Source organism: Megalobrama amblycephala, linkage group LG15 (genome assembly GCF_018812025.1).
Source record: "Megalobrama amblycephala isolate DHTTF-2021 linkage group LG15, ASM1881202v1, whole genome shotgun sequence".
Classification (NCBI taxonomy): domain Eukaryota; kingdom Metazoa; phylum Chordata; class Actinopteri; order Cypriniformes; family Xenocyprididae; genus Megalobrama; species Megalobrama amblycephala.
The window spans coordinates 5498931-5756304 of NC_063058.1; the positions used below are offsets into that span (position 1 = coordinate 5498931).

The 257374-nt window shown below is 37.6% G+C and overlaps 28 protein-coding genes, 1 long non-coding RNA gene, 1 other non-coding gene and 1 pseudogene across 43 annotated transcripts in view; 15 read left to right on the top strand and 16 right to left on the bottom strand.

Moving 5' to 3' along the window:
* LOC125246561 (piggyBac transposable element-derived protein 4-like) overlaps nt 1-4368 on the top strand; it is an 18321-nt gene extending 13953 nt beyond the window's left edge. The window contains exon 2 of the mRNA XM_048157517.1: nt 1876-4368. Coding sequence (XP_048013474.1) covers nt 1876-3454 — 1579 coding nt within the window. The 3' untranslated portion in view covers nt 3455-4368. The remainder of the gene's footprint in view (nt 1-1875) is intronic.
* A 2578-nt stretch (nt 4369-6946) lies between these two features.
* LOC125246672 lies at nt 6947-20674 on the bottom strand. Of its 7 annotated transcripts, none has more exons than XR_007179923.1 (7): nt 20530-20674; nt 15117-19361; nt 11925-12082; nt 8449-10147; nt 8172-8238; nt 7865-7991; nt 6947-7753 (listed from the first exon to the last, which is right to left on the bottom strand). It is a non-coding gene; the product is annotated as an uncharacterized LOC125246672 (long non-coding RNA). The 7 variants fall into 7 exon arrangements; XR_007179919.1 differs by having other exon boundaries at nt 7865-8040; XR_007179921.1 differs by having other exon boundaries at nt 7865-8238; nt 15117-15240; nt 19268-19361; nt 20530-20672.
* Nucleotides 20675-23230: 2556 nt separating this feature from the next.
* LOC125246574 lies at nt 23231-24374 on the top strand (annotated as a pseudogene).
* Nucleotides 24375-28306: 3932 nt separating this feature from the next.
* On the bottom strand, nt 28307-159114 carry bmb (brambleberry). Of its 5 annotated transcripts, none has more exons than XM_048157513.1 (13): nt 158965-159114; nt 155061-155314; nt 149885-150013; nt 149559-149744; nt 147153-147375; nt 146912-147028; nt 145523-145702; nt 145231-145437; nt 142078-142240; nt 141858-141901; nt 138781-138902; nt 138515-138618; nt 136611-136965 (listed from the first exon to the last, which is right to left on the bottom strand). In XM_048157513.1, exons 2-13 carry the CDS (start codon nt 155298-155300, stop codon nt 136836-136838), a joined length of 1845 nt encoding a protein of 614 aa, XP_048013470.1. In that variant the 5' UTR covers nt 155301-155314; nt 158965-159114; the 3' UTR covers nt 136611-136835. The 5 variants fall into 5 exon arrangements, with proteins under 5 accessions (XP_048013473.1, XP_048013470.1, XP_048013469.1 ...); XM_048157512.1 differs by having other exon boundaries at nt 138515-138615; nt 138781-138956; XM_048157511.1 differs by having other exon boundaries at nt 138781-138956.
* Nucleotides 32182-33658, bottom strand: LOC125246634 (histone H2B). The gene has a single exon (XM_048157613.1). The coding sequence runs from the start codon at nt 33097-33099 to the stop codon at nt 32725-32727; it is 375 nt and encodes a 124-aa protein (XP_048013570.1). The 5' UTR covers nt 33100-33658; the 3' UTR covers nt 32182-32724.
* Nucleotides 33802-37221, bottom strand: LOC125246661 (histone H3-like). The gene is made up of 3 exons (XM_048157637.1): nt 36867-37221; nt 35565-35569; nt 33802-34266 (listed from the first exon to the last, which is right to left on the bottom strand). Exons 1-3 carry the CDS (start codon nt 37193-37195, stop codon nt 33944-33946), a joined length of 657 nt encoding a protein of 218 aa, XP_048013594.1. The 5' UTR covers nt 37196-37221; the 3' UTR covers nt 33802-33943.
* LOC125246610 (histone H2A-like) lies at nt 37735-38221 on the bottom strand. Its single transcript, XM_048157587.1, has one exon. It carries the CDS (start codon nt 38168-38170, stop codon nt 37784-37786), a length of 387 nt encoding a protein of 128 aa, XP_048013544.1. The 5' UTR covers nt 38171-38221; the 3' UTR covers nt 37735-37783.
* LOC125246593 (histone H1-like) lies at nt 46807-47547 on the top strand. The gene has a single exon (XM_048157569.1). The coding sequence runs from the start codon at nt 46849-46851 to the stop codon at nt 47467-47469; it is 621 nt and encodes a 206-aa protein (XP_048013526.1). The 5' UTR covers nt 46807-46848; the 3' UTR covers nt 47470-47547.
* Nucleotides 49684-50150, top strand: LOC125246607 (histone H2A-like). The gene has a single exon (XM_048157583.1). It carries the CDS (start codon nt 49727-49729, stop codon nt 50111-50113), a length of 387 nt encoding a protein of 128 aa, XP_048013540.1. The 5' UTR covers nt 49684-49726; the 3' UTR covers nt 50114-50150.
* On the top strand, nt 50742-51263 carry LOC125246604 (histone H3). Its single transcript, XM_048157582.1, has one exon. The coding sequence runs from the start codon at nt 50801-50803 to the stop codon at nt 51209-51211; it is 411 nt and encodes a 136-aa protein (XP_048013539.1). The 5' UTR covers nt 50742-50800; the 3' UTR covers nt 51212-51263.
* On the top strand, nt 52744-53134 carry LOC125246643 (histone H4). The gene has a single exon (XM_048157621.1). The coding sequence runs from the start codon at nt 52770-52772 to the stop codon at nt 53079-53081; it is 312 nt and encodes a 103-aa protein (XP_048013578.1). The 5' UTR covers nt 52744-52769; the 3' UTR covers nt 53082-53134.
* Nucleotides 56790-57804, top strand: LOC125246630 (histone H2B). Its single transcript, XM_048157609.1, has one exon. It carries the CDS (start codon nt 56827-56829, stop codon nt 57199-57201), a length of 375 nt encoding a protein of 124 aa, XP_048013566.1. The 5' UTR covers nt 56790-56826; the 3' UTR covers nt 57202-57804.
* On the bottom strand, nt 73807-74270 carry LOC125246636 (histone H2B-like). Its single transcript, XM_048157615.1, has one exon. The coding sequence runs from the start codon at nt 74227-74229 to the stop codon at nt 73855-73857; it is 375 nt and encodes a 124-aa protein (XP_048013572.1). The 5' UTR covers nt 74230-74270; the 3' UTR covers nt 73807-73854.
* LOC125246659 lies at nt 75188-99710 on the bottom strand. Its single transcript, XM_048157635.1, has 4 exons — nt 99382-99710; nt 87083-87100; nt 79112-79459; nt 75188-75556 (listed from the first exon to the last, which is right to left on the bottom strand). Exons 1-4 carry the CDS (start codon nt 99672-99674, stop codon nt 75232-75234), a joined length of 984 nt encoding a protein of 327 aa, XP_048013592.1. The 5' UTR covers nt 99675-99710; the 3' UTR covers nt 75188-75231.
* Nucleotides 80379-80914, bottom strand: LOC125246616 (histone H2A-like). The gene has a single exon (XM_048157593.1). It carries the CDS (start codon nt 80865-80867, stop codon nt 80481-80483), a length of 387 nt encoding a protein of 128 aa, XP_048013550.1. The 5' UTR covers nt 80868-80914; the 3' UTR covers nt 80379-80480.
* LOC125246588 (histone H1-like) lies at nt 81753-82638 on the bottom strand. Its single transcript, XM_048157563.1, has one exon. It carries the CDS (start codon nt 82450-82452, stop codon nt 81832-81834), a length of 621 nt encoding a protein of 206 aa, XP_048013520.1. The 5' UTR covers nt 82453-82638; the 3' UTR covers nt 81753-81831.
* Nucleotides 98103-98624, bottom strand: LOC125246635 (histone H2B). Its single transcript, XM_048157614.1, has one exon. It carries the CDS (start codon nt 98554-98556, stop codon nt 98182-98184), a length of 375 nt encoding a protein of 124 aa, XP_048013571.1. The 5' UTR covers nt 98557-98624; the 3' UTR covers nt 98103-98181.
* LOC125246591 (histone H1-like) lies at nt 109304-110066 on the top strand. Its single transcript, XM_048157567.1, has one exon. The coding sequence runs from the start codon at nt 109365-109367 to the stop codon at nt 109983-109985; it is 621 nt and encodes a 206-aa protein (XP_048013524.1). The 5' UTR covers nt 109304-109364; the 3' UTR covers nt 109986-110066.
* Nucleotides 111628-112110, top strand: LOC125246612 (histone H2A-like). Its single transcript, XM_048157589.1, has one exon. The coding sequence runs from the start codon at nt 111675-111677 to the stop codon at nt 112059-112061; it is 387 nt and encodes a 128-aa protein (XP_048013546.1). The 5' UTR covers nt 111628-111674; the 3' UTR covers nt 112062-112110.
* Nucleotides 113192-113708, top strand: LOC125246603 (histone H3). The gene has a single exon (XM_048157581.1). The coding sequence runs from the start codon at nt 113252-113254 to the stop codon at nt 113660-113662; it is 411 nt and encodes a 136-aa protein (XP_048013538.1). The 5' UTR covers nt 113192-113251; the 3' UTR covers nt 113663-113708.
* LOC125246633 (histone H2B) lies at nt 124970-125430 on the bottom strand. The gene has a single exon (XM_048157612.1). The coding sequence runs from the start codon at nt 125390-125392 to the stop codon at nt 125018-125020; it is 375 nt and encodes a 124-aa protein (XP_048013569.1). The 5' UTR covers nt 125393-125430; the 3' UTR covers nt 124970-125017.
* On the bottom strand, nt 126213-126577 carry LOC125246645 (histone H4). The gene has a single exon (XM_048157622.1). It carries the CDS (start codon nt 126557-126559, stop codon nt 126248-126250), a length of 312 nt encoding a protein of 103 aa, XP_048013579.1. The 5' UTR covers nt 126560-126577; the 3' UTR covers nt 126213-126247.
* On the bottom strand, nt 129986-131053 carry LOC125246602 (histone H3). The gene has a single exon (XM_048157579.1). It carries the CDS (start codon nt 130972-130974, stop codon nt 130564-130566), a length of 411 nt encoding a protein of 136 aa, XP_048013536.1. The 5' UTR covers nt 130975-131053; the 3' UTR covers nt 129986-130563.
* Nucleotides 131553-132035, bottom strand: LOC125246609 (histone H2A-like). The gene has a single exon (XM_048157585.1). It carries the CDS (start codon nt 131986-131988, stop codon nt 131602-131604), a length of 387 nt encoding a protein of 128 aa, XP_048013542.1. The 5' UTR covers nt 131989-132035; the 3' UTR covers nt 131553-131601.
* On the bottom strand, nt 132259-133589 carry LOC125246652 (histone H1-like). The gene has a single exon (XM_048157630.1). The coding sequence runs from the start codon at nt 133571-133573 to the stop codon at nt 132953-132955; it is 621 nt and encodes a 206-aa protein (XP_048013587.1). The 5' UTR covers nt 133574-133589; the 3' UTR covers nt 132259-132952.
* Nucleotides 159115-159117: 3 nt separating the features above from the next.
* faap24 (FA core complex associated protein 24) lies at nt 159118-162744 on the top strand. 2 transcript variants are annotated; one of them, XM_048157561.1, is made up of 5 exons: nt 159118-159254; nt 159386-159483; nt 159612-159751; nt 161922-162077; nt 162348-162744. In XM_048157561.1, the coding sequence occupies exons 3-5, from the start codon at nt 159623-159625 to the stop codon at nt 162588-162590; spliced, it is 528 nt and encodes a 175-aa protein (XP_048013518.1). In that variant the 5' UTR covers nt 159118-159254; nt 159386-159483; nt 159612-159622; the 3' UTR covers nt 162591-162744. The 2 variants fall into 2 exon arrangements, with proteins under 2 accessions (XP_048013518.1, XP_048013517.1); XM_048157560.1 differs by having other exon boundaries at nt 159162-159483.
* Nucleotides 162745-169789: 7045 nt separating this feature from the next.
* Nucleotides 169790-186988, top strand: slc7a10b (solute carrier family 7 member 10b). Its single transcript, XM_048158703.1, has 11 exons — nt 169790-170626; nt 175824-176028; nt 176117-176268; nt 177341-177466; nt 179100-179253; nt 182302-182425; nt 183424-183527; nt 184082-184178; nt 184337-184486; nt 184661-184838; nt 185983-186988. Exons 1-11 carry the CDS (start codon nt 170485-170487, stop codon nt 186102-186104), a joined length of 1554 nt encoding a protein of 517 aa, XP_048014660.1. The 5' UTR covers nt 169790-170484; the 3' UTR covers nt 186105-186988.
* Nucleotides 186989-187207: 219 nt separating this feature from the next.
* Nucleotides 187208-187281, bottom strand: trnat-agu. The gene has a single exon. It is a non-coding gene; the product is annotated as a tRNA-Thr (tRNA).
* A 264-nt stretch (nt 187282-187545) lies between these two features.
* On the top strand, nt 187546-200927 carry dus2 (dihydrouridine synthase 2). 2 transcript variants are annotated; one of them, XM_048158704.1, is made up of 16 exons: nt 187546-187705; nt 187888-188036; nt 188134-188179; nt 188294-188385; nt 188464-188507; nt 188621-188681; nt 192365-192412; nt 192491-192556; nt 192693-192763; nt 192843-192929; nt 193046-193214; nt 193552-193673; nt 193794-193937; nt 194037-194124; nt 200173-200246; nt 200318-200927. In XM_048158704.1, the coding sequence occupies exons 1-16, from the start codon at nt 187678-187680 to the stop codon at nt 200577-200579; spliced, it is 1551 nt and encodes a 516-aa protein (XP_048014661.1). In that variant the 5' UTR covers nt 187546-187677; the 3' UTR covers nt 200580-200927. The 2 variants fall into 2 exon arrangements, with proteins under 2 accessions (XP_048014661.1, XP_048014662.1); XM_048158705.1 differs by having other exon boundaries at nt 187576-187705; nt 187871-188036.
* A 163-nt stretch (nt 200928-201090) lies between these two features.
* Nucleotides 201091-219451, top strand: nfatc3b (nuclear factor of activated T cells 3b). 2 transcript variants are annotated; one of them, XM_048158701.1, is made up of 10 exons: nt 201091-202301; nt 204795-205950; nt 206147-206309; nt 208014-208213; nt 208930-209102; nt 209589-209729; nt 209887-209942; nt 210098-210224; nt 211798-212611; nt 218806-219451. In XM_048158701.1, exons 1-10 carry the CDS (start codon nt 202214-202216, stop codon nt 218810-218812), a joined length of 2925 nt encoding a protein of 974 aa, XP_048014658.1. In that variant the 5' UTR covers nt 201091-202213; the 3' UTR covers nt 218813-219451. The 2 variants fall into 2 exon arrangements, with proteins under 2 accessions (XP_048014658.1, XP_048014656.1); XM_048158699.1 differs by having other exon boundaries at nt 211798-212598.
* A 313-nt stretch (nt 219452-219764) lies between these two features.
* amfra (autocrine motility factor receptor a) lies at nt 219765-237863 on the top strand. Its single transcript, XM_048158702.1, has 14 exons — nt 219765-219891; nt 220389-220760; nt 220843-220935; nt 223087-223251; nt 224754-224906; nt 225342-225382; nt 225471-225603; nt 225985-226118; nt 226822-226932; nt 227018-227208; nt 229745-229848; nt 229947-230081; nt 232896-233080; nt 235767-237863. The coding sequence occupies exons 2-14, from the start codon at nt 220509-220511 to the stop codon at nt 235942-235944; spliced, it is 1875 nt and encodes a 624-aa protein (XP_048014659.1). The 5' UTR covers nt 219765-219891; nt 220389-220508; the 3' UTR covers nt 235945-237863.
* Nucleotides 237864-257374: the final 19511 nt, after the last annotated feature.

Here is a 257374-nt window from a genome sequence, read left to right on the forward strand (position 1 = left end):
GAAGAATGGGCCCCTGATGTGTGAGTTGATGAATGTTTACATGTGAATAAAATCCTGAATTCAATCTGCTCATATAAAGTGATCGAGTCTCTTCAGAAAATCTAGACTAAACCACTCAATTCATATGGATTATTTTTACAAGCTCTTTATGAAAGTTATGAAGCGTCAAAGTGGTAGTTGCGTGGACTGTCAGTGGAGAGACAGATCTTTCAGATTTAATTTTAAAATGTCTTCATTTGTGTTTTGAAGATGAACAAAAGTCTTACAGGTTTGGAATGACATGAGGGTGAGTAAATATTGACAATTTTCATTTTTGGCTGAACTATCCCTTCAGGACTTATGGGAGGGGGAGGAATAAAAAAAAAAAAAAAAAAAAAAAATATATATATATATATATTATACTAATATATATATATATATTATACTAATATATATATTAGTGTATGTGTGTGTGTATATGTGAATTTGTAATTTATTAAATCAAACTGATATTCATCATTATTTCACAAAAACAGAGAACAAGCATACTCATTCAGTCATGCCATGCTTCCATTTATTTATGCTCACACGAATCAGGAGGTATGAGTGATCCCTCCCATCTCACTATCATTTTGATTTATTGTCTGCCTCAATCCTCACTGGCTTGTAAATTTGGTCTACAAGGTCTGTCCAAGCTTATTGGGACCTGATCAAACTGGTGATGCTGGTATGACCAACTATGCCAGGGGTGTCCCATCCCGCTCCTGGAGGGCCATTATCCAGCAGTTTAGCTCTAGCCCCAATTAAACACCTGAAATGGCTAATTGTGTCTTTAGGATCATTAAAAACTTCCAGGCAGGGGTGTTGGAGGCTTGGAGCTAAACTGCAGCAGTAAAGTGGCCCTCCAGAGACACTACTCATGTGCGGGTTGCGGGAGAATCAAATGATTTGCGGGACTCCCGCAAAATAGATAGCTAAACATAAACTAATCTAAACTAATAAATTGTTATTCATATATTGCAAAAAGCAACAAGAACAAAACGATTTACAGTTGCAAGCATATGTGTGAGATTCTATTTATAACTTGTTTACAGTGTTGAGCAATGTAGCCAATCACAGACATATCTGTTGATTTCTGAGACGCAACACAATCAGGTGTTAATGTTAGAATCATCTCACCACTCAAAATGCCAGCTTTTTATGCAGTGCCGAAATTTGCGTGTTCATGAATCCTATTATAATAATACACAAAGTGTAGACATTATAAAAGATTCATTGTTCATATATTCATTGTTTTATAACAGAGCTTTGCAAGATCACAATGAACTGAGATGTCAGCTGTTTAGTCATTATAAAGGGAGCGCTATATTTGCGTGCATTCTGCCATACCAAACCATGCACACTGCAGCTTGCTTTTCGATTGAAACTAACTGTGGTTTGTAAATGTTGATGCTTTAAATAAAAATATATTATCTGCGTTTATGCTGGGATGTTGTGGCGACACATAACTTAATATTTCATGGATGTACGGACAAAAATCTATATAAGCTACTTTTATGCAGGAGCGGGACAAAACATGAATGTTGCGGGAGGGAGCGGGACAATATAGCATATTTTTGCGGGAGCGGATGGGCGCGGGACTGAAAAACCCGTCCCACGCAGGTTTCTAGATTGGACACATCTGAGCTAGGCCAGCTAATAGCGACCTGACCAAGCTATGCACCAGATTGGCTGAGTGAATAATAATCTGTCCACTAGCTGGTCTAAGCAGGAGATACTGATGAATGGTCAGGACCAGCTACTAGCAGAGCCTGGTATTAGCTGAATTTTCCAGTACATCCTTGTACACATTCATGTCAGCATACTTATATTTTTTTATATATTTTTTTAATGCAGATTTGAGGATGACAGTGACAAGAAACCTGTTGCAAAAAGAGCCAAGATGACTCTGTCATGGAAAGCAGAGACTGTTGCCGACATGACTCCAAAGCCTTGGAGATTCCTGCCTGCGCGAGAACCTGGGCCACAGTTGAGTCTCGCTGACTCGCACTCCCCTTTGAGTCTTTTCAGAATGTTTTTCTCAGAGACCACGGTCTCAAATCTGTGCCACAACACAAACGCTCAGGCTGCCAGGGCACTTGCAAACGGTCGCAAATACAGTTGGACAGATGTCAGTGTTGGCGAGATGTACCGCTACATTGGACTCGTTTTCTACATGGCCACGGTGAAGATGAGCTCCATCGCCGACTACTGGCGGCAACACAGCATTTTTTCTATGCCTTTTCCTGCGACAGTTATGTCAAGGGACAGATACCGCACCATTTCATGGAATTTGCACATGAGTCACCCAGATGCAGACAAGGAAAATGACAAAAAGAGGGGCACAGCTGAACATGACCGACTTTTCAGGATCAAACCTCTCATGGACACCATCCGTCTTGCTTGCAAAGCTTTCTATCATCCTAGAAAAAATTTAGCTGTGAATGAAAGATTTGTGGCATGCAAATCAAATGCAGAAATGGCACGGTACATGAAAGCCAAGCCAACAAAGGTGGGCTTCAAGTTTTTTGTCCTTACAGACTCGTCAAATGGATATACTTTGGACTTCTCTGTGTATGCGGGCAAGAACAGCTTCCCTACAGGCCGTGGGATTTCATATGATGCTGTGATGTCTCTTATGGACAAGAAAGTTTTGGGCTCTGGGTACCATGTTTACATGGACGATTTCTACACAAGTCCAAAGCTCTTAACAGACCTTTTTGCGATGAAGTTTGGTGCTTGTGGGACTTACAGAGACTGCAGGAAGGGGTTCCCTCAGAGTGCATCTAATTCACTGACCAAAAAGTCCACCAGGGGATCCATCAGGTGGATTCGGGATGGGCCTCTTGTGTGTGTGAAGTGGATGGATAAAAAAGAGGTGTCTGTTTGTTCCACCATCCATGCTGCCTATGAAGGACACCGTGTGAAAAGAAAAGTAAAAGTACAAGATACATGGAAGACAAAGATATTTCCGTGTCCTGCACCTTTGACTGCATACAACCACCACATGGCGGGTGCTGACCTGTCCGATCAGCTGTTGCAGTACTACACTGTCAAGCACAAAACCATGAAATGGTACAGAAAAGTCTTTCTACACTTCTTGGACATTGCTGCCACCAACGCTTTCATATTACACACAGAGCTACACGGCAACATGACGCACAAGGAGTTTATGGAGCAGCTTACTGCAGAGCTCTGTGGTGTGTCTCAGAAAGCATCACCAAAACAGACCAGTAGTGACCACGTGCCGGTTCCAGGAGCTGAGTTGACCTCAGATGTCAGAAATATTGCCACTGTTGGTCGCCGCATATGTGCGCATTGCAAAACAGTGCGTGGCAAGAAGCAACAGACACCTTGGAAATGCCAGGCATGTGACGTTCAATTGTGTCTTCAGTTGAACAGGAACTGTTTCCAGGAATGGCACAAAGGTTTGTGAGTAGATTTTGAACAGTAGATATTTGAAAGCTCAGCCCCAAAAAGAGCCCATGATATCAAGTCTTTAGTTTATTGTAACACACAATATGTGGTGTATCACTTAATATGTAGTTGTGTTGGTTTTTACATTTGAGAATGAAGCAGTGTATTAAAAAATACAAAAAAACAACAACAACAAAAAAAGGCATATATGATGTACATGTGTATATATTTCAGTGTGGTAAACACAGTTTTCTAGTGGTGTCCTTGGAATCCGTCATATGCATTTTTAAAAGTTTTATGAATGTTAATTTTAAAAATTTGAATCTGGAGTGTGCCATGCTCTGCTTTTGTGTGTGTTCAAATCTGGGTATATTACTTCAAAATTACATGACAAAAATTGTAGTTAGTAATGTAATAAAAGCCAACAATCAGAGCAGAAATGAAAGCTGCTGCTCTTTGTTTTTCTGTTGTCTCCAGGCACATTCATATGTATGTTGCATGATCTTTTTTTGTAAAAAAAAAAAATAATAATAATACACACTCATGAACTTTTTGCTCTCCTCTCCGACAGCAAGTTGACACGCACCTGCCGCCTCTCATTCACTTCCGGTTAAATAATGTTAGTGTGATCTGAATTTCGGCGCAAGATTGTGCATAAGTCTACTCATCCCCACAGATTTCGCGCTCATGTCCGAAGCGCACACATAATAAAGACACCTCTGACATACAAGTGCCAAAATTAGATCTTTTTTGTGGCTTATCTTTTTCAGCGCTTACTGCTCATGACTGATTAACATGTGTAACTTTAATTGATTAATCTGCATGAAATTTTTACAATGAAGATTATTCATTGTTATTGTAAATTTGATTATTCAATTTCTTACCTGAATACTACTGTTAGACCTACCTGAAATAAATAAATAATGCAGTCTAGCTTTGTTCTGTTGTATTAGTGTTATTGTTAGTATTTTTTTTTTTTTTTTATTACTGTTCACTTGTTTTTTAAATTAAATTTACCATTTGTAATCAAGCTTCCTTGTGTTGTGTGTAAGCTATTACAACAATAACAGCAACAAATACCCTATTCTACAAACAAATACATTGAGTTAGCAAATATTTGTGAGATCATTGTAATGCTAATTGACCAATGTTTATATATGAAAAATCTTAAAGTGGACCTATAATGCCCCTTTTACAAGATGTAATATAAGTCTCTGGTGTCCCCAGAATGTGTCTGTGAAGTTTCAGCTCAAAATACACCGATCACAGATCATTTATTATAGCTTGTCAAATTTGCCCCTATTTGGGTGTGATCAAAAACATGCCGTTTTTTTGTGTGTGCCTTTAAATGCAAATGAGCTGCTGCTCCCGGCCCCCTTTCCAGAAGAGGGCGGAGCTTTAATAGCTTCACCTTCGGTTGCTCAACAACAAAACTCTTCCTCTTTTCTAAAGCAGCCCTTTGTTCCATGTTCTCGGGGGCTTTGCAAATGTTGTTTGTGCTCCAACAGAAACAAGTTTTAAAAAATTAAATCATAATCAACCACCCCTTTAATAGCTTTATTATATAAAGTGATCTCTTCATAATACAATTTTTGATTGCCTAGAGACTTTCAAAAATTACAAATATCTATATGATAGTATGCAGCAATATATATAGGACGATATCAGCATAAATCCTTCTCATTTTTTTTTTTTTTTTTTTGGTGCAAATAAATTACAGTAACTTGACATTATCATTGAAGACCAGCAATAATAATTTTCATTTTCATTACATAATAATGGCAATATATAAATGTCAAAGTCAGACATGCCCCTTTGCCAGCTGTGATGTCTGGTTGCTGGTTTAAACTTGGCCCAGGTTTGTAAAAGATTTTTGGGTCAGCACAAATTAATAGCTTCAACAATTGAGTTTAGAATACAATAAACCAATGAGAACCCAGTTTAGGTCAGATAGCTGTTAATGTTGGATATTTTGATGAATCGAAAATTTAAGTTTGTTTCTAAGTATAAACTGTTTATATAATAAAATATGAAAAAAAAAAAGACCTGATCTCTGATCAGTTTTATACATTTGCAGATGTTTTAATTAGACATTAGAATAATTAAAATGAATAATGGTAGTTATTAATCTCTTATTGGCCTGTGGAACATTATTATTGAGCCATGGAACAGAGAAACCAGCCTTGATAATTGATAAAAGAATATATTTAATCGTATTAGATGATTAGTTAATTGCATTTGATTGATTTTACTTTCAATAAAACGTTTGCAATTTATTTGTAAAAGGGTATTTTTTATGTATGTTTGGCCTGAGTTTTGTTGCATTTACACTGTTCTGACCACTAGGGGTCACCGTGGAGACGGGTGTCAGATTGTTTCGAAGCCTCGACACATTACGGCACATTTGCTTCAACTGCTTCAGTGTTTCACGAAGCCTCGATCTGCCCATCACTAGTATTGACTGCATGTTTTAAACAGTTTATTGAACAGGTTAGTTAATCGCCTGATGTGATGTTACACATTCAGAGCTCGCAAGCCGCGCCTCTTAAAGCAACCGTGACTCTTAAAGCGGCCGTGACACTCTTTAAACAGTTTATTGAACAGGTTGATAGCCTGATACGATGTTACACACACACACGCACACGGGCTGCCCATCAAGGCTTTGCCAAGCCAACATCAACGTTTGATTTCAAACTTTTATTTTCTAGTTATTATTACTATCACTATTATATTGGTATTATTGTGTAATCACAACACATTTGCTCAAAACTTGTCAAATTCATTAGTGTATCCAATTCTGTTAAAACCAACTTTTATTCACCAAATATTTCCACTGTAATTTGCAGAATTGCATGATTCTACGCTTGAATGCCCCCTTTTATTGAGCCACCAGACTTGAGTTGCAAAGTTACAAAGTTGATGAATCATGATAGGTATTGGTGTTTTAGTATTAAGCCCACTAGGTGGCAGTAAAAGCTTTTTTTTTTTTTTTTTTCTCCTTGAAAGGCTGTACTCATGTACAAGGTTACCGTGGAAACATGCTATATTCCTGCATAATATTTTCTCTAATGTCTGGAGACTAATCTTTATGTTATTTGTCTCCTCCAGTAAAATCAAAATTTCTTTAGAGGTAAATCTGCACTAAAAATAATCCTTTATGATGTCTTCAATTTTATGTATAATAATAACAAAGCAGGAATCCTGATGGTCAGTCGCAATGAAAGAAAACGCAAGCAAAGTAAGAAATGTGAGAAATAAAGTTTCACACAATTGTGAGAAAAAAGTCAGAATTGCGAGGAAAAAAAAGTCAGAATTCTGACTTTATATCATGCAATTGTGACTTTTTATCTCGCAATTCTGACTTTATATCATGCAATTGCGAGTTTATATCTCAGAATTGACTTTATAATACGCAATTGTGAGAAAAAAGGTCAGAATTGTGAGATATAAACTCGCAATTGCAAGATAAAAAGTCAGAATTCTGAGAAGAAAAAAAAAATAATCGCAAAAGTACTGTTTTTATTTTTATTTTTTATTTAGTGGCAGAAATAGGCTTCCATAGGTTTGAAATGTGATTCCAGTCAGATTTATACAGACGTGTCTTAGTATGGACTCTCTGGCTACTGAAAACTTTTCAGATTTCAAAAGATTTCTAATTGTCTTTTGCGTCACTCCTATGTCAAAACTGGTGACGGAAATGCTGTAAATATTCATAAATGTATGTACCATTCTCCTCCGTGTCTTGTTTTTTTTTTTTTTTTTCATGTGCTACGGGGAGTTCTGCACCTTTTGCACCTCTGCACCTGACTTGACAGGGCACTTTTTGGAGAGCGAGATGATGCACCTCCGTTTTGAAAGCCGTAACTTTCTGTAATACGCCTATGTCATTACCAATGTAACCCATCCAGATAGGTTGTGTCAGTACACAAATCTTTTTTGGTCACTTCCAGTTATTGTATATTGTAACACAACAAATGTTTTTTGCAAATATGTAAAAACACACAAAAAAAACAAAAAATAGTATAGTAATCACAACTTAAGGTGAATAAATTGTATACTGAATGCACTGCAAGTATATTGTACTGAATATTGTGAATGTCTATATATTCAGCACTTGCATTCTGTATAGTCCAGCTGCAAAATCAAATTCAGTGAGAGATTCATTCTGCCTCAACATCATGTCTTTGTGTTGGGTCCAGCTTGAGGAGTTTGTCCACATCACACAAAAAATGTACCTGTAAATTTACAGTAAAATACTGGCAGCTGTGGTTCCAGCCATTTACTTCCAGCCATTGTGGTTCCATCGTTTTTAGCAGTGCTGTAATTTCACAGTAAAATACTGCATTAGAGTTCCATATCACTTCGCCAAACGATTTCAGTTATCTCAAACATCCTTAGAACCTACAACAGCAAAAGAGCCAACACTCACAAAGAAATTGTTTAGCATGTGCAATCTCCCAGATCTGTGTCAGACTCCGGTTTCCTTCAGTGCGGAGTGGATGGTTCCAGCCTTCAGTGAATATCTCCAAGTCTCTTTTGAGTCATAGAAGAATTGCCTAATGCACAGAATATGTCATCTGTATGAAATGTCCAGAAGCTTGTTCTCTTCAAGAGAGTGTAGAAGGTTGATGTTATAATGGAAGTTCGAACGGAATATCAATGTAAAACATTGTTTCTGGATCACAGTGCATTGTGGGTTTAAAGAATTATTATAAATACCAAGTACATATACATACCAAGAACAATGTTTTTTTTTTTTTTGTTGTTGTTTGTTTTTTTTAATGGACAATATTTCCTCTTGTTCTAAGCAAAAAAAATAACAAAATTCTGATAGATTTTCTCAGAAAATAAAACTTAATATGTTAAGTCATTTTACTTGTCGAGTAAATGCATCTTGATTAAAAAATGTTTAGATCTTTATACTAGAAGACAAGACAAAAATACTAAGTAAGTGCAGTTTGCAGTGTATTTTTTGTTGTTGTTACTCAAACAACAAAGACATATGAATTGTACCTTTGGTTGTGCACGCTTTTTCCAGAGATGAAAAGTAAACATAAATGGTCAGCTCTTTCCCTGAAATCATAATAGTTATAGTTAAATTAACAGAAATAGATTTTTGATTTTAATAATGGCCTTTAACTTTTAAAGATCACTTCAACAAGCAAGGATGATTAAAAATATTTTGAGCAGAATAATTATTTCTTGATAAAATTTTGATTTGCTCAAGTAAAAGCTCAGATTTATCTATTTTTTAAATGTAAGATGATAAAGAACATTTGGATTTGTCCCAGTCTATTTACCTACAAGTAGGGCACTGTAGCTTTGTAACAATCTCAAATACCAAATACACCTTGAGAGTAAACCATGCTGCTGAATTGCCTCCAGGAAAAAGTGAAACGCCGAACTTGAAGCACGGTTATTTGTGGCTGTATTCAAGTACACTATTTACAACATTAAGTAAAATTTAAACCAATTAAAAGGAATTAAAGTTAAGTCGGTAACACTTTACTTGAAGGGGTGTGCATAAGACTGACATGACACGTGTCATGAATATGAAGGAGGTTTTATGCATGTTTATGACAACTGTCATTAAGTGCCATTCGCTCAATTATGTCATTTTTAATGCAAAGATGACATTGTTTGAGATGTCCGAGTTATGACAACTTGACATAAACCAATACATCATAACCTGTCATAAACATGACATAGCAGAGTAATTATCAAATTAAATCAATGTGCATATGCATTTAAGGACATTACAAAGGGAGACTTTTTTTTATATTTTTCCTTTTTTTCTTATGCTTTTTATATATTAAATTTTTATCTTTAATATTTATAATAATAATAATAATAATAATAAATAATAATATGGACATATGCAATTATTGTTTATTTCAACTATTACTGATATGACACGTCCTGAATATCTGTTAAAACAAGAGACAATGCAAACACAGTCAGGGGGGCTTCTATAGTATTGCTGTTGGTATTTCTGAAAATGGCTCAATTGGCTACTTTTCAAATGCACTCCCTGACAAAGCAAAAGGAAGCCACTAAATTAAAAACCTGATTAACTTGTGGTGTGTGTCTACATGTACCAAAGACAAGGGCCCTGGTACAGAGTACACTCTGCGTACAACACAGACAAAACCTGACAGCCTTGAGATGACACCCAAGAAATCAACCCATGGATGGAGGCTGCAACTCTTCTCCACTGAACCCTGTGGCCCATTGACTCCAGCCTCCCTCTGACCATCCTGTAGCCTGCATTTGGTAAATCATTCTTGATGGAAGCAAACTGTCAAGTTCATCATCACTGATGGTACTGTACATGCTCCTAACAGAGAGATCATACTCTTTCATTCGTCTGAAGACTGTGCTTCTCGAAACACCCATCAGTGTAAGGCACATGAAGTTAAGTATGGAGCATTTCTTTCAAGCGCTGTTCTTCAATTAACATTTTGGGTCGTCCTGTGGTGCCAGCAGCTTCTACTGTGACAGAAGGAGCTGGAAGTTCAATTTGTCCCTTCACGAGGTCAAAAAGCTCTTGCAAAGCCTGGGTGATAGCAGGGGGTACTTCTACATGATTGGATAGTGCCTGCAGAAGATACAGCTCCTGACGAGAACAAAACTCCAGGTAATCCATATTTAGTGTTGTGCTTAATCCCAGTTGTAATTTATGCAAAAATCTTTCTAGAAGGTAATGTCTCAGCTGTTAACAAAACAAATTAAATGATTATTACATAGAGTAAAAACATTAATATTGTTAAATTGTATTACAATTGAAAATAACTTTTCTATTGTAATACATTGTAAAATCTAATTTATTCCTGTGATTTAAGCTGAATATTCAGCATCATTACTCCAGTCTTCAGTCACATGATCAGAAATCATTCTAATACGCCAATTTGCTGCTCAATTATTGGTGATCAGTTATTAATAATGATTCTCATTATTATCAATGTTAAAACAGTTTTCCAGTTTTTGCAGCTCAATATTTTGTGGAAACATTTTTGAGAAAAAATAGAAAGAACAATTTTGGCATAATATAAGAGTCACAGGATACTAAATATTATACTAATATTATATTATACTAAATATTAAATATTACTATTCACAAATACTAGTCCATATCGCAATTTGATTAGGTGTGCAGTCCTGCTTTTGTTTTGCTTGCAGAAAATGTCATGACCTGCCACATTAAACAGTAAATAACGTTTTAATGACAAGATTCTAAAATTACATCTGCATTTTCAGCATCACAGATATCATAGGACTTTAAAAATATTATGCGGACCCCCTGGCTATTATTTACTCCACTTTGAGAACCCGTGTTTTAAAGGATTAGTTCACTTTTAAATACACTTTTGCTGATAATTTACTCACTCGTGTCATCCAAGATGTCCATGTCTTTCTTTCTTCAGTCGAAAAGAAATTAAGGTTTTTGATGCAAACATTTCAGTATTATTCTCCTTATAGTGGATTTCAATGGGCACCAAACGGTTCAAGGTCCAAATGACAGTTTCAGTGCAGCTTCAAAGGGCTTTAAACGATACCAGACGATGAATAAGGGTCTTATCTAGCGAAACGATCGGCCATTTTAAAAAATTAAATAAAAAAGTTTACGTTTTATAAGCACAAATACTAGCCTTGCTCTGTTCTGCGATGCGCGTTCGTGATGCCACGTAATACGCAATTACATTGAAAAGGTCACGCTTGACGTAGGCGGAAGTACGAGTCGTGTTTACAAGTCAAACGCCGTTTACAAAAAAAAAGGTAAAACAACTAATGGTTCTTCCATCCTGTGTTGTCAGTGCCATCAGACTGTCATACCCTTCTCCATCAGAACAAAAAAACCTCTAAAAGGGGTCGTACACCGGACACGAAGCTCGGTGCCGCACAGCATTGCGTCTCTGGCAACTCACAGATATCGCACACCGGCCGCGCACATTATATACGCGCAAGCTCAATTTTGACTCGACTCCTGAAGAGCTGCACATTGGGAGTGTTGTACATCAACAGGGAAACATTGCATATGCTTTAATATTTCACACTGAGGTTAGTGTACATGGAAAAATGGCACAACAGAGCAAAATGAAAGAAAAGGCTACGTTTATTACACATTTTTAGACTTTATTCAAGCTGTTAAACTAAAAATGTAAAACTAATGTATCTTGCAGCACAGGCTGAAGTCAGTATGTACATTAATGGCGATTTGAGAGAAATATAATATACATTTAATTTAAAACAATGTACATGGCGCTCTGTGGCGCAGCAGGATTTTGAGTTGTAGCTGGGCGCCACGAACAGGCGCCGAATGTCGCCGCCGGTGTGTGTACACTTATAGAAAACAATGGGTTCGAATTTTAAAGACGCGGCGCGGCGCTGAGCTTCGCGTCTGGTGTGCGATCCCTTTAAAACGCTGTTGCTCAGTAACGGTGAAAATCCATTTTGTCCGGTAATGCAGCGAGATGGAAACAGGGACTCACCGACTGATTTTAATGGCGGGATTTAAATGGAGACCACCACATCTCGTTAGATCTTCATCTGCCCGATGCTTGAGAGGTGTGTGTTGCCGCAGCAGTCTCTTCCTCTGTGTATTCCGGTTCAAAAAGGTTGGGCAGGGCGAAAAACTCATCTTCTCCTCCTGAAATTCATGGCAGCAGAGTGCCAAACATTTACCATTAATGAAAGTGTTGATGTTTTGTTGAAAATAATAAAGTTAATAAGTTAATAAAAGTCACCATTATGGATAAGCATTTAATATAAGCATTTGCTTAATTTAGTGGGGCTCTTGACCCTTGACATCTTAACTTTAATGTTTCTCTGGCTGCTGAAACGGTGTGTTTCTGAAGCAAATATAATAGCAAAAGTTGCATTAAGAAAAACTGATCAGATGGTTACATAGGAGACTGATTGACTGATCTCACCCAAAGTCTGATCTCTGAGGACATTATTTAGATTTAATAACTTCACATTATAGTAGCCTTAGAATACCACTGCATGAAATGTTGTTCTGCTTTAATTCTTTGAACGTTTTTAAGTCATTATGCAGAAACTATTTGGACGGGATCAATATAGACACACACAGATATCATGATTCAGCGTATGAACCTCAACAATGGTGACAAAATTTTCAGATAAACAGATCAATTCTGAGCATCACAAAACAAGCTGCTAAAGTCACAAAAAAATATTTTTGTTGATTGTCACCATTGTTGAGGTTCATATGCTGATACTTGATGTAAAGACAAAGCTGAAAACACTTTCTATATATATATATATATATATATATATATATATATATATATATATATATATATATATATATATATATATATATATATATATATATATATATATATATATATATATATATATATATATATATATATATATATATATATATGTGTGTGTGTGTGTGTGTGTGTATATATATATATATATATATATATATATATATATATATATATATATATATATATATATATATATTTTTTTTTTTTTTTTTTTTTTTTTCAATATATCTGATAATTTCATATCACAAGCCTTCTGTAAAGCCGCAAAACTAACAGCTGATATACTCAGAGATGTATACACTCTCTGGATGAGATCAGTGAATCAGGCCACTGCATGACATATATATAATCTGTAAAATAACAGTGTTTCTCTGCAGAACTTTTAGTACTGTCACTTTATTGAAGGTGTTTTATCATAATAATATAGGAAAAATCCATAAAATAACAGTAAATGACTGGCAGCTACGGCTGCCAAACAAAAACCATAAAATTAGAATAAAGTAAAATAAAAATAAATTAAGTAAAATATCTTAATTTAAACAAGGACAATCCATAAAATAACATTGCTTTGACTAAAACTTTTAATGAAAATTTCTGTTAAATTATTTTTTTTGCACTTTATTTGAATTAAGATATTTTACTTTAATTTTATGTTTTTGTTTGGCAGCCATAGCTGCCAGTCATTTGCCACTTTTTTATGAGTTTTTTTTTTTTTTTTTTTTTCAGTTTCTGCCAATCTCATGTTAATCTTGAGTACCTATAGAGTAGTATTGCGGGAGTATCATGCAGGAGTTTACACTGGGTGATTATTTTGACTTCATTTTGTATATGAGTTGTGCGTTTTGCGAGGTGCCTATCTTTAGCAAAGTGCCGTTATGTGTTCCCTTTTGTCACTACCAAAACAATGATGTCACTACCGAAACAGTCACTACCGAAACATGTGGCAAAGTTTTAGTTGTGAAAATTTTAAATACTTTTCAGCCTAGCTCAAAGATGATAATCTGCACATGGTTAGCTAGCAGAGTTCTGAACAGTTGTACACACAAAACAAAATAAGTTTTATCAGATAACTCCCCCCAAAACAATGATGAAACTTCATTGGAATGATGTCAAGACATGGTGAATGTAGACCTTTAAAAAATGTTATATTTTTCAAGCACTGTTGCCATAGCAACAGATCAAACATCAATATTTGTTTTGGATGCTTTTGAGACTCTTAGCATGCTTCAAAATGCATGAACCTCAATACACATTTCAGGATTGTCATCCAGTATGGGAAGAGCCTTAGAAATGGGCGGCAGGAAGGGCTTCTATAGTGGGGGGTTAATTTAACCTACAGTGACCAAACTTGGTACACATATTGTTCTCATTAATCCGGACAACTTTCTAATTTACTGTCATTAGCTTTGACCAACAGGAAGTCAGATATTTTGGTTTGAATTTTACCACTCCTATCTGTTTGCGAACATCATGTATGACGCATATGTCTTTAAATTAATTATTTATTGATATAATTCAAATTTATTAAAACCCCCATTTAAGTAAATTTCATGTGATTTTATAAAAGTGGTTGTTTAAAATAAACTTGCATAAATGAGCAGACAAATCTAGGCATGTACCTTACTATTACCTGAGACTGATATTAAAATTGGTCTCTATTTATTAATTTTATAATTGTATGTTTTTATCATATACCACATATATTTAAATTAAATGAAAACATGATTTTGGTGCATAAGATTGGTGCACAAACGATAGCTCAGGGAGGTCAAAAAACACATGAAGAGAAGTGTTAGGATTATACAACATCAGCAATCACAGACATCCACATTAAGGCTGGATTAGATTTCTCAGAGCACTGTGGAGTTTGCACAAATAACAGTATGTAATTTGCTCTGGAATTTTTATAGAGGTTGTTTGAGAAAAACATAGACATGTCAGATTAGGATGATATTCTGCACTCATTTCAAATTGACCTATGACATTCTATGACATGAAATTCATCTAAATTTAAACAATCTCATGTATGTGGCTGTTGTGGTTTGTGATCATATGGGCACCAACTGCTGCAGTAAATGTGGTGTATTCAAATAAATTTGACATAGTCCTTTTATGTTTAACTGTTTTAAATGCCTATTTCCCGCCATGCACAGTTACACTGAAGCCACTGGGGTGGCGGTGCCAACAGGCTTGGGCCCGTCATTGCTGCTTGAAGCTATATTTTAAATATTATTGTGGGATTTCAACCCATCACATTACAGCAATTTTTTTTTGCTGCATTTTCAAAATAAACAAAAATGGTCTCAGTCAACTGTAAGTTAATTATTCTAAGTATGTAAATAAATCTATTATTAAAAGTTATTATTACCAAAACAAACTCACCCCTGCGATGCTGTGGCAAATCTTGAGTCTTGGATTGAATGGTTGGGTGTTCCTGAAGTTAGATGACTGAACTTTGGCAGGCCTTGAGTCTGAGCTGGAGACATGGCCAGGACGCATGGATCCCCTACAGCAAGACGATACACTGTTAACACTTTCTGATGAAAAATGCAAGAAATGCTTTTCTGTGCAAAATCTTACTACCCCACTAAGATTGTGTGTGGTTGTCAGCCCGTTGCCAGAAGATGCATTTACACTTCAAGGTTTAATGCACAGATACAAACTTTTGCCACACTTTTTTTTTCGATTTTGATTTTTAGAACCAACAAACAAAAAACATGAAATGATTCTCAGAACAAACATAAAGCAAATACAACAGAAGGATTTACAAGATATGCACATGAGCAAGTTTAAACTAAAAGATTTATACTTTCTCCTGGTACTCTACTTCACACATCGGTTCACAATCTGACTAACTTAGCTGCTGAACTGATTTCTGCCTCTGCAGCTTCTCTCATAGTCAAGATCAGGGGTCTCCAACCTTTTTTCATTTGAGAGCTACTTTTTAAAAATGAAAGTGGCCGAGAGCTACTCATGTTATACAATAATTAAATCTCTTAAATAAAGTATCATAACTCTCATATTATCAACTATCCAAATTGTGTTACACCTGAAAGAGATTTTTATATCACTTTAATGTCAAAGAAATTTTAAATTTTATGAAAACTCATCAACTAAGGTGTCAGTAAATCGTAATATTTAATACACATTTGAGTGATTTACAACAAAGTTGAGTTGCACAGTTCAAATACTAACTACCATGTCCCAAAAAACATATAAAGCTGATATGACAGGTTCTTAGCAGCAACATTGACCTAATTCTAGACAATCCTAACTGTTGTAAGATTTTAATTGAAAGTTGCTCTAAAGTCAATTTTGAGTATCATTTAAACATTAAACCATAGTAATAAAAATTGAAAACATGATGCATTATCATTTATGTTAGGTATTTTTTTTTTTTATTTAGAATGTTATAAAGCACATGTATTTACCCATTTTAATTTGAGCAAACATGAACAGGAATAAACCTGAGAAAAACAAAAAAATGCATTCCTGTTTGAACCTGCATTTAGATGTTCTTGTAAAAGAATGAATTACAAAAATGAGCTTTGTGTCAAGCCACAACCCTCTTAAATGAAATACATTGCTATAATGTATATGATTTATACATTAGATTAAAAATATAGTGATTTAAACTTGTTTTTGCACTTATTGTCACATGCTCTGGTTGCAACAGAGTTTAGGCAAGATTTATTCACAGCAGTCTAGTTTATTAACAATTAAGATCAAAACAAAACACTCAGGAGCAGAAAAAGTGCAGGAGAATAACAACCAACTTAATATAGACAAGAAAGGAGAAATGACAACTCAAACTGAGGGCTATAAATACAGAGAAACCAAACAGCTAAACCAGGGCTGCCAACTCAGGCATTCAGCATGAGACTCGTGCAGTTGCCTGTTCTCACACTCTCACGCCACACATTCTGTACATTTTCTCAATCTTGAAGCAAGAGGACACTGACACCGACAGACAAGACAGAGCATGTTACTTTTGATGTAAAAACAAAGTCTCCGCTTTCAAACTCGGTCAATTGTATTGCACGTGCAACAGAATTGTAACAGAAGACCGGACCATAACCGAATCACGCCAGAGTAACAACACAGATTTATTCAGAGTCTGAACTTGAGCCAGTGCCCGCCGCGGACCACGAGTTTGAGCCCCCTCCATGCCCAGAGTTAATGCCAGCCACAGAGTCCACCCTGAAGCCAGAGCAGGTCACCACACCCGTCCCAAGGCTGGGACCATTCACCAGATCCAGCGAGGAGTCAGGTCCAGTGAAGCAGTTTTCAGATGAGCCAGGTGAGGAATACTGACTAATAAATTTCTCCAAAGAGCTCATTCCTCTACACCCTACAACACTCTCTGTCTTGGATGAAGCGATCCCACCCAATTTCCCGCCCACCCCATTGTCTCCATCATCTTTGCTGACTCCAACATATTCTCTGGATTTACCTGCCCCACTGGTGTATCATAGCTTCTTGACTCTGCCTTCGCCGCTGATCCCGGCCAGCTCGTCGGCTCCATCTGGAGCTTTTTCTACACCAGTGTGGCTCTGTGATGCTGATCCCCTGGCTACACCTCAGGCCTCCGGGCCCAGTTCTCCACCTCAACCTGTTGATCCTGCTAATCCGTCTTGGCTCTGCACTCCCTCAGTGTCACCGTTGTCCGCCATCACTAAAGCTCCACCGGGCTCCCTCATTCCTCCAGTTTCACCTTGGTCTCTCGTCTCTCTGGTTTCGCTACAGACATCCGGGTCTCCGGCTGCGCCTCAACCCTCCTCCCCTTCAGCTTCACCGGGATCCTCCTTCCCTCTGGTTCCACCGAGGCCCTCGCTCCCTCCGGTGTCGCCCCGTTCTGTCAGACTTCCGCCTCCACATCGGTCTCTCAAGCAGACGACGTCACCTCAGTCCTCCAGGCCTGCGATGTCGTCCTGTGCTGTTGTCCTTGCGGCTTCACCTGGGTCTGTACATCATTTCGCTCCACTGTCATCAGTCATCACCCAGGCTCTGCCCAGTAGAGTGTTTAGGACTCCGCCTTGGCTCCTCCCTCCATCAGTTCCACCTTGGTGTTCCTCTCTGCCTTACCTTCCAGTTTCCTGTTTATCTTCAGCCTCTCCTCTCCCACCCCCCTCCCCGGTTGTTCCATCTACGGCACGAGGTCGCGCCTACCGGGAGGGGGAGGTAATGTCACAGTTCCCTTCCATGTTTGGACTTCATCTTCCATCATCCACCTTGTCTCAATGTGCACCCTGTCACCTGATTTCAATCACGCACACCTGCATTTGATCAGCACTCGTCACCAGCAGTATAAAGGACTCTCACTCAGTCATAATCATTGTCCGGTCTCGTTAATGGCTCCCTGTTGACACGTTAGCATCTTACCATGCTCTTCTCAAGGACCTTGTTGGGAAACCTTCCTGTTACTCTGTTTGTCTCCAGTCTTCTATGTGAATACCTTGTTGGATGTTCGTGAAGTCCCTCAGCTCTAAGCTGTGTTGGAATCTTACCTCCAGTTTCCATTCCTCCATCTGCAACTACATAGTATTAGCATTCCATTTATCTCTATTCAACTGAAGACTTTCCATCTACTCACCTGCTTGCTGTTGTTGCATTTGGTTGTGAAAATAAACACCTTACTTTTATACATCCAGTGTCTCTGCCCTTCTGTGATTGTAACATATATTTTTACTCATATAATTAAACAAAGTTATAGCCTATATATATATATATATATATATATATATATATATATATATATATATATATCTCATCACTGTTGAAACATTGTATCTCCATAGTGATGATTGTATTCATATAGGCTACATGCATGATGATTGTATACTGTATATAGTAATGATTGTATTCACCATTTAAACTGCAGTAAAAATACATGGTACCATATGTTCTTTCTTGTTTTAAATGAACAAGTGAAATGATCACTTAGAAATTACAAAACCAGCTCTCTTACAGATTGTCCATTTCATTTCTATTTGGATATGACCGAAAGTAATGATGTCTAAGTGAGTTGTTTACTATGCTATTAGTCTGTCCATTTCCACCAGTTTCTACTGATTTTATTCAATTGGTTGCAAACATGATTTTTAACTGACAGGGTTTTCAGCTAATCACAGTGAAGTAGAGGAGTTGCCTCTTCATTGGCTCAAACCTCTGTTTCAAACTAACAAACTACAAAAAGTCCCAATTCCGTACATGCATGTTAAGCTTAAACATTTGGACAGACACACCCTTTTTACCAGTTTATACATCAAAACACATGGCATGTTCTAACATGGATGCATAGTCTGTCATACTAAAGTTAAATTGGGTAAATACATTTTTGTTTTTGATCCAAAATCTAGTGATGTATGATTGATTTTGCATCAAGTCTGGACTGGAATTTGGAAGTTCTTACTGTATGAACTTTTTTTAACCAAAATGATGTTGGTTCTTGTGGCAGAGTTGGTGCTCAGCTCCTGCTAGAACCAATGACAAGTGAAGATGCAAGAATGAAAATTCGCAAAAGGTGTTCTGACTTTCCTGCCAGCTGCAAACATTAGGATCAGGTCCACTTGATGTTGGGCTGGATACATCAATGTCCGCTGATGACGTGTCTTCTATTCGGTCCTTCTGTGATAAATGGGAAAGAGGAACTGAATATAGAGCAACATCATTTGCTGAACATCTGAACTCTTTAATCAGTGGTGATGAAGAAGTGTTTCATTCCCTTTCACTGACAGACTTACAAGAACATCAGCACAAAGACCCTGTCATTGCTAGAATGTCTTGTGTTAGCAGGAAGCGTAGACCATCAAGACGTGAATGTGCCAGTGAAAACCAATACGTGCTGCAGTATCTGAAGCAGTGGGACAAACTTTTGGTGCCTAATGGAATCTTGTACAGAGTTATTAAAGACCTGCTGACCAAGCACAAGAAGTTCCAACTCATTTTACCTGTGATAGCCAATAAGAGTGAGCAAGCTTCACCTACCGGATGTTGCGTGCTTCTATAACTGAAACTTGGCAGCCCCAAACATGATGGGCAAACTGTGAAAGTCAAACAAAACATTGACATTTCGAAACACGACGTAATGAAGCCTCGTTTACTGAAATCACATGACTTTGGCGCTCCAAGCCACTGATTCAAAACAAAAGATTCGTAAAGCTTCAAAGCTTCATGAAGCAGTGTTTTGAAATCACCCATCTCTAGATATTGTTGAATAAAGTTGTTATTTTCTTTTTTTATGCACAAAAAGTATTCTTGTCGCTTCATAACATAAAGGTTGAACCACTGTAGTCACATGAACTGTTTTAAATATGTTTTTAGTAGCTTCCTGGGCATTTAAAAAAACTAAAATTAACTTGCTGGCAATAGAGGCTTCACTGAATATCTTAATTTGTGTTCGGAAGATGAATGAAGGTCTTGCGAGTGTGGAACGACATGAGGGTGAGTAATAAATGACATAATTTTCATTTTTGGGTGAATCAACCCTTTAAATCTGTAAACTGAGAACACAATGAGTGCTGTACTGGCCTTGTTAGAATTCTCTAGCATCTAACTATCCAGTAAGTTAAACAGTGACTCAAAAAACCTCGCTGGAGACATCAAGTCGTTTATGAAGTTTATGATTCAACTGTGAAACTGTAAAAATATACAAAAGACACTATTACCAAGTATGAAACTGAAAGATTACAGATTGATGATAAAGTAAGGTTAAATAAACTAAAAAAATGTACATCAAAATACCAAAATAACCATCTCAAACATATCACACAAGAAATGAACACTGTGTACTTACAGACATTGCATTTAACAGATGCAAAGAAAGATGATGTTTGGGGATGTCACAGCTACCACAATTTTTCTAAACTTTTGTAGTACAACTAGTACTTCCTGCTTCCTGAACTAAGAGGCTAATTGTGACATCTTTTCAAAATTAAAGTCCTGAGAGATATACATAAAATAAGTCCCATCAAAATCTAAATCAACACAGTCCTGCACAAGTGCACATCATTTTTATTTTATAGAGAAAGTTAAGGGCAATCTGAAAAAGATCCAGTGAAATTAATGCCTGTTGTCCCGTGTTTAACTCCACAAAGCTACACAATGCAAAATCAAAGTGTTTCATAATGTTGCTGGCTGCGTATCACACTTGGTGTCACGAGTCACCAGTTATATGTACACTACCATTAAAAAGTTTGGGGTCAGTAAGATTTTTTAATGTTTTAAAAGAAGTATCTTCTGCTCACCAAGCCTCCATTTATTTGATTAAAAATACAAACAAAAACAGTAATATTGTGAAATATTATTCCAATTTAAAACAGCTGTTTACTATATCAATATACAGTAAAGTGTAATTTATTCCTGTGATCAAAGCTGAATTTTCAGTATCATTACTCCAGTCTTCAGTGTCACATGATCCTTCAGAAATCAATCTAATATGATGATTTGATGCTCAAGAAACATTTATGATTATTATCAATGTTGAAAACAGCTATTTACATTTTTATTTCATGATGCTATGATGAATAGAAAGTTCAAAAGAACAGCATTTGTCTGAAATCTAAATCTTTTGTAACATTAAACACTACCGTTCAAAAGTTTGGGGTCAGTAAGAATTTTAATTTTATTTTTGGGGGATAGAAATAAAATTAATCAGTACTTTTATTCATCAAGGATGAGTTAAACTGATCAAAAGTTACAGTAAAGACAATTATAATGTTAGAAAATATTCTATTTTAAATAAATGTTGTTCTTTTGAACTTTCTATTCATCAAAGAATTTTGAAAAAAAAATTTACACAACTGTTTTCAACATTGATAATAATAATGAATGATTCTTGAGCATCAAATTTGATTGATTTCTGAAGGATCAAGTGACACTGAAGACTGGAGTAATGATGCTGACAATTCAGCTTTGATCACAGGAATAAATTACACTTTACTGTATATTGACATAGAACAGCTGTTTTAAATTGTAATAATATTTCACAATATTACTGTTTTTGTTTGTATTTTTAATCAAATAAATGCAGGCTTGGTGAGCAGAAGATACTTCTTTTAAAACATTAAAAAATTTTACTGACCCCAAACTTTTGAGTGTACATCCATGTAAGTTCAGCTTTATTGTTTAGACATACACACCCTTTTTACCTCTTTATATATCAAAACACATTACATGTTCTAACAGGAATACATACTCATGTTAAATTGGGTAAATACATTCTTGAATTTGATCCAAAATCTAGTGATGCATGACTGATTTTGCATCAAGTCTGGACTGTAATCTGGAAGTTTATATGTGCACACAAAATAAAATCATATTCTTCAAAATCATATGAACTTTTTTAACCGAGATGATGCTGGTTCTTGTGGCAGAGGTGGTCAGCTGCTGCTCCATCAGGAGAACCAATGACCAGTGAAGATTCTGTAACTGATTAGGTTAAACAACCTTCCCACATAGTAACCAGACTTTTAATGTTTAAAAACAGATTTTAACTGCTAATTTCATTTCATTTTTTTTTTTTTTTTTTTGTTTATGAGTGAACATACCGTTTTTGAGGCAAAAGTTGTAACATAATTTGTGTGTGATTTATAAATAACATAATTTTTAGATGATAAAGTTCAATAAGACAAAACAAATTCAAATTTATTTGCATGCATATTCAATCATTTGTATTGGTTCTGAAAAATGTAGAATGTTACCAAGTATGGGGGCTCAAATGGCAAAGTTTGTATTTAGCCTTTTTAACTTAAGCAGTGACAAGGAAATAACCATAGAAAAATCAAGTATGCACTCCTATTTGAACCTGCATATAAATTATCTGGTAAAAGGGTTGAACTATATGCAAATATATTCTTAAATACGCATTTTAGTTGACCGAGCACGAGCACAGGAACAAGCTCAGGGTCAGTGAGCCAAAATTTTCCTCTGTATGGCCTATTTGGTCACAGAAACCACAAAACTTGTTAATTTGCCACTACAGTACAATACAGTAGTTGGCTGTACTGAACTGCAAGATATTGCAAATTAAACATTACCTAACCAAATGAAGAGTTGCATAATCACTTTTAACCACACACCAGGTACAGCCTGCCCCCTTTATAGCTCTATTTAAGCAACAGCCCAATCAAACACATCTCAGTTTTCTGACTTGTACCAGATGAGCTGATCTTGAGAAGTTCATCACTAAAGTCATTTATGTGAGTATATTTCAGTGAGCAGTGAGGATGTAATAATTACATTAGTTTCAAAAGAGTTTCAAGCTGTTACATTGTAATTCATGTAGCTAATGGCTTGAAACGTTGCAGGAGGTTGATAAGGGACTAATAATAAATGGTAAAACATTTGTGTGCAGATGAAAAAAAAAAAAAAAAAAAAAAAAAACTTTAATTCATGGAATAAGAATTAAAAAAAAAAGTATTTGAGTAAAAAATACTTATTGACCATTCAGAATTCATGAACAAGAGACATTACCTGATTTACATCTCTGGTATAAATTCTAATTTTCAGATCTAATTTCTTCAAAGATGTCCTACCCAACGACTATGTCTAGTATTGGTGGTGGAGGAGGTGCTCCATTTTCATTTACTGGTGAAAACAGTGGTGCCAGTTTAGAGAAGATCTGGGTGTGGGTGGGAGAATGGCAGGTGAGGGCTGTCAGGGTCTGGCTTACAGATGGGAGAAATTAAACCTTTGGAAAGCCATCTGGATCGAATCAAGTGTATGTGTTCAAACCTGGTGAGTGTTTCACCAAACTGACTCTGTGGGGAAACGGAGCATACACGCCTTGGAGCCATTAGATTCAAGACCAGTGAAGGTGGAGAGTTTTTTGCAAAGATGACAAGCTGGAGTTTAAAAACAGAATATCCCATGGATGTTGGCTCTGGATATTGTTTGGGAGTTGTAGGAAGAGGTGGTTCAGACATTGACAGCATGGGATTCAAGTTTCTCAATGCAGTTCAATCAACAGTTCTCACTGACATCAACTATCCCACTATCAACCAATTGATACCAAAGGTGACCGTGGAAGAGCTGAAATCCATCACTTACCAGAACGACTCCTCTGCCAAACAACAGCAAACAATCGAAACCTCAAAGAAGGTGATCAAAAAATCCTCATGGTCTACGAGCAAGAGTTTTACTGCAACGTTTAGTATGGAAGTGAAGGCTGGGATTCCAGTGGTTGCAGAAGTTTCTATTCAGTTTCAGCATTGGAACAGAAAGTACCTATAGTCAGGAGCACACAGATGAGAGAACCGAAACTCTGTCTACCAATGTAGAAATCCCACCAATAAAGAAGGTGGATGTTGCAATCACCATTGGCAGAGCCACTTTTGACCTGCCTTACACTGGCACGGTGAAGATCACTTGCAAGAATGGCAGTGTGTTACAGTATGAAACCAAGGGCACATACAAAGGCGTCACTTACACTGATATCAAAGTGAAGACTAAAGAATCTGCTCTGTAATGTCAAGACAGATAGTTCTTGGCTGGTCTTTATCTGATTTTGTCTGATATCTGATTTGAGCTTTTTACTTTTAGTAATCTAGTAATAGAGATTATCGTGATGTATTATCATGTGATTACACCATGCGTTTCATCATATTAGAACTTCAAATGTTTAATCTAACATTTAATAAAAGCATTTCATGAGCCACGTGTCTACACTGTTTATCTGTAAGTGTATCTGTATTATATGTTGTCATTTTATTGACACTTTATTTTTTTCATTTTAGAAGGTCTTCTGAGACGATCTTTTAACTAAGCAGTTTGTTGAAAATAGCTCTCTAAAAATATGCAGATATGCAAAATGCAACAATGGTGATTGAAAGATGAAAACAGTAAAATCTTAAACAAAAAAAAAACAAAAAAAACAAACACACATCTTAATTGTTACGTACAGAGACACGGAGACAGATGTAAAAGCAAACCAGGTGAGTTTATTGTACAATAAGCAGAGCACTGAGTGATAGTAAGCAGATATGTGGTTCTTGAGAGATGAATGGAATGTAATACTGTCCTTTTCAAACTTGCAGAAGCTGAAGCAGAGATGCACTGGAGGAAGACGGTGGAGACACTCACACACACACAGGCAGGCAGGTAGGTAGGTAGGCACACGAGGAGAACAGGAGACGAAGGAGACGAAGGGGATCGCTGGAGCAGGTAAGTATGTCGTAGGGAGTCCTTAAGGTAAGCATACATGTGCTGTAGTGCAAACGAGACCAGACAGTGAGTGTGTGTGAGTGTGGTGGCTTTATAGTGGTGGTGATGATGGTGCTGATGATCTTCAGGTGGCGGTGATTAGTATGCTGGTGATTGAGTGCGAGGGTAAGGAAGTGAGGTGGAACCTGACGTGTCTGTGACATTAATATTATCCACCTCACTTTTAACTCAAGCACAGGTGCAGCCAATTGTAAATTAAATGTGCGAGGCTTCCGGTGCAGTTTGACTTTATTTCTGTCATACACAGTTGACGTAGTGAACTCAGTGCAGGCTTCCTTGTTTACGTCTGAATGCCGACTTAGTATTGGCTGAAGCTGAAAATGTGAGCAGCATGATGCATGAGTGTAAGCCAGCCAATAATGAGTAAGCGTTCGGGTGTACACACGGAAGCCTGAACTGCGTTCACTACGTCAACTGCATATGACAACAGTTCAACAAATTGTTGAATAAAGTCTTTTGTTTTATGCGCACAAAAAAAAATATGTATTCAACTACCTTTCCAGACCTCAAAATGTGCAACAGCGTTGTTGCCTATGTGTGGTTCAGATACCCTCGGATTTCATCAAAAATATCTTAATTTGTGTTCTGAAGATGAATGAAGATCTTACGGGTGTGGAACGACATGGGAGTGAGTAATCAATGACAGAAATTTCATTTTTAGGTGAAAAAAAAGCAATAATCAGCAATATGCATTCACACAAATAACTTTTTATTTGAATGTTTCAATATGCGTTGACACAAATTACTTTATTTGAGTGTTTCATTGATATAACATGACAGTGAGTTGTTAGAAAAGAAATGCACAGTGACATCATTTATGACATATGGATCAGCTTTTTGAGCCGAACTGTCCGGAATGAACAGGTTCACGGAAATGAATTGTACATTGCATTACTAAGTAATATATTTCATAATGTATATGTGATCAGATATGGTGCTGCCATTATATTGCAGATATATTCACTCATGCAGTATAAAAACTATATAATGTAATATATTTCATATATATTTTTAATTATTTACATTATAAATAGGTCATATTTTCAAACTAGTTAACAATAGCACTAGCACACCTGCAAATATTTAGCAAAGAGATGGTACTGAAGAGTGCACAGCCATTATTTATTTATTTTTTTTTATAAAATAATGACAGCTTCAATGGTGTTTGTCCAATCATCATCCTAACCACAGGCTCTATTCTTCAGCACAATGGAAACCCCAAAAACTCAGACATACCAGAAAACCTTTTAAATTCCAAAATAACACAACATTAAACGCTATGAAGTGGTTTCCCGGAGAGAGATTAAGCCTAGTATATTTTATTAATAAAAATGTGGTTCAGTGTTATATAGAAAATATTGAGAACTTTTCACTAATAAAACCAAGAGATACATTTTCCTACTTTTTTAAAGGAAATTTGCACGGTTTTTGAGACTTGAACCGATTAAGCTAATAAAATTAAGGAAAGAAGGTCACCGATTTATTTTAAGAGAATTAGCTCAATTATGCAGTTTTATTTAGAGACCCCATTGTTAGTTCCCAGCATGCTTTGCATATGGCTGGAAATGGAGAGTAAATATTGAAATTAAGTGTTATTTTATGTGTTTTTGAGTGAAAGGAAATATCTGTTAATGTTTTATGTTCAGTTATGTTTGACATTTGAAAGAGTTTCTGTTGTGAAGTTTTGATGATTACCATTGTGCAGAAGAGTAGAGCTCATGGTTAGGTTGTGAATAACGGCATGTTGTTTACTTCAATAAGCAGTAACCTTACTATTGCCAGTACAGTAACAGGTTTGTTCTTACTTGTGCTATATTAGAAAAATACAGTCTTTTATATGTACCATATATTTAAACGTTAAATTAAAACACATTCACTCTAAATCACACACTTTTGAGAATCAACTTAGAATAAAAAAAGCATAATTCACTTAAAATATTAAATTAATCGTGTCATAGACTAAAAAACATAGGAGATTTTACAAGATTTATTCAAGTAGATTCCGTTAAAGAAAATTACACAGCACATTATATTTTCTAACAATGTATCAATATATAGCCATACATTGTCAATACATATATTGCAGTATATTGAAAAATATTAGCACTAATTTCCCATATATGAAAATGTATTATGTAATACATAGCATTAGGTATAATTTGCAGTATATATTTTTGTTCTGTAAGGGTGCACACACAAGGTTTTTTTTCTTGGTGCTGAAGCTTCCAGTGTGCATAAACAAATACAACAACAAGAATCATAAAATTTAAGAAAAAAAAAAATAAAAGTATACAGACATGGTTAGGTTTAGTCATAATAAACATTTACAGATTTTGATAACATTTACAGCATGTAAAAAGGCATGAGTAGAAAGACTTCAGTCTGATTGATGTAGTTTTGATTTGATGAAGACATCCTAATAAGACTGAACAAGAATTTTAACAAGAACATGATTTTACAGTTATGAATAAAAGTGAAAAATATAAACCACAATATGAACTCAAAGAATGTCACAAAGAATCCTTGAGCAAGAAATCTTTTTTAATGATATCCTGAATCCTATTTAATTCTAGCTTCTGACAATGGTAACATTAATTATTGTAGGACAGTGGACTGCTCATATTCAGCATAATGAGATGTTGGTAGTTGGGCTGTTGTTCTCCGTCAGGTGAGTAGAGTAGTCAGTATTGTCTCAGCTGTTTTGCAGATTGCATTTGATAGTCTTATTTTCATTTGGTCAATTTAATTCATGAAATTCTCTATCTGATTAATTCCTTTCTTCATTTAATCAGTACATTTCTCTGCTTTTTCCTTAAACTCCTTCTCCATTTCTTTTTCTGTGGTTGAGTCTGCAGGCCTGTCAATGTCATTTTGCCCCTCATCATCATCTTCAAGAATCTCATCAAGAAAGTCAAGCATACTGCTAATCTCAGCAAACGTTTTTGAAAGGTCTCCAATCAAACGCAAGCTTTCTTACATCTGGAAGGTGTATTTTTTCAAAGCAATAGGAAAAACATTCACGTAATTTATTGGCTTAGTGCTCTGATATCGTGGAGTTTCTCAGTATGCCCTGAACACAAAGTCTTATGCTGGGTAAACACAAGATAATTGGGCTGAATTTGGGCCGAATTCTCCCCTTCTGACAATCCTAGGTATTGTCCAGATTATCTTGATGGTTCTACAGATTATTTTATTAGATTTTCCTGTGTGAGATGTGTTAAGAGTGACTGAATCTGCTTGGAAGAACGTCGGAGGCACCCTGATCGCGAATCGTAAATATTCAACATGTTGAATATTTATGATCAGAAATCCTGATCCATGGCGCAGCACAAAGTGAAATGTATTTAGACAGCAAAGATGGAGGATCATCTTGACGATTTGTGGCAACAGCACAAGAGTTTATACAAAGTGTCCTGTAAAACATGCCAATGTTTGGCAAAGTTTTAGTTGTGACAATTTTAAATACTTTTCAGCCTAGCTCAAAGATGATAATCAGCACATGGTTAGCTAGCAGAGTTCTGAACAGTTGTACACACACGAAAAATAGGTTTTATCAAATAACTCCCCCCAAAACAATGATGAAACTTCTTTGGAATATGTCAAGACATGGCGAATGTAGACCTTTGAACATTTTTTATTTTTCAAGCACTGTTGCCATAGCAACAGATCAAACATCAATATTTGTTTTGGATGCTTTTGAGACTCTTAGCATGCCTCAAAATGCAGGAACCTCGATACACATGCCAGGATTGTCATCCAGTATGGGAAGAGCCTTAGAAATGGGCAGCGAGAAGGGCCTCTATAGTGGGGGGTTAGTTTAACCTACAGTGACCAAACTTGGTACACATATTGTTCTCATTAATCCGGACAACTTTCTAATTTACAGTCATTAGCTTTGACCTTCAGGAAATCAGATATTTTGGTTTGATTTTTCACACTCTCTCTCTGTCCTCTCTGCGATCATCATGTATGATGCATATGTCTTTAAATTAATTATTTATTGATATAATTCAAATTAATTAAAACCCCAATTTAAGTAAATGTCATGTGATTTTATAAAAGTGGCTGTTTAAAATAAACTTGCATAAGTGAGCAGAAAAATATAGACATGTATCTTACGATTACCTGAGGCTGATATTAAAATTTGGTTCTATTTATTAATTTTATAATTGTATTTTTTTCATCGTATACCACATATATTGAAATTAAATGAAAGCATGATTTTGGTGCATAAGATTGGTGCACAAACAACAGCTCAGGGAGGTCAAAAAACACATGAAGAGAAGTGTTAGGATTATACAACATCAGCAATCACAGACATCCACATTAAGGCTGGATTAGATTTCTCAGAGCACTGTGGAGTTTGCACAAATAACAGTATGTGATTTGCTCTGGAATTTTTATAGAGGTTGTTTGAGAAAAACATAGACATGTCAGATTAGGATGATATTCTGCACTCATTTCAAATTGACCTATGACATTTTATGACATGAAATTCATCTAAATTTAAACAATCTCATGTATGTGGCTGTTGTGGTTTGTGATCATATGGGCACCAACTGCTGCAGTAAATGTGGTGTATTCAAATGACTTTGACATAGGCATTTAAAACAGTTAAACATAAAAGGACTATTTCCCGCCGTGCACAGTTACACTGAAGCCACTGGGGTGGCGGTGCCAACAGGCTTGGGCCAGTCATTGCTGCTTGAAGCTATAATTTAAATATTATTGTGGGATTTCAACCCATCAAATTACAGCAAAAACACCAACACTGCGCTAGGAAGTGACATTTTTTATTTATTGATTTATTCATACTTTTTTTTTTTTTTCTGCATTTTCAAAATAAAGTCTCAGTCAACTGTAAGTTAATTATTCTAAGTATTTAAATAAATAAAATCTATTATTAAAAGTTATTATTACCAAAACAAACTCACCCCTGCGATGCTGTGGTGAATCTTGAGTCTGGGGGTTGAATGGTTGGGTGTTCCTGAAGTTAGATGACTGAACTTTTGCAGGCCTTGAGACTGAGCTGGAGACATGGCCAGGATGCATGGATCCCCTACAGCAAGAAGATACACTGTTAACACTTTCTGATAAAAAATTCAAGAAATGCTTTTCTGTGCAAAATCCCACTACCCCACTAGGATTGTGTGTGGTTGTCAGCCTGTTGTGTTCTGAGCATTACGATGTGGATTTTCGTTGGTTGCTTACTACGCTAGATCAACAGAGCTCAGCCTCAAGTCTTTATGGCCATATAACTTTTGCCTTATAACACAGTGCATCATATAAAAAGCTTTACGCCAGTGGTTCCCAAACACATTCCTGGAGGCCCCCAACACTACACATTTTCCATGTCTCCTTTGTCTAACACAACCATTTCTGCTTTACTTAGGGAAGTTTTGTTAAAACCTATAGTAAGACTTTGTTTTGTTTGTTATTTTGGCATTTGCTCTCTCCTGACACCTTGGTTATTTGTGTTGATTATCTACCCTGATATTTGTATATTTTCTATATTCTTTTGGCCTTTATTAAGCCCAGAATAAGCAAACAAACAAACAAACAAAAACAAAACAAACAAACAAAAAAACAAAAAAACAAGTATATTCTGGTTCAGTATTCTTTTGTTTTAAGTTGTTAAATAGAGAGTTTTGTGTGAACCTTTATAGGAAATATCAATTGTGAAAGTGACAAGAGCTCTCCGAAACCCCTAGACTAAAAAGAGATCATAACACCGCGGAATGAAGTGACCCCGAATAACATGTTATTTAGCCCCTGGAATGAAAATTTTACTAGGGGAACCCCGCCAAGAATGCGGATTTTACCTCCCGGAACAATTTTTATAGTGGGAGATGCATAGCCCATATATATGATTTATATTGTTATATATTATATATTGTTATTTGTTAATTTAATTTATTTTTTTAATTAATTTATTTTTTGTTTGTTATATGTGACCCTGGACTACAAAACCAGTCATAAAGGGTCAATTTTTTTTAAATTGAGATTTATACATCATCTCACACCATAAAGGTGAATATATATGTAAGCTTTCCATTAAAGGTGCCCTTGATTCAAAAATTGAATTTACCTTGGCATAGTTAAATAACAAGAGTTCAGTACATGGAAAAGACATACAGTGAGTCTCAAACCCAATTGTTTCCTCCTCCTTATATAAATCTCATTTGTTTAAACAACCTCCGAAGAACAGGCGAATCTCAACATAACACCGACTGTTACGTAACAGTTGGGGTGTACGCCCCAATATTTGCATAATGCCAGCCCATGATGTTCCCAACATTATAAAAGGCATTAGACAAGGGCAGCCAGTTAACATCTGGAGCTGCACACAGCCGAAATATCAGACTAGGTAAGCAAAAACAACAGCGAAAAATGGCAGATTGAGCAATAATAACTGACATGATCCATGATAGCATGATATTTTTGCTGATATTTGTAAATTGTCTTTCTAAAAGTTTTGTTAGCATGTTGCTAATATACTGTTAAATGAGGTTAAAGTTACCATCGTTTCTTACTGTATTCACGGAGACAAGAGCCGTCGCTATTTTCATATTTTAAACACTTGCAGTCTGTATAATGCATAAACACAACTTCATTCTTTATAAATCTCTCCAACAGTGTAGCAATAGCCGTTAGCCACGGAGGACAGTCTCAAATTCACGCAGAATAAAACTTTAACATCCAAATAAATACTTTACTCACATAATTCGAAGCATGCATGCAGTATGCATGACGAACATCTTGTAAAGATCCATTTGAGGGTTATATTAGCTGTGTGAACTTTGTAAATGCGCTGTAATATAGTGGACAGCTGGTGTGGCAGGGAGCACGCGATTTAAGGGGGCGGCGCAGAGTGTAAATCAGTGCATTGTTAATGATGCCCCAAAATAGGCAGTTAAAAAAATGTATTTAAAAAAATCTATGGGGTATTTTGAGCTGAAACTTCACAGACACATTCAGGAGACACCTTAGACTTATATTACATCTTGTGAAAGAACGTTCTTGGGCACCTTTAATGCATGGTTTGTTTAGATAGGACATTGGCAACTATTTGAAAATCTGGAATCTGAAGTTGCAAAAAAAAAAAAAAAAAAAAAATCTAAATATTGAGAAAATTGCCTTAAAGTTGACCAAATGAAGTCCTTAATGTATATCCACTTACAAAAATAATTTATATATTTACAGTAGAATATTTACTAAATATCTTAATGGAACACCTTTACTTAATATCCTAATGATTTTTGTCATTAAAGAAAAACAATCAACAATTTTACACATACAATGTATTGTTGGCTATTGCTACAAATATACCCGTGCGACTTATAACTGGGTTTGTGGTCCGGGGTCACATATAGACGTAATTGTTTCTAATGAACAATGTAATTTAACTTTTTGATTTACAGTGCCCTGTTGGAGCATTTTAATGTCTGCACTTTGTTCTGCATATGCCCCACCACTTCAACGGATGTTGTTTGTTGTGTTTTCATTATTCGAAAAATAAGCTAGATGCAACTTTTGTGTGTTCACATCAAACGTTCTTCAACTTTCATCTGTTGAAAGCAGTTATTTTCAGTTAAACACATAGAACACTATTAACAGGACTATATGCATGAAACAAATTCAACATTCAGAAACATTTAGGCACAATGGGTTAACAATTACTTTGCAATACTCTACAATTTAAGCTCTTTAACGAGAAAATAGGTGGCTCTTAAAAGAACCTTTGGGTCGCTGAGTCTCGGTTGAATCTCTACTTGGAGCTGGTGTACTTGGTGACGGCCTTGGTGCCCTCGGACACGGCGTGTTTGGCCAGCTCTCCGGGCAGCAGCAGACGCACAGCGGTCTGGATCTCTCTAGAAGTGATGGTGGAGCGCTTGTTGTAGTGAGCGAGACGAGACGACTCACCGGCGATGCGCTCGAAGATGTCGTTGACGAAAGAGTTCATGATGCCCATCGCCTTGGAAGAGATGCCGGTGTCAGGATGAACCTGCTTCAGGACTTTGTAGACATAGATAGCGTAGCTCTCCTTCCTGGACCTCTTGCGCTTCTTTCCTCCCTTACCGGCGGTCTTCGTGACGGCCTTCTTGGAGCCCTTCTTAGGCGCGGACTTTGCTGGTTCAGGCATAACGCTTTTTGAACACAAACTTCACAAAGCAATGTGTAGTCAGAACCGATACAGAGGCATTTATTCACTGTCCTATGCTAATTTTCAAAGACATACGGAACCTATCTAATTGCTTCTTTTAATAGGCCAAACCCATAAACTCGTATTTCATTGGACAACTCAAAGCATCACGAGCGGAATAAGAGCCAATCACATGCGCCGCCGCCAACCGCTCAAAGTTTGAACTACACCCTGACTGTTTCCTTTGTTTCGTTTCCGCTCTTTTTATTATTATTAGTTAGAGAAAATAATTGGTTCTAGACAAATATTGTAAATCATCCCATAAGTTTATAACCCATTGAGGGAGTTTTGGAGAATAAGAGACCATTAAAGGTCAAACACTCTTTAAAAGCAGTTTTTGTTTGGGATTACTGATTCATGAAAGTATTGCTAGTAAATAAAAGCCCATTTGTGCAAACTAAATTTCCATTAATGTTTTCTGCATTTTCATTTGCCTTTAATTACGTAAAACTATTTAAATTTAATTACACCACTAAGACAAAAGGTCTTAGTGCACCATGTATAGCGCACTCAAATATTAACATATACTACCATTATATATATATATATATATATATATATATATATTTTTTTTTTTTTTTTTATATATTATCATCTATCGATTAAAGAGAACGAAATGAAAAGGTACCGACGCAACCCATGTTATTTATAAACTCATGAGTGATGTTTAATCAAGATATTAAAAACAAAGCATGCATTAATTTTCATCGACTCTTTATGTGAAAGAGTGTGTGGCTCTTAAAAGAGCCGTTGGGTTGGTGTAGTTGTTCCTGGTTTCAGAAGTTTAACCTCCGAAGCCGTACAGAGTGCGTCCCTGTCGCTTCAGCGCGTACACAACATCCATGGCGGTCACGGTCTTTCTCTTGGCGTGCTCGGTGTAGGTGACGGCATCGCGGATGACGTTCTCCAGAAACACCTTCAACACTCCGCGGGTCTCCTCGTAGATCAGACCGGAGATGCGCTTGACACCGCCACGGCGAGCGAGACGACGGATGGCTGGTTTGGTGATTCCCTGGATGTTATCGCGCAGAACTTTACGGTGACGCTTGGCGCCTCCTTTTCCGAGTCCTTTACCGCCTTTGCCTCTTCCAGACATGTTCAATACAACTCTATCAAGTCACGATGAAGAATGTCTAACTAGTGTTATTAGGAGGCCTTATACATTTGCTTACAGGACCTGAGAGAAACCAGGACCGCGTCACGAGGCGCAACACGCCCCTCCCCTCACTACAGCTCGAGCACAAAACACTGTGATTTGACCTGATCTAAGGAGGCCTGTCCTTTGTTTAATATTAAAATCAAGATTAATTTGACAAAGAGGATGTTAAAAAAATCATGTTATCAGATACTGAATGACAATAAAATGTCTAGATTGACAGTATATACATGGGTTTCATGTGACGTCACTGTATTCTATCGCCGCCATATTTGGGACCGGTCACAGCTGCGCGCCCTGTTTAAGTCTATGGTGACAGCAGCTACAACTACCAGAGGAAGGCCAACGAAACGCTTTCAGAAGGTTCACAACAAGTTTATAATATATCTTGGATATGTGGTGCTGTTAGCCGTTTCAACAGTCGTCAGAACTACAAATTTATTTGATCCCAAAGTAGTTAGATCGGCAGAATTATTGGCTTCATTCAGAAGGGACCACACCACTGGCAGCCAAACAGCAATGCACAACATTAATAACTGCTGGGACTGTCATTTACGTAACATTATAACGAGGACACTATTGTAATAAAATGTTGTGAATTCTCTGTGTTGTTGTTTCAGCGTGTTGTTGTGGTAAGAGCGCGTCGACTGAGTTAAACATTGATTACATAACTTGTTCAAACTTCACTTGTGCATTCGCGTCATTTTGTACAGATAAAACTTATTAATTTTATTAAGTATAAATATCTGATTATTCTCATAAAGGATGTGTTTCGTTGAGGTAAATAACCCACAGAGCTGATGATCATCTATAGCTTCAGTGCGAGCGCTCAAAAAGTAAGACAAAACATTAATATGATTGGGACTGTCTTCTTCTTATACATGATATTATAATCGTATATACTTGTAAAATAACGTTGTGAATTATTTGGGCTTATTTGCTGTGTTTCGGAGTTTCAATGAGGTTACTTCAAGTTCATCTGTGCGTGATTTTGTGCAAATACTAGTTGTAATATTATTTTTATTTTGTATTAATATCTGGATTATTTTATATAGGATGTGTTCCGTTGATTAATTAAAAAGTTGAAAGTTAATTAACTTTCAGTTTATGGGTTTTTTTATTCTCTTCAGCTTCAGCGTGCGCAGCTCAAACAGCAATGATTAAGTCATTAAAATGTTTAACGTTACTACACAGTATTATTAAAACTTTAATATTTCTTTTAGAAAACGAATGCATTATTTTTAATAACTAGCTCTTATATTCTAGTATTATTTTCATCAACACATAGTTTGATTAATAATAAGGATCATGAACAATAACAGATTTTTTTTTGTATACAATAACATCAATAACAGATTCATTTTGATAACAGTATTATTTGAGCTGCGCGCGCTGAATGAACACCCGTAAACTGAAGCGCTTTGCTAGAAGGTTAATTAACTCAACAGGACACATCCTATGGTAATTCATATATATTTATACAAGCTATACATAAAATTACAACTTATATTTGCACAAAATCATGCACGCATGTACTTGAACTAAGTAATGTAGTCAGCTGGTGTCGTGAATTTGTTCATCCTGTAACACGCCGAAACACAGCAACTAGAATTCATAATATTTTCAAATAAATCAAATAAATTTGAAGTTCTGACGACTGTTGAAACGGCTAACAGCACCACATATCCAAGATATATTATAAACTTGTTGTGAACCTTCTGAGAGCGTTTTGTTGGCCTTCCTCTGGTAGTTGTAGCTGCTGTCACCATAGACTTAAACAGGGCGCGCAGCTGTGACCGGTCCCAAATATGGCGGCGGGCATAGCGGAAGTGACGTCTTTGAAACCCACGTATACATGTTTTAGATTATTCATATATATTTGTAGAATATTTCAAGCCTCTGTGATTTACATTGTAGGCCTCACTTTTGCACCTGCATAATAGTAAGCCGTTCTCTGCCCTTCAACTTGCTATGAAAGTTTCAAAACAGACCATGCCATTATTAAGCAGTAGCTAGAAGATTTGATAAAAAACTGTGGATGAGCAAATTAAAAAGAGTTGGAAAGTAGTTAACTTTTTTTTTTTTTTGCCAGATGATAAAAAGAAGTGGCAAACATCTGGGTTCAAGGTCACTGGTTAAAAACTATACAAATGAGAGTTTGTCCATTCTCTGAACCAAATGTTCAATGGCTGGACCCAATTATTGGAGAAAAAAAAAAAAAAAATCGGTCTTTCTGTAAGGTGCACTGAATGTTGATATGAATGTTGAGATTAAAACAAAGAATGTTTTTTTTTTTCGTTATTATGCAATAGTAAAGTTAGTTTTTGATGTTGAGAAAGACAGCTAGTGTTAATGCAACAAAGGAACGCAACTTTCGAATATTAAACTTAAAACTGGAAATGACCTCGTTCAGTGTAATTTTGGTGGCTCTTAAAAGAGCCTTTGGGGTTTGATGTGGCTGATGCGGGTTTAGGCGCGCTCTCCGCGGATACGGCGGGCCAGCTGAATGTCCTTGGGCATGATGGTGACCCTCTTGGCGTGGATGGCGCACAGGTTGGTGTCCTCAAACAGACCGACCAAATAAGCCTCGCTGGCCTCCTGCAGGGCCATGACAGCGGAGCTCTGGAAGCGCAGATCCGTCTTGAAGTCCTGAGCGATTTCTCGGACCAGCCGCTGGAAGGGCAGTTTGCGGATCAGCAGCTCGGTGGACTTCTGATAACGGCGGATCTCTCGGAGAGCCACGGTCCCGGGCCTGTAACGATGGGGCTTCTTGACGCCGCCGGTGGCCGGAGCGCTCTTACGGGCGGCTTTGGTAGCGAGCTGCTTCCTCGGGGCTTTGCCACCGGTGGATTTACGAGCGGTTTGCTTAGTTCTTGCCATTGATGCAGTTAACTCCTGTTTCTGTCCTGCTTACGCTGGAAATGCTGCTCTTTTTACACGCCTGCTTTTAAAGCATTGCGCGGCCATGAGCTCACAGTGTCGGGAGGGTGCCGAGGCTTGTGATTGGCTGATCTGTGACGTATGCTTATGACTGCTAGCCAATGACTGAGTGCTCCATCTTTTCAAACAAGTAGAGAGTTTCCCGCTCAATGTGTTTTGATCTGTTTTGCTCATCAAACAGTGTAACACACCCAGAGGTTTTATACTCACATTGCTTTATTTGTTCTGAAATATTCACCTTATTCCTAATGGTTGTACATATCTCAGATTTGGAAAAAAAAAAAAAAAAAAAAAAAATGTATATATATATATATATATATATATATATATATATATATATATATATATATATATATATATATATATATATATATATATATATATAGCATAGTTTGTATAAAAGCACTACAACAAAAACAAAACACATGAGTGGTGTTATTGAATGATTTAAGAAGACCGCTCTCTATCAGATAAAATGGGTGGCTCTTAAAAGAGCCTTTGGTTTTCAATGAAACAGACTGAATCCGTTTATTTGGATTTGGCGGGTTTCTCGGTCTTCTTGGGCAGCAGCACAGCCTGGATGTTGGGCAGCACACCGCCCTGAGCGATGGTCACTCCGCCCAAAAGTTTGTTCAACTCTTCGTCGTTGCGCACCGCCAGCTGCAGATGACGGGGGATGATGCGGGTCTTCTTGTTGTCCCGAGCGGCATTTCCAGCCAACTCCAGGATCTCAGCGGTAAGATACTCGAGCACAGCCGCCAGATAAACAGGAGCACCAGCACCGACGCGCTCGGCGTAGTTGCCTTTGCGGAGAAGCCTGTGAACACGGCCGACGGGGAACTGCAGTCCTGCCCTGGATGAGCGAGTCTTAGCCTTGGCTCTGGCTTTGCCTCCGGTTTTACCTCTGCCGCTCATTTTTATTTGTAGGTATGATTGTTTCTCAAAACGACCCTGAAAGAATGAAGAACTCAGTCTCGCGGTACAGCCTTTAAGCGAACGTTCTATTCTCTCATTGGTTGACAGTCTGTGAAGATTTCAAGCCAATCACTGAACGTCCCTCCAACACACGTTTCTCCAAACCCCTCCCCCTTTTGGTGATCGGGTTATGCAGTATAGACTTTAGACATTTTGGAAATTTGCCTTTGGCTTCACTCAGAGCCATAGAGAGAGAGAGAGTTGCGACAAAGAAAGTTCAAAACGCTTGATCGTCACGTGATTCGCGTAGACTTCAGATAGTTCCAGGAAGTGCTTCGGTGGCAATTAGAGAGAGAGACTGCCTGCATCTCAATGTGCATACTATCCATCCTAAATAGTATGTTACACTAGTAATTTTCAATACTATTTAGGGCGGATATTTGTCGTCAATAAATGCATCGGTTACAATATTTATGTAATACACCGACATGTGAATGTAGTATGTGTATGTAGTTACAGCAATGTAGTTTATAAACGATATTTAAAAGTCTTACTAATAATTGAGGATTAGTGTTTTCAACCAACATTGCCTGCCTTGTTAACATATTTCTGGCTAACATTACCTTGGTTAAAGATCGTGTTGCAGTTGTTTTGAAGTATTTTTGTTTTTAAACTTGTTAGTTAAGGGCAATCACGTCATGTTCACTATGGTTTCACAAGGACACGAGACTCGCAGGTGACAGGTGATTGTCTTAAAAAACCCATTACAAACAAGTGAAATGTAAAATTTAATTAAGTGAAATTTAATTAATCTTAATGTTAACAATTCTTATGCACCCCATTCACGTATTACTATATATATTCATACAAAAAATATACAATTCTAAAACAAAGCATGATTATACACGCACATTGACTTTTGCACTGATTTATTGCAATGGATTTATAAATTTCTAATAAAATGCATGTCAAGCATTTTGCCTGTCCTTTCCTACATGTTCTTGTAGTCTCCGCTATGGTTTGCAGTGCTGCATGAGGATGATCCAGTTGTTCAGAGAAAGCAGTATGAATGGTTTCCCCACTGACACGGAAAGGAGAAAGTTATGTTCAAGTCAGCAGGAGGATCTAAATAGAACTAAAGATTGTGTGGTAAATTGTGTGTTTATCATATATATAGGTGTGTCTGCCCTTTTTCCACAAAAAACAACACTGGGAACTTTTATGTTTATTAAATGATTATTAAAAATAAGGAGCAAGGAAAAGCTTGCAAAATCCAAGGAGCAGAGACTGGCGGTGAGGGTACAGCATCATTGCATGGAGACTTGAGGATCTGAATCCCCTTTGTGCTTGTATTGAAATCAAGATAAAAGGAGACAAAAACGGGAGAACGTGACTACAGTGGTTCAACCTTAATATTATGAAGCAACGAGAACACTTCTTGTGTGACACAAAAACAAACAAAAATAAAGACCATATTCAACCATTTCTTCTCCTCCACATCATTCTACTACGCTATTCACGTAGTAAACACACGCAGCATTTCTGAGTTTTACATCAGAACGCTGGCTCAGTATTGGCCGACTCTGTTCACGTGAGCTTCACGACACATGCGTGTGATACTGGAGCCGGCCAATAGTGAGCACGCATGGAAGAGAAGATAATGTTGAATAAAGTCATTATTTTTGTTAATTTTCTGCACACAAAATTATTCTCATCACTTCATAACATTAAGGTTAAACCACTGTAGTCTGTATGTATGCTGACTATTTTAACAATATCTTTAGTTCTTTTCTGGACTTTGAAAGTTGCAATTCTGTTGCTGCCTATGGATGATTAAGAAAGCTCTCGGATTTCATCAAAAAGATCTTCATTTGTGTTCCAAAGATGAATGAAGGTCTTATGGGTGTGGAACAACATGAGGGTGAGAAATTAATGACAGAATTTTCATTTTTTGGGTGAACTAACCCTTTAAACTCAAGGTGGTAAGTTTGAACCAGAGTGGTGCCTTGGTGCAGAGTTTGCCTACATTCAACCGCATTTCCTCACACTGTCACACATAAGGGCACAGTATCATTTACAGTATTAATGTTAATATGTTATGAATACTCACTTCCTCTGAAGATCATGTGGCAGATGATTTTCATTGCCAAAACTTCGGGATCATGAGGACACGCACACACACAAATGAAATTTAATTTGTTTAATATGTTTAATTTGTTTAATTTGTGGTATGGGACCATGTAAACTGAAAATGTTGAATAATTGAGAACTTCGATAATGAACGCATTGTCATTCATTTCAACAGTGTATGGTTAATTATGGTTAATATTGTCACCTCACAGCAAGTGTGTCCTTAATCCAGACATGCACATCTGACAATTTGAGGATTATAAATTTTACACTGAATGTGTGTTTTCAACACATTGCATGCTGGGATGCATTACAGTTGTTTCTGATAATTTTCTCCATGTTCTGCTTTTTCTAGTTTCAAATGAGTGAATTTGAAACTAGAACAGATGCATATTCTGACCAGATAACATATTAACCAATACTTTAAAATGGCAGTATGCCATGATTGTGTTCGTGAAAGTCGATGGGTGTTTTTTTATCTATATAATAAATATATCTATATCTATATATATTTGACATCACTAGTATTTAACCTTTATCTAAATAATAACATGAAATTTATGTCAAAATAAACACATTTAGTAAATATATTTAGAAGATGAACAATATTTCCAGTTCGTTCTGACGCATTACACTGAATATGAAATTCACTCGTCACATATATTGTCAAATGTAACGCAAAACACAGAAATAACCACGAATTAAACAACCATGTATGCAAAATGAAGATATCTCATAACGCTTAAACAATATATATATATATATATATATATATATATATATATATATATATATATATATATATATCCACCCAGGAGTAACTTCCTTTTGACGTTCGAAGTGTTGTCAAACAGTTGTCCCCTCCATGCTTCCTGAAACAGTCATGAACTCACATTTAAAATCATTCTTGTCGGTTATTGGCTGGAGCATGTTTATTATGTTAAGTGGTCCAGGCTGCACCAATTTGTTTTTATTGCCGTTTTCGGAGCTTGTGGCGACTACAGAGACCGCGTTTTTTTACAGTGTGTTCAGGGGATAGGCAGCTAGCGGAGAGTGAGGAGATGTTTGCTGTATGTGACAAAAAATAGGCTTGTTTGAGATGCGCCTAGCCTCGCCTGAAGTTCAGCCGAGAGTAGGCGGCTGCAGTTAGGGGAGGAGTGAAAAAAGTGCAGGCAAGACGAACGAGTAGGGGCAGCCTCCCCATATAGAGACGAACAGTTCTCTGTTCTCGTAGTGGATCAGAACCTACGAGATCAAAGGCGGATATCGCGGGATTCACACTCGTGCGCTGTGTTGCTGATAAACTGGATGTAATTTAAGTTATGTTGCTTTTATATGAAAATAAACATAATGAACAATACACCCAAAGTACTTGTTATTTATTTCCATTCGAAAGATGTGTGTATCAATCATTTTTACTTTAATTATAGACATGTTTATATATATATATATATATATATATATATATATATATATATATATATATATATATATATATATATTTTTTTTTTTTTTTATAAATGACAACGTTCGCATAACCCATAGAGAGATCACTGTGTCAGAGAGTTTGGGAATATTCACACATTATTTTTACACATAAAAACATGATATTAGAGTTTTAAAATCAAACATTTTAAATCAGATCAATACATCACGGTTGTTTAAACAAATAAGCTCTAAGCTGTGTCGTCAGCAAGTCGTTTCCCATCGTGCTTTTGGTCAGCGCAGTCGGTGGAGAGCAACTGCGCTCGACTGCAGAATCCGACACGTCCGCCTCCCAGATAGCACACGTACGTCTGCAAGACGTCTGTTAAAGATCACTTCATCTGGAAAGCATCTGCTGTTTACAAACATCTAATAGACGTCTTTAAGATGTCAGTTTTACATACATTCTAAATCATAAACATCTTAAAGACGTCTTCTAAACGTCTATTTGACATCTGACAGGATACGTCCTATAGACGTATTCCAGATGAGCAAACACCCTAAATAATACGTCTTCCAGACGTAAACACGCACATCAAATAGACGTCTCCGAGATGTACGTGTGCTATCAGGGCTCGCACTCGCGAGAGGTTTTTGACACACGTCGGCATGACATCAGAGCAAGGCGGCCCACCCACATTTCTAACCGGCATGCATCTCGCGGTGATCACCGGTGATCGGTTCTGCGCAGAATTTGCTCATCTCAAACAAGCCTAATGTTTTGGCCTAAAAACGCGTGACATCACTTAGAGCACCTTTAAACATTCATCATATGGCGGGCTTTCGCGCTAATCGCGGAGCACATGCTAATCATGTGCTCAACCACACTGAACTCACGACAAGTTTTTGTAAAGTATAAAATAACAGCTTAAAACACACACAACTTGCATTTTTGAAAATATTTTAATTAATTTTCATATGGCTGGACTTGGACATCACATTTGGCCACTACTTGATTGATTTTCCAACTGACCATCAAACCATGTGGCAAAAGCAAGCCACTTTTATGTTGACTGTGGGTTTCCCTGGAGTTGTTGGAGCCGTTGATGAACTCATGACACATCATTGCACTAACTGTAAATGAGGAGACAAATATCAATAGAAAAATATTCCACACCATCAATACTAATTTGTGATAATTTTGCACAATGCAAAGCTATAAAAAAAAAGAAAAAAAAAACATTAAAACGTTTCAGTGTCTTTTTAAATTATTATTTATTATTATTATTATTATTATTATTATTATTATTTTATATATGTGTAATAACATTAAATTATTGGTGCCATGCTGCTGTGACTTCACCCTTGGAGGCTCGCTATCTGGGCCGTATGTATAAAGCAGCTCAGAGTAAAATTTTAGTCTTAAGTGTGTCAAAATTCTAAGAATGGCATAATTTTACTCTTATTCTTAGACTTAAGAGGCGAATGCAATAACATTAAACATCTCATTCTCTAGCGGGCATCAGTGTGCAGTAGTTTACCTGCAAAACTCTCACTTATCTAGCCACTGTTACATATGTAATGAGAGTGGATGTCACAGCTGACGTGAAACAAAATGCTTAACGAAAAATAAAGCGCAGATGATGAACGAACGACAGGGAAGCAAAAAAAAAAATGAACAAAGTACACAAGAGTAAATGCAAACAAGAGTCTCATGTTAATCGCAAACAATTTTGCTTAAACCATCAAAATATGAGGAGAATGTTTTTTTATTTTTATATTATTTAAATGTTTTAAAATATGACATTGACTACAACATTATCAGTTTTTAATATTTAATTGGTTCTCTCTTGTTTTTGCATGTGTTCATAATTTCTTTGTATGACAGCCTGGCCAAAAATGATAGAAATATTTTGAAATTTCATTTCATTATCACATATGAAACAACTGACTCCAAGCACAACATGGTATGCTTACATCTTTTAACACATTTTTTTTTAAATATTTGAATTAAGGTTGAAGATTTCAGTTTTCGTATGGCTAGACATCACATTTGGCCACTATGGCACTTCATTGACTTTCCAACTGACCATCAAACCATGCAGCAAAAGAAAGCCACTTGTTGACTTGTTGTTCCCTGCAGTTGTTGGAGCTGGTGATGAACTCATGACACATCATTGCTCTAACTGTAAATGAGGACACATACAGGTGCTGGTCATATAATTAGAATATCATCAAAAAGTTGATTTATTTCATTAATTCCATTCAAAAAGTGAAACTTGTATATTATATTCATTCATTACACACAGACTGATATATTTCAAATGTTTATTTCTTTTAATTTTGATGATTATAACTGACAACTAATGAAAATCCCAAAATCAGTATCTCAGAAAATTAGAAAATCAGAAAATTCAGTATCTCAGAAAATTATTGTGAAAAGGTTCAATATTGAAGACATCTGGTGCCACACTCTAATCAGCTAATTAACTTAAAACACCTGCAAAGGCCTTTACATGGTCTATCAGTCTAGTTCTGTAGGCTATCATGAGGAAGAATACTGAATTGACAGTTGTCCAAAAGACAACCATTGACACCTTGCACAAGGAGGGCAAGACACAAAAGATCATTGCAAAAGAGTCTGGCTGTTCACAGAGCTCTGTGTCCAAGCACATTAATAGAGAGGCAAAGGGAAGGAAAAGATGTGGTAGAAAAAAAGTGTACAAGCAATAGGGATAACCGCACCCTGGAGAGGATTGTGAAACAAAACCCATTCAAAAATGTGGGGGAGATTCACAAAGAGTGGACTGCAGCTGGAGTCAGTGCTTCAAGAACCACTACGCACAGACATATGCAAGATATGGGTTTCAGCTGTCGCATTCCTTGTGTCAAGCCACTCTCGAACAACAGACAGCGTCAGAAGCGTCTCACCTGGGCTAAAGACAAAAAGGACTGGACTGCTGCTGAGTGATCCAAAGTTATGTTCTCTAATGAAAGTAAATTTTGCATTTCCTTTGGAAATCAGGGTCCCAAGGTCTGGAGGAAGAGAGGAGAGGCACACAATCCACGTTGCTTAAGGTCCAGTGTAATGTTTCCACAGTCAGTGATGGTTTGGGGTGCCATGTCATCTGCTGGTGTTGGTCCACTGTGTTTTCTGAGGTCCAAGGTCAACGCAGCCGTATACCAGGAAGTTTTAGAGCACTTCATGCTTCCTGCTGCTGACCAACTTTATGGAGATTCAGATTTCATTTTCCAAAAGGACTTGGCACCTGCACATAGTGCCAAAGCTACCAGTACCTGGTTTAAGAACCATGGTATCCCTGTTCTTAATTGGCCAGCAAACTTGCCTGACCTTAACCCCATAGAAAATCTATGGGGTATTGTGAAGAGGAAGATGCGATATGCCAGACCCAACAATGCAGAAGAGCTGAAGGCCATTATCAGAGCAACAGCAGTGCAACAGACTGTTCAACTCCATGCCACGCCGCATTGCTGCAGTAATTCAGGCAAAAGGAGCCCCAACTAAGTATTGAGTGCTGTACATGCTCATACTTTTCATGTTCATACTTTTCAGTTGGCCAAGATTTCTAAAAATCCTTTCTTTGTATTGGTCTTGAGTAATATTCTCATTTTCTGAGATACTACATTTGGGATTTTCATTAGTTGTCAGTTATAATCATCAAAATTAAAAGAAATAAACATTTGATATCATAATATATCAGTTTGTGTGTAATGAATGCATATAATATACAAGTTTCAGTTTTTGAATGGAATTAGTGAAATAAATCAACTTTTTGATGATATTCTAATTATATGACCAGCACCTGTATATCAATAGAAAAAAAGATTCCACACCATCAATACTAATTTCTGATAATTTTGCACAATGCAAAGCTATTTTTAAAAATAAATTAAAATATTAAAACATTTCAGTGTCTTTTTAATTGATTTTTCATAATAACATTACATGATTGGTGTTGTGCTGCTGTGACTTCACCCTTCCAGGTTCGCTATTGACTGATTCAGAGATTGAGGGCAGCCATTTTGAGTTGACGTAATTGTAGTCCTTAGTTCACAACACTTAAATCAGCACTTAAGAATCAGTCTTAGACTTTACTAAAAGTTGATTTTAGCTTCTTTATAAAAGAATTTTTTGACACTTAAGTCTAAGCTTAAGACTTTTCTTAAGAGCATTTCTGAGAAGTTTTATACATACGGGCCCAGGGGCTGTGTTCACAAAACATCTTAAGGCTAAAAGTAGCTCCCAACATGTCGATTTAGGAGAAATGCTTAAAATAATGGGCATGTCAGTCCTAAATTTAGGACTCCTAATTTTTTGCTCTTAGTATTTCATAAAGCATTTTCGCACTAAAACTAGCTCCTACATCAGTGAAAAGTAAGGAGTAGCAAAGATGACTCCTAATGAGGATTTACATTTTCATGATGGTGGACATCAGCTTATGAAAATGCATTTAACAAGTTAAAACAGTAATACTTGTTTGATCAAACTTATATATATATATATATATATATATATATATATTGTTATTATTATTATTATTATATGGACAGATCATCTGCTGGTCGAAGGGCCAGACAGGAGAGTGACGTTCGTGTGCTTCAAGCTGCCCAAAACAACAGCTCTATGAAAGCCTCTTCAAGCCCCTCACTAATGCTGATTTCATTAAAGTCGCTTTCAGACTGTTTTCTGAACACACAGCGGACTCGTTCAGGCTTTTATCAACTTTGCCATTAAAATGAGGCATCAAATTTACACGCGGCTTTTCCCCGTGGCCGATGCTCGACTTGGATTTAGTCTGACAGAGGCAAAAGAAACATTTCCTCTCCGCGTATTTTAGTCTCCAGTGAAAGCTCAGAACCTCTGCTCGGTGCTCACTTTGTTTTGACTGTGACAAACTATTTTACCGCTCCAGTTTTGTACCAAATGTAAGAGAAGAAAACACAGTCGCGAGGGGCTCGTGGAGGCGCAGAGACACCGAGCAGGGCGGGTTGAGTCTATAAGGTTCTCATGTTTTATTTAAGAGCGCAGCGGCGCTCGAACGATGTTCATTATTGAAACTTGATAGCATTTGAAAGACTATAGATCCGATCCAAGAGAGAGAATGGCAGAAACCGCTCCAGCCCCGGCTGCTGCCGCCCCGGCCAAAGCGCCCAAGAAGAAGTCAGCTGTGAAAGCCAAGAAAGCAGGTCCAGGCGTCGGTGAGCTTATTGTCAAAGCAGTGTCCGCTTCCAAGGAGAGGAGCGGCGTGTCCCTCGCCGCCCTGAAGAAAGCTATCGCCGCCAGCGGCTACGATGTGGAGAAGAACAACTCCCGCGTCAAGATCGCCATCAAGAGCCTGGTGACTAAAGGCACCCTGGTGCAGGTCAAAGGGACCGGCGCTTCGGGCTCATTCAAGCTCAACAAGCAGAAAGCCGAGACCAAGAAGAAGCCGGCCAAGAAAGCGGCTCCTAAAGCGAAGAAGCCCGCGGCCAAGAAACCCGCTGCTGCCAAGAAGCCCAAGAAAACAGCGGCAAAGAAGCCCACCGCCAAGAAATCGCCCAAGAAGGCCAAGAAACCCGCCGCCACAGCCGCTAAGAAGGCGACGAAGAGCCCCAAGAAGGCAAAGAAACCAGCAGCCGCTAAGAAAGCATCCAAGAGCCCCAAAAAGGCCAAGGCGGCTAAACCTAAGGTGGCAAAGCCTAAAGCCGCCAAGCCTAAAAAGGCAGCGCCCAAAAAGAAATAAAGTCTTTACTGTTTCTTCTCAACGGCTCTTTTAAGAGCCACCCACCAACTCTGAATAAAGAGCAAAACTCTGATGTTAATGATTTGACACGCTATTTTAATAGTTCTGGAAGCAAATTCCTTAAAAAATACAGGAAATATTGATATATTTGTCCTGGGTGTAGTATTTCAATAACTCAAAAGCGGAGGGTTTCTAAAATGTTTAGCGTAATAATAAAATTAATAATAATACAAGGACGTAACATGGCTTTATAAACTTGTTTCAAAAGCATATATATTGACGATGGATACTATATACAGGCAAGCGGGGCAGTCCGGAGTTTTTGCATTAGTGCTTTGTACAAAAGTGGTAAAAAATAATGGTGGCCTTCGTTTATTCTTCCAGCTGTGCATTACTATAATTGTGACGTCACGTGAAAAATGCTTGCTCATAATCGATCCCGCCAGAATGGGGTGGGTTTGGAGGGAAGTTCAATGATTGGTTTAAAGTCTTAACAGAATGTGGACCAATGGACGACTGGCACTGCTGCAACCGGTTTGACCTGCACTCTTAATCTTGGCAAAATAAATTATTTGTAAAGCTTATGTTAAAATGTTGTTTCACCGCTTTAGTTCGACTGACAAAGTTTTATACATGACTGTCCATTATAAATGCCGTAAACTACAATAGAGGTTATTAAAATTAATCTCAATAACGTTAATAAATGATTAACCATTATATATATATATATATATATATATATATATATATATATATATATATATATATATATATACACACACACACACACACAACACACACACACACACACACTTACTTTATATATACGGTGATAGCGAACTGGTTAAAATATAGCAAACTGTACATAAAATATCTAATGCCACTCAGTTAAAGGATTTTAGACCAATAGCTCTTACATCTATTTCAGGTGAATGTATGGAAAGAGTGTTAACAAGGCATATTAGGGCTCATGTTGTTAAAGACTTAGATACTTGGACACGCTACTTTAACCTTAGTGGCTAAACATATTCAGCAGACCGCAAACTATGCTAGAATTGTATTTATATATTTTAGTTCAGCAATTAAGATTTACTTGACCTATATGTCATGAGCCGGGTTTGATTTTCTTTTTGTTTTTTCCATTTCCCTCTGCCTTCATTGCCTATTGGCTTCAGCTGTTTGTCATTACTATCGGCGCTTTGCTTTCACACCTGTAGTACTTCTTCTTTGATTGTCTTGGCTATTTCTCCCTGCTGTTTGCTCGTTTCTTTGTCAAATGATTAACTACCTATTAGTGGCGGTTTCTCTGCTCTCATCCAGACATAACCATTGTTTGTGTGTTCATCCTAGTTTTAGCCTCAGTCCCTGTAGTCGTCTTGTGATCAATCTGTCTGAATCCTCTGTTCCTCAAACCTGGTCTCTTCTAGCTGCCAGGCATAGAACACTCCATCTTTAGTCTGAGGTGCTTCCTGATCTGTAAGCAACCTACTGTGCTCTGTGAGGCCTTCGCCTGTTACAGCTACTAGTTTTGTGTTTCTTTGTTTAACAGCTGCAACGTCCCTGTGTGACGACGCTTGGCAGACTGCCTTTGTTGAGCTTATTTTTCATTGATAATAAATCCTGTTAATCAGCGCCTTCGCTTCTGGGTCTTCTGCTTCACACAACACTATAGGGGTGAATGGTGGCCTTATCTGGTGAATTTTAAATCGTCCACAAAGAGTGCTTGCTAATGGTAAAGTGTCAAAGACAATTATTTTAAACGCAGGGAACTATATTATCACTATTATTTCATTGTACATAAATTAACTTAAAATTTTAGGATGCATAGTTTACTCACATACACTGATGATTTGGCCTTTGTCAGCATTTTGTACAGAGGTGGAACTGAAAGGAATAAATTGTATCATAGTTATATACATTCCCTTCAGAACTCGTGCAAACTGAGTGTGCCCGAGATGAATAAAACTATGGAATTAGTGATTCGTAGAAACAAATGTGAATTCTTTGAACAATTGAAACCCTTGATACTTGATGGATACCAGTCAGTAGTTTAAATAATTTGGAACATTTAAATAGATACAGACAGAAACCGATAGTTTGGAGATGTGTTGGAGGGAAGTTCAATGATTGGCTTGAAATCTTGACAGACTGTCAACCAATGAGTGAATAGAACGTTCGCTTAAAGGCAGTACCGCGAAACTCACTTCTTCTTTCTTTCAGTGTCGTTTGAAGAAACAATTGTTAGCTGTAAGTAAAAATGAGTGGAAGAGGCAAAACCGGAGGCAAAGCAAGAGCCAAGGCTAAGACTCGCTCATCCAGGGCAGGACTGCAGTTCCCCGTCGGCCGTGTTCACAGGCTTCTCCGCAAAGGCAACTACGCCGAGCGCGTCGGTGCTGGTGCTCCTGTTTATCTGGCGGCTGTGCTCGAGTATCTTACCGCTGAGATCCTGGAGTTGGCTGGAAATGCCGCTCGGGACAACAAGAAGACCCGCATCATCCCCCGTCATCTGCAGCTGGCGGTGCGCAACGACGAAGAGTTGAACAAACTTCTGGGCGGAGTGACCATCGCTCAGGGCGGTGTGCTGCCCAACATCCAGGCTGTGCTGCTGCCCAAGAAGACCGAGAAACCCGCCAAATCCAAATAAGCGTACTTGGTCTGTCTCACTGAAACCTAAAGGCTCTTTTAAGAGCCACCCATTTTATCTGATAGAGAGCGCTTTTCTTATAGTGAAATAACACCATAAATCCATTCAGTGGGTTGACTTTACGAAATAATAATAAAATAAAACACTTTTCTTTTTTTTCTTTTTTTTTTTTCTTTTTTTTTAACATTATTTGGATAATTTCTCTGTATGGGCATTTACAAATACAATAGCAGGACTAAGTGTTTTGAACGCGTGATAGTCACATAACTTGTTTGTTTGATAGAGATTGTTTTTTGGGCGGGGGGGCTCGTGTGTTTTGTTTTATTGCTTTTATACAAATGATGTGATTTTGTTCAATTCCTATATATGTACAACCATTAGGAATAAGGTGAATATTTCAGAACAAATAAATAAATCAATGTGAGTATAAAGCCTCTGGGTGTGTTACACTGTTTGATGAGCAAAACGGAGCACAATGAGCGGGTAACCCTCTGCTTGTTTGAAAAGTTGGAGCGCGCAGTCATTGGCTAGCAGTCATAAGCACACGTCACAGATCAGCCAATCACAAGCCTCGGCACCCTCCCGACACTGTGAGCTCATGGCCACTCAATGCCTTAAAAGCAGGCGTGTAATAGAGAACAAACATTTCCAGCGTAAGCAGGACAGAAAGAGAAGAAGACCGTAGCAATGGCAAGAACTAAGCAGACTGCTCGTAAATCCACCGGTGGTAAAGCCCCGAGGAAGCAACTCGCTACCAAAGCCGCCCGTAAGAGCGCTCCGGCCACCGGCGGCGTCAAGAAGCCCCATCGTTACAGGCCCGGGACCGTGGCTCTCCGAGAGATCCGCCGTTATCAGAAGTCCACCGAGCTGCTGATCCGCAAACTGCCCTTCCAGCGGCTGGTCAGAGAAATCGCTCAGGATTTCAAGACGGATCTGCGCTTCCAGAGTTCCGCTGTCATGGCCCTGCAGGAGGCCAGCGAGGCTTATTTGGTCGGTCTGTTTGAGGACACCAACCTGTGCGCCATCCACGCCAAGAGGGTCACCATCATGCCCAAAGACATCCAGCTGGCCCGCCGTATCCGCGGAGAGCGCGCCTAAACCCGCATATCAGCCACATCAAACCCCAAAGGCTCTTTTAAGAGCCACCAAAATTACACTGAACGAGACCATTTCTAATTTTAAGTTTAATGAGTCGAAAGTTGCGTTCCTTTGTTGCATTAATACTAGCTGTCTTTCTCAACATCAAAAATTAACTTTACTATTGCGTAATAACGAAAAAAAAAAAAAACACTGTTTTAATGTCTTGGAGAAATATATATATTTATTATATATTTAAATGAATAACATTTGTACAAATAGTAAATAAGTATGTAATTGCACATCATTATTTTTTCACAATTGTGAGAACATTTTCTTAAAACCTTTGCCAATTTTCTCACATTAAATACAAAACCAAATCTTTTAACTTCATTCACAAAACCCCTATTTCTTCTAGCAAAATCAATCACCTCAAAATCATTTGACCTGTTCTCGAAATCAAACGAAACTTTCAGATCAAATACACATCAGTCAATATATAAAGACTGATGTGTAAAAAAATATAAAAAGATCATTCATTAGACTACATAAACATCATCTTCTAGAGTATCTAGTTACAGAAAAGTGTTGTATACAGTAAACTAAATTTTTAATTATGTAAAAAAAAAGTACAGTAGCAACTAAGGTGATTATATTGTACACCATAATGTAGTCCAAGTATAGTATTGTATTAAATATTTAGTATTAAATGTCTGTATATTCAACTTGCACACTGTAAAAAATACTGTAGTACAAATGCAAAATGCCAAAAGGTAAAACAAAAAACAAAAAAAAAAATGAAAAGAATGTTACAGTGCACTCAAAAAAGTCTGTGTTGGGTCCAGCCAGAGGGCTTTGTCCTCTCTGCCGATCCAGCCTTGAGAACACTCCACACCATCCTCTTCCTCATCCTCATCCTTTTCCTCGTCTTTCTTCCTCTCCCTCTCAGATTGTTTCCATCCATTGCCCGTATCAACATTCAACCTTTTTTTCCGATAATTGGGTCCAGCCATTGAACATTTGGTTCAGAGAATGGACAAACTCTCAGTTGTATACAGTTTTTAACCAGTGACCTTGAACCCAGATTTTTGCCACTTCATTTTATCATCTGGGAAAAAAAAAAAAAAATGTTAGCTACTTTCCAACTATGGTCTGTTTTGAAACTTTTATAGCAAGTTGAAGGGCAGAGAATGGCTTACTATTATGCAGGTGCAAAAGTGAGGCCTACAATGTAAATCACAGAGGCCTGAAATATTCTACAAATATAAATGAATAATCTAAAACATGTATATACTGTCAATCTAGACATTTTATTGTCATTCAGTATCTGATAAGATGATTTTATAACATCTTTGTCAAATTAATCTTGATTTTAATATTAAACAAAGGACAGGCCTCCTTAGATCAGTGTTAGGGTCAAATCACAGTGTTTTGTGCTCGAGCTGTAGTGAGGGGAGGGGCGTGTTGCGCCTTGTGACGCGGTCCTGGTTTCTCTCAGGTCCTGTAAGCAAATGTATAAGGCCTCCTAATAACATTAGTCAGACATTCTTCATCGTGACTTGATAGAGTTGTATTGAACATGTCTGGAAGAGGCAAAGGCGGTAAAGGACTCGGAAAAGGAGGCGCCAAGCGTCACCGTAAAGTTCTGCGCGATAACATCCAGGGAATCACCAAACCCGCCATCCGTCGTCTCGCTCGCCGTGGCGGTGTCAAGCGCATCTCCGGTCTGATCTACGAGGAGACCCGCGGAGTGTTGAAGGTGTTTCTGGAGAACGTCATCCGCGATGCCGTCACCTACACCGAGCACGCCAAGAGAAAGACCGTGACCGCCATGGATGTTGTGTACGCGCTGAAGCGACAGGGACGCACTCTGTACGGCTTCGGAGGATAAACTTATGAAACCAGGAAAAACTACGCCAACCCAACGGCTCTTTTAAGAGCCACCCACTCTATCACATAAAGAGTACAATGAAAATTATTATATGCTTTGTTTTTAGTATCGAGTGTAAACATAACTTATGACTTTATAAGTAATAGTTATGAGGTTGTGTCAGTACCTTTTCACATCGTTCTCTTTAATCGACAAATGATACCTGAAGTGCATCATTTATATATATATATAATGTCATATACTAATGAAAATGGGTATTTTTTTAAAAATGTATGTCTTTATGTTGTTCCTCTAATAAGATATTATTACAGCATACCATATCTTTAGTTGGTGTATGAAGATCTATACTTCAAATTTTTATCTAAACATCAAAATTGTCATATGGTGTGACCTTACTAATATGAAAATATATCTCAGCAAAGTATAAATAATTTATAGATTTACAGATTAAAAATATTTAATGGACACAGAAAGTGTTGATGTCTCTGCATGATTTTTAAGCAAGTTCTGGCCAAATACATTTTGTCCGTTAAAATGGCATCATATGGTGTGATATTAAAATTTATATTTTGAACGGGCAATAATCTGGACATCGTTATGATGAAGAGGTCCACACTCAACCAGTAAGTTGCAGTATCATCTCTGGAGTGGTTTGTAAGGTCATGAGGTGAGTTGTGACTTTTTCATTTTTACTTAAAAAGCTCTGTATCTGATTTGTTCACTAGTTGTCAGAGTTTTGTGTCTTATGATGTGACATTATTTGCATAAAAATAAAACACATTTTTTTTTTTTTTTTTTTTTTTTTTACAAATTATACCTATTAATTCTTAAAAATCATTGCTGCCATGTGGCAATTTACATGCTAAGTATAAGATAGCCGTTTTTAGTTAACCAAGAGATTAGCTTAACTGAGCAAAACGTCATATGGTGTGACACTGTATCCTATGGTGTGACCGTTTTTTCCAAGTCATACCATATGATACATTTGTCACACAATATTACATACACCTTATTTTAATGATAAATAAATAATCAAAACATATTGAAAGAATTTAATGGTGAACATTAAATTACCCATCCAATTAAAGGGTTAGTTTACCCAAAAAATGAAATTTCTGTCATTAATTACTCACCCTCATGTCATTCCACACCCGTAAGACCTTCATTCATCTTCAGAACACAAATTAAGATATTTTTGATGAAATTCGATGGCTCAGTGAGGCCTGCATTGCCAACAATGTCACGGAACCTCTCAAGATCCAGAAAGGTACTCAAAACATATTTAAATCAGTTCATGTGAGTACAGTGGTTTAACCTTAATGTTATGAAGCGACAAGAATACTTTTTGTGTGCCAAAAAAACTAAATAATGACTTTTCAACAATATTTAGTAATGGCCCATTTCAAAACACTGCTTCTGAGCTTTACAAATCGAATCAGTGGTTTGGAGCGCCAAAGTCATATGATTTCAGCAGTTTTGCAGTTTGATATGCGACCTGAATCACTAGTTTGAAACAAAAGATTTGAAGCTTCATGAAGCAGTGTTTTGAATCACTAGATATTGTTGAAAAGTCTTTATTTTGTTATTTTTGTCACACAAAATATTCTCGTCGCTTCATAATATTAAGGTTGAACCACTGTACTCACCTGAAATGTTTTAAATATGTTTTTAGTAGCTTTCTGGGCATTGGAAAATGGAGTGCTATTGCCTCACTGAGCAATTGGATTTCATCAAAAATATCTTAATTTGTGTTCTGAAGATGAACGAAGCTCTTACGGGTGTAGAACAACATGAGGGTGAGTAATTAATGACAATATTTTCATTTTTGGGTGAACTAACCCTTTAATGTATTGCTTTTCAATTGTATACTTAATTTAACATGTTTCACCATGTCTGCCATACTTTGCATATTAAAAGATGCAATTTTTTGTCTGCGTCAGGCATAAATGTCAAGTAAAGAGAGGACACAAAAATACAGGGAAAGACTATGCAAGGAGAGAGGAGGTCCTGAGGGAAAGGAGGAAAAGTAAAGAGATCATACCAGTTCACACAGAACAGACACCTATAGGGAAAGATGAAAGTCTAGGCCACAACCTGCATAGTGTAACTTCAACACAGGATACTATTATTAAGATGGTGAAGCTAAAATGAACGGTTAAAAAAATCTTAATCATTATATATTTTTCATTGACAGCTGAAAGACGAAAACATTTCAGACCATATTAAACTTCAGCCCGTCAATCTGAGATGCTTCAAGAGATGGAGGGGTCAAGTTCGTGATGGCATTCAATTCTTTTTTCTTTTTCTGTATATATTTTATGCTTCTCTCCACATCTCTCTCATTTTCTCATCTCTTGAAGGAGGAAGGAAGTGCACACTGAATGCCTTGAGTTTTCCTCTTTGTTTCTTCTCTCTATAACTTTTCAGCTTCCACTGATGTTTAAAGATCCCATGTGAATCTTTTATTATCCCATGGGTATCCATTTTTACTAATACTATAATAGTCTATGAATTTTCAATCCAAAACATTTGACTAATTGTAAATTGATATATTTTTTTTTTACTGTTTAACAATTATAACACACAAACACTGTTACAACACACACTGTCCTCTAATTTTAACATGTTCATGTTGAAGTTTCTTGACATGAGATTGAGTTTGATTTACTCATATTTCTGAGTTTTATAAATAAAATCTTAAAAGTTTTAAAATGATGATAGTAAGTTTCATGATTTTTAGTCCTATTAATGTTAATTGAATTAACTGAATGATGGATGCATATAAAATACACTTTTTTTTGCTTTGACAGATTGTGGTGTGGTGCAGTTCGTCATATAGTGTGACGCTATATAATTTGGTGTGACAATCAGAATTGTGACAATAAAATTACTTTTTTAGTTATAAATCATAAAAAAGTCAATGGAGCAAAAGAGAAATAGTATCAGCAAAAGTTAGATTTATAACAGGGTTTGTCAGAATTAATCTAAAATATCTGGAAAGGCTGAAGAGAGATGTCTTACTTTGCATGATGATTCAGAAAAATAATACAAAATATATTGGATCTGCACCAAAAAAAAAAATAATAATAATAATCTTAAGATAGTAACAATAAAGGTTTATGGTGAAGTTAGTTACATAGGGAGAGTATATCTCATTTTCATTTCATATAGAATAACTTTTATGTCACATCATATGACAATTTTAGGCACAAATGTAACGAAATTTAAATAGTTGTACATAATTAAAGGCAAGTGAAAATGCAGAAAACATGAACGAAAATGGTATTTAGTTTGCACAAATTGGCTTTTATTTACTATCAATAGTTTCATGAATCAATAGTCCAGAACAAAAACTGCTTTTAAAGGGTGTCTGACCTTTAATGGTCTCTTATTCTCCAAAACTACCTCAATGGGTTTTAAACTCACGCGATGATTTACAATATTTGTCTAGAATCGCTTGTTTTCTCAAACTAATAATAAAAAGAGCGGGAAACGAAACAAAGGACACAGTCAGGGTGTAGTTCAAACATTGAGTGGTTGGCGGCGGCGCATGTGATTGGCCCTCATTCCGCTCGTCATGCTTTGAGTTGTCCAATGAAATACGAGTTTATGGGTTTGGCCTATTAAAAGAAGCAATCAGATAGTTCCTGTATCTCTTTGAAAATTAGCATAGGGAGGCGAATAAATGCCTCTGTGTCGCTTCTGACTCCACTTTGGTTTGTGAAGTTTGTGTTCAAAAAGCATCATGCCTGAACCAGCAAAGTCCGCGCCTAAGAAGGGCTCCAAGAAGGCCGTCACGAAGACCGCCGGTAAGGGAGGAAAGAAGCGCAAGAGGTCCAGGAAGGAGAGTTATGCTATCTACGTCTACAAAGTCCTGAAGCAGGTTCATCCTGACACCGGCATCTCTTCCAAGGCGATGGGCATCATGAACTCTTTCGTCAACGACATCTTCGAGCGCATCGCCGGTGAGTCGTCTCGTCTCGCTCACTACAACAAGCGCTCCACCATCACTTCTAGAGAGATCCAGACCGCCGTGCGTCTGCTGCTGCCCGGAGAGCTGGCCAAACACGCCGTGTCCGAGGGCACCAAGGCCGTCACCAAGTACACCAGCTCCAAGTAGAGATTCAACCGAGACTCTCAGCGACCCAAAGGCTCTTTTAAGAGCCACTCATCTTCTCGTTAAAGAGCTTCTGTTGTAAACTAAGTATGTTAAGTATAAGAAGGTCGATATGGAAATCGTTGGATTTTCTCTTTGATGGTAATTTGATCCGTGTCTCATCCAAAGCTGGTTTTCGTTATTCAGCGATCTCCAAAAATTGCATGTTTAGTTATTACAGTGTTATTGAGATAACTTAAGATATTTAAGTGTAACTAATCACATTTTCTCAAGTTATTTTTTGGGTAAAAGATCATCAAAGTTAATTATTTTTTATTTTTTTTCCCCCTCCACAGTGCTGGACAAGTTATTTTAAATGCACATGTTAAATCTTGATTTTAGTTATCAAATATTAACTTCCAAATCATGTACTTTTTTTTTTTTTTGCTGTTAAAGCACTTCAAATCTTGAGTTCATTGGTAACTGTTATTCTGAGAAATCTACATATTAATGGAAATCAAGTTTATGTGTTTACAGAGCATGTGATAAGGGCCATTACTGTAGACAGGAGCTTTTGGGCCTAGATAAGTCAACTACTTATTCATTTTAATAGGCTGTGCTAAAAACATTTTAGTGAAATTTATTTGCCAGGAGGGTGTTTTTACAATAAAGTCTTATAAATCTTTCAATCTTTGGATTTACTATTGTCCTTTGTCCTCTGTCCTCTGCTCACAACAACTTTTAAGTGTTACTGTGCGACCGATGCTGCTGCTGCTGCTGTTGTTGTTGTCAGATTGTTTATGAATTGCTTTCTCCTAATTGTGTTGTAGAGATCCCTTACCAAACTATAGGGGAGACTGGTGGCAACTGTAACAAATTTTGGTCATGTCGTCATTACTCAAAAACCTTTTGAAATATTTGGATACAATTTTTATGCCAGTAACTTGTATTTGTGTTCTACTTGTTAACAGTCGCCAAATGTTTTTACAAGCAACGTTAGAGTCACAATATTGATTGAAACTTTAAAAGTCAAATGTTACATCTGCCCCCTCATGTAGTGGGGGTGATTATAACAGCATATGGAGGCAATTGTAACAACACATACCTTCATATAAATACCAATGACCACAATAAACTCCAGAGAATATGAATATAGTTATCTAGAATGATTAATTAACTGCCCATGCTGTTTTTCTTGGTCTTAACCTAGACATGCTGTGAACAGAGGCCTACTCAGAAAATGGATCCCCAGATTGAGAGGCAAAAACATAATAATTTAAGTTTTCTTAAATTATTGGAAAAAATAATCTATTTTGATGTCCTTACTAAGCTGGACACTGTTTTGATGGTGTCAGGGGCAACTGTAATGCAGTTACAATTGCGCCTGACTGTTCCATCCCGTGACAAGCTGCTAGCTAAAAACAACAAAGCTAATGTTTGACAAACATATCAAATATCATTAAAACATCATGGTCATTAAAACAAGATAGATTTAAATTCACAGACATTAATGTTTAAGACAGTATGAGGAAAATACTGCATATATATATGGCATGCAGAGAGGGATCTCCACAGAGCACATGCAAAATGAGTTTCATGGTTCTGTCTCATTTCTGATTGGTGTAATTTGAGATGTTACAATTGCCCCCGGTCTCCCCTACTCAGTGAGAATTCATAGTCCTTTATATCGATCTGTATTTCATTCTTCATTTCTACATGTGATCATGAGGTTTGTTTCTTTAATGAATTATTCATTATTTCTGAAGCTGTAAGGTTAGGAGAACAGTACTTTTTATTTGTGCAATATTGTTTTCTCCTATTTATGTTTAGTTAGGGAGCTAGGGCAGATTGTTGTATTTTATTTGTAATTTTCTTTGTCAATTAAGTTAGCATTTTCGAAACCCTTAGTTAGTTCCCCTTTTGTTTGTTGTTTTGGCCTGAACCCCCTTCCGAAGGTATGCTTCTGTTACGTTTGTTTTGCAAACAAGAAAATAAAGAAAAGCCTTACGAGTCTAAAAAACTTTGTGGCTATTGTGAGCTGGGACAAGAGAGGAGGAATTGTCGTAACTTTAAGTCCCTTATTATTTCAGTTTTATCTGCCATAGTCTTGTCAGTCATCTCGCCTTACTCTCATCACGTGATCATTGAACTCTGATTCCTGCTGCACTCTGTGCAACTCTGCAGCTCGTGCTGGATGAGCAGAGCAGACATTTATAGTTTACAACTGAACTGACCATTATTCAAATTGAATAATATTCAAAACGACAAAGGAGGGGGTGTAATGCAATGTAAACGTAGCGGTGGCATATTTTAATGCTAATTTCACCCTCATGCTCCATCATGGTGATATCACGAGACAGCTTTTCATCTCTAAAAAAAATAAATAAATCTTGTCACATTTTAATGTTGCGAGATCTCGTCACACCCCTAGTGCAGGAACGTTATTCTAACCTTAAATTTTTAAAAACATTTAAATGTGGAATTTTTAACCCCTTCAGACCTGAATTATATTACACTGAGCTTTGAAAGAAAGAATTCTTCTCTGAAAGAAAGAATAACGTTTATCCACATACTGCCTTATAAGAACAGTTACAGTTACATTTATATTATTAGGGCCCGAGCACCGATGGTGTGAGGACCCTATTGTAATTGCTCAGCCAATTATTATTCTTCTCCAAAATGAATCGCATTTTTGAGGGCCTAAACGTTCTCAAAAACTCATGAAACTTTGCACACGCGTCAGAAGTGGTGAAAATTTACATCTGATATGGGTTTCAGAATTAGGTGTGGCAAAATGGCTCGATAGCGCCACCTACAAAATTTCAATTAAGCGCCCTTCGCGCTACGTTTCACGTACAGTTATGAAATTCGGTAGACAGATGTAAGAGCCCAATACCTACAAAAAAGCCCCATGGTGCAAAGTTTGTAAACCCAACAGGAAGTGAGATATTTTGAATTTTCTCTACAAAATTTTGGCAGTTTTTGCCATTTCCACATGTTGTATTTTAACGAACTCCTCCTAGAGCTTTAATCAGATCAACATCATATTTGGTCAGTCTAATCTAAAGGCCTTTGAGACGTTAAATTTTGAAGATCTAGAGTTTTCACTGAAGGGCGTGTCCGTGGAGGCCTGACAAAGGTCGATGTTTCGCCATGAAACAGGAAGTTGTTGTAACTCGGGCATACAATGTCTGATCTGCTCCAAACTTCACATGTTTTATTAGAGTCCTGGCCTGAAGACATCTATATGGCAATATTCACTATGCCTCGTTTCCACTGAGCGGTACGGTTCGGTTCTCAGGCTTGAGTTTCCACCGCAAACAGTACCCTTACTTGTTAGGCGTGGTGTAGCCGGAAAATAGTGATCGATGTCATTCTCGCGCGAAGAAGAAAACGATATAGTAAACAACAATGGAGGACATACTACATCAAATCTTGCTCTTGCTTATCGGCTTGAGGCTGTCTGTCACAAGAAGTAGACGAGCTTTGCTTGCTGCACGCCAACATTTGGCGTTTCAGAATACCAAGATCGCAAAGTTCAGATGTCCATGCAGCAGCACCTACCAGCAAGCGGAGGAGAAAACCCGCGTAATTTAAAAACTATTTTACTGTGTCATGAAATAGTTTTAAAAGTTTTTCAGGCGAGAATGTTGTTGTTTAAATCTCAAATTTGTGGTTAATTTATAAAGATAGCGCCTATTTGAAAATTTGATCTGACGTTGTCGGAGTTGTGAGATCCAGGCGATCACCGGGCGCTCGGTGCTCATGTACCCAGCCGAGAGCAGCTGTACCTCGGCTAGTCCTTCTGACATTCGCCGCTGGCTCTGATGTCTCTGTAGTGGACCGGTTAAAAACAAGATATCATTCATCTTGTGTATAACGGGCAATCTTTGGTCTCATTAATTTATAATTTGTTCCCGGGCAAATCGTTTTGGCTGAGGGGAAAGTGAAGTTTTATAACTTTATATATTTATTTAACTTTACCGTTGTAGTGCGCTGTACGTTTGACTGAATTGTTTGCTTGTCTTTATTTCTTATTGCTTCTCATATTTTATTTATAATAGTTATTATTGATAATTAAAACTGACGTTTAACAAAAAGAGAAGGTTGTTTTTGTCTTCTTTCATTTTATTATAGGCTACATACAGTGAAGATAATCAGAGTACATGCACATATTGCCTGAACCACACATTAATAGGTTTCATATTTTTTAAATAAAAACGAAAAGAGGCAGGGTTGTGTTTTATATTTTGTTTTGTTATATAGCCTACATGAAGTGAAGATAATTAATGCACGCCTTGCCTGAACAACATTTGTGTGGCGCCTCTTGTGTTGTCATTCCCCTTGTAGCACGCGCAAGTGACGATTCTCTGTCAACCAATCAACGTTCTGCAGAGTGTAGCTCCACCCTTTTGGTACGGTACTGTTGTGCTTGGTACCCCAACAAAAGGGTCCCAAAAAAGTGGTACGGTATGGTTCGGAATTAGGGTACCATTCACAACCTTTGACAATGGAAACGGCAAAAATTGCGTACAGTACCGTACCGAACCGAACCGTACCGCTCAGTGGAAACGAGCCATTACAGTCATAGCGCCACCTGTGGGTAACAGGAAATGACGTTTTACACTGTGATTAACTCCTCATAGAGATTTAACCAGAAGCACATCATATATGGCCAGTCTAATCTTAAGGCCTTTGAGATGTTAAATTGCAAAGATCTTGAGTTTTCGATTAAGGGCGTGTCCGTGGTGACCGACAAAGTCTGATGTTTCGCCATGTAAGGTGAATCACTTTTTTGAGGGCCGAAACATACTCGAAAACTCATGAAACTTTGCAGATGCATCAGAAGTGGTGATATGGGTTTCAGAATTAAGTGTGGCAAAATGGCTCGATAGTGCCACCTAAAAATTTCAACGAAGTGCCCCTGACACTACGTTTCACGTACAGGTATGCAATTTGGTACACACATCTAACAGCCCAATACCTACAAATACCTTGGAGTGAAATCTGAAAAGTAACAGGAAGTCAGATATTTAGAATTTTCTTTGCAAAATTTGTGCAGTTTTTGCCATTTCCAGACGTTGTACTTTAATGAACTCCTCCTAGAGCTTTAATCAGATCAACATCATATTTGGTCAGTCTAATCTAAAGGCCTTTATGACGTTAAATTGCGAAGATTTAGAGTTTTCGCTGAAGGGCGTGTCCGTGGCAGCCTGCCAAAGTTCGATGTTTCGCCATGAAACAGGAAGTTGTTGTAACTCATGTTTTACACTGTGATTAACTCCTCATAGACATTTAATAATAACAACATCATATATGGTCAGTCTAATCTTAAGGCCTTAGCGACATTTAATTGCAAAGATCTTGAGTTTTCGTTGAAGGGCGTGTCCGTGGTGGCCTGACAAATTCTGATGTTTTGCCATGAATGATGAAGCTGTTGTAACTCAAGCATAAAATGTCCGATCTGCTCCAAACTTCACATGTGTGATAAGAGTCCTGGCCTAAAGACATCTATATGTCAATATTTCGTTAGTCATAGCGCCACCTGCTGACAACAGGAAATGGTATGCTTTACACTTTAGTTCACTTTCAGAAAAACATTTTAATATGCCATGATGTACCAAACATACTAGAAATATGTTAAATCATGAAACACTTGGCTAAGTGCTAATGTATGCGATTAAAGCCAAGAAACAGGAAGTTCTAGTAACTCAGGCATACAATGTACGATCTGCTCCAAACTTCACATGTTTGATAATAGTCCTGGCCTGAGGACATCTACATGGCAATATTCGGTTACGGTCAAAGCGCCACCTGTTGGCAGCAGGAAGTGTGGCACATTGAAATGACTTGGCTATATTTCTCCTGTATTTACTCGCTTGCATCCATGTCACCCACTGTTCACTGTTTTCCTGATGCCAACGGGTGGCGGTTAGCCCAGGTGCGAGGGCCCTTTCATCACTGCTTGCAGCTTTCATTTTTATTGTTACTTATAAGTCATGCATTTGCTTTTTCAATGTGCATGCTCATAATCCATTACACTGATTTATAAATATTAATTAGTTTTCGTATGGTTACATTTATAAAGAGGCAACCTGCATCACTATAATGTTATTATAGTTACAATGACTTTTTAGTAATTCAGATTTATTTCTGTCAAATAAGTGAATGTACTGTTATTAATACCCGTTTTGTGTTTTTATAAATACTTATTGTGAGTGATAATACAGTTACTAACCACTATAAATTCATCACTGATGGCTTTAAGTGAAAACATAGGATTCAGTTTTCCTAAACATTATACATTATGCATTCTGACTTATTTACACTGTTAAAGAGTTGCATTCTCATTATAAACATGGCCAAAGTTTCAAACCATGAGTTGGATGAATGATGCCAAATACACTACTTCCTTGTATGGGCACTTCTCCTTGATAAGTGTGCGAACACATCATACAGAGCGAGAGGACACCCATCAACATGTATTTAAGACACATTTGTTGTGGCCAAAAAGCCAAGAAAAATTGTGCTCAGGTGGTATTGGTTATATTTTGATTATAATAATCATCATATAATGCTTGGTTCACGTAACTTTTCCAGTGTCTAATTCATTATCATTTTTTTTTTGTTTTTTTTTTAAATAAATGTAATCTTATATTGCCAACACCTTGATGCTACAGCTTAAGATCAAGCAGTGCAAAGCAAACCATAAAGAAGGATTTTTAAAATCATCATTTACTAAATGTTTGATCTATGACGTCATTTAGATAAACAGAGACATCAAAAATCAGCATATGACTGCGAACAATGGTGACAATCAACAAAAAAGATAAAAGATCAGCTCTGAACATCATAAAACACACTACTAAAAGTCAACACAAAACAACAGCAAAAATAAAGGCAAACAGTAAGAATTAAAGAAAATAACCAGGCAATTCAGCAACATAATTTATTCATGTCGCAATGCATGCTGGGAGTCATGGACGATTTTTGCAACCGGCATGCATTGCAGCATGAAGCTTTTGATTGTTACCATTGTTGAGATTCATACGCCAATTGTTGATGTCTGTGTGACTCTGAATGATTCAGTAATTCAAAACGTTTTGCGCACAAACTGTTTTAAAAATCCTTCATATTATCCGGTTGTCACAACACTGATGGATCTCATGCTGGAGAATCACAGGGACACCATAATCAAAACTATAAAACAATCTAGTTTAGACTCTGATGAGATCAATGAATCTGGCCATTAGATGATTTTGACCATTAATAAATTAGCTAATCCCATCTGATTACATTTTATTTTGGCTTTTGTCACCACAACAAATGTGTTTTAAAGAGACGGTTACTGCAGCCAAAGAAAAAACAATGTTCACAAATCAAGGGTCAAGAGCCCAGCTAAAGTAAATACTGATCTCCAGTATGGTAACATCAAACAAAACAATAAAACAACATCTCAACCTCTAGAATTTCTGTAGACGTCTAGTCAAGTCATCTTCGTATTGCACTTTTCAAAATACAGATTGTTTCAAAGCAGCTTCACAGTGATAAAAAAATGACATTATTGGACAGATATTGTTTTGGCTTTACAGCAGCTCTAGGAAAAAGTTATTATTGAGCTAAAGTATGTTTTTGATTGAATCACTTCCATTGTAAAAATCATAAATTATTAACTTATGGGCCGCTTAAATGACACCCTTTTAACTGAAAACAGAAAACTTTTAATGTGTTATTGCTGTTCATTTACTTGTTTAGTTTAGTCTATAGGTATGTGCGTTTAAATGTGTATGTGTATGAGAGAAATAAAACCAATCTGGTTTGTAATAAGTGAAGCTGGTAATGCTGTTTGTGGAGTTGTACAATTAGATCTTGAGAGATTTGATGTCTTCTTTTATATTCAGGTGATTCTATCTTTTTCTGCTCTTGCTTCTTTTTCATTCATTGATTCTGCTTGTTAACTTGACATGAATTCAGACACTGATGAACACCTGCTGTTAAGTCAAGTCACCTTTATTTATATAGCGCTTTTTACAATGCAGATTGTGTCAAACCAGCTTTACATTGATAACTGGTATATAATTTTGGCTGCACAGCACCTCTTAAAGAATATTGTCAATGCAGGCAGATCAAAGCACTGCTGAATATCAAATGTCAAGTCAAATGTCAAGTGTCCCCAACTAAGCAAGCCAAAGGCGACAGTGGCAAGGAACCCAAAGTCCAACAGGTGACATCAGGTGGCAAACAGGTGGCAAATAGACTTCAGTGTTAAAATGGAAAGAAAAAAAAAATGGGAGAAACCAGGATTAGTCTGGGAGCCAGTTCTCCTCTGACGAACAGTGCTTTGTTACGATTCAGGTTGCTATCATAAGTCCGATAGGATTGCAACATTCAAAGTATTTATTCCAGTTCAATCCAGTTGAGGATCGTATTCATCACGCCGGTATGGATGGTTTGTTGAGGAGCTGTGCCACTGGTTGTCGTGTCGATGAGGCCTTCACAATGGATGATCTAGTTGACTCAATCTCTGCTGATACTTCAGGGCTGCGTTGTGGTCGTGTCAAGGCGCCGGTCCTCGGTCTCACCTGGATACTGGCCGGATCTGGTTGACTACGGTAAACTTCGGGATAAACAGAAAGACTAATATTAGCGTAGATGCCATTCTTCTTCTGATGTGACGAGTACATCTGGTGTTATAGGAAGTGTTCCCGGTTCCAGCTGACCTAATTTATGCAGCCTAATAATCCTTTAACGAATTTAAAAATATAAATTGATAATGTGTTATGTGTATGCCAGGTTAAAGAGATGCGTTTTTAGTCTAGATTTAAACTGACAGAGTGTGTCTGCATCCTGAACAATGCTAGGAAGATTGTTCCAGAGTTTGGGTGCCAAACAAGAGAAGGATCTACCGCCTGCAGTTGATTTTGATATTCTAGGTATTATCAGCTGGGCTGAATTCTGAGATCACAATAGACGTGAAGGTCTATAATGTAAGAGCTTGCTCAGGTACTGGGGAGCTAAACCATTTAGTGCTTTGTAAGTAATTAGCAAGATTTTAAAATCTATACAATGTTTAACAGGAAGCCAATGCAGTGTTGACAGAACTGGGCTAATATGGTCATACTTCCTAGTTCTAGTAAGAACTCTAGCTGCTGCATTTTGGACGAGCTGTAGTTTATTTATCAAGCGAGCGGAACAACCACCCAGTAGAGTGTTACAGTAATCTAGCCTTGAGGTCATGAACGCATGAACTAACTGTTCTGCATTTTTCATTGAGAGCATATGTCGTAGTTTAGATATATTTTTAAGATGGAAGAATGTGGTTTTACAGATGCTAGTAACATGGCCTTCAAATGAAAAATTGGTATCAAAAAGCACACCCAGGTTCCTAACTGACGACGAAGACTTCAAGTGTTAGACAGTATTCTAGGTTATTACGTGAAGAAGTTTTTGGTCCAAAAATTAGAATCTCTGTTTTTTTCTGAATTTAGTAGTAGGAAATTACTGGTCATCCAATTTTGTGAATTGGTAAGTTTCGTCAGGGTGCAAAGAAATATAGAGCTGAGTATCATTAGCATAACAATGAAAACTAATGCCATGCTTCCTAATGATATCTCCCAAGGGTAGCATGTACAGAGTGAAAGCAACGGTCCTATACTGAGCCTTGCGGTACTCCATTTTGAACTTGTGATCGATATGACCTCTCTTCGTTTACTACTACAAACTGATAACAATCAGATAAGTATGATTTGAAACATGACAATGCAATTCCACTAATGCCAACATAATTTCTGAGTGTATATGAAAGAATTTTGTGATCAATAGTGTCAAATGCAGCACTAAGATCCAGTAACACTAATAGAGAGATACAACCACGATCTGATGATAAGAGCAAATCATTAGTAACTCTAATGAGAGCAGTCTCAGTACTATGGTACAGTCTAAATCCTGACTGGAAATCCTCACATATACTATTTCTTTCTAAAAAGGAACATAGTTGTGATGATACTGCCTTCTCTAGTATTTTTGACAGAAAAGTGAGATTTGAGATTGGCCTGTAATTGACTAATTCTCTGGGATCAAGTTGTGTTTTTTTTTTTTTTAATAAGAGGTTTAATAATAGCCAGCTTAAATTTTTTTGGTACGTATCCTAGTGATAAAGATGAATTGACGATATTAAGAAGAGGAGCTATGTCCTCTGGAAGCATCTCTTTCAATAGCTTAGTCGATATAGGGTCTAACATACATGTTGTTGATTTTGATGATTTAAGAGGTTTAGACAATTCTTCTTCTACTAAAGCAGTAAATGAATTGAATTTTTCCTGAGGGACACTACAATGCACTGTCTGACACGATACTGTAGTAGACGGTTGCATGGTTATAATTTTTTCTCTAATATTATCAATCTTGCAAGTAAAGAAGTTCAAATCATTACTGCTGTGCTCTTTTGAAACATCAGAAGCTGAAGCTTTATTTCTTGTTAATTTAGACACTGTATCAAATAAATACCTAGGGTTGTGCTTATTTTATTCGAAAAGTTTTGAAAAATAGGCAGATCTAGTAGTATTTAAGGCATTTCTGTTCTCAATCATTCTCTCTCTCCATGAAATGCGAAAAACTTCTAGTTTTGTTTTCTTCCAGCTGTGCTCAATTTTTCTGTCTGCTACCTTTAGGGCCCAAGTGTGCTCATTGTACCATGGCATTGGATTAATTTCCTTAATCTTTTTTAAACGCAAAGGAGCAACTGAGTCTAATGAATTTACGCATGTGTTTTCATTCACTCTGTCAAGTGGACTATATTAGTGAACTAATTTAGGAAATAGTGAATGAGGGTAAAGGGTGTGATTTGGAACACCACCTCTGAGTGTCTTTGAGCGCTGTTAATTCATGGTGTATTGCTGTCAAATGTTACCCAGAATGCATTGTTTTCTACAGTATATTACTGTTTTAATGGAAAACAGCATGTTACTGTCAAAATTTGGCCATTTTTTACAGCATTTTTTTACAGTGTATGATGTAGGCTGTTGAATGTAATGACATTTATGAAATTTTACTGAATCTTTAAAAAATAGTTTGATTTACCCTGAGCCTTGAGCTTTTAATCTTAAAACAATGATTTAACTGTAATGTGCTGTGCTGTTAACATGGTGGGTTGCCCACAGTAAACTCTCATGTTGGCCCCACAGTGAAAATCTTATGTGGGCCCTGTACGAGATAACCCACCGGTTTACCGGTTTTCTGTGGGCAAACCCTCATGGGTGCCCGAATGGGCAAAACTGCTATGGGCCCCGTGTAGGCTAACTCACATGGGGCCCCAAAGGGTTTGCCCTTGCCCAGACTGTCCCACAGAAAACCAACACTGGCATGTTTGCTGGACCTCACATATCCTGTCGGACCTTTTTCTCTGTCTTCACATTATAACTGTTCAGTCACAACTGAAATTCACTCAAAATAAAAATGTAACTGGCAAATATAAAATAATTCGGGACCGACCGAGCATATCACGGACCAACATCTCACACTTATGATAACGGTCGTATTTTCAAACTTAGAAAGGTGCAAACAGTTTCATTGGCCAGTTTCCTGAATGACAGTCAGATTCACCAATCATAACCAAGGGAGTAAGATAAAACAACCAATAGCATTTTTTCAGCGTGGAAATATAGTTAATTACTATGAAATTCTGGCTCGTAAAAAGCATTCACATCCTTGTAGAGATCGTAATTACAGGTTGTAAGCTGGGAGTTTTCTGAAAGCTCCCACGTGTTCCACGTGACTGCTGTACCACCTTTTAGGCGTTGATAGTGGTGCCATAGAAATGCATAATTCCCAGTCTGAGGACGTGAACAGCTCCGAATACATTGTCACGTGTGGTCATCTCAAGATTCCGGTAAATTTGAGGAGGCGTGAACGCAGCATTAGTTGTAACCTGTTAATTCATCAAATGGTGTTTTCATGCAGTGTATGGTTTCATAGTCAAAATATTGTTAAATAGTAATAAAATAATAATGATCATAATAATTTAAAAGGAAGAAAATTCCATTGTATTTAACGTTGATATATAAGTGTTTTTGTTAACCTTTTTTCAACCATTTAACACTACAAGTTGCATCAACGCTGTTTCACCGTTAAAAAAATAGCGGTTTGGAGTGCCAAAGTCACGTGATTTCAGCAGTCTTTTTCCATTCTTCAAGAATGAGCTCTTTTAGAGACTGAATGCTGGATGGAGAGTGATACTCAACTTGTCTCCCCATAGGTGTTCGATTGGGTTCAGATCAGAAGCCAATAAATCACTTTCACCCTGTTCTTCATCAGAAATCCAACAGTGGCCTTAGATGTGTGTTTAGGATCATTGTCATGTTGGAAAACTGCATGACGACCAAGGGCACGGAGTGATAGTAGCCTCTTTTCTTTCAGTATAGAGCGGTACATCTGTGAAATGCAGCTCCCCGACACCAGCAGCACTCATGCAGCCCCACATAAGGACACTGCCACCACCATGTTTCACTGTCACCATGCATTTTTCTTTGTATTCCTGACCTTTGCGACGCCATATAGTGTTGAAGCCATCAGTTCCAAAAATATTTATCTTGGTCTCATTACTCCAGAGTATAGAGTCCCAGTAGTCTTCATCTTTTTCAGCTTAGGCCCTGGCAAACTCTAGGCAGGCTTTTTTGTGCCTGGGCTTTAGGAAAGGCTTCTTTCGTGGACGGCACCCATGCATGCCATTCCTCTGCAGTGTACGCTGTATCGTGTCACGGGAAATCGTCACCCCAGTTTGGCTTTCTACTTCTTTAGATAACTGCAGTGAACCTGCATGCTGATTTTCTTCAACCCTTCTCATCAGAAGACGCTCCTGTCGAGGTGTTAACTTCCGTGGACGACCTGGATGTCTCTGTGAGATGGTTGCAGTTCCATCTTTTTAACATTTTTGTACCACTTTTGCTACAGTATTCTGACTGATAAGTAAAGCTTTGCTGATCTTCTTGTAGCCTTCACCTTTCTGGTGTAAAGAAATTATTTTCTTTCTCAGGTCTTGTGACATTTCTCTTCCATGTGGTGCCATTGCTGACAGCATGAAATGGGAAGGGGTTTTAACACCCTTTTATAGTAAACTGTCTCCTGGACATCTGTGTAATGAATAATTAGACTTACCTGTGGTTGAATTCTTGTTAAATTAGACATTTGTAGTCTAAAATTTAGCTTTGCTCCAGAGACTTGAAGTGGGATGTACTCATCTTTGCATCATGCTAATTTCAGTAAAACTGAAAATTGTGTTCTCAAAGTTATATTATTAACCTTACTTTCATGTTATAAGTTAAACAGATGTTATATTAAATTTAGTCTTGTCAACATTTTTCATTGAAGTAACTTTTCAAAGGGGGTGTACTCATTTATGCTGAGGACTGTATATTGGCTTTACAGGGGAACGCACAGCCAGTACAGATGCATACACTGAAATGTGCAGATATATGGAAGAAAAGGTGACCCCAGGAAGTGAGGACTCTTTGCTATGGTGGGGAAAAAAATGAGAACACATTTTCACTGCTCAGCAAACTGGTAAAAAATAAATAAATAAATAATAAAAATAAAAAAAACTTGGAATTGTCGCAACCTCTGTTCCAGCAGGGAGGCTGTTTTCTAAGGCAAGAGAGACAATTAGTCAGAGGTGAAATGTTAACATGTTGCTTTTCTTAAACTCTAATCTACAGCTTGAAGATTAGGAAATCTATCAACAATTCCAGTGATCTTAAAGTATCTTTCTGAGCATTGCTAAATACTACAAAAATGTAGAAAGTTGAAGATGAAGAAAAAATGGTCTGTTTAAAATTTAGAAATAAGTAAAAGTATGCACAGTTTATGTTGTTGGTATTTTAGTTTAGTTTTTTAAGATTTGTTATTTTATTCAATCAATATTTTTTTTTTGAAAAATGTGGATATAGTACAATAGAATGTTGAAGAATAAGAAACACTGTTTCATTGAACATTGTTGATATTTGAAATCAACCCAAACAAACACACCCCTCTCTTCATTGCCCCGCCTCCAAATTTCACACTTTAATCCTAACCACCCTGCTCTAAGTTGGTCTTGAACCCCGGCCCGATCGCTGCTGGCATGCGAGGCGAATGCACTATCAATGATGCTAATCACGGCATTCTCTACTGGTCATCAGTGTGCAGTGTTTTACCTGCAAAACTTTCATCCACTACACGCGCAATGCGGAAGTGGATGTCTGTTTATCACAGCTGACGTGCAACAAAATGCTTCATGAAAAAAAATAAAGCGCAGATGATGAACGAATGACAAGGAAGCACAAAAAAAATGAATGTACAGTACACAAGAGTAAATACAAACAAGTGTTCATTGTTAATCGCCAACAGCACAGCAGCTCCAGACAATCAAAACCCAGTGTACTCACATGAGTGGGATAAAAGCAGCCTCCATGTCTGTTTTCAGGCCTTCCCACTTAGCTCTCTCCAGCGCTGGAAAGCTTTTCTAATATAAATGCGGGTCCTAAAGCACTTGCCCAGTCATAAACCTTCATTCCAGTGACTTTTTTTTTTTTTTTTTCTTATTTTCAAATCTCCATCTTGCTTGTTCTCTCTCTCCTTGACCGTCATATGTCCCTGATGCTGATTGGTTAAAAGTTTGTTGTTGGTATCAACCCGACTAAATTCCAAACAGTGCAGTTGAAAAAATGTATTTTAAATTTAAATTTGTCTTTTCTAATAAATGAGTTATTAATGGCCAGTATGTGTATGTAATTTGCCTTTAAACATAATATATATATATATATATATATATATATATATATATATATATATATATATATATATATATATATATATATATATATTAAAATTAATATTATTTTTGAAAAATCACATACACATTTAAAATTATAAGCAGTATCGGTATCGTTTCGCATGAAAAAAAAAAAAAATGTGGTATCGCCCATCCCTAGTTTTTCTATTTTTGTTGTTTGCAGTGGTTGAATGAGAATATGTGTATATATGTCTGTGTGTCTTTGTGTGCACTTGCTGGTTTTGATAAATATATGATATAGCATCAGGGCATCTCTGTGTGTGTGTGTGTGTCTTCTTGTATGTATATTAAGAGTACACAAATGTGTATAAAATCATGGGTATTACTGTGTCCTCGTAAACCAGTGTTTTTTTTTTTTTTTTTTTTTTTTTTTTTAAATGCAGACAGTTTCCTGTGATGGGTAGGTTTAGGGGTAGGGGTAGTGTAGGGGGATAGAATATACAGTTTGTATAGTATAAAAACCATTACGCCTATGGAGAGTCCCCGTAAACCATATATACAAGTGTGTGTGTGCGCATTGCTATGTATGCACTCATTTCACATTAGCTGATTCTGTTTTTCACTAAAACTAATGAAAAACTGAATGACAGTTTATGATCACAACGTAAAGGACATAAAATAAAAAAATAAAATAAAAAAAATATATATATAGCTATTTAATTTTATTAAGACCTAATGTCAATTGTGATGGACATCAAACTTCAAAAAAATCCTGTTTTCTTCAGCTCTGAAAGATCTTAAAATTAACTTTGAATATATAATAGGTGCAAGTTGATGATGCTACCATGAACATAAATCTGCATATAAAATATAAAAAAGGGGTTCCTCATCCCAAAAGACAGGCATGTCTAACCAGCTAGATAGGAGGCTATCTAGCTGGTTAGACATGCCTGTCTTTTGGGATTCCTGAAGCTCAATCAGATTAAGTTATGGGTCATACTTTCATTGTGATTGGTAGATCAGAGATGTTTGGAGTGCCGACAGTCACCTCAGCTCCACCTACTGGAACAAACTAGGAAAATTATTATTATTATTATTATTATTATTATTAAGTGCAAATAAAGCCCATCCCAAATTGACATCCATACTCACATGCGGTACCCTGAGCTTTGAAACATACTTGACTGGACTCTTGTTTTCCCCCCTCAAATAAATACTGTTGTAACAACTGAGACAAATCAGACACAATTATGTGTTATATTTAACAAATAATCTTTAAAATTCACTCTGGGGTCTGTGTACCCATCCCCCAAAATACCAACTTGGGCAAGAAGGGCCTCAGTGACCATTGATACCAAATGATAAGGTGGTTTATTGCTCTGAAGAATTTGCAGAGGGTTATGACTCAATTCTCGTTGAAAAAGACAAATAAGCCATTTTAATCCTATATATTCTATATGTACAACCACTTGAAAAATATATAAACCAGTCTCCAATTTTCACATTGTATGGTTTCCCTATAATAGGAATTGTTATTCCTATTCTATTTATTAATTCAGACTCTTTTGGATTAAGGTTTTGTAATTGTATACTATACTTAAAATCACATGGGTCACATGTTTGGAATCGATGGACTCCAACTTCCATTTTCTATTTGTTAATCTACATATTGCAAACTCTAAATTTCTAAATTCAATAACCTCAATAACCCCGCTATTGATTTTTGGAGTTGAGGTCGTTGAATGACTTGAAGTAGCTTTAGATGAGACACGGATCAAATTACTATCAAAAAAATAAATTCAACGACATCCAATTAATTCTTTCGATAACAATTCACAACAGAAGCTCTTTAGTTGAGAAGATGGATGGCTCTTAAAAGAGCCTTTGGGTTGTTGAGAGTCTCGGTTGAATCTCTACTTGGAGCTGGTGTACTTGGTGACGGCCTTGGTGCCCTCGGACACGGCGTGTTTGGCCAGCTCTCCGGGCAGCAGCAGACGCACAGCGGTCTGGATCTCTCTAGAAGTGATGGTGGAGCGCTTGTTGTAGTGAGCGAGACGAGACGACTCACCGGCGATGCGCTCGAAGATGTCGTTGACGAAGGAGTTCATGATGCCCATCGCCTTGGAAGAGATGCCGGTGTCAGGATGAACCTGCTTCAGGACTTTGTAGACGTAGATAGCATAGCTCTCCTTCCTGGACCTCTTGCGCTTCTTTCCTCCCTTACCGACGGTCTTTGTGACGGCCTTCTTGGAGCCCTTCTTAGGCGCGGACTTTGCTGGTTCAGGCATGATACTGCTTGATCGCAAACTTGAAAATACAACGTGGGGTCAGAAGCGACACAGAGGCTTTTATTCACTGCCTTATGCTAATTTTCAAAGATACAGATTGCCTCTTTTAATAGGTTCAACCCATAAACTCGTATTTCATTGGACAACTCAAAGCATCACGAGCGGAATAAGAGCCAATCACATTCGCCGCCGCCAACCGCTCAATGTTTGAACTACACCCTGACTGTGTCCTTTGTTTCTTTCCCGCTGTTTTTATTATTATTAGTTTGAGAAAATAAGCGGTTCTAGACGAATATTGTGAACACATTGAGGGATCACAGGTGAAAAAGTACACTTCTATAATGTACTTAAAGTGCTCTATTTTCGCGCACTAATTTTGATGCTTAATGTAATAAATATTCTCCTTTAGCGCTTTTCTTTTGTCACTATCTCTGTATTTAAAAAATGTATTTAGTTACCACTTGAAGTACACTATGAGTTCAAGTCTACTATAAGTGGTAACCATATATATTTTTTTAAATACAGAGATAGTATATTAAAAGCACATTTTAGTTCATAGTTCATGGTGTCTCACAGTTGAGTACACTTGGATGTTCTTAAGATTTCTTTAATATATTAAATACAAAATTAGTTAACGAAAATAGAGCACTTCTAGTACATTATAGAACTAAGTTACTTTTTTTCACCTGGGCCAGTGTTGGAGAAAAGAGACCATTAACGGTCAGACACCCTTTTTTCCTCAGACTTTATTGATTCATGAATCAATAATTCATGTTTGATTTGTATAAAAGATCTTCTTGCGTCACTTAAACCAATATGTTCTGGGTATCATGTCACTATATTGGTAGTCCCGATTCATAACTGTGAAACTGTGTTTATAAACTTTTTAGTGGTGTTTATTGTCGACTCAGAAAGTTTTATTGATTTTTATTTGACTCTTTATGTGAGAGAGTGGGTGGCTCTTAAAAGAGCCGTTGGGTCCATTCAGTACAACGAAGAAGTTTAACCTCCGAAGCCGTACAGAGTGCGTCCCTGTCGCTTCAGCGCGTACACAACATCCATGGCGGTCACGGTCTTTCTCTTGGCGTGCTCGGTGTAGGTGACGGCATCGCGGATGACGTTCTCCAGAAACACCTTCAACACTCCGCGGGTCTCCTCGTAGATCAGACCGGAGATGCGCTTGACACCGCCACGGCAAGCGAGACGACGGATGGCGGGTTTGGTGATTCCCTGGATGTTATCGCGCAGAACTTTACGGTGACGCTTGGCGCCTCCTTTTCCAAGTCCTTTACCACCTTTGCCTCTTCCAGACACGTTCAACACAACTCTATCAAGCGATGATAAAGAATGATAGACAAGGAGTGCTACTAGGAGGCCTTTTGCATTTGCTTACAGGACCTGAGAGAAACCAGCACCGCGTCACAAGGCGCAACACGCCCCTCCCCTCAATATAGTTCGAGCACAAAACACTGTGATTTCACCCTAACACTGATCTAACGAGGCCTGTGCTTTGTTTAATATTAAAAATCAACTTAAGATTCATTATTATAAGATCGTCATATAATCTACAGAGGTACTGAATGACAATGAAATGTGCTGGTCTAGATTGACAGTATAGTATATTTATTAGATAAGATATGTTTGCAGAATATAAATGATTTCAGGACTCTGTGATTTACACTGTAGGTCTCACTTTTGCACCTGCATAATAGTAAAATAGAATAATAATAACAAAAATTTTCAGAACAGACCATGTCGCTATTAGGCAGTAGCTAGAAGATTTGATAAAAACTGTGGACGAGCTTATTCAAAAGAGTTGGATAGTACCCAACTGCATGTTTGTTTGTTTGTTTTTGCCAGACTATTTGAAGATAAAAAGAAGTGGCAAAAACCTGGGTAGAAGGTCACTAGTTTAAAAAAAACGTTAAAGAATTAGTTCACTTTCAAATAAAATTTTCCTGATAATTTACTCACCCCCATGTCATCCAAGATGTCTTTCTTTCTTCAGCCGAAAAGAAATTAAGGTTTTTGATGAAATATACACACATATATATATATATATATATATATATATATATATATTCAATAGTGGTGTAAAGACACAGGTAGCTCACGAGACGAGACTCGAGATTGAGTTCTAGAGACGAGACAAGATTTGTACATACTATTTTTAAGAAATCTTCAATGGCGAAATACATAACTAGAAAAAAATATTCTGCAGGTGTATTTGAAATGTTTTAACTAATCATCTTATAATGAATGTCATTCAGTTCTACTTTCTGAGTCTGAATTATCATATGCAGTAAAAGACAACAATACTCAAGTACTGTAAAAGGTTTTGCTACTAACTCTACTGACTGACTTCTCTCCTGTATGATTTCAGTCTCTTCAGACCTTACTGTACATGATTTATGAGCTTCTACAACCTTTGACCTCCTAACTGAACTCCTTTCCACAAACTGATCATAGAAATAAAAACAGTATAAATAAAAATGGTAACACTTTACAATAAGGTCTCATTTATTAACATTAATGTATTAACCAACATCAACTAATAATGAGCAATAACTTTGCTACAGTATTTATTCATCTTTGTTTATGTTAGTTAATAAAAATAGTCATTCATTGTTAGTTCATGATAGTTCACAGTGCATTAACTAATGTTAACAAAACCTTACTGTTTGTGCTTAATAAGAAAAAGAAAAAACAGAAAACTGTTATTCATTTTTATGGTAACACTTTAAAATAAGTGCAACCATAATCGCACTTTCTCAATATTCACTCTCTCAATATTTTCTTTGATACAGAGCTAAGAGATGGTTGCAACTACACTGCCCAGCCTAAAATGGCTTTCATATTGAGAGATATCTGTATTCATCAGGGAGCTGCTTTCAAAATGCGGGGTATTGAAATTGCGTTTGAATATGTGCTAGCATTTACTTTAACTTTTGCGCATACTCTGTAAATATGGAGCGTCGGCGACCGTTATCCAACTGAATTCAATGTTTTTTATTTAAACACAGAGCAAAAGGACAGTGGAGGCGTAATGTAAACGAAGCGATGGCATATTCTTTCCTAATCATCCTAACACTCTGTCATGGCAACATCACGAGACTACTTTTCACCTCGACAAGAAATCTCGTCACATTTAGTCTTGCGAGATCTCGTGACACGAGATCTCGTCACACCCCTGATATTCAACTTACAGAACGAACGCAGCGCCAGATCCATTTTTTTCGTAAGTAGAATAGGGAAGGCGTAGGACATACAGCGTAAGGTTTTTGAAGAATATGAAAGTGCGGTTTTGGCGGGAACCACTTGGAAGGTGATTATTTGTTTATATAAAGCGTATGCATTTACATTATTTTCTAAAATGACAGATCGTTTTGCTAGATAGGACTCTTTTTCCTCGTCTGGTATCATTTAAAGCTCTTTGAAGCTGCACTGAAACTGTAATTTTGACCTTCAACCGTTTGGAGGCCATTGAAGTCCACTATAAGGAGAATAATCCAGGAATGTTTTCATCAAAAACCTTAATTTCTTTTCGACTGACGAAAGAAAGACATGAACATCTTGGATGACATGGGGGTGAGTAAATTATCAAGAAAATTTTATTTGAAAGTGAACTAATCCTTTAAGGCACTCTTTTGCAAAACACTAATCATATTGTGACCCACTAAAACACATATCACACCGTGATGCACGTGTTGGAAAACAGTAAACACATGTGGCAAAATTAAACAACTACAACACAGTTGTCATTGTTTACAAACAACGGCTCGAAAATGATGTGATCAAACCAGCTGTGGGAAATATAAGCCAGCTCAGAGTGCACAGGTGCATTGAATGATGTTACAGGCAATGGATGGAAACAAGATGAGGAAGAGGATGATGTGGGGAGTGTTGTCAAGGCTGGATCGGCACACCCGTCATTGCCTGTGCTGTGGACAAAGTCCTGGACCCAACACAAAGATGTGATGCAGAATGAATTTTGCAGTTGCACAACTTTTTTGAGTGTACTGTAACACTTTTCATTTACAGTTTTCTTTGACCTTTTGGGCTTTTGCATTTGAACTACAGTATTTTTACAGTATGCAAGTGCTATACAGACATTCAATATTCAATACAATACTATACTTTGACTACATACGGTGTACAATATATTCACCTTGGTTGCAATTACTGTTTTTTTTTTTTTTTTACATAATTACAAAATTTGTTTACTGTATACAACACTTTTTTTTCTGTAACTAGATGCTCTAGATTGAAGAAGATGATGTTTATGTAGTCTAATGAATGATCTTTAGTGTTTATGTATTGACTGATGTGTGTTTGATCTGAAAGCATTGTTTGATTTTGACATGGGTGAAATGATTTTGAAGCGATTGTTTGATTTTGACAGAAGAGTCAGGGGTTTCGTGAATGTAAGTTTAAAGATTTGGTTTGTGTTAAATGCTGTGAGAAAATGGGTGAAGGTTTCAAGAAATGCCGTCGCAATTGTGAAAAACTGAGAAGTTGTAACTCTACACTTATTTATGCTTTATACAAATACAGTGTATTTAAATAATTCTCTGTATTCCTTCAAGACACAATAAAACAAATACAAAAGGATTCATCTACATTTTTTTTTTTTTCTTACTATTATTAATACTCAATAGTACTGGCAATTTACGATGTAGAAAAAGATCCATAATGTTAACACAACTTTGGACTCAGTCGTTAAACTGGAAATTCCCTCGTTCAGTGTAATTTTGGTGGCTCTTAAAAGAGCCTTTGGGGTTTGATGTGGCTGATGCGGGTTTAGGCGCGCTCTCCGCGGATACGGCGGGCCAGCTGAATGTCTTTGGGCATGATGGTGACCCTCTTGGCGTGGATGGCGCACAGGTTGGTGTCCTCAAACAGACCGACCAAATAAGCCTCGCTGGCCTCCTGCAGGGCCATGACAGCGGAACTCTGGAAGCGCAGATCCGTCTTGAAGTCCTGAGCGATTTCTCGGACCAGCCGTTGGAAGGGCAGTTTGCGGATCAGCAGCTCGGTGGACTTCTGATAACGGCGGATCTCTCGGAGAGCCACGGTACCGGGCCTGTAACGATGGGGCTTCTTGACGCCACCGGTGGCCGGAGCGCTCTTACGGGCGGCTTTGGTAGCGAGCTGCTTCCTCGGGGCTTTGCCACCGGTGGATTTACGAGCGGTCTGCTTGGTTCTTGCCATTGCTGCAGTGAACTTCTCTCTGTTCTCCTTGCGCTGGAAATACTGCTCTGTGTTACACGCCTGCTTTTAAAGCATTGCGCGGCCATGAGCTCACAGTGTCGGGAGGGTGCCGAGGCTTGTGATTGGCTGACCTGTGACGTGTGCTTATGAATCCTAGCCAATGACTGCGCGTTTCCTCTTTTTCAAACAAGCAGAGGGTTTCCCGCTCAACGTACTTAGTTCTGTTTACTCAAACAGTGTAACACACCCAGACTCTTAATACTCACATTGCTTTATTTATTTTTTCTAAAATATTCACCTTATTCTTAGTGGTTGTACATATCTCGGATTTGAACAAAATCACATCATTTGTATAAAAGCACTACAACAAAACAAAACACTCGAGCCCCCCAAAAAACGATCTCTATCAAACAAACAAGTTATGTGACTATCACGCGTTCAAAACACTTGGTCCTGATATTGTATTTGTAAATGTCCATACAGAGCAATTATCGAAGTAATGTTTTTTATGAGTCATTTAATGTTTTGTTTTTTTATATTTATTATTATTTCGTAAAGTCAACCCACTGACTGGGTTTATGGTGTCATTACATCTTTTCAAACAAGCAGAGGGTTTCCCGCTCAATGTGCTTTGTTCTGTTTTGCTCATCAGTGTAACACCCGGTGGCGTTATACTTATATTGCTGTATTTATTATGATTTAATATGAAATATTCATCTTATTCCTAAAGATTGTGATGATCTCAAAATCATATCATCTGTATAAAAGCACTACAAAAAAAAAAAAAAAACAATCTGTATCAAAGTTACGCGATTTTCATGCATTAATAACACTTTGTTCTTGCTACTATTGTATTTATAAACCGAACATTCATACAAATAATTGTTTCGATAGGTCGTTTCTTAATATAGCTTTTTTTTTTTTTTTTTTTTTTTTTTTTTTTTAAGTTAAGGATTTATGGTGTTAAACCGCTCTCTATCAGATAAAATGGGTGGCTCTTAAAAGAGCCTTTGGGTTTCAAGAAAACAGACTGAAACCGCTTATTTGGATTTGGCGGGTTTCTCGGTCTTCTTGGGCAGTAGCACAGCCTGGATGTTGGGCAGCACACCGCCCTGAGCGATGGTCACTCCGCCCAGAAGTTTGTTCAACTCTTCGTCGTTGCGCACCGCCAGCTGCAGATGACGGGGGATGATGCGGGTCTTCTTGTTGTCCCGAGCGGCATTTCCTGCCAACTCCAGGATCTCAGCGGTAAGATACTCGAGCACAGCCGCCAGATAAACAGGAGCACCAGCACCGACGCGCTCGGCGTAGTTGCCTTTGCGAAGAAGTCTGTGAACACGGCCGACGGGGAACTGCAGTCCTGCCCTGGATGAGCGAGTCTTAGCCTTGGCTCTTGCTTTACCTCCGGTTTTGCCTCTGCCACTCATTGTTACTTGTAATTACAACTGCTTTTTCAAACGACGCTGAAAGAATGAAGAACTGAGTGTCGAGGTCCTGCCTTTAAGCGAACGTTCTTGTCGCTCATTGGTTGACAGTCTGTGAAGATTTCAAGCCAATCACTGAACTTCCCTCCAACACACATATTTCCAAACCCCACCCCCTTTTGGTGATCAGTTTTGGGTAAAAGCTAGGTAGAGCTGGGTAAACAGTAAACCTCAATAAAGTAAGCTTAATAATTTAAGGTTATTAAGATAAATAAATATTTATAACCTCTATTGTAGTTTACGGCATTTCTAAATAGACAGTCAGCATGTGTAAAACAATGTCAGTTGAACTAAAGTGGTGAAAAAACATTTTAACAAGCTTTACAAATAATTTACTTTGCCAAGATTAAGGACCGGTTTCACAGACAAGAGTTAGACTAAAGCTGGATTGGGCCTTAGTTCAAATAAGAATCATTTATAAACGTTCACTGGAGAGAGAGAAAAAAAAACATTACTGGTGTGCATGGCGCTGACAGATTATAAGACATGTCAGTACAAGTTACTTTCAATTAGAAAAGCTCAAACATACATTTTAATCTAACTAGCCTTTTCTGTGAAACAAGCTTTTTTTTCACATCCACCTGGAAGGGTAAACAAGGCCCACCATTATTATTATCTCAGGGTTCGTCCACTTGCAGGTGTATACTGAATTAGGTTTTTGAAACTACTAAGTATGAAGCCATGTTAAGTGTTTTCTCACGTTAATCACTGTAAAATGTCCCTCTGCTTTTTGTGATTTAAATACTGCGCCAGGAACACGCATGTTAACACATTTTAAACATTTACAATTATTTACTTCCATAACTATTAAAATAGCAGGTCAAATAATTAACATCAGAGTTTTGCTCTTTATTCAGAGGTAGTGGGTGGCTCTTAAAAGAGCCGTTGAGGAAAAACAGTAAAGACTTTATTTCTTTTTGGGCGCTGCCTTTTTAGGCTTGGCGGCTTTAGGCTTTGCCGCCTTAGGTTTAGCCGCCTTGGCCTTTTTGGGGCTCTTGGCTGCTTTCTTAGCGGCTGCTGGTTTCTTTGCCTTCTTGGGGCTCTTCGTCGCCTTCTTAGCGGCTGTGGCGGCGGGTTTCTTGGCCTTCTTGGGTGACTTCTTCACGGCGGGCTTCTTTGCCGCTGCGCTCTTGGGCTTTTTGGCAGCAGCGGGTTTCTTGGCCGCGGGCTTCTTCGCTTTAGGAGCCGCTTTCTTGGCCGGCTTCTTCTTGGTCTCGGCTTTCTGCTTGTTGAGCTTGAATGAGCCCGAAGCGCCGGTCCCTTTGACCTGCACCAAGGTGCCTTTAGTCACCAGGCTCTTGATGGCGATCTTGACGCGGGAGTTGTTCTTCTCCACGTCGTAGCCGCTGGCGGCGATAGCTTTCTTCAGGGCGGCGAGGGACACGCCGCTCCTCTCCTTGGATGCAGACACAGCTTTGACGATGAGCTCACCGACGCCTGGACCTGCTTTCTTGGCTTTCGCAGCAGACTTCTTCTTGGGCGCTTTGGCCGGGGCGGCAGCAGCCGGGGCTGGAGCAGTTTCTGCCATCTCTCTCTTTCGGATCAGATCTACAGTCTTTCAAACGCTGTCTGGTTTCAGCAATGAACAGCGCTCGAGCGCCGCTGCGCTCTTAAATAACACATGAGAACCTTATAGACTCAACCCGCCCTGCTCGGTGTCTGTGCGCCTCCACGAGCCCCTCACGATTGTGTTTTCTTCTCTTACATTTGGGACAAAACTGAAGCGGTAAAATAGTTTGTCGCAGTAAAAACAAAGTGAGCACCGAGCAGAGGTTCTGAACTTTCACTGGAGACTAAAATACGCGAAGAGGAAATGTTTCTTTTGCCTCCGTCAGACCAAATCCAAGTCGAGCATCAGCCACAGGGAAAAGCCGCGTGTACATTTGATGGATAGTTTTAATGGAAAAGTTGATAAAAGCCTGAACGCGTCCGCTGTGTGTTCAGAAAACAGTCTGAATGCAACTTTAATGAAATCAGCATTAGTGAGGGGCGTGAAGAGGCTTTCATACAGCTGTTGTTTTGGGCAGCTTGAAGCACACGAACATCATCCGGAAGATCCGAGTCTGTTTGTGACTCTCCTGTCTGGCCCTCATCTTCGCTCAGCAGATAATAATAATAATAATAATGTGTCATCGCTAAAGTATTAATATAATTTGTTAAATACGTTTTCATAAGCTGATTTACACCATATTACTAAATGAAAATGTAAATTGTCATATTTGTTTCTCCTTATTAAAATTATCCTTAAAATACAACGTATTTGTATCACTATGTATTTCTCTCCTTGTTCTAGCTTGTACTTTACTGGACAATGTTTGAAACTTTGCATTGCAACATATGTTGTCATTGCCTCCTGAAGACTGTATTCCTAATTTGTAAGTCGCTTTGGATAAATTAATCAGATAAAATGAAATGTAAATAATATAGCACAGGTCATTTTTTGTGGATATTTTGTGCCTCACACGTAAAACCAAACATTCACCATCTCTCTTTTACCCTGAACCAAAACTGAGAAAAGTTTGCGGCCTAAAACTACATCTACTCTGGACACTGCTGAACTTAAATATAATTTTGCCCTCAAAACTGATTGAACAATGATAGAGTTATTTTATTAATGAACTAACAGTATCAGGGTTTTCAACTTTGTTTGGCTGGTTAGTGATATTTTGAGAACATCAGTGACATGAGGTTTTAGTATCCAATAATTCATTTTTAATTTGTCTTAAAAATACAAATTACCCAATTACTGAAGCTCAATGTTGATTCACCTTTCAGAAACTGTCCCTGTTAACTTTGCTAATATTACCAGACAGTCAGATTTCTGACTGACTATTTTATTAAAAACAAAAAAGACATTTATTTTAGTTTGATCTTCATTTTGTGGCAAAAGTAAGTAAACAGAACTTTGGGTGTTTAGGGATAAAAGGAAAATCCACCAAAGGCTCAGTCTTTGCAAGTAAACATGGGTCATGGCTCACACTTTGTGTCAAATTTCATGAGAGAATTTTCCAAAAAAAAAAAAAAAAATCTAATTCATCAAATGCAAAATTGCAAAGTTTTCAGGTCTTTTACCATCTACCGTATATATTGTGAAAAGATTCAGGGAATCTAGGCAAGGTAGGAGACCTCCACTGAATGTGTGTGACCTTTGAGCCCTCAGACGGCATTACATTACGGGTATCATTTAACAAAACATGTTTGATATTGACTAAAAATGACACTACATATGTGCTTAAGAATTCAGTCAATTATTAGTATTATCATTAAAAATTTAATTTTGACACATGGGTGTGGTAGTATTTTTCAGAGCAGGGACTGCATGGACAGGGTAGAAAGAGAGTTAAAGGATTAGTTCACTTTCAAATAAAAATTCCCTGATACTTTACTCACCCCCATATCATCCAAGATGTCCATGTCCTTCTTTCTTCAGTCAAAAAGAAATGAAGGTTTTTGAAGAACCATTCCAGGATTTTTCTCAATATAGTGGACTTCAATGGAGCCCAAACGGTTGAAGGTCAAAATTACAGTCTTGACCATTTGACAAATAATACCAGACGAGGAATAAGGGTCTTATCTAGTGAAACGATTGGTCATTTTCTAAAAAAAAAAAAAAGTATATGCTTTATAAACACAAATGTTTGCCGCAAGTGCTTCCGCCAGACCGCCTTCCATATTCTTCAAAAAGCTTACGGCTGTATGTCCTACACCTTCCCTATTCAACTTACACTGCACCAGTTCCATTTTTTTTTTTTTTTTTTTCATAAGTTGATTACATCAAAAACCTTAATTTATTTTCGACTGAAGAAAGAAGGACATGGACATCTTGGATGACACGGGGGGTGAGTAAATTATCAGGAAATTTTTATTTGAAAGTGAACTAATTCTTTAAATGGCAAAATCCAAGTCTTCTGAAGAGACACAATAGCTTTATATGATAAACTTATTGATGTACATACTGTAATAAACATGGAAGTTCAAATGTATGTTCATGTGTGCCATATGAGAACAACAGAAGTAAGTAGGCCTAAATTAAGACAGAATTTAAATTTTTGGATTAACTAACCCTTTTTTTTAGTTTATTATTAAGGAATAGCCATTTTACTGTGAGAAAGAAAAGTATGCAGAGCTTCAGTGACAGTACATTAAACTACTTTATATAAAAGTAAAATAATGCAATGGGGGAACGTTTGTGGGTCATGGTATATAAACAAGTGGCAAATAGGTGTTAAAATAGAGAAACAAACCTTGGGAGAAACCAGGCTTAGTCGGGGGGCCAGTCCTCCTCTGGCGAACAGTGCTTTGTTATGATTCAGGTTGCTATCATAAGTCCGATAGGATCGCAACATTGCAAATAAAAGTATTTATTTCAGTTCCATCCAGTTGAGGATCGTATTCATCACGCCGGTATGGACGGTTGTTGAGGAACTGTGCCACTGGTTGTCGTGTTGATAAGGCCTTCACGATGAATGATCTAGTTGACTCAATCTCTGCTGATACTTCAGGGCTGCATTGTGGTCGTGTCAGGGCGCAGGTCCTCAATCTCACCTGGATACGGCCCGGATCCGTTCCCGGTTCCGGCTGACCTAATTTATGCAGCCTAATAATCCTTTAACGGATTTGAAAATACAAATTGATAATGTGTTATGTGTATGCCAGATGCGTTTTTAGTCTAGATTTAAACTGACAGAGTGTGTCTGCTTCCCGAACAATGCTAGGAAGATTGTTCCAGAGTTTAGGTGCCAAATAGGAGAAGGATCTACCGCCTGCAGTTGATTTTGATATTCTAGGTATTTTCAGCTGGCCTGAATTCTGAGATCGCAATAGACGTGAAGGACTATAATGCTTTAAGAGCTTGCTCAGGTACTGGGGAGCTAAACCATTTAGTGCTTTGTAAGTAATTAGCAAGATTTTAAAATCTATGCGATGTTTAACAGGAAGCCAATGCAGTGTTGACAGAACTGGGCTAATATGGTCATACTTCCTAGTTCTAGTAAGAACTCTAGCTGCTGCATTTTGGACGAGCTGTAGTTTATTTATCAAGCGAGCAGAACAACCACCCAGTAGAGCGTTACAGTAATCTTGCCTTGATGTCATGAACGCATGAACTAACTGTTCTGCATTTTTCATTGAGAGCATATGTCGTAGTTTAGATATATTTTTAAGATGGAAGAATGCGGTTTTACAGATGCTAGTAACATGGCCCTCAAATGAAAGATTGGTATCAAAGAGCACACCCAGGTTCCTAAGTGATGACAAAGACTTAACAGAGCAGCCATCAAGTGTTAGACAGTATTCTAGGTTATTACGTGAGGAAGTTTTGGGTCCAAAAATTAGAATCTCTGTTTTTTCTGTTGGTCTGTTGCTTTACATGGAAGGGGGAAACTCCTCAACCACCACCAATATGCAGCATCCACCTGGATGATGAGACGGCAGCCATATTGCCCCGCAGCTTATTGGTGGAGAGGAGACAGAGGGATGAAGCCAATCAGTCATAACTTGATTTTGTGTTCTGTTGTCCCTGCTTTTCAAGTTAACTTAACCTCACAGTCCACTCTTAAGAAAGGCTTGTTTGAGAATTATGAAGCTTGAATGATTCAACAATAGTGAGTATGGTTCAACAATAAGTGACCATCTTCATACTATTCTTCATACATGCTCTCTCCCACACTCTCACTCTCTTTCCACTCCAAACTTGTCAGCTGACTGTGGGCATTTTACTTCTTAAACCAATTATATTTTCGTCTCAACCCTCTTGAGCCAAACATGTCATAGTTGTTAAAGTTTAAAGCTGTTCCTTAGCTGCTGTCAGTTGTCATTTCAGGCAAATCAACGCAACCCTCTTCCACCCCGTTCACCTCCAGTCGTCATTGCATTCAGCTCCCATGGATCCTTCCACTGTATTCATCAAGAGCTGAAAATGGTTGATGGTTATGTAGATAAGACCCTTATGTCTCGTCTGGGATCGAGACGCTTTGAAGCTGCAATGAAACTGTAATTTGACCTTCAACCAAAGTCCACTATATGGAGAAAAATCCTAGAATGTTTTCATCAAAAACCTTCATTTCTTTTCGACCAAAGAAAGAAAGACCATATTGGATGGCATGGGGGTGAGTAAATTATCAGGAAATTTTCATTTGAAAGTGAACTAATCCTTTAACAAATGCTTTAAAGTAGGCCTATTGTTCATGTTTACTAAATAATTAGCTAATGTTAACAAATGGAACCTTATTGTAAATGTTACCAAACAATAATAAAGAATCAGGACATTTTCAGTTAATATCGAGGGTATGATTTAGTCCAGAATGTAAAAATGTTTAAGTGTAAACATGTTTAAAAAATAAATAGCTCATTAAGTCTTTAACGGTTTCACAGACAGATCTTAGATTAAGGCAGCTGCCTGGATTAGGCCTTAGTTCAATAAGACATTTAAGATTTTATAAATGTCATCAAGGGAAGCAGGTCAAGGAGATGTCAAGGAGATGACGTGAAGATGCCGGATGGCAAATCTTTTAGTAATAGCACTGATTTAACCCACTGCTTATCACTCAATAAAAGAATCACATTGCTAAGTGTTTTTGAAAGTTTTGATGTTGTTTGGTTTAATAATTAACATTATTACCTTTTGCGAGTCTGACTCTCACTCCTCCGCTCGTGAATTAGCAGAACTTGAACGGGGACATTCAAAAATGCTAAACAAGAAAAACGCTTCATGTGGCTTAATGCACCAAGACAAACACAAAATTCTGTACATATCTATTAAAGCAGTGGTTCCCAAACTGGGGGGTACGCGAGGTGACAAAAGGGGTGACAAAATGCTGAGGAAGCCTCACTTTCTGTCGATTCACTTTGAGTGTCGGAGTGTTCAAACCCCAAGATCTTACTTTACTAGTATAGGTTTTCATTCAGACTTATTCAATTACATTTTTAAATACACAGTCATATAAGTAATTTGAAGAATATCAGTTATTTCAGGAAAAAAAAAAAAACAAATCCCATATGCAATTCATAGGATATGTGTAGGCTACATTATTCTTCTATTACATCATATTGATATTCATACTGGCATTAAATGCCACAGTTTAATGGGTAAATTAATTTTATCACAGAGAGAAATTCAGCACACACAACACACCCACTGTTAGGCTTTTATTTGAGCACGTAACATGAAACTATCAATGAAATGTGGTAGCTGCTGCTCGCTTTGTCCGACGAAGCTTCTTTCAGAGGTTTTTTGGCTGTTTTATTTTTTACTAAACACCAGATGGCGTTGTTTTCGACACTCGAAGCTCGAAGCACTTGAATCTTTTTCCCGAAATGAGGGGAAAGCCACAGTGCTTCATGAGGCTTCATTTGCCCATCACTCAGGGTACTTCTCAATTCTTATTTGTGCATCCTCGTTTCCTTTCCTCGCTTCCTTTCCTCGCGTCTTAGCTCCACCCCTTCAGGATGCGAGGGAAGGACGCAAGGAAAAGATGCGAGGATGGAGGAATTGAATCAAGTGAAATGATATATCCTCGCTCTCTTTAGCGTCACTTCAAAGCGTCATCAGTTGCACTCGAGGAATCTATCCACATGTTGTTAAAGTTTGGTTATTTAAAAAATGATAATAAATATTAATAAAGCAAGATGCCCCGTTGAAATATATGAGGTATAAAGTTTATTTAAACTGTAAAAGTAAAGCATACATTTAAATTATTGTGACAGATATGAAGGGGGAGGAGAATTTATGCCTGCGTCAGGTTTCTCGACGAGAAAGACTTCCGCAAAGGATGCACCGGTGTATCCTCGCTCATGACTCCTCAGGAAGCCTCCTCACTCCTCGATCCTCGCCTCCTCGCGGTGCAATTAGAGAATTGATATGTCCTTCAAGATGGCTGAGCTCGATCGTTTTCCGGGTCATAGGATGGAGGACGGAGGAGCGAGGAGACGAGGAGGGATATTGAGAAGCACCCTCATTGGTCGTTTCTCAATATGCGTACTTGTCTGTACTTGTGTTCTTGTGGACTTGTGAAACGTCATCAGTCGCTGTCCAAGTACTGTTCCAATTCAAAGTTCGCATCTAGCCAAGTTCAGTTCAAATCCCCGGATGTGTTCTTGATCCGCCTCTTTTATCGAGGATGCATCGAGAGGTGACTTGTGCAGACTTGAGACAGCCAGGTATCCCAGAATGCATCTCGCACTAACCAGCAAGCGTCAATAGTAAAGGAGAAAACCCGCATAATTTAAACATATTACTGTTATTATGTCATGATATGTAGTTTTAAGAGTTTTTCAGGCAAGAATGTGCTGGTTTAAAGCTCAAATTTGTGGTTTATTGATAAAAATAGCGCCTTTCTGACAATTTGATCTGAGAGCAGCCTTACCTCGGCTAGTCCTTCTGACGTTTGCCGCTGGCTCCGTTTTGGCTGAGGCCAACGTGACGTTTCATAACTTTATATATGGCTATTTAACTTTTGTATCCTACTAAAGCGCTGATTTTGTACCCTTGACTGAGTTTGCTTTATTTCTTATTGTATATACTTACCTTTTATAATGCCTATTATTGATCATTAAAACTGACATAAAACAAATAGAGACATGGTTTTGTTTTATGTAGCCTATTTCATTTTATTACAGTGAAGTTAATCAGAGTATGCACAAATAGTATTACATTTAATATTTTTGAAATATATACGAAAAGAGGAAGGGTTGTTTAATATTTCGTTTTGTTATAAATATATGCAGACATTGCAGATAATCAATCACTCGTTGCCTGAGACTATTAATATGTTTTTGTTTGTTTTTTAAATAAAACGAAAAGTGTCAGAGTGGTGTTTTATAACAAATTTAGTTTTATTGTTGGCTAAAACATACATAAAGAGATAACCGGAGAAGCCAGAGCGAGCTGAGTGACGTTATCAAGAACGCTGCTGTTCCATTTGCAGAATCACTGGACTTGTGTTCTCCCGTCCACGGGAGTTCGTTCTCCTGAGTCGGACTTGCCAAGTCCCAACTACCAAGAATGCGAGTCCGAAGTTTGCGAACTTGGTTTTGAGAAAAGGCCATTGTCAAAACGGCGGCGGCGCCCCGGCATGCAACGAGGCATGACGTCGGTTCGCATTCTCTAATCTAAGGTATGTCAGTACAAGTTGCTTTCAGTTAAAATATCTCAAACATGCATTTTAGTCCGAGACAGCCTGGTCTTTGAAACCAGTCTGTGAAATATATCTTTACTGACATCTTTGACACAAGTTAAGCATCAAAACTTACAACAATACTCTTCCTACTACTAATGAAAACTGCACGACGTTTTTTTTTTTTTTTTTTGAAAAAAAAAAAAGATTATGTTTGTAAATACTTATGACTGTTACATCTAGTGGTAATGATTTACATTACACTTGATTTCCACCAAATATTATTTCAAAACAAGAAAGTCTGTACTTAGTCTATGCAATTACCATTGTTCTGAAAACATACAAATTTTGATATAAATAAGTTAATTTACCATACCATTCAGGAGAGCATTTGATGAGTAAATACTGATTTAAATATCTAGAAACTTTACCTGGGAAGGACTGATCACTGCCAGATTCGCAGCGACTCGCTAGTAGCTCGTGTGAGGGTTGGCTCTTAAGTTTAATATTGTGGAGATCTTAAAAAGAAGAACTAAGTAATCTGCAAGTAATCCTGCAAGACAGAATGGAAGGTATTTTATTACATTACATTCAAGTTGTCAATTTATACATAACTAGGATTTCCTTCTGTAAAGAGTGTTGCATAATTAAATGTTAAATGCATTTATGTAATAAGTTCACTGATATGTGGGCATTGCATTATTAAAAGTATGTCTTTAATAGCAAGCTATATTTATTTATTTATTTAAAAAAAATAACATCTCATGCAAGCATAACATTGTCAGCAGTGTAACTGATTATGACAAAAATAATCGAATATCTGATGTCATGTGCCAAGTCAAATTATAATTTCCACTCTTGCAAACAGAGGTAGGTTATGAGGTGTGGAGAGACATCAGGTATCATTGGAACATTTAGGCCCAATTTGTAATCATTTAAAATAATTCAATGGAATTAAAATAAACTTTCTGACATGTGTGGGACGTCCGACTGTCCAAGAGGGGCACTGCTAAAACCAACACGTACATACCATTGCAAATATTTGCCTTTGCAGCTTTCTGTCTCCTCCGTTCATTTACAAAAGGCCCTTCTAAGTAAGTAGTAAGAACGGGTTGGAATGCAACATAGACCAGATGTAATTGGGAAGTGGATAGTGATGGGAAGTTCAGATCATTTTACCGACTCAGACTTTTGAGTCTCGTTCAGCAAAATGAACAAATCTTTTTTCGAGTCATTTCGTTCATTTTAGCAAAATGTAATTAAAATGTTATGTGTTACTTCCCCAACACATACTTATGCAAACGTTGATCACACTATAAACAATACAAAACTACAATGCTATAAGATACAGAAAAGATTAATTAATTCTTTACCTGGGTCTTCAGTTTATGATAAGCTCACCTCACCTCTTGTCTGACAAGTCTTTGGTTTTAAGTCATTCCTTAATCATGTGACAGACCCATACGCTAAACCAATGCACTCTGAGCCGGAAAGAGAATTGATTAGTTCATTTCATGAGTCTTTCAGGTTTTTGAGTCGTTCCTAATCACGACAGACCCATATGGATGTGTTGAAATATTTGAACTTCTGCGGTTAGACTGTATGCGACTGGCCGACCGGATATGATGTATTCTAATAAAAACTATAAGCATGAAGTTAGAATTACCAATATTTTTAACACTTAAATGTTATTCTGTAAACACTATTTCTGTAAAATGGTGGTTATTAATAATTATGTTAAAAAAATATATTTTATGATTATTAAATCAATTTTTACGTTAATTAGCTCTGTAAAATCTATGTTTTTATTTTAGATGTATTGAGGGTCATTTGCTTTGTATGGATATACTCATACATGCATTAACGTTACATTCATTAAAATCCTTCAGTTTACCATGGTGAATAAGCCGATCGAGGGTAATGGTTGCTTCACGACCAATTTCAAAGTTCCATGCCACTACAGCTAGGTGGCAAAATGCGACAATCGGATGCGAATGTCGTGTGCAGTGGAAAGGCGGCTTCAAGGAACGACTCAAAAACCCAAAAGACTCATAAAATGAACTAATCAATTCTCTTTCCGGCTCAGACTGCATTGACTGAAATCGGTGAACTACTACAGTACAGAACCTATAGAATATTGCGCATGCGTGACTGAACGAATCACCCCCCGAGACGACTTGTTCTTCCCGAGTCACATTAAAGATTGGTTCAAAATGAACGAATCGTTCAAGAACGACACATCACTAGAAGTGGACTGAGTCCTGTCCTTTCATCGATGTCGGTCTGCTTGTTTGGTGTGCACCAGGGTTTGGATGGCAGCGTTCACACTAACTGATATAAACCACACTAACAGAGATATCACACCAGAGTTTATTTTAACCAAACTAATCCTGAAAAAGTGTGAACACACCCGGTTTTTTGTTTGTTTGTTTGTTTGTTTGTTTTTTATAACAGTTGCCACTACTACTCTCAAAAAATGTTTTGATACATCACATGTCTGGTTCAGGACAGGTTGGTTCACAAATCACTTTTGAGTTTGAGTTTGTTCAATATTACAGGTTTTCTGCAGGTCCTTGAGGCCAGATTTACAACTTAGTTGCACGTGATCTACTGATGACAAGAAAATGAAAGAACACAGCCACAGCCAGATCATTTCCATAATGACCAACATAATCTACCAAGAGCAGCACAAATTAGCATCTGGTTTTGGGCACTACATAATGGCGCACATACCAGTAAATTAACTAGACTTTAGTAAATCATCTTGCATGATTCATTTAAATATTCTCCTCCCATAAATTTTGCATCTGAAAGGGAAACTCCTACAAGTGCAACAAGGTCAGCTGCAAAAACAACCCTGTCCATGCCTCTTCAGCACTAATTTTTCACTGCGTGCCTTTAGTAAATCCTGACAGTAGTTTTTTTTAATGCCAAAAGAGGTTTTGCGCTGACACAAGCTTAGTAAATTTGGCCCCTAAAGTCTTAAATTCAGTTTGATCAAATTTAGACCAAAATGGTATAACAGAAGTCTTAATTGTTTTAAGTGGTCTTAAAATAGGCGGAAATGGAAAAACAGGAATCATGAGTATTTAACTTCAAAAGGCTATGATTTTATTAAACATTTCACTCAATGTAAATGTGCGACTTCTCTCTGGGCTGCCCGTCATAGGAAAGACTAAGAACATTATTTAAAGGGGTGGTTGATTATGATTACACTTTTTTAACTTTAGTTAGTGTGTAATGTTGCTGTTTGAGCATAAACAACATCTGCAAAGTTACAATGCTCAGTTTAATGCAAAGGGACATATTTTCTTTTGCAGAATTCTCCATTTAAGGACTACAAAATTAAAAGGAACACTTTGAAAACACATCAAGATCTCAATGTGGAAAAATATCATGCTGGATATCTATACTGATATGGACTGGGACTGCTTGAAAATCATCAACCTACAGAGGACTGAATTCAAAGACACCCCGAAAATCAAAGTGAAAACATGATGCAGCAGGCTAGTCCATTTTGCTGAAATTTCATTGCAACAACACAAAATGGTACTCGGTAGTTTGTATGGCACCCACATGCTTGTATGCATGCCTGACAACGTCGAGGCATGCTCCTAACAAGCTCCACAGTGCTGGGCAGTGAGCACAGGGCCCACTAGAGGACCTCGGGCCCTCAGGCCACCCTCATAAAGTCTGTTTCTGCTGGAGGTCATTTTGTAGCGCTCTGGCAGTGATCATCCTGTTCCTCCTTGCACAAAGGAGCAAATACCAGTCCTGCTGATGGGTTAAGGACCTTCTACGGCCCTGTCCAGCTCTCCTAGAGTAACTGCCTGTCTCCTGGAATCTCCTCCATGCTCTTGAGACATGCTCTTGAGAACCTTCTGGTAATGGCACGCATTGATGTGCCATCCTGGAGGAGTTGGACTGCCTGTGCAACCTCTATAGGGTCCAGGTATCGCCTCATGCTACCAGTAGTGACACTGACCCTAGCTAAATGCGAAACTACTGAAAAACAGTCAGAAAAGATGAGTAGGGAAAATAGTGTCAGTGGCCTCCACCTATAAAACCATTCCTGTTTTGGGGGTCATCTCATTGTTGCCCATCTAGTGCACCTGTTGTTAATTTCATTAACACTAAAGCAGCTGAAAATGATTAACAACCGCCTCTGCTACTTAACTGACCAGATCAATATCCTAGGAGTTTAACTGACTTGATGCTGTTCTCTGATTAAAAGTTTTCCTTTAATATTTTTGAACAGTGTATATCGCACATCTTATCCTGAGTAATCAAGACAAGGCTTTGTAAACGTGTATTTCCAACATACTATTTAAGTAATATTTACTAAAAAAATTTACTGCTGGATTTGGCTGATGCAATAAACCCTTTTCACGTGTTCTTTTTTTTTATATTGCAACATATATCTAGCATTTGTTCAATTTAGCAATTTCATATTTTAGGGTAATTTTATATATATATATTATATATTTTATAACAGCGTTGTCTACATTCTTTAACAGTCCGCCTGGAAACGAATGCAGTGACACCAAACACCCTTGTGGAAGATGAATGCCATCATGTTTACAACTGTGACAATGAGCGCTAAACACTGGATTTTCAAAAAGTATGTGAAGTACGCGGCTCCATTGTTGCAGTAAACTTGCATACCATTCTTGAATTAATCATTTATTAGATGCATGCCGGTCAGTTATTGTAGGGACATCGACTTTACATTTTCACACCCCTAAACATGACACAGAACAAAACAACCTGTTATTGGTTGCTTTACATGTCAGTCAAACGTCCACTTGGGCGGTCCTTGGTCAATAAAAGCTGCATAGAGTCCAGACCCAGTGTTGCCAGACGTATGATAATTATCGTATTTGTACGATAATTTTGACCTCTGTACAATGTACAATCAATAGTGAAAAAAAATCCCATAATGTATGATAATTTCAGAATTTTGTGACACTTCAAATGATGGTCATTGTAAGGGCTCCTATATTCATTGATCTAGCTGTGGAGAATGTGAACGTTGTTAGGCATCTCTTCCATATCTTCTCAATCAATCATCGTGGAGAATGACTCTCTCTCACGAGCACAAGTTAACATTCCTGCCGCAGAGCTTTTAGGTCAGTTGTTTCCCACTAAGGCACACCTAGTTATTTATCTATTGTGGTAATATGCAGGTCACGTCAAAAATGTATTGGTCTAGATAGCTGTATTCTGTACGTTTAACTTGTCAAGTCACCTTTTATTTATGTAGCGCTTTCTGTACTGCAGATTGTGTCAAAGGAGCTTTACAAAGATAGAGGGAACATAATTTTGGCTGCACAGCAGCTAAAATAGCGTCATTGTCCAGCTTAAGTAAGTTTTGATTCATTCCGTTGTAAAAATCATCAGTTATTAATTTAGTTATTTATCTATACTAAAAACTTGTGTACGATAATTTCATAAATTCCAAATACGATACTTTTGAGCTTCTGGTATGATACTTGGACATTTACAATCTGGCAACACTAGTTTAGACCTTCTGCCATCAGTCTGAAGATCTGGCTATGTGAGACTACTGTCGTGGTGATGAGTGGAGCCTGACGTTATGACAACAGTAGCACAGTGCATCATACGAAATGCTTTATTCAATGACCAACTGTTAATAGCAGTATTGTTAAATTACATTAAAATGTGTTTACTGAAATTATTATAAATATATTGGCGCTGACTCAGGTGAATTATGTTTCTGCTACACAAAGTATTTGAGTTGTTTTTATGAGGAAAACTGACTTTAAATTATTTAAAGACCCCCTGTGGTGAAAATCAAGTTTTTAATGTTGTTTATCTATGTAGTGTTTTTAATATGCTTTAAGACAAACCATGTGCAAATTCATAAGTCAGCACCATTGCTGAGTATTTTATGTTTGAAACTGCAGTAAACCAAAAACCCGCAGTTTGAAATCGTGGGTGTTTGTGACATCACAGACTACCTTGTAACCAATCACAACAACATGCCGGCAGGCTTTAGCATATCACTATGACTGCTCTGAAGCAGGAAAGTCTCGAGAGAAGCCAGGTTATCCCGGTAAATTTTCTGTTGATATGAACAATTGTGTAGATTTAGCAATATAGCGAGTCTATTACAATATTATGATGAACTATAAGCCTTTCTCCACTAACGTTCTGAGTTGTTCAAAGCGTTTGTAAGGATACTGATTGTTAGAAGGCAGCTGTCTGACTCTGAGATGAAGAACAGGAACATGGTTTCTGTAACATTAGCAACACATTATTAGCTGTTTGATAACGTAGTCAAGCAAAAGGCTAATTATATTAATTCATATTAATGAATGACAGAACTGTCACAAGGGCTGTGCCAAGTGTGCGAGCGCATAGGGGCTCGCGACAAAGTAAAGTGACAGCTGACTTGAAGTAAAGCCAATAAAGTTCATGTTTTTGTCCTTAGAAATATTTTAATACTAAAACATAGCTAAAACAATATTGCTTTGAGCGTGTGACCATGATTCATGTGCATATGTCAGTCAGTGTGTCCTCGCAAGCCAAGTTCTGATAGAGCTATTAGGTGACTTTCAGTCTATTATAAATTCTGATTTTGGCCGCCTCTGGAATGGATCAAACCATAGATATTAACCTACCTGATAAGTTCAAGTAAATACACTGGAAATCCGTGCTCATTCAAGGATGTGCATTTACTATACATATGTGTTACTATATATATATATATATATATATATATATATATATATATATATATATATATATATATATATATATATATATGCATAGCCTATACTCTCTGAACAGCTGCGGGCGATTGGAGGCGGGGCTAATTTGCATATTCATTGATCCTTGTATATTAAATCAGGCTAGGGTGTAGAGTCAAGCTATTTTAAAGCTGCTCTAAGTGATGTCATGCGTTTTTAGGCCAAAACATTTTTTGTCACATACGGCAGCAAACATCTCCTCACTATCCGCTAGCTGCCTGTCCCCTGAACACACTGTAAAAAAAATGTGGTCTCTGTAGTCGCCACAAGCTCCAAAAACGGCAACAAAAACTACCTGGTGCAGCCTGGACCACGAAACATAATAAACATGCTCCAGCCAATAACCGGCAAGAATAATTTTAAATGTGTGCATTCATGACTGTTTCAGGAAGCATGGAGGGGAGGGGGAGGAGGAGGAGGGAGGGTCTAGCTAACCTCTGTTTTGTTTGACAACACTTCGAACGTCAACAGGAAGTTATTCCCAGGATCGCTTAGAGCACCTTTAAGTTATGAAGAATTTTTTTTGACTTGAATTTTTTTTAAATATGTCATTTTGGTGATCAAACATGAGTTTTACTACAGGGGGACTTTAAGTGTGACATGAAAAGGCTATTTGGTCAAACACAAATTAGATGAATTCAAAATACTTAGAATATACTGATGCAAATAGTTGCCTCTTTTTTTTCTTGTAAAACTAGGGCAATATTTTTTTTACAGTTTACATAAACACAACAGGAACTAAAAAAAACATTATTTAATAAACGTAATTTTGGCATGCCAAAATATTCTATATAATTATTCACACTAGTGTGCTTTACTGTTTAACTATGAAGTTTATTTTGAAATGCTTTTATTTAATCCAAAAGTGGAAAGATTATCAGACTTCATTGTAAAAATTCCCTCCTGGCAAGTGAATTTCACTAAAATGTTTTATTAGCGCAAACTATTAAAATAAGAATTCAACTCAAATGCTCCTGCCTACAGTAAACCATATATAACATACTTTGTAAGTAAACGTGATTCTAATTAATTTGTAGATTTCTCATGATGTAGCAACTGTCGCTAATGAGCTCAAGTTTTGAAGTGTTTTAACAGAACTGTACAAAATTTGGAAATTAATATTAAAGGACTAAAAATCAAGGTTTCATAATTGTATTTAAATATGAATAATTTGTCCAACACCGAAAAGTCTAACGTTACTCCTAATCCCTTTAACTGGGTCATCTTCTATAGAAAACTTATTTTTCTCTCATTCAATCTTTTGATATTATTATTTAGATTTCAACATTCTACAAACAACTTTGCTCTTTAGTGAGAAAATAGGTGGCTCTTAAAAGAGCCTTTGGGTCGCTGAGAGTCTCGGTTGAATCTCTACTTGGAGCTGGTGTACTTGGTGACGGCCTTGGTGCCCTCGGACACGGCGTGTTTGGCCAGCTCTCCGGGCAGCAGCAGACGCACGGCGGTCTGGATCTCTCTAGAAGTGATGGTGGAGCGTTTGTTGTAGTGAGCGAGACGAGACGACTCACCGGCGATGCGCTCGAAGATGTCGTTGACGAAAGAATTCATGATGCCCATCGCCTTGGAAGAGATGCCGGTGTCAGGATGAACCTGCTTCAGGACTTTGTAGACGTAGATAGCGTAACTCTCCTTCCTGGACCTCTTGCGCTTCTTTCCTCCCTTACCGGCGGTCTTCGTAACGGCCTTCTTGGAGCCCTTCTTAGGCGCGGACTTTGCTGGTTCAGGCATGATGCTTTTTGAACACAAACTTCTCAAAGCAATGTGAAATCAAAAGCGACACTGAGATATTTATTCACCGCCCTATGCTAATTTACGAAGATACAGATTGACTCTTTTAATAGGCCAAACCCATAAACTCGTATTTCATTGGACAACTCAAAGCATCACGAGCGGAATAAGGGCCAATCACATGCGCCGCCGCCAACCGCTCAACGTTTGAACTACACTCTGTTTCCTTTGTTTCGTTTTCCGCTCTTTTCATTATTAGTTTGAGAAAATAAGCAATTCTAGACAAATATTTGTGAACCATCTTATAAGTTTGAAACCCTCTTGAGGAAGTTTTGGAGGAAAGAGACAATTAATGCTCAGACACTCTTTAAAAGCAGTTTTTGATCTGGATTTCATTGTTTCATGAAACTACTTAATTTCAACAGGGATAGTAAAAGCTCATTTGTGCAAAACAAATACCAGTTTCATTAATGTTTTCTGCATTTTCAATTCTGATAACTTTGGTCCCATTCTGATCCATTTTTTTTTTTGCAAAACACCTAATTCGTAAAGCGTTAAACATTGTTTAATTAAACAAAATAGCATCGTGAGCCATTTGTATTTTGGATATCATCTGTCGATTATATATTAAGAGAATAAAGTCAAAAAGCACTGATACAAAGTCATTTATAAACTAATGACGTTTATTCTCGATCTTGAAAATCTAAGAGTTTTATTAAGTAATTTTCATCGACTCTTTATATGATAGAGTGGGTGGCTCTTAAAAGAGCCGTTGGGTTGGTGTAGTTGTTCCTGATTTCAGAAGTTTATCCTCCGAAGCCGTACAGAGTGCGTCCCTGTCGCTTCAGCGCGTACACAACATCCATGGCGGTCACGGTCTTTCTCTTGGCGTGCTCGGTGTAGGTGACGGCATCGCGGATGACGTTCTCCAGAAACACCTTCAACACTCCGCGGGTCTCCTCGTAGATCAGACCGGAGATGCGCTTGACACCGCCACGGCGAGCGAGACGACGGATGGCGGGTTTGGTGATTCCCTGGATGTTATCGCGCAGAACTTTACGGTGACGCTTGGCGCCTCCTTTTCCGAGTCCTTTGCCGCCTTTGCCTCTTCCAGACATGTTTAACACAACTCTATCACAGGATGATGAAGAATAGAAGTCGAGTGTTAGTAGGAAGCCTTTTACATTTGCTTACAGGACCTGAGAGAAACCAGCACCGCGTCACAAGGCGCAACACGCCCCTCTTATTTTTTGTCAGACTGTTTGAAGATAAAAAGAAGTGGCAAACACCTGGGTACAAGGCCACTGGTTAAAAACTGTATTAAGATTAGATTTTCACAATTGCTAAAACAAAAAACTCTCTGAACCCCAAACTCTTATTCTCTGAACCAAATGCTCAATGGACTACACCAATTTATCGAATAAATCAGTCTTTCTGTAAAACCTTAAACAAGTTTGCAAATCTTATGCACTCTTTTTTGCAAAACTCTAAACACATTCATTCTCACTCACTAAAACACATATTGCACTGTGATGCACTTGTTTTGGAAAACAGTAAACACAAGTGACAAAATTAAACAACTACAACAGGGTCATTCTACAGAAACGTCCACTTTTGGTATGACAAAATGTCTTAAAATCCATTTATTTTTCTAACTTTTAAACTTAGACCACATTATTATATTACACTTTGACTTTATGAATACACATAAATGACAGTTTTAATGATTTTTTTTTTTTTTTGTACATTTATTTAAAGACTGCATGTCCCTTTTTTGCCACTGGTGTTACCTTACTTCTCTAGCATTTTTAAACATTTTTATGAAATATTATTTCTTAATTTTTTCATCACATGCAGTCAGAGTTACAGAATAATAATGATAATGCAAAAAATAAGGAGATTATGTTTTTTTATATTTTAATCAGGTTAGTTAAAAGTGTGATTGAATTATGTTAATTCAATTGCACAACCATGTATTTGCTATAACAATGAAAATATTTGAAAAACAGTTATAAAAAAGTAATGATGCAATCTTTTACATCTTAATTCTTGAGTGTTGCAGAATTCAATGGATGTAAAATTATTATCATGTCACATATGACACATTTTATTTAATGTGACAGACAAAAAACAGTAACACCAGTGACGCATACATAAGACCAAAGATCCTTATTCTTCACCTATAGTGAAGTAGATGGGGCTAAATTTTTACATTTGGTATACAATAAAAGACTATCATTGACACTTGGTGAAAGCAGTCAGAAAAAGATCATAAACAACATTGTCTGTAAAGTTACTGCACTGAATTTAGCCATATACCCTTAATTTAGCCATATCTGTCCAAATGAGTATTACAGTTTTTTTCAATTGCTAACAAGCATTTAGCAATACTTACAGTTTTTTTCAATTGCTAACAAGCATTTAGCAATACTTAAAGTACTTTTTCTAAACTCTTAACACAGCAACACACAAACATCACACAATTAGCCAAATAGTTAATTTTCTGCCCAAAACCATATTTTGTTATATAAACACAAACTCCACATTTCAAAATGCTAAAAACCTTTTTCAACACATACTAACTCTAACAAAACACAGCAAAACTGATTCAAAATCGAGTCGTTCTGTCAAAACATAGCACTAGTTGTCTATTCAACATGAACATATAGTCAATCAAAGCGCAATGACTGTCAAAATACTAACAGTTGATGGCATTATGAAAACTGCATTACTTGTCATGTTTCGGTTCAAACTGGAGAAAATATGAAATCCATTGTTTTTATAATTCAGTTTCCTTTTACTGCAGTAATAGTATAATGCATGTAAGCCATTCTACATTTTTGGTTGAGTGTTGAATGTGTGCATTCTTGGCAACAGAAGTGAGTCATTATTTTATAGAACGTGCAGTAGAAAAAGAGAAGAAGGAAGTAACAGAATTGCTCAGGGCAGCTACTGGTCAGATGAGTCCCCTATGCAGAACTTCAGTGTCCCCCTTGGTTGAAATCTCTTTCTGGGGTTGGGTGTGTGGTGTTGATGGTGCCCATAGATGGTGGGATGGTGTCCCCTTGGTAGTTAGTGCCCTACGCAGACCACATATTCTGCATATATGGAACAATGGTAGTGGAATCGTTGTAGTAAAAGATTTACATGAAGCTTTTACTGAAATGAAAACATGAAATTGCTGCCATTGATCAACAACAAATCCAACATACATGGCCTTTGGTTACTGTTGAAGCTTTTTTCCACCACAGAATAAAAAAAGTATAAAAGGTAATTGTGACTTTTTATCTCACAATTCTGACTTTTTCCCCTCAGAATTGTGATATATAAACAATAGGAATTGAGTTTAAAAAGTCAGAATTGTGAGATAAAAAGACATAATTACCTTTTTTATTTTCTATTCATGGCAGAAATAAGCTTTCATAGGTTCCACGTGTAAGTGAAAAAAACAGAGATGCACAGTCCAGCATTCTTCCTCCTCTCCCATACCTCTTCTTCTCCCTTGTCCTGATCCAACTTCTCCTTTCCTCCTTCATCTATTCCTCTCCCTTACCCAGATATTATTTTCTCTCTGCTCCTCTGTGTTGTTCTTCATCCACACTGAACGAATCCGATTCAAAGAGTCCTATTTTACTGTGTATGTCCATGTAATGGAAAGAAGTTCAACCCCTGACTATACTTCCAACTGAGACTGGAATCTGCTCAATATTTCAGTGATCTGCTAATTAAAAATGCTTATCAATTGTTTCAGTATTTGTTTTATATATTTTTTTCAATACTTTTGAGCTGCTGTTGTTGCAGAATTAGAGGTTTTATCCTATATTTAAAGATTGGAACATTGGGTCTTCATTTCTGACTTGCTGTGTTTAAGCATTTGCAAATAAGATGAGAAAGATCCATGATTTTGGTATGAGGTAAGCTTATATGAAAAGAAAATTTAAGCATTTAAAAAATGTGTTAATTGATTGCATTTTGTGTGAAAACGACATGAATTGTGTTAATGGTATGGCCACAACAGATGGATGTTCTGCTAAATGTGTTTAAAGTTTTGAAAATGTGACTACAGAATGGACAAATGTATGTTAGCAATTGAAAAAAACTGTAACAATGAGAAAGAAAAGTTAGAATCATGTAATCTTACAGTTTTTTTCAGTTGCTAACAAGCATTGTTCAATACCGAAACCACATTTTCAAAACTCTTCACACAGTCAGTGAAACAGAAGTCAATGCAGACCAAACTGTGAACTATTTTTCATTGCTCTCAGACAAAATGCATTCAGTGACCACACTTTTCAAAATTCAGGAACTCTTTTCCCATCCGTACTCCACAACATGCAAAATACTATGTATTTCCAGCACATTTTTCTAATGCTAACACACTGCATTCAAAATTATTAAAACACATTCAAAACAGAATGATGGCAAATTCCAAGCATTTATGCAGTATTTTTTTCAAATATTCTCAATTTTATAGCCAAAAATTAAAAAAAATAATCATTACAAACTAATTGCAATTTTAGCTGAAATTCCACCCAGTCCAATGCAAGAGAGAGAGCAGACTAGAACCATCACTGTAATTTACTATACAGTTTTTTTTAATTGCTTTGGTGCAATTTTCACAAGTAACTGGTAAATTTTCAAAACTCTTAGTACTAATATCACAACAGATCATCAAAAGTGCACTTTTTTCAAACATTTCAGCATATTTTCAATTGTGTTAGTACAATACACAAAATCAGAAAGCATCCTTTTCACAACACAAAATAAGTGTTTCATCTATATGAATGTTTCATTCACAGTAACTTTCACAACACAAAATAAGTGTTTCATCTATATGAATGTTTCATTCACAGTAACTTTCACAACACAAAATAAGTGTTTCATCTATATGAATGTTTCATTCACAGTAACTTTCACAACACAAAATAAGTGTTTCATCTATATGAATGTTTCATTCACAGTAACTGCCTTTCATAATGCTATTACTATCAAACTTTTGATTTGCATCTCTTTTCGTTCAGTTTAATCCATTTGTCTATTATTTAATCCAACTGAACTTAATGATTAATCAATTAATCATTTGGTACACCTATAGATTTATATAGATATTGATTTTATAGGCATAGGCATTGATTTTATATAACATATTTGCAATTTACGTTATGGATAACCAAATGTAACATATTCTTTTCACATTATAAGCAATTTATCTCAGATTTACCTAGATGATAACCACAATTTTCAAAGTGTGTGTGTGTGTGTGTGTATGCGTGTGCGTCTGTGGTCCTGGTAAACACTGCGTTGTGAACCAAATGTCCCCATGAGGAAAACAGCTTATAAATCTTATGAAATAAAATTTTTATACAGTTTTTTTTATTCGCTTTGGTACTATTTTCACAAGTAAGGTGTACATTTTCAAAACTCTTAGTACAAAAATCCAAACTGATCACACTTGTAACGCAGCTAGTCATTCTTTCAAAACCTGATGGAATGCTTTCAGTCAGTTGCACATGTTTTCAGTCCACATAATCATTGTTTCAAACACAAGATTATTGTAATATGTAATGAGAACATTTGGTTTAATCACAGAAACACAACTTTAGTACTTTAGTACTTTAGTTTAGTACTTCAGTTTAGTACTTTTAACAATCAGTTCATCCAACAGCAAACAATGCAAGATACATGTTTCAAATCACCCTTGATGCTGAAATAATTACAGTCACACAGGATACATGCCACATTAGAAAATGCACTTACATTACCTAAATTACATAATTGACATAAAATCCATAATGTTTGTAATAATGTCTATTCAGTGTGTTATCAAAAGGTGTGAAGTATGATGCAGTCATGAGGTTTTGTGTAGAGCAGAGTGTGCTGGCAATACAGTTCTAACTGTACCACATGACTGTATCTATACTGTAGTTGATCTTTACAGATGAAGGGTGAGTAACAGTAATGAGGCAGTCTCTCTATACCATGGTAATGCCTATAATCAGTCTGATGTTATACAGTCAGTCATTACAGTCAGTTATACAGTCACTTTATCTTGCTCTTTTCACAAATTTCAACACCCCCCCATAACTATATATTACCCATCACAGAAAACATTCTGCATTTTTACATTTTATAAAAAATATACTTTTGTATGATTTAAAAGCTGTTTTCCTCATGGGGACCAAAAAAAAAAAAAAAAAAAAGTCATGGTAAACCCTGCTGTGAACCAAATGTCATAACCAAAGGATGGTAATACCAGTAATTTTAGACCTAGTGGGGACATTTGGTTCACAACGCAGGGTTTAGCATGACCCCACACACTCACTTTGACAATTGTGGTCATCATCTAAGATAAATTGCTTATAATGTAAAAAGAATTCATTACATTTGGTTATCCATATCGGAAAATGCAAACAAGTTCTATAGAAACTATGCCTATAGAATCAATATCTATAGAAATCTATAGGTGTACCAAATTATCCATTGATTAATCATTAAGCTCAGTTGGATTAGAGTTTTTTACAGACGCTAGGACACATTTCTCAATACTTAGGTCACTTTTGCAAAACTCTTCACACAGTGAGCACAACAGAAGTCTATGTGGGCTAAACTGAGGATCAATTATCATTGCTTTGGCACAAAATGCATTCAATGACTACATCTCTCAAATTTCACGAATTCTTTTCTCACTCAGACACAACAACTGCCTAAACTCTGTGTACGTACAGGCCAATTTGCACATGCTTACATACTGTTTTCAAAACTGTTAAACTTATGTTCAAAACAATAACATAATACAAAACTGAATAAGAGCAATTTGCTACATTCATACAGTAATATTTTAATGAAATATATTTTAAATCTTAAAATTAAATGCTATAAAAACAATTGAATTGTATCTGTATCAGTGGATGGTGTGTATACAAATTAAATGGAAATAAAAATAAATAAACAACATAAAATATTGACGAATTCTGCATCATGTCTGATTCATTCCAGTAACATATATTGCAGTGAATTATAAACAGAGATGTGTCCTTGTTTTACACAAGAAAACATTGTATAATGCTACATGTTGTTAGTGTTTTTCAGGTCATTGTTTTGTGGGTGACAAAGTGTGTTTGTCGGCTGTCAACCTTTGCTAGTGTTCTGGAAGAATGAGTTGATTTGAGACCTGAATAAAGTGTTTTGGTAGTTGTAGTGCATTTTGAATGTGAAATGAACTGCTTTGCCAAGCTGAAAGTTGGTTAGGAGAACTGTGTGAAGAGTTTTGCAAAAGTGACCTAAGTATTGAGAAATGTGTCCTAGCGTCTGTAAAAAACTGTAAATTAATCATGCAAATGTGATTTACTAAATTCTAGTTAATTTACTGGTATTCATTTAACCATTATTTAACTCCCAAAACCAGATGCTAATTTGCGCTGCTCTTGTTAGATTGCATTGGTTTTGGTAGATTATGGAAATGATCCGGCTGCATCTGTGTTCTTTCATCAGTAGATCACACGCAGAACTTTCCACTCCCATCGGCGCTTTTATGGAATTGCACTCTCACGCTAATTTGTAAATCTGGCCTCAAGGACCTGCGGAAAGCCTGTTAAATATCTGAAAGAACCCAAATTCTGAAGTGATCTGTGAACTAACCTGTCCTGCACCAGACATGTGTTGTAGCTGTTATCAAAAAAAGGGTGTGTTCAGACTTGGCAGGTTTGGTTTGGTTAGGTTAAGAACAAACTATGGTGTGATTGATCTGTTAGTGCGGTTCATTTGTTAGTGTGAACGCTGCCAAACCCTGGTGCACACTCAACAAGCGGACCGAGATCGCTGAAAGGACGGGACTTCCACTTCGAAATTAACTCTGGTCTATGTTGTGATCATATTTCAGTCGAACCAAACCAAAGACATCTAAACAGATCAATAACAGGACATGATGTCACAATGTCACATATGACAGTTCAGTACAGGCATTGGAAATACTGTCTCCTTGCAGCAGATGTTTGTTTTTGTGTGACGGAGGAATTCATGACGCTGTTTTGACTCCTTTACACATTTTATAAACTCTTCACAGATTCTCAGCTGGTAAAAATACAATTATACATGTGCATTTAGCCCAGAACACAGCATTGTTTTATGTTCAGTAGTTCTGTTGCAAAATAAGTCATAAGAAGTGTTTATTTTACTGTTTTAGTTTTTGTTTGTTTGTTTGTTTTGTATCTTTATGTGCATCATTTAAAATGGCATTGTGAACGCTAAGTAAAACATGACTAAATGTCAAAATCATTTTATTTTTTGGTCCAGACCAAAAGAGGCAAGCTGTGGTGGGTCAGGATTACTGTAGGGTACATGTAGTACATGTAGGGTACATGAAGGTGCAACTCTACAGTCAACTTTCTTTCTTTCTTTCTTTCTTTCTTTCTTTCTTTCTTTCTTTCTTTCTTTCTTTCTTTCTTTCTTTCTTTCTTTCTTTCTTTCTTTCTTTCCCCCACCTATAAGCTTTCTTTTTTGCTTCTTTGGGGGATCCATTTCACTGTACCAATGTTGTATTTCTGTACCCCTGCTGTATTACAGATTGTGTTGGTAGTGGTATTTGTGAATAAACTCTGAAACTCTTGTTGGGGATAAACAGTTTAGGACCCTTGAAACCAGATATGTTGAATAATAATAAATTGAAGAAAAATTTAATGAAGAATAGTTTGCAGTTTCATCTGCAGAAGCCAGCTTCATGTCTCACAAGGAGTTCTTAGGCCGCTCTGCATACATTCACATTTCCACAACAATTATACTCTAACAGAGACTACTAACTACGTCATTACTAAGGTAAAAAGGATTCTGATCGGTTAAGAGAAGATAGACAAGATTAGAAGTTTTCAGATAGTCAGAAGCGTATCTCCAGGCGTCAAGAATCTGACGAAGGACCCCTAGATTTAGGGACTGGATGTCCCTTTAAGGTCGTGAGATGGCGTCTCTCTGTCTCCAGCTCGAACTACCAATTGTCCAGACCTGCACAGATTATTAGCACACATACACAGATACACATGATTCACAGCTTCTTCAAGGCTGAAGTTGATCTGAGCTCTGCTCTGAGCAGGAAACGTTCCCCAAAACATACAGATAACATGTTCTTTTCTCTCAGTGAGAGGTACAGAGGAAAATAGATGCTTTAACATACATTGAAGAAGTCATTCAAATATTTTAACAGAAATATAAATGTTGATTAATAACTTAAAAGATATATATTGAAGCGGCAGTGGATTCCAGAATCCACCCCTTCACTCTGAACTCTAAAATGGATTTCACAAATCCTGTCTTTATAAGTGACTTCCCTTTACAGAAGGATTTGCCGAATGTTCATTGCACTTTTCTCTTCACTTCTTAACTATTTAATCGTAGTAATTTTTTAAATTTATTTATTTTTTATTTGGTCACGGTGGATTTCATTACATGTTTGTTGTCGTGCCACTTTTAGATGTATTCTGCATTATTTATAATACATTATGAAATGTAAAATTGCAAATTTTAGTAAAGGCATGCATTGTAAGTACTACTTTCAGTGTGCTATTTGCAAAAGCTTTATGTCCTACAGTCCTTTATTATCTTTATATTTATATTAAATCTGACCGGCTTAGCAAAGTTAACAGGGACAGTTTCTGAAAGGTGAATCAACATTAAGCTTCAGTAATTGGGTAATTTGCATTTTTAAGACAAAATTAAAAATAAAGTATTGGGTACTAAAACCTTAGTGTCACTGACGTACTGAAAATATCACTAACCAGCCAAACAAAGTTGAAAAACCTGATACTGTTAGTTCATGAACAAAATAACTCTATCATTGTTCAATCAGTTTTGAGGGCAAAATTATATCTATTTAAGTTCAGCAGTGTCCAGAGTAGATGTAGTTTTACTCCGCAAACTTTTCTCAGTTTTGGTTCAGGGTAAAAGAGAGATGGTGAATGTTTGATTTTACGTGTGAGGCACAAAATATCCTCAAAAAATGACCCGTGCTATATTATTTACATTTCATTTTATCAGATGATTTTGTCCAAAGCGACTTACAAATGAAGACAGTCTTAAGGAGGCAATGACAAGATATGTTACAAGATATGGTGTAAATTATCTTATGAAAACGTATTTAACAAATTAAAATATGAATACTTTCGCGATTAAAGGGATATTATTATTATTATTATTATTATTATTATTATTATTATTATTATTATTGTTGTTATCATCATCATCATCAGCTGAGTGAAGATGAGGGCCAGACAGGAGAGTCACAAACAGACTCGGATCCTCCGGATGATGTTCGTGTGCTTCAAGCTGCCCAAAACAACAGCTCTATGAAAGCCTCTTCACGCCCCTCACTAATGCTGATTTCGTTAAAGTTGCGTTCAGACTGTTTTCTGAACACACAGCGGACGCGTTCAGGCTTTTATCAACTTTTCAATAAAAACGAGGCATCAAATGTACACGCGGCTTTTTCCCGTGGCTGATGCCAGACTTGGATTTGGTCTGACGGAGACAAAATAAACATTTCCTCTTCGCGTATTTTAGTCTCCAGTGAAAGTTCAGATCCTCTGCTCGGTGCTCACCTTGTTTTGACTCTAACAAACTGTTTTACCGCTCCAGTTTTGTCCCAAATGTAAGAGAAGAAAACACAATCGTGAGGGGCTCGTGGAGGCGCACAGACACCGAGCAGGGCGGGTTGAGTCTATAAGGTTCTCATGTGTTATTTAAGAGCACAGCGGCGCTCGAGCGCTGATCATTGCTGAAACCAGACAGCGTTTGAAAGACTGTAGATCCGATCTGAGAGAGAGATGGCAGAAATCTCTCCAGCCCCGGCCGCTGCCGCCCCGGCCAAAGCGCCCAAGAAGAAGTCAGCTGCGAAAGCCAAGAAAGCAGGTCCAGGTGTCGGTGAGGTCATCGTCAAAGCTGTGTCTGCATCCAAGGAGAGGAGCGGCGTGTCCCTCGCCGCCCTGAAGAAAGCTATTGCCGCCAGCGGTTACGACGTGGAGAAGAACAACTCCCGCGTCAAGATCGCCATCAAGAGTCTGGTGACTAAAGGCACCCTGGTGCAGGTCAAAGGGACCGGCGCTTCGGGCTCATTCAAGCTCAACAAGCAGAAAGCCGAGACCAAGAAGAAGCCGGCCAAGAAAGCGGCTCCTAAAGCGAAGAAGCCCGCGGCCAAGAAACCCGCTGCTGCCAAGAAACCCAAGAAAGCAGCGGCAAAGAAGCCCGCCGCCAAGAAATCGCCCAAGAAGGCCAAGAAACCCGCCGCCACAGCCGCTAAGAAGGCGACGAAGAGCCCCAAGAAGGCAAAGAAACCAGCAGCCGCTAAGAAAGCAGCCAAGAGCCCCAAAAAGGCCAAGGCGGCTAAACCTAAGGCGGCAAAGCCTAAAGCCGCCAAGCCTAAAAAGGCAGCGCCCAAAAAGAAATAAAGTATTTACTGTTTCTCCTCAAAGGTTCTTTTAAGAGCCACCCACTAACTCTGAATAAAGAGCAAACTCTTTTGTTAATGATTTGACCTGCTATTTTAATAGCTATGGAAGTAAATTATTTGAAAAAAAGGCTTAATATTTGTTAACATGCGTGTTCTGGGTGCAGTATTTCAATCACGGCCCGAAGATATGCTTAGTACGAAACTTAAAAAAAAAAAAATAATAATAATAATAATGGTGGGCCTCGTTAACAACTTCAAGGTGGGCGTGGAAAAAAATGCTCATAATCGACCCTTCCAGAATGAGGTGTGTTTGGAGGGAAGTTCAAGGATTGGTTTAAAGTCTGAACAGACTGTGAACCAATGGACGACCTCTTAATCTTGTCGAAGTAAATTATTTGTAAAGCTTGTTAAAATGTTGTTTCAGCGCTTTAGTTCGACTGACAATGTTTTACACATGCTAACTGTCTATTTAGAAATACCGTAAACTACAATAGCTGTTAAAAATATTTAATATTAATAAATAATATTAATTACCTTGAATTATTAACCTTTTTGAGGTTTACTGTTGTTTTTACCCAGTTCCTGTTAAATAATAAGGTTCCTAGTTCATGTAAATGATCAAATATTATTCCTGTACATAAAATATCTAATGCTACACTCTAAAAAAAGGTTTTATATAGTACTAAAAGTGGTTCTTTGACTCATAATCATAGGGGAACCACTTTAAGTGCTGTATAGCACCAAATCTTCAGCAGTTCTTCAGCGGTTCTTTGGGATGACTGAGGTGCTAGCACCGCTACCATATACAGAGCCTACGGCACAGAGGCTCCGGCGTAGGTCTGACACAGAAATATAAATCAGCTTTTAAGCACCTGTATGGTTCTTCAGTGGTTCTTCAGTGGTTCTTTGGGGTGGTTAAGGTGCTACAAATCCTTTAGTGTTTTTAAGTCTGTTCTTAAAAGCCATTTTTTAGGATAGCATTTATGTGATTTTATTGTGTATATGTTGTTATATATGTATATATCTTTTTTATGCTTGTAAAGCACTTTGAAATGTTACCGTTAAAGGCACTATATAAAATAAAGATTATTATTATTATTATTATTATTATTATTATTATATAGCATTATTATATTATTTATCTTTACGAGCCAAAGAACCACTGTTGGTGCTGTTTAGCACCATTTTTGTTGAAGAAATAAAATGCGATATGGCACATCTTATGGGTTCTACAAAGCACCATTTGACAAAGGTGCTGTAGAGCAAGAGCGGTTCCCCTATGATTACGAGCCAAGAACCGCTTTTGGTGCTATACATCGGCTAGTAAAACAACATCGGGTAGTAAAAATGTGTGCAAATTTAAAATTTTAAATGTTGAGACATGAATATATGTACACATGGAAATGTCATTGTTTTAATTGTTCTATTTCCATTTTTAGATATATTGATGTGTTGGTGTCCTTGTTAATGTTTTCTTTCTTTCTTTCTAGTCTACTGCATAACCTGACTACTAAAAGGGGGTGGGGTTTGGATGTGTTGGAGGGAAGTTCAGTGATTGGCTTGAAATCTTAACAGACTTTCAACCAATGGGCGACTAGAACGTTCGCTTAAAGGCAGGACCTCGATACTCAGTTTCTCCATTCATTCAACACGTTGTTTATTGATACTGTTTTAAGTAAAAGTAACAATGAGTGGCAGAGGCAAAACCGGAGGCAAAGCAAGAGCGAAGGCTAAGACTCGCTCATCCAGAGCTGGACTGCAGTTCCCCGTCGGCCGTGTTCACAGACTTCTTCGCAAAGGCAACTACGCTGAGCGCGTCGGTGCTGGTGCTCCTGTTTATCTGGCGGCTGTGCTCGAGTATCTTACCGCTGAGATCCTGGAGTTGGCTGGAAATGCCGCTCGGGACAACAAGAAGACCCGCATCATCCCCCGTCATCTGCAGCTGGCGGTGCGCAACGACGAAGAGTTGAACAAACTTCTGGGCGGAGTGACCATCGCTCAGGGCGGTGTGCTGCCCAACATCCAGGCTGTGCTGCTGCCCAAGAAGACCGAGAAACCCGCCAAATCCAAATAAGCGGACTTAGTCGGTCTCATCGAAACCCAAAGGCTCTTTTAAGAGCCACCCATTTTATCTGATAGAGAGCGCTTTTCTTTAACAGTGTAATGACATTATAAACCCAGTCAGTTGGTTATCTTTAAAAAAAAAAATAATAATAATATATATCATCAGGAAATTACCCATCAAAACCATTAATTGTACGATTGCTCTTTATGGGCGCTTAGAAAAACAGTAGTAGCAGGAACAAAGTGTTTTAAACGCGTGATAGTTTCTGACTAGTTTCCAGACTCTGCTCGCACTGCATCCTGGGAGTGACGGAGACGGAGCTGCACTTCCTCACAGAATGCCCTAAATACCACGAAATCAGAGACCACTACTTCCCCAAAATTAATAAAATATTTACCCAATTTAACTATAGCCCAATCCAAAAACTATACTACATTCTTGGCGAAGAAGCCAAATGTTCCAATATAGCTGCAAGATTTGTAGCAACCAGAAATAAACAAACAGCCAGTAAACACACCCCCATTAGACCTACACACTGTATATAATGGTCAAATTTTAAGTTCAGTTATTACGTTTTCTGTATTATAATCTTTTTTATTTATTATTTTATAGAATTATTCTATTTTGTTACTAAAATTATTTTTTTATTTATTTTATTTATTATTTTTTTCTACATAGGTTTTACTCAGATGTTCTGTTCTATATATTTTTCTATGTTGGTTAAATGCTTTGGCATTTTTTTACTTTTTTGTCATGCCAATAAAGCTATCTGAATTGAATTGAATAGTCCCGTAACTTGTTTGATAGAGATCGGTTTTTGGGTTAATGTGTTTTTTTTTTTTTTTTGTAGTGCTTTTATACAGATGACGTGATTTTGTTCAAATCCGAAATATGTACAACCATCATATTTCAGAACAAATAAAGCAATGTGAGTATAAAGCCTATGGGTGTGTTACGCTGTTTGATGAGCAAAACAGATCAAAACACATTGAGCGGGAAACTCTCTGCTTGTTTGAAAAGTTGGAGCGCGCAGTCATTGGCTAGCAGTCATAAGCACACGTCACAAATTAGCCAATCACAAGCCTCGGCACCCTCCCGACACTGTGAGCTCATGGCCGCGCAATGCCTTAAAAGCAGGCGTGTAACACAGAGCAACATTTACAGCATAAGCAGGACTTGAAGAGAAGTTCATTGCAGCAATGGCAAGAACCAAGCAGACCGCTCGTAAATCCACCGGTGGCAAAGCCCCGAGGAAGCAGCTCGCTACCAAAGCCGCCCGTAAGAGCGCTCCGGCCACCGGCGGCGTCAAGAAGCCTCATCGTTACAGGCCCGGGACCGTGGCTCTCCGAGAGATCCGCCGTTATCAGAAGTCCACCGAGCTGCTGATCCGCAAACTGCCCTTCCAGCGGCTGGTCCGAGAAATCGCTCAGGACTTCAAGACGGATCTGCGCTTCCAGAGCTCCGCTGTCATGGCCCTGCAGGAGGCCAGCGAGGCTTATTTGGTCGGTCTGTTTGAGGACACCAATCTGTGCGCCATCCACGCCAAGAGGGTCACCATCATGCCCAAAGACATCCAGCTGGCCCGCCGTATCCGCGGAGAGCGCGCCTAAACCCGCATCAGCCACATCAAACCCCAAAGGCTCTTTTAAGAGCCACCAAAATTACACTGAACGAGACCATTTCCAGTTTAACGGTTGATTAGTCGAACGTTGTTAACGCTACCTGGCTCTTTCTCTTCATCGTAAAATACCATTACTATTGAGTATTAATAATAATAAAAAAAAAAAAAGGTTGACCATAAAATATTTGCCCTGACTACCAAAAAAACCCAAGACACTTATTTATTTTTATATATATATATATATATATATATATATATATATATATATATATATATATAAAAAAAAAAAAAGACTTAAATTAGACATGACATTGGACATGCAAAAACGTTTTTTTTTTTTTTTTTTTTTTTTATCTCAAATTTTTAAGTTTCAGGATTTTTTTTTTATACCAAACTTTGTATTAAAGATGATTGTCAACTCTGTAATGAAAGATATAACAGAATGATTTGATATTCCATTTTGCATTATGCAATATGTGTGTAAAATGGCCATAAATGTGTTTTCCATTATATACAATGTTTCTACACACTTTATGCAATTTGAATATTAATGTGTTTTGGGGGCAATATGTAATGAAATAAGTATAATTAGTATAATTGGCAAGATTTTCATATCTAAAATTTCATAAGAATATTGATATACAATTTCCCTATTCACTTGTTTTTTTTCTCCCAAAATGTGTAATAAACTTTATTTATCAATTTTGCCCATATAGTCTTTAAGGTGTTAGGTTAGCTTATTTGGCTTGCTGTCCACTGATGAGGGGCTCAAAGAAGCAGCTTCAACTCGAGCTCTGATATAGTGAATATAAGATATGATTACATAGGGCAAGGTACCTGAGATGAAGGTGGAGTTTGGGAGGTGGAGGGATGCTGGAACAGAGACTTAAGAGAGGCAAGCAGCTGCTTATATATTCTGGCTGTTGATTGGAAAAATTAGATGGGCTCGTTCCTCCCTAAATTACGTTTATAAACTTCACATAGTATTGAATGTCTGTATATTCAGCACTTGCATACTGTAACAATACAGTAAGCCCAGGTCAAAAGGTCAAAGAAATCTCTAAATGAAAAGTATGTTACAGTACACTCAAAAAGTGGTGCAACTGCAAACTCTCAATGAGCGACTCATTCTGCCTCAACATCACGTCTTTGTGTTGGGTCCAGGACTTTGCCCACATCACAGGCAATGACAGTTGTGCTGATCCAGCCTTGACAACACTCTCCACACCATCCTCTTCCTCCTCTCCCTCATTGTTTCCATCCATTGCCCGTATCAACATTCAATACACCTGTGCACTCTGAGATTTCCCACAGCTGGTTTGATCGCATCATTTTTGAGCTGTTGTTTGTAAGCAATGACAACTGTGTTGGGTCATTCTACAGAAACGTCCACTTTTCTGTCCCTAGACTTTACAGAAATATTACACTTGAAAAACACTTGAGGATTACATTTTTTTTATATTTTAATATGAAACAATATATTATTTGAACAATTAAACTTTCTTGAGCCATCAATGTGGCAATATTTGTTTTTTAATTAATTCTAAAAATTCCAAGCGCCACAGAAGCTCTCGTCCCCGCAGTCATGTACAGTGGGAAAGGGCTTTATTTTGAGCTCAGAAACAGGTTTTTCTACCATTTTAATTACAATAATGTATACATAACTATCAAATATATAATGTAAATGACATTAAAAAAAACAAATGCCAAATAAATATTATAAAATATATAATGAATGTAGTGGTCCCCTGGTGTTGTGTCACTGGTGTTACCTTTAACAAAAATCTCTTATTTTGAAAGAAAAAAATCACACTGATGACATCACTTGACTTCCTTCTTTCTATTTCCTGAAGATCAATGAAGAAAGGCCAATGAAAAGTCCACTCTCTTTTCAAGTATCAGAAATTTTAATTAGAAAATCATAATTTCATATGAATCTTTTAGTTGAAGTCACTGGTGTGACCTACTTTATTGCTAGGGAATTATAAAAAAAAAAACTAGAATACAAATGGATTAAACTACTTGGTTTAGTGAATATATCATGATTGACAGCGTGGGTTGACACCTTGCAGCAGCCATTTTGTAAAATGCATTTTTCATGAAAAATGTCACTGGCATTACTGTCACAGGTATTACCATTTTATGAAATTGTCACTGGTGTTACCCATTTATAGATAAACTTTATTTAAAGCTATTCATTAAGTTCTTTTGCATGAAATAGCACTACAGTTTTTTTTTTTTTTTTTTTCAGTTGCTAACAAGCATTGTTCAATACCGAAACCACATTTTCAAAACTCTTCACACAGTCAGCATTACCCGCATGAATGTTGGCCAAACAGTTAATCTCACCTACAAAACTCACTCAGACCAACATAACACTGGCAACAATTCTCATTCAGAAAACACACATTTCATTCACAACACACTGACCTAAAAAACACTAACAACAGGAAGCATTACATAATTTATTAACTTTTCTTTTTTAAAGTTTCAATGATTTTCCACATAGATCAGTTCTTCATACAGAATACTGTAACAAAATTTCACTTTATTGAACGCATTTGTAACACGAATGAATCAGAAATTAATCAAAATTTCATTTGTTTACATGAATATAGTACTTGAAAATTATAACCAAAAGGTGAAAAAAGAGGGAAAAACTCCAGGGCTGCAATGATAATAAAAAAATAAAAAAATAAAATACATTCTACACATTACTGTAACAACATGTGTAGTTGTTCATTACAGTTTTTTTTTTATTCGCTTTGGTACTATTTTCACATCTGGTGTACATTTTCAAAACTCTTAGTACAAAAATCCAAACTGATCACACTTGTAACGCAGCTAGTCATTCTTTCAAAACCTGATGGAATGCTTTCATTCTAGCTGTACAAGTTTCATTTTACATAATCACTGTTTCAAACACAAGATCATTGTAATATGTAATGAGAACATTTGGTTTAATCACCAAAACACAACAGTATGATCTTCTTTCAGTTTAGTACTTTTAACAATCAGTTCATCCAACAGCAAACAATGCAAGATACATGTTTCAAATCACCCTTTATGCTGAAATAATTATCATTATCATAGTTATCACAGGCTATAGATGCCACATTAGAAAAAAACACTTACATTACCTAAATTACATAATTGACATAAAATCCATAATGTTTGTAATAATATCTATTCAGTATGCTATCAAAAGGTTTGATAAAGTATGACACAGTCATGAGGTTTTGTATAGAACAGAGTGTGCTGGCAATACAGCAAATGTTCTTACTGTACCACATGACTGAATCTATACTGTAGTTGATCTTTACTGATGAAGGGTGAGTTACAGAAATGTGTCAGTCTCTGCCATGGTAATGCCTCTTTTTACAGCATCACATGGCATTCTGTAATGTAAAATGATGTTGGTTTGCCATGTTTTATGGGGACTTTCCATAGACATAATGATTTTTACTTTGTAAATGCTATATTCTATCCCCTACACATAAACCTACCTATCACAGAAAACTTTCTGCATTTTTACATTTTACAGTTTTTTTTAATTGCTTTGGTGCAATTTTCACAACCAACTGGTAAATTTTCAAAACTCTTAGTACTAATATCACAAGAGATCATCAAAAGTGCACTTTTTTCAAACATTGCAGCATATTTTCAATTGTGTTAGTACAATGCACAAAATAAGAAAGTATCCTTTTCACAAAACAAAATAAGTGTTTCATCTATATGAATGTTTTATTCACAGTAACTGCCTTTCATAATGCTATTACTATCAAACTTTTGATTTGCATCTATTTTCATTCAGTTTAATACATTTGTCTATTATTTACAGTTTTTTACAGACGCTAGGACACATTTCTCAATACTTAGGTCACTTTTGCAAAACTCTTCACACAGTTCTCCTAACTAACTTTCAGCTTGGCAAAGCAGTTAATTTCACATTCAAAATGCACTACAACTACCAAAACACTTTATTCAGGTCTCAAATCAACTCATTCTTCCAGAACACTGGTTGACAGCCGACAAACACACTTTGTCACCCACAAAACAATTACCTAAAAAACACTAACAACATGTTGCATTATACAATGTTTTCTTGTGTAAAACAAGGACACATCTCTGTTTATAATTCACTGCAATATATGTTACTGGAATTAATCAGACATGATGCAGAATTCGTCAATATTTTATGTCGTTTATTTATTTTTATTTTTTTGCACTGAGTAATTCCAAAATACAAAATACAATGAGTATCAGCTGTGGCTGGTCCAATTGTCCAATTGTTTTTATAGCATTTAACTTTAAGATTTAAAATATATTTCATTAAAATATTACTGTATGAATGTAGCAAATTGCTGTCTTATTCGGTTTTGTATTATGTTATTGTTTTGAACATAAGTTTAACAGTTTTGAAAACAGTATGTAAGCATGTGCAAATTGGCCTGTACGTACAAAGAGTTTAGGCAGTTGTTGTGTCTTAGTGAGAAAAGAATTCATGAAATTTGAGAGATGTAGTCATTGAATGCATTTTGTGCCAAAGCAATGATAATTGATCCTCAGTTTAGCCCACATAGACTTCTGTTGTGCTCACTGTGTGAAGAGTTTTGCAAAAGTGACCTAAGCATTGAGAAATGTGTCCTAGCGTCTGTAAAAAACTGTAAAACGCAAAAGTCAGTAAGGTGGAAGTAGAGAAGCAGAGATATTTCAAAATAAGAGTCTCAGTGAATTTCAGGCTTGTTTATAATTATAACTAAAATGAAAAGAACTGAACCTTTTCTGGATATTACTGTATTTCTATATATTTACACAAACTGTAACTGGCATTTCACTCAATGTAAATGTGCGACTTCTCTCTGGGCCGCCCGTCATAGGAAAGACTAAGAACATTATTTAAGGGGGTGGTTGATTTCACTTTTTTAACTTTAGTTAGTGTGTAATGTTGCTGTTTGAGCATAAACAACATCTGCAAAGTTATGATGCTCAAAGTTCAATGCAAAGGGAAATATTTTCTTTTAAAGAATTCGCTGTTTAAGGTCTATAACAAACAAGCTTCTTTCCGGGTTAGTGACATCACAAACCCTAAAATTTACACTGATAAAAATGAAGCATTAAGGCTGTAAGTGTAACAACAACCGTGTAGTCCACTGTGATAACATTAACACAACCAGAGGGTTAAGTACTGTTTTAAAAGCATTAATAGCTGATCCAGCACAGTGACAGCTGTGTAATATTCAGAGTTCTCCTTATTGTCCTTCAGTCGTAGATGCTTCAATCATCATCTGACATTTCAGTTGGAAGATACTTTATTTAAAAAAAAAAAAAAAAAAAAACAGACAGCTGCAGGGCTTTAATAAGTAATAAGCTGACAATGATAAATCCAAAGATATTTGTTATCAGACTTTATTGTAAAAACACCCTCCTGGCAAGTGAATTTCACTAAAATAATGTTATATTAGCACAGACTATTAAAATGAATCAGAAGTCGACTCAACTAGGCCCAAATGCTCCTGTCTACAGTAATGAACCTTATATCATGCCTTTTAAATGCAATAGTTAAATTGATCCTGTTGTGGTTTCTTATTTTTGTGAAAACAAAACACTTCTCAAAATCTTTGATTCAGAATACACACTTTATTTCAGTGGAACAGCTGTTTACAACAGTTTGTCCTTGTTTTTCAACTCATATTTATACTATGTGATATGAGCTGAGGCCAAGTTATGTGACCATATTTACCTCATTCTTCTAGCCTAAAATATAATTTTCCATTCTCATAGACACATTCTTTACAATTCAAATTGCTTATGTGTACAGCAAAATTCTTCTTGGAAACATATGTACAGGCCTCATGCTGTCATGTTTTCCATACATAAACAGGCCTCATACTCTTCATATGATTATAATTGTAAAGTAAAACACATCATTATGCTATATTATACTCAATTTTACCATAATAAAATCTTCTACAATCCCCATTAATATGTATTTCTAGAGCTCAGCCTGGCAAAGACAGAGTTTCTTGTCTCCCCTGCCAATCCAACTCTACAGCATGATTTCACCATCCAGCAAATCTTGGAGTAATCTTTGATGACCTACTGACTTTCAAAGAACACATTGCAAAAACAGCTCGGTCATGCAGATTTGCACTACAACATCAGGAAGATCAGGCCTTTTCTAACAGAACATGCAACACAACTTTCCGTCCAGGCCCTGGTCATTTTTAGGCTTCATTACTGCAATGCTCTTCTGGCTAAACTGCCATCATGTGTAATCAAACCTCTACAAATGATTCAGAACGCTGCAGCACGTCTCGTCTTTGATGAGCCAAAAAGGGCCCATGTCACACCTTCATCTCTCTGCACTGGCTAACACTTGCTGCTCACATCAAGTTCAAGCCATTGACGCTTGCTTACAGATCTACCACAGGCTCAGCACTCCTTCTCCTACTTCCACTCGCTTTTAGGAGTCTACATCCCTAACAGAAGCCTGTGACTGCTAAATGAGCAAAGGCTTGTGGTACCACGGACTGGCCATCAGGAGTCCCGGGAGTTTTCCCGGTGGGCCGCTGGATAATGTGGGCTGGCTCGTTGCAAAGTAAATATTTATGAAGAATGAAGTATTGTAAATTTACGTTTCCTTCCGTCGGCCCAGACGAATTGCTCACACGGACGCGGCCCACTTGATGCAAAAACTCTGATCTGTTTAGTGTGCTCAGTCTGTCTAAAAGCGCTCGTCAATGTCAAAATGTTTGAGATATCCAAATCAAATTGAAGGAGGTGGGATTTACTGTCCAAAGAAACTGAACAGTGCGGCATTTTTTGATGCCTCCAGAATGCGAGCAAGATAAGAAGCTGAACATGACAAGACAATATAGGCCTACAGCAATATTTGCCAACTGTTTTTGTACAAAAAAAAGATGCAAAACCGGCAATATGTCCCATATTAGCAAAGTGTCTAAAATAAAAACATAATTTGCTAATTAGTTAACATGCATTATTTTACACACTGGTGATAAAAAGTTTCAATTAAAGGATCAGTTCACTTTCAAATAAAATTTTCCTGATAATTTACTCACCCCCATGTCATCCAAGATGTTCATGTTCTTCTTTCTTCAGTTGAAAAGAAATTAAGGTTTTTGATGAAAACATTCCAGGATTATTCTCCTTATAGTGGACTTCAATGGACTCCAGATGGTTGAAGGCCAAAATTACAGTTTCAGTGCATCTTCAAAGAGCTTTAAACGATACCAGGCGAGGAATAAGGATATTTTTTAGCGATCGGTCATTTTCGAAAAAAAATTTAAATGTATGTATCAGGGGATGTATCAGTCTAAATTTTTACTTTGTTTATTTAGTTTTTCTCTTTCAGGGTTCTTGCACATTTTTAAAGTAAAATTTAAGGCTTTAAATTTGGCCTAGTAGCCTATACATTATGGCTGTTACCAATCAAATTAAATCATTATCAACAAAATCCATCTTTGCAATACAGAGGTGACACAGAATGAGAAGTGGCATTAATATATTTACACAGTATTTACAATTTGTCTACATAAAATTAATTCATTATTTAAATATAGAATATCAAACTTTTTAAACTAAAATGTACTTTAAATAAGAAACTAAACTGCCAGTAGGTGGCAGAAAGTCACTGTCTTAATGAGTGAGTGAGTCATCATTCAACTGATTTGTTCAAATGACTGATTCATTCAGGAAGCAAGCAAGTGACCGTCTGTATTGATTGAGTCATTTAAAGGAGCTCTAAGCGATTCTGAGCGGAGTAACTTCCTGTTGACGTTCGAAGTGTTGTCAAACAAAACAGGCTAGCTAGACCCTCCCTCCTACTCCTCCTGGCCCTCCCCTCCGTGCTTCCTGAAACAGTCATGAACGCGCATTTAAAATGTAAGTAGCTTGCGTATTGACGCTGCTTGTCGGTTATTGGCTGGAGCATGTTTATTATGTTAAGTGGTACCAGGCTGCACCAGTTTGTTTTTATTGCAGTTTTCGGAGCTTGTGGCGACTACAGAGACCGCGTTTTTTACAGTGTGTTCAAGGGACAGGCAGCTAGCGCATAGTGAGGAGATGTTTGCGGTATGTGACAAAAAAAAAATTGGGCCCAAAAACGCGTCAAATCGCTTAGAGTGCCTTTAATCAATTAAACTGATTCGTTCTAAACGCAGACACGTTAGTATAACAAAAACATTTCTGTCTGTTGCACGGGGGCTCTGTTCTGTTTTGAATTTTTTGTTGGCGAAAAAAGAAAAAAAAAAAAACAATATTTACAATACTGTGTCTAAAATGTAACACATTGTTCATTTAACAATAAGTTAAAGGTCCCGTTTTTTGTGGTTTTTTGAAGCTTTGATTGTGTTTATAGTGTGCAATATAACATGTGTTCATGTTTTGCGTGTAAAAAAACACAGTATTTTTCACATAATTTACTTATCTGTATACCGCTGTTTCCACTGTCATAAAAACGGGCTGATGACTTCCTTGTTCTATGAAGTCCCTCCTTCAGAAATACGTAACGAGTTCTGATTGTGCCAGCGGTTCCTGTGTTGTGATTCGACAGCAGTTTAGCGCATCTTGCCCGGAAAGGTCACGCCTCTTACCATAACGTGGAGATGCACGCGCTCAGTGTTATTGTAAACATGTCTTTAATTTTACCCTATCAATTTGAGCCGGAATCAGACCCGGTGATTGGACTGCGGGATGAAAATAACAGCGTTTCGACGAAATGGCGACAAACACACTCTACAAACACAACTCTTGTGTATTCCTGTGGGCGGAGGTTAGTCAAAAAACTGTTTTAGTGACGTCATTAAAGAAGGAAGTAGAGGGATGTAGTCCAAACTGGCCGTTCGATGTAGGTGACTTCTGTTAAATAAAATATCTCGCTTGGCATTGAACATTGAGCTTTAAAATTTTACAGATTTCATTCATACTCTAACAACAACATTACACACTAACTAAAGTTTGAAACATGGGATCACGAAGAACGGGACCTTTAAATGAACATTGCATTTGTGCTGATTCGGGGAAAATGGCACTCTTGCTCATGTGATATTGTAATACAACTACTTCTTATCATATGATATAATGACAAAAACCCATCGGGGCAAAAATGCCTGAGTTTCTTGAATTTTGAGGGCATATAACTGAATGCATAGCTACATCACGCTGAGTAAGACGAATAAAGAAAACACATTACTTATTAAAAGAATCACCCTTTATTTAAATATATGAACACATAAAATCGCTGTTAACAGGTTAAAACAACATTTCCAATTCCATGACTAGTAAAATAATCACAACTTACTCTCTGTAAAACAGTGTAATCTGCAGGGTGATGGCACAGAGGTGGGTAGCCTAAAAAGGTTGGTACTGACTGTAGCTAGGCAAATTCTGCAGATTGGGCTGTCTAAGGAGCCAAAAAACTCCCATACTGTGGAGCTTACATTATTCGGGTGTGAGCCTCTCGCTCTCCTGTTCGGACGGCATGGTTCTTCTTGTTCTATAGCTCCGCATGCTGCGTCTTCTTCTTGTTTGACAGGTGTCAGTGTTAAAGTGCAATACTGCCAGGTACTGGCGCTGGAGTATTTACATGTCATGATATCATAAGCGTCCTTTTTATTTTAAATATTGTGGTTATTGCCAGTATATTGTCACACCCTAAATTAACACGATATCGATATTTCCTGCTTTGAATATCACGATTATCATCAATATACTGTAACTTTGACCTTCAACCGTTTGGGGGCCATTGAAATCCACTACAAGGAGAATAATCCTGGAATGTTTTCAACAAAAAAAAAAAAAATATTTTCAACTGAAGAAAGAAGGACATGGACATCTTGGATGACATGGGGGTGAGTAAATTATCAGGAAAATTGTGTTTGAAAGTGAACTAATCCTTTAAGACTTAATGTTTTTGAAAGAGGAAGGCTGAATTTATTTGATTAAAAATACTTAAAAAAAATATTATAAAATATTAATAAAATGTCAAATAGATGTTTTCTATGTGAATGTATTGTAAAATGTAATGTATTCCTGTAATCAAAGCTGAATTTTCAGCATCATTACTCCAGTCCTCAGTCACATGATCCTTCAGAAATCATTCTAATATGCTGTATTTTTCATAAACATAAGAATTGTTACTCTTTTCCACAACTGGAACTTTATTCCATAAAATGACAGTTGTCAAGCTCCTGTAAGGACAAATAAAGGCAAATCAGTCCACATTCTGCACTACATTGTAAGTCTTTTAGATCATACCAGAGCATTGTTATGTGGACTGATTTAATGGTAGTTATTGAACTTTAGTGATATTAAACTTCCCTGTATGGAAAGGAAATTTGAATTTTTTTTCAAAATTGTTTACTATTTGCCATGTGCACCAAGACTTATAATGTAAAGTAGTATGCCAGTCATTAATTAATGTTAATGATCAGCATTTCATTAAAAAATAGCATTTATATTTATGTTAGTAAGTGGTGTAAAAAACACATTGGTGGGTTTTATGGTGAGATGTTGCAGACCATGTGATGGGCCACATTTTTGCCTCAGTCCGCCCCTGGTACCATCACAGAGAGGCACAAACTCCCACTCCTGAACATTTTCATTCACTGTTCCTTGCTGGTGGAATGATCTCCCCACCTTTAATCAGAATGCAGAACCCCTGACAATATTCAAAAAACAGCTGGAAAAAAAAAAAACAAAAAAAAAAAACCTTTTTTCGAGAGCACTTAATCTCATCATAAAAAAAAAAAAAAAAAAAATGCTTTCACTTTAATCCCTCCCTATGCTGCAAGATAAATGTAAATTTCTCATGTAGCAAGTTACTAATGAGCAAGTTTTGAAGTGCTTTAACAGCAGGAAAAAGTACACAATTTAAAAATTAAGAATATTTGAGAGCTAAAAATCAAGGTTTCATAATCGTATTTAAATAAATTGTCCAACACTGAAAAACTTTTCAAACATTCCAAACAATTTACCCGCTTGTTTTCTCCTTCAAATATAACGCAATAAAACTAGATTAATTACGCTTAAATTTCATTAAGTTACCTTACAATGATTAAAGTATAAGACAAAATTAAACTATACAGTTAAGCTTAAACTACGTCATTTTTGCAAAACAGATTTCTGAATAACTACGAAAATTAGCTTGACGGAGACACGGATCGAATTCAGAAGGTTTAGAAAACCCTCCGATTCACAACTCAATATTTCGATACTTAACATTTAGTCTGCAACAGATTCTACAAACAACAGAAACTCTTTAACGAGGAGATGGGTGGCTCTTAAAAGAGCCTTTGGGTCGCAGAGAGTCTCGGTTGAATCTCTACTTGGAGCTGGTGTACTTGGTGACGGCCTTGGTGCCCTCGGACACGGCGTGTTTGGCCAGCTCTCCGGGCAGCAGCAGACGCACGGCGGTCTGGATCTCTCTAGAAGTGATGGTGGAGCGCTTGTTGTAGTGAGCGAGACGAGACGACTCACCGGCGATGCGCTCGAAGATGTCGTTGACGAAAGAGTTCATGATACCCATCGCCTTGGAAGAGATGCCGGTGTCAGGATGAACCTGCTTCAGGACTTTGTAGACGTAGATAGCGTAACTCTCCTTCCTGGACCTCTTGCGCTTCTTTCCTCCCTTACCGGCGGTCTTCGTAACGGCCTTCTTGGAGCCCTTCTTAGGCGCGGACTTTGCTGGTTCAGGCATGATGCTTTTTGAACACAAACTTCTCAAAGCAATGTGAAATCAAAAGCGACACTGAGATATTTATTCACCGCCCTATGCTAATTTTCGAAGATACAGATTGCCTCTTTTAATAGGCCAAACCCATAAAGTCGTATTTCATTGGACAACTCAAAGCATCACGAGCGGAATAAGAAGCCAATCACATGCGCCGCCGCCAACCGCTCAATGTTTGAACTACACCCTGACTGTGTCCTTTATTTCGTTTCCCGCTCTTTTTATTTTTTAAGTTTTTTATATATTTTTTAGTTTGAGAAAATAAGCGGTTCTAGAAAAATATTGTAAATCATCGCTTGAGTTTAAAACCCCTTGAGGGAGTTTTGGAGAATAAGAGACCATTTAAGGTCAGACACCCTTCAAAAAGCAGTTTTTGATCTGGATTTCATTGATTCATGAAACTTTTTAACAATTTAAACAGGGATGATAAATAAAAGCCCATTTGTACAAAACAAATATCAGTTTCGATAATGTTTTATGCATTTTCAATTCTGCTAACTTTGGCCCCATTCTGATCCAATCTTTGTATTATTTTGTAAGACATTTTTCTTAAAATTAAAATGCTAAACATTGTTCAATAAACGAAAAGTTTTCGTGCACCGTTTATATTTTGGGTATCATCTGTCGATTAAAGAGAACGAAGTGGAAAGGTGCTGATAGTCCCCATATAATACTGAAGTTCATTTATAAACTAGTGATGCTTATTCTACATCTTGAAAATTAAAAATGTATAAAGTAATTTTCATCGACTCTTTATGTGAGAGAGTGTGTGGCTCTTAAAAGAGCCGTTGGGTTGGTGTAGTTGTTCCTGATTTCAGAAGTTTATCCTCCGAAGCCGTACAGAGTGCGTCCCTGTCGCTTCAGCGCGTACACAACATCCATGGCGGTCACGGTCTTTCTCTTGGCGTGCTCGGTGTAGGTGACGGCATCGCGGATGACGTTCTCCAGAAACACCTTCAACACTCCGCGGGTCTCCTCGTAGATCAGACCGGAGATGCGCTTGACACCGCCACGGCGAGCGAGACGACGGATGGCGGGTTTGGTGATTCCCTGGATGTTATCGCGCAGAACTTTACGGTGACGCTTGGCGCCTCCTTTTCCGAGTCCTTTACCGCCTTTGCCTCTTCCAGACATGTTTTAACACAACTCTATCAAGCGATGATGAAAAATGGAAAGTCGAGTGTTAGTAGGAGGCCTTTTACATTTGCTTACAGGACCTGAGAGAAACCAGCACCGCGTCACAAGGCGCAACACGCCCCTCTTATTTTTTGTCAGACTGTTTGAAGATAAAAAGAAGTGGCAAACACCTGGGTACAAGGCCACTGGTTAAAAACTGTATTAAAATTAGATTTTCATAATTGCTAAAACAAAAAAACTCCATTCTCTGAACCAAATGCTCAATGGACTACAATTTATTGAAGAAATCAGTCTTTCTGTAAAACCTTAAACAAGTTTGCAAATCTTATGTACTCTTTTTTTTTTTGCAATACTCTAAACACATTCTCACTCACTAAAACACATATCGCACTGTGATGCACTGTGTAAAACAGTAAACACAAGTGACAAAATTAAACACAACTATAAACAGTTGTCATTTACAAACAATGGCTCAAATGATGTGATCAAACCAGCTGTGGGAAATATAAGGCAGCTCAGAGTGCACAGGTGCATTGAATGATGTTACGGGCAATGGATGGAAACAATGAGGGAGAGGAAGGAGAGGAGGAAGAGGATGAGGAAGAGGATGAGGAAGAGGATGGTGTGGAGAGTGTTGTCAAGGCTGGATCAGCAAAACCGTCATTGCCTGTGATATGGACAAAGTCCTGGACCACAAAGATATGATGTTGAGGCAGAATGAATCGCTCATTGAGATTTTGCAGTTGGGTGGATGACATGACCTACAATTCTACCTGTCCATAATGTCCTATTCTAATGAAAATGGATAATTGTTAAAATATATATCCGTATGTTGTTCCTCTGACAATATATTATTACAGTATACCATAGCTTTAGTTGTTGTATAAAGACCTATACTTCATTTTTTTTTTTATTTAAACATCAAAATGTTTATGACTATATATATATATATATATATATATATATATATATATATATATATATATATATATATATATATGTATGTGTGTGTGTGTGTGTGTGTGTGTGTGTGTGTATGTATGTATGTATGTATATATACACAAGTATAAATATAAATAACAGAATTAGGCATTTTTAATGGACACAGAAAGAGTTTATGTCTGTGCATGATTTTTAAGCAAGTTCTGGCCAAATACATTTTGTCCGTAAAATGGGCATCATATGGCGCGATATCACAGGCAATAATTTGGACATCATTATGATGAAGAGGTCCAAACTCAACCAGGAAGTTGCAGTATCATCTCTGGAATGGTTTGGAAGGTCATGAGGTGAGTTGTGACTGTTGATTTTTATTAAAAGCTCTGTATCTGATTTGCTCATTAGTGGTCAGTATTTTGTGTCTTATGGTGTGACATTATTTATATAAAAAATGAAACACTTTTTTTACAAATTTTACTTATTAATTCTTAAAAATCATTGCTGCCATGTGGCAATTTACATGCTAAGTGATAGCTGTTTTTAGTTAATCAAGAGATTATCTTAAATGAGTAAAATGTCATATGGTGTGACACTGTATCCTATGGTGTGACCGTTTTTCCAAGTCATACCATATGAAACATTTGTCACACAATATTACATACATCTTTTTTTAATGATAAATAAATAATCAAAACATATTGAAATAATTTAATAGTGAACATTAAATTACCCATCCAATTAAAGGGTTAGTTCACCCAAAAATGAAAATAATATAATTTATTACTCACCCTCATTTCATTCCACATGCGTAAGACCTTTGTTCATCTTCGTAATGCAAATTAAGATATTTTTGAAAAAATCTGATGAGTCAGTGAGGCCTCCATTGCCAGAAATGTCACCGAACCTCTAAAGATCCAGAAAGGTACTCAAAACATATTTAAATCAGTTCATGTGACTACAGTGATTCAACCTTAATATTATAAAGTGAGGAGAAAACGTTTTGTGTGCCAAAAAAAAAAATAAATAAATAAATAAATAATGACTTTTCAACAATATCTAGTGATAGACGATTTCAAAACACTGCTTTGGAGCTTTACGAATTGAATCAGTGGTTCAGAGCACCAAATTCACGTGATTTCAGCAGTTTAGCAGTTTGATACATGATCCGAACCACTGATTCAAAACAAAAGATTTGTAAAACTCAGAAGCAGTGTTTTGAAATCGGCCATCACTAGATATTGTTGAAAAGTCGTTTTTTTTTTTTTTTTTTTTTTTGCCACACAAAAAGTATTCTCTTCACTTTATAATATTAAGGTTGAACCACTGTAGTCACATGAACTGTTTTAAATAGTAGCTTTACATTTAGTAGCTTTATGGATCTTGAGAGGTGACAGTGACATTGCTGTCAATGCAGGCCTCACTGAGCCATCGGATTTCATGAACAATATCTTAATTTGTGTTCTGAAGACGAATGAAGGTCTTACAGCTGTAGAACGACATGAGGGTGAGTAATAAATGAGAGAATTTTCATTTTTGGGTGAACTAACCCTTTAATGTATTGCTCTTCAATTTTAAACTTAATTTAACCACATTTCACCATGTCTGCCATACTTTGCATATTAAAAGATGCAATTTTTTGTCTGTGTCAGGCAGAAATGTCAAGTAAAGAGATGACACAATAAAATGATCTTAGTATGTTTGATGATTTTTCAGTCCTATTAATGTTAATTGAATTAATTGAATGTTGAATGCATATAAAATACACTTTTTTGCATTGACAAATGTTGGTGTGGTGCAGTTCGTCATATAGTGAGACTCTATATCATTTGGTTTGACACTTTGAATTCTGACAATAAAAATACATTTTTGGTAAAATGCATAAAAAAGTCAATGGAGCAAAAGTGTCAGCAGTTACAAGCATTTTGTTAGATTTAGGTTTGTCAGAATTAATCTAAAATATCTGGAAAGGCTGAAGAGAGATGTCTTACTTTGTATGATGATTTAGAAAAAATAATACAAAATATAATGGATCTGCACCAAAAAGTTAAATCTTAAGATATAAATTATAAAGATATATGGTGAAGTTGGCTACGTTGGGAGAGTATATCTCATTTTCATTTTATATAACTTTTATGTCACATCATATGACAATTTTAGGCACAAATGCAACAAATTGGTGAATAAATCCAATTTCCAATACAAAATCTGATAGACCACATATATTTTTGGAAATTCAAGAGTCAGTACAACACAACTCAATATTTTTTGCCTAATATTTAAAGTAAAAAAAAAAAAAAAAAAAAAAAAGGTGTTCAGGCTTATACATCAACCAACTGTTTGAGTGTACTGTAACATACTTTTGATTTAGTTTTCTTTGACCTGGGCTTACTGTATGGTTACAGTATGTAAGTGCTGAATATACAGACATTCAATACTATGTGAAGTTTATAAACATAATTTAGGGAGGAAGGAGCCCATCTAATCTTCCAATCAACAGCCAGAGTTTATTACACATTTTGGGAGACACAAGTGAATAGGGAAATAAATTGTATATCAATATTTTGAAATTTTAGATATGAAAATCTTGCCAATTATTACTGCAGTTATAATATTTATTTCCATTACATAAGGCGTGTAAATACATTGTATATAATGGGAAACACGTTTATGGCAATTTTACACACACATATTGCATAGAGCAAAATGTTATATCAAATCATTCCGTTATATCTTTCACATAGTTGAGAATCATCTTTATACAAAGTTTGGAATAAAAAATAAAAAAAGCCTGAAACCTAAAAATGTCTTGGATATATAAATAAATAACCACACACACTACAGAGTTAAAAAAAACAAAAAAAAAAAACACTTTTGAAAACGATTAAGTTATTTTTTTCTGCCCTCATTATTACTAATGGTAACTTACGATGAAGAGAAAGACCCAGATGGTTTTAAATGCAGTTTTCGACACCTATTAAGTGTTAAAGTGGAAATTTCATCGTTCAGTGTAATTTTGGTGGCTCTTAAAAGAGCCTTTGGGGTTTGATGTGGCTGATGCGGGTTTAGGCGCGCTCTCCGCGGATACGGCGGGCCAGCTGAATGTCTTTGGGCATGATGGTGACCCTCTTGGCGTGGATGGCGCACAGGTTGGTGTCCTCAAACAGACCGACCAAATAAGCCTCGCTGGCCTCCTGCAGGGCCATGACAGCGGAGCTCTGGAAGCGCAGATCCGTCTTGAAGTCCTGAGCGATTTCTCGGACCAGCCGCTGGAAGGGCAGTTTGCGGATCAGCAGTTCGGTGGACTTCTGATAACGGCGGATCTCTCGGAGAGCCACGGTCCCGGGCCTGTAACGATGGGGCTTCTTGACGCCGCCGGTGGCCGGAGCGCTCTTACGGGCGGCTTTGGTAGCGAGCTGCTTCCTCGGGGCTTTACCACCGGTGGATTTACGAGCGGTCTGCTTGGTTCTTGCCATTGCTGCAGTCTATTAATTTCGCTATCCTGCTTGCGCTGGAAATGCTGCTCTGTCTTACACGCCTGCTTTAAAGGCATTGCGAGGCCATGAGCTCACAGTGTCGGGAGGGTGCCGAGGCTTGTGATTGGCTGATCTGTGACGTATGCGTATGACTGCTAACCAATGACGGCGCGCTCCATCTTTTCAAACAAGGAGAGGGTTTCCCGCTCAATGTGCTTTGTTCGGTTTTGCTCATCAGTGTAACACACCCGGAGGCTTTATACTCATGTTGCTTTATTTATGAAATATTCATCTTATTCCTAAAGATTCTGTTGATATCAGGTTCGAACAAAATCACTGTATAAAAGCACAAAAAAAAAAAAAACGATCTCTATCAAAGTTACGTGATTTTCATGTTAATAACACTGTTCTTGCTACTATTGTAGGCCATTTGTAAATGTCCATGCGGAGCAATCGTACAAATAATGGTTTCGATGGGTCATTTCCTGATATAACTTTTTTTTTTTTTTTTTTTTAAGTCAAGGGTTTATGGTGTTATTAAACTGTTAAAGAAAAGCGCTCTCTATCAGATAAAATGGGTGGCTCTTAAAAGAGCCTTTGGGTTTCAAGGAGACAAACTGAGTCCGCTTATTTGGACTTGGCGGGTTTCTCGGTCTTCTTGGGCAGCAGCACAGCCTGGATGTTGGGCAGCACACCACCCTGAGCGATGGTCACTCCGCCCAGAAGTTTGTTCAACTCTTCGTCGTTGCGCACCGCCAGCTGCAGATGACGGGGGATGATGCGGGTCTTCTTGTTGTCCCGAGCGGCATTTCCAGCCAACTCCAGGATCTCAGCGGTAAGATACTCGAGCACAGCCGCCAGATAAACAGGAGCACCAGCACCGACGCGCTCGGCGTAGTTGCCTTTGCGGAGAAGCCTGTGAACACGGCCGACGGGGAACTGCAGTCCTGCCCTGGATGAGCGAGTCTTAGCCTTAGCTCTGGCTTTGCCTCCAGTTTTGCCTCTGCCACTCATTGTTAATTTTTGCTGCAACTGTTTTTTCAAACGACGCTGAAAGAATGAAAAACTGAGTTTCGAGGTCCTGCCTTTAAGCGAACGTTCTCGTCGCTCATTGGTTGACAGTCTGTTAAGATTTCAAGCCAATCACTGAACTTCCCTCCAACACACACATCTCCAAAACCCACCCCCTTTTGGTGATGGTTTTGGGTAAAAGCTAGGTAGATTTGGATAAAAACACCAGTAACAAACACCTCAATAAAGTAAGGTAGTTTATTAAGGTTTAAGATAAATAAATATTTATAACCTCTATTGTAGTTTACGGCATTTCTAAGTAGACAGTTAGCATGTGTAAAACATTGTCAGTTGAACTAAAGTGGTGAAACAACATTTTAACAAGCTTTACAAATAATTTACTTCACCAAGATTAAGGCCCGGTTTCACATACAAGAGTTTAGACTAAACCAGGATTCGGCCTTAGTTTAAATAAGCTTTTATAAATGTTCACTAGAGAGAGAAAAAAATATTACTGGTGTGCATGGCGCTGACATATTATAAGACATGTCAGTACAAGTCACTTTCAATTAAAAAAGCTCAAACATACATTTTGATTTGACTAGTTTAAGCCTTTTCTGTGAAACGAGCTTTTTTTCACATCCACCTGGAAGGGTAAACAAGGCCCACCATTATCTCAGGGCTCGTCCTCTTGCAGGTGTATATACTGAATTTAAGTTTTTAAAACTAAGTATTAAGCCATGTTAAGCGTTTTCTCACGTTAATCACTGTAAAATGTCCCTCTGCTTTTTGTGATTTAAATACTGTGCCAAGAACACGCATGCTAACAAATATTAAGCTTTTTCTCAAATCATTTACTTGCATAACTATTAAAATTGTAGATCAAATCATTAACATCAGAGTTTTGCTCTTCTTTGAGTTAGTGGGTGGCTCTTAAAAGAGCCGTTGAGGATAAACTGTAAAGACTTTATTTATTTTTGGGGGCTGCCTTTTTAGGCTTGGCGGCTTTAGGCTTTGCCGCCTTAGGTTTAGCCGCCTTGGCCTTTTTGGGGCTCTTGGCTGCTTTCTTAGCGGCTGCTGGCTTCTTTGCCTTCTTGGGGCTCTTGGTCGCCTTCTTAGCGGCTGTGGCGGCGGGTTTCTTGGCCTTCTTGGGCGATTTCTTGGCGGCGGGCTTCTTTGCCGCCGCTTTCTTGGGCTTCTTGGCAGCAGCGGGTTTCTTGGCCGCGGGCTTCTTCGCTTTAGGAGCCGCTTTCTTGGCCGGCTTCTTCTTGGTCTCGGCTTTCTGCTTGTTGAGCTTGAATGAGCCGGAAGCGCCGGTCCCTTTGACCTGCACCAGAGTGCCTTTAGTCACCAAGCTCTTGATGGCGATCTTGACGCGAGAGTTGTTCTTCTCCACGTCGTAGCCGCTGGCGGCGATAGCTTTCTTCAGAGCGGCGAGGGACACGCCGCTCCTCTCCTTGGATGCGGACACAGCTTTGACGATGAGCTCACCGACGCCTGGACCTGCTTTCTTGGCTTTCGCAGCTGACTTCTTCTTGGGCGCTTTGGCCGGGGCGGCAGCAGCCGGGGCTGGAGCAGTTTCTGCCATCTCTCTCTCGGATCAGATCTACAGTCTTTCAAACGCTGTCTGGTTTCAGCAATGATCAGCGCTCGAGCGCCGCTGCGCTCTTAAATAACACATGAGAACCTTACAGACTCAACCCGCCCTGCTCGGTGTCTGTGCGCCTCCACGAGCCCTTCACGATTGTGTTTTCTTCTCTTACATTTGGGACAAAACTGGAGCGGTAAAATAGTTTGTCGCAATAAAAACAAAGTGAGCACCGAGCAGAGGTTCTGAACTTTCACTGGAGACTAAAATACGCGGAGAGGAAATGTTTCTTTTGCCTCCGTCAGACCAAATCCAAATCGAGCATCAGCCACGGGGAAAAGCTGCGTGTAAATTTGATGCCTCGTTTTTATTGAAAAGTTGATATAAGCCTGAACGCGTCTGCTGTGTGTTCAGAAAACAGTCTGAATGCAACTTTAATGAAATCAGCATTAGTGAGGGGCGTGAAGAGGCTTTCATAGAGCTGTTGTTTTGGGCAGCTTGAAGCACACGAACATCATCCGGAGAATCCGTGTCTGTGACTCTGCTGTCTGGCCCTCATCTTCACTCAGCAGATGATAGTAATAATAAAGTACGTTTCATCGTTTAAGTATTCATTTATTTAATTTTTAAGTTAAAATACTATACGTTAAATATACGTTAATACGTCATAAGCTGATGTAAATTGTCATATGTTTCTCCTAGCTTATTAAAATTCTCCTTAAAATACAACTTATTTGTATCACTATTTCTTATTTCCCTCCCTGCTTGTACCGTTCTGGACAATGTTTGAAACTTTGTGTTGCAACATATCTTGTCATTGCCTCCTTAAGACTGTATAGATCCTAATTGAATCCTAATAGATCCCTTAAGATCCTAATTGAATGTCAGTCACTTTGGATAAAATCATATGATAAAATGAAATGTAAATCATAAAAGCGCAGGTCTGAGACATAAAACCAAACATTCACAATCTCTCTTTAACCCTGAACCAAAACTGAGAAAACTTCTCTGCCCAAAACAACATACTCTGAACACCACTGAACTTAAATTGAAAGTATTTTGCTTTTAAAACTGATTGAACAATAGAGTTATTTTATTCATAAACTAACAGTATCAGGGTTTCCAACTTTCTTTGGCTGGTTAGAGTGAGATTGAGGACACAAGGTTTTAAGGATCCAACAATTCATTTTTAAGTTTGTTTTAATAATGCAAATTACTCAATTACTGAAGCTCAATGTTGTACTTGATTCACCTTTCAGAAACTGTCCATATTAACTTTGCTATTACCAGCCAGTCAGATATCTGACTGACTAGTTGATTAAAAACAACAACATAAAATACATATATTTGTGTATGATCTACATTGTGTGGCAAAAGGTGCAGTAAATAGGTCAACGTTATAGTATATAAAATTATAGGACACAATATAAGCATGCTGTCCAGCGACAGCAATGACTAACAAATTGGTACTCGGTAAGTTTAACTTTAATATCAGTAAACAACAGTGTATCTGCTTTCAGTGAATTGATTTGAAAAAGTACAGCTGTAGCATATATGAATTTGATTTATAATTAAAATTGGTCCTATACATTATGCAATTAACTTGCATTAACTTTTGTTAACATGTTACATTTATGCATTTAGCAGACACTTTTATCAAAACCAGATTCCAGTAGAGGAACAGAGGCAATTTGTCACAAAGACAATACTCAGTGAAAACTAGATTAGGAAACCAGCCACTGAAGGTGAAATACAGAGAAGAAAAAGATAATTGTGTTTTGGGGGACATTTTGTGTAGCTGTTAATTCTCTTGAACCTTTATTTAACTAACAAAAGTACAAAGGAAAGATTTCCAATGTTCCAAAATGGTTGGGACAGAGGCAAAATAAAAGTTAAACTAAAAAGCGGAAAAGCTCCAAGCCTGGAATTTGGCCTGAACCCAGAGTACTGGCTGGGACAGGAACCAGCCGAGAGTGAGGAGTCTGGTGGAAAACATAGGAGTCGGCTAAGGATATATTAAAACATATTCTAGTATAGTTTGACTCACATGCTTTTTTTATTTTTATTTTATTTTGCACATTTTACACACAATTTAAAGCAACTTGTAAATCAACAATATTGTTACTCAAGCAGTAGTTGGTCTATTGTTGCCTTTCTATGTTTCACAAATTACTTCTAAGTTATTACAGGTATCATTAAACATGTTTAATGTTGACTAAAAATAACACTATGTATGTGCATGTGTGATATATGAAAACACCACAGGTAAGTAAACAGACAGAATTTTCATTTTTGGATGAACTAACCCTTTAAATCAGGAAATAGCCATTTTATTGTGCGAGGAAAAAAAGTTTGCAGAGCTTCAGTGACAGTACTTTAAACTACTTTATATAATGTTAAACATAAGGCATAATGCAATGGGGGAACGCTTGTGGGTCGTGGTAATGCCAAATGTCTGATTTTACCAGTAAAAAGGGCCTACATTATTTTAAGTATATGTAGTGACAGAGTGTGCATTTGTGTCTACATAATTCTGTACTCTCAGCTTCAGAATTATGAATATATGGTATCATCACTGACTTGTGCACTGGGGACAAGGACCAACTCAAGCTTATTCAAGCCCACCCCTGATACCAAATTTAACATTTTAATCAAGTGCATTTTTTAACTTTTTACCATATGTCTTAAAAGTAAAAACAACAACAACTTTTACTTTGGCTTCAAGTATTGCAATAGTATTGTATCGTGAGTTCTGTATCTTAAATTGTATCAAATAGTTTTTACATAATCTGATCACAATGTTCACAGGAGTCACGTTTGAGACGCATGTTAATACCAGGTGATTTCAGGCCATACATACTCTCCTAGGGGTCTTTAATACTTTAGGAGAGCCGTCCGTTAGCATTCCAGTCAATCAACTTGACATGCAAATGCACTCTGAAAACACTCCACCATTTCTCCCAAAAGGCTTTAATAAAGGCTTGTAGGACATAAAGCATTTGCAAATAGCATGCTGAAATCTAGCAGTACTTGCAAATTTTAGTAAAAAGTGTGCATTGTAATTTTATTTTTCATAATTTATTATAAATAATGCAGAATACATCTAAAAGTTCCACTACAACATACATGTAATAAAATCCACCATGACCAAAAACAAAAACTAGAATGATAAAATAGTTAAGAAAGTAAAGAGAAAAGTGCAGTGTAGATTCTCCAAATCCTTCTGAAGAAAGAAGTCAGTTATAAAGTTTTGGAATCCATTTCAGAGTCGACTGTAGGAGCTGTGGCCACCTTCATGTACCCTACAGTAGTCCTGACCCACCACAGCCCTCTTTTTACACGGCTGACCCAACCGAGTGACACCGCAGCAGAGTGAGCGACCTGAAAAAGAACTTCACCCCAAAAAAAAACAAAAAATAAAATATAATTAATGCCTATCCATAGCAAGACCAAAGATTTATCCAAAATATTGAATTCCTATAAATCCATTCACATTTGCCCTCGCTTTATTCTGCAGACATGGTCAATTTTAAGTTTATGTTGACTTCAAAGGAGACCTATTGTGCAAAATTCACTTTTGCATGGTGTTTGGCTATAAATGTGTGTTGGCAGTGTGTGTACACAACCACCCTATAGTGATAAAAATCCACCCCTTTTTTTTGTAATCCCCATAAATCATAAGCAGTGTCTCAGAACAAGCCGTTTCCAGATCCCTGGCAGTGTGACGTCACATTAGCCACAGGCCCCGCCTATGAATGTTGACAGACACTGTTGTTTTAACACAGAACCGCCCTGAGCGAGTTCACAGCAAGTTTACACAGTCCGCCATTGCTGCACTGACGAGAACATCTCCCAAGCGTTTTAGATGTTCTGTAGCTGGATGGATTAATCCACATAGCTCTCTCCATTTACTCCCTAAATCTGAGCTGCTGAAAACGAGGTGGATTAACTTGGTTTTCCAGGAAAATGCTCCCTCAGTTCTGTCGAAATTCGTTTGTCTGCGTGAATCATTTCACACCTCACTGCTCAGTGAATATCAATACAAAGAGACAATACAAAACAGAGACTGTGCTAAAAATGTGCTACTCAAGGATATATAAACTGTTCGTGATCCAGCTTACAGTCTCCAGAGTGATACTGGATACGGCAATAATGAAGGTGAGAGCACTTTATTATAGTTCATCTGAGTTGATTTACAGGTATAAAGTTTATTAAGCACCACCCGAAAGGCATAAGGTCTTTATATATTTGTTTACTGTTAGTTGTAACGAGTGTTTCTGTGTACTTCGCTGTGTATGTTGATGATAATACAAGGGAGAGAGAGAGAGAGAGAGAGAGAGAGAGAGAGAGAGAGAGAGAGAGAAAGAGAGTGTGTGTGTTTATGGTATTAATAATATTTTAATGCACACTTGCACTGTTTTATTAAGCTCTTACAGTGATTTTCTAGAGTACAAACAGACTCTTCATCTTTTGTTTGAAGTATTGTACGTCATAAAACTCATCTGTACAGTTTTGGCCATCATTCGGAAGGTACAACAGGTCTGTACTAATATAGTGGATAAAAACAAGACGACAATATAAGTTATAACCGTAATTTAACTAAACTATACCTGTTCTATCTCCATGCAGTATATATTCGCAGTTTCTGACATTATAGTGTGTCCCGACTGAACCCTGTCACTGGAGAATTAGCTCTTGAAGCTCCACCCTCTTAGGCCAATCGCAGCAGCTCATTTGCATTTAAAGGGCCCACGCTGAAACAGCTTGTTTTTGCTCAACCAGTAAAAGTGGCAATTTTAACATGCTATAAAAAGTTATCTGTGCGGTATTTCGAGCTAAAACTTCACATACACACTCTGGGGACATCAGAGACTTATCTTGTTTATCTATCTTGTAAAATGGTGCATAATAAGTCCCATTTAAGCCTTCAATGAAGATTACCTGTTGCTGGCAAATGAATGGTTGGGGCTTGAGCTTCGTGAGTGATTCATGGTCTCCAACACTCCTCCTAGGTTCCTCTGAGGAACATTCTCCAGCACTGCCTGCTAACCAGATAATGACTTCAAGAACAGTTTTGCAGTTTCCAAACCATCAAATTATAGCAAAAAAAAAAAAAAAAACACTGCGCTAGGAAGTGATTGATTTATTCATTCATCCATTCGTGTCCACTTTTAAAATAAACATGGTCTCAATATACAACTACTTACCCCTGCGATGCTGTGGCGATTCTTGAGTCTGGGGGTTGAATGGTTGGGTGTTCCTGTTAGATGACTGAACTTTGGAGGTCCATGAGACTGAGCTGGAGACATGGCCAGGATGCATGGATCACCTACAGCATGAAGATCGACGGTTAACACTTTCTGAAGAAACATGCAAGTATGGTCTGTGAGGGAAAAAAAAAAAAACACCCCATTGTGTGTGTGGTTGTCTGCCAGTTACAAATGTATTCTGAGGGGTTTTAGAGCATTGCTATGTGGAGTTTCTTTGGTTGCTTACTATGCCAGGTCAATGGCAACGGCAAAAGTTGTGGGAGTGACAATCAGGAATCGTGATTTTTTGGAGGTGGGAGATCAAATCTAATATGTGGTATAAATCATGCTGTGTTCTGGGCTAAATGTGCATAATAATATGATTGTATTTTTAAAAGCTGAGAACTTGTGAAGAGTTTCTGCGGCAAGAATTCCTCCGTCACACACAAACAAAGATCTGCTTCAAGGAGATGGCATTTCCAAAGCCTGTACTGAACTGTAATAAACTTCATGACTATGACAAGAAGAACCAGGTATGCTTGAGGATTCTGTAGAGTTAATTTGGAAGTGGACTGAGACACATCTCTGTCCGCTTGTTTGGTGTGCACCAGTGTTCGGATGGTAGTGTTCACACTTATTCAAATGAACCACACTAACAGAGCATTCGCACCAGAGTTCGTTTTAGCCAAACCAAACCTGCCAAGTGTGAACACACCCTTAGCTTTTTTTTTTTTTTTTTGGCAACAGCCGGCACTTCTACTCTCAACAAATGTTTTGATAAATCACATGTCTGGTGCAGGACAGGTTAGTTCACAAAATCACTTTAGAGTTTTGTTCATTCAAATATTTAACAGGCTTTCGGAGGTCCTTGAGGCCAGATTTCCCAAAAAAAAAAAAAAAAAAAAAAAAAAAAAAAAAAAATATATATATATATATATATATATATATATATATATATATATATATATATATATATATATATATATATATATATATATATATATATATATATATATATATATATATATATATATATATATATATTGCAAATTAGTGTAAGAGTGCAATCCCATAAAAGTGCTGATGGGAGTGGAAAGTTATGTGGGTGATCTACTGACGACGTGCACATTAAAGCACAGACACAGCCGGATCATTTCCAACTCGATCTAGCAAGAGAAGCACAAATTAGCGTCCGGTTTAAGACATGCAATAAATTGACTAGCGCAAACATTTAAATACTATCCTCCCATAAATTTTGTGTCTGAAAGGCAAACTCCTGCAAAAGGCATGTGTGAGTAAATTTGGCCCTTAAAGTCTTAAAATATTAAAGCGTCTTTGGTGTTTCCATGGTTTCTTTTTATGTTTTATTAGACAAGGGAACAACTGTTTGCATACACATTTATAGACTGAAAACTAATTGTTATATAGCTCAGCACTTTAAGTCTTATCGTTTGAATCTCATCTTCTTGATTTACCGTGAATACCATGTTTTACCATGCCCAATATTGATCTAGCTACTGCAGTGTGCAACAAGTAACATAGTAGCCGCTGAGCGAATGCTCAGAGTAGCATTATAACAACTTTCAACACTCAAATGTATCTAATATGATAAAACAGCACTGTGATACCCCAGATACTCATGACCGGAAGAAGTGGAAGCAGTGACTGTGGCACAATAAAAGCTCCGCTGCACCCGAAATGCGTGTAGCGCTCGTCTCTCATTAGCCATCGCTCCAGCAGCTCTCAGCAACACCCTGCTTCATACTACAGTGATGTGGATACATCTTTAATACATTAGCTATGCCTTTGTTTTGAATAACTGACCTCTAGCGGTGAAAATTACATGGCATCTTTGTGTCTTCAGTTTGATAAAATTTAGGCCAAAATGGTATAACAAGTCTCTTTTAAGAGCTTTTAAAAATGGCAGAAATGGAAAAAAGCAATCACGAGTTGCAGAGTTTAGCTCCAACATGCCTCAACACACCTGCCCGGAAGTTTTTAGTGTGCTTAATTAGACTTTGATTAGCTGGATCAGGTGTGTTTAATTGGGGGTTTAAGTGCATATTTTAGCTTTCTAAACTTTTTGAATGTGCAGCTGGAAGTAGAGAAGCAGATATATTTCAAAATAAGAGTTATTTCAGGCTTGTTTATAATTAAAAATAAATGAATTAAAACCTTTTCTGAATATTACTGTATTTTTATATTTTAAGTGTAACTGGTATTTCTCTCAATATAAACACTTGTGTTTTTTCCCTGGGCTGCCCGTCACAGGAAGGAAAGACTAAGAACATTGTTTAACATTCAATATATACATTTTACTAGTAATTTTAGCACAATAATTCTCTACAAACATTTCAAAGAAAAAAAAAAAGTCTTATTGAAATGTCTTTGTATTTTAAGTTACAATTGAACTGAAGAAGTGACAGATTGTTTTTTTATTTATTTATTTATTTTTGTTCTGTGACATACATCCGAATGTAATGCATTATCAATGAAGTAAAAAAAAAAAATGTAAGTCAGGGACTTGGTTCTATGCATTACTTGTTGTTGATTGGCTGTTGAGATGTGGGCGTGGCATTCAAGTGGAAGTAGATGAACATATGCTTCTAGGGGTGGGGTTTAAACGAACTAGACGATTGAAAAAAGTCCTGCATATATCACCAGACAGAAGTCTGTTGTCTCGAACGGAAGGTTTAAATATTAAACCATAAGACAATATGCTCAGATGAATTGCACACACTAAGATCTATATGCATTTAGAATAATTTTCTTGCAGTTGCCCTGTTTTGCAGTTGAATGTGCGCCCCAGCTTGATTAAGCAAAAGAATCTGAGATGCATGATTTATTTTGAGATTGTATGGGTTTGTTCTATATAGACATTAAGACTTTTTATCTTTAACTTTATTTGTGCGGGTCTTAAAAGTTTAAAGTCTTAAATTTGATTGTAAAAACCCTGTCTAACCCTAATTATGATTAAATTAATTATCAGACAGTGGCTGTGAAAATATGGAATAAGACAGACAAGAGGAAAATACCCATCATGAAGCTCTCCACCTCCAAATCACAGTCTGGGTCATTTCTACAATGAGAACAAACACACGCACACAAAAACAATTAGCTGTAATATAAAATAGTAATAAATAAAACAGACTTACAACAGCATGTTAAGGGTGAATTGGTTTTGAAAGGAAAGAGACGGCTGTTGCTATAGTTGACATTTTGTTTCATCACTCCCTTTTGCGATCCTAGACTCACGGGACAGGAGTGGACGAGGACTCCGGGCAGCGCTCCGTCGACTGGCTCTCTTTCTCTGGGGTCTTCTCTTCAGTGGGGCCCATAAGGAGAGGAGGAGGAGGGCTGCAGGTCTGGCCCTTCATTTTAGACAACGCCCAAAGCACCTGAAGCACAAACCAGCGACCTGGATCACAAGAACAAGAAGGTCAAGAGGACAGTCATGAACACATGAGAAGTGTTGTAAAAATCTTCATGCATTTAAAGTTGAAACATGTTGAACTTGCTGTCTTCTTTCTAGTTTAATGTGTAACTACAGGTCATTTGTAGATTAATTCACCTCAACATAACTGTAAATACTTTAAATTGTTGCTCTGATTATTTGAGTATCTAGAGCAGCCCAAAACAGCAACATTAGCTCAACCAATGGCAGATGTGTGTTATTCACATGATCTCCGAAGTAGCTAAAAATGTAATTGACAAATATTAAAAGTTTCGACCTCTGAGGTTGGTTAATCAATCAATATTATCCTGGAATGGCTGATTTGGCAAAGAGTCTAAACAATCTGGTTCAATCAATTTAAATAACTTCTCCCAACATTGGAACTGGATTATGTATTTTTTGGGACAAGAGACACTTATGTTTTAGTGTCTCTGAGACCTACGGAGCTCCTAATATTCCACATGGTGGTGGAAACCAGATCATTTTAAACCGGTAAACTCCAGACAAGTTTTCAGTCCACTGTTTTGATGGATGACAACTGTAATCAAGATAAAGACATCCAGCAGTCGTACATTAGGCACACAGTCAGGGTTGCCAGTTCTGTGTAACAAAACTAGCCCAATGGCCAATCAAAAATAGACCAAAGACCATATCTCAAATATCAAAACATGCCACTTCCTTACCTGAAATACAGATTTTACTGTCACTATTATGCAAACTGAAAACCACCATTTCGTAGTGATTATAAACACAGCGCAAAGGCTCCTTCACAAAACATTTAACACAGTTCTACCATTGGTGGAATATAAAATATTGCATAAATTATATTTAACTAAAATGTTTGTATTGAAATACTTGTATCAAACCTTTAAAGGGTTAGTTCACCCAAAAATGCTATCATTTATTACTCACCCTCATGTCGTTCCACACCCCGTGAATAACCAATTTTTCAGAACAAAAATTAAGATATTTTTGTTGAAATCCGATGGCTCAGTGAGGCCTCCATAGCCAGCAATGACATTTCCTCTCTTAAGATCCATTAATGTACTAAAAACCTTTAAATCAGTTCATGCGAGTTCAGTGATTCAATATTAATATTATAAAGCGACGAAAATATTTTTGGTGTGCCAAAAAAAAAAAAAAAAAAAAAAAAAAAAACTGCTAAAATAAAAAATAAATAACGACTTATAAAGTGATGGCCAATTTCAAAACACTGCTTCAGGAAGCTCCGGAGCGTTATGAATCTTTTGTGTCGAATCAGCGCACCAAAGTAATGTGATTTCAGCACTTTGACGCACGATTCGAATCATGATTCAACACAGAAGAATCATAACGCTCCGAAGCTTCCTGAAGCAGTGTTTTGAAATTGGCCATCACTTTATAAGTCGTTATTTATTTTTTATTTTTTTGCCGCACCAAAAATATTCTTGTGGCTTTATAATATTAATATTGAACCACTGCACTCACATGAACTGATTTAAATATGTTTTTAGTGCATTAATGGATCTTGACAGAGGAAATGTCATTGCTGGCTATGCAGGCCTCACTGAGCCATCGGATTTCAACAAAAATATCTTAATTTGTGTTCATTTGTTGTTAAAAAGTTAAAATAAAGTTTATAAGTGGCCCAATTACACAAGAAAATGCCAGACTTGTCAACCTTGAATGTGATTCCATTATTATTAATGCAAAAAACCAGGCATGTCAAAACTAACTGTTAACATGGCATTTGACTATGGTGGCGAAGTTAACACCTGGTGAGTGTTAGTATCAATATGCAGTCGGCTCAGTGCGGCTGGTATAGAGTTGTGGATAGAAGGGATACAGCTATGGCTGGAAGAGACGCAAAATCTCGCCATAAAATTATAAATTAAATTTGCTACTTGGGTTGTTTTATTAACCTCTACAACTACCCCAACCCTAAAACCTTCCCTTACAATAATACAAATACAGTAATTGATTGTTGTTCAGAGTGACAACAGCTGCAAACGTAACATCTTTAAGATTTAAAATTCTTACAATTTATAATATTTTGTGCACTTTGGGATGGTGAATAATATGGACTCATTATATCATATGGTTATCTTGTGTCCTTGGAATCTCCAAGTGTCTTTTTTGGAACAACACAAATTTACCTCAAAGAAAGAAAGAAAAAGATGATAAATAGATTTTAGGGAAAATATTTTAGATATAACTTATGGGTTATGTTTGATTAGGATTATATTTCAGACAGGAATATTGTTCTAAATACAGCTAAATATTTTGAGCCAGAAATGCATCAATCTTGGCAAAATCAGAATGTGCTAAACACTGTTTTTAGCCTATATATTTACTCCACAAACATGGAAAAAAGCGACAGATGGACCAACGCCAAAGTCCAGGCACTTCTCAACCTTTACGCTAAAGAGTAAATCAAACGTGACTTTGAAGGGACAAAGAAAAACATGATTATGTATTTCTGCTCAGCTAGCGAAATTGGGCATCATCTACATGGCAAACGCTATAAAACTTTTCATATAACTCTGTATAACAGTTTTATCTAAAACCGTAATAAATTTTACATTACATTGTGTAATTTTACAGTTAAATGTACTATTTTTGCAAGTAAAATTTAACAAAACATAAATTTATAGACAAAAACCATACATTGACATTCCCAGAATTCCCTGTGGTTTTTAATTTAATTAATTGTTTCTTCTTAGTTTTTTGTTATCAGTTGTGTACATTAGGGTTATGTTACATCTTATGTTGTTTAATTAATGTTTATTGCATTACTTTAGTGTCATATGTGTTACCATTATGGTGTTTTGTACATATGACACTGTACATCTTCTATATATTAGTATTTACTTCAGCAAAGTAAATGTCCTGAAAAGTATAAAAGCACTTGACTAATTTCATATGCTGTCAGAAGCGGTGCAGAAACGACACCGTTTTCAGTACAGATACAGTACCTAATGATAGTGTGAACAACAGCAGAGTGAGCGAGACCAAGTCCAGCGCAGACTGCTGGTTGATCTCTGCAATGGCGTTGATCGGTACGGTGAGGAGCAGAGAGATGCGGGAGAACGTCGCACACTGCAGGAACGACAGCAGCACCGCACACAACAGGAAGTACCCAGCGTGCATCACACACGTCCACAGAGCACGCAGGCTCAGGCCTACAAAGACAATTAAACATTATCCAAAACATATTCAAATATTATTATTGTTCAGGTTGTGAACAAATGAATGAACAACAAGTACCTGCCCAGCCAAGATAGCCTTGGATCATATGCAGTCTGTCCTCCAGTCGATTCTGCATATTGTCCAAATACGTCAGCATGTATCCCAGAGTTCCGTTCATACGCTCCAGCTTACTGGTGAGCTCAGAGTAGAAGTGAGCCGTAGCGTTCTGCTGCTGGAGGAAGCCGTTCAGATTGAGCTCTGGATCATGGGATAAGCACAAACAGGATCATTTTAGCCTAGTTGCCAAGACAGAGCTAACTTGTTCCTGATTTTTGCCAGTACAGTGCTATAGGTTGTTGCTGGGTTGTTCTGAGAGATCTCTAGGGAACTACTAAGATGGTTTAAAGGACATTTTGTCCGGTTGCTGTCTGCGTTTCCATCACGGTCTAAAGTACCATGAAGATCAAGTCCGGCGATGTAGGACTGTGTGCGGCTTTCCAGTTCCTGCTAGATTTTGTCCTCCACATGTAAGCTCAAAGGGTCATGAAACCCCAGAACACTTTTTTTTTTGAGATGTAAACAGATATGTATAGGCTGAACATCATTGAAAACACTAAAGGTACTCAATTTTATTTAAAAGTTGAAAGTAGTTATTTTTGCATTTTTCTGAGCGATTTATGTCTACCGGTTTGAAAAGCAAAGTCGGAGCAACGTCACAAAATCTGATGTCATCGTGTACTACTGGCAAGATCTGGAGTGCTGAGTGCAACCTTGTCAGTGAACTATGAGGGCCAAAAAAAAAAAAAAAAAAAAAGTCCATTTAACCGAGATTTTAATCTTCCAGCCCTAAAATATTAAAAATATTTTGTAAAATATTGTAAAATATTTTGAGCTTGTCCACTTTTGACCACTTCCAGAAGTAGTCAAATGTATTTGTGCGGATTGGAAACGCTCATTCAAACAGCCACAAAAGACCATCTACTCTCCACCTACTGACCTAATGAATAAACATTATGGGAAGAGCGCTAGCCAGATGGCTAAACGTTGTCAGCTGAAGACCAAAATTTGGTTTGAAGATGAAAAACATACAAAGCACAATGTTCTCACCATTCCTGATTTCTAACATGCACTCGGCCAGTCTTGCGTCTATCAGAGCAGAAACAAAAGCTGCTGCTCCCCGTGAGTTTTTCCGTCATCTCTGAAAAAACCCATACGTTTCCTCGCCCATAGACCCTCCCCTCAAAGAAGTCAGGACAGAAGTGGTTGAAAGCAGACAAAAGAGACAGATCAAAAGACCAGGTGTAAACGGGAATGTCTTCCTTGTCTACTTGTGATCCGATCGACCAAGACGCATCTTAATATCAGGTGTAAATAGGGCGCTATAACATATATTTTTTTTATTTTTTTTTTTTTTTTTTTAAATGGTCCAAACTTTTGACAGGTAGTTTATCATTGGAGAGTAATCACCCATTTTATGGTAGATGTCCTGAGCACTTCCTCGGACCACAGCCAGGTCATCAAGAATCGCCTGATGTCCTTCCTGCACTTCTGCAGTCTGATCCTTCAGCTGGCCACTTACATTCTCTGTAAACGTGCAACACAGATGAAACGCTCTATAACAGTCAAACATAACTGTGCAGAGAGCATGAACCAAGTCACTATGAATACATTTTAAACACTGAAAGTCCTTGAAGAAAGTGCATCTGACCCATTCTCTGTGTGATGCCCTGGATTAATTGAGCCACCAGCTGCTGCCCGGTGCTGATGAGAGCCTTCTCCTGCGCCAACCTCTGCAGATTATCACTGATAGATGCATCTAGCTGCTCCTGCCCTTCCTTTAGCGCCCCCTGCTGGAGCTGTAGGGCACTGTGACCCTCCAGCAGCTTGTCCAGTGAGGCAGCGGTCATCTCCCTCAGCTCGTTCTGACCCTCCTGCACGTCAACATGAATAAAGAATCAGAAAACATGAAGTCAACATGAAATTGCATTTAAAACACATTTTACCCCTAATCTGATATTTCAGAAGGACCAAAAAAAAAAAAAAAAAAAAAAAAAAAAAAAAAAAAAAAAACTTGATTTATCACGTTAGTAGATTGTGGAGGATTATTCCTCTCCAGAAACTCTGCCGACAGTACTGGGATGGAAAGGCTGAGGGCCAAGTTAAAGGGTTAGTTCACCCCAAAGTGTAAATTCTGTCATCATTTACTTGCCCTCATGTCATTCCAAAGCCATTTGACCTTTGTTCATCTTTGAAACACAAAGATATTTTGAATGAAACCTGAGTTTTCTGTCCCGTCATTGAAAGTCTATTCTATTTCACCAAACAAGTTCATATATATTACTTTTACAATGTCTTTATAAATCAAGCAGAATACAACGCTGTGTCCAAAATGGTGTGCTATACAGTAGGTAATGCATTTGGTTTGAAACTTACTTTGCGAATGTATTAAAAAAAAATGTATGTTCTATATAGTATGAGTGTATGTACCATGAATGAAATTCAGACACACTACATCCACCATGTTGTCACCGTCATGTGACCCTACGGCATCAGTTGCATCGCTTACAGCCATTCTCGTATTGGTAAACGCAGGCTTTGCAAATAGACTTTTACGATATGGATGTGACAGTAATGCAACAACATGTCAGTAACTGTGTTAATTCTAATGCCTGATCTGATATTAATGATTCATGTACAGTCAGATGATCATTGTCTGTGTCAGTAAATCAAACCAGTGACTAAACGCTCAACTTCATGTTGTTTCTCTTAGTGGGATGAAAATAATCTGTTATTTAAACGGCGATTAAATTATATATAGAAAGCAATCAAAGAGCGCTCCTTTTACAATCGCTGGAGCTGTCAATCAAACAGCGCGAGTTTATCAGTGACTGAGTTCTGGATTCACACCAAAACTCCCCTTTTATTCAATGAATCTCTTAGTCACATCGCGTTTGCACTGTTAGTTATGATGAAATCATTCGTAGTGTGCAGAAATTGAGTTGTAATGACGAGATCACTGCTTTCATGAGCTCAACAACATGTCTGTGATCGGCTACAATGTTCATCTCTGCAACCTTTCATGCCACGATCTAAATATAATGCTATAGATCTAAATGCTATAAATCTATAATGCTATTATCAACACTTCACCTGATTGGTTAACCTTGAGAGCTGTAATAGTAAAAACGTGCTAAAAGTGTTTGAGAGAGTAATATTTAGATACTTCAAATGGAAAGATGTTAGCCAATCACAGCAGTGGGCGCTGAAGTCACACAGCAGACACGCCCCTTAAAACAGAACGCTCAAATCAGAGGGCTAAAATCAGGGTAGGAAGTTATGACAATTTTGGATGTAAAAAGTATACTAATATTATAAGTGCACCCCAGGAAACAAAACAACAGTTCATGACCCCTTTAAACAAAATCTGGGACAGAAATCTCTCAGGTTTCATTAAAAATCTCACTTTGTGTTTCAAAAATGAATGAAGGTCCTATGGGTTTGGAAAGACATGAGGGTGAGTAATTTTTGGGTGAACTAATCCTTTTCAGTTTTGAGAGAATCTACACATATGCCAATTGTTAAAGCATCTTTTTTGACATATATGCTGATTAACACTATTGTACTAAATGTTACAGTAATAGTAAAATTGTTATTATTACTGTAACATTTAGTACAATAGTGTTAATCAGCATTGACTATTGGCAACATTTCAGAAAATCTGCCCTACAAACAACAGTAACAGTAACAAATGTCTAAATAATTACTTGGCAGTCAGTTAACATTTTCCCCAACTGAGCGACCTTTCTTCGGAAGAGCACATGACTGGGCACAGAGAAAGACAATTCACACTGAACCGACAGGCAGCAACAGCCACTTCGTCAGGTTGTCAGATCAGTGTGTAACGTCTGTGTCTGTTGGTCAACGCTCTTTTATCGATTGAACATCAGTTCAGTCGGCAAAAACGAGTGCCAACCAACAGCAACAGATGTTTGTCAGGTTGTGGAATGTCTGAGAAGTGATGTACTGTAATATGGTTGGTGTGTCAGTGCAGTGTGAATTGGCCTTAAGACCAGGAACAAAATAAAAAAATAAAATAAAGTTATTTATGACGCACCTTTAGATCTTTCATAGCATCCAGTTGACTAGTTGCGGTGGAAATCAGGGCGTTGACGGTCAGCTCCGCTCGCTTACGAAAGTGCTGCTGGCGCGTGGCATAACACACGGCACGCGCTCGGTTACTGACAATGTGATATGCATTCCACGTGTCTGAATCCATGTCCGCTGTGCACTCTTTTATAGACTGCAGAGAGAGAGATTGAGATATCCTTTATTCGTTTAATCAGACTCAATGAATTCTTGATGCCAAGTGCTACAACTAAAACTGGTTCAGGAGCTAAATATAAAAAAAAAAAAAATTGCAGTTTCGGCCATTGCCCATACCATTTCTTCAGTGCAAGGGTAAGTCCTGCGACCCTCCACCTCTGACTGGCAGTTGAATAAAGCCACACCCAATTTGGCCAACTGCTCTTCTGACAGGCCGCTGCAAGTAGCTTTGAGCTGAGCAACAACCTATTTAAAAAAAAGAAACATACATATGCAAGAACTGAGAACTGTCCATCTTTTGAGTGAAAGCAAAAACACACTGTTTTTGTGTATCTTTAAATGAAACTGAGCTGCTGCTCCTTCCCAGTAGAGGGCAGTGTCATTACACCTGGGCTGTATCTAAAATTGCATACTCCTGAAAAGGTACTTGATTTGCCACTGTCATTTAAATTTTAAAAAATGGTACAATAAATAAATAAATAAAATAAATCAATAAATAAGCACATATAATTACTTAATTCATAATGAAATAAAAAAAAAGAAATAAATTCTGTCTGAATCATTTACTATGCTCTATGTGCCAGACATTCAGCATATAAAAATCAGTAAATGTATGAACAAGTGAGTGATTTCAGACACAGCTTTAGTGGGGGTGGGGCGCTTCACATTCTAGAGAGCATTTGATTGGACAGAAAATCTGATGAGAAACTGAAGTGCGGAGTGGTGTCATAATTTGATTCAAAGAGAGATACTGCATATTATTAATGTATATACAGTCTCTTCTAAATGCTAATTTTGACATCATTTTGAAGTAAAGCAGCTTATAGATAACCTTAAGGCCAACATTCATACTAAAAGCCAAAACTTCAATTATAATTTAATCATGACTTGCATTGTTTATTAGCACCAGGTAACTAAGTGTTTGAAAAACACATTCTGCACATGACTGTTACTATTCAATGAACATTAACTAGTGTTGGGAAAAGTTACTTTTAAACGTAATGCATTACAATGCTGTATTACTCCCTAAAAAAGTAACTAATTGTGAGAGTTACTTTTTATGAAAGTAATGTGTACTTTTGCATTTTTTCACATGGGCTGGGCTTGCTTGTTTGTTTGTTTGTTTTTTAATAACACAAAAAAAAGTTTTATTTTTTGGCAAATATTAAAGGTGCCATTAAATTGAAAATTGAATTTACCTCGGCATAGTTGAATAAGAGTTCAGTACATGGAAATGGCATACAGTGAGTCTCAAACTCCATTGTTTCCTCCTTCTTACATAAATCTCATTTGTTTAAAAGACCTCTGAAGAACAGGCGAATCTCAACATAACACCGACTGTTACGTAACAGTCAGGATCATTAATATGTACGCCCCCAATATTTGCATATGCCAGCCCATGTTCAAGGCATTACACAAGGGCAGCCAGTATTAACGTCTGGATGTGCACAGCTGAATCATCAGACTAGGTAAGCAAGCAAGAACAGTAGCGAAAAATGGCAGATGGAGCAATAATAACTGACATGATCCATGATAACATGATATTTTTTGTGATATTTGTGAATTGTCTTTCTAAATGTTTCGTTAACATGTTGCTAATGTACTGTTAAATGTGGTTAAAGTTACCATCGTTTATTACTGTATTCACGGAGACAAGAGCCGTCGCCATTTTCATTTTTAAACACTTGCAGTCTGTATAATTCATAAACAACTTCATTCTTTATAAATCTCTCCAACAGTGTGTAATGTTAGCTTTAGCCATGGAGCATAGCCTCAAACTCATTCAGAATCAAATGTAAACATCAAAATAAACACTGTACTTACACGATTAGACAGGTTGCATGACGAACACTTTATAAAGATCCATTTTGAGGGTTATATTAGCTGTGTGAACTTTGTTTATGCTGTTTAACCCTTTCAAGCGTGAGTTTAAAATATTCTAACTGTCCCCCCAGAGTGAGTTTTTTTAAGGCGACCGTTATTTTAGAACGTTTGCCTTTAATGTTTCCATAGCGACGCGTCATGCGTGTCACGAGCGCTGAACGCAGCCACAACACTGCATGACAGATGGATCGCTATTATTTAGTTTTTCCTTTTTTATTTAAAATATTCGCAAAATTGCTTACCATGTCATCAACTATATGATATTCCAATTTTCAAATATGTGTAAGTGAGTGTGTTTTGTTGTTTTAAAACTTTTATAAATGATCTTTTTCTTGATCTATAATGCGAGATGGGCGCCGCCATCTTAGGCCCAATCCCAATTCTACCCCTTACCCCTTACCCTTTGTTTCGCGCGTTCACGTGAAGGGGTAGGGGTGTCCCAATTCTCATTTGGTTGGAGGGGAAGGGTTAGGGGAAGGGCCAGGTAGCCCTTCAAACGAAGATTTTTCGGGACCACACTTCAGACGAAGGGGTATGATAAATTTCCAACATGGCCGACCGAGCGAGCAGAGAGACCCATAAATGTAAGTATTTTCTTACGGTAAACAGTATTTTAGTAATAAATAATCACTTGTTTTATGTTGCCTTTAGTCTTGTGTTCATGTATACGGTTATGTTCTCCGAAAAAATATTTGTTAAAATCGCTATGAAAAAAAGTTCGCAAATGTTTTTTTTTTACTTTATGATAGTTCCACAACATATTTTTTTTTATATTTTATTGAAACCCGCGTTGATTTGACAACATAAATTCAAATCCGGTGGCAGCTAACTTGTCTTTTTGCCACATGCCTGATTAATGGATTGTTTTGTTGTGGTTACGTCCATAAATACGTGTACGTTACATGATATAAACAAAAAGTGCATTCAGTTTGCGTGCTTATTCATCAGTATTGTATGTAGGGACTCCTGAGGAAACACGCAGGCTCATACGTTTTCGTGCAGAAAACGAGCAGCGTTTCTTGAAATCGAAATACACAGCAAAACAACTTTGGGAGTGAGTCATCTGTTAAACGTTTATGTTGCTTGTGCCTGATTACTGTGCGATATGTGCACTAATAGTAAAAATAGCTGTCGCCCAAGCAACAGAGATCACTACAGCTATCGACGGCATCTTAGAAGTGTGTGATAAACATCGGCGCATCTATGACGTAGGAGCTAGCGACGACTTATGATGACGTGTAACGGTCTAGTAGTGGTGTCCCATTTCTTAGGGGAATATTTTCAGCCCTACCCCTTGACACTCTGTTTCAAGGGGCAAGGGGAAGGGGAAGGGGTATAAAATAGAATTGGGATTGGGCCTTAGTTTGCGCTGCAGTTCACAGAGTCCTGTCAGTCGGATTTACAGCAGGTGAATTCATCAGTTTCTCCCGAAATATATGCAAGTAAGTGGCTGGGGAACTGGAAGAATAATAGAGTAAACTTTATAGTTACTTAGGCCCATTATGTGTGTCTGATATGAATAGATGTCGTTAAATTATATTTGAATTCACTGTTATTGCTGCTTCCGCTGATGTCTGACATCAGTGTGCATTTTATAAACTCTAAATATATTGTTTTAATGGTGCTTATGCGTATATAAATGTCTGAAATCTTAAAAGAAACATTATGTGGCTGAAAACACTGCACAGCTGTGATATATGACAAGAGCTGCGCGCGTCCGTCTCACAGCCAAAGCGTGAAAGCGCAGTTTGAATCTGGCAGTTATGTGACGTCGCTGAACGTTCGAAATCCCATATGTGGGACCGTACGCCCAGGGGCACTGAAATAAAAATCCCATATGTGGGACTGTACCGCTCAAACGGTTAAGGCAAGCGCGAGCTCCGTGGGCGGGGAGCGTGAGCATTTAAAGGGGAAGCAGCCTAAATAGCTTAGCAGAATGACAGAGGAGAGATGAATTTGTTGAATAAATTTTTGTTGAATAAATTGCTGAATTATTTTTGATTTGATTTTGCGCAAAAAAAAAAAAAAAAAAAAAAAAAAAAAAAACATTCTTGTCGCTTCATAACAAGGGTTGAACCACTGTAGTCACATTGACTATTTTAACAATGTCTTTAGTACTTTTCTGGACCTTGGCAGTGCTAATTTCGTTGCTTTCAATGGAGGAAAAAAAAAAAAAAAAAAAAAAAAAAAAAAAAAACACCTCGGATTTCATCAAAAATATCTTAATTTTTGTTCTGAAGATGAACAAAGGTCTTACTGGTGTGGAACAACATGAGGGTGAGTAATTAATGACAGAAATTTAATTTTTGGGTAAACTAACCCTGCTGAAGGAAATGCATATTTACAGCTCAAACCTTTCAGCTGTGCTGCTGCTATTCTGGATTAAAGAACAACAGGATACAAGAGGAGGACGTTCAACACTTATTTCAAAATCTAATCTTAAGTAATTTTTGCTTAGTATGGTTGAATTGGATCATTGAAGGTCAGCAGCAAAGACTTTGGTTAATAAATTGAGATTAAATACATAAAGTATATTTGTGATATTTAATATAGTTATTACAGGTTTGCATAAATTCTGAGAATGCATTTCACTGTTTTTATTCATTTTGAGGAATACTGAATGTTTTCGTGCAAGTGAGATGAGTAAATGCATGGTCACATTAATCTAGAACTACAATACCCATCATGTTCACACAGCGCACGCAACACTTTATTTCTCTCAACATGGAGAGCTGTCAGTCAATAAATGTGAAAAAGTAAAAAACTTATTTGAAAAAGTAACTTGGATATTTTGTTGTAAATTGAAAAAGTAATGCGTTACTTTACTAGTTACTTGAAAAAGTAATCTGATTACATAACTCAAGTTAACACTGACCATAACATTAGATTGTTATAGGTAATGGTGGCCTAAAAAAGGGGTTTTATATTGTTACATCATTTTTTGTCATTTATTTAATCACTTCAAATTTGATCATAGTTATTGTTCAAATTTAGTTACTTAATATTAGTTTTATTATTTATTTATAAAACATGTTTTACAGTGTTTTTCTATAACGGACACCCTAGCACCGTGTTGACCCCAGTTTGAGAACCCTTGCCTATTAAATACATGTGTATTAGCTTTTGTCTTATTTGCATACTTCATATTGCGGTTTAATACCTTACAACTTTGAGCAACCAAATTCAACTACTTGAATTGTATTTTTGATCTGTTGTTCTGGTGAATTTGGTGACATGCACAACGATTTTTAATTTTTATGAAATTCTTCAAAGTGACATCATATATACAGTATATATAATAAATAAGTTCAATTACATCTTAGCTTCTGCTGTGGATACAAGAATTGCTAAAAGAATCATGCTATAATAGTGTAGTTGTGTACAGATGTAAATATGCCATTGCTCTTACCCGGAAATGGCAGCTGTCCAGAGGACTGAGCTCCATCTGCTTTGCTTCAGCTAAAAACTTCTCATCAACAACACTCATTTCAAAGGCAGGGGTCTCTCCCTGGAGCAGAATAGATGCAACCGGCTCTGGTGGAGGAGCAGGAGCTGGAGCAGGTTCTGGCTTCTTCAGCCAGTCAAAGAAAGCATCCACCTCACCATACTGCATACTTAACAGCCACAGCATCACAAACCAGGGAGCCATCTTCAGAAATGACCCTGAGCAAATGAAAACAGAAAATGAGGAAAACATCACATATTTCCCCAGTTGATCCTGAAAAAGCTAACTACAAACAAGAATGCAACTACATATAAATACACGTGTGGCATACTGAGCATTCAAAACCACCCTGAATTCTATATTACTATGGTGACTTTTATTACTCAACAAATCAGAACATAGTCTATCAGAAAACCCTCCACTTCACATTAACTTCAAGCGTGCACCATTGACAGTATACTAGAGTAGTATTTAGGTTAAGTGTGCACTACTGACCGTACACTAGTGTGATATTAGTTCAAGTGTGCACCATTGACAGTATACTAGAGTAGTATGTAGGTTTAGTGTGCACTACTGACCGTACACTAGTGTGGCATTAGTTCAAGTGTGCACCATTGACAGTATACTAGTGTAGTATTAAGGTTAAGTGTGCACTATTGACCGTACACTAGTGTGATATTAGTTCAAGTGTGCACCATTGACAGCATACTAGAGTAGTATGTAGGTTAAGTGTGCACTATTGACAGTACACTAGTGTTATATAGGTTAAGTGTGCACCATTGACAGTATACTGGTGTAGTATTTAGGTTAAGTGTGCACTATTGACCGTACACTAGTGTGATATTAGTTCAAGTGTGCACCATTGACAGTATACTTGAGTAGTATTTAGGTTAAGTGTGCACTATTGACTGTACACTAGTGTGGTATTAGTTCAAGTATGCACCATTGACAGTACACTAATGTGGTATTAGTTCAAGTGTGCACCATTGACAGTATACTAGAGTAGTATGTAGGTTTAGTGTGCACTATTGACCGTACACTAGTGTGGCATTAGTTCAAGTGTGCACCATTGACAGTATGCTAGTGTAGTATTAAGGTTAAGTGTGCACTATTGACTGTACACTAGTGTGGTATTAGTTCAAGTATGCACCATTGACAGTACACTAATGTGGTATTAGTTCAAGTGTGCACCATTGACAGCATACTAGAGTAGTATGTAGGTTAAGTGTGCACTATTGACAGTACACTAGTGTGTTATATAGGTTAAGTGTGCACCATTGACAGTATACTAGTGTAGTATTTAGGTTAAGTGTGCACTATTGACCGTACACTAGTGTGATATTAGTTCAAGTGTGCACCATTGACAGTATACTAGAATAGTATTTAGGTTAAGTGTGCACCAATGTTCCCTCTAATTTTTTTTCTCACCGAGCAAAACTTTTCTCTGTTGAGCGCACATTTTGGCCACCTGAGCAAAAACATACTTTATATCAGACTTGTACAACGAATGTAAACACACACACAAAAAAATGGTTTTATCATACAACTGTAACATTTAACTTTAATGTGCCGTTTCTATTTTATTTGACCCTTGATGTAACTTAGTGATTTATTAAATAATATGTTTGAAATTAAGCAGTTCAGTCACTAAATTAAGCACATTTTATGTTACTTGAGATTTTTTCACATTGCTGTATTAACTGTACCAGTCTTTACCAAGAAATTCTATTAAAAAATAATTTCTGTCCTCCTGCAGGACAGTTCAATTCTTTATAATAATATAATATGAGCAGTTACAATGATGGTTTGGGACAACCATAATGTGTTTTTGTACAGTCAATTATTAGCAACAGACAGTGTTAAACCATCAAAATTACATGTTTATTGCTTATGGATTTCGCAGATTTTATATGCCAGGAGGTTAAGATTTTTCGTGGCAAGGAGCCCTAAACAATCCCCTTGTGAGATCAATTTTTATCAGGTTTACATTATAATATAATAAAATATAATATAATATTTAAGTATTTAACCTGATATACAGTATCAGTTTAAATGCTTCCATTTGTTTTAATATATTATAAAGTGAAAACAAACTGAAGCATTTAAACAGATCTGATAAATATTTTTAAGAAAAGTGAACGTTAACTCTTTTATAGTTATCTAAACATCCCTGAAACCCACAGCACCACCACACACACAAAAATCTATTTAAACTGAGGTATATCACTGATGTATTTTGAGTTTGCAAGCTACACCTGTGGTGGGTGTGTGATTGTAAATGTATCAGAGTTATGTTAGCATTCTGTGCTCATCATCCGTTATTTCCACCACTTTTCATTAAAACATGGCGTTTTATTTCACATTTCTTTTCGTTTCGCGTTGCCTCTCGTATTGATGTATTTAGTCCGCAAACATTACAGTATTCTTACCGCGACTGTTTTGGCTCAGGGCCAGCCAGCTCACACGCGCTCAATCGTTCTCTTTCTATGGAACCTGTAAACCGGTTCTAACTCTATAGCGACAATAACTCTATAGCGGTTGACCAGAGCACTGCAATTGTTTCTCATTTAAACTACTACAATCAAATGGATTTCACATGATTTTCGTGTCTGTTCTCTGCGCGGCAATTATTTTTTTCTGCGCGCGCAGCTTAGAGGGAACATTGGTGTGCACTATTGACCGTACACTAGTGTGATATTAGTTCAAGTGTGCACCATTGACAGTATACTAGAGTAGTATTTAGGTTAAGTGTGCACTATTGACTGTACACTAGTGTGGTATTAGTTCAAGTGTGCACCATTGACAGTATACTGGTGTGTTATATAGGTTAAGTGTGCACCATTGACAGTATACTAGTGTAGTATTTAGGTTAAGTGTGCACTATTGACCGTACACTGGTGTGGTATTAGTTCAAGTGTGCACCATTGACAGTATACTAGTGTAGTATTTAGGTTAAGCGTGCACTATTGACCGTACACTAGTGTGATATTAGTTCAAGTATGCACCATTGACAGTACACTAATGTGGTATTAGTTCAAGTGTGCACCATTGACAGTATACTGGTGTGTTATATAGGTTAAGTGTGCACCATTGACAGTATACTAGTGTAGTATTTAGGTTAAGTGTGCACTATTGACCGTACACTGGCGTGGTATTAGTTCAAGTGTGCACCATTGACAGTATACTAGTGTAGTATTTAGGTTAAGCGTGCACTATTGACCGTACACTAGTGTGATATTAGTTCAAGTATGCACCATTGACAGTACACTAATGTGGTATTAGTTCAAGTGTGCACCATTGACAGTACACTAATGTGGTATTAGTTCAAGTGTGCACCATTGACAGTATACTACTGTGTTATATAGGTTAAGTGTGCACTATTGACCGTACACTAGTGTGGTATTAGTTCAAGTATGCACCATTAACAGTATACTAGTGTGGTATTTAGTTGAAGCGTGCACCATTGGCAGTACACTAGTGTAATATTTAGTTTAAGTGTGCATTATAGACAGTATACTAGTATGGCATTTAGTTTAAGTGTGCACCCTTGTCAGTACACTAGTGTGGTGTATAGTTTAAGTATACACTATTGATAGTACACTCGTGTGGTCTGTCTCTGGGACTGAAACATGCCCGGGCTTGGCTCCTCTCTCTCACAGCTGATTGAAATCACAGACAGTGAATCAAAGCGGTCAGAGCACACATGATCTCACTAATACATCGTGCATCGTTAATTTTACAAACTGAATTATACTTTAAAAATCTGCATGCTTTTTGGAAATGCATGTTAGTTTAGGTTGTATATTCAAATGTACGATTTAATACATATAACACTGACCGTGTGAAATCACACACTCTCTTGACTTACCTCAAACGCGCCACACAGACTGATCTATAACACTCAAACGAGATTAATCCATCAACACTCTCTCTGAACAGTAAACACTCATCTAAACGCTCTTGTGAGGATTCAACTGTTTAAATGGACTCGCCTCAGCCAATCAGAGACAGCGTGATGCAAAAGAAACATCGCGATATCTGCTGAGTAAAACAGGCGCGAGATTTGACGAGACTCGGAAATGGGAGTTTGTCTAAGATAACAACAAAACAGTTATTTTATTGTCGTATTTATACACGTCCATCATGTAAAGATACATTGTAAGCAAATTGAAAGGCGAATTCCCGTCCTATATATGTTTTTGAACTTTTAAAAGAGATGTTTTTTGTTTGTAGCTTATTGATTTGAGCACATTATCGATCAGATTGATTGTTTCTGCTATGGAATCCAGACCAGTTCCTGCGAGACTCCTGAACGCCGCTCCTCCGTACGGACACATAATCACTCATGAGAAGTGGAGAGGATCCACACTCCTGCAGAGCTTTAAAGGTTAGTGAGTCACATCATACACATCATTGTGCACACATTAAACTATACAGTCTTGATCAGTCAAATGGCGTGTCCATCATATAAGCCTGGCTGACTGATGCTGTTCCTGTAAACTGTGTCTCTCTCAGGCAGTGTGAAGATGATCTTCGAGGAGGAGCTGGGTGTTGTGGACTTCTGTCTCAGTAACAAGACGTGTGTCCTCTATGTGTCAGAAAGTGATCAGGTGGCAGGAAACAATTACAGGAGGAAGATTGTCCGATTCAGAAATGTAAATAACCAGTTTGATCTGCTTCTGTCTGCTATTCTGAAATTATACCTTTTTTATGTATATATTATGATGATTTATTGGCACTCAAACATTTGGATTAATTACATTTTTATATTTTTGAAAGAAGTCTCTTCTGCTCACCAAGGCTGCATTTATTTAATAAAAAAATACAGCAAAAACGATAATATTGTGAAATAATTTTACAATTTAAAATAGCTAGTTTCTTTATGAATATATTGTAAAATATAATTTATATCCAGTGATCAAAGCTGAATTTTCAGCATCATTACTCCAGTCTTCAGTGTCACATGATCCTTCAGAAATCATTCTAATATGATGATTTGATACTCAGTTATTAATAATAGTTCTTATTATTATCAATGTTGCAAGCAGTTTTTGAATTTTTTCCCCCAGGATTCTTTAAATAAGAGAAAGTTCAAAATAACAGCATTTATTTGAAATCTAATCTTTTGTAACATTAAAAATGTCTTTACTGTCACTTTTGATCAGTTTAATGCATCCTTGATGAATAAAAGTATTCATTTCTTTTTTTTCCCCAAAAAAGTTTTTTGAATGGTTGTATGATGGTTTCCACAAACATATGAATCAGCACAGCTGCTTTCGACATTGATAATAATCAGAAATTTTTCTTGAGCATCAAATCATCATATTAGAATGATTTCTGAAGGATCATGTGACACTGAAGACTGGAGTAATGATGCTGAAAATTCAGCTTTGATCACAGGAATAAATTACATATATATATATATATATATATATATATATATATATATATATATATATATATATATATATATATATATATATACATACATACAGTACAGTCCAAAAGTTTGGAACCACTAAGATTTTTAATGTTTTTAAAAGAAGTTTCGTCTGCTCACCAAGGCTACATTTATTTAATTAAAAATACAGTAAAAACAGTAATATTGTGAAATATTATTACAATTTAAAATAACTGTGTACTATTTAAATATATTTGACAAAGTAATTTATTCCTGTGATGCAAAGCTGAATTTTCAGCATCGTTACTCCAGTCTTCAGTGTCACATGATCCTTCACAAATCATTCTAATATGCTGATTTGCTGCTCAATAAACATTTATGATTATTTTCAATGTTGAAAACAGTTGTGTACTTTTTTTTCAGGATTCCTTGATGAATAGAAAGTTCAAAAGAACAGCATTTATCTGAAATACAAAGCTTCTGTAGCATTATACACTACCGTTCAAAAGTTTGGGGTCAGTAAGAATTTTTATTTTTATTTTTTTGAAAAGAAATTAAAGAAATGAATACTTTTATTCAGCAAGGATGCATTAAATCAATCAAAAGTGGCAGTAAAGACATTTATAATGTTACAAAAGATTAGATTTCAGATAAACACTGTTCTTTTGAACTTTCTATTCATCAAATAATCCTGAAAAAAAATATTGTACACAAATAGTTTGTACAATTGTACACATTAAATGTTTCTTGAGCAGCAGATCAGCATATTAGAATGATTTCTGAAGGATCATGTGACACTGAAGACTGGAGTAATGATGCTGAAAATTCAGCTTTGCCATCACAGGAATAAATTACTTTGTGAAATATATTCAAATAGAAAACAGTTATTTTAAATTGTAATAATATTTCACAATATTACTGTTTTTTACTGTATTTTTAATTAAATAAATGTAGCCTTGGTGAGCAGACGAAACGTCTTTTAAAAACATTAAAAATCTTAGTGGTTCCAAACTTTTGGACTGTACTGTATATATATATATATATATATATATATATATATATATATATATATATTCATAAAGAAAACAGCTATTTTAAATTGTAATAATATTTCACAATATTACTGTTTTTACTGCATTTTTAATCAAATAAATGCAGCCTTGGTGAGCAGAAGAGACTTCTTTCAAAAGCATAAAATCTTATTTTTTCCAAACTTTTGACCGGTAGTGTATATATTATTTACTTATTTATTTATTTATTTATTTATTTATTTATTTATTTATTTTAATCTTTTGTTTTTCAAAAAGTGCTGCCGTCCAGAAGCTACATATGATATTCATGTTTCCCAGAAGACAAAATGTTAAATTACTCTGATAAAGTGTGGCTCTGCTCTTACAGTGTTGTTCTTTTCACTCTTTCTCCAGGCTAACAGTGGTCTGCAGGCGGTTGTGATTGTGGAGAAGACCCGTCTGAGTGAGCAGTACTTCAGCGGGCTGCAGAAGTTTGTGGTTTTGGAGCTGGGTCTGACCCTGCTGCCTGTGTCCACTGCTGCTGAAGCTGCTCAGCTCATAGCGCAGCTGGTCAGTCAGTTCAGCATCACTGCATCATTTTAGTTCTGTATATGTATAGAATCATTATATATTGATTTTTTTTTTTTTTTTTTTTTTTATCGGTAGCTGTGTAATAAGCAGAATAGTCTACCGTCAGCTGGTTGTTATTTACTAAATAAACTCTGATACACCTGCTATTTTCAATAACTTGCAAAACACTGTTGCAAAGCCATATGCTCAATGTCATGGAAAGGTATGATGTTGTTTCTGTGCTGTTCAGAACGCATTTGTCCTCCACAGGTTCTTGGCGAGAACAAGGAGAACCCGTTCGGCAGGAAGAGCGTGTCCAGACTGCTGGAGCCGGTGGTGTTGAGTCTGGTTCAGCAGATTCCTGCCGTTGGAAAGGTGAAGGCCATGCTGCTCCTCCAGAGGTTTCCCAGTATCCATCAGCTCAGCAGGGCTTCGGTCCATGAACTAGAGCCCATAGTGGGACAGGCCACAGCCCAGCACATCACAGCCTTCTTCCACAACCAGTTCACATAGAGACGCAGGATATCACGAGCTGATGTTCAGAAGCAAGAAAATAAACACTATTTAAGCACTGTACCTTTGATTTGATTGCACCAACATTCTCAGTGTATTTCTATGAAACTGTCTTTGTTTATGAAGTAATTAAACTCACAATAATGTTGTAGAATAATGGCTAATTCGAATTTTGCCACATATGTCAATTTCTGCATTAGTAGGACTTATTCAGTAGGACTTGCAGCAAAAGGACAAAAGGTGGCGCTGAAGACTCAGTTGCATGTATTTTGTTCTTTACCCCATTTCAGTGAGCTGTTGTCGTGGTCTCATGTTTCTCTTACTTATTTTACACACAGTTACACAAAAACTTGATCATACACTTTTTCCAGAAACATTAGATGATAATAATAGTTAATTTGTTCATGGTACAGAAGGGCCTGAAACAACCTCAGGTATGTTTACATGCACTGTTTTTGTCAATTTGAGTGAATCCATTCTGATTTCAGTTTCTGAACGTTCTGTTTATATGAACCCTAAACTTTGCAATCTGATTCACATTTATGCTTGCATAAATATCTATGTATTCCGAACAAAACTTCAGCGCATGCGTGGTGCCCCACAACTGGAGAAAGCCGCTGCTCTGCAGGATGACGTGTTTTTGTAGGCCAAGCCGTAAATTCGCATCACCTGGTTCCCTCGACAAAAACCCAATAGGATTTTTCCATTGTCTTTTGGATTATTGGAGAAAATAAGGTCTGTGACCAACAAAAGCTTATGATTTTCACACATTCTGTTCATGATAATCTTAAATAATGAACACTATAAGCGAACTACACCATGGTCACGTGACTTCAACATCACCATCATTTAGCTTCCGACAGATCTTTCAGTCTTTAAAACATTTTGTCTGAAAGTTTGAGGTATAATATTTTGAATATAAACATACCTATACGTTTAAATTAGGCTGTGAAAGTAACTATTGAGTTGCTGAGTTTACCTGTTCAGTGTAATGAAGTTTAATTACAACATCTGTATCATTTAGCCATTTGTTAGCAACTGCCTTTTACAAGACAAGTAAAAGTTTTAAAAAAATAATCACAAGAGGGTTTTACTTATGTGTTCTATATTGTTGAATAAAACATAAAAATATCTTGAGCTTGTGTCTTGAACCATAGACCTTATTTCAAACTTTTAATTCAAAAGCTCAAATGCAGCTCCTCTCTGGGTTTTGGACTACAAAAATACGTCATCCCTACAGCACTCTATAATGTCACTGGAGATTCCTGTAGTGTTGCTTTTGCCTTAAAGGGATAGTTCACCCAAAAATGAAAATTATCCTATGATTTACTCACCCTCAAGCCATCGTAGCTCTATATGATTTTCTCCTTTCAGGCGAACACAAATAGTCATATTAAAAAAAAAAAAATAATAATAATATTCTGGCTCTTCCAAGCTTTATAATGGAAGTGAATGGGGCTCGAAATTTTGAATCCCAAAAAAGCACATCCATCCATCATAAAAGTGAAGTGAAGCAATGCGTTTTTGTAAGAAAAATATTCTTATTTATAACTTTATAAACTATAATCACAGGCTTCTGGCAACGGCTGTACGTGAGTTGATTTCCGAAGAGTGACCTCTGAACTTAGACGCTTCTCGAGGTTCAAACAAATAGAGCTGTGCAACAAACTCAAGCTCCTCTTCTCTTATATTGAAATCATCTGACATTTCTCTTTAAAAATTCTCATTTTAGACTTCTAATTAATGATAGGTGTTTTGTTTTGCCCTATCCTCTGCCCTTGCATGTTTGTCAGTATGTCATGCATCGGGTCAGAGGTCACTCTTCCACCGTAACTCGACTTGCATATGGCCATTACTGGAAGCCAGTTATTATAGCCAGATATTTGTCTTACAAAAACCCATCACTTCTCTTCAGAAGGCCTTTATTAACCCACTGGAGCTGTATGGATTACTTTTTTGATGGATGGATGCACTTTTTTGGGCTTCGAAATCTTGAGCCCCATTCACTATCATTATAAAGCTTGGAAGAGACAGAATATTTTTTAAAATATAACTCTGGCTGTGTTCATCTGAAAGAAAAAAGTCATATACACTCAGGATGGTTTGAGGGTTTGAGTAAATCATGTGATAATTTTCATTTTTGGGTTCTCAGGACGTCAATAAACATATGTAAGTTCATAAGAGGTAAAAGGTAGTATGTAAAGAGATCTTATTATGAAAGGGCTCTGGTAAACAATCTGTTCTGCTTATGTGCGCAAGGTGTGAGGAGGACCCAGACGCAGAATGAGCGGGGGTGATGTTTATTAACAACAAAAGGTGCAACACAAGATAGTGAGGCAGGAACAAACAAAAGGGCAGGACACACAACATAAGAACTGGCTGGTCAGGGATGAGACCGCTCCAGACACAAGGCAATGTGGAGACAAGGCAGCGGTTCAGTGAACCAGAGGTTTGAAACTTGGTGGCATAACAGCGGGCCAGATTAGCTGCCAGGTCAGGAGAGTCAGTGACCAGGGAAGACACAGGAAGCAGGGCAGGGACCAACACAATAAGACACAACACACACATGACAAGACAAGACAAGAGATAACAGAAACAATATTAAACTTGGGAATTATGACTAGAGAAAACTAAATAAAAAACTAAATATACTAGAACTAAAAAAAAAAAAAAAAAAAAAAAAAAAACAGGAACAAAGAAAAATTTGAATTTATCAAAAAGGAAATAATCAAACAAGACTTTTAAATATTTTAATATTTTGAATGTTTGAGAATATTGTTTTCCTATAGCTTACATTTGGATATGTAAGCGTAGCTATTGTTGATTTCATTTTTTTTCTTTTTTTGTAGTATTTAAAGCTGCAAGCAGCGTTGAAGGGGCCCTCGCACCCGGGGCCACCACCACCTGGTGGCCTTAGGACAACAGTGAATAGTCGGCGACATGCATTTAAGTGGGTAAATATAGGAGAATTATGGTCATAATTTTGATGTGCCACACTTTTTGCTGCCAACAGGTGGCGCTATGACTAACTGAATATTGGCATATAGATGTCTTCAGGCGAGGACTCTTATCAAACACGTGAAGTTTGGTGCAGGTTGGATATTGTATGCCTGACTTAAAACAGCTTTCTCTTTCATGGCGAAACATCAGACTTTGTCAGGACACCACGGACACGCCCTTCAACGAAAACTGCAAACATTTTGTAAAGAAAATTCAAAATAACTCACTTCCTGTTGCGTTTAAGATTTTGCTCCCAGTGACTTTTTGTAGGTATTGGGCTGTTACATGTGTCTACCGAATTTCATACTTGTTTCGTGAAACATAGTGCGAGGGGCGCTTCATTGAAATTTTTTAGTTGGTGCTATCAAAACATTTTGCCACACCTAAATCTGAAACCCATTTCAGACGAAGTGGCAGGGTCCGTTTCAAGTTAAAAAAAAACTGGGACCCACCACCTATGAAATCTCTGTGTCTGGTCAAGACCGCCCTTCTCGAATTCTGCATATTAATTTGATTAAGCAGTGGGTTTCTCGTCCTGACAAGTCTGCCCAGGTCCTGATGATTAAACAAGTGAAGGAAGAAGAGGAATTGGATGATCAATATTTACCCCAGCCTGCTTCAGGAGATATCAGTTTGAGTCACTTGTCATCACAGCACCAGCAGGAGGTAAGGGCAATTTGCCAGCCTAAAGTCTTTTCTGAATATCCTGGGTTCACAACTTTAGTTGAACATGACATTGTGTTGAAACCTGAGGCTGTGGTAAGGAGGATGAGCTATCGCGTTCCAGAACGTCTCCAGGAGTCACTCAAGAAGGAAGTTGAGCTGATGTTGAAGTTGGGGATCATAGAGCCGTCCAAGAGTGAGTGGTGCCACCCGGTGGTGCTGGTTCCGAAAAAAGATGGCACAATAAGATTCTGTATAGACTTCCGTTACCTTAATTCTGTCACAAAGTTTGATGCTTATCCAACTCCCCGTATAGGAGACCTCACTGATCGCCTGGGTGCCTCCAAGTTCTTGACAACCATCGACCTTTCAAAGGGTTACTGGCAGATCCCGTTGACTCAGTGGTCCAGAGAACTGACAGCATTCAAAACTCCGTTGGGGCTATTCCATTTTAAGGTTCTCGCTTTCGGGCGGCACGGGGCACCGGCTAGCTTCCAAAGACTTATGGACCAGGTACTGCAGGGGCTGCCCTATACAGCTGCTTATCTAGATGATATTGTGATTTTCAGTGACACCTGGGAACAACATTTGCAGCATGTTCAGGAGGTTCTGCAACGGCTCCAGAGGGCTGGTTTGACTGTTAATCCCAAAAAGTGTGCCATTGCAAAGACTGAGACAGAGTACCTGGGGTTTGTTGTTGGCAATGGGGTAATACGACCGCAGGTGGAGAAGGTCCGGGCCATTGAAGGGTGCCCCCAGCCGCGGACTCGCAAGGAGCTGCGATCATTCCTGGGCATGGCTGGATTCTATAACAAATTCATTCCCAATTTCTCCAGCCGGGCAGCAGCATTAACGGATATGGTGGGCTCAAGGAGTCCCAATCAGCTTCGATGGACTGAAGAAGCGAAGGCTGCATTTCAAGATATTAGAACTGCTTTGAGCAATGAATCTGTGCTGCATAATCCTGATTTTAATGACCTTTTTATCCTCCAAACAGACGCTTCGGACAGAGGCCTAGGAGCCGTTTTGTTGCAGGGTGACCCTGACGCTCGGCGTCCCATTGCTTTTCTCAGTCGCAAGCTCTTCCCCAGAGAAGTCCGCTATTCCATTGTGGAAAAGGAATGCCTGGCCGTGAAGTGGGCTTTGGACTCCCTGAAATACTATCTCTTGGGAAGGGAATTTATACTGGAGACTGATCATAAAGCTCTACAGTGGCTCCAAAGAATGAAGGACACTAACAGCCAAATCACTCGCTGGTACCTTGCCATGCAACCCTTTCGCTTTACCATCCAACATGTCCCTGGCAAAACTAACCTTGTGGCGGATTACCTTTCCCGTTGTGCCAGTGACATTTCTGAAGGGAGGGAGTATGTGATGGCCTATGATGTGGCCGCACATCAGTGAGCGGTAATACACGCATACACGCCCACACACATGCGCATACACACACATACACATACAAGCAAGCATTAATTTAAATTTTTTTTTTTTTTGTTCAATATATTTTATGAATTGGTTTTCTCGTATTCAGTAATAAGACACGGATTCGGTTTGTTTTTCATTTAGAATACTTTATTAAATATCAGTACTTGTTAACTAGTTGGAGTGCACACAATTTAGTTTACTATGCTGTACATTTCTGTTAATATTGGTTTCTTTTGAGTTTAAGTTACCGTCGTGTGGGCTGCGTGGAGAATAGCGGAGATTTCCGAACTCCTGTCGTGGGGTCCGTCTTTCTAAAGGACCGACGTGCTGCTTCTGCCGCTTTTTGGTTCCGCTGGCCGGTACCAATGGACTGATGACTTATAGGGGTGGTTGTGGTGTTTAAGTTGGCATTTCTTTTCCATTTTTTTTTCATTCCTTAATGTTATTCTGGTTTGGTTTCCTTGACAAGATTTAGATTTAATCTTTATTTTTTAATCATTTAATTCGTTTGTTTATTTTGTTGTTGTACTTTGATTTTTGTTTCTTTTGTTTCCCCTCTTGTGTGTAATGTGGACTAGTCCAATTGTATAAATGTGTCTTCATTGTTTCATTAGTTGGGTCAGTTCAGTTTGTCATTGCTTCAGTTAGTTGATTTCAGTTTTGTTCTGTTGACCTCTTTTATTAGGCCTAAACTAGTTGTTTGATTTTTCTCTATTTTTGATTCATTAAAGAATATTTTTTGGGAAACTTGTTTTTTTTCATTGCCCTATTATTTTTGACTGCTGGGTCCCTCACAGGCCTCAAAAATGCGATTCATTTCGGAGAAGAATAACGGAGCAATTCCAATAGAGTCATCACACCATCGATGCTCGGGCCCTAAATATTCGGCCCTATATTTTAGGTCACTAATTAAAGGTGCACTATGTAATATTTTCTGCCACTAGAAGTCATTAGAAGCCTATTCAAAACAAAAGGCGTAGCTTGATGATGCCAAGTTTAAGCACGGAATCTTGGGACATGTGGTCTCCATTTCAGCAGACAGTGGAAAAGAATAGGGATAGGACTCCGGAAGAAATCATGTTCATGGATGAGATTATTAATGTTACTGTAGTATGAAGCAGAGCAGGAGCGAGTGTTGTGGAGCTGAACGAGCCGCTGGAGCGATTGATCAACACACGCCACACGAGCAGCGGGACTTTTATTATGACACAGTCGCCGGCGCCACTTCCGCTTTTCCGGTCATGAGTATGAGGTAACGCAGCGCTGTTTATCATATTAGATACAATTGAGTGTGTTGAAAATTATGTTATAACGTTACTCTCTGCTGTGAGACACTGTTACACACTGCAGTAAGATAGATCGATTTTACAATATCATATTAAATGCTGGATGGATTGTGTTGATAAATGGCATGCAATTAATTTTAAAACATATTGTATGATGGAGAAAATGCTGTATTATTGTTACTAAAAATAAAGCTGCATCTGATTATGCTATGTTAGCTACTTCACAAAATAGTGTTTTTCTCTGAGGCATGGTAAAGCATGGTAATTATCATGGTAAAAAAAAAAAAAAATGATTTAAACAATAAGACTAAAAGTGTTGAGCTATATAACAATAATTAGTTCTCTGTCTATAAATATATTAAAACAGTTGTTCCCTTGTCTATTAAAACATGTAAATATTAAAGTGTCTTTGGTGTTTCCATGGTTTCTACAAAATAAAACCGGAAACCGAGGGTAACGCGGGTATGACGCAATTGACAGGCGACTCCTAAAATTGCAATTTTCTCATGATTTACAAATATATGCAAACATTTGGGATATTGTAAGTACTCAAGTGAACAAAATATGTGACACTGGCCTAGTGGTTTTTGGATATTTTACTGCAAAATTCTTACATATTGCACCTTTAAATAAACAAATCAGTGTCGTTGACCATTTGAACTCCTAAAGGTCAGATTTCCTTACTTCAGTATGGAAAAAAAAAAAAAAAAAAAAAAAAGCATTGGTACATGTGGTCTCAGGCTATTAGTCTTGGCCAGTTTAATTTAAAATCATGAATTGAGACATCATGAATGTTCTCCTGGTTTGAGTGTAGTCCTATAGTCTGCTCTCGGCAGTACATCTTCTCCCTGTGTCCACCTCTCCTCTCGGTAGCTCCTGTGATCTATTGGTTTTCTGCTCGACTTCCTCTTTTAAGTGTCGCACACTGCTGGCAGAGTTTCAGCCTTCCTGCTGGACTACAAAGCAGCTCACTCTCCATGGCTTTCCTAAGGGAGATCAGCTGAAAACTGGCCTCCTTTATTCTGCAAGCAGAGAAAAGCTGCAGCCACAAATTCACGACTTGACTTCTTAAATTCCACACTGGGGATCCTTTCAGCATGAATGGGAGCTTGAGGAAACCTCTGTGTATGTGGGGATCACCCTGTACCACTCTTCTTTCAGCTGGTGGTCTTTAGATTAGTAAACATGGCATAAAACATGTTGAATTAGGTTATCTCTATTTGAGTAATTGCTGCTGCCCTTTTAAGAAAAAAGTAGGCCAATATAAAATTGTAGATGAATTAATACATTAACCATTCTTTCTTTCTTTATGTAAGTGCAAATATCATATATAGCACTTGATGGTTTTGTAAAACGCCAGAACATGTTCAGCGTGTGTGAATCAGTCATGCCGCGCGCTCGTTAACATTCTGCCCGGACAGCGAGCGATGCGGCGCCTGCGCGGCCTTTTCACAGCCTTTCAATCCTCTGAAGCGAGTTGAAGAGAGGAAGCCCAGCTCTCTGTTCGTGCGGTAACTGAAATGGATGGAGTAGAGAGGAAAAGGACGGAGGCTCAGAGGAGCATCATGAAAGATAACGAACTTAAACGAGACTCCAGCATCCCTGAGCGCGTGACACTCAAGAAGGAGATTGGACTTCTGAGCGCGTGCGCGATAATCATTGGTAAGGAAACTTTACAACTTGTTTTCTTTTTGATGCTGAGTTCATTCTTCTAACATGTAAACGTATTAAGACTTATAAACACAGATGCATCACAGATATTCGCCATCTTGTTAGTCGTGGACCTTTATATTGGGCTTTTATGCACACTAGAACACACATTATTGACCATTAACGCATTTTAAATGCATGCTGGATATATTACCATAGTCGGATTAACTATTTGTGATTGCTTTATTTACATGTAGATATTGATTATTATATATTAATTATTAATATATGTATTAAATATGTATTTGATAGTTATTGATTTATTAATATTAATTACGTAATTGTTTAATAACATCAGTAACTGATCGTTTTATTATCCTGTATTACATAAACTTTATTTTATATAAAATATTAACTATTTTTTTGGTTGTTTTTTTGTGTGATTCATTAGTATTACTTAGGAGCAGTAAGATTACTAATGTAGTTGTGTATCTGACTTGGTTGTTTCATTCTTTTTACAATCTAAAAATATCGTTAAACAATTGAATCTCAACAATTAATGAGTGTTAAACAACAATCAATTAAAGTTTGCATCTTTTTAACTTCATACGTTTGCTTAATAAGTCTAAAATCATCATCCACCATATGTTTGTCCTCTAAAATGGGCCACCGAATGAAAGCTAAAGATTGTTCCCTCCGCTTCTGATGGTATCCGGGGCTTTGACGGGCAGCAGTAAATTATTTATGCCTGCTGTTACGTAATCTCGTTGTACGACACTTGGGTGCTTGAGAGAAGAGCTGCCAGGAAGCGGGTTAGTGAGGGGGGCTGATCATTGTTTTGCGCTGAAAACTCTCTCAGGTACTACAGCAGGGCTAGTACTGTTGACTAGGCAAGTATTTTTGATTGCTTTCGAACGATATTGGGTTCTACTTCAAAGTCAGTGTTATAGTAATAAAAATGTTATATCAGTTTTGTTACATAATCTTAATTATGTTTTTTTTTTTTGTTTGTTTGTTTGTTTTTTTTTTTTACTGGGAGGCATGCAGTAGCTAATGAACAGGACACTTAAGCTAGTCTTTACTCCAGTGAATATTTGTCAGTGTGGGTTTATTTTTGTAAAATAACAAATCTTGACATTTATACCAAGAAGTTATTGAGAATTCCTTTCTATTATTGCCATGGGAAAAAAAAAAAAAAAACAAACCAAATAACATTTTGACTTCTTTGGGAGGGAATTATAGGGGGGTTTGGGAGGGTCTGACTCCCCTAAAGAAGTCTTGATTCCCCCTCGTTGATCCCGCTCGTTTGCAGGGTCTGCTTTTTTGCAGATCTTTCTCCATTTGGCATGGTCGAGGGCATCTTCCAGGGCAGTGCTGATGATCTTCATGTCTTCCTTCGGTCAGTAGTCCTCGGCATCCATGGGGACTTAGGCACAGGGTCTTTCTGGCCACTGAATCCCTATTGCTCCATCCAAAATGTGTGTACCATGGTAGTCGCACTTCGCACATTTTCTCCTTGATTGGGGCAACGCCCAGCCATTTCCTAACATCTTTGTTTGTTATGTGGTCCCATCTCGTTAGCCCTAAGTCCGTACACATTCACATCTCCATGACGTGCAGGGCTTGTTCATATGCCCTAAAAGGCCACATGGAGAACTATGGTCTTAGATCCTGGCCTTAAGGGTGGTTGGGCATTCGGCACCCCAGTGAGCAGGCGCATTTCACATTAACCCGTGCTTTTTTGCCATCTCTGGTGATGATGGATTCGAGGTATTTGTAGTCCAGGGGGCCGCATTCCAGGTACTCCATCTTTTTGATGTTTAATTGCATGCCATGGTCCAAGCTGATCTTCTATCTTTGCGTGTTTCGCTCGTGAGGAAGCAGTCATCGGCGTAGAGGAGTGACCATGAACGAGTCGATTGCAAGTCCTTGGTGACTGTGTCCATACACAGGACAAACAGGACTGGTGAGAGGGGCGAGTCTTGGTGGACACCAACGGTAATTGGGAAGGGTGGCAATGTTCTGACAGGGCCGCGACGGTGCTGGTGACGCTGGTGTAGAGGGGCTTGATCCAAGTCACGTGGGCTTCAGGGACACCGTGAGCCCGAAGGGCATGCCTGATGAGGTCGTGGGGCACTCTGTCAAAAGCCTTCTCCAGGTCAAGGACCGCCATGTGTACTGGCTTTTTCTTTTCACAGTGCCTCTCCAGGAGCAGCCAGGTGGCATGGATTGCATCAGTGGTGCCGTATCCTTGGACAAAGCCGCATTGGTTTGGCGAAACAGAGAATATTTTCTGAAGCCAGCCTTCGATAACTTGCTTGAAGTTGGATCTTCATTGTGTGGCATAGGAGGCGGATTGGGTGGTAATTGGGGCATTTGGCCATGTCACCTTTGCCCTTCCAGATGGGCACAGTGGTGCTGGTCAGCCAAGCGTTGGGCTTCACCATCGGTGGCAATTTGACTGAACAATTCAGTTAGGATGATGATGCCTCAGTGGCCGTGAAGCTCCCAGGCTTCCACTTGGGGGATGTCATCAGGGCCCATCGTTTTCCCATTTTTTTGGCTTTCCCATCTTGACTGCTACCTCGGCACTGGTGATGGCAGGGACTGGCATGCTTTTGGCTTAGTAATAGATCTAGGTTGCTCCTCCTGATGTGTCAAGGTCAACACATAGTTGGTCGAAGTGGCTGGCTTTCACCGCCACTTCATGGGACTGGTAATGTTGGTATTGTATTTTTTGGTAAAGCTGCCGTTAGAAGCTCCGGTTTCTATAGAAACAGTCAGTGTCCTGAGACATGCACTTAGGACTGGACATGCGCATTGGCTGGTCTAGCCTGAAAAATAAACTTTTTTTAATGCTATTTGAGCATCTAACCACCATATATGGTACAGTTAATGACATATTTTGTTGCTGATTTGAAATATGTTATTTAATTGTGAATTCATCAAGCAGTTTTTGAGATTTCAGGATTCCCCCATAGAGCTCCGGAGGTCACGTGACCCATTCTGTTTACACGACCATGCTGGCAGGCAGGGACAGCCGGCAGCGAATATGAAATGAATGGCGCCAGCATCAGTTTCAAGGCAACAGAGTTCACTGTGAACTTTAATAAAAAAAATTATATATATATATATATATATATATAGACATGTACATAGCAAGACATAATAGATTAAACATAATAGATCCCTATAATGCCCCGGGGTGCTTTTAACGTGTATCGATAAAGGAACGGATAGCTTTTCTGACCTGCAGTATTCTGATATGTACAACTACCTCATCAACTTTCCCTCGTCGTACTCCCGAGACTCTTTAAAAGCCTACAAAAACCTGGAGGGGTACAAATGGACACAATCTAATTTTGTGATGAACATTCAACTTTGAAATCTGCCGGCTAAATCCTACTTCGTCGTCATTAGAAGCGTAACTCAACTGTGTTGTTAGGTAACGTAATCGACCCTAGCTGTCCTTGTTTGTAGGTAGCCAGCATAGCTATATCACTGTGAGTACAGTAGACATCATAAATGTCATGAAATCTTAAACCGTTTAATCCCAAATTTTTCCCAGACATGAAAATATCCAAATGAGGTGTCATTAGTTGCCCCTTAAAATTATCTTTTTTTAATTATTATTATTTATTTATTTATTTATTTATTTATTTTATGGAAATGTGCGTGGAAAATTGTTTAATGTTCGGCCACAATTGTGACCGGTGGAATAATGTGTAACGTTATGTTATACTGAAAATTCTTATATAGCCTATCAGCCCAGTCATTTAACACATTTTAAACTCTTTCATATCATTTTAGGGTTACTATTAAACATAAAAACCACTATACAACACTTATAGGAATACTACGCTAAAAGACAAAAAAATAAATAAAAAAATACGAATACAACCATCTGTTGTTTTGTTGTGTGGGTTAGCACATTTTATGGCATTGAACCATTTCAGTCATCTATCGGGATCCTTAGGAATACGATAAAATGATTTCCCCTTTGCTTCCCCCGTGCCTGTTCTGGCATCCTGGCGCACAGCAGCTGTCCATCATGTTGAAATAGTAAGGTTTGTAAGGTCTAAACAGTCTGGTTTTAAATTATTGTTTGACCACTATCGATGCCAATGCTACAGCCGCTCTAGCGCTCTCCTGATAGCCTGCCAAAATGGAGGAGTTTAAATTGCGTGACGTCAACCTCCGGAGCTCTATTCCAGTATATACGACTTGGTTTTGAGGCAAATATGGCCGCCAATTGAACAGAGTCTGCTTGAAAGGGACTTTGCCATTATACTTATTAGGATTTTTTAGGATTTTCTGATGAATAGGAAGCAAATAGAAAATAATTATCACATGGTATATATCAGAGTCACCAGTGTGATTTCATTGTGTTCACTGGTTTGTCCAAGAGCAAATGTTAAAGGTGCAATAGGACATTTTCAAGCTAGCAAGCTAGCCTTTAAATCATAACATCGCACCCTACCTTCAGAGCGTCTCCAAAGCCACACCTCCTCCAAAACACGTGAAGGCACACACACAGCTGCTCTTGGCAAAGCATCACAAAAGACGGCGTTAAACTACCTCATGTCTTAAAGCACATAGCATTACAATAATAATAAATGTAAACAACTTAGAGAGCTTGTACCTGACTGCAGATTCATTTTGGTGTTGATACTGTTGACATGGAAACAGCTCCAGTTAGAAAATATCTTAATTAAGGATACTTGTGGCGTGAACGCAGCATAAGCTCATTGTTTTGATTTGGTAGAAACTGTAAAATGTGGCTGCTGTTTGTGGTGCTCGGTGACTGACGTCTGTCTACATAAACTCTGCATAGCATGAAACATGCTGTGACGCCTGTTGTCTGCGCGAACAGGGTGCGCGAGGGTATGTAAAAACATATACGTTGACAGGCAGGTAGGACATTGTATTATTTCATTCAGACCAAATATAATGATTGGATGAACATTTGATGGTCCTACCTTCCACAGATGAGATATATTTAGACATTTAAGATAGTGATTGCTATCAGAATATGATGAGATTTTAAATTGGTATAACAAAAAAAACTGTGAAAAACTGTAACTGTGAATGTAAAACATTCAGACCAGGAAAAGACAACAGGTATGCATTATGAATGACTGGATCTGTTGTGTTCAGGACAAATGTAGATAGGAAATAACAATTACATGTGATTTGTTTGTTTTCTCAGGTAACATTATTGGCTCAGGAATCTTCATCTCTCCTAAGGGTGTTCTGGAGCATTCAGGTTCCGTTGGGATAGCGCTGGTGGTGTGGGTGTTAGGAGGAGGTGTGGCAGCACTGGGTTCCCTTTGCTATGCTGAGCTAGGGGTCACCATCCCCAAATCTGGGGGAGACTATTCCTACGTCACAGAGATTTTTGGTGGTCTCATGGGGTATGACAGGTTCAAAAATGATCTGTTAAAAAATAAATGAAAATCAAATGTCTGTCACGTATCCTGAATGTGTTGTGTTGCCCTCTAGGTTTCTGCTGTTATGGAGTGCAGTATTGATCATGTATCCCACCACATTGGCAGTCATAGCGCTCACTTTCTCCAACTATGTGCTTCAACCAGTTTTTCCATACTGCATTCCTCCATTCATAGCCACACGCATGCTGTCCGCCATCTGCATATGTGAGTGCTTGCTTCTTTAATTATGTATTTGATTTATTTTGAAATGGCTTTAGTTAACCTGATGATTTGGCAGAATTTAATCTTGGGAATGAAGTAGAAAGCAAACATATAATGACTGTTTTCAAACAGGTTGCCCAAAACCTTCACCTATGAATGCTTGCAACTCGATAGGAGAAAGCATATCATGCCATTTATAATGATAAATATAATGAAAATCAATGAGGACTGAGGCTGTTAAGCTCCAAAATGAAAAGAAGCAGCATATAAGTATGCACAAGTGTCATAAAAGTATCGTACATGTAGTCCAAAACTAATTTCAATTTATTTTGCACAGTCCTGTTGAAGTGGCCCTATTATGCTATTTTAAAGGTTCCTTAAATAAAATAAGAAATATCTTGTTTCTTAGTGGTTTTAGATTATTTTAATGCTTGTTTTGTGTTGTTTTAAATTAATTTAAGTCATCTTGAGGCCCCCTTCGAAGTTTGCTGAGGCCCCCTAGTGGGCCCCTGGTTGAGAACCACTGGTCTAAAAGCTTTGGAATGACCCAGTTAGAGTTACAACCCTGGATTTGTGCCAAAAGCACTTGACTGCTCAGTGATGGAGGTGGCATGGGTCTATAGCATGTGATTGCTGCATTAACTGTCTTTATTCAAGCCTGTTATGTGGAGTCATGCACACAAACCAAAACAACAAGAGCAAGACAGCGCCAGGAAAACGCAAGGCATTCAATCTCCTCACAAACATGCTCTTTGCTCTCAGTTTTTGTTCTCATTGAAAGTTATTTGTTTCAATTGGGCTTAAACTTCTCTTGGAAAAGGGAAAGTGATTATGAAAGAGTGTGTAAGCGGTGACACTGATGGATGAGCCCATAGAATTACAAGTCCAACTCTCCCCCATACAAGCTAATCCTAAATCAGTATTTCCTGATGGCAGCGAGTCAGAATTTGACATGCAAGCTTTAGTCACAATGTTAGAAACACATTGAATTTGAAGTCACACATTAAGTGAATCAATTAAGACATTATTCAACCGTTTATGCTGTCTCTCTCTGTGTGTGTGTGAATATTTGTAGTGTTTTTGACATGGGTGAACTGCTACAGCGTGCGTTTGGCCACACGGATCCAGGACGCGTTTACAGTGGGAAAGCTTCTGGCTCTGGGGCTCATCATTACTGTCGGTTTGGTGCAGATCTGTGGAGGTGAGAATGTCACATGGATATCTAGAGAGCTGTATGTTAATATGGTGTCATTAATTCTAAAAAGTAATATAATTAAAATACTTATAAAAAGAAGTAACTAAAACATCAGCACTAAAACATTAAAGGAACACTCCACTTTTTCTTTTTTTTTTTTGTTTTGAAAATAGGCTCATTTTCCAACTCCCCTAGAGTTAAACAGTTGAGTTTTACCGTTTTCGAATCCATTCAGTCGATCTCCGGGTCTGGCGGTACCACTTTTAGCATAGCTTAGCATAGTTCATTGAATCTGATTAGACCGTTAGCATCTCGCTCAAAAATGACCAAAGAGTTTCGATATGTTTCCTATTTAAAACTTGACTCTTCTCTAGTTACATCGTGTACTAAGATCGACGGAAAATGAAAAGTTGCATTTTTCTAGGCCGATATGGCTAGGAACTATACTCTCATTCCGGCGTAATAATCAAGGAACTTTGCTGTCGTAGCATGGGTGCAGCAGGCGCAATGATATTACTCTCACTAATGTCTCCATGGTTGCAAGGCACGCTCCCTATGCAAGCAGGGGGTCACTGGCGCTGCGTAATATCATTGCACCTGCTGCAAAGAAGCTGTTTAAACTGGACACATCAAAGCAAACATTCCTTTACGCATCTATTTACTGTATTTCCATTTTCAACAGACTCAAACGTGGAGTAAAGTGAATGCACATATGTATACTGAATCCAGTGTAGACAGCATTAGTGGTTATAATGCGTTCTGTTTGCGTTTGACGCGACGTTCACATCCAGTGTTGGCAAATGTTAGCCGTTAAGCGACTGAATGACAGTGGGCGGGGCCTATGGTGTGATGATGTAAAACTGTTTGTTGATTTCTTCCTCTGGAGGCAGTCATATGCAAATGTATTTGTCTGTATGTCGTCAAAGATCCCACAAAATCCAAACAAGCTGTTTTTGGAGCTTGATTAAACAAATGCTTTGTTTATAATGAGGAGGACCTTTTAAGGATTTAGGTACAAAGACCTCTTAAATGTCAAAAGATCAAGGCAAATTTGATTTCTCAAGTCATGACCCCTTTAATGCAAAATAATGCATATTAACAATTAAATCCCCTGACTCGTAAATATAGTAAACACATAGTTCATCCAAAAATTAAACATTTACTCACACTTCTTTTATGTTCCACAGAAGAAAAAAATGAACGTACAGGTTTGGAACAACATGAAGTTGAGTAAATGATGACAGAATATAAATTTTTGGATGAACTATCCCTTTAATAAGGGATTTTCTTACCATAGAAAAGACTGAAGCTTACTAGCTAAACGCAACTCATCGGTTTGCAAATTCTGCATGCAGTCAAAAAAACAAAAAAAAAACAGTAAAAAGACTTCCTCAAAGTAAAAACAGATCTCTAGAATAATTATGAAATTGGAATCTAAAATATTTGGTTCATAAGTACACACCCCATGGGAAATCTATTGACAAGGCTTTTGATAAGGCAAATTATTTTATACTGATATATCAGTCTGTCAGTAGATGTAATTGTTAGTAATCCTTTCAATCATTTCAAAAGTTATCTATCTTCATAGCACAACTGTTTGTTACTTGCCAAATTAACAGATCTGTTCTTGTCTGCTCAGGTAACTATGAGAGCCTGACCCCACAGGTGGCGTTCACTTTTAATAAAGCTCCATCCATAGGGCAGATTGCCCTGGCTTTCCTTCATGCCTCCTTTGCCTTCAGCGGCTGGAACTTTCTCAACTATGTTACGGAGGAGGTGGTGGATCCGAGGAGGTTAGTCTGATACCACTTTTAAAACATGATTAGACTGACAAAATCTGTTGGGATAATTGTACTGGCTCATTCTGAGGAAACTGCTACCAATTATCATTATAAGAATTTGAGTCACATTAGTAATTTAAGCTATTTAAAAATGTACATACACTGTATACATTAAAATTCTAAAATCCCAGACACTGATTCCTGACTGTCACACTATCACACCACATGGATTTTTGTTTTCAGTTAGACTGATATTGGAATTTGCCTTTTGGATAATTAAAACCTGTTATATATCATCTTCTTCGTCATGCGTTTGTCTCTCACCACACAACCCGAGACAGAAGACCCGATCCAAAAAAAGTAAAGTAAGCAGCGAATCGTTCGTGGGTTTTTTTTTCATTATCATGGACTTTCCTGCTGTCAAGTTGCTGTGCCTTGAGCAGGGAGACCGCTCCCTTGAGGAACACTTGGAGGAATTCTTGGATTTGGCTGATCAGACCACCTTCCTGGATGACTGCCTTTGCATGTTTCTCTGCATTGGCCTTAACACCACCACACGAGAGTGGTTGTCTGGGGAGGCTCCTCAAGGGAGCTTCACCGCCTTTGTGGAGTGGGTGCTGGTATCCTATGGATCATCCTTCACTGCTGATGATATCACCAGCCCCACTCCCAACCCAGTGCCCTGCCAGAACTAGGGATGCACTGATCCGATATTCAGATCAGGTACCGACTTCGATACTGCCATTATTGCTGGATCGGGTATTGGCCAGATGGGACCGATCCAAATCCGATATTGTGCATGTAGGCCTACCATTCTGTGTTATTGTTAAGCCCCACAAAAGGCACAGAAACATTAAAAAGCACCATAAAATTTCTGTGCATTATATTCCAAGTGTTCTGAAGCCATTCCATAGTTTAATTTGAGGTACAGATACATATTTAAGTCATTAAATTAAAGTTCACACAAATGCCTCTCTCCTCTGCGGCTGTCAGTCATTCTCCATTCAGCATTCAGACTGCGTGTCTCGTTTGGTTACAAAAGTCAACACAATGAAACTCTCTCCAAGATGAATCGATGTTTCTATTATTATACTTCATCTGTAGACAACGATACCGGTAATACAATATGCATCAATATATCTTCACTTTGTGCTTTTAACTTTTCACTGCAGAGCGCTGCCGCTGCACGCTGTGACTCCATGATGCTTCAAGCACATCATTCTGCACACGGGATGCGCATAAGCGCTTTGTGCCATCAGCTGGACTCTTGTTTGTCTACCGAGCTAGTGAAGCTATTGGTTTATTTACAGTTGTTGCACTGGTGCACACTTATTTAATAAATAATTCTCTACATTTGTGTCCGTTTGTTATTTTGTTTTACAAAGTTAGGAAAGTAATGTTTAAGTCAAGCCTGATACCTTGCACACAGTGAGGCATACAGTTTATTAGGTAATTTAGGTAATTTAGCACTTTTTTAATTATTACGGATCGTTATCGACCGATACTGAATCCCAGGTATCGGAATCGGTATCGGAAGCAAAAAAGGCGGATCGGTGCATCCCTACACCAGCCCCACTCCCAACCCAGTGCCCCGCCAGAACCCATCGGTCGGGATAAAGCAGTTTGAGCCCACTGCAGATGACGAGTCCTTCTCCGGCGCAAGCTGCAAACTCAGGCCATCTGGGGCTTGTGAGCCCATCATCACTGCGGAGCCTGAAATGCGCAAGTCTGACCATCATGGTATCGGAGGGCAAGGAGGAGGGCCCCGCCCACCCTCCCGCCACTGAGAGCGAGACTCTGGCAGCACCAAATTCGGACCACAAATTAAGAGAATCTTCATCTGTCCTGTCAATGCCTCCCAGCCTCCCTCTCCCACCACCTCTTTCAACCACCTTAGAGGACTTAGCCCTTATCATTGGACTGTTTCTTTCTCTCCAGCCTCATCCTCAGCCCTCAGCCACTCCTGCCGCCCACTCGTTACCATTTCCCACCAGTCCCTCTGTATCCACTCCTCCTCTCAGTCACGCGGATCCGCCTCGGGCCAGCTGGGAACCGTCCACCTGGGCAAGAGGAGATCATGACTATGCCTACAAACTCAACAGACTACACTCTACCTTGACCTGTCCCCCTGAATCCTGTGCCTACCCTCCTCCCGCCCAGGATTCCAGCGTGGACCATTCAGCCATTCAGTCTTCGCCAAGCTCCCTCAGTCAGTCGGCTCCACCTGGGTCAGACCTTGCCACACCTACACTGCAGACATGTGGGCTGTCCGCTGCGCTTTGGCCTTCCACCCTTTCTACTTCCATCCCCTCTACGACCTCGTCACTCCAGCTTGCCCTCTGACCTCCAGAACCACACCATCATCTCAAGGGTTCATCACTGCGGCTCAGTCGCGGCCGCCGGGGTCTTCCACGTCACTCCATCACCTCGGCCCTTCAGCTACGAGGTGGGCTCTCACTCCAGCGTCATCGCCTACGGGTGTCGATGGAGCATAGTTCTGGCTGTGGCCTGGGATCCTGCCATCACGCCCCTGCTCAAGGCTTCTCCCTGGCTCTACCTTCAGCACCAACCTGGACCTTTCAGATCCACCTTCTCCATGGCAGCTGTCCACCTCCGGAACCACCTCCTATATCCTCTGCTAGTTTGGCCATCCCTTCGCGGGCGTTCTGTCACACTATCACACCACATGGACTTTTGTTTTCAATCAGTACCTTTTTCCCTTAGTTTGTTGTCATGGACACTCCTGTTCAGTTTGTGTGTTTTTGTCGAGTCTCGTCAGTGTGCATATTGTGTTGGACTGCTATTGGAATTTGCCTTTTGGATTATTAAAGCCTGTTATACTTCATCTTCTTCATCGTGCGTTTGTCTCACCACACAACCCGTGACACTGACAATTGGCTAAATACATTTTTGACTCACTTTTTGAACCCACAATTATTATCTACTCCATAATTTCTACACTTTTACCCTTTATCCACACATGCACTATGGCTGGATATATAAATTTGAATATTATTTTTATTGGTATAATATGTTTGTTTGTTTTTTTTTTTACCTCAGGAATCTGCCACGAGCCATATACATCTCCATTCCACTGGTGACGTTTGTGTACACTCTCACAAACATTGCATATTTTTCCTCCATGTCTCCTGAGGAACTGCTGTCCTCCAATGCAGTGGCTGTTGTAAGTACAGGCCTTTGACTCGCTGGGTTCATTCTTATTAGATTATTAGCACTCTTCTAACACTCAAGAATGGATTCACTACACATTCGTTTCACTTTTGTGTGTGGGATTCACACAATTACAGTCTGCAGAAAGCAGACAAAATTTCAACAAAGTCGGCATGAAAAAGAAGTTGTGCTCATCTTTTCTTCCCTATTGTGACGTACATCCAAGTGAAACGGCTTCTGGAACAAAAACGAATGTAGGGCGGTACTTGATTTTGTCCGTGGGGAATTGATTGGATGGTTGTGGTTTGCTATTGGTGGATCTCATGTGAGTGATAAGGGCACATGAATTTCAAAATAATGATGTGCACAGATAAATAATTTATAATAAATACTGCAAGAATTGTCCATTTTGATTTCATGGTGATTTTAAAAACATCATTTATGATTACATCAGTGTTATTTTAATATCACTGAGACACTATTATAGCTTTATTTTAATGTTTTAAGTTAGATTTTTATTTCTGTATTTTCAGTTTTCATTTTAATTTTAATTAAAGTTTCTGTGGTTTTGTTGTGTTTATCTCTCTCTCTCTCTCTCTCTCTCTCTCTCTCTCTCTCTCTCTATTGTTTAATTTGTTTTAATTTAAGTTGTTTTAGTTTTAGTTAACTATAAAATCGCTGGATCAAGTGATAGATATGTAAGCTGGGATCCTGTATGTCCATTGATTCAGGTGTCTGGATCGCATTGGTGGAGTGATGTAAAGTATGTCAGATTGTGTCAGTCTGCTGCATCTTTCAGAAAAGCCGCTCAAGATTGGCTGTGTAAATGTGGTCAACACAGGTTGTGTGGCTGCATTTGTACATTGCTTGATTTGAAAACTAGTAAAGCAGTTGTAAAATCAACACAGACAGCACATGGAAATAAACTGTGGTATCAGTGGTCAACACCTTCTCGTCTGAATATGTTGATTCTGTTAATGATGTGCTAAAGCTTTGTTTTGCTTGCCTTAGACTTTCGGTGAAAAACTCCTCGGGGTGTTTTCCACCCTCATGCCGATCTCTGTGGCTCTCTCCACTTTTGGGGGCATCAATGGTTACCTCTTCACCTCCTCCAGGTGAACGCATTTATTTTTACCTTTACCCTACCTTCTGAGGACACTTGGAACATTCTATAGATTCATCATGAATGATGAACATGAATGAATGATGAATGGTGATCATGTTGATCATGAATGATGAACCTTATGTCATTGTCACCACACACTGTGCACACAACATCAATTTGATAACAGCGCCACCTATTGGCAAAAAAAGCAATTTAATCATATTACCAGTGATCGTATTTATGATTTTATCTTGTTTTCGCTTAAAATAATCTAAAACTGTCTTTAGTTACTTATTGTTGTCACTGGTCTGATGTTCCCAGCCATGCTTGCATGACTCAATGTGCCTTTTTTTGTGTTTGGCCCCTTAATTGCTGCTTGCAGCTATATTATAGTTGTTGTTGTCATTGTAAACAAGTAGTATCTTACGCAACTTTGCTTTTCAAGTAATTAAATATACTTTTAAGGATATTTAGATATTTGTACTGGAAAGCAGTACTGATTATGACAATGATTCTTTGTTATGCATTTACTGTTTACGTGTTTGTTTGTTTGACAACATTCAGGTTGTGTTTCTCCGGGGCACGGGAAGGACATTTACCCAGCCTTCTTGCTATGATCCACTTTAAGCACTGCACACCGATTCCAGCTCTGCTTGTCTGTGTATGTGATTTTCATATGAGAACAATGAGTTTTTGTTTGAGCAACAACCCTATTGTGTTGCTTCTCTGGATGTAATTTGTTCTAATTTGTTCCCATTAACTTGAATGAACTCTTCGTTTTATTCTTTCTCTATTGTGCCTCTTGATCATATCTTTCAGTGCACTGCCACAATCGTAATCTTGTGCATTGGAGAAACTCACAACCTTATAAACTATGTCTCTTTCATCAACTACCTCTCTTATGGAGTCACGATTGCTGGCCTGCTCTACTACAGATGGAAGAAGCCAAACTTATACAGGCCCATCAAGGTATTCAGTGATGTACAAATATTATGAAAAGCCTGTGTGTATTCTATTCTACATCTATATAGGTATGTTTCATAGTAAAGCAAAATGGTACATTATAGCAGGTTCACCTGGATTATAGTGCTAAGATACAACAAATGTGTGGATATCAAAGCTTTAGGTTTGTTCCCTTGTCAGGTGAGTCTCCTGGTGCCGGTGTGTTATCTGCTCTTCTGGGCTCTTCTGCTGGGCTTCAGTTTGCACTCAGAGCCGCTGGTGTGTGGAGTGGGGCTAGTCATTATGCTCACTGGAGTACCAGTTTATTTCCTGGGAGTTTACTGGAAAGACAAGCCAAAATGTGTATATGACTTCATTGGTAAGGAGACTGGATATCTTCAGCAAAGAATATCTTCACAATATACATGTTTAATTGAATCATTTACTCAGCCTCATGCCATTCCAAACTTTTTTCCCATGGAAAACAAAATAAGACGTTTTGAAGAATGTTCATGCTGCTCTTTTCCATACAGAAGTGCCACATAAAGTCAATCATGCACTATATCCCAAGTCTTCTGAAGTCACATGTTAGCTTTGAGAAGTCCACTTTAGCATACCTTTAAAATGAACATTTAAGTGGGAACTGAATGTAATGTTTCTGGACACCAAATTGCATGGTAATTGCAATTAAATAAAAATGTATTATAGTTTAAATTAATTTTAAATGCAATTAGTTGAACTTAAAGGGTTAGTTCACCCAAAAATGAAAATTTTGTCATTAGTTACTTACCCTTGTGTCGATCCAATCCGTAAGACCTTCGTTCATCCTCGGAACACAAATTAAGATATTTTTGATAAAATCTGATGGCTCAGTGAGGCCTGCATTGACAGCAAGACAATCAACACTTTCAATGCCCAGAAAGGTACTAAAGACATATTTAAAACAGTTCATGTAACTACAGTCGTTCAACCTTAATATTATGAAGCGTCGATAACAAAAAACAAAATAACAACTTAATTAAACAATATCTATTGATAGGCGATTTCAAAACACTGCTTCATGAAGCTTCTAAGCTTTACAAATCTTTTGTTTCAAATCAGTGGTTCGGAGCGTGTATCAAATTGCCAAGTCACGTGATTTCAGTAAACAAGGCTTCCCTATGTAATAACTAATACGTTTTTTGAAATTTCAGTGGTTCACCACTGGGGGACGTGACTTTGGAAGTTTGATACACGCTTCGAACCACCTTGGCAATGGGCCTGATGCCACATTTGTTTGCACATCAGGCACAAATGAGAGTTTACAACTGGGAGCAATTTTTTATTTTTATTTTTTAGTGAATTTGGGTCTGTTCCTTACAGAAATCTATTTAGAATATTTGGAATATGTTGCACAAGTTGTATTGTTTGCAACGGCATGTGGATGAGTAAATAATAACAGAATATTTCATTTTTGGGTGAATTATTTCTTTAAATTGTGTTTTTTATGTGTTAATTATGTGTATATGTTGTCTTTTATACAGAGTGGGCTACGTACCTGGGACAAAGAGTGTTTTTTGTTGTTTTCCCGCAATTTGATCCTATTGAAATGGCAGAATGGACTGACAAATCTTCCTTCACAAGCAAAGCTTCTGGACCGCTTTGAATTTTTCTATCACTTTAATTTGGCAGCTCTTCACTTAAAGCCCACAATTTCCAGGCTTGTAGTAGTAGTAAAAAAGAAATGAAAGAATAACGCCTTGTTTATTTCAATGGGGACTGTATTTGAATGAGAATATGCTTCCATGAAACACTGTTTCAGCAATTATGGATTGTTCTGCACTCGGTATTGCTCACTTTTTTGGTTAGGTATGTTATTTCTACTGCAGAAAACTGTTTTAAAACCCTATAATTTGCTACAGGGGTTCATTTGCAAATGTTGATACATGTACAGAATCTCTCCTCTCTTTTGTATGATGTACTTTTCAACCACATAACAGTTTCTACAGGCACTGTACGCCTCACTGGTGTAAATACATTTAAATAGTTTCTAACTCTTCACAATTTTGGTCTTTAGTCTGAAATGATATTTTTAGGCATATTTTCTTATTCTTACAGAGTATGTGATTAATTGCTTAAAATTATTGACAAGGGATTGAATTTTATATTCTCCTTTCTTTGTTTTTGTTTTGTTTTTTCACCCTTGGGGAAGAACTTTTCTCAATTCATAAATGGTTGTAAGAAAATAAATAAAATAATGCTTCTAGTGAGGTTTATGCTTAAAAACTGAAGAAGAACTTCAAACACTAACTCTTTTTCATAGTCAAATGCTATTTTGCTTTTCAGGTTTATGTTGTTATCTAGATCTAAACCAATAGGAATAGATTGATTTGCCTTAGGTTGAAAGACCATACACTTGTTAAAACAAAAGCAGTTCAGTACTCTATATTGTGATTTGTGATATTTAGAAGATGCCTAGGCACAATCATTTTGTGGCTGCTAATATTCCAGTGGCAGATAAAAAAAAAATAAAAATAAAAACTCACCATTTACATTTACAATACAAACTGCTAAATTTTCAATATAAACCTTAAAGAAAAAAAAAACACTTTTGTAAACTTTTAAATTCTGCTATAGGGAATGAGTTTAATTATTTGTAAAACTTAAAGAGTTGTGTGTGCACGGCTGTTTAGCACTTAACTTGATGCGTAGTGTCATATTGTACAAGATAAAGAGTTAAAATACATGAATAAATAATGACATGTCAAAAGGCACCGCTGGGATTCGAACCCAGGATCTCCTGTTTACTAGACAGGCGCTTTAACCAACTAAGCCACGGCGCCTCCGCGACACGTCGGGAAAATACGATTCTTGAAGACTGTAAGTGTACATGTTCATTTTTTAGATACAATTATTTTAATTAATTAACATTTAATTTGATTGTATGATCATTTAGTCATTTGTCACACAAAATGTTCTCTGCGCGTGCAAGTCTTTTACATTCATATTCTTACATAACACAAAACTAATTTAATTACTACTATAATATGTAGTTAACCTGCGTGCCGTTATTTGAAAATATCCATACAAAGTTTTAAATAAGCAGTGATTTACATTTTGAAGTGAAATTATCCCATTTTCTGGGAGCGGACAGTCGCGTGGCGATGGCGTCAACACCGGAAGCGAGCGCTGTTCACGCGTGTTCACTGCAGCTGTAATGTTGACTCAAGTTGTGTTTGATGCTTGGAAGTTCTGCGCTGCTATCAGGTAAATATCAACAAAATGAGGTTAATATAGTTGTAATTATAATGGCGCAGTCGGTGTTTTATATTCCAGACATATTTGGCTATATTATGAATATATATACTATAATATAGGTGTCATTTAAAGGCTTCTGATCTGATATTATTTACATTGGCACTCATGAACAAGCTAATGTCGGTCTGCAGTGGTTCGTGGATGGACGATGATGATGGCGGACAGTGTGGGCAGGCTGTGTTTTGATCGTAAGGCTGTTCTGGCCCCTATGGTGCGGGTGGGCACTCTACCCATGAGGCTGCTGGCACTGGACTATGGAGCAGATATTGTGTACTGTGAGGTGAGGACGAACATTTACACCACATTTCATTCATGACTCATTTGAAGAACTTGCCCTGCAATATTCTACATGTTAACATGGCCCTGTGGTATTTCAGGAGCTGATTGACATCAAAATGGCCCAGTGTGAGAGAGTAATAAACGGTACATCAGTTTCTGTTGGTCATATCAGATATCTGAGGATATTATATAACATATAGTATCTAAATGGGTTCATATTAAAATATTAATAATGCACATTGTCTTCAATGTCTTCAGATGTGTTGGAGACAGTTGATTTTGTTGCTCCGGATGAGCGCGTGATGTTTCGCACCTGCAGTAAAGAGAAGAGCCGTGTGGTCTTTCAGATGGTATACAGGATTCAGACTTTTCCTGACTGCACTGTTATTAATTGTAAAACATAATCTGATTCTGTGCTTGTGTTTCAGGGAACGGCTGATCCAGAGAGAGCCCTGGCTGTGGCTAAACTTGTGTGAGTTGTTTTTCTTTTAGTATCATATATTTAAAGTCGTCCGTGTAGTGTTGCTCTAGGGTATTATCGCATTTGAACTTGTGTTTAACGTGGCTGTTGTTCATCCTGAACAGGGAGAACGATGTGGCGGCCGTTGATGTGAATATGGGCTGTCCCAAGGAATACTCCACGAAGGTAAGGCCTGGTTCTGTGTCAAACATACAGTGGGGTTTGAAAGTCTGAGGATGCACTGAAAATCTAGGAATTCAAAACCATATTTAAAACTAAAATATCCAAAAAAACACTAGGCCAGTGTTATATATTTTGCTCACTTGAGTACTTACAATATCCCAAATGTTTGCAACTATTTGTAAATCGTGAGAAAATTGCAATTTTAACGTATGGACGTGTGAGGAGTCGCCTGTCATTTGTGTCATACCCGCGTTACCCTCGGTTTACGTTTTTATTTTGTAGAAACCATGGAAACACCAAAGACACTTTAATATTAACATGTTTTAATAGACAAGGGAACAACAGGTTTGATATATTTATAGACAGAAAACTAATTATTGTTATATAGCTCAACATGTTTAGTCCTTTTGTTTAAATCTAATTTTCTTGATTTTTTGCGAGTACCATGCTTTACCATTCCTCAGAGAAGCTGAGGCTAGCTAACACAGCATCTGATTTATTTTATTTATTTTGCAGCTTTATTTTTAGTAACAGTAATACAGAATTTTCTCCATCATACGATACGTTTTAAAATTAATTGCATGCCATTTATCAACACAAGCCATCCAGCATTTAATATGATATTGTAAAATCGATCTATCTTACTGCAGTGTGTAACAGCAGAGAGTAACATTATAACATCATTTTCAACACTCTCAAATGTATCTTATATGATAAACAGAGCTGTGTTACCTCATACTCATGACCAGAAAAGCGGAAGCAGCACCGGCGACTGTGTCATAATAAAAGTCCCGCTGCTCGTGAGGCGTGTGTTGATCAATCGCTCCAGCGGCCTCGTTCAGCTCCACAACACTCGGTCCTGCTCTGCTTCATACTACAGTAACGTTAATAATCGCATCCATGAACATGATTTCTTCCCGACTCCAATCCCTATTCTTTTCCACCGGCTGTGAGGTGAAGACCACATGTCCCAAGATTCCGCGCTCAATCTTGGCATCATCAAGCTACGCCTTTGTTTTGAATAGGCCTCTAGAGACCTCAAGTGGACATCATTCTTACATACTGCACCTTTAAATCAATTTGTGCTGATAACATGGGGAAAATGCCTACAGACATCCTGAAATTCATTTTTAAGGGATATTTCACCTAAAAATGAAAATTATCCCATGATTTAATCAGCCTCAAGCCATCCTAAGTGTACATGACTTTCTTGTTTCTGACGAACACAATCTGAGAAATATTAAAAAATATTCTGGCTCTTCCAGGCTTTATAATGGTAGTAAATGGGGCTTTTTGAAGCCCAAGAAAGCACATCCATCCATCATCAAAGTAATCTATACGACTCCAGGGGGTTAATAAACGCCTTCAGAAGAGAAACGATGGGTTTTTGTAAGAAAAATATCCTTATCAGGGCTCCAGACTGTGCCTAAAACGGTCGCATTTGCAACTAAAAATATTAATTTGTGAGTGATATTTTTGTTATTTGCGTGTTCTGTGACCAGTAGCCTATCACATCATTTGCTATGTTGACGTAATTAAATGAGATGATAATTACTTTTATTATTCCATTCTGCTCATGCTCATCAGATAAATTTAAGGTCATAAAAAGTCTTCAGTACCTTAAATTGTAAAACAAGAGTATCAATGATCTTTTTAGGCGTCTTGTATGTTGTGGATGGAAAAACAATTTGCTTTATTTTCATTAAATAAATGTGAGCGCTGCATGTTTTAAGTCTTCAGGCTCTCGCAAAGTGCTTCAGAGCAGCTTGCATTCAATGATTAGTCCACACTAGTCAACCGATTGCTTTATATTATTCATATTGTAATGTGTTGTAACGCTTGTAACAACATAGTTTTTTTTTTTTTTTTTTTTTAATCTTCCTCATCTGAACTTGAATGAGCAGCAAAAGCAAAGCACATGCATTTCAAAATAAGAGTCCTGCTGTATTTTGGCCTGTTCATTAATCAAAGTTGTATGTATATCAATTTCCCTTGTTTGTCGTTTGGTTACATAAAACAATTTTAATATATTTATATATTTATTTCCAGATATTTATATTTATTTTCATTTGATTCAAAGTAAACTGTTGTAGCTTCAGGAAGGAAAGACTAACATTATTTGACACATAATGTTCAATATAAAGATTATAGTTAACTAAAATCATTAAAAAACATTTTTTCATTGCTTGAAAAAATTGTAATACTGAAATAAAAATTTATAAAAACTAAACAGCCATGTTTAAAAAAAAAAAAACAATTAAAACTTAACAAAAATGAAAGCAGAAAATATAAAAATCTAATTGGATTCAAAATATTAACAAAAACTATAAGAGTATTAAGTGAAAATAGTGACTTAATTTCTCAGAAAAGTCACAAGATGAAAATGCTGAAACTGTAAAGGGAAGATAAATAAACAACAGGATGACTAAAAGTAAGTGATTTAAAATGTAAGTATTTTTGGCGCCTGTTTTTTTTCCCCCTATAGGAGCCAGAGGCTCCTTAATGATTTTTTTATTATTATTATTATTATTATTATTATTATTTTTTTTTTTTTTTTTTTTTGTCTGGAGCCCTGCTCATTTAAAACTTTATGAACTATAATAACCAGCTTGCGGCAAACATCTGTACGCAAGTCGACTTATGGCAGAAGAAGCGTGGCGTCTGAAGCGAAGCATGTTTAAAATTTTAAATGTGGATATATTCTTACAAAAGCTCATCGCTTCACCTCAGCAGGCTTTTATTAACCCCTTGGAGTATGGATTACGTTTATGATGGATGGATGCGCTTTTTTGGGCTTCAAAATCATGAGCCCCATTCACTCCCATTATAAAGCTTGGAAGAACCAGGATATTTGTTAATATAACTCTGATTGTGTTCGTCTGAAAGAATAAAGTCATATAGAGCTAGGCTGGCTTGAGGGTGAATAAATCATGGGATAGTTTTCATTTTTGGGTGAACTATCCCTTTAAGCTTTCAATTCAACTTCTTACTCAAAACAGGATGACGTGTTTTTGTTCTCATCTCTCTGGTTCCCTAGACAAAAACCCAAACAGATTTTTCCATTGTCTTTTGGATTTTTGCAGAAAAAAGCTCGGTGACCAACAAATGTTTATGATTCTTACACGTTCTGTTCATCATGATAATCTTCAATAATGAACACTATAAATGAACTACACCATGGTCACATGACTTAAAGGACACCATCATTAAGCTTTCAACAACTCTTTCAGGCTTTGTTTACTTGGTCAGTGTAATGATGTTTAATGTCCTCTTGTCTCTTTTAGCCGTCTTTTCCAAGACACATAAAAACCTTTAAAAATCTCAAGAGGGTTTTACTGATGTGTTCTATATTGTAGAATAAAAGCTGAAAACATCTTGAGCTTGTGTTCACCACAGACTTTATTTAACCAAAAACTCATTGACTTCAGGGCGATGCAACCGGAAGTGCTCAAACGAAACTCGTTTCTGGGTTTTGACCTATAAGAATACTTCATCCCTGTTCAGTGTTATGATGATAACTTAATTTGTAACGAGAGAAACATATTGAAAGAAGCATCTGCATCTGTGGTCTCAGACTATGGATTTTGTTCTATTATAATGTACAAATTCTACATTATTTTTATGTATTTATTATTAATATTTATTTCTTCTGCTGTCATGGATACATTTCACATCATCTCTCATAGGGAGGAATGGGTTCGGCACTTCTCTCTGACCCTGAGAAAATCGAAGCTGTAAGTTTTCTGCATTTTAACTATATCAGTATTTATAAAACATTTTCTTTATCATTATTTGAACATCTTGTCTTGTAGATTCTGAGCACTCTTGTGAATGGAATCTCAAAACCCGTTACATGTAAAATCAGAATCCTTCCTACAGTAAGTGACGCTTTTCTGTGTGTTTTTTGTTGTATAATTTGTGTAAAATAATAAGGAAGCTAAGAAACCCTGATATATAAAATGATATTTATTGTTCCTGTTAATTAATAATAACTGACACAATGTGCTCTTTCAGCTGGAGGACACGGTGAATTTAGTGAAGAGGATTGAACGAACGGGAGTGGCGGCCATAGCAGTGCACGGCAGGTTAGAAGTGTTAGTTAAACGTGTGCTTACAGATGGATTCTTCTTACGTCTGCTTACGCCGTCTTCATATTTGTGTCAGGATGAAAGAGGAGAGGCCGCGGCACCCGGTCCACTGTGATTACATACAGGCCGTCGCTGAGAGTGTGTCCATACCTGTCATTGCCAAGTCAGGTTTCACCCTACATCACATTTATGCCACTACTACTTAAATAGAAACTGTTTACATATGGTATTATTGATTTCTGTTGTTATCGTCGTGTTTTCATTACTCTCTCTCTGTAGTGGTGGCTCTTCAGACATAGTGAAGACATTTGAGGACATCGAGACGTTTCGAGTTGCTACAGGAGCGTCATCTGTCATGATCGCCCGGGCGGCCATGTGGAATCCTTCAGTCTTCCGCCAGCAGGGGGTGCTGCCTGTGGACGCGGTCATGGAGGAGTACATCAAATACGTATGTGGGACAACATTTGTGTATGTCTTCAGTTCAGCCATAAGTTATTTAAACAACAAATAAATATGTAACATAAAATTCATGATAAATAAATTTATATTTGTAAGTATATTTTTTTAATGTAGACAGGGATAACAAAGTTGTGCAACAAGTCATAAAAAATTAAATTCAATAATATACTATGGTAAATAAAACCCCTTTAAAAGTAAATGTATCAGATGACTGGAATAGCAAATTAGTCTTCCATGAACGTACTCCAAATCTTCCAAATAGTGATCCATGTAAAATATGTTGTTTATGAGTCTCAATGAGATTTTTTCCTTATGTTTACTAACAGGCTGTTCGCTATGACAATAACCCGTTCAACACCAAATACTGCTTATGTCAGATGCTCCGAGACAGAGTTGAGTCTCCATTTGGAAAACGGTTACATGCAGCTCAGACCAATGAAGAAATATGGTAACATGATTTATATGGTAATATGCTTTGTACACGTGGAATTAGCACAAGATAAAATGACGCTATTAATGGGTGTGAGATTTAATTAAATGTGCTGAAAAAAATGTTTCTGTTTTGCAGTGAGGTGTTTGGATTGACTGACTTCTACATGAAGACCAACGCTCAACTGGAGGCTAGAAAAGCGGCCCTACAGACCAACGGTGATCAGTCGGAAAACCCTAAACTGGAGGATGATGTCATTACGATGCCCGTCCGCTTTGAAAGGTGCATTGTGACTCTCTCATGAGCCATGTGGCCCCTAGGAAAGCACTTTGGCTTGTACACTGTATTTACTGTATGTGTGATTGTGTGTCTGTTTCCCAGACGAGATTATCCACCTCAGATCACTCCAAAAATGTACCTGCTGGAATGGAGCCGAAAGGAAAAGCTCGATCAGCCTGTTTATGAGACGGTCAGTTCCAGTAGATAGCAGTGGTTCTCAACTAGAGCCTCGAAAAACCTCCACTGAGGCTTCAAAAAGACTTAAAATGATTTAAGCATCAAAATAAGACAAAACATCAATTTCTATTCACCACCTGTAAAACACTTTTTTTTTTTTCCCCCAAACACCATGATTCTCCTAGTCTTAAAAAAAAAAAAACTATATATATATATATATATATATATATATATATATATATATATATATATATATATATATATATATATATATATATATACACACAGTCATACCAAAAATTATTCAGACATTTTTGATATTTTTTTTTATATATTTTTACTATGTAGCACTAGAATAGCTAAATAAACTGTGACATATTATACTCAAAAATTCTTCATACAGTAGACTACCAGTAAAATTGATAAAAATATGAAACCAAAAATTATTCAGACACTTTGACCTGACCATGTTCTGCTTAAGTGTTATCTGACATGATTAAGATTATTTTTTTTCTGACACAGTTTAACTCTGAGATCTTGTCATATTTTATTTCCATTTTTTTTAACTATAGTGAATAAACTGTATTAATGAATGAAATGTTCAAGATGTCTGAATAATTTTTTGTTTGACTGTCTAGATAGATAGATAGATAGATAGATAGGTATAAGGGCTGGGACAAAAAAATTGATTCACCTATCACATTTTTTTTCTTTTTTTAACGATACGTCTTTTCAACCTCATAGTTTCATTATTTATGTGATACAATAGTTCAAATTATCTTACAATTACTGGAATAAAAATGTATAGTTCAAATATAAACACTGATGTCTATGGTAGCGATCAAAATAGAGTAAATCACCTTTTGATTAAATAATGTTTCAAATAACCACTGTATCAGTTACATTTTGTCACTAGGTGGCGACAATAGACTGAAATGTGTTTTTCATTGAATCTTGAATCGTTCAAGATAATGTAGTACTACAATCCTTCTGAAATAAACTACAATCCTTCTGAAATAAAACTCAGATGCATGTGATGCATTGTTTTTTGTAAAGATGGCGCATCTTATATATCATGTACAATCTGTATACGTGTATGATTAAAAAATGTAAATTTCCCATGGTTTAGTGTTTAAAAAAAAAAAAAAAAAAAAGGAAAAAAAAGAGATTGTAATATCGAATCGCAAATCTAGTAGTATTGCAATTATTTAAAAAAATCACAATACACATCGGATCGGCAGCCAAGTATCATGGTAGTATCGAATCGGGAGCCCTAATATATATGGTTATGAGAATGTGATATGACTTATATATACTTTTGATGTAATTATATATTCTGACGCGCTGCATGTTTCAGAGTAAAGCACAGCAGTGTGTTCAGTTTCAGTTTCGATTCACAGTAAATGCTAATCTGTAATTGCTGCGTTTGAATTGCTTATAATTTCCATTTGTGAACACGTGTGTCAATCATCATCATCATCATCATCTTCCCAAATTCAGCATGAGAATCGTTTATAAATCTTTTGTTTTTATACAAAGAGTTAAGGTCCTGCGTTTTCCAGACAAAATAAAAGCTCAGTGGTTAAACGTTAAAAAGCAAAGAAATTAGGACAACCATAATTGTTCTGTAAAATAAAATAAAAATAATTTGATTAATAATGATTAATAATTAAGATTGTTGAGGCTCAGGTACACAATCATCTCTAAGTGAACAACCTTATACGAACATTTTCAATCAGGTTTTCGTTCCCATCATAGTACTGCGACTGCCCTTTCAAATTTTCTAATGACTTATTGGTAGCGGCTGACTCAGGACTGATATATCAATTCTTCTCAATTTAACTTCAGCGTTCAATGCTTTCTCGTGAAATTCTCTAAGACAGACTGCAGTCAGTTGGAATTGTAGATACGTCTCTGGCTTGGTTTACATCTCATCTCTCTGGTCATAACTCAGTTTGTTAAACGTGCAATAAGTGATTCTCTTCAAACATTTTTGTTATGCTGGTTGAAAGTCGCAATCACGATGTTAAGCGGTCTAAATGTATTTATATTAATATATATCGTCTGTGGGAGGTGTAGGACCATAAAAAGTTCATTTAATCATTGTTCGGTCAAAAACTAAAGGGAGGTTGGGAAATGTTTTCAATGCTAGAAGGCTAAAGTTAGCATTTTCCCAGAACACCTACTGCATCTTTTAAATTAAGCCAGTTTAAATCCAAATCCTCACGTATAACTACAGGTGTCCCGCAGGGATCAGTCCTGGGTCCTTTACTATTTATCATTTATTTATTGCCACTTGAAAGCATTTTTATGAAATTTGGTAACCATTTTCACTGTTACGCGGACAACACCCAGCTCTATTTATCTTCATAACCAACTTCTGAACTTCCTCCATCCTCTCTGTCTAACTGGCCACGTTCACACAGTCATTTTTTTGGGATTGACAACCGCATTTACTTACAGGTGTGAGTCTCGAAATGTCTCGTTCATACAGCAACTTAAAGTAGCGTCTCGAACACTGCCTGTATGGTATGAACGTGCAGCGAGTGTCAAGCCTGTATTCTCTCACTAGTAACCATGACGACAATGATCAACGTAATATTAAAGATGGCGTCGTCCATAAAACTGAAAAGTATTATCACCTCTCACATGACAAAAGACTAACTGAACCGCGATATCATCCATCAAAAATTCATTAACCAACAGCAGCATGTAAACACGCGCTAGCGGAGTCTTTAACCGATGCACACGCGTGTCACGTCCTTTGCGACATCTCGCGCATACACGGCATTTGAAAAGAAACACAAACTCCGGTAGAACAGTGACTGGATCTAACACCTTAATGCCGAGTTCAGACTGCACGATTTTAGCCCCGATTTGGCTCGCCGACAGGTTTTGAGAAATCGCCGACAAATGCCCGAAATCACAGGCAAATTGGTGCTCGTTCACGCGAGTGACAATCACGCAGTGTGAATGAGCAAAGACGCGATCTGAGAGAATCGCCGACGAGTCGCCGACGCCCGTGAGATATTTGGCATGCTAAATATCTGGACCTGTCGGCGATTCAAAATCCTGCTGTGTGAAAAGTGTTCTGACTGAAAACTACATCGGCGATGACCGACAGCCAATGAGAGAGCAAGATACATAGCAGCGGGGATTTCGGGGAGGAGTTATAGACCTTATTTTCCAGAGAAACATGCACGCCGCCATCTTTAGAATATTGTCTTTGAACTTCCGTTTTCGCGGTAGCCCTGTATATTTCTATGGCATCGCTGTTGAAGAATAATTAGCTGGTGAAGTGGATTTACGTGTTAACAAAAGTTATCATGAGCATTGTAATGTTTAAAGCGGGTGTCTTAACAAATGTCAGTAGAACGGGAGGATTTTAAAATGAGCAGTTCATTCATAAATACATAAGATCGCTGTGGAAATACAAGCCGGAAGTCAAAAGACAACGAGCGCAACGCTGAAAAGGGGAGGGGCTACATAAGGTCTATAGACCACAATATCAGCAGGCATGGCTTCATTCACATAAACATTACAATTCTATCAAACGGAAACAAAACACAAACATTTGCTTGACCATCCGCAACAGCAGCACATTGAAAAGTTATGTATTTACCTCCAACTCTCATTGCAGAACACACAATCCACAGTCTCTCCAACCATTTCCTCCTCCATATTCTTCTTTTCTTTTTGTTGTTTTCGCTGCAAAACAGCGCACCGGCAATTCATATTGCAAGCTTCTTGCGGGCTACCGTTTTTAATAATAATAATAACTCCGGTCTTGCACGCGTGATATCGCATTGTTTCCTTGTCACATCTCGCGTGTGTTTGGTTGTGAAACGTAGTTTGCATGCCAGACAGAGTTGTCGGTGATTCTTCCTATTGTCAAGTCATGCAGTGTGAAACCTTCTGTCGCCGATCCATCGTGCAGTGTGAACACAGCAGCGACTGAATGCTGGCCAAGATAGTCATGCAGTGTGAAAAGAACAGTGACCCGACTACTTTGAAAATCGTGCAGTCTGAACTCAGCTTTACGATGACCTTAAGATGACGCACAGCTCGTATCTTTGTTGCAGTAAGTTACCAAAAGTGAAACCACACACAAAACCCTGGCTCTCTCCCACTGTATGACGTGACAGACAACTAGTTGTCCAGTCCTGTTCTGTTCACACACCGCGAATATTCCGAGAATGCGGTTGTGAGTCCTGAAAATTTACAGGTGTGAGTTCGGTTATAGAATTTGGTTGTCACTCTGCAAATAACCGTACTGCGTGTGAACGTAACCGTATTAAGGACTCAAATACAGGACTGACAACCATATTCTGCTGCTGTGTGAACGTGGCACTGTTTGTCTGAAATTAAAGCTTGGTTTTCAAGGAATTTTCTTAATCTTAAGTAGCCTGGATGCCAGCCGAACTTAGCCCCGCCCACAACATTTTGAGGTCGGGGAGTTCGGTCTGGACTCGATCCGTAGAGGAGTAATTATGCCCGAACAGAAACTGTTCGGACCAATCACATTGTCAGGGCGATGATTGACAGATTATCACTAGAAACGTAATCAGCCACGTCATCAAAGAGCGCTTGGGGAGTTTGATTGACAAGCGATCTAACCAATCAGAACGCCGCATCCGCCATTTTGTCCGACAAAGCAGTCAGGAGTTAGAAGATTAACCTTGGTGGAGTTAAACTTGAAAAATTGTGCATATTGACGTCTTTCCGCGTTTTAAACAACATTCATTCTCATGTTCATTCGTGTTTATTTGATGCTATAAATGGACTAGTAGGAAGAGATGATCGGTTCACGAGCCTCTTGAGCTGAGGCGCTACAGCAATCTGTCACGATCATGGTCACAACCCATTAAAGAGCCACAAAACGGTTTTTATTGTTTGAATTTTTTTAATAACTACACAGTTTGAAAGCTGGGACTTTGTTTAATATCATAAGTAACCTGCTCTGTCTCGTCTGTTGATGTGTTGTCAGTTTCCTTTTGCTCCGCGATGCATTTTCCACTCTGTGTGGCGTGACAGCGCCACGGCTTGTCGGACAAAGCAACAGTAACTAAGGGGGGCGGGTCTTTGCGAAAGGTCAGTTAGTTTACAACAATGATGGCTGTTGTTGAAGAACTGAGATGTGTAGATTCCGCCATCGCGTCCGTTATAGAAGATATCGACAGCGCATTAACTTTAAAAAAGGAACAGAGGACCGCGATCAAGGCATTTGTCGATGGGAAAGATGTCTTTGCCGTCCTTCCTACGGGATTCGGCAAAAGTTTGATTTATCAGCTGGCCCCGATGGTCGCTAAGAAGAGTTCTGTTGACAACTATGCGTCGCTCAACATACGTCACTTACTCTGTAGCTCTGATTGGTTGTAGGTCTATCCAATTGAGGTCTTTCCTGGATCGGTTGAAATACGCCCCCAATGGAGCAGTATCAGACTCATATTCGAACTAGAATTGAGTATGACCACGTCAGGCTAAATCTTAAGAGGAGTAAAACAGAAATACTAAAATAATCTGTCAAAACCAGTGGTTTCTCTATGTGCACTGATAATACTACAAAAGTTTGGGTGTTATCCTCGACAATACTTTCGAGGCACATATTAACAAGTTTACTCAGACGGCTTATTATCACACATGTAACATTAACCGCCTCCGCCCAGCCCTCTCATTGAGGAGCACTGCTATTTTGGTCATTCTCTTGTTACCACATATTGACTATTGCAATGCTCTTTTTTTTGTTATGGTCTTCCCCTCAAACTCTTACACAAGTTACAGTTCGTGCAGAAGTCAGCTGCATGAATAATCACTAGAACTCTTAAGATGAAACACACATTTCCTGTTCTTCAACACCTGCACTGGCTTCCTGTTAAACAGCATATTGAATTAAAATTTTTGCAATAACCTGCCTCCTTCATATTTATCTGACCTACTTTCAACCTATATACTCCCTCTTGAACTCTTAGATCGTCATCTACATTTCCTTTAGTTCTTCCTCTCATGCGTTTGGCTTCTATGGGATCTCGAGCTTTTAGTTTTTTGTTTGTTTACTTCTTAGGAACAGCGAACTCAAGATCGAGCATTTCAGTCCACGGTTGTTGTGGCCGATAAGAAGTACCGCTCCACGCTGTGGTGAGTTTGGCGTCTGATACGCTCAGACTCTTTGATATTTCTGTCTCTGATTCCATGTTTCCTCTGTTCAGGGAGAAGTCGAAGAAGTTTGCGGAGCAGGCCGCTGCTATCGTGTGTTTACGCACTCTTGGGCTTCCAGAGGGTCGGATCGGAGAGGAGAACAGTGGACTGGTAAATAAACGCAAGAGGGACGACAACAAATGTGCAGCGCTAAATGACAATGAGTCAGCAGCTCGAAAGAGACACATAAGTGAAGTCCCACCAGAAGAGGAAGAGGAAATGAGATGCAGGACGAAAGTTGTGAATGGTGACTGTGGTCAGACCACAAGTTAACATTGGCCACACTATTTCATTCCTCTTTATTTCAAAGCAAAGTGCCGTTTTATCTGACAAATTACCGTGTTTGCTTTTAAGTTTAAATCCAGTGTTATCAAGTGCCATTGCAGACTAGTAGTGTTTTCTATTAGAAATACTGGTTTGTAATTTGTTGTATGCCACTGTTTTGCATGGACGATTTTTCTTAAATACTTCTATAATTATTTTGATGGATTTCCACTCTTCACCAGAAGGGCGCAGTGTAGCTCCAATTACTTACAGTACAAGGAAGTCAAAACTGCTACCATACTGTCATGAAACTTTTATTTCTCCTTTAGCATCTGGAAATAAACCATTTTAACTATATGCATTTGAACATTGTTTTCCCCCATGTGTTGAACAATGTTTTGTTTCTCAAAACCTAGTACGCTGCATAACTAGACAGCATTTTGGGCATTATAATCCACAATGCTGTACGGGTAAGCAGCCATGATAACCATCTTCAGCCAAGACAAAATAAAAGTGAAAAAAGTAGCATTTCAGACAGGTTTCCTTTTTTAATAAACTGGTTGGATACTCTATTAAACCAAGTATGATTACTTGTATAGTAGTCAACATTTGAAGTGGATACAAACCTTTCATTAAAGTTGTCCTAAAACCTTCTTCTTAGGACAACTTTAACTTTTTTAATCCACTTCAAATGTTGACTACTATATATATCTGCATATAAGCTGGAAAAAGGACTAACATTGAAGAAAATTCACACCTAACCTCTAAATAAAACTGTAACAGCAATAATAATAGGTAACACTGTGTTTTAGTGTCCTTATAACATGTTACATGTACTTATTGTAGTAAATTATGCACAATTATAACCCTTCAGCGAGTGTTATTGATATTACTCAGTACTTAAATGTATAATTACACTGTAAAAAGGACACCTTAAATGGTTAAATTGTAAATTAAGTCGATTTTATAAGGCTCGTACACTGTTACCATATAATTGTTATATTTTTTGGTCATTTTGCAGTGTTAACAACAGCTGCAGTATCCATTATTTAAGCGGAAACCGTGGTTACCATGGTATTTTTTTATGTAAGTGCGCTTACTATGTTTTGAGAGACAACCATATTCTGACCTTGCAAACTGAGTGTGCATTACCTGAGATATCTGCGTGCACTTTGATTGTTATAAAAGTATACCGCTCTTTGCTCTACTGCGGCTGAATTGTTCTCGCACACTTGTTACATTGTTGCTGTTTGCAAATGTGGGCGCGTGCGCGCGCGTGCGTGTGTTTCCTTTTCGAGCGTTTGTAGTCTGTCAAATGTCGTGACGTCACGTCTGGAGTCGCAGTGTAAAATGTAACTTTACTATATCCATCTACATGTGCGCGAGACCAACACAAAACCCAGCATGGGATTATTAAACACAGCAGGAAGTCCGGGACGAAACAACATCAAAGGCGCCAACTAACCAACTTCTGAGGGGGAAAAAAAAGGACATTTTGGACCGTGTGTTCCGGGTTTTCGCGCTGACAACGTCTCTGTTTTGTCAACCAAAGTGACGCTTGTAGAAAGTTGGAGAGGCGTTTGCGCGCGCATGGACTTGTTTGTTTATGTAATTTAATAGAAGAAAGTGAGGTCTCTAATGCAATGACTACTAACTACAGCGAGGAACTGGACTTCAGGCTGATATTTGGGGAGAGCAGTTACACTCATCAGTCGTCGCTGGGCCACACAGGTTTGTTCATTACTTTCAGGGCACGCGACGATTTCAACGCTCCGATAATAATCAATGAAGTGCGTGCAAGCGCGCGCGGTTATAATGGGAGCGATGCTTTTGTGTCCCGTCTCTCTCTCTCTGCGGCCAAAATGTTTTACAGAAGTGGCCATGTTTTGATCTGTGTGTCACGAATTTGTGAAACTGTTTGAAAATACCAAAAGTCACTTCCTTATCTTTCAACATCAAGTGTAGTAGCTGTAGTTGACGCGCTTAAAGAGGAAGGTCAAAGCCTAATCATGCGAAACATCTTTTAGAAACATGCGAGCATGCATTTGCTGTAATAAATTCGCTGTTTTTGTGCCAGTTGTGGTGTATAATTGACAAATAATGAGAATTGTACGAATAATAACATTATTATTATTAATGATAAACAAAAGTAATAATAATATTGGCACTGCATGTTATTGTACTTCCCTATTACTGTAGGCAACTGTTGTAGTTAAGTTATACTGTCCACTGTAATTCATCTTTCTCCATCCTTAGGTAAACCTTGCTGATAACATGGTTAAATTCACAGCAAATCACCTTTCAATTTTTATTGCTGAACATTTGACTGTTGAAGCTTGATTACTGAAGCAATGAGGGTGTATAACTACATTATGGAAGACAGATAGTCTTATCAGTGTGACAGCATCTCTAGCTCGTGGATCAGAGAGTGTGTGTGTGATATTTATGGTTAGCTACTGTTGCACTTCTTGCTTCTGTGTCTGAATTAGCCATAAGAGCATCTCTCAAAATGCATTTGCTCAAGTGCCAAATATGTAACCTACGTGGCCTGTTGAACTAAAATTAAAATTTCTTCACACTTGATAAGGGATCGTTTATAAAATTAGCACATTTCGCTGCAAGACATTACTGACTTAAAACCTAATAAAGTTACTGGATTTTATTTATTATTCCTAAAGAAACGAATAAACAATACTGACCTTAAATATTTTACTCAATTCATAAGGGCACATTGTAATAAAACAGTTTGTTTCATAATATTTAATAAAAATTTAACTGCAACTTCATATGTCACATAGTCCAAGTGGGCTACAGAATAATATTAACCAATAGTGCCTAAAATTAATGCAGTGATGGGCCTTAATATATGTAGACAACATTGACTTTGGTGCAAAGGAAAATGGCACTAAGTAGTGAGTTGGATGGTTCAGTCTTATTTCCTGTACAGTCTGATCACTGGCGTATGTCCTAAAGTAATAAGCCATTTTAGTCCAATGGAAATACAAACAATTCCCAACTGACAAAATCATGCCCCACCTTATTTTTTCTTGTTTTGTATCCAGTTTCTCTCAAAAATAAAAATCATTTTATGTAAAGGCTGGAATACACTACATAACATGACAACTGATTTTAAAACACTAGCACATGCATCATGCACTTGCCAGCTTTAAAAATGGTTACTGGGATTCACACACTGACTAAACGGCTGAGGATCACACACTACCAGACTTTCAAGTCATTCCAAACACAACAAACTCTCACAGAAGGAACATGTGTCTCGTTGCTAGGAGATGCATAACAAATGAAAACAATGTGTGTTCTAAAATGGGCTCAAAATGTCATACATGACTAATGAAAAATTGGAGTCATCATACATTGACTTTCGGCATCTAAACATCATGATGTTCAGACGGCAAATCATTGTTGTAACAAGGTTTAAAGTTCAGGGAAGAAGGAGGTGGGAACTGGTGAAATTTCAACATAATTGTATTGACCAAAATAAACAAACAACAAAATGGAAGTAAAGCGGCAACCCCTTACAGACGACTGCCACATAAAAACATAATAAAATGCCAACATAGTCCAGGCCTGGTTCTCTCTCATTCTTCACTGTCGTCACTCCTCCTTTAATCATTCCGGAGGTTGGTGTGACACGCTCATTAGCAATCACGCCACCACCTCACTCTGTTCCCACGGCTCTCAGCCCCACCCTGCTTGCCACAGTTATGTAGTGTATTCCAGCATTAAAGGGTTAGTTCACCCAAAACTGAAAATTCTGTAATTTATTACTCACCCTTGTCTCATTCCACATCGATTAGACCTTCTGTCCCTTCATAGAGATCCAACGCAACTACCACTTTCAAGGTCTAGAAAGGTAGTAAAGACATCATTAAAGTACTTCATGTGACTCCAGTGGTTTAACCTCAATTTTATGAAGCGACTCAAGTGCTTTGTTTGTGTAAAAAAAAAACAAAAAAAAAAAAAAACATTGAAAGTGGTAGTTGCGTTGAATCTCCATGGAGGGACAGAAACCTCTCAGACTTCATCAAAAAGATCTTAATTTGTGTTCCAAAGATGAACAAAGGTCTTACGGATGTGGAATGACACGAGGGTGAGTAATTAATGACAGAATTTTCATTTTTGGGTGAACTAACTCTTTAAGTAAATTGGCATAAACCAGGATATGCTTTATTAAGGGGTCTTGTGTTTTTCTTGTTACTCTAGAATCTGGATTGGATGATGACACCAACCCCTACCCTCTCTTTCCTTCTGGCCCCCACCATCCCACAGAACAACAGGACAGCTATACAAACCAGCCTTATGGGAACCCTCACCCTGGTTCCATCCAACCCATGGAGTCTCCCAGCAGGGTTTTTGACTGTCCTAGCATCCAAATCACCTCTATCCCAGCCAACAGCCACCAGGACCTGGGCACCCACCAGTTGGACCAAGCAGGTGCTTGTGGGGAAGCAGGTGCTGGGTCTCTATCAAGGGACCAGCTCTTCCTGCCATTGGAGGCATCCTATAGGGACACGTCTGCCCTGTGTCCCAGCCCCTGCAGCAGTTTGTCGTCCCGCAGTTGGTTGTCTGATGCCTCGTCCTGCGAATCCTTCTCGCACATCTACGATGATGTGGAGGCAGAGCTGAATGAGGCGGCCGCTCGGGTTCGGCTTGCATCTCCTCTAGTGTCACCATTGACATCTCCTCTGCCGTCCCCCCTTACCTCTCCCCAGGCATCTCCTCAAGTGTCTCCGCTCGTGTCCCCCTTCGGTTCTCCTGGATGCATGGCTGCATATGGAGATGACTCTTGGTATCGTTACCAACAACATCATCAGCAACATCTGCAATATCAATGCGCCCAATCGCTGTCGCCGTATCAGTCGCCCCGCACCAGCATCACTGAGGAAACCTGGCTCAGTCCCCGTCCGCCCTCACGGCCCTCCTCTCGGCCAACCTCGCCATGTGGGAAAAGGCGACATTCCAGTGCAGAGGTCATTCCTGGTTTGGCGTCCCCTCACTATTCTCCCAACGTAACACCATCTCACTCTCCTCGGGGGAGTGTCACTGAGGAGACGTGGATGGGCGGTGCCACATTTGCCCCCTACCAGACCCTTCCACTGGAGGTAGACATCCCATCCAAAACAAGAAGAACGTATCAGACCAACCACAACCAGGATCAACTGTCTATGTTGCCTGGACAAGAAGACTCTTCTTCAAGTCTTCTTCAAGACCAAGGCCTTGCAAATCCATCTCTAAACTCAGGCATAGCTATGTCCCTGCCCAGTTTAAGGAAAGAGGATATAGTGGAACATTTCTTAGCCGTTCCAACACACTTCCCTTGGGCTAAACCCAAACAAGTCAATACTACTCCCTTATACAGGTAAATAGCATGTATGTATAGAACCAAACTTTGTTTTTGAACAAGTGCCAGTTACATAATAGATTTTTAGCCTTGTTGTTCCATCATTTATGAATCTGTTAGGGTTATAACAATGGGTGTTCTGTTTCACTGGCCAGTTCCCAAAAACAACAGCTATGTTTGTTACAGCCACTGCTGTTCTTTATATCTTGCTCAGGTCCACATCTTTACCTCCACTGGATTGTCCTCTGCCCAGTCAGTGTGGCCAATGTGAGTTAAAGATCGAGATCCAACCTAAACCTCACCACAGAGCCCATTATGAGACGGAGGGCAGTCGAGGGGCCATTAAATCAGACTGCGGAAGACACCCTGTTGTAAAGGTCAGATTTCACACCAGATCTCAGATTAAAGGGTTAGTTCACCCAAAGATGAAAATTCTGTCTTAAATTACTCACCCTCATGTCGTTCCACACCTATAAGACCTTCGTTCATCTTCAGAAAACAAATTAAAATGTTAGATTTTTGATGAAATCCGAGAGGTATATGACTCGTCCATGGACAGCAATTTAATCAACACTTCCAAGGTCCAGAAAAGTACTAGACATTTCATAGTTTAAATAGTCAACGTGACTGCAGTGGTTCAACCTTAATTTTATGAAATGACGAGAATACTTTTCGCGCTCAAAAACAAAACAAAAATAATGTGTCATTCTCATACGATGTTTACGTCCAGCACTTCCAGGTTCTACGTCAGAACGCGACTCATTATTGGCCGGCTCCTGCGTCAGCATCACACGCATGCGTCCTGCTGCTCACATGAGCTTTGGCCAATACTGAGCCGGCATTCAGACGTAAACACGGAAGCCTTCACTGTGCTTACTGTGGCATCTGTGTAAGGATAATGACAGGGAAGAGAACAGATTGTTGAATAAAGTCGTTATTTTTGTTTTGTTTTTGCACACAAAAGGTATTCTTGTTGCGTCATAAAATTAAAGTTGAACCATTGTGAACCACTATGTCTTTAGTGCCTTTCTGGACCTTGAAAGTGTTGATTATAATGGTGTCTATGGATGAGTCATAAATATCTTTATTTGTGTTCTGAAGATGAATGAAGGTCTTACGGATGTGTGGAACATCATGAGGTTGAGTAATTAATGACATAATTTTCATTTATGGGTGAACTAACCATTTAACATTTTATACATTCCCCCATAGTTGAAGGTTTCGAACATTTGTTTGTGTTTGTGGCCTGGTTGCCAACAAATGCCAGATGGGAGAAAAAAACCTGTTTGGAAACAATCACTTTTGCGATTCCATTTGGTGCCATTATGTGATTTATTGATTATGGTTAATTATTGATGGAGTATTTCATCCATCATTGACTACTTGTCCTGTGTTGTTTTTGTTCATCACAGAAACTGTATTGTGCACAATTTGAACAGTTTCACTGAACTTGCAACTTGCAGTTGTTTTCATTATTCTGGTAAATTTAGAAAGGGTTCCATACCTCAAGGTTTGCTACTCATCTGACACCTGCTCTAGTAAAAATAAAAGACAAAAGACAAAAAAAAACAGATTATTGTTTGGATGTATTTAATTATTTATAATAATATTATTATACATTTTTTGTTAAACCAGTATTAGTTTAGACATTATAATATTGGATAAATGGTCTAATTTAATGATTGAATTTACCTATGATATAAGTTAAGATAAATGTGATTCATATGATGAGTATCAGTCAGTCTTATGGACAGAACTTTTGATCCAGTCAGCTTGTGGTATTTTTAACAGGGTACAAGCTAATGTTACATGTGCTGGTCTGTTTGTTTACCCTAGCTACCTATGACACAAACGGACAACCATTCCTGCCATTAGAGGAACAGATGTTTAGCTTTGAAAACTAGAAAATGAAAGTTAGTCAACGCAAACTTTGAATGTTGGCTTGAAATGTCAGCCTGATAAGGGCTACTTTGAATACTTTAAGAGCGTTAAAGCTTTGATGGATGATGGATATTCACATACCATTTATTCGGGATACCAAGTTGCATGTTTACTCAAATTGTTTGTTTTCGCATCTGTAGCTAATAGGGTATAACGAAAAACCCGTCAGCCTGCAGATGTTCATCGGGACTGCGGATGAGCGTTACATCAGGCCACACCCGTTCTATCAAGTGCACAGGATTACTGGCAAAACTGTAGCGACGCCGAGTCAAGAGACAGTGATATCCTGCACCAAAGTTCTCGAAATTCCTCTCCTTCCTGAAAGCAATATGTGTGCCAGGTATCTGTCAAACAAACCTCTGATTTACATTCACCCTGCCCTGCACGCATTGTAGAGAGAGATTTTTTGCATAAATGATATATTGACATGGCTGACAGTTTAGTCTTTAGATCAAGAAGATGGCAGCTCTGAATGGAAAATATGTGAAATTCAGAACAGAGCAGCACTCTTCCTTTTTTGTTCAGTTTTACCCCTCAGGGAATGAATAGTATTTTTAATAAAATATGTTTAAAATGATTTGCATTCAAACGAGGTGAAGACTCTAGTTAATCCAGGACCCTAATTAAAGCTGGAGTGGATTGCCTCATGGGAGATGACTTGTTGAGATCACATGACAGTATAGAATAAATCTTTTTATCTTATTATCTGACAGTTTTGCTAACAGAAATAAATTAATCATGGCTGACTATGAATAGAGAATTTCTGCAGTGGAACCCACTACCAAACTGGCTGGGCTTTTAATAGAAACTTTTCCATATTGTGATGATATTGAGTAAATGCAGGTCTCATGAACGCCTACGACAAAGTGAAATTACTTAAATGTGATTTATAGCTAATAGTTTATAATGAGTTGCTCTGAGCCACTGTCAGCAAATAGCACCATTTATGTCACTCCTAGGCTTCATTTCACTAGCTAACTTGCAATTTTATTAAATAAACAGAATTTAACTGACTGTAATCTTTAATGGTTGCCTTCTATAACCTTTCTTTGAAAGCATTGACTGTGCTGGGATCCTGAAGCTACGGAATTCAGACATCGAGTTGCGCAAGGGAGAGACTGATATTGGGCGCAAGAACACGCGTGTGCGAGCTGTGTTCCGTGTTCATATCCCACAACACAATGGGAAAGTGCTGTCACTGCAGGTGGCGTCCGTACCAATAGAATGCTGTAAGTTGTTAAACATTATATTATGCTAGTTATTGCATGCATAACCCCTTCTGTTCAAACCGGCCATTCTAAGCGGGACTCGAACCCGGGTCCGCTCGCATGGGAGTCGGGTGCTCTAACAACGAGGCTAAAGACCGCAGTCTCTAGCGTCAGTCGCTAGAGTGCCTCTTGAGATCAGGGGAGTGAGGTTTACACGCACACCTCTTAGCGGCCTACGTCCGTTACATTCACCCCCCTAAACCTCACTCCCATCCGGGTCACGGCACCAATGTAACCCCTCCTGTTCGAACCGCTTGCTCTAAGTGGGACTTTAACCTGGGTCTGCCGGCATGGGAGTCAGGTGCTCTAACAAGGAGGCTAAAGACTCTAGCATCAGATGGCCACAAAGTTAACAGACATTAACTAAAAGCCACAAAAATCTAATTTATCAGCACCAAACTGTATTGATAAACACTTCCTCAGCCATTGTCTTTCTCTGTCGACTAGCTCAACGTTTAGCTCAGGAACTTCCTCAAGTCGAGAGCTTTAGTCCTGCCTGTGGTTCTGTGACTGGAGGAGAAGAGATGCTTATAACTGGCCAAAACATCAATCCAGAATCAATAGTTGTCTTTCTAGAAAAGGGCTCTGGTAAGTGAAATCATCTATTACAATTACTATTCTCAACTCTAGTCTCTCTGCTCTAATTAGGAGCTGTTTTTAGATCAGTAGTCTTGCAATAAATTTTGGATGATGGTTTATGCAATAACAAAAGAGCCTTTGTATTGTCTTTTTTTTTCCATTCCAGATGGTAAAACACAATGGGAGGTCGATGTGAGAGCTTTACAAGAGAAGAGTCAGAATGTAAGCGCAATAAGTTATTGATTTTGTTATAAAACACTGAAATTCCTCAATTTATTTTAACAGCATAGCATATGTGCATTTTTAAATGCACTTCCCATTGAGATCTGTAATTACAGGTGTCTCTGAAGTTCTTGTGTGTTCCCATTCCTGTTTAGACAAGCATAGTGGTAAAGATTCCTCCGTACTACAAGAAAACCACGGCTTCCTCCACCCAGGTGCAGTTCTATGTCAGCAATGGCAAAAGGAAGAGAAGTATCTCACAGTTCTTCACCTATCTTTCAGGTAATAGTCCGTCTGACGAGTCGAACTATCAGAAAGTCTGGTCTACTTTGGTGCTAGTTAGAAAGTTAGACAGTCCAACTAATATATCAAAGACCAATCACAGGTCAATCTAAAATAGATGGTGTAACAACAACCCACCGATTCAGCAAGGTAGTAGCTCATAGGAACATTTGAGTATATGTGTAAAAGACATCTAAAACATTTTGTGATCTAATCACTGAAACCACATACAGAGGTAGTCAAAAACGCATGTGACCACATCCCATTTGTAGTAGAATCACTCTGTCCTTAGTGCATCCCAGACTGCAGTGAAGCACTGCCTACTCTTCACCCTCTCACCTTACATGTGTTGTGAGAGAGCACACTAAAACAAATGTGTTCAAACTTCACTGTTGTACAAAAGCACACCATTTACGATGGGAATCACAGCTGACCTCTTTATCATTTTCATTTACTTGCATTTCGTTCACTTCCTTTCCCGTTTACTTCTGCAAATTCTGAAAACTGGTGGTCACAAAACAAACATTTGAACTGCATGTTATACCACGTGTTTTGGCTGATGACTTGTGATCGAATCACCAAAAACGCATCTTAATAGCAGGCAGAAACAGGGTCTAAGTGTCTCAAACAAAACTCTGAACAGATTATAGTAGATGTTCTGAAGTGTTCATTGTAGCAGCCTGGTAACTGGTAAAAATGACCATTTCTTGGCAGAGTGATTAAAAAAATTGTGTGTCACTGACTTTCAGAATACAGGGATAAGTATAGGGATAGCCAACCCTGCTCCTGGAAGGCTACCATCCTGCAGAGTTTAGTTCATCCCTACTCAAACATACTAATCAAGGTGTTCAGACATGATTACTCATAAATAACAGGCAGGTATGTTGGAGCAGGGTTACAAGTGAAGGTCTGCAGGGTTGGCAACACCTGGTATAGAGGCTAACCAATCAAATTTGAGCTTGTAGGTTTGGAGATTGAAAACTTTCTGTGTATAATACACCAAGTTGTGTTGACTGATGCGCTGTTAGACGGGATCAAAAACGTTTTGAGCTTGTCCACTTTCAACCACTTCCAGGGGTAGTCGAAAACAAATGCGACTGGATTTCTTTCATAGTGTAAACGCTCATGTGGTCGAATGTGTTCAAACAGCCACAAAAGACCATCTATTCTCTGCCTAGTGACCTAATGCGTAAACATTGTGGGATGTTTATGCAACATCTCCGGTCGAGTTCATATGTAAATTGCGTGAGCTTATTTTGTCCGTTAGATCGAAAGATCTGATTTATGCACTCATAGACCCTCCTCTAGAAGAAAACAGGACAGAAGTGGTTGAAAGTGGATGAAAGAGACAGATTAAGACACTAGGTGTAAACGGGAACGTGTCTCCCTCATCTACCTGTGATCTGATCGACCAAAACACATCTTAATACCATTTTAACAACACTATTATAGAACTGGATTGAATTTAGATCTCAATTGGACAAGATAATATAGCAATTTTCAAATGTGTTGAGGAATGAAGAAATGTTCACAGAGCTAATCTGTATGTGTTGAACACCTTCCTTCCAAGCAGTGCAGGTGAAGCAGGAGTTTGCCATGGACCTTAACACCAATGGGCAGCATCCTACCACCTCCCCAACAGGTCTCATCACCACTGGGGACTCAACTGCTTCAGATCAGGTCCAGCCTCTTGAGCAGTGGCTGCTGAGTGAAGGGTCAGTCTGCGCTCCATCTTCAACCCATCTCTGTTATTCACCTCAGGATCCTTTGCATCTGAGCCGCTCTCATCCGGCAGACAGAAGCCTTAATGCGGTAGCAGACTTCCACCCTATGTTCCACCCCTCAATGGTGGATTTCAACAACTCTTTCTACCAAAAACCTCAACAGGATCTGTCTTACAAAGGACAACCTAGTCTTCCAATGGTTGGGGGCTCACTGCAAAGCTGCAAGTCATCCCAAATCTCTGCAGAGCAACCAAGGCCTCAACTAGGTAAAGGATACCAAGGCATACCTTCCGAACACAGTCATAATCTCCACAACCGTGTCTCAGTGTCCAGTACATCTGATCTTACTAGCCCAAATGTGGATACATCCGGTCGGCACGCTGTGGATCCGGTGCAATTCCCACAGTCCTCCTCTTCCCATGTGCTTCCTCTTTCTCACCAGCCTACTCTTGCTAAAGTGCCTTCTAACTCACCATCTACCAGAGAGAGCTTGATGGACCCTCAACCTTCAGACGCATCTCTTCAGGAATCCAGCAAAAGTTATAGTTTGCCACAAGGCGGAGAAAGTCTTGACGTTAAACAGGAACCAGAGGAAGAGAAAGAGCTAGCCTTTCAGTCCATAGGCCTACAGGATATCACTCTTGATGATGGTAAGACTCCAAGGTGAACCGTTTTAAATCAGTGAAGTTACGTGAACAATGTTGATTACCACAGAAATTAATTTTGACCTTTTCATTTCTCAGTTTGTTAAAAACAAGCTAAATTGGTCTCTGGGGCAAGGGATTCCCCAAAACAGTTTCAAAGGTATAGCCACAAGATTTAACACTAAGTTGGAGAAGATTTAGACAGTTTTACTGCCCAAGCAGCAAGCATACAAGTTTCACATTTGTGCTTTTAAACTCTCTTTTTCCTATACATTCCAATTGTAAGTGCATTACTGTAAATGAGATTTTGTTTGTACAAACTGAGGATCGGGTCAAAATTATTTTCAGTGGTTATCAAGATTATGCCAAATATTTTGACTATAAAGCTGAATTTATTTTGTACATGAAACATTCCTTTATACACTTAATATTTGTGAGGTTGTTTAGGATTTTATTACGCTATAAGAAATCAAGAGTCCTTTAGTGACCCAGAAATAAGTCCATAAACATTTCCACATCATCACCAAGTATTACTGTGTGACTGTGCCTGTTTATTCCAAACAATATTATCTGTTTACATGTAATACACGCCTTTGACCGTGTCTCATGCTGGGTCAATAACACCCCAAGCTACATTAACAAAATATGCACTAACTTTGTGGCATATGCTAGCTGAGCTTTTTGTTTACTCTCAAGGAAAACTAGCAGCTGCCACCCCTAGTGTCTGGAAGCCTGTTTAGTTTGGGCCTAATTATAGTCTGCAGTCCCGCAGTGCAGTGGGAAAGAGGATACTGGCATTGCATGGAGTCGCTGAAAGAGCTAAATATACCTTGAAGGCTAATCCACCGCTAGTTTTGCGCAGCTGTATTGTGACAGTCTTGCATACTTTGCATAAGATGTTGCTGCCATTAGCCTGGAAGAAGACCGTGATTGAACTTGACCTTTGTTAATGAAGGTATTCATAACTTATGATGTTTTGTTTTTTTCTCTGTGGATAGTATAGAGTAGAATATATTTATATTTATATTTAAAAATATAAATTCTGTCATCATTTACTCACCCTCAAGTTGTTCCAAACTTGTATGAATTTCTTTCTTATGCTGAACACAAAAGAAGATACGTTGAAGTATGTCAGTGAAGATATCTTGCAATGGCAATGATATGCTTTCTGTTGCTTAATCTTAACAACAGTCGGTAACCAAACGGCTCCATTGACTTCCATAGTATTTTGGATGACAGAATTTCATTTTTGTCTGAACTGTCCCTTTAAGCTTCTAGCTTTTACATCCAGTTGTTTTAGCAGAATGAGATGGTATAAATATATTTGGGTCATTCCGTGTCGACTCAACCAGAGGTCCCCGGCTCAAATTTTTGATTTTGTTAATGTTTTTTTTTTTTTTTTCTGTAGAAAGACAAACATAAATAGTGATAAAAGCCAAAATATGAAATGTCAGAGATGTATATTTACTGAGTAATCCACTATTTTGTAGAGGGGGGTCAAAATGACAATTTTTAACTGAATTTTGGCGCCAATTTACAGGGGTGTAAAAATTACTTTAGAAGATATAAAAGGTATATAGAAGATATAGAGATATTGGTGGGTCTATTAGAAAATATGTTGACTTTAGCAATCTTTGTTTCATTATATGCCAACGGTGATAGTTCAGAAATGGGGAAAAGCACATCTTGTGTTTTTGCCTCATGTTTCAAGAAGTATTAAAGATATTTTAATAACCTTTTAGATTCTGGTTCTTAACAAAATTTCCTTTTGATATCTTCATTTTAAAGGCCCTTGATGGTTCAGTCCCAGAGATATGGAGATCTTAATGTGGCTCCATGAGAAATTGGTCAAATGTACACATTTTCAGTAGTCAAAAACCAAATGTGGGTCACTTTGCATACAGCTTTTTTTCCCCCTTTTAAAGAGGAATATTTAAATAACAAATAATGTTAAAACTAGAAATGTATTTTGTTTTTGTTTTCTATCAACTCAATTTCATAGAACATACCAGCTGTCTGAGTGCCATAAATATTCCTTTTCCAAAGTTTGCATACCTATAACTCTAAAAGTATTCAAGAGAATTTTCCTCTAGATTCTCATGCTTAGTAAACTTTTCTTTTGTAATCTTCCTTTTTAAGGCCCTATATGGTTCAGTCCCATAGAAATGGCGATCTCAGTGCAGCTCCATGTTCAGATTGTTAAACCCATTTTCAGTGGCTGAAAAATAAAATAATGATGCTGCCATCTTTCTAAAGTCATTTTTACACCCCTCTAATTTGGCTCCAAATCTCAGGTGAAAATTGTCATTTTGACCCCCTACAAAACTACTCAGTACACATACATCTGTGACATTTAATATTTTGGCTTTCATCACTATTTATGTTTGTCCTTCTACAGAAAAAAAAAAAAATATGAACAGAATCAAAAATTTCAGCCAGGGAAGTTTCCGAAATTTGGTTGATTTGACACACGGAATGATCCATTTAGATTTTATAGATGACATTTTTTTTAAAGGTGCAATATGTAATATTTTCTGTCCGCTGGAGGTCGCTACAGGCCTATTCAAAACAAAAGCATAGCTTGATGATGCCAAGTTTGAGAGTGGAATCTTGGGACATGTGGTCTTCACCTCACAGCCGGTGGAAATAATCGGGATAGGACTCGGGAAGAAATCATGTTCATGGATGCGATTATTATTGTAGTATGAAGCAGAGCAGGACCGAGTGTTGTGGGATCTGAACGAGGCCACTGGAGCGATTGCGCAACACACGCCTCACGAGCAGCTAAACTTTTATTATGCCACAGTCGCCAGCACTGCTTCCACTTTTCCGGTCATGAGTATGAGGTAACACAGCTCTGAAAATGCTGTATTACTGTTACTAAAATTAAAGCTGCATCTGATTATGCTATGTTAGCAACTTCACAAAATAGTTTTTTTTTTTTTTTTTCTCTGAGGCATGGTAAAGCATGGTACTCAGAAAAAAATGAAGAAAATTAGATTTAAACAAAAGGACTAAACATGTTGAGCTATATAACAATAATTAGTTTTATGTCTATAAATATATCAGAACAGTTGTTCCCTTATCTATTAAAACATGTACAGTGGTGTGAAAAAGTGCTTACCCACATCCTGATTGTTTTTTTTTTTTTTTTTTTTTTTTTTGCATGTTTGTCACACTTTAATGTTTCAGATCATCAAACAAATTTAAATATGAATCTAAGATAACACAAGTAAACACAACATGCAGTTTTTAAATGAAGGTTTCTATTATGAAGGAAAAACAAAATCCAAACCCACATGGCCCTGTGTGAAAAAGTACTTGCCCCCCACTGTTAAAACATAACTTAACTCTGGTTTATCACACTTGAGTTCAGTTTCTCTAGCCACACCCAGGCCTGATTACTGCCACACCTGTTCGCAATCAAGAAATCACTTAAATAGGACCTGCCTGACAAAGTGAAGTAGACCAAAAGATCCTCAAAAGCTACACATCATGTTGAGATCCAAAGAAATTCAGGAATAAATGAGAAAGAAAGTAATTGAGATCTGTCAGTCTGGAAAAGGTTATAAAGCCATTTCTAAAGCTTTGGGACTCCAGCGAAACACAGTGAGGGCCATTATCCACAAATGGCGAAAACATGGAACAGTGGTGAACCTTCCCAGGAGTGGCCGGCTGACCAAAATTACCCCAAGAGCGCAGCGACGACTCATCCAAGAAGTCACAAAAGACCCCACAACAACATCCAAAGAACTGCAGGCCTCACTTGCCTCAGTTAAGGTCAGTGTTCGTGACTCCACCATAAGAAAGAGACTGGGCAAAATGACCTGCATGGCAGAGTTCCAAGACGAAAACCGCTTCTGAGCAAAAAGAACATAAAGGCTCGTCTCAGTTTTGCCAGAAAACATCTTGATGATCCCCAAGACTTTTGGAAAATACTCTGTGGACTGACGAGACAAAAGTTTTTGGAAGGTGTGTGTCCCATTACGTCTGGCGTAAAAGTAACACAGCATTTCAGAAAAAGAACATCATACCAACAGTAAAATATGGTGGTGGTTAGGGCTGGGCGATATATCGCATGCGATTGTCACGTGCATTTCGTCAGTAAAGCCGGTTCCCTGATTACCGCGAAATCACCGTCACCTGCTTTCAAATGGAGTGGCATTTAATAGACAGAACCAACGCAATATCACGTTCATTATCGCAGATGAATCGCCTTTGATAATGAATGCAATATTGCGTCGCTTGTCAGTGATCTACGGTTCTGTCTATTAAATGGCGCTCCATTTGAAAGCAGGTGATGGCGATTTCGCGATAATCAGGGAACCGGCTTTACTGACGAAATGCGTGTGACAATCGCATGCGATATATCGCCCAGCCCTAGTGGTGGTAGTGTGATGGTCTGGGGCTGTTTTGTTGCTTCAGGACCTGGAAGACTTGCTGTGATAAATGGAACCATGAATTCTGCTGTCTACCAAAAAATCATAAAGGAAAATGTCCGGCCATCTGTTCGTGACCTCAAGCTGAAGTGAACTTGGGTTCTGCAGCAGGACAATGATCCAAAACACACCAGCAAGTCCACCTCTGAATGGCTGAAGAAAAACAAAATGAAGACTTTGGAGTGGCTTAGTCAAAGTCCTGACCTCAATCCTTTGAGATCCTAGAAAGGTGGTTCATGCTTGAAAACCCTCCAATGTGGCTGAAATACAACAATTCTGCAAAGATGAGTGGGCCAAAATTCATCCACAGCACTATAACAGACTCATTGCAAGTTATCGCAAATGCTTGATTGCAGTTGTTGCTGCTAAGGGTGGCCCAACCAGTTATTAGGTTTAGGGGGCAAGCACTTTTTCACACAGGGCCATGTGGGTTTGGATTTTGTTTTCCCTTCATAATAAAAACCTTCATTTAAAAACCACATGTTGTGTTTACTTGTATTATCTTTGATTCATATTTAAATTTGTTTGATGATCTGAAACATTAAAGTGTGACAGACATGCAAAAAAATAAAAAATCAGGAAGGGGGCAAGCACTTTTTCACACCACTGTATATATATTATATAATGTAATATAATAAGTGTCTTTGGTGTTTCCATGGTTTCTACAAAATATAATCGGGAACCGAGGGTAACGCGGGTATGACGCAATTGACAGGCGACTCCTTACACGTCCCGGAGCATACATTTGGGATATTGTAAGTACTCAAGTGAAGAAAACATATAACACTAGCCTACTGCAAAATTCTTACATATTGCACCTTTAATATTTATTTAAAATTAAAAATATATGTATTTAAAAACAACACTAAAATACAACAGAACTATATAACATACAATAAAATAACAAAAATAAATCAATACATAAATGAAGTGTTTCATTTTAAAATAAAATAAATATAAAACCAGGGTTTAGATTAAATATTAAATTACACATCATAAATATTTAATTGTATAATTAAACAAACACAAGGAACCTGTGTAGTATTTTTTGTTGCGTCACCTCTTTCACCTGGCCCACCATTACCGTCTCTCAGCACTTATCCGTGTTGGAGAGGACAGGTGCAGTGGACTGGAATACCCCTGTTGAGTGAGTGCTGTTGTCCGGCATCATGATCCCTTCATTGCCAGGGAGGTGTGTGTGTGTGTGTGTGTGTGTGTGTGTGTGTGTGTGTGTGTGTGTGTGCGTGTGCGTGTGCGTGTGCGTGTGTGTGTGTTTTGTTGTCTTTCATCTTCGCTCAAACACATTCTCATCCGAATGCACACATCTACCTTTTCTGGCTTAGATATATTTATAGCTCACACTGTATACTCGGTCTCCTATTCCATATGCGTAATGAATGTCATGTTGTAAATAGCTTTCTGTGTGTTTAAAGTGTATTAATAGATTTGTTTGGGTATTGGAAAAGCTTTTGGTCAAAGAAACCAGCTGTATTTCAAAAAACTAGTCGAGACTCGGTTGGAGTTTTTAGGTCAGAACCTCAACAGTAAAACAGACTGTAGTAACTGTAACTCAGTTTCAGCCTCTGTGGTTTAACCTCTGTGCCATAGCTCAAGCTTTATATTAGACCTGCAATGAAATACCAATGGTCTTTAGATACACAACACTGCCCTCAGATGGATTTAATGTAGATGGACAATGACATGTTGATCATTCATTGTAATATGTATTTGTGTACAAGATGTTTATCTAAACATCTTTTTCCCCCCTTTGCAGTAAGTGAAATCATTGTTCGAGACTTGTTCGAGACTCCAGATTCAGGGAATGCCGACAGCGCGCCGTGACTCGAAGGGTCCCACAGATGATCGATGGAAATGGTTCATCTTGCGTAGGACTTCAGCACAGCTACTAAACTGATGATCAGACACTTGAACATCTCATTGTAACCGCTTGGACAGATTTGGTCTCAGTGTCTTGCAGTTACTGCACATGTAGAAAAGATTTTCTATGAGAAATACCCTGTACATAAAAGTTTTTAGCTTAATAATGGATGCTTAAGGATTTTAACCGAGCATATCAAATGTGAATGTAAAATGATGACCAGTCATAGTTTTTGATTCAGTATGTGCCTTATCTTGATTATCTGATTGAATTTGTCTTCAATTTTATCCTTTTGATTGTAAATGTAAAATCTATTCTTGGAATATATGGTGATCATAAAATGCTTATAGGATGAGACAAAATATGCAGCATTTTGTGTATAAAGCACAATCTCACGGTTTAATATGCTGAGTGTTGACTTTAAAGAATTGTTACCGGTTTGACATTTCAGATATTTTCCCATTGCTTGATAATCTTCTTTTGAAATGTCTTTGTATTTATGAATTTTTACTGAACATAAAAGAGATTTTGTGACAATCTTCATGAACTCCAAGAAATGTGCTTGAATTGAAACTGTAAATAATATTAATTGGTAGCCTATAAAATTGCCTTTTCTTTAAAGGTTTAAAAATACTTCAATGAAAGTATTTTTATTTTTTATTTTTTTTAAATACAATTAATAAATTCCAAATTAAATAATAATAATAAAATATAAAGATGGCAAAGATGTCAATTCAGCCCTATATAGTGTTTTATAACGAGTTTGTGTGACGTAAACAAACAAGTGATATTTTAGAACCAATAACTGATTATAATAACAATAATAAGCTATTTTTGGCTGAATCTGTGGTTATCATGGTAATGTTTTGTTGACTTTTAGTGCTATTTAAATATTTCATATATGTTTACATGGGAAAGCCCCGCCTATCCTCACATAATCACCGGAAGTCCACAGGGTGACGTCAAAGGCAGCGGAAACAGGTATGAGGCATAGAAACTGCCAGAAACAGCCAGAAAAACAGATCTAAACATGACATTTCACAGTTATATTTAAAGCTAACAGATGTCAGACAGATCGTCGAGCCTCATGGGTCCGATTTAAAGACCGTCTAATGAGTTTATTAAACTGTTTGTCTTGTTTGAATCATTACGTAGCCGAAGCAGATTAGCTTTCATGCTAATGTTGTAATTAATCAACTGTTCTGTAAATATAAACATCTTTTGCGAATTATAAACGTTTGCCTTTTTATTCGCCGGAACGGGGTTTAGATATAATATATAACGATATATTCTCTTTAAAAAAATAAGTTTAGAGTCTCGTGCATGTTGTGTGTACGTGTCCTTTCTGTCTGCAAGAGTTGTCACACTAGAGCAGTGACTGTATTCATATAAACACTCAATTTCTAAATCATTATAGTTATTTGTATTCAAGAGGAGTTTAAATTTGATTGTGAAGGGCTTGTTGTCATCTGTAAAAGGACATTGGTTTCTTCTGGACTCCTAAGAAGCAGACTGGGATTGGTAGAACTGATTCAGAAGAGGAAAGCTGTTTTCATTGGGACACATAACCCTACAGTCTAAGCTGAGGAGCAGTCAGGATGCCTCTGCTGTTTCTGGAGCGCTTCCCCTGGCCCAGTTTACAGACGTACACAGCCCTGAGCACAGTTCTGCTGGCTGGGACCATATTGAGTGCCTACACCACAGTCAGAGACTCAGAGTACTCGTCTGCACTGACAGAAGACTCCCACAGCGGACCCGATGAGGAAATCAAGCTGGACCAGCTGGAGAACTTTGGGAACATGGCCACCAGTGTGCTCCTGTATCTCATCACGGACACTCTCTTTGTCTGGGTATGTGAGACTTGGAGTGTTCAAAACCCACATGTGTTGATTGATGATTTTGTTTTTTAAAGAAGCTCTCGTTTCCCCACAGGTGATGGTGAACACAGCCTGCTGCATCCTCATGCTGATAGCTAAAGTGATCCAGTGCATTGTGTTCGGACCGCTGAGAGTCAGCGAGAAACAGGTAGGAGAAACCATGAACATGAAATCATAATCTATCCATCTGTATTAGGCAATAAAAATACAGTCAGTCTTTGCTGCAACATGTTTATATGAGAAAAGACTTAAAGGGTTAGTTCACACAAAAATGAAATTTCTGTCATTTATTACTCACCCTCATGTTGTTCCACACCCGTAAGACCTTCATTCATCTTCAGAACACAAATTAAGATATTTTTGATGAAATCCGATGGCTCAGTGAGGCCTGCGTCTTCAGCAATAACACTCCCTTTTTCAATGCCCATAAAGCTACTAAAGACATATTTAAAACAGTTCATGTGAGTACAGTGGTTCAATATTAATATTATAAAGCGACTAGAATACATTTTGTGAGCCAAAAATAACAAAATAGCAACTTTATTCAACAATATCTAGTGATGGACGATTTCGAAACACTGCTTCATGAAGCTTTACAAATCATTTGTTTCAAATCAGTGGTTCAGAGCACCAAAATCACATGATTTCAGTAACCTAGGATTCGTCGTAAGTGTTTTGAAACTTCAATAGTTCACTCTGGCAGTTTGATCAACGCTCCGAACCACTGATTCGGAAAAAAAGATTCGTAAAGCTTCGAAGTTTCATGAAGCAGTGTTTTGAAATCGCCCATCACTAGATATTGTTGAATAAAGTCGTTATTTTTTTTTTATTTTTGGTGCACAAAAAGTATTCTCAACGCTTCATAACATTAAGGTTGAACCACTGCAGTCATGTTGACTGTTTTAAATATGTCTTTACTACTTTTCTGGACACTGAATGTGGTAATTTCGTTACTTTTTATGGGAGATAAAAACCTCTCGGATTTCATCAAAAATATCTTAATTTGTGTTCCGAAGATGAATGAAGGTCTTACAGGTGTGAAACGACATGGGGGTGAGTAATTCATGGCAGAAATTTTATTTATGGGTGAACTAACTCTTTAAATTCTATTGTTAGTTCCATATAGATACATAATGCAGATTAAAAATATTGTCAGTTTGGTCATATCATGGTTCTGCTTTTTTCTTTTCTTTTTTTTTTAACATTATTTTTATATATATTGGCTGTTGTTGGTGGATTTTGAAAACTGAAAAGAGGAAGATAATTCAAATCAGTGGCATAATTGCTGGCAGATGACTATAATCTAATAAGCCAAAAAAAGAAATACATGACTGTTCAAAAAGTTGAGGTCAGACAGAAGAAGAAATTAATACTTTTATTCAGCAAGGTTACATTAAATTGATCAAAAGTGTAGGGCTGTCAAACGATTAATCACAATTAATCGCATACAAAATAAAAGTTTGAGTTTGCCTAATATATGTGAGTGTACTGTGTGTAATTATTATGTATATATAAATACAAACACATCCATGTATATATTTGAGAAATATTTACAAATATATGTATTTATTTATATTTTTATATAATTTATATTATATAAAAATAAATTTTTTGTACATAAATAACATATTTCTCTTAAATATATACATTAATTTGTGTGTATTTATATATACATATTAATTACACACATTACTCACACATATATTATACAAACTCAAACTTTTTCATTTTATAGCCCTACAAAAGTGACAGTAAAGACATTTATAATGTTTCAAAACATGTCTGTTTCATATAAATGCTGTTCTTTTGAACTTTCTATTCATCAGAAAAACTTTTCCATGAATTTACATGAAAAAACATTAAGCAGCAACACTGATAATAATAATAAATGTTTCTCAAGCAGCAAATAAGCATATTAGAATGATTTCTGAAGGATCATGTGACACTGAAGACTGGAGTAATGATGCTGAAAATTCACTAGAATAAATTACATTTGAAAATATATAAAAATAGAAAAGTCATTTTAAATAATTTCATAATATTACTATTTTTTCTGTGTTTTTAACCAAATAAATCCAGCATCAGTGAGAATAAGAGACCTCAAAAACATAAAAAAAAATATTTCTGACCTCAAACAGTAGTGTATGTTTTAATAGGTTTCTGTAAATTTTAAAAGTGTTAATAATAATAATAATAATAATAGCGTGTGTATTGCAGATCTCAGTGTTGTGTTCCACTGGAACGGATATGATTATCTTCTGATGTCTGTCTGTCTCTGTGCTCTTCTCTGTCTGAGCAGCATCTGAAAGATAAGTTCTGGAACTTCATCTTCTACAAGTTCATCTTCATCTTCGGCGTGCTGAATGTGCAGCGGGTGGAGGAGGTGGTGCTGTGGTGTTTGTGGTTCTCCCTGCTCATCTTCCTACATCTGATGGTGCAGCTCTGCAAAGACCGCTTTGAATATGTGAGCAAAACGACTTCACCACATCAACAAACACTAATGTTCATAATGACTGGCAGATATTTCCAGTGGTACTATTAGACTAGTTTATTCAGAAAGCCAGTTTATGCAGTCGTTTACTTTACATCATTTGATCAGTTCCTCTTCTGAAAAACATTTGCTTTAACTGCCAGTATAATCCAAAAGATATGTCACTCTGAAAAGATAAGATACTTGTTGGAGAATCTGAGTATGGTTAAGACATTTATGTATATTTTTATTGGATGTAAATATTAATTGGGTTAATTACCTTCCTACCTTTTTCCTTCCTTGCTTCATTTTCTCCTTCCTCTTATATTTTTTTATATTATTTATATTATATTATTTTATATTCATATTTACTCCCTACTTTCCTTACTTTCTTATTTCCCTTCCTTCTTTCCTCCACTCTTATTTACTTCCTTGCTTCATTCGTTTCCTTCCTTCTTGTCTTCTGTCCTTCCTTCCTTCCTTCCTGTCTTTTTTCCTTACTTCCTTCGTTCCTGTTCTAATTTACTTAATTCATTTCTTTCTTTCCTTCTCTCCTTACTCTGCCCTTATCTACTTCCTCCCTTCTTTCCTTCCTCTGTTCTTTTTTTACTTTCTTCCTTGCTTAATTCATTTCTGCCCTTCCTTTCTTTCTTCCTTATTTCACTTATTTTTCCCTTTCTTCCTCCTTTCCTTCCTTAATTCCTCACATTTCCTTCCTTTTACATTCCTATTTACTCCATACTTACCTTACTTTCTTCCTTATTTCCCTTTTCCTTCCTTCCTTATTTCCCTTTTCCTTCCTTCCTTCCTTTCTTCCTTCCTTGCTTGCTTCCTTCCTTCCTTCCTCTGCTCTTATTTACTGTCTTGCTTCCTTACTATCCTGTCTTGCTTCCTTTGTTTTCGTCCTTCCTTACTTTCTTACTTATTTCACTTATTTTTTCCTCCCTTCTGTCTTTCCTTCCATCATTCCTTCATGTTCTTTCCTTTTACATTCTTATTTACTCCCTTCCTTCATTCTTTACTTTCTTCATTATATATATATATAAATTTATTTCCTATACTTCATTACTTGTTTCCTTCATGCTTCCTTACTTCCTTACTTTTTACATAATTATTAATTCCCTTACTTCCTTATTTCCCTTATTTTTCCTTCCTTCCTTCCTTCCTTACATAATTATTTACATTTACTTCCTTATTTTCCTTCTTTTCTTTCCGCTGCTCTTATTTACATTCCAATTTACTCCCCACCTTCCTTACTTTCTTCCTTATTTCCTTTTTTACTTGTTTTTTTTCCCTCTCCCCTTCCTCCACTCTTCCTTTAATTATTTTTCCCTTTCCTTTCCTTATTTACTTCCATGCTTCCCTACTTCCTTCCCTCCACCCTTATTTCCTTTCTACTGTTTGTACTTGCTTCTCTCCATCCTTTTCTCATTCACTACTTCCTTCATTTCTTTCTTTCTGACTAATGTATATATTGTGTTATTTCTTTCTGTCAGCTCTCGTTTTCTCCCACTACTCCGATGAGCAGTCATGTGCGAGTCTTGGCTCTGCTGGTGTCTGTTTTGACGTGCTGTGGTGGTCTAGCGGTGCTCTGCGCTCTAGTCGGACATCTTCATGGCATGCACACCGTCGCTTTCATGGCAGCTGAGGTAAGAATGCTTTAAAAAACTTTGTAGCGACTGTGAAGTGTAAATTTCCTCTTTGTTGGTTGTCCCCTGATGTTACGCATTACAAATATATTCTGAAATTCGGCATTAAACAGAAGTCACGATAGCATTGCTATCGCCCCCATTGCAACATATATTCGACTGAAATGGCTTTTCAAACAAGAAAAAATGTAGGTTGAGAGTTGATTTTGGTTTGATTTTCAATTGATTGGATGGTTGTGGTTTGCTATTGGTAAATATCATGTCCGTCGATAAGATTAAACATTACAAGGACACATGAGTTTAAAAAAGCAATAATAACGTGCACATAAATCATTTATAATAAATACTGCAATATGCCATAATAAAAACAAGAATTGTCCATATTAATACTATGGTGACTTGAAATAACCCCAAGCCTTGTCTCCTGTCTTGCAGTGTTTGCTGGTGACGGTACGCACAGGACACGTCATCATAAGGTGTGTGCTCTGTTAAGAAAGCCGTCAGCTTTTCTCAATGTTAGGTAGCAGAAGCGTGATCCTGAACGTTTTGATCTGTTATCTGCAGGTACTCCATTCACCTGTGGGACCTGAACCACGAGGGTACCTGGGAGAACAAGAGCTCATACATCTATTACACTGACTTCATCATGGAGTTAGCCATCCTCTGCCTGGACCTGATGCATCACATCCATATGCTGGTGAGACAGACTCTACTGAATGTGCAAACAGGGTTACTGACTCATGTGAATACAAGAACGAGCGGTCATCGCTGTGTAACAGTCATGTGACTGGCTCATACTGATTGATGAATGTGGTCTGATTGGACTCTTATTAGAGTCCTGAGACTGTATAATATAATGTTCTCTGATCAGTCAGAAGCTGCTTGCAATTATGTCCTTGTTTTGACATGTTTTTGCGGCCTGTCAGATGTACGTCATTCGCAGACTTCCCCAAGTAAATACCAGTGGTGTTCATGGTTTATTTCTCTTCTCACGTCTGTGTTTGATCTTCGGATGAGAGATTTGAATAATTTAAAGTACCTTTATGATCATGTATTCTTGTTTTTCACTCCCTCGCAGCTCTTTGGAAACATCTGGTTGTCCATGGCTAGTCTTGTGATCTTTATGCAGCTGCGTTATCTCTTCCATGAGGTGCAGAGAAGAATTCGCCGCCACAAAAACTACTTGCGTGTTATTGACAATATGGAATCCAGGTGAGGAGCCTCATGCTTTTCATAATTGCTAATTAAAAAATGCATTTCTACAGGCTTTGAAATATATTGCACAACATCTAAGTAAAGATGCTAAAGTAGATAACTTGTGGCATTATGGGCAAAGCTTCGGGCTGGTAACCAGAAGGTTGCATGAGCTATCACCGTTGTGTCCTTGAATCAAGATTTTACCTTTAATGAGTTTGCTAAATGACTGCTTGATTACATTAATATTGATTTTTGTAACCAGAATCTCACAAAATCTGAAAAAAAAGGAGAAAGAAAAAAGAATGAAATTATATTTTACATAAAAATAAAACAAAGCCTTTTTGAGGACTAATACGATTATTTGTGTTGATTTTAACGACAGCTAACAGCTTTGATCACAGGAATAAATTACATTTTACTATACATGCACATAGAAAACCGTTTTTATTTTAAAATATAACCGTTTTACTGTATCTTCCCTCACACCTTACCCCACCCTTAAACCTACCCATGCCACCAAACCTGTCCCTAAACGTACCCGTATCCACCTCAATAACAGCACAAATGTTTTGCAATACAACATTAACACAGTAAATAGTGTGTATCGTATTTGAATGTTATTCAGTGTGTATTATGAATCAGAAGTGGTCAGACTGCTGCATTAGCTGATGAAAACCAGACCTTGTGTGTTGACATGAACACCTCTCCTTGTGTGCAGGTTTGCTGTGGCAACGCCTGAAGAGCTGATGGCTAATAACGACGATTGTGCCATCTGCTGGGATTCAATGACTACAGCACGCAAGCTGCCGTGTGGACATCTTTTCCATAAGTGAGCAATAACCAGGTGTTGTCAGCACTCTAGTGTTCTAATAGTTGAAACTTTGTTAATATGACTATTTATTGTTTATGTCCAGTTCCTGTCTGCGCTCTTGGCTGGAGCAGGACACTTCCTGTCCCACGTGCCGTATGTCACTGAACATCAATGAAGGCGGGAGAGAGCGAGAGGAGGGACAGAGGGAGCCGCTGGATGATAACATAGCTGCCGTGCCAGGAACAGAGACCCGAGCACACCTCAACCAGCATAATCACTTCTTTCACTTTGATGGTGAGGCCTTTCTTTACATATTCATGCAGAATCCAGACCATTTACTGAAAGTAAGCTGTAGAAATGACTCGTTTACTGCCATAAGCTTATCATCTATCATATTCCTATCATTAACTTGCGTAATGCCTATTCAGTATTGAGCAAGTTGATCCGCCCTGATAAACAACAATGAACAAAGGTTAGCCAATCATAGCAGAGGTGATTTACATACTCAAGTCTTATAAAAAAATTTAAAAAGCCTGTTTAAATGGATAGTTTGCTGAAAAAAAAAAAAAAAATAATCAGTCTTCATTTACTAATGAATATGGCCCGTTTTTATTATATCATTGATAATTTGAAGAGACCTCTGAAACAAATACACTCTTAAGAAAAAATGGTAACACTTATTGTAAACTATATTAGTTAACATGAACTAATAATGAACTGCACTTATACAGCATTTATTAATCTTTGTTAATGTTAATTTCATAATTTATTAATAAGTTATTAAAATCTTGTTAAAATTAATGCACTGAACTAACATGAACAAACAATGAACAACTGTATTTTCATTAACTAATGTTAACAAAGATTAGTAAATACAGTAACAAATGTATTTTTCATGGTTAGTTCATGTTAGTTAATACATTAACTAATGGTTAACTAATGAACCTTATTGTAAAGTGTTACTGAAAAATGGTTCTAAACAGTACTAAATTAGGGTTATTTTGCTTGTAACAATAGCAGAACTGTTTTTGGTTCTAAATAGAACCCTTTTTATAAGGTTCCATAAAGTACCCTGCTTTAAAAGTGCTATATAGGACCTTAATGGTGTTATAAATAACCTTTTTATTAATATTACTATATTAGTATCTTTACAGTTACAGTCTGTCTCTTCTATTTTTTTTTTGTAAAATAATTGTTTATGAGGGCAAAAATTATTAAAATTGGACAATATGTGACCCCTTTACAATGTTAAAAGGAAAAAGTGACATAAAGTAGGGCTGCACAATGAATGGAATTTCTAATCGCGATTACGATTACAGATGCCACGATTTCGTAATTGTTCAAAGGCGTGATTACGAGGAAAAATATCCACTTTCATTATGCTGCGTGTTTAAGAGGTGTGTTATGAGCATGTCACGTTGTGAGAAGCGAATCAGGACTACTTCAGAATGTAAAAGGTCTAACCCAGAATAAAAAAAGGAGCTACCAGTGACGGCGGTGTACGCTGAAATGTCAAACGCACACGAAACAAAAGCACCCACCATTTTTAAAAAGCCCTGTACACAGCCTATATATTTGATGGATGGACCTCTGAACCGTACGCTAAGGAGAAAATCCATTGCGACTTTGAGCAGACCAAGCGAAACATGATTATGTATTTCTGCTAAGCTAGTGACGGCATCAACCACATGGGCACGGCAAAAGCTAATACTTTTTCATATACTGTCTACTCTCTTTGTATTACAGTTCTATCTAATAACGTATTAGACAGGTCGTAAACTAATGAAGACGGAGAATGCGAGCACTTTGTGCTCAGGATCTGTCTGAACTATTCTCAGCGCTGTTAAAATAAAAGTAACAACAAATTTCTAATTGAAATTGAAATTTCACAATTATTCATACTTCATCAAAAACTAAGGTAACACTTTATTTTACAGTGCCGTAGTTACACGTTACTTCATGTACTTACTCCAGTAATAACAGTAAATTATGCATAATTACAAGTAACTAACCCTAACTAACTCTATAGTAAGTACATGAAGTTAATTAATAGTACTTAGTACATATTTGAGTAATTACAATGTAACTATGGCACTGTAAAATAAAGTGTAACCAAAACTAATACTAGGTTAACTAATGTAAGTAAAAAGTCCTCAAAAAAGTCCTTACAGAAGACAAGCAATACAATAAGAACAAAGAAACTAATTGCAAACAAAACCGACAAATAAATACAACAGAACAAAAATACAAATGAAATAAACAGTGCTTTAGGTTTTTCAGGAAGATGTACTAACAGTGTATTCAGATTAGCAATAGCCTACAACAGAAATTTAATAAAGTAATCAAATTCAAAATAACACTGCTCTATACAATAAATATAGACTAATCCTTATTAAAACTACAAAAGTTATTCATTCAAGAGCAGTGAGTGATTTTATCTTTGTCTTTTGTTGTTTGATCAACATTAATGACTACAGCAGATTTATTAGGCTGCTGTCACTTTAAAAGCTGCACAGATCCAGTATACTGTTACACATGCGTTTCCTTTCTCAACTGTTAACATTCATTTAAGACATAACCGACTGTGTTTACAAGGATACTCGACAAAATGGCATTTCGTCATTTTTGTGTGTAGGCTATTTGACCATTTAGACGCGTATGCGAAGCCCACGGTATACTTTTCTTATGTGCGTTCCGCCCTGTCTTGGCAGTGGCACAATAATCATTTTACATCGATTATCTTGTTTTCATAATCATTGGAAGTCAAAATTGAAATCGAAATCAATTACTATTAATCGCACAGCCCTAATCTCCGCTCATTCACCCTCAGGGTCCCGCATTGCCAGCTGGCTGCCAAGTTTCTCTGTGGAGGTCATGCATACCACCAACATCCTGGGTATCGCACATGCCAACAACTCTCAGCTCAATGCCATGGTGAGTCCTTCAGGTGGCGTCCAACATGTTTACAAACAGTATCGTCTGTTTTCCACAAGTTTCCATGTTATAAACCTGGTTTTCCTTGGATTTTGCAGGCCCATCAGATCCAGGAAATGTTTCCACAGGTCCCCTATCATCTGATCCTGCAGGATTTGCAGCTCACACGTTCTGTCGAGGTCACCACTGATAACATCTTGGAGGGCAGGATACAGGTGCCTTTCCCAACACAGGTGAGGGTAACACCTCTACCTAACGGTGTATATTAGTGGCTGAAATGAGATGTTGTTTGCATTTTCATACTGGGTCGCTGAAATCTCACTGGCCCAAAATCTTGCTCCACATTGCTTGAAGGTGAAGCGAGTAATTTCTGCACCACTCGCATCACCAAACTGATGAAAAAACAATCACTATTTCAAAATTGTTAAATGACAACAAAAAACCAAATCCTCCAGAATCACAAACTCTTTGTGAACCTCAGATTTGATACTTAAAGTTATAGTTAGTTAAATGTTTGTTAATGATTTTGAGACATACTTTTTTCAGATTCTGAGTAATTTTCACATTTAGCTTACTGGCTGGTTAATAAATTTTTTATTATACATTATTAGGGTAAATAGTGTTATCAAAGTGCAGTGTCATCTGTTTACCTAAAACACCATAAAACATTTGGATGTTTTACACACCACACCATTTTTTTTTTTGTACTAATTAACATTTAGAAGATACAAACACTTTCATGAATCTGAAAATTCACATCAGAACAGCTTTACGCAAAATGTACACAAAGTCATTCTGCTCGTGTTTCATGGCTAGGGCTGTCGCGGTGAAGGAATTTCTCTTGCGGCCATTTTAAGTGGCTCAATAGCACGATATGCGGTATTATCGCCATATATATATATATATATATAAATAATCTGTGTGTTTTACTATGTAACAAGGTCAATATTCAGTAACCAATGAAACCAAAACTAAATAGAGCATTGAAACAGGAAGTTAAGTTAACAGAAGAGAATGTCAAAATAAGGGTCCACATAACAACATAAACCTGCCAATCAGATCGTAGTGCCATTGTTATATGTATAACAGTTAGATCCTTGAATCTGACTGGCCAAGATGCTGATATTTCACCAGTATAAGCAGAACTACTCATCTCTGCGCATTCTAGATGGGCTGCCAATCAGTGCAGTTACATTGTTATGCCACAAGGTTGCAGCAAGTTTTAGTGTCGATCACCATCTAACTCAGCCAGTTAAGATCTACATTTAGCTTTAGATGTTATATGAATATGGTCTCTGAAGCATGAGTTTTATCAACTGGAAATTTTCAATGCACATTAAAAGTGCAAGTTGCAACTATTATTAACATTAACGGAAAGAAAAGGCTTATCAGTATGTCACAGTGTCACCCTGTTTGGACTTTGTTTTCTGTTTTGCACCATTTCCTGCCAGTCTGTCATCATAGTTATGCATTCCAATTCACAAGCTTGCAATTCAATTCAGCATGAGTTATTTTGAATAGACTGTATTTCAGGTAAAGTACATGGTGAATTTTCTCAAAAAAAAAAAAATCTCAACTAATGCTGTAAAATATATATAAGAATCAGCTGGTACTACATTAATTTTGAAGTTAAAATGAAAGTTAAAATGATCTGAATTGTATATTGTATATAAATTGTATATAAACTTAAATTACACTAATAATAGTTATAATAGACTTACTAACTTAAATATTTCTACTCCAATTCGTTTTTTGAACTATAAACATTTAAATGGTGGCTGTCATTTGACGGATTTATTCAAACATGCATTATATAACCTGCTGAAGAGCATTAAAAATTCTAGAGTTCATTTTTCTAGTTCATTGTTCATTTTAACTCTCTAGAGTTCATTTTTCTAGCTGACTAATGAGTTTAAGGTCACTGAATATTTGTTCTCCTGAGGTAAATGTGACGTTATGTGACATTGTTTACAAGCTGTTTTTAATGTCTTTCCACGGTTGAAACACTGAGTGATCACATGAGACATACGGATTTGTGTAAGTTGTACTGCATCTTTTAACATACCTTCAGATGTTCATTCATGTTTATTTTATGCTGTAACTGGTATTAAAGCTGAGGAAGGGATCAGTTCACGTGCGATCCGCACTGCCGCTTCTCTTGAATTGAGCCGCTACAGTGATCTGTCACGCCACATTACAGAGCGGCAAAATGGTATTTTTGCTTATTTATTTCGTTGTAAAATGGGCAGAATTTGACATATGAGACTTTGTTTCATGTCAAAAGCAACAAAGCACAAAGCTTATTGTGATTTGTTGAATGGTTACGTAACTTTAAGTGGGTATATGCAAATCGTTGACCTTTCCTAGTAGGTATACGGCATATACCTGTGTATCAAGTAGACTACACCACTGGATGTAATAAAACAAGCTGTTGAAATCATTTTAATTTTGAGCGCCACTTTAGAAGGCTCAGCTGACCAGCAATACAACAGATTTCGCTATCCTTGGACATGACAACCATTTTTTCACAAATATACATGTCTCGGCCTGAAGGACAGACGCAGGTAATCGCACGCGCTCAGTCGATCTCTCACATTCACTGTCTGTTTAGGCGTGTTAAGTGCAAATCTATGGAGCCTCTGTACAAATCACCATGGTACACATTATGTTATCATTACTAACTTGTTTAATATTCTGTATACATGCACGAAGTGTAAAACGATTATAATATGTAATAATTACATATTATAATAATTACGAAAAAGAAAACGTGCAAATATCGCGGTTCTTGCGTTTCTCTGCGGTTGGCTCCTCAATAGCACGGTATTACAATATTGCAGTTATCGTGGCAGCCCTATTCATAACTCAGACCCAATGTGTTAGAGCTGTTTTGCATCATGTCCTGGTCCATTCCCCTTCCATTTTCCTGTCGTTCTAGGCTGGCCTGTGTAGTAAAAGTGGTAGTAAAACATGTTATACATAGAAATAAACAACAAAACACTACTATTTTAAAAGCGTGTTTCTGTCTTACCCTGTATCTCCTCTAGTCTGTGGAGCGTACACCTATACAGGGAAACACTGCTGCGGAGGAGTCAGCGGGTGCCAGCAGCAGTTCAGAGGTCACTGCCCCAGAAGACTTTGAGGTTCGGGGGAGCCGCTTTTCCAAGTCTGCAGATGAAAGACAGAGGATGCTCATGCAGAGGAAGGAGGAACTACTCCAAAGAGCTCGCAGGTGAGCCTCACTATTTCTTCTCCACACGTCTGAGCTGAACTGCTTATACTGCTTTGCTCTAATTTGCATGAAACTGTTATGCCACCTTTTCACTTTCTCTGACGGTGAAGCGAGTAATTTGTGCAAACTGAATTGAAAAAACAATGACTATTTTAAAATTGTTAAATGACAACAAAAAACAAAATCCTCCAGAATCACAAACTCTTTGTGAACCTCAGATTTGATAATTAAAGTTATAGTTAGTTAAATGTTTGTTAATGATTTTGAGACATACTTTTTTCAGATTCTGAGTAATTTTCACATTTAGCTTACTGGCTGGTAAATTAATTTTGTTATTATACATTATTATGGTAAATAGTGTTATCAAAGTGCAGTGTCATCCGTTTACCTAAAACAACATAAAACATTTGGATGTTTTACACACCACACCACACCATTTTTTTTTTTTTTTTTTTTTTTTTTTTTTTGTACTATTTAACATTTCTCTGACATTCGCATTCAATTTTTGCATTTCGCCCCCCTAGTGACTATTGATCATAAAGCAGCTGTTACCTTCTGCGAATTCAGCATGATAACATAAATGAATAATGAATGTATGAACTAGGGCTGCCCCCTAAGAGCCGACTAACCATTAGTCTACAAGAAGGCTTGGTCGACCAAGATTTTATTAGTCAGTTAATCGCAGAAAAAAAAAAAAACTCCACAGGAAGTGGCGAAGTCATGCAGTCTTTTCATTAACAGTGAAATCCAAACATTTGCCTATCATTCATCGACCTCAAATATAGCAGCTACAAGTCTGCTGACTCTAATGTTAGCCTAGTCCTAGATAAATGTGTGCTATTATTAGGCTTGTGTGGAGAGTGAACTTGTGCGCGTAACAAAAATGAACCGAAACTCAGTTTAGGCTATACTTGCCTCACAGACGTGAGAAATATATCTATAGAAAGTTTGAAATGTCTACATTAAAACGGACAAATTAAAATGTAACATAAATATTCTCAGATTATGTAATACGTGCATATATGCACGTCCACTACTGCGAAGACAATGAGTCAGCATCGTCCACTTAATCTCTGCAGCCGAAAACACAGAAAACATTATCAATAAATTATTCAAATGTTTAGACAGTCTCCTTCTGTTTTTTTTTTTTTTTTTCCTTTCTTTTTTTTTCACAACACATTCATAATCATTACATTTGCCGGTGCACTGTGGCAAGCTTTATACGTGTGCTTGAGTGCTCATTAGGCTATATATTATATATAGGCGATTTATGGCTTGCTAATATATTCGTGCGATTAGTCGACTAATCGGTTAAATGAATGACTACTTTGATAGGGCTGGGCGATATGGCAAAAAAATTTTATTTATTTTTTTTATACTGTTTAACTAGTCAACTTAAAAACTTAACAACAATCAAAAAAGTTCCATTCCAAGTGCACCACACACGAAGCGATCGACATGGTGTAAATGTAAAACAATTTGTTAAATATATTTGAAGGCAAATGTTGTAAAACACATTACAAACTTATCTTAAACATTCTATATACTCAGAAATAATATAAAATAAGAAAAATGCTAAATATTTCTTAGCCAAAAAGTAATAGCAATAAAAAACACCAGTAATAGGCTATTATTAACAGCAAATGCTTTGTAAAAACAGAAAACAACAGCAGCTTTCAGGCTGTCACCATCATGTAAACCTGAAATATCAAACATAGAGTAGTTATTTACATGTTTTTTTCATTCCATTGCACTATTTGTCCTATTGTTTTTATGTTTGTCGGACGTGTTTGGGTGTCTCGCGTTTTTTGCGGTGCCTCACCCATGAAATGGCATTCTGAAAACAAGGCGGTTAAGTAAAAAAAAAAAAAAGTTCAACTCGCGTTTAATAACTTTGCCTTTTTTTCTCCTTCTACTGCCTGCGTCTCATTTTTATAACACAATAATGCCGCTTAAGACTTAGTGATGTGTTCTACGTTCATAGAGCTTCACATGAGAGCGGTTAAACAGGTGCGCCGGCGCCATCATGAGGTCGGATCATTTTCTTCTCCTAATGGTTATCATTGTGTATTGTCAACATATCTAATTTTAATTTTTTTTATTCAAAATCGCGATTTCTCGATTTAAAAAATAATAAAATCAAGGTAAAACATTAAATTAAATTAATCGAAAAAATCTGAAAAATCACCCAGCCCTACTAGTCGACCAGAAAAATCTTTAGTCGAGGGCAGCCCTAGTATGCACACATCCCCGCAAAACAAATGTCCGGCAGTATGTTTGAAAGAAAAGCATTCAGGTTTTCTAGGGCTAAATAATTGTGTAATAATTCTAAAATTACTGTTTCAGACATAATTATTCATTTTTTAGTGCGAAAATATTGGTAATTCTCACCTGGTTAGAATACATCATATCAGGTCGGGGTGATCACATACAATCTAACCGAAAAAAAGTTTTTTATATTGACGTGACTGACTGCTCAGTTTGGATCCGAAAATTCTGCATACCCATATGGTCAGAACTCCATATAGTTCCCATACCACTCTCATTGGAAATGAATGACTTCTGGTCTGCTGTTTGTCAGAGATAGTGAAAACTTGGCTTTCAAACTTGATAAACGGGAATGCCCCAAGAGTTTGTCTTGGGTCCAATTAAGTTTTATTATGACACCGCATTCTCTCTTTGTTAGACGTTATCTTCACAAAAAACCAGATGAAGGAGATTTGTTTTCTTCTGCTGCCGCTGATAATGATGATGCCATGCCCGCCATGGAGGACGAAGACTCCGATTCAGTGACCCTGCGGCGCAGAAGGCTGGCGGCCGCAGCTGAGAGACGCATGCAGAGGCAGGAGCCTTCCCCATTTTGAGCCGAGCAAATAAAAGCATGATGTTGTCCATGAGACCGCCATGCCATCATAGAATTTTGGGCTGATCAATGCACATTTGTGCTAGATGCAACTATGTATGTACCCGTCAAACATTTCAATCAGTTGTCCATTGAAATAATATATGGTGCCATTGCCGCACCAGTGAATTACAGTCAAATTTTGGCAAGTGTCATGTAAAGTAAAAGGCACATGCGTCTTTTATTCATGTGTCTTGCCGTAGACAAAATCATTTTAAATATGTTCATACCTAAAAAAAGAAAAAAGAAAAGAGCGTGGCTTGGACAGCTGCTCATAAAATAAAATAATACTTTTGGAATGCTGCATTTCTTAAACATCTTTGTACGGATCTGATGATTTTAACAAAAATGATGTTGCATACTAACAGGTCGACTCAGTCTAGAGCTTAAGCGACAAACAGCATGCTAGGGTTGTGAATTTTGAGTTTCTTTCTTCGGCCAGCAATGATCCACACAATTTTGCTGCTGGTTAGCGCTTGAATCTGCCTTTAAGTCGATTCGGGACAATCTAGTTTAAGCTGTCTCGTATTCTTAGTGTCTCCAAAGACAGTTAAAAAGGAAAATGGCATAGATCCTAGTGTCTGTTCTTGCATTGTTGTGACAACAAATTGATCTGTGCGTCATAAGAGGCGTTCGTTTAGTCACATGATCTTGTTTCTCTTCCCATAGTGTTGTCATTCAAAACAGACATGCTTTATATTTAATTTATCTCACATTCTGAACTTGTTCTGGTGATTATATAGTGAGGAAATGTTTCCTTTCCTACTGTTTTGTGCTACGGTGAAGGAGAATCTGTCAGGGTAGATGCCGTATTTAATTGAGGGAAAGTCTGTTCAACATGTTGTCCTGTTTTCATTTTCATAAAACTGTTTTTTCTTTCGATTTTAAGATTAAATGGAGCGTCTACCCTGACTAAGGTCCATTTGATTGGGTTATTCAAACAAGACGCACACAATTATGGTCAATAGGTCAGTTTTGTAGCTTTTTGTTGTCAGCGTTTTATTTGAATGGTTTTAAAGACCTTTATTATTCAGCGTGCTAATGCCTATTAATGCTTGTCTTTTACGGGCCCATGGCATTCATAATGAATTTTCACATGATAATTTGGCATGGATAATGCAAAGCAATTCAGAATCTTGCATGTTGAGTTTGAAGTGAACAAGCTTTTCATGTAATAGCACGTGACTTTTAATAAACATTTGCCTTCTGTTAAATTACCATCGTCTCAAATAACACGACCATACATTTTATTTCGTATATAAATCCCATTTGTCAACCTCAAAAGAGAAGTATGTCTTCAGAATTGTTTCTGATGTTTTACACTGTGAATCTACTGTCAGATATTTTTAGCGTCAAATGGACGTTTGTATCTTTCATGTGAAAGTCTTTTTCTATGCATGAAATCACTGACCGTTTGTGTTCTTATTTGTTTCCTGATCGACTTTCCCAAAGACTCTCCTGCTGTTTTACTCTACTGAAGCCGGTTTTGTGATCGTAATGACCGCAGGTCCATATAGAATATGTGTTTTGGTTGCACAGATGCACCTTTCAACAGTATTTCTTAAACTTAAAAATGTATTAATATCCACTGGATTGATTCAGATAATAATACATAATTTGGTTGAAGTTTGTGATGTTCTTGGGAACCAGAGGGAAGCATTGGATTGCTTTATGTACACAATTCATTCATTTGTGCCTCAAATCTACAGTGGAATAATAATAGTCTGATTTGTGTAAATACTTTTGTAATAAAGACTGTAAAATACATGTGAAATGACCCTGTACAAAATAAAAGTCACAGCTGCTTTAGAAGCTTTTACCCACATTTCCTAGTTTCCTGGTGTGTTTTCTGTTGAGTATGAATAAAACTTTATAAAAACAGAAATGTATCTTTATTTGTGGAAAAACTAATTGCAGGCATTAACTTTCAGATTGTGGAAGTGTGTCCACTCTTTTGGCAGGTAGTGTATTTAAATAGATTTTAAATTATATTTATTTTTAGTAATATTTAAATTGCAACTTCAATTTTTCAAAAATGTGTGTAAGAGCCGTGTGTTTGGCACTAGAGGGCGCCACAGTTCCACCTGCGATCAAAATCTGACTGAATATTAACCAAATGTTTGCAGGCAGTGTTGCCAAATCCGCGGTTTTACCAGGGGAGACCCTCAAAAAAACACGAATTTTACCCCCCGGAACGCGATTTTTACCGTGGGACCCCCTGAAATGTGACTGGGCTAGTTTTGAGGAGCAATTGGGCGGTTTTTTTGTGAAAACCTGGCAACCCTGTTTGCAGGACACTTGAGATGGGCACAAAGACACCAGAATATGTTTTAGATTAAAAATAAATAAATAAATAAAAACATATTCTTGTTGAGATACTAATGTTTTTTTACTTCATTTGATAATCTGGAAGTAAATTCAGATTTAATGCCATACACCTAATTGCAATGATCAATTCATTTGATTAAGAGTTGAGCTGTATTCATGAAGGTATTGACTAACCTCAGTGTCTAATGAAGAGTTCATTGATTAACGCTTTAGCAGCCATCAGCTCTGCTCATAAAGGAAAGGCTTTAGTTTGAGGGCTGTTAGCCTACTGGTTAAACCATCAGAGAACGAGATCCCTGGACAGAGGTATAGAAAGTCATATGGGTTTGGAACGACATGAGAGTGAGGAAATAATGATTTCATAAGGAATAGTTCACTTCGAGCGAGCTATAGGCTAACCATTTTAAGGCAGCTCGCCCCAGAGTTGAGAGGTACAGCCTACCTACTTTTCATTTAGTTATAAACAAAAAATTAGTATTTACTCTACCACAGATTAATATACTGTGCCGAGTTTCACCTTCTATATTCAGTCCCTTAAGTGCCATTTCGTACACTTAATGACTAGGCAAGGACAAAAATGCATTCATTTATGGGTTAAGGGCTTTTTTCTAGTCTCATACATTGTGGTGGTGATTAATGAGTTTGTTCAATTCCAGCGAAGATCTCAGTAGGATTTTAATTGTTGATTAATAGTCCATAATTTGTAGATGTTTTGGAAAACGAACTGTATTTGAATAGCTGAAATTACATCTTTCAAATAGGGATCCAAAATGCTGCATTTGCACAATTCATTAAATAGCCTAAATATTTGTTTTTAATGTGTTAACAGGTTTTATACATATAGGCTAATGCCAGAGGCATTTTTTTCAAATCGGAGGCATATTTTCAGATAAAATCAAGACATATGTTGAATAAACTTATATCTTGCTAGTGGTCGTGTATATATATATATATATATATATATATATATATATATATATATATATATATATATATATAAACACTGATTAGCAATGATTTTGAATAGCAGAATAAACAAATAAACCATACTCTTTGGCATTTTTTTTTTTTTTTTTAATTATGTTGGAATTATGTTCATAACACAGTGCATATTTAAACTCTAATAATATTTTACTCTATTTAATTATACTGTTTTCTTTTTTGTTTTTTTGTTTTTTAGATCACATCGACTGCTGAAAAAAAAAAAATAATAATAATCATGTTTGTGTGACGTCAGACGCAACTGTCATAACGCTTAGAGATGTTTGAGCTCGTTGGCGGGTTGAAATGTTTCCCCTGAGTGCTTTTACACCGGCAGAAATCAATAGCGGCTCTGCTGTCACCCTCTCAGCTCGACGACTGCTCTTCAAGCCGGTTTGATGTGTCTCTTCAGCGCTTCTCACGGGGACTAGGGAGAGCCGTCACTAAATCATGTCAGGTTTTTCTCTCTGATTTTCGCGGCTTTTCTGTCACTTTTCCCGCGCAGTGCGGATGCGACGTGAATCAATAGCAACTTTGATTTCGCGCCATCTGAAGTACCAGCTTGCAACTTTGAATGCTTCCATTACCTCAATTTAACCTTTTTTGAGCTGAAAGAATAACTTTGAGAGGCTGCTTTTTTCTTCTTAGGTTTTCAAAGTTTTAAGAAGTCAGTTAATATCAGTTTGTAGATCAAGTATGATTTACGTTAGCCTATAAGGCAATATATTGTCAAACGTAAAAAAATACATAAATAATTAAAAAATACAAAACAGCTTGTTCAACCCAAAAAAAAAAAAAAATGTCATGTCATGAAACATGATGTTTAAGCGTCTCTTTCCATGCAACGAAAGTGTATGTTATGGAAGGCCCATAAGGTCAAAATGACTCGTTTCATTATTCTTGTCATTTTCATGCACAAAAATGGGTTTAACAAAACCACAGCAGTCTCACAAGCTGGTACTAATCTGTCCTTGGTCTCACCAGCTTGCAGTTAAAAACAAATATGTTCTTTATGTTTGCAAACTTTGATCAACCTTTGTGACACAGGCTGGAGGGCGTAAAAGTAAAGAAATGTGGAAGCATCAATTAGCGTATTAAAAAAGCACCCCTGGTTTAACATCACTGTCAGCAAACACCACATGATCTTGAATGTCATGTGACCAATCACAACCCAGCAAAAGCTACTAACTCAGAGCAAGTTATGTTATACCAAACCTGGATATAGCACACAAGTCTTATGGACTCTCAAGATGCGTTTAAAGTGCTCATTTTGTGCTTCTCGGAATAAAGAAAATGATATGGGACTGGAACAACATATAGGTGAGTAAACAATGAATTCATTTAGAGGTGATGTAGTTGAATTCTTTGACAGACATGATGTTGTTACTACTAGACAGGTAGGCTACTACTGAATTAAAGTGTCCTGAGAAATCACAGTTGTTTCTAGCTCTAAAGGAGCAGCCAAAGCATGTTTAGCCAAACAGAGTACTAGCCAATTACAAAAAAGCTTTCTGACTGTCAGACATTTTGTGTGTTTTGGGTTTGACATGTCTTTGCAGGATAGAGTTTTGGATAGAGGGCTTGTGGCTAAAATTAGTGATGCAGAAGTTAGAAAACTGGCAGAAATTGCTTCAGAATTGTTAAAGGCACAATATGTAAGATTTTTGGATTACCACTAGATCAATGTCATATATTTTGTTGACTTGTGTATTTACAGTATAACAAATGTTTTCAAAAAAATGTAAACGCAGAGAAATAAGCAATTTTAACTAGGACACGGACCTTGTCCATGTGTCACCTATCAATGACATCATACCCGCGTTACCCTTCAATTTCTGGTTTTATTTTATAGAAACCATGGAAACAGCAAAGACGCTTAAAAATATTTGTTTTATTAGACAGGTTTGGATACATTCATCAACAGAAAACTAATTATGTTATATAGCTCAAAACAGTAAGTCTTATTATTTGAATCTCGTTTTCTTGATTTACAGCAAGTACCTTGTTTTACCATGCCTAATATTGATCTAGCTTACTGCAGTGTGCAGCAAGTGTCTCACAGCAGCTGCCGAGCAAACGCACAGAGTAGCATTATAACAACTTTCAACACACAAATGTATCTAATATGATAAACAGTGCTGCGTTACCCCACATACACATGACTGGAAGAAGCGGAAGCGATGACTGTGGCATAATAAAAGTCCTGCTGCTCTCGAGGTGTGTGTCACGCTCGTCTCTCATTAGCAATTGCTCCAGCGGCCTCGTTCATTTCCTGCAGCACTCGGCCCTGCTCTGCTTCATACTACAGTAATGTTAATAATCTCATCCATGAACATGATTTCTGCCTGAGTCCCGTCCCTATTCTTTTCCACTGGCTGTAGACATGAAGACAACTCCCATGATTTCGCAAAATCAAGGCGTCATCAAGCTACGCCTTTGTTTTGAATAAGCAACCTCTAGTGGTGAAAAGCTACATATTGTACCTTTAATTGTTATTTGACTTAATATGACTCATATTTGATATTTATTTGAATTATTTTTACTTGAACAGGAAGGAACAAAACCAGTAAAAGGGAATAAAATCATTATGAATGTAGACATGAGCTAACTAGTTCAATTCAATTCAATTCAATTTGGGTAAACTTGGCCGATTATCTATTTTTCCTTCTACTGACTGCATGTGAGCATCTTCACTATGGGTCAAAGGCTAATAAAATCCTCCTTTTCCCATCCCGTTAAAATCTCCTGCTCTGACTGATAAACCCCCAGTCAAAACTAAGCCTCTAATCACAATATTATTAAAGAAACCCCATCTGATCAGTATATAAATCTCTCCATCCAATTACAAGATGTAATATTTCTGCACTCAAGCTGGTAATGAGCTCTAATGCCTGTGCTGCAGTTAATCCCCCTCGGATGCAGCACAGATCAGATGTTGCCTCTGTAATTAGACTGGCAGAAAATCATTATTTCATGTTTGAGGAAAGAAGGAAGTCAAAGGAGATGTAGTCCCTCTGCTGCTCCTTTCTGAAATGTAAATTGCAGTTTAATGTTTTAATCTAGAGTGTTGAGTGTTTGCTTAGCACGGTAGAATGATAGCCATAGACTAACAATGAAATTCTTTAAATAAAAGTGATATAAATGTGAAAGAGAGGCTTTTTTAAAGCCTGGAATTGTACATTTTTGATCACACACTAGTGCTTATCTCTTAAAGAGGACTTATTTGCCCTTTTACAAAGTCTTAATTTTGTTTTTGGGTCTACTCGAATAGGTTTTCATGATTGAATGTTCAAAAAAATCACATTATTTTTCCTCATATTTGCCATCGCTGCAGCTCCTCTCTTCCCAGTCTGTCTCTATGAAGCTCCTCCTTCCAAAATGCACAATGTGTTCTGATTCGTCGGCTGGACCAATTTGTTGTGATTGGTCTACCGCTTTGAGTAGGTTTTGGAAATGTAACTCCCAATACCATTACTGCATTATATCCAGGGTTGGGGTGGAAAAACCAGCATGTCTTGGCCCCTGTTTACTCCTAGTATTAAGATGTGTTTTGGTCAATCGGATCTCAAGTGGACGGCGCTAAATACAGGTGTAAACAGGGTCTAAAATGTTTTAAGTTGTCTACTTTCGACTACTTCCAGGGGTAGTCGAAAATGCATTCGACCAGATTACTTTCGTAGTGTAGACGCTCATGTGATCGAATCTTTTCGAACAGCCGCTAAAGGCTGTCTACTCTCCTACTGACCTAATGCGTAAACATTATGGAAAGCGCGCTAGCCAGACGGGATTTAAACTTTGTCGGCTGAAGACCCAAGTTTGGTTTGAAGACGAAAAATGTACCAAGCACAATGTTCTCTCACCATTCCTGATTTCTAACACACACTCACAGTGTTTGGCATGGTCTTGCGGCTGTCAGAGCAGAAACTAAATATTTGTTACCATTGTTGCCATAAACATCATGTCTGTTGCAGTAGTTAGAACATACTTTTAAATAAAACCATATTGGATTTTTCCTAAGCGATGGTATTGCTTCAGAAGACTTTAGAAGCCACTGGAATTGTATGGATTGGAGCTTGAAACTTTTGGACTCTATTGACTATTATTGTATGGAAAAAAACAAAAAACAAAGAAACACTCAAAGATGATTCAAATCTCTTCTTTTGTGTTGCACAGAAGAAATATGATCATGTGATTTTGTAAAGACATGGGGGTGAGTAAATGATGACAGATTTTTTGGTTGAACTATCCCTTTAAGGATGTACACAAGGTGATCTGAGCTAGAAGACTTCAATATGTTACCCATCAGACGCTCTGTAATTTGTATTGACTTAGGAGACAGGTGCAGCATGCACTTTTGTGTTTGCATCCCAACTGAGGTCATGGTCCCCACTCATATGGAAGTGGGTTGCGAGACCAGGTTCAATGAGCATTCCAGCGGCTTTCTCCCCCTGCAGAGGACGTAACAGATGTGGATTTACATACACCCCCAGCATCCCACTCTCTGATGAGATTATCCAAGAGTGCCGAGAGCTACTCATACTAAATACACGCCTCAAGGAGGGCCAGGGGAGCCAGGCCCTCCGAGAGAGCAGGGGACAAAAGCAGAAGGGGAAAATGTCAAGCTTGCCAGACGGGAACAGGACAACAAACTGCTTTTGCTGCTGCTCAAGCTCTGTCCCTGACAAGAGGGTGGCTGGATTAGCATCTCATAAAGGCTGTGGCAATGCTGTTGGCAATTACTACAAGATGAACACTCTTCTATTCAAGAATTCTGTCTTGGTTGTTGTGATCTTCTTTTTGTGGGAAAAAAGATTTTGATATGGTTTTGTGTTGCAGTATGCTCAAATTAAGTGTCCAGGGCTGTGTTTCTCAAAAGCATCATGACCAATAGTTACAATTGCTTACAATGCTTCTGAAAAACGCAGCCCAGACGAGTAAACAGCTCTTTTCTTCTCTGTCATGCCATTGCTTGAGCCAGTGTTCTTATGGCTGGGCCTGTTAAGCCACACTGTATACCCGAATAAGTTGGCCAAACTCAAAAAAAAAAAAAAAAAAAGAAGAAGAAGAGGTTAAGTTAAGAAATTCAAAGTTTAAGTAAGCAGAACTGGCACATTATTGTGTTGTACACATACATTTTAATTACTCTTGAAATATTTGAGTAACCTAATTCATACATTTAACTTAAAATTATTACCTGATTTCAGTTAAATTTAAGTTCAAATGTCTAAGAGCCATCCACACGGAGACACGTTTAGGTGCATACGCAAAAATTTTGTATCGTATAGGCGTTTCGTCCAGAAGGATCCGGCGTTTTCTGAGCCTGAAACTGCTATTCTTTAAAACCGGGTCCCAGAGTGGATCTGAAAACGACGCCCTTGCGTTTTCATGTGTACAGCTATTCCGTATATTTTGTGAAATGATGATGTCATCAATCCACGTGTCGACCCTAGTCAGACATCGCTACGTCACCTAACAGCAACAACAACAACAATAGCGGACTACATGCCGCAGAAGCTACTTGGCCTATTAGCTTTATTAAAATAAAGCTTTATTTCTGAGATTAACTAAGGTTTGTATACAGCGCGCAAGGTTTATGCGCATGCTCCTTATTCCTTAAGTCTTATTCTTTGTTTTTAGTGTATCTCTGTGGCAGAATTACAGCGCCACATACTGATCTGGCATGTATACTACATCGTTTTGAGTCGGTTTCAGTGGTTTTGTGTGTACGCAGATTTCAGATGTATGCAGATATTTCTTGATACGAGGGGGGAAAAAAGATTGCATAGGGAAAGCTCTGGCTTCGTGTGGATGCAGCCTAAGTTAAAAGAAACAAGTTTCTAAAACTGAATGAAAAAGAAAGTTCTAAATACTCGTAAAAGTTAAATTTATTGAACTAATTTGTTTAATTTAAGTTTACCCTACTCCAACCAATTAATTATTTTGAGCACTAGGGTTTACACTGCACTCAAAAATACAGATTATAGTTCTGTTGTGTGCTGATGGTGACAAAAATAATACAGTTCACCTTTAAGGAAGTCCTGTTTAAATGGACTGGTTAAGGGTCATGTCCACCACGCACTGATCAGATTTACACTCTAAAATGGCAAGTACGTGATTTTAAAACCATTTTTAACTTGCCACACATCTTGCTCATGGTGTAAAATGCTGGAAAACTCTTGTAGTCCTCACAAAAATCATAGAACTATTAGTTACAATACTGTTGCATTGGCTGTAGTTAGCAGTAAAGGGGAAGGATCTCAGAAGGAGTATTATACCATACAGACTGTCAGTTAAGCACAGCATTCTTTAAGTACACTCAAAGCTTCTTCGAGAGGTTGTCATCACCTTTAAAGCATCGGCATGAAAAATATCAAAACTCAAGAATTTATCTAAGTCAACCAAATTGATTGCCTAGTCGGCCACCGTGCCTCATTCTCAATTATTCCATGGTGAAGCACAAAAACATTATTTTAATGGCAAATACACACGAGAGGGCAACCATACAGCAATACACCTGATGCCATAAATTCATGTTTTGAAAGCTCTCCCCATCTATTGTTGCAGTCTTTAATTATGCAGTAGGCATTGTGTTGGGTGCCTGAACCTGTCCTGGTCCTGTATGGCTCAAGCTTGTGATTCATAATTAAACTGTTTGTGAGGCTTGTGTTCGAATATGAAAGCTGCGACACAGTGGCCTTGTCCAAAAAAGCACATGTTGATTTCTCTTCCTCAGAGATACTTGGCCTTGACATTTTCCAGCCGATTCCCACATTGTTTTGTAAGTTTTATTTGTTCCGCTGGCGTGAGCTTTCTCTCTCTCGCCGAGGGCATGCCCGGGCAACCCTAAATTAATCCCTCTTCTTCTTCAAACTCTGGTTTGATATGTATCCATGATTTATGTCTATCTGCAGAGAGTCCAAACTCATCATCTCGAGAGGAGGTAAACGTAGCTTATAATTATGGGCTGTGTTCATTTACATGTGTTAATCACTCAGGTGATGGGCTGCTCATCCTGATACCGGCAGGTCAGGCCCCTGCAGACACAAGAGTCAAAACCCAATTATATGCATGATTAACTTTATCCTAAGCTGTTTCCCCACAGTCAAGACTCTCACTGGATAAGAGGACAGGGTAGTGATGTGTGTATGTGCTTGTGTACTTGTATAAGGGTTGAGTGGCATATGAATTACAAGTAGTTAAAAGCCTGTTTAATTGCTCTTGAATGTTAGTTTGGTTTTGACAGGTCTAAAAAAGTTGTATGATTGAACTATATATATATCAGAATTTTATATTTTGATTATCCCTAAACACTACTCCATTCCAATTTGACTCGCAAAAAATACTTTTTCTGCCAATATGTTTAGTCATGCAGAGCCAGACAGAATACAGTTCAGTCCACCTTAAAGGCCCCGGTATACTTCAAACGAAGTTCTTTTTTGTTCTTCGTTTAGGAGTAAAACGAATTTCGAAATGCGTGACCAGCGATATACTGTAATTGAACATCTGACGCCGCCCACACTGCCGAAAGTGACAGTTATATGAACATGTAAATATGTGCTGTGCACTTTCTTCTCAGTAACAAAATAAACACAACAAATATGAGAAAACAGCAAGCATTTATTATAGAAAGCATAAGAAAAGCGTCTGATCATAACAGCATGGGAATGTTAGCACAAGCTCTGCAAAGTAGCACACCAGTCACGTCACGTCTTCATATAACACTTTATTCAATGGATTGCTTAAAATCAAGCAGCTTTGCAGTATCAAACATGAAAAACAGTGTTAGTGCCTCATTTTATCAGAAGCACAACTTAATTTTGTACTATAAAGCGGCTATCCAGTGTGTTCATGTTTTCAACCGCGGAGATCTTACCTCTATGAACTCAAACACACGAAATAAGTCAGTACGTGTCCCACGCGAGTGAAGGCGGAGCCTCAGCACACACCTCCTATTACGTTATCATCACGGACCAGTGGTAGTACGAAGGTGTTTTGCAGCTGGAGTGAACTTTTTCTGAAAGTTCGCTTTGGCAGGCCATTTCAAACTTCCAAAAAGAACACAAAACGGACTTCGTTTTGGCCTGATTTTGTTCGAAATGATGTCACATCAGTTCATTCTTCGATTTCGTTTGAAGTATACCGGAGCCTTAAAGGGTTAGTTCACCCACAAATGAAAAATCTGTCATTAATTACTCACCCTCATGTCGTTCCAAACCCACAAGACTCTCGTTCATCTTCGGAACACAAATTAAGATATTTTTGATGAAATCTGAGAGCTTTCTGTCCTTCCTTAGACTGCTTTTGCAACTAGAACTTTCACGCTTCAAAAAGTTCATAAAGAGGTCGTAAATCCATATGAATTGTGCAGGTAAGTCCAAATTGAAGAGACTCGATCACTTTATATGATGAAGAGATTTATATAATAATATTTATTAGTCCTCATCCTTTCCTAGTCTAGAGGAGCAAGCTAAACCTGGATATTTGTAGATTTCTGAGGTCGTATTGGAGTGAGTTTCAGCGGTACTGGAGAAGATTTCTTCACTGAGACAAATATCCAATAGATGACCGGATGCAATGAAAAAATTACCAGCACCCTCATTCCAACCAGTTCAACAAATCTGCCTGTCTATAAGACTAACTTCAAAATTAATCATGTTTCATATCAGTTACATCTCCTGTATTGGCATCTCCTTATAGAATCTTTTCTGAAACCCATGGTTCCATCTGCTTGTGGAGACTTAGTTTGTAGACCTCTAGATATAGAGACTTGCATTTAACCCTTATTTATTTAAGGATATCCTAGATTCCAGACATTGTCAGATGGTCCACCTACTGGACTCGAAGGGCTACAGTCCTCAGGTGTGTTCCTGAGAGGTTTTCACGAGTTCACACTTAGAAATAATCAGATAGAGTAAAAGTATGCGTATTTGGTGTGCTCGGTATTTGGCCCGAACCCAGAGTATTCCCCCCATATCCTGGTGAGTAGTTGGGGTGGACGAACTTTGTTAATAAAACATTAGATAGCATCAGGAATACTAAATTTCCCTATAATCAATCACCTTGTCTTGCCATATAATGCCAGAGGTCACCTTCCCCAAATTTCTCAAATTGTTTTGTTAGTGTATGACCGTTAATGGTCATACATATACTTGCCCTGGCCATTCCTATCATTGTGATCCTGCTTTGTACATTGGATAATTGTGATTCAATGTCTCTGCGACTCTTAATCCTATTGGAGTGACATCAGAACCTGGTAGACTAATTCGCCACTGGTTCCTTCGAGATTTTCCTATGGGGTTTTTCAGTTTTGAGTAAAATAAGGCCTGTGGTAAACATAACTTGATGATACTTTGACATTTTGCTCTACAACATACACACACTCACACCCCAAACTGCTTTATCTAGTTACTTATTAAAAACATACATTTTCAAAAATGAACATAACTGCCTCAAAATTTGCATTCAAAATTGCTTCAAAAACAACCCATAGGAAAATCTCGAAGGAACCAGTGGAGAATTAGTCTTCTGGGTTCTGACAACATACTTGCACCACTCTATACACCATTCATTAGGGTAATACATTGCTCATTATGGTCTCCAAAGCAGGAGTCACCTGCATCGGTTATATTCCCATAGAATCTTGTTGAGAAATACTGTTACAATATGAACACTCAAGGCATCAGAAAGTCCATGTGAGCCCTCCTTTTGGCAGCTACAAGAATTTGACTGAAGAGCGATATTTTAAACAACATTTAGTGATCTGCTCTGTCTAGTCTCTTTCTTTTGTGGAAATAGAACAAAGAAATCCCCTCTGTAGTGAATTCAGTGGGAAAATGTTTTATTAATTGCCATATGCCTATTGATTCCTCTTTCAAGCCTATTCTTTTGTTCTTCTTTCTGGTGGCAGCAGAAGGATCTGTAAGTTATGTGGAGTGTCAAAGGTGTCCTTTTGATGTAGATGACAGACCCCATGCTAAGTAACACCTGTGCCAGGTCTGGGCTTGTCTGCTCTGGTCTATTTGCATCTGAACTGCCGGACAGATCAACCCATCAGACAAAACTAATTGAGCCCAGAGAGGCATAGCGTTGGTCATCACTTCATAGGACATTTCCAGTAGGCGATATGTGACGTGGACACAAAAGACTATTTGTTTTCAGGCTTGGTGGTTAATTCTCATACTTTAATGTATTTTTATTATGTACAATAGATGCTTTTTCCATTTCCCTCTTTATCAAATGCTTTTTGTATACTGTTGAGCAAAAGGCACAGCTGTCAGCAGGGAAGCCAGCATCAGTGAGTAGCAAAAACCACAAATGCCATGTACCTTATAGTGGACCCCCTCGTTGCCGCCCATGGCACTTCGTACCTACTGTGTGATCTTCAGTAGAAGAGGGGTGGTATATTCACCACCCCCTTCGACAGACTAGCAACATGGCACAGCTAGACGCTCAAAATGCCAGAGGTTAGAAGGTACAACACACAATACACAAAAGAGGGCCTCAAATTGAAAAGACGTAGAGGCATACATAAACCGTGACCTATCATTATTTCTCAAAGGCCTGCCTTTCAAGAAGCGTTTCCCTGGCTATATTAGCACACTTAAAATTTTCTTGCTCTCAAATCATGATGGTTTGGACAGTAATGCCACGTATTCATGATGACAGATGTCTACCTGGCCTCATTCTGAATTTATAAGCTTTAAAAACTCCCATGACATACTGACGCCTCTGCTTAGAACAGGTGGTACATTATTAAAAACTCCACACTTCTTTGGTTGTCTTTGATATTCCTCATCTCATCAAGGATTCACTTTTTAGATGTAAATACCAGGAGTCGAGGGAACTGTTACTAGGTAACACCCACACGCTCTTGCTGTCACTTTAAATATTTTAAAACAGACAGATGTGAAAGTGGAATAAAAGGGAAGAGCTGTGAACTGTCCGGCCCGTGGCAGGTGCCCGCTAGCAATGTAGATGAAATCAGTTGGAGGCAAAATGTATAATAGATTATGAACAGTTGCAGCTCAAGAAGGTGGTGACACATTTGCTAGTTAGCCAGTTAGCTCCTGCTTTTATTAGAAGCCTTTGTTTCCTTCTTGTGTCTCCCAATATGATGTTTCAGAAAACCTAACATGGATAATTCACCTGAAAATGAAAATTCTGTCATCATTTACTCACCCTTATGTCTTTTTTTTTTTTTTTTTGTCCAATCACATTCAGAATATCTTTATTTGTGTTTCATTAAGAATTTTCATCATTTCACACATCACACATGTGTATATTTGACGTTCTGTCTATATAATGTGTGTGATTTATATTTTCTTCTCAGTGGCTGGAGGGCAAGTTCTCTGGAGTATGAAAGGAGAGACTAGCGGGTTACTGGAAAAACAGTGGTGTGATAACATATGTCACTGCCAGATCCTGGAGAGAGATGGATTGTGGCGGGAGAGGGGAGGCATCGTAGGGGGTATGTTTGTAATAATGGTGTATGTTTGTGATGTGATGTTGCCAACCAACACAGAAAATGTTCACTGCAGGTTGAGTCCAGATTTAGTATGTGGATTGCTGGAGGTAACACATCAGGACACTAGGACGCAGTTAGTACAGATTAGGGGCAGTTGAGATGGATTATTGGGGTGAAAAATGACACTGAGAGGATTGGCTGGCAAAGAACAGATCCTGACAGCTGTTGGTCCTCGAGCTTCTCGCAGCAGGAGATACTCATAGACATGACCACAGACGCCTACAGCTAACAACAGCCAACAGGCGGAAATATTACTCTACACACAAACGGAGAAGAAAACAATGACACGCTATGCTTTAGAATTACATGTGGAGCAATTACAATTTTTGTTTTGTTTTTTTACCGAAACGCCAAAACCAAAATTTAAGGGTGTTCATACTTGACATGTTTGGTTTGATTAAAACGAACTCTGGTGCGATTGCTCTGTTAGTGCAGTTCATTTGAGTGTGGACACTGCCATCTGAACCTTGGTGCGCACAAAGCAAGTGTACAGAGATCGCTGAAAAGATGGGTCTCGGCCCGCTTCCAAATGAACTCTGTTGCAGTTTGAGTGAAATATGAACACAGCATAGACCAAAAACATTTAAACGAACCAAAACCATGACATGATGTCACAAGATTCGACAGGACAGAATGGCGAAGCATACCTGGGATTTTTCTCAATACACAAATTGATGCCTTCTCGTTTCCTCACTCATCTGTGCTCCAGCCTATGACCTGAAAACCGATCGTAGTCAGCCACCTTGAAGGACATCTCAATTCTCTAATTGCACCGTGAGGAGGTGAGGAACGAGGAGCGAGGAAGCTTTCTGAGGAGTCATGAGCGAGGTGTATCCTTCCCTCGCATCCTAAGGTGGTTGAGTTAAGATGGGAGGAAAGGAAGCGAAGAAAAGTAAATGAGGATGCACAAATAAGAAATGAGAAGCTCCCCTGTTTTTTCTCATCATAGTTGCGATGTTGCCCATCACAGTTCAGTACAGGCATCAGAACAATTTTTGGTTCCGAGAACATACTTTTTAAGGTTATGTTTTGGTCAGCCATGCAGGAAAGTTTTCTTAACAGAAATTGAATGTTAGTTTTTGGTTTGTAGAACGTTATTCTGACATTATTCTAATGTTCCCCTAACATTAGTCAAACATTCTCCTAATGTTACTTTAACGTTCCCCTATGAAAAATCATGATTAGGCTATCTCCATACCGAAATCTCAGTTGGCTAAACAGTGCTTCAACTTTTATGAATTGTTAAAATATTATTATGGCATTTGAAAGGTTCCTATTTTTTTGTTTTGGAAGTCCCTAACAACAGGTTTAAAAGCATGCAACACTTTAATTGTCTTATAATATGCATTTATTTTTAATAACACTGACATGTTCTGACTTACCCTTATAAGGGTTTCAGTCCAGTATTCTACTTAAGCCATTGAACTGAAACTCAGAACCCTGTGGATGTTAGACACTGGATTTTAGTCCTTGCTAATTGCATATTTGTCTAGAAGATTTTTATTTATTTATTTTTACTTAGAGGACTTAGACTTGTGCTGTTTCAGTTGGATTGCACATCAGAGCAGGTGAGTCTTTTTGTTTGGGGGCAGTTTTATGTCTTAGCTCCTTAAAATTATTTTCTCTGTGAGAATTATAATTACATTCTTTTCTACAAAACAGTCAGTCTGCCAAACATACTGGCAGCAATTATTAATCATACTTACAGGTTGTGATTCAGAGGAGGAAGGAGCTGGTCCAAATAAACTGGGTACTGACCCATCGTTCGATAACAACTGGTCTGCGAATCTCTTGTTGAACACATTTAGGTTGAAGAAGCAGTCATCAGTAAAATGTACACAGCACACAGCACAAGGTTTGGGTTTCAAATTTTCCCTGCTGTCTGAGCGTGCAATAAGTAGGTGGGCAATATGCTAATGTTTCGATGTGACGTCACAACGAAACGGCTTAAGATTCGTTTTACAAACGACTCATTTAATTGATTCAGAGTCGACTCTTACATTTGAGAGACAATAACTTAATATACGGTGCACTTTCAGATTTAAAACTTTGCAGCATGTTTTCATTCACTTAGAGCTATTACACACTACATGAAAGGTAATTTTCAAAAATCCATAACAGGGGCACTTTAACATGAATCGTTAAAATATTGGATTCTGGGACACAGTGAGCCTAGAGACTGCAGTGACTTTTTAAAAGTTAGCTTGAAGGTATGCAATAATTGAATAGTTCTCATAAACAGCTGTTGAAATAGTGAAACAGAGTGGAGGCTTGGACCCTGAAACAGTGTTCGTCATGTCACAAATTACAAGCGGATAGCATAGTTTTTGGTCACAGTGTAGTGTGTCCACACTGCTGACATATTTATCTGTTGTAGCTTATCAACATTTTGTGCATGAAATAGCTACTGATAGTCAAAACTCGTCATTGGAGAAGTGTTAACTGTTCCGGTCAATGATTTTTCCCCGCTTCAGCTATTTTCGGTTGCCTAAATATTGGTGCATCTCTAGAGATTAAGTTGTTGAAGACAAAATACATATCGTAGAGAGCTATTTTAAGTTGGACCAGTAAGCAACAAGCATAGCAATGTGCTAAAATGTGCGCATTGCAATGCCTGGAAAACCATTTCTTTCTTTCCAATCTAGACAATATGGAATTCTCATTGTGTGGCTTTCAGTGAAAAAACAAAACAAAACTTTAACATTTAGGAGTAGTTCTGAATGTCATGTTTTTGGATTGGCATTATGTATCTAAACAAATTCATGTGTCTAAACAAATATAGTCATAAATTTATGTATAAAACTTGGCAAATCTGATTCCTTTATTCAGTTTTCTGTAAGAGACCTTTCTCTCAAGGCAAAGCCAGTCTTTGAGGTTGCAAGATCCTTGTTTTCCACCGAGGTTCATAAGGGTAGAGGTGACAGGGCTCCTTTCTGCAATTCCTATGTTTTCATGCATGCAGTTTCTGGCAAAGTTGTCACAAGCTGGGCAACATCACTCTGACGGCTTTCATATGCTTTTTGATTATTAATTCATTGCAGTTTCCTGTCTGGTTTGTTTGCTAAGTAGTCTCCCTAGGTGACTATAACTTGAATCGAGATGTTTGGAGAAGGCTGCCTCCATTCAATAATAATACATCCATCTATTGCCTATAAGTAAAAAAGAAAAATTGTTATAATAAAAACAGCTTGGCTAATATTAAAATGGATGAGCTGCTGCTGGTAATACCTGCAACCTCAAATATATGTAAAACTTTTATCCGCAGTATTTACAGTAAATCACCTAAAGCGCTCTCAGAATAGATAAAAATGTAATCACATATTTGTGTCTTTCCATTTCAGATGAAGGAATCCATTCACTAGCGCAGTCTCGCTTTCCGAGCCATTATTCAACTACAAAGCAAACCATATTCATCATTGTGTTTTAATCACATCAAAAAGAAATATAGTGCTACCCCAGGGTGCTGGCAGGAATATGGAGTCCTCCATGATGTTATTGTTTCCAGCACTGCCAAACAATCTCAAAAATTGACTTAGAATAAATGTATTTTTAATATGATAACTCAACCCTTGTGAATACAGAGGCACTCTGTCAATTGTTCTTGCTGAATGCGTTGCTTTACAGATGTAATGCGGGAGTGCTTGTGATATAGCTATATTAAACCTGCGAGCGCTGCCTTTCAAACTTTGTTCCGGCTTCCCGGATAACATTCTCTTTCCTTCAGCTTAACTAAATGCTCTAACAGATGAGATGAATGCATTGGTTTACAAAGTCAGTGTGTTGCTGCAAATGCTTCGTGTGTTCCTCGCGGTGTAAAGATGCGCGCTAATCTGATCTCGGATGCACTTTTCGTGCACTTTATATTAATGTGATTTCAGCTCAGCGCTGTTTAAAGAATATACCTACACGAAATAATGTAATCAGACAGAAAAGTACATATGAACTGATTATGAGTAGAGAAGACTGGGGCTAGTTGTCTCAAATTGGGATGTTGTCAAAAAGGGATCTCGAAGTTGAAACTCCGACTACACTTGTTTTATCTAGTGGTTTTGTCAACATCCAGTTCAAAAGTTCATTAATTAGAATGCTTTTTTGTGAATTCTATCCTCCAAACATCATCATACTCAGTAAAACACAAACAAGGTAGATTTTCCGCATGCAGCTTGAAACACGCTCCGAACCACTGATTCGAAACAAAAGATTCGTAAAGCTTCGAAGCTTCATGAAGCAGTGTTTTGAATCGCCCGTCACTAGATATTGTAGAATAAAGTCATTATTTTGTTTTTTGGAGCACAAAATGTATTTTCGTCACTTCATAACATTAAGGTTGAACCACTGTAGTCACATGAACTGTTTTAAATACGTCTTTAGTAGCTTTATGGGCATTGAAAGTGTTAATTATCTTGCTGGCAATGGAGGCCTCGCTGAGCCATCGGATTTTATGAAAAATATCTTAATTTGTGTTCTGAAGATGAACGAAGGTCTTACGGGTGTGGAATGACATGACGGTGAGTAATAAATGACAGAATTTTCATTTATGGGTGAACTAACCTTTAATAGTTGACTCCCATTGTGACAACTTACCTCAATACAGTGTGAATTTTCCTTGGAAATCACACATTTTCAATGACCTGTTTTTATAGTCAAGAATTAAGGCCCATTCACACCAAGAACGATTACGTTAAAGATAACGATAAAGATCTAAAAATCGTTCTAAATATAAAAGAATAGCACTGTCCACATCACAGCTATAACTATAACGATATAGAGAAACAATATCATTGGGATTACTTTCAGAACGATTTTTTTCCAGCTGATGAATGATAAACACTGACAGCCAATCAGAATCCATTCTAATTTAAGGGCTCGCACATTTAAAATGGCAGACGACATTGCAGAGAAGTTAATCGCCGACGTCCAGAAAAATCCACCACTGTTTGACAAGTCAAACCCCCTTTTCAAGGATACTTTAAAGAAAATGGATATATGGAAAACAATCGGTCATACCCTCGGAATAAATTGCGAGAAATATTAATGATGAGATCATAATGCCAGGTTAGCAAATAGTGTAACATAAAATTACCTCAGGTATCCAGCGCTAGTTTCAACAACATTGTCTTGTTTCTTTTGAAGTTGCAGTGAAAAGACTAGGCGTTGTTTTTATTCTATGATGTCATCTAAATTCACTGTTAGTTAGATCGATTACACTAGCTATTCACTCCAAACATGAGGACATCTGCTGGTTAAAGCTGTGTAAATGCAACAAGAACAGCAAAAACATGTTGTACACACTTTGAAACCACAGCGTGTGAGCTTAGAATAAACAGACCGTTATCATTTGTTAATGTGGATGCAAATATAGTTTTCGTTATAGTTATCGCTCTTGGTGTTATGTGCCCAAACTCCCTTACATGCTTTCATCCTATTGTAGACAAACTATATTTCAAATATTAACAAGCTACTTTTATACACAAGGCATTATAATGCTCAGTTGAATTCACTTCACACACAACAAATAATCAGCATTGGTATTTCTGGCCATTACAATAAACAGGGCGTATTGTTTCCTGTCTCCAGGTGTACTAAATTATTCACAGTCTTTCATGTAAATAACCAAACAAGGCTTGGCATCCAAAGACAATGCGAGATGGCATGTCTTAATTAGCCAATCATCCGTCAGCACACAATTATCCGCGCTTCAGGCACTCTTATTGAATGTGGCATGTGACGACGGCGGGCTTGTGTTTCGTTTGTGGCTTTGTGGCGTTGTTTGCGCGGCGAGGACTGTAGTTGCTAAGGGACGCCGAGGCTCCTAATGATCCTTTCAATTAAAGACGAGCCCTGAGGCTGTAGCGCAGCTGTCTGTTTAAAACGCCTTCTTCTCCTAATGCCCGCCTGAGCCTCCTCAGCATGCAGGAGTGTTTAAGTCAATATTATTTTAGAGACTACCTCCCATCTATTATTAAGTAAATTGAGCCATCAGCGTCTCTGGCCATTTTGAACCCTAAATGAAATCTATTTGCCAAAGGCCTGGAGGACTGTCAGTGTGTAACACAATAATACAGTGGATGGCGTGCTTGTTAGGAGAATGAATGATAACTGCACGAATAATTCACCCTTAAATCGGAATTACGCTGTAGTTTACTTCAGATCAGTGGTTCTCAACTGGTTTTGCTTTAGCACACAGATTTTACTTTGGACCAATATTGTGTACTGTACACAAGTGTCCTTAAAATAAAACATCGATATGTTTTAAGATTACCATAAACTGCAGAATTACTTACAAGACATATGTTCTTTTATAAATGAATAAATACATTTTGAAATGCTTTCAATGTCTATTAATTCACATAAAAAAGCATTGTGCTCAACACAAACCTGTTTATTATGGTTGCAAGTGTCATGTTTTACCATTATTTTTTTTTTTTTTTTGTTCATGATTTTCAAGAAAGACACATCACCTGTTTCCATCTGCATAATTTTGATTTCTACCAAATGACAGATTAATTTGCCTCAAATTGCTAATTTCATTCGAAAGCGCATCATTGACAACACGGGA

Coding starts and splice junctions, on each gene's coding strand:
- LOC125246634 (XM_048157613.1), bottom strand. CDS start 33,099: ATGCCTGAACCAGCAAAGTCCGCGCCTAAGAAGGGCTCCAAGAAGGCC.
- LOC125246661 (XM_048157637.1), bottom strand. CDS start 37,195: ATGGCAAGAACTAAGCAAACCGCTCGTAAATCCACCGGTGGCAAAGCC.
- LOC125246610 (XM_048157587.1), bottom strand. CDS start 38,170: ATGAGCGGCAGAGGTAAAACCGGAGGCAAAGCCAGAGCCAAGGCTAAG.
- LOC125246593 (XM_048157569.1), top strand. CDS start 46,849: ATGGCAGAAACCGCTCCAGCCCCGGCTGCTGCCGCCCCGGCCAAAGCG.
- LOC125246607 (XM_048157583.1), top strand. CDS start 49,727: ATGAGTGGAAGAGGCAAAACCGGAGGCAAAGCAAGAGCCAAGGCTAAG.
- LOC125246604 (XM_048157582.1), top strand. CDS start 50,801: ATGGCAAGAACTAAGCAGACTGCTCGTAAATCCACCGGTGGTAAAGCC.
- LOC125246643 (XM_048157621.1), top strand. CDS start 52,770: ATGTCTGGAAGAGGCAAAGGCGGTAAAGGACTCGGAAAAGGAGGCGCC.
- LOC125246630 (XM_048157609.1), top strand. CDS start 56,827: ATGCCTGAACCAGCAAAGTCCGCGCCTAAGAAGGGCTCCAAGAAGGCC.
- LOC125246636 (XM_048157615.1), bottom strand. CDS start 74,229: ATGCCTGAACCAGCAAAGTCCGCGCCTAAGAAGGGCTCCAAGAAGGCC.
- LOC125246616 (XM_048157593.1), bottom strand. CDS start 80,867: ATGAGTGGCAGAGGCAAAACCGGAGGTAAAGCAAGAGCCAAGGCTAAG.
- LOC125246588 (XM_048157563.1), bottom strand. CDS start 82,452: ATGGCAGAAACTGCTCCAGCCCCGGCTGCTGCCGCCCCGGCCAAAGCG.
- LOC125246635 (XM_048157614.1), bottom strand. CDS start 98,556: ATGCCTGAACCAGCAAAGTCCGCGCCTAAGAAGGGCTCCAAGAAGGCC.
- LOC125246659 (XM_048157635.1), bottom strand. CDS start 99,674: ATGTCTGGAAGAGGCAAAGGCGGCAAAGGACTCGGAAAAGGAGGCGCC. Junction 75,557..79,111: donor CTGTTTGAGGACACCAACCT/GTGCGCCATCCA, acceptor ATCGCTTGATAG/AGTTGTGTTGAACGTGTCTG.
- LOC125246591 (XM_048157567.1), top strand. CDS start 109,365: ATGGCAGAAATCTCTCCAGCCCCGGCCGCTGCCGCCCCGGCCAAAGCG.
- LOC125246612 (XM_048157589.1), top strand. CDS start 111,675: ATGAGTGGCAGAGGCAAAACCGGAGGCAAAGCAAGAGCGAAGGCTAAG.
- LOC125246603 (XM_048157581.1), top strand. CDS start 113,252: ATGGCAAGAACCAAGCAGACCGCTCGTAAATCCACCGGTGGCAAAGCC.
- LOC125246633 (XM_048157612.1), bottom strand. CDS start 125,392: ATGCCTGAACCAGCAAAGTCCGCGCCTAAGAAGGGCTCCAAGAAGGCC.
- LOC125246645 (XM_048157622.1), bottom strand. CDS start 126,559: ATGTCTGGAAGAGGCAAAGGCGGTAAAGGACTCGGAAAAGGAGGCGCC.
- LOC125246602 (XM_048157579.1), bottom strand. CDS start 130,974: ATGGCAAGAACCAAGCAGACCGCTCGTAAATCCACCGGTGGTAAAGCC.
- LOC125246609 (XM_048157585.1), bottom strand. CDS start 131,988: ATGAGTGGCAGAGGCAAAACTGGAGGCAAAGCCAGAGCTAAGGCTAAG.
- LOC125246652 (XM_048157630.1), bottom strand. CDS start 133,573: ATGGCAGAAACTGCTCCAGCCCCGGCTGCTGCCGCCCCGGCCAAAGCG.
- bmb (XM_048157511.1), bottom strand. CDS start 155,300: ATGGCTCCCTGGTTTGTGATGCTGTGGCTGTTAAGTATGCAGTATGGT. Junction 147,029..147,152: donor GGGCATCACACAGAGAATGG/GTCAGATGCACT, acceptor GCACGTTTACAG/AGAATGTAAGTGGCCAGCTG. Junction 138,619..138,780: donor ATCGCCACAGCATCGCAGGG/GTAAGTAGTTGT, acceptor TTATCTGGTTAG/CAGGCAGTGCTGGAGAATGT.
- faap24 (XM_048157560.1), top strand. CDS start 159,375: ATGGAATCCAGACCAGTTCCTGCGAGACTCCTGAACGCCGCTCCTCCG. Junction 159,752..161,921: donor AGATTGTCCGATTCAGAAAT/GTAAATAACCAG, acceptor CTCTTTCTCCAG/GCTAACAGTGGTCTGCAGGC. Junction 162,078..162,347: donor CTCAGCTCATAGCGCAGCTG/GTCAGTCAGTTC, acceptor TGTCCTCCACAG/GTTCTTGGCGAGAACAAGGA.
- slc7a10b (XM_048158703.1), top strand. CDS start 170,485: ATGGATGGAGTAGAGAGGAAAAGGACGGAGGCTCAGAGGAGCATCATG. Junction 184,179..184,336: donor TTCCAGCTCTGCTTGTCTGT/GTATGTGATTTT, acceptor CATATCTTTCAG/TGCACTGCCACAATCGTAAT. Junction 184,487..184,660: donor ACTTATACAGGCCCATCAAG/GTATTCAGTGAT, acceptor TTCCCTTGTCAG/GTGAGTCTCCTGGTGCCGGT.
- dus2 (XM_048158704.1), top strand. CDS start 187,678: ATGCTTGGAAGTTCTGCGCTGCTATCAG. Junction 188,508..188,620: donor CTGGCTGTGGCTAAACTTGT/GTGAGTTGTTTT, acceptor CATCCTGAACAG/GGAGAACGATGTGGCGGCCG. Junction 192,930..193,045: donor TCCATACCTGTCATTGCCAA/GTCAGGTTTCAC, acceptor CTCTCTCTGTAG/TGGTGGCTCTTCAGACATAG.
- nfatc3b (XM_048158699.1), top strand. CDS start 202,214: ATGACTACTAACTACAGCGAGGAACTGGACTTCAGGCTGATATTTGGG. Junction 209,103..209,588: donor GTCCGTACCAATAGAATGCT/GTAAGTTGTTAA, acceptor TCTGTCGACTAG/CTCAACGTTTAGCTCAGGAA. Junction 210,225..211,797: donor GTTCTTCACCTATCTTTCAG/GTAATAGTCCGT, acceptor CCTTCCAAGCAG/TGCAGGTGAAGCAGGAGTTT.
- amfra (XM_048158702.1), top strand. CDS start 220,509: ATGCCTCTGCTGTTTCTGGAGCGCTTCCCCTGGCCCAGTTTACAGACG. Junction 224,907..225,341: donor TCGCTTTCATGGCAGCTGAG/GTAAGAATGCTT, acceptor CCTGTCTTGCAG/TGTTTGCTGGTGACGGTACG. Junction 226,933..227,017: donor TGTGGACATCTTTTCCATAA/GTGAGCAATAAC, acceptor GTTTATGTCCAG/TTCCTGTCTGCGCTCTTGGC.